This window comes from Gorilla gorilla, chromosome 8 (genome assembly GCF_029281585.2).
Source record: "Gorilla gorilla gorilla isolate KB3781 chromosome 8, NHGRI_mGorGor1-v2.1_pri, whole genome shotgun sequence".
NCBI classification, from domain to species: Eukaryota; Metazoa; Chordata; class Mammalia; order Primates; family Hominidae; genus Gorilla; species Gorilla gorilla.
The window spans coordinates 111824166-112048669 of NC_073232.2; the positions used below are offsets into that span (position 1 = coordinate 111824166).

General features: G+C 41.7%; 4 protein-coding genes, 1 non-coding gene and 1 pseudogene across 21 annotated transcripts; 3 read left to right on the top strand and 3 right to left on the bottom strand.

Annotated features, from left to right (window-relative positions):
- Positions 1 to 49910: 49910 nt before the first annotated feature.
- On the top strand, positions 49911 to 50011 carry LOC115936148 (small nucleolar RNA U13). The gene has a single exon (XR_004071725.2). It is a non-coding gene; the product is annotated as a small nucleolar RNA U13 (small nucleolar RNA).
- An 8599-nt stretch (positions 50012 to 58610) lies between these two features.
- On the bottom strand, positions 58611 to 107409 carry SLC25A28 (solute carrier family 25 member 28). 5 transcript variants are annotated; one of them, XM_055352732.1, is made up of 4 exons: positions 107200 to 107409; positions 61785 to 62013; positions 60632 to 60688; positions 58611 to 59455 (listed from the first exon to the last, which is right to left on the bottom strand). In XM_055352732.1, exons 1-4 carry the CDS (start codon positions 107407 to 107409, stop codon positions 58938 to 58940), a joined length of 1014 nt encoding a protein of 337 aa, XP_055208707.1. In that variant the 3' UTR covers positions 58611 to 58937. The 5 variants fall into 5 exon arrangements, with proteins under 5 accessions (XP_055208707.1, XP_063566477.1, XP_018890384.3 ...); XM_063710407.1 differs by lacking the exon at positions 107200 to 107409 and adding an exon at positions 68633 to 70025; XM_019034839.4 differs by lacking the exon at positions 107200 to 107409 and adding an exon at positions 68145 to 68539.
- ENTPD7 (ectonucleoside triphosphate diphosphohydrolase 7) lies at positions 107288 to 173389 on the top strand. 7 transcript variants are annotated; one of them, XM_063710403.1, is made up of 14 exons: positions 107421 to 107544; positions 107818 to 107920; positions 109386 to 109568; positions 127156 to 127361; positions 127620 to 127770; positions 133697 to 133800; positions 136603 to 136659; positions 139307 to 139440; positions 143901 to 144067; positions 146481 to 146805; positions 148929 to 149014; positions 149441 to 149532; positions 150480 to 150641; positions 171219 to 172265. In XM_063710403.1, the coding sequence occupies exons 2-14, from the start codon at positions 107913 to 107915 to the stop codon at positions 171362 to 171364; spliced, it is 1821 nt and encodes a 606-aa protein (XP_063566473.1). In that variant the 5' UTR covers positions 107421 to 107544; positions 107818 to 107912; the 3' UTR covers positions 171365 to 172265. The 7 variants fall into 7 exon arrangements, with proteins under 7 accessions (XP_030870894.2, XP_055208702.1, XP_063566473.1 ...); XM_063710401.1 differs by lacking the exon at positions 171219 to 172265 and adding an exon at positions 152417 to 155118; XM_063710402.1 differs by lacking the exon at positions 171219 to 172265 and adding an exon at positions 152417 to 155118 and having other exon boundaries at positions 107487 to 107740.
- COX15 (cytochrome c oxidase assembly homolog COX15) lies at positions 144061 to 180516 on the bottom strand. 5 transcript variants are annotated; one of them, XM_055352729.2, is made up of 10 exons: positions 180264 to 180462; positions 177853 to 178034; positions 175745 to 175867; positions 175275 to 175461; positions 172259 to 172426; positions 169287 to 169368; positions 166309 to 166463; positions 164306 to 164419; positions 164247 to 164251; positions 161271 to 161465 (listed from the first exon to the last, which is right to left on the bottom strand). In XM_055352729.2, exons 1-10 carry the CDS (start codon positions 180351 to 180353, stop codon positions 161405 to 161407), a joined length of 1167 nt encoding a protein of 388 aa, XP_055208704.2. In that variant the 5' UTR covers positions 180354 to 180462; the 3' UTR covers positions 161271 to 161404. The 5 variants fall into 5 exon arrangements, with proteins under 5 accessions (XP_018890386.2, XP_004049980.5, XP_055208704.2 ...); XM_019034841.4 differs by lacking the exons at positions 161271 to 161465; positions 164247 to 164251 and adding an exon at positions 144061 to 144483; XM_004049932.5 differs by lacking the exon at positions 164247 to 164251 and having other exon boundaries at positions 159831 to 162711; positions 180264 to 180516.
- LOC109028449 (receptor-binding cancer antigen expressed on SiSo cells-like) lies at positions 145054 to 146283 on the bottom strand (annotated as a pseudogene).
- CUTC (cutC copper transporter) lies at positions 180459 to 204796 on the top strand. 3 transcript variants are annotated; one of them, XM_031015036.3, is made up of 9 exons: positions 180459 to 180713; positions 184550 to 184621; positions 188019 to 188078; positions 191498 to 191707; positions 192382 to 192417; positions 195612 to 195745; positions 198723 to 198750; positions 203192 to 203297; positions 204287 to 204796. In XM_031015036.3, the coding sequence occupies exons 1-9, from the start codon at positions 180653 to 180655 to the stop codon at positions 204399 to 204401; spliced, it is 822 nt and encodes a 273-aa protein (XP_030870896.1). In that variant the 5' UTR covers positions 180459 to 180652; the 3' UTR covers positions 204402 to 204796. The 3 variants fall into 3 exon arrangements, with proteins under 3 accessions (XP_030870896.1, XP_030870897.1, XP_030870898.1); XM_031015037.3 differs by having other exon boundaries at positions 180526 to 180660; XM_031015038.3 differs by lacking the exon at positions 180459 to 180713 and adding an exon at positions 180792 to 180864.
- Positions 204797 to 224504: the final 19708 nt, after the last annotated feature.

Below are 224504 nucleotides of genomic sequence, written 5' to 3' on the forward strand. Positions count from 1 at the left end.
CTAAGAATGTAAGTCAGATTGCATAACTTACCTGCTTAAAAGCCTTCAGTGACTTTCCTGTGTCCTTACAATGCAATCCAGATGCTTCCCCGTGGCCTACAAGGCACGGTCCAACCGTGTCTCTCCCCACCCCACACTCTCCGTGCCTCCCTGCGGCTCATCACTGTGCAGCCTCACGACTGCCTTCTGCTTCTCAAATGCATCAAGCTCCTTCATGTTGTGCCCATTCTTCCTCCAGCCACCTCCTACTCCTTCTTCAGTTCTCAGAGATGCCCCCTGAGTGTCTGGTCATAAGCAGGTGCCCACTATTATTCATCCTCCTCTCTCTCTCTCCTCTCTCTTTCTCTCTCTCTCCTCTCTCTCTCATAGCTATCTGTGATTCTGATACTCATGGTTATTCTTTATCCTAGCCCCCAGTTCCTTTACTTGGCAGCTTGTGTCACAACTTGATATTATGTTTCCTTGTTTACTTGTTTTGTTTCCCTCACTAGACTGAAAACTTCCTGAGGACAAAGACTATGTCCATTTCCTTCACTCCTGTATTCTGGATCCTGGCATAGTATACTTGATCCTAGGACACAGAATGTGCTCATCAAATACTTACTGAAAGAGAGACGGAATGAATAGGGAGCTTGGGCTTTATGTTGTGGGTGATGGGAAAGCTGCGGGCAGATTTCCACTGTGATTAGCTGTGCGCTTTAGAGAGATCACTCTGGCTGCAGTGGAGAGCGGGTGGGCTAAGAGGCTGATCCTGGGTCAGGGAAACTCGTGGGGAGCTATTGCAATAGTCCCAGCAAGAGACAAGGAAATACTAAACCAGGGTCATAGAAATGGGAAAGAAAGGGAGATAATATTTGGAGGATGTGATAGTTGATCAGATGTAAGAGGTGCAGGAGAGGGGAGACTCCAGGATGACTTCCTGATTCCTGGACTAGGTGAGAAGGTAAGTGACATGAGAGGATAAATGAATCTTCTTTCTAAGGGCAGGCTTTCTGCAGATGGGAGGGAGGCTTAGTGGCCACACTTGTTCTCATTGTTCCTCACCTAAAGTGAAATGACACATTTACAGAGAGATTCTCATTCTTTTTTCTTCACCTTCTTTTTGCCAAATATTCTACATCTTTGGGCAATTATCTTTCATGGAGACTGGAGATATGTGAAGGGGAGAGGAGGAGGAACAGATTGATTGTGTGTGTTGGGGGTAAATTTGGGGGAAACCTACCCTATCCTTTTACTATAAGCCTCTCCTCAAAGACAGGGTCTGTGTTGAAGTTCCCATTTAAAAATGCTTTGCACGTAGTAGGCCCTCAGTCATCCCATTTGGGAACAGTGCATGGCGGTCCTCCGTCACAAGCACAGTGTCAACCGTGGAAATCCTCACGCGTGTCCATGAGCCCAACACCCTGGGAATGTCGTCTCTCCTAATTCCCCTGTCACTCATCCTCCAGCCCTGCTCAGCCTGTTCCATTCGCGATGGCCCCTCACCCAGTGCTTGTTTTCAGCACTTGCAGAAACAAAGCAAGCCCCAAATACAACGGCCAACTGGCAAGTGATGAGTGATGAGCGATGAGCCTCCTGGCTCTAAAAGGCTGAAACGAGGGGGCCTTTCAGTGTTAAGTGCAGTAACCCTAGCCCTCAGCTCGCTGTAACTCTAGATGGGGGTGGTCTGGGACTGGGCATGGCCCAGGCAGCATGAACAGGCCTGGAGATCCTCAGCTGGACCGCAAGAAGAGAGAATACTTCTCTGCAGTCAATCGAAAGCATGAAATTAATGCCCAAATGGAGGTAAATTAGATGCACTGAAATGACACGAGAAGAAAAATCCATTCCTTACTAAGGGAAGGCTCTCTGCAGGAAATGGGAGGCAGGCTCGGTGACCACACTTAGTCTCCTTTTTGATGCTCACCTAAAGTGAGATATTGCTTTTACAGAGAGATTCTTATTCTTCTTTTTTTTCCTTGTTCCTCTGCCTAATATCTGACCGCTTCGGATAAGTAACTTAACCTCCCTGAACCACAGTTTCCTTATCGATAAAGTGAGTCATACTCTGCACCTCAAAGGGCTGTGGTGAGATGTAAATGAGCTGAAGGATTTAAAAAATTGCCTGGCTCATAGGAGGCTTTCTGTAATGTTAATGGACTCTGAATCTAGGGGGTTTTGCTCTAAACTAAAAGCAAGTTTCTATTTCAGAAGTATGAAGCACTGGAGAAATGCAGTCAGCTCTCAGATGTCTGTGGTCTACTGTATAATAGCAAATATATGTTCACTTAAACTGTGCTCTAGAGGAGGTCAGCCCTTTAATCTGAGGTTGTATATAATACAGAAGTGATCAGCTAGCATTTAGTCAAACATTCACTGCTACTACATGGCCTTTTATTGTCTCCCATTAGCACCACAGCATTGCAATGAGCATAATAAATATATTGGATGGGGATTCACTGGGGAAAAGATGTGTGTTAATAAGCCCAGTTAGAAATGAGTGCTCACCATTAAAAATCAGTGGTATCCAGACCGGGCACAGTGGCTCACACCTGTAATCCCAGCACTTTGGAAAGCCAAGGTGAGAGGATTGCTTGAGCCCAGGAGTTTGAGACCAGCCTGGGCAACATAGTGAGACCCTGTCTTTACAAAAAATTTAAAAATTAGCTGGGCGTGGTGGTGTATACTTGTGGTCCCAGCTACTTGGGAGGCTGGAGTGGGAGAATCACATGAGCCCAGGAAGTCAAGGCTGCAGTGAGATGTGGTCTTGACACTGCACTACAGCCTGGGTGATAGAGCGAGGCCCTATCTCAAAAACAAACAGGCTTGGCGCAGTGGCTTATGCCTGTAATCCAGCACTTTGGGAGGCCGAGGCGGGCAGATCACGAGGTCAGGAGATCGAGACCATCCTGGCTAATACAATGAAACCCTGTCTCTACTAAAAATACAAAAAGTTTGCCGGCCGTGGTGGCACACACCAATAGTCACAGCTGCTTGGGAGGCTAAGGCAGGAGAATCGCTTGAACCTGGGAGGCAGAGGTTACAGTGAGCTGAGATTGCGCCACTGTACTCCAGCCTGAGTGACACAGCAAGACTCCATCAAAAAAAAAAAAGAAAGAAAGAAAGAAAAAGCCCCACGACTCAGTGGTATCCAAGATATGCAAGTTGGCTGGAATAGTTTGCAGTCACTCTCTGCCCTTTCATGATAAGAAAAAAGAATCCGCTGGGCCATATCCATTTCACCTTTCTGGGTGGTATCTGAGGCTAGATTCTGAAATGTTCCCAAGTCCAGCCATGAGGCCAAGTGAGTCAAGTTGCCCAAAGCCTTAGGTTAACCTAATCCTGCCTCCAGATTATCGAGTCCCCCTCAAGCAGACCTTTCATGCAGGGCATGTTTAGAGCACGCAGAAGGACAGAGCTGTAATCAGCTTTCAAAACAGATTATTTTTGTGTGAATTGGCTGATAAAAGTGTGTCTTTTATCTACAAAATGTGGCAGAATTTGACTCAAAACTTGTGTGATGTGAAGTTGTAGGAGGAGTAGATAGCTTTCAGCAACCCATAATGTTTGCCAGCTACCTGTATCTACCAAAAAAACCTAATAGTTTCGACATAATTAAATGTGTTTAGCTCAATTGGAAATAGCTACCATTAATATATGATAGGCTAAGTGCTTTATTTACATTATTTGGTTTAATCCTCAGAACAAATCTGTGAGGTAAGTCCTGTTATTCTTTTTTTTTTTTTTTTTTTTTTTTTTTTTTTGATGGACTGAGGTGCCCAGGCTGGAGTGCAGTGGCACAATCTCGGCTCACTGCAACCTCTGCCTCCCGAATTCAAGCAATTCTCTTGCCTCAGCCTCCCAAATAGATGGGACTACAGGTGCCTGCCACCATGCCCAGCTAATTTTTGTATTTTTAGTAGAAATTGGGTTTCACCATGTTGGCCAAGCTGGTCTCAAATTCCTGACCTCAAGTGATCTGCCCGCCTTGGCCTCCCAAAGTGCTAGATTACAGGTGTGAGCCACCACACCCAGCCTCCTTTTTTTTTTTTTAAACTGGGGAAAAGGAGGCTCAGAAATCTTAAAGCATTACCCGAGATCACACAGCCTTTAAGCAGTGGGTCAGCATTTGAACCCGGGACTGGCAAAACCCCAGACCCTTTAGCTTAATCACTACCTACTACTGCCTGAGAGTATTTGAGGGTTTAAATTTGAGGCTGGGCACAGTGGCTAACACCTGTAATTCCAGCACTTTGGGAGGCTGAGGCAAGCAGATCACCTGAGGTCAGGAGTTCGAAACCAGTCTGGCCAACATGGCGAAACCCCGTCTCTGCTAATAATACAAAAATTAGCTGGACATGGTTGTGGGTGCGTGTAATCCCAGCTACTCAGGAGGCTGAGGCACAAGAATCACTTAAACCTGGGAGGTGGAGGTTGCTGTGAGCCAAGATCGTGCCGCTGGACTCCGGCCTGGGTGACAGAGCAAGACTCTGTTTAAAATAAATAAATACATAAATAAATAAAATAAATTTGAATAATGTTTCCTCAGAGTTTGTCTATAGTCTAGCTCTGCTAACAGCTATGCCGTCTGCATCTGAAGGCTCATCTGCTAAGAAACAGCCATCTTCACACTGAGAGGACGCCCACGGAGACGTCTGTCTCATGGATTCTGCCAGCACACTCTCTGGACTCTCCCTTCTCACCAGTTTCTTCTTGTTTCCTCCTTCATCCTTTATATTGTCTCTGAGGATCTCTGTGTTGGAACACCCAGTCCCCTGCCAGGAGACTACATCAATATACAAGGTCCCAGATGTGGTTCTGCGGCCTGGCTTGAGTGCAGCCCAGGTTGGGCACTCACACAGGGCGTGACCCACACCACATCTGAACTGCTCCAGTCCCTCAGGACTCTTTCTTCTTATTGACCAGACTGTGTTGTCTTGTCATTTCCTCCACGGGTCCTATTTCTGCCCACTGGAGTCACTCAGAAGCCCAGTCCCTCTGTCCCATGACAGCCCTCCAGGTGTGTTAGGATGGGTTCATGTGTCCCTATTTGTGCTCCCTTAGGAAGGATCGAGGGTGTCTGAGGTCTTGAGATGTCACTTGGGCTCTCCCCAGTCCCTGCAGGTCTCCCCACTGGAGGCTTTGGAAGCTGAGACTCTGGCTTTGTAGGAATTTGTCCCATCCTCCAGGCAAACAAGTGTTTCTGACCAACTTTCCAAAGTCAAGGAGGAAGCTGGTGAAGCCTTCTCCCCTTTTATTATTATCTTTATTGAGGTGTAACTTAAATACAATTATTTATGAAGCTCTTTTTTTGTCTTTAAACATCCTCGAGATACAGTTCACATACCATAATCTTCACCCTTTTAAATTGTATAAAATTCAGTGATTGCTAGTATATTTATAGATTTGTACAATCATTACTACTATGTAATTCCAGAATATTTTCTTTTAAGACAGGGTCTCACTCTGTCACCCAGGCTGAGTGCAGTGGCGTGATCTCAGCTCACTACAACCTCTGCCTGACATGCTCAGGTGATCCTCCCAACTCAGCATCCCAAGTAGCTGGGACCACAGGCATGCACCATCACACCCAGCTAATTTTTTGTAGAGATGAGGTTTTACTCATCTGACCAGGCTGGTCTTGAACTCCTGAGCTCAAGCAATCTGCCCACTTTGGCCTCCCAAAATGTTGGGATTACAGGCATAAGCGTGCGCCCGGCCCAGAATATTTCCATCACTCCAAAAAGAAACCCCGTATTCTTTAGCAGTTACTCCCCATTCACCCTTTCCTCGGCCTCCTGGCAACCATAAATCTACTTTTTCTTCTTTCTTTTTTTTTTTTTTGAGACAGGGTCTCACTTTGTCATCAAAGCTGGATTGCAGTAGTGGCCCAATCATGGCTCACCGCAGCCTTGAATTCCTGAGCCCAAGTGATCCTCTCACCTCAGCCTCCCGAGTAGCTGGGACAACAGATGTGCTCCACTATGCCTAGCTAATTGATTTATTTTCATTTTTGTACAGTCAGGGTCTCACTGTGTCCCCAGGCTGGTCTTGTACTCCTGGCCTCAAGGGATCCTCCCACCATAGCCTCCCAAAGTAGTGGGATTACTGGCGTGAGCCACCACGCCGGCCCCACAGTTATTTTCTAATATATATCTCTGCTTCCCGCTTGCCACAGCAGAGAACTCAAGTAAGGTGGTGTGGATTTTCTTTCCAAAAATCTTACTATTTCTTTTCCATTATGTCATTATGTGCTTACACATTGAAAGGAACTATGGTTTAAGAGCCCGTGGCCTTAGAAAAGTCACGTAATCTCTCTAAGCCACCGTTCCATCACCCATTAAATGAGAATAGTAATAATAACACCAACGATAATAAAACCTAACTGTCAGTGTTGTACGGAGGAACACAGTATGATATGTAAGCATTACAGAAGTGCAGCTCTCACTCTTCATGAGTGAAAGTGCTGCCAACATCCAGATTACCACGAGAAATAGAGTTGATCGGAATATTTTCAAAATTCTCCGCATTCCAGCCAACTGTCATGAATTAGTAAGGGCTGAGCACTGACCCCTCCACCAGCCTATTCCCTCGCTTTTTCTAGGAATCCTTAATGACTTGAACATTGTAGAGAACAACCACTAGGGGGCACACTTTCATCACTTGAATGCCTAGGTACCATTTCCCCAGTTTCTTACCAGTACATTTTCCCACCAAACCTAAGTGTTAGGGAAGCTTGCAGGTGGAGGGAAACCCACGGTCACAGGCTCACAGTTCCACCCTTTTATGGACCTCCTCTTCCTTGCCTCCTTCCCTTCTCTCTGTCTTAACTGGTATCAGTTCACCTCTCTTGTAGTAGCAGAGCTTCACTAAACCTAGCCAGATATTTCCAGAAAGGAACATTTTTTTTTCCTTTGTGCACTGTGCAGATAAATGTTGTTTGTTGTTTCAAAGTATTGACCAGGCTGCTGTGGAGAACTCTTTGGTTTGAAGGACCATTTTCCTTGCTTTGACCCAACTCAGAGCGGCTCCCAAGATCAGAAACAGTCTCCTTGTTAAACACTTTCTCAATCTACCAACTTCTTAAATGGTAGATTTAAGACCATTGACTTGGTTGGTGGTTTAAGACCATTCCTTTTTTTAAAAAGCTTTTCCTCTGGGGGTGTGGGATGTATGTCGAACTTTCTCAGTCTTCTATGGATGATACTTGTAGCCAAATCCTTTGCTTTGCTTCTCAGACTGAGAAGGCTCCCCACTGCTTCTCTTCCTGCTGATAAGACCTCTAAAGAGCAACAATTCTCAAATTTTAGTATAAATAAGAATAATATGGGAGTTCACGTCAAAAGAGCAGATTCTGCCACTTCATACCCATCAGGATGGCTATTATATATTTTTTAAAAAACAGAAAATAACAAGTATTGGTGAGGATATAGAGAAATTGAACTATTGTGCATTGCTGGTGGGAATGTAAAACAATGCAGCCACTGAGGAAAGCAGTATGGTGTTTCCTCAAACAATTAAACATATAATTACCATATGATCTAGAAATTCCATTTCTAGGTATATACCCAAAAGCATTGAAAGGAGGGACTCGAACAGATATTTGTATATCTGTGTTCATAGCAGGATTATTTACAATAGCCAAAAGGTAGAAGCAACTCAATGTCTACCAACAGCTGGATAGATAAGCAGAATCTGGTATATGCATGCAATGGAATATTATTAAGCCTTAAAAAGGAATGGAATTCCAATACGTGCTACAACATGAATGAACCCTGAAAATATTATGCTAGGTGAAATCAGCCAGACTCAAAAGGACAAATATTGTATGATTCTTTTTTATTTTTAAATTTTTGTTTTTATTTATTTATTTTTTTTAGAGATAAGATCTTGCTCTGTCATTCAGGCTGGAGTGTAGTGGCATGATTGTGGCTTACTGCAGCCTCTAACTCCTGGGCTCAAGTGATCCTCCTGCCTCAGCCTCCAAAGTAGCTAGGACTATAGGCACATGCCACCATGCCGAGATAATTTTTGGGGGGAGGTAGGAAAAGGGGGTCTTGCTATGTTTCCCAGATTGGTCTTAAACTCCTGGCCTCAAATAATCTTCCCACCTCAGCTCCCAAAGTGTTGGGATTGCAGGCATAAGCCACTGTGCCAGGCCCATGGTTCTACTTTTTGAGGTACCTATGAATTTGAGGCAAATTCATAAAGAAGGAAAGTAGCATAATGATTCCCAAGGGCTGGGAGGCAGGGCAATGAGTAGTTATTGCTTAACAGCACAGAGTTTTAGTTTGGGAAGATGAAAACATTCTGGCAATAGATGGTGATAATGTCTTTGCCGCAATGTGAATGTACTTAATGCCACTGAATTGCACCCAGGAAATAATTAAAATGGGAAATTTTTATGTTGTGTGTATTTTACCACAATATACAGAGCAAAAAAAAAAAAAAAAAAAAATCAAGTGTAGATTCCTGAGTCCTGCACTACTGATTCCACAGGTTTGTGATAAGGCCCAGGAGTCTGCAGTTTTAAGTCCCTGGGGATTTTGATGCAGGTGGTCTTGGAGGAACATTAGCCTTCTGTGACTCTGCTTGGGGAGCATCTACCACGTGGGTTTTAAAGGACTGACTGCCACTTCCAGTGTGTGACAAGCCACTGAGCCTCTCTGCGCCTCTGATCCTTCATCTCTGAAGTAGGACTGACAGTGCTACCTACCTAGTAGGGTCTTTGTGAAGATTGAAGAAGTGATACATGTAAAGTGCTTTTTAAAAATATAGCAGGTGACTTGAGATTACTCCTTTCTTTAGTGATTAGGGTTATATACTGTCTGCTCCCTGAGACTTTATGCTTTAACAGTATAACCAGTAATCCATCTAGAATTATACCAATGGCAGTGTCTAGTTTTTTGTTTTTTTTTTTTTTGAGACAGGTCTTGCTCTCTCACCCAGGCTGGCATGCAGTGGCATGATCACAGTTCACTGTAGCCTCAACTTCCCAGGCTGAAGGGATCTCCCACCTCAGCCTCCCAAGTAGCTGGGACTACAGGCACATGCCTCCATGCCCAGCTAATGTTTTTATTTTTTGGTAGAGACAAGGTCTCACTATGTTACTCAGGCTTGTCTCAAACTCCTGGGCTCAAGCAATCCTCCTGCCTTAGCCTCCCAAAATGGTGGGATTACAGGTGTGAGCCATCATGCCAGACCCCAGTTTTTTTTTAAATGACTGCTTGCAGCCTGGGCAACATAGTGAGACCCCATCATTACAAAAAATAAAAAAATTAGCCGGGCACAGTGGCTCATGTCTGTAATCCCAGTGTATTAGTCCATTTTCATACTACTATAAAGAACTGCCCAAGACCGGGTAATTTACAAAGGAAAGAGGTTTAATTGACTTGCATTTCAGCATGGCTGGGGAGGCCTCAGGAACTTTACAATCATGGCAGAAGGCAAAGAGGAAGCAAGGCACCTTCTTTACAAGGCAGCAGGAAGAAGTGCTGAGCGAAGCAGGGGAAAGAGCCCCTTACAAAACCATCAGATCTCGTGAGAACTCATTGTCACGAGAACAGCATGGGGAAAAACATCCCCATGATTCAATTACTTCCACCTGGTCTCTCCCTTGACACGTGGGGATTATGGGGATTACAATTCAGGATGAGATTTTGGGTGGGGGGACAGCCGGACAATATCACAGCTGCTTCGGACGCTGAGGCAGGAGGATCACTTGAGCCCAGGAATTTAAGGCTGCAGTGAGCCATGAACATGCCACCATACTCCAGCCTAGGTGACAGAGCAAGACCCTGTCTTTAAAAAAATCAATTAAAATGACTTCTTGTTAATATTCTCAATGGCTGGTAAGCAGATGGCATTGGTTAACTAATTTAATGAAGCAGGATTAGGAGTTAGAGGCATCTCTGCTTCTGCAGCTTCTGCAAAGGGTTCAGTGGTAAGGATCTTATCCCATGAGAAACAATGACATTCCTTAAGGTTTATGGGGGGAGCAGGTGCAGGGGGTAGTGAGGCATCTCATAGTGTTCTAATGGTTTTACTTTAAATTATCCATATGTTTTTTGTTTTAAAAAAAAACCTTCTGGAAGAATTCACACTATGTTAATAGAGGAGTAGGATTTGTAGCAGAAGGTGAAAGGGGACTTTCATTTTTCACCCTGTGTCTTTCTGGGCTGTTTGTTTATTTTACAATGTGAGGCCCTATATTACTTTTGTAACTTAGAAAAAAAGGTGTTTGTTTGTTTTTTCTAAATGTGACTGTTCCTGTCCATTCAGGACAGCACCAGTAGTATAAACACAAATACCCACTCAAATTAATATCCTCACATGATAATACAGATGATGCCACCTTAGAAATTAGCAGTGTACAAAGCATGCTCACAGCCATTATCTCACGTAATCGATGGCATGGTTTTGTGAAGCAGGAAGTGTTTTACACTTTTACAGCTGAGAAATGCACAAGAAATGTGCGTCACTGTTGTGTAAGCTATATCTTTCTTACCTCCTTATCCTTTGAGTGTTGACTTTGGTTCACTTTGCTGTGGTATTTTGAGCACTTATTTTAGTTATATAATAAAATATATTTGCAATCTATTCAGTTGAGGATAAGCATCGTTAGCTGCAACTGCCCAGATTGAAAGAACTATTTGAACTTGAGATGGGCAGACCAAGGCAACCTTGGCCAGCTAGGAAGGAGCTAGGGCTGCTGTGTGTGTTTGCCTCCCAAAGTTATCATAACAACGTTCCAAAAAGCAAAATATCTCATGCACATATGTTTTAATGGGAATGGGATTTTGTTTAGTTTAATTAGCAGGCAGGCAGAAACCACATACAATTTTGTGGGTTTTTTTTTTTTTTTTTTGAGACAGTCTCCCTCTGTTGCCCAGGCTGGAGTGCAGTGGCACAATCTCGGCTCACAGCAACATCCGCCTCCCAGGTTTAAGCCGTTCTCGTGCCTCAGCCACCCAAATAGCTGGGATTATAGATGCACACTACCACACCTGGCTAATTTTTGTATTTCTTTTTTTTTTTTTAGTAGAGATGGGGTTTCATCATGTTGCCCAGGCTGGTCTGGAACTCCTGACCTCAGGTGATCTGCCCACCTTGGCCTCCCAAAGTGCTGGGATTACAGGCTTGAGCCACTGCACCCAGTTACCACATAAGATTTTTATTGTGCAGAGCTTCCTTTCACAGAAAGCTGAAATGTCAGGTAGTTTTTGGAGAGTTATAAGTAGCTATTGCAGTGTGGGCGGGGTACAACTCATCATTTGATATTCCTGCCAGCAAATGAGTGGCTTTTACTGATGAGGCAAATAGAGATGATTTTGCTTGCTTGCACTGCAATTGCAAATATTTACTTACTTATTTTTTAATTGTAGTCATTAATGGACACAAGAAAATGAAAATGTGGGCCAGGCGCGGTGGCTCACGCCTGTAATCCTAGCACTTTGGGAGGCTGAGGCAGGCGGATCACCTGAGGTCAGGAGTTCGAGACCAGCCTGGCCAACATGGTGAAACCCCATCTCTATTAAAATACAAAATTAGCCGGGCATGGTGGCAGGTGCCTGTAATCCCAGCTACTCAGGAGGCTGAGGCAGGAGAATCGCTTGAACCCAGGAGGTAGAGGTTGCAGTAAGCCGAGATCGCACCATTACACTCCTGGGGGACAAGAGCAAGACTCTGTCTCAAAAAAAAAAAAAAAAAGGAAAATGAAAATGTGTTTGAGCTCCAGAAGTGTCTCCTCTTAAATCAGGACAGCACCTGTAAACCAAGGGTCTCACCAGAACTGGCTAAATAATTTCAGGATCCAGTGCAAGATGAAAGTGAAGGATGCCTTGTTCAAAAGTCATTAAGAATTTCAAGATGGCAACATCAAAGCATTAAGCCCAGAGCAGGGCCCTTTGCAAGTGTATAGGTTTCACATCCACTATGCCAATCCTGCGTCTTGCTTACATTTAAATTTTCTATTTATTTGTTAATCAATTGTTTGATTAGAGTAGGGCATTAACATATTACAAATTTTAAAAGATGCAAGCATAAGTCTCTAGCTCTCTTCCCTGTAGGTACTAGTTTGTGTATCTTTTTTCTTTTTTTTTTTGAGACAGGGAATTGCTCTATCACCCAGGCTGGAGTGCAAAGGCACAATCATAGCTCACTGTAGCTTCAACCTCCCAGGCTCAAGTGATCCTCCCACCTCAGCCTCTAGAGCACCTTCCTTCAGGACACACACATACAAATGGTATCATACATTACACATTGTTTTGTATTTTGTTTTCTTAACAATATATCTTGGAGATAATTCCCTACCCCTGCAGACAGTGTCTCCTTATTCTTTCCCATGGCTGCATAATACTCCACTCTACTATATAGACATAACTAGTTCCTTTTGATGGATGTATAGATTGCTTCCAATTACCAAAAATGCTGCAACAAAACTTGTTGCAGATCATCTTTCTACATGCCTGAGTGTTTCTGTGGGAGTGTCAAGTCAAAGATTATAATTTGTTTTACATTGTGATAGATATTGTCAATTACTCTCTAAAGAAATTGTACCAATTTACACCCCCACCAATAAAGAGTTATCAACTTTTTTTATCTTTGCCTATCTAATGGATGGGACACTGATCTATTGTAGTCTTAATTTTCTTTCTTTGTTTCTCTTTCTTTTCTTTTCTTTTTTCTTTTTTTAGATGGGTTCTCACTCTGTCACCCAGGGTGGAGTACAATGGCATGATCATGGCTCATTGCAGCCTTGATCTCCCAGGCTCAAGTGATCCTTTCGCCTCAGCCTCCCAAGTAGCTGGGACTACAGGTACACATCACCATGCCCGGTTAGGTGTTTTACTTTTTGTAGAGACAAGGTCTCACTGTTGCCCAGGCTGGTCCCAAAATCCTTAGGTCAAGCAATCCTCCCATCATGTCCTCCCAAAGTGCTGGGATTACAGGCACAAGGCACCACACCCAGCCTTATAGTCTTAATTTTCATTTCTTTTATTATCAGTGGAGCTGGACATCTTTTCAAATGGCTAAGAGTCAGCCTCTTCTGTGAATTGACCGTTCACAAAGACTGTTATTCCTTTGTTGTGTTGTCAGATTGTTTATTAGTCTTTTTCTTATGATTTGTGTAAATGCTTAATCTATTGAGGAAATTAGTTCTTGGTTTGGGAGTTTTGAAAATATTACCCCCAGTTTGTTTTATCTTTTTTTTTTGAGATGGAGTCTCACTCTGACGTCCAGGCTGGAGTGCAGTGGCACGATCTCTGCTCACTGCAAACTCCGCCTCCCGGGTTCAAGCAGTTATCTGCCTCAGCCTACCGAGTAGCTGGGATTACATGTACCTACCACCACACCCAGCTAATTTTTGTATTTTTAGTAGAGATGGGGTTTCGACCATCTTGGCCAGGCTGGTCTTGAACTCGACCTCGTGATCCACCAGCCTTGGCCTCCCAAAGTGCTGGGATTACAGGCGTGAGCCACTGAGTCTGGCCTGTTTCGTCCTTTTAACTTTGTTGGTTTTGCCATGCAGATTATTTTTTAATGTAGTTGAATTTATCAGTTTTTAATGGCTTCTGAATTTTGTATCATTCTCAGAAAGATCTCCACTCCCATGCTTCCTTCTAGTATTAACCAGTTGTAGCTACATTCTCAGAAATAAACCTTTTCTCCATTTGGAATTCATTTTAGTGTAAAGTATAAATAGGCATCCAGTTTTATTTTTTTTTCCAGATGATTACCTACATGTCCCAGTAATATTTATTGAACAATTCACCTTCCCCCCACTTATTTGAAGTTCTGTTTTTATCAAATAGTAAAATTCCTGCTTGTATTTGTGTCTATTTCTGAACATTCTATTTTATTTATAAGAATGATTATGCGTGATGTGTATACAAATAATAATAAAGAATTTTCTAAACCTCTTTCCAGTTTGGGGAGTGGTCATATATATGACTTGTCCAGAGTCACCCAATTCAATACAAGAATCCTTGAGAGGCCAGTCCCAGTATATGTTTACTTTCATATGTATTTCAAGGAAAAAGATTATCATGATGTTTAAGAACATGGATTGGGGTGTCAGACTGACCTGGGTTGCAATCTCACCTCTAATCTCCAGGACTGTGTGAGCTTGGGTGGATTGTCTTATCTGATCCTCAGGTTCCTCATTTATAAAACAGAAATAAATCTAGCACCTCTCTCACTGAGTTGGTTAGGAAGTAAATGAATGTAAAATGCTTAAAACAGTGCCTAACACATAGTAAATTATTGTTATTATGATTTACCCCTAGGGTGACCAGCTGATCCCCATTTTCCCAGACTTTCCGCATTTTATCACTGAAAATCCCAAGTCCTGAGCAAATCAAGATGTTTAGTCACCCTGAACCCTATTGTCATGTGCAATGGTTAAGAATCTGTGTTTGTGGCCTGGCGTGGTGGCTCACACCTCTAATCCCAGCACTTTGGGAGGCCGAAGCAGGCAGATCACCTGAGGTCGGGAGTTCGAGACCAGCCTAACAAACATGGAGAAACCCCATCTCTACTAAAAATACAAAATTAGCCGGGCGTGGTGACGCATGCCTGTAATCCCAGCTACTTGAGAAGCTGAGGCAGGAGAATCACTTGAACCTGGGAGGTGGAGGTTGCAGTGAACTGAGATCGCGCTATTGCACTCCAGCCTGGGCAACAAGAGCAAAACTCCGTCTTGGGGGAAAAAAAAGAAAGAATCTGTGTTTGTTTTCCTCTATCAAAATCATACTACTCAGTTCCTACATCGATTAACTCAACTTTTACAGAAATATCACAAAATGTAAGTTTTTTCAAAAACTTAAAATCCATGCTCTTATCTCATTCCAATTGTGTGCCCCTCCCCCCTAAAGGAAGACATTCTTTGGCCATCAGAGCCTAATCTAGGATTTCCTCTGGTTTCCACCTGAGCCAAGATCAAAGCGCCCCATGCCCAAGAAGCTGGGGGGGGGGGGGGGGCGGGGGTTGGGAGAGGAGGAGTGGGGGTGGGGGTCAAAATAGGGCTACACAAAAAAACAAACAAGGCACACACACACACACACACACACACACACAGAGCAGTCTCCCCAGGACTCACTTGCTGGAATGTAAAAGAGTAATTGTCTTCCTCACTCATGAATCATTCTAACTTTAGGCACCGTAAAAGCCTAGCTGAGGACATATCGCTGGGGAGGTAGTGTGTTATACAAGTCTCAAATCCTACCACTGAAGCAGTGCCTACTCTGCCAAGGTATGTAGCAGACTCTGAATCCACAGGGACAAAAGTGCCAGGTCCTGGCTGGTTGGAGAAGAGAGGAGGGAGAATTATTTGTGTTGGAGAAGTCAAGCCTTGGGCTTAATTAGGTTTAATTTAATGATGCAACGGAGAGAGGCCTGGTCTGAAACTTAGAAATCAAAGTTCTCATCCCATTCTTTTCATGAATTAACTCTGTAACCCCAAGTCAGCCCCTTCTCCCAGGGCCTTCCTGCGTAGCTTCAGGGAGTGCATGTCACTCACAGAGACATGTAGTGTTACAGCCACATGTGGAGGCTGCTGGGGGTTGTGGCTGAGGCGCCGGAGAAGCAAGCGAGCCTGTTGGCCAAAAGGGAAGGTGTGAAGGTGCCGGGCAGGTTGCTGGGCAGAGCCAAAGAAAGGTTTCCCTGACCAGGACCGGGCTGTGGTAGTAACAGCACCGAATCCTAACCTCTGGACCACCACTTGCCACCTTGTAGGTGGCAATACAGGGACCCTATATTGTCTCCAGCCCTCCATTTCTTCTCCTCTGTAAAATAAAAGACTAAATTTTAGGATAGTCTTAATCATTTGGCTAACATTCTTTACAGGTCAATAGTCACCAAACCAGGAGAAATTGGGTCCTGGCATACAAAGCTCACTTAGTCTCAGTTGAAAGAGCACTGTGTTCTGATGCTAGTATCAGCTGGTTTCTTTGACTTCTTCCCTAAAGAATAAAGTGGTAGACAGAAACTAACAAGATGAGGAAGAAAGTCAGAAGATGATGTGGTAAACATGTCTGTTTCAGCTTCACCTGCATCCATTCCCTCTTCTGGTGACTGTCCTTGATTTTGGTTTGGGAAAGCAAATCCTAGATTAGAGAAAATCTGGCCAGTCATGGGATCCCACCCTCCCCTGGCCAAAAAGTCATTGAGCGACCCAAGTTCTTTCTGCCAATCAGACGCTCTCTCCCTTGATGGTGGGAATGTAAACTCGTACAACCACTATGGAGAACAGTTTGGAGGTTCCTTAAAAAACTAAAAATACAGCTACCATGTGATCCAGCAATCCACTGCTGGGTATGTACCCAAAACAAAGGAAATCGGTATATCTGCACTCCCAGGTTTGCTGCAGCACTGTTCACAACAGCTAAGATTGGAAACAACCTAAGTGTCCATCAGCAGATGAATGGATAAGGAATATGTGGTATTTATACACAATGGAGTACTACTCAGCCATAAAAAAGAATGAGATTCAGTCATTTGCAACAACATGGATAGAACTGGAAATTATTACTTTTTTGTTTTTGTTTTGTTTTGTTTTTTGAGACAAAGTCTTGCTCGGTCGCTGGAGTGAGAGAGCTGGAGTGCAGTGGCTGGATCTCGGCTCGCTGCAACCTCTGTCTCCCAGGTTCAAGTGATTTTCCAGCCTCAGCATCCCGAGTGGCTGGGACAACAGGCTCGCGCCACCGCGTCCGGCTAATTTTTGTATTTTTAGTAGAGACGGATTTCAACATGTTGGCCAGGCTGGTCTCTTGACCTCAGGTGATCTGCCCTTCTCAGCCTCCCAAAGTGCTGGGATTACAGGCGTGAGCCACCGCCCCCACCAGAAATTATTGTATTAAGTGAAATAGGCCAGGCACAAAAAGACAAACATCACATATTCTCACTTATTTGTGGGATCTAAAAATCAAAACAGTTGACCATGGAGATAGAGAGTAGAAGGAAGATTACCAGAGGCTGGGAAGGGTAATGGGGTGCTGGGGGGGAGGTGGGGATGGTTAATGGGTACAAAAAATAGAAAGAATGAATAAGGCCTATTTGATAGCATAACAGGGTGACTGTAGTCAATAATAATTTATTGGTACATTTTAAAATAACTAAAAGGATATAATTGGATTGTTTGTAACACAAAAGATAAATGCTTGAGGGGATGGATACCTCATTTTTCATGATGTGATTTTTATGCATTGCATGCTTGTACCAAAATATCACATGTGGCCAGGCTCCGTGGCTGACGCCTGTAATTCCAGCACTTTGGGAGGCCAAGGCGGGTGGATCACATGAGGTCAGGAGTTTGAGACCAGCCTGGCCAACATGGTGAAACCCCGTCTCTACTAAAAATACAAAAATTAGCTGAGTGTGGTGGTGCATGCTTGTAATCCCAGCTACTCAGGAGGCAGAGGTGGGAAGTTTGCTTGAAACTGGCAGGCAGAGGTTGCGGTGAGCCGAGATCATACCATTGCACTCCAGCCTGGGTGACAGAGTGAGACTCGGTCTCAAAACCAAACAAACAAGCAAACAAACAAACAAACAAATACCCCATAAATATATATACCTACTATGTACCCACAGAAATTTTAAAAAACATTTAAGATATTTTTTAAAAATCACACACACACACACACACCCCCACACACAAATGCTCTCTCCCTTGAGTCTGAATTGAGCCAAGTAATGTGAGGATTGAAAATAGAGCAAATCCATGCCAAAGGAAATACCCTAAAGTGAAGTTGTTGAACTATAGCCGTGGATAAACTCTGGCCCTCTGGCTCTTTTTGTAAATAAAGTTTTATCAGAACACAGTCACAATCATTTGTTTATGTATGCTCTATGGCTGCTTTTGTGCTACAGTGACAAAATTGAGTAGTTATGAGAGAGATTGTCTGTTGTATAAAACCTAAAATATTTACTATCTGGACCTTTACAGATAAAGTTAATTCCTGCTACTTAGGTTCCAGGAGCTCTCCTGGTTCTTATGTATTTCAAAGCTTGCTTCTTCAAATTTTCCTTGGATTCTGTGAGCTACTCCATATTTTTCTGAGAAATTTCATTTTTGCTTAAGTTAGGGTGAGTTGGTTTCTATTGCTTACAACTTTTTAGCACTTAAACATATTTTTCCATAGTAATTCCATTGGAAATAATGGTTAGGACCCCAAGCTACCTCAAAAAAGAAAAATATATTCAATTTATGTTTTTAATTTTGAAAATCATTTAGAGAAATAATAAGTATTTGATTTTATTATGGTGTCTGGCTAAATGTGGCAGGGGAGGATCCAAATCTCCGTGGGGCAGCACAGATGTGGCAAAGAAATCAACCCACGTTGGCCAGGCGCGCTGGCTCATGCCTGTAATCCCAGCACTTTGGGAGGCCGAGGCAGGTGGATCACAAGGTCAGGAGATCGAGACCATCCTGGCTAACATGGTGGAACCCTGTCTCTACTAAAAATAAAAAAAAATTAGCTGGGCATGGTGGTGGGCACCTGTAGTCCCAGCTACTCGGGAGGCTGAGGCAGGAGAATGGCGTGAACCCGGGAGGTGGAGCTTGCAGTGAGCCGAGATAGCGCCACTGCACTCCAGCCTGGGCAACAGAGCAAGACTCCATCTCAAAAAGAAAAAAAGAGAAAGAAATCAACTCACCTTGTGTTCTGTCTTTGATCCTAAGCAGGATTTTAAAAAATTTTGTTAATGAATCCAACTGGAAGCTCACATTGACATCTAGTATGTCCAACCATCCCACTTTACCCAGGACTGAGGGTTTGCCTAGGACTGACAGTTTTCTGGGACTGAGGAGTTTGTGGAATGCAGGATTTTAAGTTTTAAAATGGGGACAGTCCCAGCAAATTGGCACAACTTGATCACTACAGGATATTGTATGACTGAAGTTAAATACATGTCATTATTAAAAATCAATTGGCCGGGTGGGGTGGCTCATGCCTGTAATCCCAGCACTTTGGGAGGCTGAGGCGGGCGATCACTTGAGGTCAAGAGTTCGAGACCAGCCTGGCCAACATGGTGAAACCCCGTCTCTACTAAAAATACAAAAAATTAGCCAGGCGTGGTGGCGCGCATCTGTAATCCCAGATACTGGGGAGGCTGAGAGAGGAGAATTGCCTGAACCCAGTAAGCGGAGGTTGCAGTGAGCCGAGATCGCACCACTGAACTCCAGCCTGGGCAACACAGCGAGACTCGGTCTAAAAAAAAAAAAAAAAATCAAATGGAGAGTTTTCTTTAAATCCCCATTGATCCAATTTGGTTTTAGCCACAATATTTTAAGTACTGTAAATATTCAAACAATATTAAAGGAGAGGATGAAATTTTTATGTTTAGCTAAAGGGAACATAAGTTTGCTACATTTAAGGAATCCTGTGTTGTAATGGAAATAGTAAAAAATGAGTCATGGCATCATGAAACACACATTGGAGCTCTGTATCCACATCCTGGCTCTGGGATAACTGTATTTTGTATGTGAACATTACTTCTGAGAGGCATAAGTTGCCACACAAATGCAATATGCTTATAATTATTGGTGGAAGGAAACGAGTACAATTTCACATTTCTGATGCCCGGGCCAAGAACCAGAGCCTGATTGGTGCCGGTGATTTCAGAAATGAATCCAGGGCCAATGCTTGTGTGAAGGAAGAAGACTGATCCTCTGGATTTGCAGAGTCCTGGAAAATACCTTCGCTGATGAAAAACATCTATTTGGATTAGGCAGCCTCCAATAAGTAGGCGGATTATCCAGCTTCCTTCGTTTAGAACTGACTGGACTTGTTCAGCGACTTCATAACTATCAGGAAGGAAGGAGGGGTATGCATGTTAAATCTAGTGCAAATACGAAGCATGCTAAGTTGGAAGCTGGCAAGATGAACTTCTTTCTATGTATGTGCAGAGAATGACCAGGTGGTAGAAGTGGTTGGGGGCTGGGAAGATGGCTAGAGTTGGGAGAAACCCCAAAATTAATTCTGAATGATCCCATAATCATGGAAGCTGAAGGAGAAGCTAATGGTTTGGGTAGAAGGGATTTTTAAAAAAATGAAAGGGGGAAAGAGATTTGGAGATAATTTTCTCCCTTCACCTTTCCCAGGATAATACATGTAGAAATTCTCTAGAGTGGGACTCTGTTGACTTAGAACCCACTGACCTATGTAGAATTCAGGAGGTCTATGAACTTGGGTGGAGACAAAAATGACATCTTCACTAACTGCAAATGAAACGTAGCATTTGCTTCAGTTACCAATGTATGCAATGGACCATCGTTGTATGAATGAACTTGAGACTTGTCACTAAAAGAAATCACAGGTATTTTCAAATCACATTATTGTGTTGTAGGTACCATAACATGTCACTACTGCCAGGCGTGGTGGCTCGCGCCTGTAATCCCAGCAATTTGGGAGGCCGAAGTACGCAGATCACCTGAGGTTGGGAGGTTGAGACCAGCCTGACCAACAAGGTGAAACCCTGTCTCTACTAAACATACAAAATTAGCCGGGTATGGTGATGCATGCCTGTAATCCCAGCTACTCTAGAGGCTGAGGCAGGAGAATCACTTGAACCTCGGAGGTGGGAGTTGCAGTGAGCCGAGATGGCGCATTGCACTCCAGCCTGGGCAACAAGAGCGAAACTCCGCCTCAAAAAAAGAAAAAAGAAGAAAAGTCACTACTTTGAGTTTAAAATAGAAATTAGATCCACTGCTAGAACCTTGTTACTTAATGCACAAAGAAGTATATACATTTTTTGCTATACTACATATTTGTATTTTGATAACTGTATTTCAAGGTAACTAGTTTCTTTTGTAATTCTTCATATTTTATGTATTTAAAATGGATAAATGCATTATTTATCTATTTAAGGGGTCCAGGGGCTCCACCAGACTGCTAAGAGGTCTGTCCCTAGAGCTCTGTTCTAGAAACCGGCGCGTGGACTAGCCTAGCTCCTTCCCCTACCCCATGCCTTCCACTCCTTTCGACAAACCTTTAAGAGAACTCTGTGGAAACACGGACAAATGTTTCAGACACAATGCGATAAAGGAGGATTTAAGCATGGTTTTAACCAGGTACAAATATCTGTTCTAGTTTTCGTATCTGAACAAGAATGGGAAAGTTATTAACAAAAATGAAACGCTGTGTTTACTTTTACAGTGTTATTACATTACCCTTTCAATACCAGTTTAAAAAATCATTTATGATCCATTTTTCACATTGGTAATATATCTTTTTTCTACTTTTTCTTCTTTTCTTCTTCTTTTTTTTTTTTTTTTTTTTTGAGACAGGGTCTTGCTCCGTCGTCCAGGCTGGAGTTCAGTGGCACAATCACGGCTCACGGCAATCTTAACCTCCTGGGCTCAAGTGATAGTCTCACCTCAGCCTCCCAAAGTGCTGGGATTACAGGCAAGAGCTACCTCGTCTAGCCTAATATATCTCTATTGTTGAGGAATCACAAAGTACAAGTGAGTAAAAAGGAAAAATACTCAATCTCCATTACCAGTTAAGAAAAAATCATTCTGCATTCTATACAGCCTTTTAAAAAATGATATAAAGCCATATATTCTGACATGGAAAGAGTTATATTATTTGTTAAGTGAGAAAGCAAGAACATCATGCCTGTAATCCCAGCACTTTGGGAGGCTGAGGTGGGAGAATTGCTTGAGCCCAGGAGCTCAAGACCAGCCTGGGCATCATAGAGAGACCCCATCTCTAAAAAACATTAAAAAAAAAAAATTCACAGCAGGGTGCAGTGGCTCACGCCTGTAATCCCAGCACTTTGGAAGGCCGAGGCAGGCGGATCACCTGAGGTCAGGAGTTTGTGACCAGCCTGGCCAACATGGTGAAACCCCGTCTCTACTAAAAATACAAAAATTAGCCAGGTGTGGTGGCAGGCGCCTGCAATCCCAGCTACTCGGGAGGCTGAGGCAGAAGAATCGCTTGAACCCGGGAGGCAGAGGTTGCAGTGAGCTGAGATCGCGCCACTGCACTCCAGCCTGGTGACAGAGCAAGACTCCATCTTGAAAAACAAAAAATTCACTGCATGTGGTGGCGTGCATCTGTATCCCAGCTACTTGGGAAGATGAACCAGCCGGGCGCGGTGGCTCAAGCCTGTAATCCCAGCACTTTGGGAGGCCGAGGCGGGCGGATCACGAGGTCAGGAGATCGAGACCATCCTGGCTTACATGGTGAAACCTTGTCTCTACTAAAAATACAAAAAAATTAGTCGGGCTTGGTGGCGGGCGCCTGCAGTCCCAGCTACTCGGGAGGCTGAGGCAGGAGAATGACGTGAACCCGGGAGGCGGAGCTTGCAGTGAGCCCAGATAGCGCCACTGCACTCCAGCCTGGGCGACAGAGCAAGACTCTGTCTCAAAAAAAAAAAAAAAAAAAAAAAAAAAAAAAAAAAAAGATGAACCAGAAGGATTGCTTGAGGGAGGATGCCAAAGCTGCAGTGAGCCGTGACTGTGCCATTGCACTCCAGCCTAGGCGACCGAGCAGATCTTGTCTCTAAAAAAAAAATAAATAAATAAAAGAAAGAAAAGAAGAGAAAAGAAAAAAGCAAGCAAGAACAGTACATAAAATAGAATCCCATTTTGCTTTTATAAAAGTATGTATCTATACATATGAAAATACCTAGAAGGCCACACATGAAACAGGCATCAGTGTTAACGGTTAGTTACTATTATTCAATACCAATTTTGTTAAAGGAAAGGAAATCCTTCAAGGAAAAACACAGTGTTGACATTAGGATTAGCAGCTTCAGGGTGTCCCAGATATATCCTGTGGCAGCCTATACAGGTGGCTTCGTGTGTCAGGTGGCTGGTGTCTGGGGGAGCCAGCTGGGCACTCCCATGGACCCTTGGGGAACTGGGCTTCAGCTTTGCAGGCTTGGAGGTGCTGTTTGGTTTCTAAACCTGGAAGAGATTTGCCTCTGGGGAAATATGGTTAAACTCACAAGAAACAAATGCATAAACCATAATTCAAGTGTTTTGAATTAGGATGGTAACACTGCCTGCCTTGCAAATGAAAGGATGAACTCAAAGCTACGCAGCCCTTGGGAAGCCCTCAGGAAGCAGGGGCAAGGGCCATTGTTGTTATCAGGCTTCCCAAGACTTACCTGCAGGGGAGACTAACTGATTAGTAGCCATGAGTAACCTTGAGGCTTCCCACATGCCACACACTCTGCTATGTGCTTTGAGTACATCCTCTCATTTCTTCTTCATACTCATGCAGGGCAGGTGTTCTTATCCCCATTTTAAAGACGAGGGACTGGGGCATAAAGCAATTAAGAACCTTAATTGGGACAGAGCCAACATTTGAACCCCATTTGGCTGATTGGTAACCAGCATTGCCTTTGGAGACAGCTTGATGACCATCAGCTTAAGTGTGGGTTTCATTTGAATGGTCTTCATGACAATTCATGCAGCGGTGAATCCCAGATAACTCTATTTGCCCTGTCCAAATGTGGCTTTGGGTCAGTCACTTAACCTCTCCCTGCCTCCATTTCCTCATCTGTAGAATGAGGGTAATATTAGTGCCTACCTCCTAGGGTCGTTTTAAGGATTAAATGCTTTTTTTTTGAGACAGGGTCTTCCTCTGTCACCCAGGCTAGAATGCAGTGGTGCTATCGTGGCTCACTGTAGCCTCGAACTCCTGGGCTTAAGCAATTGTCCTGCCTCAGTCTCCCAGGTAACTGGAACCACAGGTGTGCAACACTGCAACTAGCTAATTTTTTATTTTTAGTAAAGACAAGGTCTCACTATGTTGCCCAGGCTGTTCTCAAACTCTTGGGTTCAAGAGATCTTCTCGCCTTAGCCTCCCAAATTGCTGGGATTACAGGTGTGAGCCACCATGCCAGCCAGGATTAAATGCTTTTAAAATGGTGCCTGGTACTCAGTATTCAGTTAATGTTAGTTATTGATGTTATGATTGTGATTGTGGTTGTTACTGCCTCCAAAGCTCATCTCCAAATTGTAGATCTGGGTGAGGCAGGAAAGTAGGGTCTGAAGGCAGGGAACATAAGAACAATTCACACTTCAGCTATGATAGGAAATATCCTCTCCATAGGGCATACGCCGAGTAAATGACTTTGTAAATTTACTTCATCCTCTTCATGCACATAGGGCGTACACCAAGTAAACGATGCAATCCTCTAGAAGGTATTTAAACTCCCAAAAATTCTGTAACGGGGCCCTTGAGCCCCCACACTTGGCCCGCTCCCACCCTGTGCAGTGTAGTTTCATTTTCAATAAAGCCCTTCATTCCTTCGTCGCTTTGTTTGTGCATTTTGTCCAATTCTTTGTTCAAGACCCCAAGAACCTGGACACCCTCCACCAGTAACATGGGCATTTGTCCCCCACGTCATGCTGAAGACACAATGCCAAACCGCCTCCCTGAGTACACCTTCACGGCTGCCTCATATGCACTATCCCAGTTCTAAGCACTTTCTTTCACTAGAGCCCCATACAATATAATCAGTTTAAGCTTCTGCAGTTACATTCATGATCGATTCAGGTCTCCCTGAAGTGAAGCACCAACTCCTCCCCTCCCCCTGGTGCCCCGAGATCACCTTGAATGGATTAGGGGTGTTCTCTTGGGACACTTTAGAGATAGCAACGCTCATAACTAACAACTGGATGCAACCCCATTTCATTCTCAGAGAGGGGCTGCCAGCCCATTATGCTGTCCACACATCCTTCCCCCATCCCAGGTTCTCAGATCATCCATTCCCCAGGGAGTTCTGAGTCTCAAATGATAGGTGTAAAGTGAGTGTACATGGGGTTTGCCCCATAGATCCCCGTGTGCCTTTTTAGGCAGTTACCACTCTGAGCGAAGTCCACCTGTGCTCTGGGCAGGAGCAGGGGCCGGTGAGACTGAGGAAGTCCTGTCCCTGGACAGCTGGAGCCAGGCTCTTTGACCTCCTCTAGGACCTGCCCTGAGATATGGGGAAAGTTTGTAACAGGAGCTGAGGCTCTGGCTTGTTGGGCTTGAAAGGGTTGGAGAAGCTGCTAGTCTCTTTCCTCAGCCGGACTTTACTGTAGGCCTGGGGAGGATGAGGCTGCGCTACCTCATTCCTGGCCATTATTCCAAGATAATGGATTTCTTACAGCAGCAGTAATTTTTATTTAAAGAGTTGCTTTGGACAAAAATACTCTCACGTAAGCCTTCCCTTTCACCCAGACCTTCTGTACAAAGCACACTGTCCATCCATTCCCATCGCGCCCACAGGGGCACACCCAGGCCATCCTCACCATGTCTGCCATATCAAAGTCCCGCTTGTACTGTTATTTCTTTAATATTTTGCTTTAAATGGCTTTCCTTTCTTTTTTTTATTGTCAGTTAATTTTGACAGGAACATTATGTCAGTAATATCCGTGTAATTACAAATTTAATGAGCCACATGTTTCTTAAGACACATTAAAATAAATACATATATATTAAACATTTTTAAAATTTCCCCCAAATCACCTAAAGTCACTAGTGGTATCCAGACCACGCCCTGGGAAGCCCCCGCAAGGCCTGTCAATGTTTGTGGAGGCTCTCCTGGGTCACCATCTTGTCACTGTTGCCTTCTCTCACTAATACCCCTCAGTCCGTGCCCTGAGGGCAAGGGTGGCTGGAAAGAGCTGTCCAGTTCCACCGGGAGGCCCCACGCTGGGAGTGCTGAGTTCCATGGTGAGCTACCCTCTTTACTCAAACTTGGATTTCCTTTCTGTCTGCTAGAGAGAGGCCAGTTCTTTTATTGATCAGTGGTGAAAACGGGGTGAGAATTCTACTCATCTCTCCTTCCCAGGGAATGATGAGGCCAGACAAGGGCCTGGGAAAGGGAGCATCAGAGGCAGATGGAAGCCAGAGGCAGCTGTGGAGAGAGGATGGCCTTGCCGGACTGAGTAGAGGACAGATTTGCCTCTTTTCACAAAGGACTTGAGGCACAGATGGGGAAACACAGGGGCTGTGTGGAATCCTGGCTCCTTCAATTACTGTCTGTATAGCCTGTGGCAAATTCCTTCACTACTTCATGAACCTCACTTACCCTCAGCAAAATGGGATTGATGCTATTTAGTCACACTTGTCTTATCTGCTGTCCAGGTTGTGGTAAGGATTGAATAAACAAAAGAAAGTATTGCTGCTCTGAAAACTCTAAGGCAGGAACCTCAATTCTGGATGTACTTTAGGATAACCTAGGAGAGCTTAAAACAGCAACAACAATAACAACCAATGCTCTAAGACCCAAACCCAGAGATTCTGATTTAATTTGAGGTTGAGAGTGAGTCCTGGGCATCTGTTTTTTGTTTGTTTGTTTGTTTTTTGAGACAGAGTTTTGCTCTTGTTGCCCAGGCCGGAGTGCAACGGCACGATCTCGGCTCACTGAAACCTCCTACTCCTGGGTTCAAGCGATTCTCCTGCCTCGGCCTCCCAGGCAACTGGGATTACAAGCATGCACCACCATGCCCAGTTAATTTTGTATTTTTAGTAGAGATGGGGTTTCACCATGTTGGTCAGGCTGGTCTTAAACTCCTGACCTCAAGTGATCCACCCACTTTGGCCTCCCAAAATGCTGGGATTTCAGGTGTGAGCCACCACGCCTGGCCTGTCATCTGTATTTTTAAATGTGCTTCTGTTGATTCTAACATGCTGCCAAGGCTGGGAACCCCTGCTCTAGGGCTGTGCTGTCCAATATGGCAGCTGCTAGCCACATGTGCCTATTTAAACTTAGATTAATTAGCCGCGTGCGATGGCTCACACCTGTAATCCCAGCACTTTGGGAGGCCGATCCGGGTAGATAACCTGAGGTAAGGAGTTTGAGACCAGCCTGGCCAACATGGTGAAACCCGGTCTCTACTAAAAATACAAATATCAGCCGGGCATGGTCACGGGCGCCTGTAATCCCAGCTACTTGGGAGGCTGAGTAACGAGAATCACTTGAACCTGGGAGGTGGAAGTTGCAGTGAGATGAGATCGTGCCACTGCACTCCTGCCTGGGCGAAAAGAGTGAGACCCCATCTCAAAAATAAATAAATAAATACATAAATAAACTTAGATTAATTAACTAAAATTTAAAATTCACTTCTTCAGTCACACTAGCTACACTTCAAGTGCTCAGTAGCTGCCGATGACTAGTGGTTGCTGTATTGAACAGTGCAGGTATGGAACATTTCCATCATCATGGAGAATTCTTTTTTTTTTTTTTGAGATGGAGTCTCGCTCTTTCGCCCAGGCCGGACTGCAGTGGCGCTATCTCAGCTCACTGCAAGCTCCGCCTCATCATGGAGAATTCTATTGCCTCTCAAAGTGTGGTCCATGGACCAGCAGAATCAGCAGCACCGGGAGCTGGTCAGAAACGCAAATCTCAGGCCCAAGCCCAACCCACAGAATCAGAATCTGAAGTTTAATAAAATTGAACAAAATCTCTAGGGTTTTTATTATACTTTGTGAAGCACCGCTGTAAAACATACATTCCATTCATTCATTCAACCAATTATTTATTAAATAACTGGTGTGTGCCAAGTATACACAGGTGATGGAGAGTGATCAGGGAAAAGCACAGCATGGTCTGTCATTCTAGCTGCAGAAAACAGACAGTAAGCAAGATAGCAAACTCATTTCAGAGTGAGAAAGTAAGACAAGGGGATGTGCTAGAGAGGCACTCTGGGGAGGGATGGTTACTTTAAGCTGGGAAGTGGTGGTGATTGATTGACTCTCTGAAGAGGAGTTGCTTGAGTGGAGCCTGAGTGACAAGGAGCTGGCCAAGGGAGGAAGTGGGCATGGTATTTTCTGGGCAGAGATAGCAGCAAGTAAAAATGCCCTGAAACTTGGGAGGCCGAGGCAGGCAGATCACGAGGTCAGGAGTTTGAGACCAGCCTGGCCAATATGGTGAAATCCCGTCTCTACTAAAAATACAAAATTAGCCGGGTGTGGTGGTGTGTGCCTGTAGTCCCAGCTACTTGGGAGACTGAGGCAGGAGAATCAAACCCGGGAGGCAGAGGTTGCACTGAGCCAAGAGTGCGCCACTGTACTCCAACCCGGGCGACAAAGCAAGACTCTGTCTCAAAAAAAAAAAAAAAAAAAAGGCCCTGAAACAAGGTTGCTGGATTTAGGAAATAAAAATAAAGAATGCTCAGTTATATTTAAATTTCAGCTAAACCATTAATATTTTTTAGTACAAGTATATCCCACATATTGCATGGGATATATTTATACTAAAAAAGATTTGTGGTTTAGTTGACATTCAAATTTAGCTGATCAACCTAAGTAACATGGTGAAACCCTGTCTCTACAAAAAATACCAAAAAAATTAGCTGGGACTGGTAGTGAGCCCTGTAGTCCCAGCCACTTGAGGAAGTGGGAAGATTGCTTGAGCCCAGGAGGCTGAGGCTACAGTGAGCTATGATTATGCCACTGCACTCCAGCCTGGGTAACAGAACGAGACCCTGTCTCAAAAAAAAGAAAGAGAGAGAGAGAGAGAGGGAGTGGGAGAGAGAGAGAGAGAAAGAAAGAAAAAAAATTTTTTTTTTTGAGATGGAGTTTCACTCTTGTTGCCCAGGCTGGAGTGCAATGGCGCGATCTCGGCTCACCGCAACCTCCGCTTCCTGGATTCAAGTGATTCTCCTGCCTCACCCTCCCTAGTAGCTGGGATTACGGGCATGTGCACCACGCTCACCTAATTTTGTATTTTTGGTAGAGATGGGGTTTCTCCATGTTGGTCAGGCTGGTCTCGAACTCCCAACCTCAGGTGATCCGCCCACCTCGGTCTCCCAAAGTGCTGGGATTACAGGCGTGAGCCACTGCACCCGGCCGAAAAGAAAAATTTAACTGATTGTTCTGTATTTTATTGGGACCCTGCAAAAGGACCAAGTGGGGAAGTGGTGCTGGAGGGATATGAGGAGGAGCAGTGTCACTGGGATAGTCAGGAAACAGGGGTGCCATGAGCATAAAAGAGAGAGCAGGGCCCAAATCTTGAGCTACAGAAAAACAAGTTAGAAAAATAAAATAGTCTCCAAAGGAATGGACTGGCTGCTGCTGTTTCTTCCCCTTGATGAAATCATGGGCTTTACCTTCCTGCAACCCTATGGTTTCTGGGAAGGGCTTCTTGGAAGATGAACAATTGTCCAGGCTTGTTATGCCTGGGTGGTGCTTGGGGAGACCGAGGGCCACTGGTTGACCTGCTAAACATAGCGTGCGATATATATTGTTTGGTCTGAGCTTTTAAGTGCTCTTTCCCTGTTTGTTTGTTTAATTCCTGAGTTTTTGTATGTGATCTCCTATAAATCTTCCTCTTCTTAAGGACTATGTTTGACAACTTCATTTCCCCCCAACTGGAGACATTTCCCCTGCTAAGGGTCAAAAAGACTAATTATCCTAAACCGAGTATTGGAGACACCCTCAGGCTCACACATGACTGAGAAGCGCATGATCCCAGCCATATTAATAGAACTCAGCAAGAGTGTATCTGAGAACAGAGGCAGTGACGTCTTCAAAGCTCAACCGTATTCCTGTTGGAAAATAAACTCCTGACCCCTTCAACAATGCCTGTGTGGAACCTCACGGTAGAAGAGGCCACGAAAGATATTCTGTTCAAACACTTTAATTTATTCAGGAGGAAACTGAGGCTCTGGGCAGATTACGATTTGCCTAAGGACCCAGAATTGATGATAGGGCTGGGACCCGAGCTCAGAGCTCCTAACTCCCTGACCAGTGCTCTCTCCACCTTAGTTGGGTTTGGTGGGAGGAGGGTGAAGGAGAGGAATGGGTAGAGGAGGGGGGAAGGGTTGCAAAACATCAGCTGACTCTCATAAAGTGCTTTAACACAAATCACTTTCCTATGGTTTCTCATTTAAGGTAGGTATAATTTCCATTTTGCAAGTGGGGGACCTGGAGCTCAGAGAGGGCAAATGACTTGTCCAAGGTCACAATGTTCTTTAGTGGCAGAACAAGGAGTCAAGCCCAGATCTTCGGGCTCCTTGGTTGAGAGCTGTCTTCTCCATCACCTGGAAAAGATGGGGGAGGAGAGAGCAGCACACTGGTTGCCAGTGTATCAGCGCTCCAGGGCAGGCAGGTGGAGGGAAACACGGCCTGAGAAGTCAAGAGGAGGACCACCTGCCTGGAGCCACACAGGGCACTTTCCACGCATAGCCCCCTTTAATCATTGCCTCAAACTCATGAAAGTGATGAGGAACTGAAGCTGGGAGAGGCTAAGCGGTCACCCGGCTAGTTAATAGCAGAGTTGTGGACCTGAATCCAGATCTGTCCAACTTGAGAGCCTCCGCAGGTCTCCACTGGGGCTTTTCAGGTGAGTGAAAGTCTACAGGCCGAAACTGGGCAAGAGGGAGGCACAGACAACACTGCAAGGAAAGAGGACCGGGAAGACTTTCAGGCACAATGACTGATCCTGGAGGTGCAGAACCTCTTCCTCAACCTCCATCGGCTCTCTCCTCTGCTGTGAATGCAAATATTGTCCCCAAAGCATTAGCCAAATCCCTGCTTATTCTCTGCACAGTCTGTAGATTTGCTTGGGGGCTGAACTAGGGCTCTCCCTGTGTTACGGTTGGGTTCCGCCCTCAGCACTGCAGTGTTCTGCCCCTTGCTTTCCGGGCCACACCTAACAGGGCCTCCTTCCCCCGGAGCCCTACCCCACCCCTTCCAAAGACCACCAGCACGAGGCAGGAAACAGAGCTGGATTGCCTTGTTTTCATGCGAGAACTTGTCCCGTCTTCTCCTGCCTCCCTCCCTCCCTGTCTCTCTCCCAATTTTTGTTTCCAAAATACTTGTGAGGTGCTTTCCCCACATGAGGGTCCCTGATTGACTATTGGTGGGGAAATTCCTACCAACACTCTTATCTTTTCTAGTCAGCCACCTCGTTTTTCTCATAGAGGCAGCGTCATTGATAATATTACCATTTCCTCCAGCACCTGACACATAGTAGGGTCACAGTGGTCTTTCTGCCCTGAGTTGACAGCACAAGAGAGGAAGAGGTGGAGTTATTCTGAGGGCCTGCCGTGGCTAATGTTTCCCTTGTTTGGACGTCTTTTGTAGCTAATGAATCTCGTAAGGCCTGGTGTCTGGGACATTCGTCAGAAGCCTTCCCGTGAGGCGAGTTACTGGATGACCCTCTTGTGCTTTGGGGGAATGCTGGCAATTGGCGCAGCTGTGTCGGGAGCTCGGGGTTCCCGCGTGGTGAGTGGAGCTTGCAGCCCACCAGCCAGGGCCACGCCACTTCTCCTTGCCCTCGGCAAAGCACTGCGGTGGGTGAAAAACAAATGAAAATTTAAGTCCAAGGGAATATAAAAATGTAGTCAGAAAATGTAATCAATATTTACTCCCAGCAGTAAAATGCCAACATGTGGGGAATGTGGATGAGGGGGTATATGGGGATTTTTCATACTATTTTTACAAACTTTCTGTTCATCTGAAATTATTTCAAAATAAAATATTAGGTAGATAGAAAAACAAAATATGTTTTGTGACCGAGTGAGTGAGAACAGGAGAAACAGCTTAGAGCAGATAGAGGTGGGAATAGAGTAGTTAAGAGGGGGCTTAGGGTTGGGAGAGCTGGGCTCACATCCTGCTTTCCCACTTCAGAGCTGTCACACCTTGCGCGGGTTCCTTAACCTCTTTGTTTTTTTTTTGAGACATGCCTGGCAAATGTTTGCATTTTTAGCAGAGACCGGGTTTCACTGTCTTGGCCAGGCTGGTCTCACTCTGTCGCCCAGGCTGGAGTGCAATGGTGCAATCTCAGCTCACTACAACCTCTGCCTCCGGGTTCAAGCCATTCTCCTGCCTCAGCCTCCCGAGTAGCTGGGATTACAGGCGCCCACTACCATGCCTAGCTAATTTGTGTGTGTGTGTGTGTGTGTGTGTGTGTGTGTGTGTGTGTGTATTTTAGCAGAGACGGGGTTTTGCCATGTTGGCCAGGCTAGTCTTGAACTCCTGACCACAAGAGATCCACCCACCTCAGCCTCCCAAAGTGCTGGGATTACAGGCATGAACCCCTGTGTCTGGCCCCTTAACCTTTTTCAGTTCCAGTTTCTTCACCTGAAAAATGGGAATGATAAAGGCCTATTAGGAGGTTAATGCAACAATGCATGTATAGCTCTTTAGGACAAGCCCCTTTACATAGTAAGGGCTCCCAAATGATGAGAAGAGGGCAAAAAGAGACACAGAAAGGACAAAGTCCTCCCCTTATTCAATCCCTATGACTTCTTTGTCTTTGCCATTTAAGTCCCCAGATCCTACATCTCCTACACCAGGGACTCACCATGCTGCCATAACCAGTCCCTGGCTTTGGCCCTGTTGCCCTTGTAAAATAGGCAGAGAATAGTCCAGGGCTGCTGCCCATACAGTGTTTCCTGACATTCTCAACTGGTTATCTTAAAGGGCCAGCAGGAAGGTGCTTATGAATACTTCTTAGCTTGTGACCTTGGGGCCACAGTCTTTCATTCATTCTTCAACATACCTTCATAGAGTGAGGGTGAAGGGAACCATGGACCAGACATGGTACTTGGCATGGAAATATGGCATGGAGCAAAACTAACGTGGCTTGCCCTTGGGTGCTCACCTTCTAGGAACTAGTCTTTCCCTGTGTTTTTTCCAGATTCCCTCCCTCTGCAGCACCCAACCTTGGTCATTATTCCAGAATACAGAAACTCCTTCCCTGCAGCATGCTGATGGCTCAGGCTCACGCAGTCACAGAAGGCAGGGCACATGGCAAGATGTTGGCGGTTACTGTGGCCTGATCATTCTTTAGCAGCTGTCCTTGGGTAAAATTTGGTCTTGGAAGGTACTGAGGGCACCCCAGTGGTCCAAAGCTGAAACTGCCTTATCTGCAAATCCTTCCACTCCAATTGGCGACCCACATCCCTTTTCCATGCCCACTGTATTTTCTAAACTAGTCTCTGCCCTAGACTTCTTCACTGTCTGCAATCCACATTAGTCCAAAACCCCCTTTCTAAGCAGCTCTCCTTTTTAACCAAATATACCCTCTGCTCCCATCATCCTGCCTCACCCTCACCCTACCTCTCTGACTGTGGTTATGATATGCATCCTACTCCACCAAGAGTGCATACTTGCTAGCATTAGATACCAGTCACAATTAGCATTACCAAACCTATCCAACCTCTCTATGTGGCAAATTTTTTTTAATTAAGAGACAAGGTCTCACTCTGTCACCCAAGCTGGAGTGCAGCGGCACAATCAGAGCTCACTGCAGCCTCAAGCTCCTGGGCTCAAGTGATCCTCCTGCCTCAGCCTCCCAAGCAGCTAGAAGTGCAGGTGCACACCACCATGCCTGGCTAATTTCTTTTTTCAATTTTTGGAAGAAATGGAGTCTCGCTGTGTTGCCCAGGCTGGTCTCAAACAATCCTCCTGCCTCAACCTCCCAAAGCACTGGGATTATAGGCGTGAGCCACTACATCTAGCCTGAATGTGGCACTTTTTAAATTCATTTGTTTTATAGAAAAACTGGAGTAACAATACAAAGCACAAATTGAGGAATGAAGAACTTCATCTTTCTCACCCTCTTTCATATTCACAACTCTTAATTAACCTCTCACTTGTGAAAACTGTTTGACCTTAGATATTCTCATTAAAAATAAATTGATATTTTTTCCCTTTAGACCCTCGCTTCAATATTATTTATTGAGAACTACTTCTGTTTACAACCTACAGAGAAAGTGGAATATATTCCTCACAGATAAAACCTACCGTATAGCAAAAAATATAACTGAACATATATTAAAAGAGGGACCTGAATGAGTTCCACATGGCATGATATCTAAGTGTAACACAGTCTCAGAAAGGTGAACTTTGTGTGTGTATGTGTGTGTTGTCAACAAAAAGACATTTATCGATTTTGTGTTTTGTATCATGAAAAATAATTTTTCATGAAGTGTAAAAAGAAAAAAGAGTCCAGACTCTGGACTTAGAGTCTAGCTCTCTCCTTTCCTATGTGTACCAGCTTGTAGAATTGGTATAAAAATTAAAAGAGATAATAGATATAAATGAATTACCACAGAACCTCAATAAATGATAGCAGGCTGGTAGACACATACCCCCAAATCTATTCTCTTTTTTCTTTAAGTAATAGAACACTGATTCTTATTTTGGATGTAGAAACTTCCTTTCATCTAGGTACAGCCGCCTGATGAGGCCACTGAGTCCTGAGCAAAAATGTTGCACAGGACTTCCAGGAAGTCTCCCTAAATGTAGGAGACACTCTATCATCCCTCTGCCTATTATTGGTCTGGACTCTGGAAGTGATGTCTGGTGCCCCAACTGCTCTTTTGGAGCATGAGGAGGGGGACCACAGCCTGCGGATGGCATTGCAGACAGCTAAAGAGCTTGGTCCTTGATGAGCAGGAAGCTGCCATTCCAGCCCTGAATTTCCTGAGGATTTCTTTTCATAAAATATAATTTTTTTCTCATATTTAAGCCATTCTTTTTCAGGTCTTAGTTTCTCAAAGTGAAGCTAATCACAACTAATATACTATAATTATTATTTTCCTCATTATTTTGTCAGCCCTGGCCCACAATCCTACTGTCTCACAGATCCCCTCTTTTCGCCATTAGAAGCAGACTAAATGTCATCAATAACAAAGAACTTTGCCTTGGTTCTGATCTGTGTCACCAGTCCATCCATGCCCTTACTATGGTGCACCCACGTCCTCCTGGCCCTGGTGACATGCATGGCAACCCCCTCTGCTTTCTCTCCTTTGTTTTCCCCTCTCTCTGCATTTCCGATTCCAAGTCTTTTTCTGTTTTCCCTGGCTACTGTTTGCAGAATTCTCACACTGACTGGGTGGGACTGAACCACCCTGAAAGCAGAATATTTGGACTAACTAGAAAGGAAGGGGGAGCTTTCCAGGTGGATGAAAAAAATAAGCAAAAGAGAACACAGATGGGGCATAATGTGGGGACTAAGGGGGAAGTCGCTGAAGGTTTCTGTTGAGGGCGGCAGGAGGTGAGATTGAATTGGAAAGCGGGTGAGCCTATTACGGAGGATCTTTAAGGCCTAGTAGAGGAGTTTGGACTTGATTCTGGAAGAAATAGCCACTACGAGTCTCTGAGCAGGGCAGTGACATGAGGCAAGTGATGTTTCCAGAGGAATTCATCTGGCTGCCGGGTGCAAAACAGATTGAAGGCAGGAAGAGCCTGGAGACAGGGAGACCAATATAAATCTTCCACCCAGTAATCAGATGGTCAGACATTGTCAACAGACTTTGAAAGCGGCCTTGTGAAACAGCAAAAGTAAAATGCAATGATTTCAGCTAAGCAGCAGCTGCAGAAGAAGCCTTAAACAAAATCTTTCCCCAGAATTTTTCACATGAAAGTAGCAAGCTTCCAAATAATGAAAATTGGTTCAATCTTTTTGTAAAACAGTCTGACAACTGTGGATCAAGAGCCTTAAGAATGTTCACACCCTTTGACCCAGTAATTCCACTTGTGGGAATGCTAGGGAAATAATCCAAACCAGGGAAAGGAAATAAAATGCATGGAGAACTTAATCACAACAGACTTGATAATAGCAAATAACCAGAAACAATCTCAATGTCAGCAAAAGGGGGGTGTGGTGGCTCACACTTGTAATCCCAGGACTTTGGGAGGCCAAGGTGGGCAGATCACCTGAAGTCAGTAGTTTGAGACCAGCCTGGCCAAGATGGTGAAACCCGGTCTCTGCTAAAAATGCAAACATTAGCCAGGCATGGTGGGGCATGCCTGTAGTCCCAGCTACTTGGGGGGCCGAGGCAGGAGAATTACTTGAACCCGGCAGACAGAGGTTGCAGTGAGTCAAGTTCGCACCACTGCACTCCAGCCTCGGCAACAGAGCAAGACTCAGTCTCAGAAAGAAAAGTTAAAAAAAAAAGAAAGTTCAGCAAAAGGGAAAAGATTAAGCAAACTCTGGATCTCGATTAACTCTATTACCCAGCCATTAACTCAGAGGGGTAAGAAGACCAGACAGATGACGTGAAAAGGGCTCACAACATAATTGGAGAAAAGCAGGTTGCAAAATGCATCTGGTGTATTATCACACAACAAACACCCGTGCAGGAACAAGACCAAAAAGTAATATTCTAAATTACTCCCCATTGTTTCATTAGACTGTAGGGACTTTTCTCCTTTTAAAAATTATTTTGATAGGCCAGGTGCAGTGGCTCATGCCTATAATCCCAGCACTTTGGGAGGCTGAGGTGGGTAGGATTGCTTGAGCTCAGGAGTTCGAGACTAGCCTGGGCAACATAGAGAAACCCTGACTCTAGAAAAAATACAAAAATTAGCTGGGCCTGGCGGCACACACCTGTAGTCCCAGCTACTTGGGAGGCTGAGATGTGAGGATCACTTGAGGTTGAGAGTTCGAGGCTACAGTGAGCTATGATCGCACCACTTCACTCCAGCCTGGGCGAAAGATTGAGACTCCATCCCAAAAAAAAAAATTTTTTTTCCTCCAGGCCACAGATCACTTGAGGTCAGGAGTTCAAGACCAGCCTGGGAAATATGATGAAACCCCATTTCTATCCAAAATACAAAAAAATTAGGCATGGTGGCATACACCTGTAGTCCCAGCTACTCAGGAGGCTGAGGCAGGAGGATCACTTGAACCCAGGAGATGGAGGCTGGAGTGAGTCGAGATCACACCACTGCTCTGCTGCCTGGACAACAGAGTGAGACTCTGTCTCAAAAAAAAAATTTTTTTTTCTCCAATATACTTTACATTACATGTATACTTGCAATTATAGGGAATGTCAAGGAGAATTCTTACTTTTCATTCTATTCACTCTGAATTGTTTTACATTTATAAGAATGTATTAAACATGCACTACTTGTATATTTTAAAAAGTAAATAATTTTTCAATGACAAAATATACTAATAAGACCAGGCATACTGGCTCACACTTGTAATCCCAGCACTTTGGGAAGCCAAGGTGAGAGGATCGCTGGAGCCAAGAAGTTTGAGACCAGCCTGGGCAACATGACAAAACCTTATCCCTGTAAAAAATAAAAAAGAATAGCCAGTTGTGGTGGCACATGCCTATAGTCCCAGCTACTCAGGAAGCTGAGGCAGGAGGATTGACTGAGCCCGAGAGGCCAAGGCTGTAGTGAGCCACAATTGCACCATTGCACTCCAGCCTGGGCAAGAGAGCAAGACCCTATCTCAAAAAAAAAAAAATACGAATAAGTGTAGGAAACCATGAGACATGCTCATGCCATCACCAGCACAGGTACTTACTATTTATCTTCTCGATGATGAGGTTTAAAAGAAAAAGATTTAGGCTTTGGAGCTTGTTGGGAGAGGGCTGAGTTTAATCCCACCTTAGCTGGATGACCATGGCAAGATTATCTTTGAAGTAGGGAATGATCACACATCCCTCGCATAATTTGGGGGAAATCAAGTGAGAGGATGATGAAAATCTCTTAACACAGTGTTCTGCACTTAAAAGACACACAGCAAACAGGGGCTGTAAATACGGAGAGCTATTATTTTCTCAATTCTGTTTTCTGCCTCTTGCGGTGGATAGCTGTGAGCTTCTGGAGCTGACTGTCCGAGGACAGAGGCAGAACCCTGAGCAGTGTTCTTGGCCTCAGCCACTTCATGCCATTGCTGCAGCCACCAAGACTTTTCCCCACTGTGAACCCACTGGGCAGTTCCTGCTCCTTAATCTGGCCTAGCAGTGCAGGTCCCTTTGCCAAGACCACACCTTGACTGTGGTGTACAAATGAACTGAGCGTAGAAGACAAAGTTTGTTTTCAAAAGGAAGTTTTATTCTCCACATACTCAACTAGCATGTATTTAAGAATAGTTTTATGTTTTAGACATTTAAGTTTGAACATAAAGTGGCCTTTGTTTTCTGAACTCATTTTGTTTTACCTCCCTTGACCCCAGTTTTTATGCAAGTCCCAGTTTACAACCCTGCTCAAAGCTGTATAAGTCCCTTTGAAGGACAGTATATGATTCTAAAGGTCATTGAGATGAGAAAAGAGATGAGGAGAGCTAGAAGACCACCTAGAGCAAAGCGGATTAAGGCCAACAATGATTCTGGGGTGTGCTAAATGGCACCACCAATGTTCACAACTTCCTGCTTAATAAAACTTTCACACTCAGCCGGATTTTTCTTTTCTTTTCTTTTCTTTTTTTTTTTTTTTACAGAGTCTTGCTCTGTTGCCCAGGCTGGAGTGCAGTGGTGTGGTCTCAGCTCACTGCAACCTCCGCCTCCTGGGTTCAAGTGATTGATTCTCCTGCCTCAGCCTCCTGAGTAGCTGGGATTATAGGTGCCCACGACCACACCTGGCTAATTTTTTGTATTTTTAGTAGAGATGTGGGTTTCACCATGTTGGCCAGGCTGGTCTCAAACTCCTGACCTTGTGATCTGCCCGCCTCCAGCTCCCAAAGTGCTGGGATTACAGGCATGAGCCACCACACCCGGCTCAGCCAGATTTTTTAAGTTTCTCAAAGACTACTTAAGTGGGAACCCATTGAAAACCTTATTAAAGACCACAGAGATGACATTTATTGGCTCCGCATGGCCTACTCAGCCTGCAGGCTGTTGAGGGATACCTTGTATCAACTCCCTGGTATTCCCAGCATGCTGGGGAATGAGGCTCTGGGAGGGAAGAAAAGTCTTGTCTTTCACCACCCTGGATTTTACTTTTGAAGCAAGGACATGCCCAGTCTGCAAACAGAATCATGATGTGACATCTGGACCGCAGATCCAAATGTCAGGGAAGATGAGACTGAGGGTGACCATCAGATGGGCTAACATGGTGGAGCTGGGCCATGTTCTCTTTCCCTTGGGGCTGCTGCCAGCCCCTGTGGCCCCAGCTCTTCCTAACTCATGGTTTCATTTTTTTCAGCCACAGTGATGCTGTGACTTTAGTCAAAGGTAGGGCCCTGGCATATGTCCTGTTGTATTCACAGCACCACAGCTGCTAGATGTTTGGTGATAGTTTGATGAATAAATGAATGCCTGTATGCATTAACAAATGAATAAAATTCCTTTTCAGCCAGATGGGGTGGCTCATGCCTGTAATCCCAGCACTTTGGGAGGCTGAGGCAGGCAGATCACTTAAGGTCAGGAGTTCAAGACCAGCCTGGCCAACATGGTAAAACCCCATCTCTACAAAAAATACAAGAAAATAGCCAGGTGTGGTAGTGCATGCCTATAGTCCCAGCTACTCTGGAGGCTGAGGCAAAAAAATCGCTTGAACCCAGGAGGCAGAGGTTGCAGTGAGCTGAGATCGCGCCACTACATTCAAGCCTTGGTGACAGAGAAAGCCCCTTTCCCAAAAATAATATATATATTAATATATTATTAATATATAAATATATATAATAATAAAATAAATAAAATTCCTTTCGATGAACCCTCACATTCTGACCTGTTTCTCTCTTGACATGTCTTAGCTTCAGCCGGTATATGAAAAAATTATGACTTCTCATTATTATATTTCAAATCATCTTTCCTCATTGCTGACTTTTTTTTTTTTTTTTTTTTTTTTTTGAGATGGAGTTTTGCTCTTGTTGTCCAGGCTGGAGTGCAGTGGCGCGATCTCGGCTCACTGCAAACTCCGCCTCCAGGGCTCAAGTGATTCTCCTGCCTCAGTCTCCCGAGTAGGTGGGATTACAGGCGCCCGCCACCACGCGCAGCTAATTTTGTGTATTTTTAGTAGAGATGGGGTTTCACCATGTTGGCCAGGCTGGTCGTGAACTCCTGACCTCAGGTGATCCACCTGTCTCTGCCTCCCAAAGTGCTGGGATCACAGGCATGAGCCACTGCACCCAGCCTTGCTGATTTTTAATAGTTATGGCTTTAAAAGAAAAAAACTAGAATATATTTAAATACAAATAAGAAATCTGAATTATAACCATGTGGATCAGAACTGCCCAACAAACTGGAACCTCTGTGCCGACTGTATTGTGGTAAGAAAAAAAGTCTATGTTCTGAAGATAAACAGAAAGGAAGGAAGGGATGGAGGAAGGAGGAAAGGCAGGTGAGGAGAAAAAAGTATACAGAAAGAAAGGAGAGAGTTTGAGAAAGAAACTGAGTTCTGGTTCTGTGCCTCTGACTTGGCAGCTCATGGCTTTGTAACCTTGAGCCTCACTTTCCCTGTTGTAAGTGAGAGGTTGGACTGGATCTGAAGTTCTCAGGCTTTCTGAGTGAATCAGAATCCCTTGGATGCGGAGCTACTAATTGTGCACATTCCTGAGCCCCACCCCTTTTGGACTTTGACCCCGTGCTGGGGCCCTGGGAATCTTCATGTTTAATAAGCCTCTTTTTTTCTTTTTCTTTTTTCTTTTTTTTTTTTTTTTTTTTTGATAACAGGGTCTTGCTCTGTTGCTCAGGCTAGAGTGCAGTGGCATGCATGATCACAGCTCACTGCAGTCTCAAACTCTGGGGCCCAAGTGATCCTCCCACCTCAGCCTCCTGAGTAGCTGGGACGACAGGCATGTGCTACCATGCCTGGCTATTTTTATGTATTTTGTATTTTATGTTGCCCAGGCTAGTCTGGAACTCCTCAGCTCAACTGATGCACTTGTGCCGGCCTCCTAAAGTACTGGGATTACAGACATGAGCCACTGTGCCCAGACAACAAGCTTCTTCTTGACCCAGCTGCAGAAGAAGCCAGAGCTCACGCTGAGAACACAGGAACAGATGGCCCAGAGAGGCTGTGGCTCTGACTCCTCAGGGATGAGACTTTTGATCTGGGAGTTATACCATTTTCCCTAACTCTTGAAATAACAGTAAACCACTTTGGGGGCCATTTTAGCTCTGGTTTAGATGGGAATGACTCATGACTAAGTGCTGAAGGCAAGGGGAATTGTACGTTAGCATCTTAGAAACTAGCAGACTCTCTCAGGGTAGCCTTTGCCTTAGGTTGTTAGAACCTGCTAAATGGGATGGGATTAATCCCTGGCTGTTCCTACCTATATGGAGGTGGATACGACGGTATTTCCTATCATCTGTGGGTGATTGGTGCTTTTTCTAGACGCTTTCCCATGCATGATCTCATCTGAGCCTCAAGGTGTAGGCTATTACCTCGTTTCACAGATGCGGAAACTGAGTTGTGGAGGCTTCTTGCCAGAGTATTCGCTGCTCTTTATTGGCAAACACAGGAAAAGAGCGCCGATCTCCTTTTTCCCAGTGTGCCATGTTGTGGATAACTACATATTTCTTAAACTAAGGGACAGAGGAGTTATTAACAATAAGTTTCCAAAACTTCTTACTTTTCCAGAGCAATGATAAAGTTCCAGTGAAGACTGAGGTTACTACTCTAATGATATTAATGATAAAAATTATTAGAAGCCCTCGAGGTGCAGTCCATGCAATCCAGCCTTATGGTGAGGGGGCACATGCATATATAATATATATTTGCATACATGTGCTTTGGATAAATTATGAAAGAGGATATACAGGGGCCAGTTACGGTGGCTCACGCCTGTAATCCCAGCACTTTGGGAGGCCGAGTCGGGCAGACCATGAGGTCAGGAGTTCGAGACCAGCCTGACCAACATAGTTAAACCCCATCTCTAAAAAAAATAAAAATATTAGCTGGGCGCAGTGGTGCATGCCTGTAATCCCAGCTACTCGGGGGGCTGAGGCAGGAGAATCACTTGAACCTGGGAAGTGAAGGTTGCAGTGAACCAAGATTGTGCCACTGCACTCCAGCAAAAAAGTGAGACTCCATCTCAAAAAAAAAAGAAAAGAAAGAAGATATACAAAATAATAACAGTGATTATACATAGTAGAATTATAGATTTTTATTTTCTTCTTTAGCTTTTTACATATTGATTATATTCATTACAATTTCTATGTGTCATTATTCCTTTTTTTTTTTTTTTTTTTTGAGACAGAGCCTTGCTCTGTCACCCAGGCTGGAGTCTGGAGTGCAGTGGCAAAATTGCAGCTCACTGCAACCTCCGCTTCCCAGGTTCAAGCGATTCTCCTGCCTCAGCCTTCCGAGTAGCTGGGACTGCAGCCATGCACCACTATGCCTGGCTAATTTTTGTATTTTTGGTAGAAACAGGGTTTCAGCATGTTGGCCAGGCTGGTCTCAAATCCCTGGCCTCAAGTGATTCACCCACCTTGGCCTCCCAGGAAGATCACAGGTGTGAGCCACCACACCCAGCCTGGATTTGATTCTTTAACCAGCTGAGTAGGTGTTATTTTATTATCCCCATTTAACAAAGGAAGTAACTTCCCTAAGTCACACCACACCTTTTATAAGAGGTGGAGTTTGACACAAGCCCACATCTCCCAACTGCTTTGATATTTCTTTCCATTCTGAGACCCCATGTTTGTTAGCTTGTTTGAGTGAATGGGTGAGCTCTGAGCCTTCCCTCAACACACTCACACACCTCTACAGTCCTGTACTCATGTCCCCTTCCTTGCTATTTCCTCTGTGTGGCCTCTGCCAAGCACAACCCCGAACACTTATGTGGGAAGGAACCCAGGAGAGGGTCTTTACCCAGTACTCAGTCTTTGCAGAACTGGGAGCAGCCTGCTGCCCCCACAGGGTAAGATGATTTCTTTCACGCTGCATTAGCCTATGAGACAGGCATTCTGGCATGCTGTTCCAGGAATCCTCATGAAAGGCCTGAAGGGGTAGGGGGAAGCAGGTATTCATTGCAAAGCATGAGGTTGAGCTGCTTTTTCCACCTGGAGGGTGATCTGAGCTCAGCCCACTGCACTGCAACTGGACACCAGGCAGCAACTGGCAGGGAGGTCCTCAAAGAGCTGGTGACACTGATGCTGTGTCATGCTCCTCAGAGGACACGACCCTGCCCTGCCCAGGGATTATAAATGGCTCTCCCGGGTATTGTTGGGTTTCTTTCCTTTCTACAATGAACTAACAGTCTCTGGACCACAGAACTATGGAGTATTTGAGTCATGGGAGGAGAGGAATAGTGTTGGGCAAAGAGACTGGTGGGAAAGAGGGGGACCCGGGCATGTACCCGGGCTGATGGGTGTGCACTGTGGGACCTGGACCTGCTACATGACTCCTCTAGGCCTGCTTCCTTCCTTACCAGATGGCCATGAGCTTCACAATTTTAATGACACCTACCTTGCAGCATTGTTTTAAGGCTTAAATTGGTTTACTTGCTCAACAAATTACTTATTAAGTACCTATTGTGTTCCAGGTCTTGTTCTTGGTGCTGGAGAACAGAAAAAGTCCCAGTCCTCATTTGGGGGAGACAGATGATAAACAAACATATAAAAAACTTCGGACAGCGGTTAAGTGCAATAAGAGAAATAAAGCGGAGTGAAAGGGATAGAGCGGTAGGGGAGGCTATTTTAGATAAGGAATTTGGGGAAGATCTCTTTGGGGAGGTGAGACTGAAACCAAGACCAGGAAGAAGTGAGCGAGTGAGCCAGGCCAAGCTCAGTAGCTCACGCCTGTAATCCCAGCACTTTGGGAGACCAAGGCAGGAGGATCACTTAAGTCCAGGAGCTTGAGACCAGCCTAGGCAACATAAGGAGACCTCATTTCTACAAAACCATTTTTAAAAAATTAGCTGGGCATGATGTTTACACCTGTAGTCCCAGCTACTTGGGAGGCTGAGGTAGGAGGATCACTTGAGCCAGGGCAGTCGAAGCTGCAGTGAGCTGTGATTGCGTCATTGTGCAGCAGCCTAGGTGACAAAGCAACACCCTTTCTCAAAAACATAATTATAGGCCGGGCGTGGTGGCTCATGCCTATAATCCCAGCACTTTGGGAGGCCAAGGCAGGTGGATCATGAGGTCAGGAGTTTGAGACCATCCTGACCAACATGGTGAAACCCTGTCTCTACTAAAAATACAAAAATTAGCCAGGTGTGGTGGTGCACACCTATAATCCCAGCTACTCAGGAGGCTGAGGCAGGAGAATTGCTTGAACCCAGCAGGCGGAGGCTGCAGTGAGCCCAGATCAGACCACTGCACTCCAGCCTGGGCGACAGAGCGAGACTCTGTCTCAAAACAAAACAAACAAACAAAAAATGTATAAATAGGCCAGTTGCAGTGGCTCATGCCTGTAATCTCAGCACTTTGGGAGGCAGGTGGATCACTCGAGGTCAGGAGTTTGAGACCAGCCTGCCCAACATGGCGAAACCCTGTCTCTACAAAAAATGTAAAAATTAGCCAGATGTGGTAGTGTGCACCTGTAGTCCCAGCTACTCAGGAGGCTGAGGCATGAGAACTGCTTGAACCCAGGAGATGGCGGTTGCAGTGAGCCAAGATTATGTCACTGCACTCCAGCCTGGGCAACGGAGCGAGACCCTGTCTCAAAAAATACATCTATCTAAAAGTAAAATAAATAAAAGATAAAGAGAGAGCGAGCCAGGTGGTATCTGGGGAAGAGCGTTCCTTGCAGAGGGAACAGCAAGTGCAGCAGGATAGGATCACACAAGACAATGGATATGACAGCCCTGGGCTGTCATGTAAATACAAGGACCCTCCAAGCAGGCCACTCCTCACTGGCCTCCTGAACCTCTGACAGCTAGCAAAGAAGTGACCAATTACAGAAACCTAAGTATTACACTTTACATTTCCAAAGGTCCTGGGTCCCCTCCCGTGAGTACCACTCCAGGAACAGGCAGAAAGAGAATGGAAACAACTTTCCTCACGCCTCTATTACAGCACTTATGTCTCATGATCTCTTTACAAATCAGTCTCACCCCTGGGACATGGGCTCCTGCAGGCAGGACTGCTTCTCACTTCTTAGGGACCCTGAGGGGCACTGGGGAGCCACACTACCTTTGGAATCCTGCGTTGGAACGCTTGTTCTGTCATGTTCTTGCTGTGTGAGTTCAGGCATGTTTTTTTTTGCCTTTCTGAGCCTGAGCTTCCTCATCTGTAAGATGGGGGCATTTTTATAGCTAATTCCCAGAACTGTTTTGAGAATCAACTGGGCCCAGCATATTGTAAGTGCAAAAGTGTAGGTAACTTATTGTCATTGCTCACATTCTGAATGCCTGACAGTAAGTGCTCAAAAAATTTGGTAGACTAGAACTCAAGAGTAAGAAAATCCTCCAGGAAGAATTTCATGTTTAGAGCTGCTGCTATTTCGAGGGGATGTGCTTACCCTGCAAGTACCCAGGGAAGGATATAGTCATCTGTCTGAGAACACCTGTGAGACACGACATTGACTCAAGTTCCTAATCTGATCCCTTGCTCCAGAGCCTGTTTTGATGTCCTGTTCTTAGGTAGAAACCTTGTCAAACCATTAACATGATATGAACAGTTACAGTGTCTGATCTTCACTGGAAGCTAAGAAGTAGCATTCACTCCCCACATATCTTTGGCTGTCTTCCTGCTCCCACTAGCCTCCTCTGGAGCCATGTATGGGCCTTTCACTCACCCCATCCTGCCCCTGGCACTGTGTTGTAGCCACCTCTGAGATTTGTGGAAAGCAGTCTTAGAATAAGGTGAGCTAGGCAGAAGATAAAGCAGGAATCTCAGGATTTAGCCTTAAGTTCTCACGTCCTGGAGATGAGACCCGCAAGGACCATCTTGGCAATGTAATTGTGTGGGTTGGAAAAATGGAAAGAAGCAGCTCATCATCCTGGATAAGGGAGGATTTGCGGAAAAGGGAAAGAAGCGCTTGGTGCTTGGATTCTGACAGTAGGCTGATGGCTTGAGGCGGCTGGGCAGTGGAAGTGGATTCCCAGCGGCTGGCAGGAGTATATGGCAGACAGGGCTGAGGAAGGTGTCTCCCCGGGGATAGCCTCCTTGCTTGCTCAGATTCCAAGTGACCATCAGCATTTTGTTTGCTTTCCTGAGACCCAGCCCTGGCATGAAGAAATAATGGTGACCTTGAGACCCTCAACAAGCTGAATTACTAACCTTTGGTAAATCAATGCCAGGAATTGAGAGTGTTTAGCTCAAGTGGGCAGCAGACCTAGGCCAAAATGGCATTACAAAAACATGGAGGTCACTGTTAACACTGTGCACATGAAGTCAAAATGGAAGTAAGCTATTAAGATCTTAGTATGAGTCAAAAAGGGCCGGCTGACAGTCCTTGGCTATATGACTGGGAGCAAGTGCCTTAACCTTTCTCAACATCAGTTTTCTCATCTGTAAAACAGGAATAATAATTTCTGCCACATCTGACTCATAGGGTTCTCATGAGACTCACATTTGAGCAAATTTAGAGCACATGATATCAAGTGATAGTACATGGCTTCCTTTATGTTTCCCGCAGAGAGTGGTTGTGAGGCTCACCTGAGCAGCTACCCGCAATGATCAGCACATAGTAGATGTGCAAGAATTACAATTCAATTGTTGCTTGTAAAAATACTACATGTGAAAATGCAATATAAGTGCACAGAGTATTATAAAGTGTCAATTCTTATTTTCATCTTTTATTCATCTGCTAGCAGATAGGATTAATACACGATCCCACAGTCACCTGTCCAGCCAGGTAAATTTTTCCATCCCCGGTCCCAGGGGACCTCAGTAACTTCTTGCCATCCTCCTTACTCCTCAAGTCAGCCCCACACATGATCTCTTCCTCCTGAAGAACAATGCCTCTTACAGGCATAGGACTCCAGTCCCCTCCAATTTGGTCTTTGAAGCAAGACCTCCCTTTTCTGCTCTCAGAGTCAAGCTGCCTCTCCTCCATACCTCCGCTTCTTCCTTGAGCCATGACTGCCAGACGGAATGCCCATGTCTCACCTCTCTTCTTTTTTCAGGCTCAAGTCTTCTTCAAAATTCATACCCCTCCTTCCTCTGGTAGCTTCCTCTGATTTACCCCACCCCACAGATCACTCAGCTAGTGTGGGCTCGGTTTGTGTTGTACAATTTGGCTTTTGCTCACACTTGATTTTCTAAACGTTCTTTCAGCCCTGTGGCAGGGACTGCATCTTCTTCTGTCTTCACCTGTGCCTAGTGGAATATACTGTTTAAAGGAGGCAATCCAGGGAGAATATTCCTTGACCAAGAGTCCCTCACCTTATTGTTTGCCTTCCTAGGCCCCTCTCTAGCAGCAGAAGCTCCCCGAGGAGCAGTGCCACCCTTCAATGAAACATCTTGTTTTAGACGTCAGTGGGGGTCCCTACCTCCCACCATACCCAGGGAAAGCTTTCAGTTAGTGCCTGCAGGGGACTAATTCTTCATGACTCATGGCTTTTCTATTCAGGTATAATTGCTCTTGTTCTTCAATTTGGCAGGGGCCTTGCAGCCAAAAGAAACCTGTGCAGGGAGTAAATCAGAGCATTGGGTCAGTTATCTTTGCAATGAACTGGGGTTTCTCTTCTAGTTTCTTTTTCTTTTTCTGTCTTTCTTTCTTCCTCTTCTTTTTTTTTGAGACAGAGTCTTGCTCTGTCACCCAGCCTGGAGTGCAGTGGCGCAATCTCAGCTCATTGCAACCTCTGCCTCCTGGGTTCAAGCGATTCTCCTGCCTCAGCCTCCCGAGTAGCTGGGATTACAGGTGCGTGCCACCACGCCCGGATAATTTTTGTATTTTTAGTAGGGACAGGGTTTCACCACATTGGTCAGGCTGGTCTCGAACTCCCCACCTCAGGTGATCTGCCCGCCTCGGCCTCCCAAAGTGCTGGGATTACAGGTGTAAGCCACCACGTGCCCAGCCTAGTTTATTTTTCTTTTCTTTTCTTTTCTCTTTTTTTTTTTTTTTTTTTTTTTTTGAGATGGAGTCTTGCTCTGTGCCCTAGCTGGAGTGTGGCAGTGTGATCTTGGCTCACTGCAACCTCCGCCTCCGAGGTTCAAGCAATTCTCTGCCTCAGCATCCTCAGTAGCTGGGATTACAGGCACCCGCCACCATGCCCAGCTACTTTTTTTGCATTTTTAGTAGAGACAGGATTTCACCATCTTGGCCAAGCTTGTCTTGAACTCCTGACCTTGTGATCCACCTGCCTCGGCCTCCCAAAATGCTGGGATTACAGGCGTGAGCCACCGCGCCTGGCCTAGTTTATTTTTCTATGTATGCCTATAGACAGATGCCCAGGCTGTGTCCCCACCCCCACCATGGTGTGGTTCTAGGCATGCCCTGGGAGGCCCAGAATCTAAGACGTCTGAGCTGATGTCACTGGTGGGGAAATGCTTAGAAAGAAAGGGCAATCCTGAGTTTGCTTCAAGGTACAGATTTGCTCCCACATTTCTCTTTTATTTTCCTTTGGTTTCTGTTCCCTCTGCATTTATGTGCATGCTCAGCAGTGGACATATAAGATAAAGAAGATCCTGTCTGTCCTGAGAGTCTCACAGTCTGGCAGAACTTCCTACCCCACTAGTGGGAAGCCTCTTAGAGGGTCCCTGGATTCCTGCTCTTCTCTATTGTGCTCCTAAATTTTGAGGTTAAAGATCATTTTAAGAATCTTTACCTGACTTCAAACTATACTACAAGGCTACAGTAACCAAAACAGCATGGTACTGGTACCAAAACAGAGATATAGATCAATGGAACAGAACAGAGCCCTCAGAAATAACGCCACATACCTACAACTATCTGATCTTTGACAAACCTGAGAAAAACAAGCAATGGGGAAAGGATTCCCTATTTAATAAATGGTGCTGGGAAAACTGGCTAGCCATATGTAGAAAGCTGAAACTGGATCCCTTCCTTACACCTTATACAAAAATCAGTTCAAGATGGATTAAAGATTTAAACGTTAGACCTAAAACCATAAAAACCCTAGAAGAAAACCTAGGCATTACCATTCAGGACATAGGCGTGGGCAAGGACTTCATGTCCAAAACACCAAAAGCAATGGCAATAAAAGACAAAATTGACAAATGGGATCTAATTAAACTAAAGAGCTTCTGCACAGCAAAAGAAACTACCATCAGAGTGAACAGGCAACCTACAACATGGGAGAAAATTTTCGCAACCTACTCATGTGACAAAGGGCTAATATCCAGAATCTACAATGAACTCAAACAAATTTACAAGAAAAAAACAAACAACCCCATCAAAAAGTGGGCGAAGGATATGAACAGACACTTCTCAAAAGAAGACATTTATGCAGCCAAAAAACACATGAAAAAATGCTCATCATCACTGGCCATCAGAGAAATGCAAATCAAAACCACTATGAGATATCATCTCACACCAGTTAGAATGGCAATCATTAAAAAGTCAGGAAACAACAGGTGCTGGAGAGGATGTGGAGAAATAGGAACACTTTTACACTGTTGGTGGGACTGTAAACTAGTTCAACCATTGTGGAAGTCAGTGTGGCGATTCCTCAGGGATCTAGAACTAGAAATACCATTTGACCCAGCCATCCCATTACTGGGTATATACCCAAAGGACTATAAATCATGCTGCTATAAAGACACATGCACACGTATGTTTATTGCGGCATTATTCACAATAGCAAAGACTTGGAACCAACCCAAATGTCCAACAATGATAGACTGGATTAAGAAAATGTGGCACATATACACCATGGAATACTATGCAGCCATAAAAAATGATGAGTTCATGTCCTTTGTAGGGACATGGATGAAATTGGAAACCATCATTCTCAGTAAACTATCGCAAGAACAAAAAACCAAACACCGCATATTCTCACTCATAGGTGGGAATTGAACAATGAGATCACATGGACACAGGAAGGGGAATATCACACTCTGGGGACTGTTGTGGGGTGGGGGGAGCGGGGAGGGATAGCATTGGGAGATATACCTAATGCTAGATGACGAGTTAGTGGGTGCAGCGCACCAGCATGGCACATGTATACATATGTAACTAACCTGCACAATGAGCACATGTACCCTAAAACTTAAAGTATAATAAAAAAAAAAAAAAAAAAAAAAAAGAATCTTATGAAAGTTATGGATTCTCTACCCTTGCTCCAAAGGCAGACATATTCAATATTTTGCATAAAACTCCGGGGGGTTTATAGACCCGGTGAAGCCCATCCACAAAATCCACAAGCTCCATTAAAAAAATCAACAAGGATGAGAAGGGGGAAGAAACTTAGAATGGAATACAAATAGAAACAAATGCATCCTTTTTTAGCCCATGAACATGATGATTTGGGTATTCACACACATGTGAGATGTGCCTCCTTCAAACCTTAAGACATCAGCATGTTACCTGACGTGAAAAAAAGGAAATGAACTTAACTCATTTTAAATAACTCTATTTTAAACAAATAATATTGCGATGCTGAAGGGAGGATAAAACCAAATAAACAAGCCCAACAAATATTTAATTCTAGTTAGAAGGAGTTTTTTCTGTAGTGATATGGGTCAGCAATTCTGAAATACCTTTTGTGTGCTGTAGAGTTGGGCAAATGGGAAAATGTACTGAGGATATTGGAAGCTAGTTCTTGCTGTTGGAGAGGAGAGTTATAAATATGGAGAAAGGGAGGACTAAAATGAATTTTGTGGTGTTGAGATGGAACTGGAGGTATCTATATGAATCCATGATTGTGTGTGTGTGTGTGTGTCTGTGTGTACAGATGTAGAAATTAAGATAAAATATGTATATTTCTTAGCTCTGTGGGCTAAAGGGCCTAGAAGTAGACACTACAGTAGCATTGAGTATACCTGGCACTTGGATCTTGGTTTCTAAATACCATTTTGTACTAAAAAAAACAAAAAACTAGGGCTCCTTGGAGAAATGGCTAATTCTAGGACTGAGAGGGGGAAAGTACAAGATAAGCTTAGAATATCGTGTTGTGCCAGAAAGCAAGGAAGTGCTTTTTAAAAAATGGAGATATAGAAAAAGGACACAGGAATCAGAAGGGACCCCCATTGGCCAAATCTGGGACTATTCGAACATCAGAATAAATAATGGTAATTATTTATTATCATCACAGTGGTATTATAGCACAATATTACAGTGGTAATATCACTATAGAATAGCCATAGAATAAAATAATCTATGAGCTCATACGAATATAAATAAATAAAAGAGAAGGGATAGCTCTCTCTTATAGCAGAAATGATAGCATCAGAATATCATCTTTGTGCAACCATGATTTAGACAAGAATTATCAATGGATGCTAAAACTAGTGGATAGAAGTTTGATAAAGAAGAGGATATGTACATAGATTCAGAGCACCCCCATGAAAATAACTTATTGATTACAAAGGGAAAATTAGTAACTCCATGGTGAGTTCCTCTGATGAACACAACCATAACCATTTAATCACAGTTAACAATACCAATAAAGGGATGCACTGACCTCACTGCCTTGAAAAGGACTCCATATCATTTCTATGGTACACCTGCCAAAACTGTATAACCTTAATCTAATTATGAGGTAGCATCAAACAAACCAAACTGAAGGGCATTCTACATAACAACTGGCCTGTAATCTAAAAACAAACAAAAAAATCAAGTTCATGAAAGATAAGGGAAGGCTGAGAACCTGATCTAGATGAAAGAAGATTAAAGAGATATGAACAGTAAATGCAATGTGTGATCCTGAATTGGATGCTGGATCAGAAAAAAACCAGCTATGAAGGACATTATTGGAGCAATTGGTGAAATTTAAATATAAACTATAGCTCAGATAAGCATTTTGTATCAATGTTACAAATTCTCTGATTTCCATAAATGGGTTGGGGTTATGTAAGAGAAATTTTTTTTTTTTTTTTTTTTTTTCGAGACGGAGTCTCGCTGTGTCGCCAACGCTGGATGGAGTGCAGTGGCGCGATCTCAGCTCACTGCAAGCTCCACCTCCCGGGTTCGCGCCATTCTCCTACCTCAGTCTCGCGAGTAGCTGGGACTACAGGCGCCCGCCACCAGGCCCGGCTGATTGTTTTGTATTTTTAGTAGAGATAGGTTTCACCGTGTTAACCAGGATGGTCTCGATCTCCTGACCTCGTGATCCGGCCGCCTAGGCCTCCCAAAGTGCTGGGATTACAGGCGTGAGCCACCACGCCCGGCCGAGAAAATTCTTGTTCTTAGGAAATACTGACATATTTATGGATAAAGGGGGCATAAATAGTTCAGAAAAAATATGTGTATGCACGTATATGGATTGATAGAAAGACAATAGATCAAACGGGGCAAAATTATAGCAATTAGTGAATCTGGTAAAGAATATACTGTTTTTGCAACTTTTCTGTAAAAGTGTGAAATTATATAAAAATTTAAAAGTAGATAAAAAGAGTATTTGCTCTAAGCTGGAGCTCTTTTTTTTGGAGACAGAGTCTCGCTCTATCATGCAGTGGTGGCATGGTGTGCAGTGGTGCGACCTTGGCTTAATGTAACCTCCTGGGGTCAAGAGATTCTCATGCCTCAGCATCCTGAGTAGCTGGGACTACAGGCATGTGCCACCATGCCCGGCTAATTTTCATATTTTAGTAGAGAAGGGGTTTCACTATATTGGCCAGGCTGGTCTCAAACTTCTGACCTCAGATGATCTGCCCACCTCAGCCTCACAAAGCGCTGGGATTACAGGCACAATCCTACCATGCCCAGCTAAGCTGGAACTCTTTTTTTTTTTTTTTTTTTTTTTTGAGATGGAGTCTCGCTCTGTCGCCCAGGCTGGAGTGCAGTGGCTTGATCTCTGCTGACTGCAAGCTCTGCCTCCCAGGTTCACGCCATTCTCCTGCCTCAGCCTCCCGAGTAGCTGGGACTAGAGGCGCCCACCACCACACCCGGCTAATTTTTTTTTTTTGTATTTTTAGTAGAGACGGGGTTTCACCATGTTAGCCAGGATGGTCTCGATCTCCTGACCTCGTGATCTGCCCGCCTCGGCCTCCCAAAATGCTGGGATTACAGGCGTGAGCCACTGCGCCCGGCTGCTAAGCTGGAACTCTTATATATTGCTGGAGGGAATTCAAATTGCTACGACCTCTTTGGAACATCGGTAATGTCTTCCAAGGCTAAACACATATATCCCTGTCACCCAGCAAGTTTGCTTTCATATTTAACCAATGGAAAAGAGTGCTTCTTTCCGCTAAAGGACAGGTACAAGAATGTTTATAGCAGTAAAAACTGGAAATAGTGAAACACTGGAAGCAACCTGTGATGGTTAATTTTATGTATACTTGGCTAGGCAATGGTGCCTAGTTGTTTGGTCAAATGTTAGTCTGGATGTTATTGTGAAATATTTTATAGAGGTGATTAACATTTACAATCAACTAACTTTAGGTAAGAGGAATTATCCATAATGGCCTCATCCAATCTGTTGAAGGCCTTAAAAGCAAAAACTGAGGTTTCCCAGAGAAGAAGGAATTCTGCCTTAAGACTATGACATAGAAACTCTGCCTGAGTTTCCAGCCTCCTGCTCTACAGAACAGCAGAACTTTTGGACTTGCCAGCCCCCACAACCATGTGAGTCAATTTCTTCAAAAAAAAAAAAAAAAATCCCTCCTCTTTCTTTCTCATACATGCATATAATTGGTTACATATAACATATATAATTGGTTCTGTTTCTCTGGAGAACCATGACAAATATACAACCCAAATATGTTTGGGTTGTGTATTAGTCAATGAGAGAATGCATACATAAAATGCATAAATACTCAAACTACACAGCAACGGAAAAGAACAAATTGCTATATGCACACACATAGATGAATCTTACAGACATAATGTTGAGCCAGACACAAAAGAATATATACTGTATGAATTAATGTTTACAAAGTTCAGGAACAAGCAAGACTAAGCTATAATGACAGAAATCAGAATATTGGTTACCTTTGAGGGATGATATTAACTATGAGGGAACACAAAGGAGTCTTCTGTGGTTTTGGAACTGTTGTGTGTCACCGTGGTAGTTACGCAGGAGCAAATATATGTCAAATTTCATCCAGCTGTGCATTTTATGTGTGTTGTTTTCTAAAGAGGTTAAAAGAGAGTACTTATTTTAAATGCTAACTTTCTCCATCCCCTCTATGGCTAAGCTGTAACCTCTATACTGTATATTTCTACATCCATATTGCAGATCCTGAAAATCTACTCGGGCCCCAAATACAATACATGTTCATAATTATATTTCTTATTCCTATCCAAAAAACTGGTTTTCCTTTTAAAATTTGCAAGCCATCCAAGAATCCTCCTTCTCTGTAACCCTGAGTACATCTGATGGCCAAGTGCAGTTGATCAACTTCCTAAATATCCCTCCACTTTGTCTCTTCCTCTCCTTCCCATCGCTGCCTTTGTTTAGGCACCATAATTTCTGCTTGAGTCGCATCATCACCTAGGTGACAACAACACCTAAATTAGTGTTTAAATAACTGAGGACTGTAGCTTTGCCCTACTGATGCATAAAACTGACCATCACATAGGCCTAGCCTCTACTCCAGTGCCCCCATCTGCTCAATCTATGTTTGTGAAATGAAATGGCTCATTTCTAACCCCAGTACCATCATGTTCCAGACAAGTCTTGGTGTCTGACCATGGGAAGCAAGTAGTAATCGTGCATCCATTATGTGCAGTGCAGACAGAGGGTGATTCCAGAAATACATGATTCTGGATTTTAATCTAGAGAGACAAAACAGTCAGATAAGTGCAAGACAACCTACAGGTAAGTTCCCACATGAATGTCTAAACCATCGTCAGGTGCTTTTCATCTTGTAACAATTTTTCTCAGGTTCATCTTTGTTTAAATTATGACAGTAGCCCCTCTGCTAGAGTCCCTGTCTCTAGCTCAGGCTCTCCCTGTTCCAGGGTCTCCTGTATCTGGGCTGCTGGTTGAATTGTCCTCAGATATTACTTCAGATTTTTACTCAGCAACCACCTGCTCAAGAACCACAAGAGCTCCTCATTAGCTGCCAAGGCAAGTCTAAACTCTTTTGCCTAGCTTTCAGGATCTCCATGCTCTGACCCCTCCCAGGGTGATATGACAGCTGTCTTAATATTTTTGAAGGGCTGTCAGAGAGAAGGATTAGTCTGATTCTGTGCTGCCCCAGCAAGCAGAAGGTACTATCACAGGTGGAAATTACAGAAAGATTTAAGTGCCTTGAAGTGTAAACATTTTCCATTCTACTTAGGGTGGCAGAGGTGGTGGTGGCAGTGGTGGCAATAAAGGGAATACTGTGTGTGACTCCAACAGAACTTGTTCTCCACTTACCAGTCTAAGATTCCAGGAAATAACAAAATACTGCACATCCAGTATGTTGATGTATATATCATTATTTTTTCTATGTATAATTTTTTTATAATTTTCAAAAATGAGATCTCACTATAACCAATTTCTTTCACATAACAGAATACAGTGTCTATCTTTCTGCATCATTAAATTTTCTTCCATCATCTCAGTATAAATGGCATGCCACATTTCATTGTATGAATGTTCAATAATATCAATAGCTTATTCAATAAGTCCCCTGTGGCACTTTTTTTTTTTTTTTTTTTGAGACAGAGTCTTGATCTGTCACCCAGGCTGGAGTGCAGTGGCACCATCTTGGCTCACTACAACCTTCGCCTCCTAGGTTCAAGTGATTCTTGTGCCTCAGCCTCCCGAGTAGCTGGGACTACAGGTGCATGCCACCACCCTGGCTAATTTTTGTATTTTTAGTAGAAATGGGGTTTCACTATGTTGGCCAGGCTGGTCTTGAACTCCTGGGCTCAAGTGATCTGCCTGCCTTGGCCTCTCAAAGTGCTGGGATTACAGGCTCGAGCCACCATGCCCGGCCCCCTGTGGCACCTTTATAATATCAGAAACATTGCTATGGGTAGGTAGAATCTGAATGATCAAAAGGAGAGTAGATAGGTTGGTGGAGAGAGAAAGTTCAGAGTGGTGAGACAGTCTGGCACCATCTCCTGACAGGCACTGAAGATATCTGGCCTGGAGACCAGGACGCAGGTTACAGGATAGTGGGGCTGAGGCTGGCCCTGAGCACATCTAGAGCTAGGAGGCTTCTTAGAGGTCATCTTGCTTTGCAACCCTCCAGGAGTTCAACTTCACTGTACAGCATCCCTGGCAGGGCTGACCAACCCCAGCTCCTGTATTTGAGAGCTCGCTGCTGTGCAAGGCTATCCGTGTCATTGCTGTCAAAGCTCTGTCTGTTAGAAGGTCAAGTTCTCTGGGTAATGGGATTCGAAGTATTTTCTTTTTATCTGTGCTTTCTAAATTTTATGAAATTAGCATGATTCAACTTTTATTGGCTTTTATGAAAGTATTTTTTAATTCTATTCATCAAAGCCACCTTCTTCTCTGTTTACTCTGACCTACACTTATCTTTCCTGTCTCTAAATCTCATTGTTAATTTCTGTATAATCCAGTACATGTCTCTATAGTGTCTTGTGTTATTATAAGTTTGTTTCACTCATGTTGGTCTCAGCTCTCCAATGAAGAACATTTTCCTCTGGCCAAATTGTGACTTATTTTCTCATTTTCCCTGACACATAGCACTGTGCAGGAATTGGCCACTTGATGATGGCTTGGTACTGGATTCTCCAGGTGTCACATGAACTACCTGGCTCTCCACAGAGGCTCTGGATCTGGGGATGTCCCCTAACACCCACAGTTCTCCTGGGTCTGCTGAGCCCCTTGGAGATGACCCAGGTGTCCAGTCACTGGCATTGCTAATGTTCAACCTGTCACATTATTCTGCCTCTATCTCCTCTTTGACCTCTAGTGACTGGGCCAAGAGACCTGCAGAACCTAGTGTCCTGTCCAGATTCCAAACTAAATGTCCTCCAGTAGCTACAGCACAACTGGAGGCTGGAAGATCACTTTTGTATTCTTTTCTCATTATTTGTGAACAGCATTAGAGCTGAGGTGGTCTCTAGCCGCCACCAATCTTTAAGAAATTACCCCGCATTCCATTCTTGAAAAATAAGCCTTATTGCCATTGTGCCTACTCTGTGTCAGATACCATGCCAGACAGCTCTGCAAAGCCGACCGCAGAGACTAGGTCCTGACAGCCATCCCTTTGCTCTCTTGCTCAGTCCATACTGGGAGGCAGCTACTCAATTATATTTTTATTAGCAAACCCTCTGAAATGACCTTTACAATGATATCATCACACTCTTTTTACTCAGCAACCACCGCTTAGCACTATTAATCTCTCCTCTCCACGCTAAATCAGAGGGGCAGCATAGCCTACTTAAATAAGGGTTAGGAGACCCTGCTGGTTTCTCGACAGTGTTTTTTCAAGTGCATTCAGACATGATTCTCCATAGATATTGAAGGGCTGTCAGGTGGGAGGAGGACGAGATCTACTCTGTGACCAAATCCTATTGCTTCTACAACCCTAACATGGCTCCCGGCTCCATGCCACAGTCCTGCTTCAGACCACCATGCACTTGCCTGGATTACCGCAGCAGCCTCCTAACCAGTTGGCCTGCCTGTCCAGTCTTGCTCCTCTAATCCTTTCTCCAGAAAGCCTAAGTGATCTGTTTAAATTGTAAATCTGATCACACCACACCTCTGCTTAAAACTCCATAATGCTTTTGCATGGCCTTCAGGATAAATCTAAACTCTGTAGCATTGCTTTGAAGACCCAGTGTCTGCTTGGCTCTCAGGCTGCATGTCTTGCCCAGATTGTTTCAGTCCTACCAAACCACTTGCACACCAAATCCCAAATACTTTTTAATTCTCTTACCTCCAGGTCTTTGCCTAGAACATAACCCCTCCCCTCTTCACCAAGTTAGCTCATTTGCCTTCCAGGTGTCACCTCAGATGTCACTTCCTCCAAATGTCTACCCTGGTCACCCAAGGCTACGCTGGGTATCCTTCTGTCTTCTGAGTATCCTAGGTTTATTCTATCTTCTGTCCTGTCATTTTGTCTTGTAATTGCCTGTTTCCATGTATCTTCCTCTCCAGACAGTAAGCTCCTTGAGGGCTGGGATTGTTTTATCTATCATTGTATTTCCAACACCAGTGCTTGCCACAGAGACACTCAATAGTTAATGAATGAATGACAGATGACCTAACAAGGATAGGTGGAAGACTCAGAGGGGTACATTTCTATGTACTGAAGAACTTGCTAATAACTGGTGATATAAAAAAAAAAAAAAAAAAGAAAGGAACACACTGACCTACCAAGCACAGGGAAAGCCCCATCTCTGAAAAGTCTCCAAGCAGAGCCTAACTGGTCATCAGGCAGGGAGCTTCCTCAGTAGATGGCAGTAGATGTGAGATGCCCTCCACTCATTTCCCATCTGTACGAAGCCACGCTTAGATTCATTCGTGAGGTCAAAACACTTGGGCTGGGGTCCCACTTCTGCACTGACTGTGAGACTTTGGACTAGTCACAGCCTCTGAGCTTTCTTGCTTGTAAAATAGAAATGACACCTGCACTGCCTACTTCAGAGATTTTGTGAGGTTCAAATGAGATCACACATGCTCAAGTACTCTGTGAAAGCCTTAAAATAAAATGAAATGTATTATTTACCACGTAATCTTCAGGACTTGCAGCTTCACTGAATAATTTGAGTTTCACAACTAAAATGGAAAAAAAACCAAGTGCCACATTGTAAAGCACTGCTGCAGGCAGAGCTGCGAATTAGAGCAAAGATCTGCCTCTTCTGTGCTGCGCTACCGCCCTAGGGAAGATAGTGGGGATCTGGAGCATCTGATTGGTTGGGATCTGTCAAGGGCTTGTTGTTCTAGCCATCAGGGAGATTGCTTGGGGCCTACCACTAATGTCTTAAATTGTCATGAAAATCAGCAGAAAACTACAGACATACTCAATAAACCTTTCCTTTGGGTCCCTTGATTTATGCTTAAAGGAAAGTCAAGAACAGTTAACAGCATTTCACTTCCCCTTTAGCAAGACAAACCCAATGAAACCATTTAATTTAAAGGCTTTTTATTAGGAACCAGGGGAATGAGCTGCTTATCCCTCTATAACAGTCTAGAGCAGGTCATCAGGCCCAGGATGGAGAGAGGTTATCAAAGGTGCTGTGGTGTGCTTTGCTGCACGTGCTTAGGGCCTGGAAGGAAAGGTGGTGGCAACAGAGGTTGGCAGGAACTGGTGTTAGTCAAAACACCAAAATCCTGGGGGAGAGCCCCTCTACCTTCCTTCTAACTCCACTTGAGGTGGGAGCATTCCAGGAGACAGAGAACGTGAGCAGGATGCAGCAGTGTCATCTGAACCCCTGGCTTCGTTCAGTGCTACTTCACTTGCCAGCCCTCCACTCTTCTTGCCTTTTAGTGATTAGGTATTTGAAGAACTCATACACAGACCATGCGATGGCTGTGGAGGGGATCTGGTAAATTACTCTAGCCTGCACCCCTCGGAAGTAGGCGGTCACCCCACCTACTTGATATACCGTCCTGAAGGCACTAGCCATGCCTGTGATATGTCCTGTAATGTGTGAGTTCAAAGCCAAGGACTCCTGGGTGTTGAGCAGTGTTTTGCAAACGTCCAGTGGGGTTGTGGCTGCGGCAGCTACAGCTCCTGCACAAGCTCCAGAGAGGACGTGGGAGCTTGGGTTGTACCGTCTCTGGGGGTTAAAGTGCTCCTGCAGGAATTCATAGGTCATGAAGTGAATGGCTTGGAAAGGAACGTTCATGGTCAGCTGGGTGGTGTAGCTGCGGTAAAAGGCCCCGGCCCCTTCATTTTGCCACACTGCCCGTACACAGTCTGTCACCCGGTGGTATGGTGAGTTGTACATCTGCATCCTCTGCTTGACCACTAGTAGTGCCATCAACAAGGAAGGAAATGGTGACAGCAGCCAACCGGTGATGGAGAGTATCCAGATTCAGAGTCCCAAGTCAGCAGATCAGCCAATGGAATAGAGAGAGAAAAAAGTATGAGTGAGCTGCTGGCTAACCTGAGAAGTCAGCTTCCCTTTTTTGAGGGGAAGGAGTAGGCAGAGGGTTGGTAACGAGTCAAAAAACAATAAACCCACTTCCATCAGGACTTCTGTAAAGCCAGCCAGTTCGCACACAGGACATATCTACGGTTTGGGAGCTTCAGAGAGTCTTCTTGAACTAAGTACGTATCTCTGATCTTACCCTCTAACAATTCCCAACAAGAAATGACTCCATGATAGTGATCATCACGAACACAGGCCCCTAACAATCCCAATCCTCACATACAAAGAGCACCTAACTTTTAAAATGTGAGATGGTGATCCTCCTAGAGGGGAGGAGACAGAAGTTCTACCAAAGAAAAGATTCTTAGCCAAAAAGAGTTGGCTTTAGTCTTCAACCACTTCCCACTCCCTCAAGTAGATAACATGGTGTGAGCTCTGTGGAGCTTCAGCTTAGCTTTGGCTCTTTCCACCCCATGGCCTTGCCCAGACAGAAAATGAACGTGGCAACAATGCTATCCCTTCACATTTGCTCATCCTCACATGGAGAATGTTTTTGGAGAATTTTCCTCCGACTGAAAAGCCAAGATCCCAGCAGAAATGCAGGGACTGAGTTCTACGATTTAACCTTTCACTCCTATCCCAACTAGCTTCATTCCAATAAGAAAGGCAATATATTTAAGTGTCAATTCCTGCAAATCATGAGGGGAAAAAAAAAGTCAGAATCCATCTTCACCTCTTTGAAGAAAAATGAATCTGCTAAACTTTCAGGACAGATCAAATCTACGACAAAGGAGACTCCCAGGAAAGCCCAAAAACAGGCCACATGGAGACATCTTTTTCTAGGGAAGCCCCAGGGATTAGTAAAATCCCAGTGAATCTGCTTCCTGTCCAAGAGGGTGCCTCGTAAGTACCAAAAACATGGAGGGAGCACCCTCTAGTGGTAAAACAAGGTAACAGGATTTCCCACCAAAACTGATGTGCTCTTTCTTCTGCAAACTGGAAAGAAATACAGGTGCAGCTGCCCACAGAGTGATAGGTTGAGGAATCATTACCTTCCGCAGGGTTCATGGCTGCATCATGAAGTAATGTTGCCACACACCCGGCCGCACCTGCAAACAAGAAAACAACTGCCACATGTAAGGCCAAGAGAGCTGACCAACTCATTGAGGTCCCCCAGTGAAGGGGAGTGGCTGTGCTACACTACAGCGGGGAAAAGTAACGTTAAGAGCTAGTCCAAAAGATGGGGACCCACTGCTCCTAAACTCCTGTTTAAGAAGGTAAAGTATCTGTTCCCACCAACTTTGTAAGGTCACTAATGTATTCCACATCCATGATAGGAAGGCCAGCTCAAGTCTTATCAATAAAGATCATTCTGAGAATAAATGCAGCTCACACCCCAGACAAGAAGCAGATACACTGCTGCCCAGGGATGCCAGCACATCACCTGCCACCAGTGGAGGAAGATACGGAGGCCAGGTGGTCAGATATCACAGAACCTCACTACAGAATCCCACCTCTGTGCTGCCGCAGAACCCATTTGCAGAGCCTAACATTTGTCTACAAAGATCTTTCGTTCAGGTCCTGAACTACTCTACCCCTCATCCTCTCGACACTCAACTTGGTTTCCAGCCAGTCCTAAAGCCCTAGGCTGCTATCCTTTCTCTTACTTCCACACAACCTTCTGGTTTCTTCATGCAGTTCCTTGGCCCCACCCCCATTCACTTTGTCATGAGGCTTTGTCATGTTCTCAACACAAACTGCCTCTGGTGAGTTGGGATCCTGAAAAGGTGAGGCGAAAAGCAGGGGCTTCATTAGTATCTTCCTTGGGTGGCTGGCTGGGTCGCCTCCAATCCTGCCCTAAGGAGCAGGACACCACCCAACTATCAAACATAGACTGGGGGTAGTTCAGTGTGTCTCCACATTACCAGGGCATTAGAAGTTGATGCCAGGGAGATGAGAGGAACAAGTCAAGCTGGTAGGTAAGGGAGGATACTGTAACCCTTTGTTGAGGTGCCCCAAAGGAAAAGGCAGGGTTGAAGCGGCCCGTTGTCTGAGAACATCAGGTTTGGAAGTCCCTCCCTTATAATCTGGCCTATCCCAGCCCAAAGCTTCAGCTCCAAACCATGCTGAGACTGGAAAGCACTGACAGCAGCAAAGCCCAAAGAGTTGGGAAAGTGGGGGAACCAGCACAGGAAGGCTCAATACCATTGGCAATATGGCTATTGCCCCCAGGGTGGATTACATCACTCAATGTCTTTTTTAACTTTTCGTAGCAGGCAAAATAAAGGGCGTGGGCAGGCCCTGCGCCTGTTGCTGTGACGTTCAGCCCCCTCATGGGCCTCCATAGGCCCTCCGTTCTTATAATCCTCCAGAGGGCCTCCAACACATTGCGATAGCGGGCAGCTGGGTCAGGCTGTAGACTCTGCATCCGGGTCTGAAATTACAGCAAGGAGAAGCGCAATGTCAGCAATGCCAACTTCTCGCCCCACCTCAACACACTGGGCAGACCTTCTACATGGAACTGTGCCAATCTGTGAGAGGGATATCTGGCTTTCAGCTTATTTCCAATCTATAGCTGATCTTTCCTCTAAGCCTTGGACCTTTCTTTTTCTAGTCATCTATGACCCTAAGAATGGAACACCATTATTTTCCCTGAAAAAATAATCCCACCTATTGCTAAGTGTCCTGGTACTCCAAAATGATTCAGAGACCCGGCAACAAATATCAAGCCTGTGTTTCAGAAGTTGCTTTTGTGCCTTAATACACTCAAGCTGACAGTTCTTTACAAATGGATTCTAAACTCCAGTATTTACTGTCTATGACATACTTTATGCTGTATACCTAAAGAGTGCCCCTGGCCCTGCTTCATGACCACACACTGAGGGGCGGCTAATTTTTTTATACTTTTTCAGACTATCTGGCAATGGTGGCTGGGTCTACACAGAGTCTTGGCAGAAGCAGCATTCTTAATAGATGCTTTTATTTCTTGGGAAAGAAATTTTACCCTGAAACTGCAAAGGTGGGAGTGTCTAGCTAGAAACCAATCTAGTCTCCAATCCTGAAGGGCCCTTCCAGATTTCTAATTTAAATTGATTGAATCCCAAAATCAGCATTAGCAAATAAAATCAGTCTCAGTGAAACATAATCCTTGGAATCTCTCTAAAGGATTTGATGACTGGAATAAAAGCGTAGGGTAGACACTTTGTATGATGTTCCTGGACAAAGTTTTGTTGAAATTTGGGAAATTAATCTTATTCGAAACACCTCCCTAAATTAGACCTTTTCTGAAGAGTGTGTCTCCCCAGGAAAATTTCTCATCTACTGACCCAATTCAAGGTAAAGTAACATGGAAACTAATAGTTAATATAAAATCAATGTCTAAAAAGAAAAATCAATGTCTGGTGCCTGACACACAATAAGCACTTCTGATTTGTTTGCTAAATGAATGAATCTTTTGTCACATAACTGTATCAGCTACAATCACTGGTGAGCCAATGGAAGCAAGTGATGCCCAAGTACAGTTTAAATTTCTGCATCAATCTAATCACTAGATTCTATTTGGACTTAAAAGCTTGAACCTTCGGCCAGGCACGGTGGCTCACATCTGTAATCCCAGCACTTTGAGAGGCCAAGGCGAGCAGATCACCTGAGGTCAGGAGTTCGAGACCAGCCTAGCCAACATGGTGAAACCCCGTCTCTACTAAAAATACAAAAAAAATTAGCCGGACATGGTGGTGTGCACCTGTAATCCCAGCTACTCAGGAGGCAGGAGAATCGCTTGAACCTGTGAGGCGGAGGTTGTAGTGAGCCTTCGCTGGTTTGAGCCACTGCACGGCAGCCTGGGCAACAAGAGCAAAACTCCATCTCAAAAAAAAAAAAAAAAAAAAAAAAGCTTGGACCTTCCTCTTGGCCAACTGGAATCCAAGAGTAATACCTTTCCTCAAGAGCATGGGAGAAAAGAAACTAACCAGATGAACAGGTCCCGGTTAGCTGCAAGCAATCCACATTCCTCTGGTTATTTTCTCCTGCCTGCTACCAACAAAAAACCGGAAGCTTAAAAGGTTAGTTACTGGATGTTCAATCAGAAATACTCTACACAGTATCACTTATCACAATTTGACACATTCTTTCCTACTTCCCCCCACAAAACCTCATGTATTTCCAATAAAGGGTTTGTTTACTGATCTTTCACATCACACAAGGCATATAAAATCCAGCAGAAGAGTTGTTCATACAGACTACGGGTCAAATGCTGGCTAGAGCTACTAATAAGCAAAGATAAATTGAGCCTCTTAGCTTATCGTGTTTCCATGCATTTATTCAAAATTGATCTTGTATAGGGGGAATGTTCAGCAATTGCATTGCTCTGCTGCAGTCAGTGGTGTATTTGGCTACCAATTCTGAACGGTTTGGCTTCGGAGGCCTGGAACTCCTCACCCCCAAGAGAAAACCGGACTGTGGGAAGCTACTTTGAACGTTCTATATACACATCTAAATCTAACTCAACAATTCTAACTCGATACAAATACACCCTTATGGAGAGGACCTTGGGCATAAGCTATGCCAAATATAAAAATGAATATGGCTCCCCAAATTTGTGGGCCAATAAATCTGCCTTTTACAGAAAGATGAAATATCTAAGTAAGAATTTCTGAAAAACCTCAATATGAAAAACTTCTACCTGGCTTTGGAGAAAAGCCAAACAACCCAGTAGAGAGGTAAGTGGTTTGGTAAAAGACAAGCCACATTTGAGCCAAAAAGCCTGAGTCTGAGCCTCAGCTTTGCTAGTTGTGTGATCTTGGGTATGTCACTTAACCTCTTTAAGCTTCAAAATTGTCATCTATAACATGAGGCCAAGAATGACTGGCTCATAGGGCTGTTGTGGGGATTAAAAGAGATAAGATATGTAAAAGCCATTGGTAATTTATAAGGTGCTAGAAATACAAAGATTTTTATTGTATTCAAAATGATTCTATATTTGTTCATATCTAAGAATTTACAGATCATGGTAGCATTGCCTCCTGTATAAGTCATTTCACAAATATACGTGGGCAACTAACTGTCCTTAGCCACCAATAAATCAGGGTTAATTTTGTATTTTTTGTTTTCCTTTTAAAGTTTCTCTGTGGCTATAATGATTTACATGTCCCACTATTAATCTGAAGGTCATATGTTCAGGGACAAGCTTTACTGTGAAATTCTGTGCCTTGCCTGGTTCTTGTAATCTGCTTTTGGGAAGCTATATGGAAGGCTTGAGAGTCTGATACACTGAGTTCAAATCATAACTGTGCTACTTAAACTGTGTGACCTTGGACAAGTTATATAACTGTTCCCTAAGCCTCCTTTCAACTGTAAAATAATGAAAATGGTTTCTACTTCATGAAGTTGCTTCACAGATTAAATGAATAAATGTATGTAAGGTACTTCAGATAGTGCTTGGCACACAAGATCACTGAATACTTATTACTAGATGCAAGAAAATCAAATAAGCTAATGTTTCCATTTCCTAATCTTTCACAGGTGAATATGTATAGATACCATTTACATCTGGAAATTGGAGATTTATCTCCCTCTGCTCTTCCCCTCTTTATTATATAAGTGGATATCTGCTTTACCACTTCAGAGCCAACAACAGCAGCTTGATGATAGGTGGGTACTTAGCCAGAGGATTTTGAGAAGGGTTCTGACTGTTTTGGGTTGCAGAATGTCCCCATAGATAAAGTTTGGCGCTTGCCTTTGAGGCCCAGAAAAGGAAACTGGGATTTATCTGGGCTCCCAAGCCTCTCCATTATAGCCATGGAAATAGCTGGTTGAATAACCATGATCCAGCAAGGCTACACTGACTTCTCATGGTCCCTCTCAAGGATATTTAAAGTCAACTTGACCCTGATAAGTAGCTGAGGATGGACAGGCCTGCATGCCAAAAGGCAATGTCAGCTTTCATTTGCAAACACTGTGGTTGCCCTTTAGGCTCCAACAACATGGATATCTGCCTCCAGTCTTAAAGACTGGGCTACTTTTCCTCCCCACCATCCACTTATTAAAAGAAGAAGGATAGCTGCTGGGGACAAGCAAACTGGGAAGTCTTTTCTGAAGGAAGAGATTTGAATTTTACTTTCATGCCTGCACAAAAGTGTTTAACATACTCACTGACACTAAATCATACTGGCCTCACCTAGTTCTTCCCTCTAAGTCATTTAAATCCCAGCATTAAGTGCAAGTGGAAATGAGCCTTCTAAAATAAGCTTTCGTATTGTTGACAACTCCTGAGCATTTTTTTCTCAAATCATTATTTCCTTAATGGAGGGCTTTCAGGCATAACTGCTATGTTGTATGACTAATTTTTAAAAACCAAAAATTCCAAAGTTTATGTAAACGAGTAAGAACTGTTCTTCAAAATAGTTACCTTGGAAGGCTACAATTGACTTATTCCAGCAATGCTGTGGTTATGCAAAACCTTTCTGGAACTTCTCTTTCAGAGGTGTTTCCTCAACGGGTTTATAGGCCTCAGAAGTAAAGCAGTCTCCTTGCTTTCCAGTCCCACCTTATTTTGGCGCCAAGCAGTATTACCCATTTTGACCTCCCACTTTATTCACCATATTTGATTCTGAATAGTCTTTGTTCCTGCAAAATCAATTCCATCTTGTCACAGGGCAAAGATTTGCCTCCCTTAAGGACATGCACCCAAATATTCTAGAAGCATTTTTAACAGGGATTTATAAAATGTTTATAGCAACAATAGCACTATGTAAATATATGGAGTAAGGAGATAACCTCCCGTTATGTTATAATGGAACAGTGGTTAAATTGATAAGTTACAGTAATATTTCTAAGACAAATTATTACACTGTATTTTTCAAGCCATTAAATAATTTTCACTGTTTTCATTGATCTGTTTTCCATTCAATACTCATCCAGAAAAACAGCATCCTAAACCCTGCACTCTACTCACAGTCTAAGTCTAGGGAGGTTACTCTGCAGCTAGATTATATTAACTTTTGGATATACGGCATTATTAACTCACAAGTCATTCAACCTAGAGTCTATACATATAATGTGTGCATCTTTTTTATTTGTACTTACTTGTTTTACATTTCAATGTTGTTACTTCTCTCTCATGGATTTTACTGTTTATTTCTACTTCTCCCAATTGACAAGGGCATTTAACATTCTAATGTCCATTTTAGTCAAGTGCATTTACCCCGTTTTCAATGGATATGGCCCTTGTTAGGAGTTACCTTGTGTTAAAATACTCCTGCCAGTTTGCTGTCATTCTCAAAGCTTAATGAGCGCTCCCCCCATTTCCTTATCCACATTCTAATGAAAACATGAAACAGTACTGGAACCAAAGGGAAGTAAAAGGGATCTACTTTGCCTTTCCCAAGTTGATTCTCTCCTCCTTTTGAATACATAACACTTTCCTGATTTGAAGAGAAAACATACATCAAAAAGCTGCCAGGTTACTGTTTGACTATTACCCTTCACATGTAAAGGAGGCATCGGTCTTTGTCATATCAACAGTCCCCTCTAGTTTACCTCTCCCTCAATTCAGTCCTCACCTTTAATGGCTGGCACCTTTACTAATGTACAAGAATAAGAACTGTAAAGAACAATAATCTGTTTCTTTCTTCACCCAGCTTTCTTCAGAAGGACCTGACTTCAGTACACATACATCATCCTGCTTGGTTGTGAATGCAATTAGTTTTACTTTCACAAGAATCGTGTCCTCTTGTTGATCTCATTCCATTTTCTTCATACTTACATCTACTTTCTAATACCGTCACACTTCCTTTCTAGGCAACTTCTCCCTTTTTGCCAACTTCAGGTGGCCAAAGAAATATGCTATCAGTTTCATCTCTCTTGTTTGGAGGCTGATGTGCTCCCTGAACATACAGTCCTAATCCCAGCTCAATTTTCATGTTCAGGAAATAGGTGGGGTATCATGCTTGCTTCACAGAGAAACTGAAACCTATTCCTGAATACGATCTTTCCCACATTACTTCCAGTCTGGAATTCTGCATTCTCACTGCACAATGATTTCCAATCACTCATGTGTTAAGATTTAACATGTAAGTCCTTTATCTAGCTGAGAGATCCCAGATTCGGGTTCCTGCCCCGTCAGTAAGGGAAGATACAGTAAGGAGTTTGTAAAAGCACTAGCCCAGAAAACATCTCAAGCCGTTAGATCCATTTCAGGGTCTGGTTCACGCCAGTTGGCTTCACCTTAACCGAGTTAGTAGCACTTACCTGAGCTTCGGGATACCCCATCCCACCCTATTCCTGTTTAGTCCCAGGTGGGGTCCAGGGCTTTGGCTGACAGATTTTCGATCCTGAGTCCCGATTCAGATTTCACTGACGGTTAGAAATAGGTCCTGGTTCCTGACTGGGATCAACTCCCAGCTGGGACCTTGCTTGAATGGAGTGTCGGTTCGAATCATGTGGTAGTGGCAGGAGCCAGGAAGGAACCCATGTCGGCTCCGGCTCTCAGCCGGGATCCTGGCTCCGGACAAGACCCAGGGGTCGGGTCAGCCCCAGGTCGGGTTCGAAGCCGGGTGCAGGTCTCACCTTGACGCAGTCGATGGGGTACATCACGCAGTGCTCCAGGATCCCTGCCACGGCGCCTGCCACCATGTGCGTGGTGACAGTGGCTCCAGCCGGCAGCGCCTCGTAGTCTGGGCCGGAGTCCGGATCTTGTCGTACCGGGGGCCTGCAGGCCCCGGCCTCCCCGCCGCCGGCCCCCCGGCCCACGCCCCGCTGCAGCCACCCGTCCAGCAGCGCCGACTCCCCGGGGCTCCGCCCGGGCCCTGCCGCCGGCCCCCCCGCCACACCGCCAGCACCCCGCCCCTCCAACTCCATCCACCCGGGCCAGCTGCGGCGCCCACCCCCGCCGCCGCTGCCACCACTGCTGCCGCCGCCCCCCGGCCCCGTAGTGTCCGCCTCAGGCACGGCCCAGAGAGCCCGGGGCCTCCGGCTCCCGCTTGGCCCCGCGGACACGCCCCCCAAGCAACCATTGGTGGAGACGCCAAGTTAGACCCACCCCTTTCCTTACGTACGAAAAATCAGCCGGTAGTATTAGCGAAGTCGCCTGTCATTCCTCCGCCCTGAGGCGTTGCTAGCGCCTACATCCCACCTTTTCCCCTTTGATCTTGGAAGCTTCTTGTTTATTGGCCACTGATTGGCCGACATGTGCGATCAACCCGCCTCTGACTTTTAGAAGGGCGGGAGAAACTTAAGGCTGAACTTTGATAGGCTCAACCACTCTTGATACTTTGACCGCGGCCATTGGCCCGCACCACGTCGGTCCCCGATTGGCTACAGAAAGAGCGACGCGCCCAGGGACTCTAGGGGCCGACTTCGGGCCCCTCACTAGCGCCTGCAGAGCTGCGGTCCCTGTGCGCGGGATCGCGTCGGGGGCGGGGCGGCGACAGGCCTTCAACGTCAAACTGCTGACGGGTGCCGTTACGACTCGCGCTCCAGTGCGCTCCTCAAATTCTGAGACGCGTGGCTGGAGAGCGGGCGGCCCTGGCCCCGGAGAGCCGTGTTCCCGCGGGATCTCGTCGCGGGCGTGAGGCGGGGCCGGCCTGGGCCGGTCATCCCCTGGCTGGCGCGACCCGCAGCCTGTCCGGGAAGCCGTTGCGACATGCGGGCTGGGAACCGCCTCACCTCCAGGGGGGACCGCGGCGGCCCGCTAGACTCTGGTCGGGTCTGGAGTATTGGGCCCTCTGGCCGGACCCGGTGCTCCTCAGGCCCCAGCGCCCGGCACTGAGCCTCGCATCCACATTCGCACAGTAAACCAAACAAGTGTTGAATGAATGAGGTTCCCCGGGCCCCGGCTGTCACTGGGCTTTGCGCCAGGCCAAGAGCCGAAGGCGGGGGAGGAAGATGTCGAAATGGGCGGGATGATTCACAGATGACGGCAGGTGGCGAGGCGGGGCTGGAGGCCGCATCCCAAAGGCAGCAGGGAAGTGCGGCGGCTATGGGGAAGCTCGGACGCACGGCCTGGCAGAGTCTGAAGCATCAGTATTTTGTCCCTGAGCCGGCGCGCTGATGGGTCCCCCGCCTGGCGATGAGGGCTTCTCCCTCCCTCGGGTCAGCCCGGGTCCTGAGAGGCAAAGCCAGCGATTCCCGGCCTTAGGACCTCCTGCGCTAGGGAGCACGGGCGTCTTCTTCCGTTTGCCTTCCCCGAGCGTGTTGGCACAAGTTGCCCGCGGTTTCCAGCTCTGTCTTCTCTGTTTTACCCAGATGATGCAACTGTGGACTTCTCCATCTGTTTATAGGTTTTCCTTGGATAGGAAAGATGTTTTCCTTTTTTCTTTCTGAAGTTTAGCCCTTCTCTGGGCTTCCTTTTTAAAAACTTTTTCTACTCTCTTCAGCAGTTGTTATTAACCTTTGGGTCGCGACCGTTTGGAAAATAATAAAGCTACGAATTCTCTTCTCCTACATCCACCTCCCATCCCCTGTGTGCACTCAAAATTTTGCATGTCATTTCTGCGTTTCAGAGTCCCTGAAGGTGCCATGTGGACACCCTAGGGGTCCATTAACCTGGTTAACCTCTCCCTGGCCGGCGCAGTGGCTCATGCCTGTAACCCCAACACTGTGAAGGCCGAGGTGGGACGATTGATTGAGCTCAGGGGTTCGAGACCAGCCTGGACAACATGGCAAAACCCCGTCTCTACAAAATAAGAAATACAAAAAAGTACAAAAATTCAAAAATTAGCTGGATATGGTGGTGTGCACCTGTAGTCTCAGCTACTTGGGGGAGGATTGCTTGCGCCAGGGAGGTCGAAGCTGCAGTGAGCCGTGTTCATGCCACTACACTCCAGCCGGGGTGACAAAGCAAGACTTTGTCTCAAAAAAATTTTTTTAAAAGGAACTTCTCCCCCACAGCATGTTTAGTCTCTCCTTTTCTCTAGCATATTTAGCTTGAGAAATGAATAGGTCTCACAAAAACCCATTCAATCCTGCTAGAGTACTAATTCCCTTTACTGCCAGATTACTCCACTAATGACCTATCCACCTCTATGTCCTTTCTCTCCTTAAGCTCTTTACATTTTTTACTCTTTTATTCATTGGTCATAAATGACCTTTCCAAATCCATCGGTCTTTTTCCTATTCCCGTTTCTCTTAACAGAGATAACACTTGCCGCCACACCGCATTGGCACTTTTTACTAGCTTCAGAAACCACTCTACCTTTTAGACATCTCAGTCGCTTACACTTCTCTAGCCATTGAAGTGGAACATCCCTAAACGTTTAATGCTTCTTGGTCATCTTTAATACCTTAGAGAACTTTGCCATTCCAAACCAGTTGTCCTCATTGGAACCCTATCTTTATTTCCCTTATTGCATACTTTTAACTGAAATTTCCATGGGAACATTCAGTAATGTTTATTGAGTACCAACTGTGTACTTGAAGCTGGGGATACAGGACAGACATAGTCCATGTTCTCATGGAGCTTTTTAATGATGAGGGTGGGGAGGTGGGACAGAGAAAAATACACAAAAAAATGTCAGCTCTGGATGCTATGCTGATCTTTGAAATAGGGTGGTATGATATAGTGTGACTGGGTGGCTACATTTGTATGGCCAAGGAAGGCCTTTCTGAGGAGACGACATGTATGGTGAGTTCTGAATGATAGGCAGGAGCCAGTCATGACAGACTTGGAGAAGGGCATGCCAGCAGAAGGAACAGTAGGTACGACAACCCTAAGGTGAGAACAAGGTTGGTGCATGAGGAACAGAAAGAAGGCCAGTGTGGCTGGAGCATGGTGAGTGAGTGGGGAGGGGATACAACATGAGGTTGGAAAGATAAACAAGGGGTGAATATCCACCTTGATTTCTGACTCAGTGTGTCCATTCCAAGCTCAGCCTTTCCACTCCCCACCCCAACCCATTCCTCCAAAATGTTCGTTTTCCATGAAAGTCTTCACTATTTGCCCAATAGATGAGACTCTAAAGCTGGAGTCTTCCTTGACTGCCCATTCAGAATCATCATCATTCTGAACTGTTTCTTCTGTTTATGCTCTCCTTTTCCTTCGTATTGATATACTTTCCCTGAATCTGATTACATCTGTATTGTCATAACCCCTTGAAAGGCCTGCCTGCCTTGAGGATCCCCTAGCTTCAGCAGTATTTTGATTCTCCTCCTTCCAGGTACACAGTAGGATGTTTTTTCCACCTCCTTGAAGATAGGCATGGCCCTGGGATTTGCTTTGGCCAGTGAAATATGAGGGAAGCACAAGAGTCACACATTTCCTCCTCTGCCACATGACTAGTGATTATTCAAATGGTGGAGACTCTGTCAGTCTGGGGCCCTGGTGAGAATGACATGAAGCAGAGTTCCCTACTTGCTACCTGCTTGCTCCCAGACAGACTTCAGCATCAGTGAGAAATAAATCTTAGTTGTTTCAAGACACAGAGCTTTTAGGATTATTCCACACCATAGCATAAACTAGCCCAGTACTTCTGAGACTTTAATGTAATGATAAATGATGTTACCTGAAGAATTCGTTAAAATGCAGATTGCAGTTCTGTAGGTCTGGTTGGGGCCTAAGATTCTTCCTTCCCTCTCTCCCTCCCTCCTCCCTCCCTTCCTTCCTTCTCTTTCTTCCTTCCTTCCTTTCTTCTCTTTCTTCCTTTCTCCTTCCTTCCTTTTTTCCTTCCTTCCTTTCTTCTCTTTTTCTTCTTTCTTTCTTCCTTTCTCCTTCCTTCCTTTTTTTCTTCCTTCCTTCTTTCTTTGTTTCTTTCTTTTTCTTTCTTCTTTCTTTTTTCTCTCTTTTTCTTTCTCTCTCTCTCTTTCTTTTGTAGAGACAGGGTCTTGCTATCTTGCCCAAAATGGTTTTAGAACTCCTAGGCTCAAGCAATCCTCTTGTCTCAGCTTCCCAAAGTGCTGAGATTACAGGTGTGAGCCACCACGCCTACCTAGATTCTGCATTTTTGACAAGCTCTCAAGTGATGCAGATGCTGCTAGACCTTGGACCACACTTTGAATAGTAAGCACCTAACCTGCACACAAACCCATACACACTGTCGTACATCTCACCAGCACTAAACCTGCCTAAAAAATTATAAAAGTAAGCAGGCCAGGCGCGGTGGCTCATGCTTGTAATCCCAGCACCTTGGGAGACCGAGGCAGGTAGATCACTTGAGGTCAGGAGTTTGAGATCAGCCTGGCCAACATGGTGAAACCCCATCTCTACTAAAAATACAAAAATTAGCCAGGCGTGGTGGCGTGTGCCTGTAATCCCAGCTACTCAGGAGGCTGAGGTGGGAGAATCACTTGAACCCGGGATGCAGAGGTTGCAGTGAGCCAAGATTGGGCCACTGCACTCCAGTCTGGGTGATAGAGTGAGACCCTATCTCAAAGAAAAAAAAGTAGGCAAGGAACTTTATTGGTGATATTCTTCACAAACCCTCAACAGTTTCCTGCACCTGCAACTCCTCAGGTACTATAGTCATGTTTTCTTGTATTCCAGTGTCTGGAATTTATTCCTTCTGGTGGATTCTTGGTCTTGCTGACTTCAAGAATGAAGCCGCGGACACTCGCGGTGAGTGTTACAGTTCTTAAAGATGGTATGTCTGGAGTTTGTTCCTTCAGATGTTCAGATGTATCCAGAGTTTTTTCCTTCCAGTGGGTTCGTGGTCTTGCTGACTTCATGAGTGAAGCTGCAGACCTCTGCAGTGAGTGTTACAGCCTTAAAGGTGGCGTGTCTGGAGTTGTTTGTTCCTCCCGGTGGATTCGTGGTCTCGCTGACTTCAGGAATGAAGCCGCAGACCCTTGCGGTGGATGTTATAGCTCATAAAGATATTGCCAACCCAAAGAGTGAGCAGCAGCAAGATTTATTCTGAAGAGTGAAAGAACAAAGCTTCCACAGCGTGGAAGGGGACCTGAGCAGGTTGCTGCTGCTGGCTAGGGTGGCCAGCTTTTATTCCCTTATTTGGCCCTGTCCCCCCACATCCTGCTGATTGGTCCATTTTACAGAGCATTGATTGGTCCATTTTACAGAGTGCTGATTGGTGTGTTTACAATCCTTTAGCTAGACACAGAGCGCAGATGGTTGTGTTTACAATCCTCTAGCTAGACAGAAAAGTTCTCCAAGTCCCCACCTGACCCAGAAGCCCAGCTGGCTTCACCTCTCATTCCCAGTACAATTGTTTTTTCACATTCTCCCTTCTATCTTGTAATTTTCTACATCTCTCTATGAGACCACTCATTTTTTTTCTTTAGTAATAGAAACCTCAAGTTTCAATTTGGGCATGTGGCTTCCCAGCTAAAGCCCATATATTTTTCCCCAGCTTCCCTGGCAATCAACATTGGAGGTGTGACTAAGTTCTAGTTAGTGGGATGTGAGGGAAAGTGATGTTTGAAACACCTGGGTTGTACCTTTAAAAGAAAAGGATATGTTCTCCTCTTGCTCATTTTCTCCCTTCTCGTCAGAACACAGACCCAGAAGATAATTATTTTTGGCCATGAGGACAAGGCCTATACTTTAGCTGATGGCAGAGCAAAAGTTAGAAGAAACCTGTGTCCTTAACACCATGAGGCATCCTATCACCTCAGACCACTTGTGCTCAGACATGAGAAAGCTTGTTAAGCAACTGCTGTTAATGGGAATCTTTGTTACAGCAGGTGAATTTATATCCTAGAGAAGCTGCTCTTCCTTAGAATGCATTTCCCCCTTTGTTCTTATCAAATTTCTCATTATTGAAGGTTCAAAACAGGTCCTACTGCTGCGTCCAGCTTACACTACCCTCCTTCTCTGAACTGCCATCATACCTGGGCATGTGATATTAGTGTAGTATAAAATGAGATTGATTCCAGCAGCCACACATGAAAATAAGACTGCTAACCTTACAGTCACTTAAAAAGAAACTGATTCCTAAATGGTGAAGAAACAGAACATAAGAGCTACAGGAATTCAGAGATGGGGTAAGCAGTGAGGACTGAAATGATCAGGAGATATCATAATTTATCTCATTAGTTTTCAAACTGGAGACTGTGTACAGGAAGACTTTCCAAGGGTTATTTAGGAAACATTGTTTCAAGGGAATTAATTTGCTACTCCTCATCTGGATTAATTCTTTCCTAAAATTCCTCTTCCTGAAAAAGCCGTTGAAACAATTCTTCTTTCCTTTCTCCCCTTTCTCAATCTGTCCTTTTATCTTACAAAAGAAAAGTGTGACCTGACTCACTTCTCATCTTATTATCATTTATTCGCTGGGTGCATAAAAACACCCAGGTTGTCAAACAATCCTTGTGCTGGCAAAGCCTTCAATCAAGATATAACAGTAGACTTCATGTCTTTCCCTGACTCACATATATTCCTGTTAAGGGCAAAACATGGCTTTAAGAATGGATATTTCAGCCCATGTGGGATATTCTGTGTACATAAATATGGTACAGTGGAGCAGTGTTTTTTTTTTTAATTTGTAATTCTCATTTATTGAGGAAAATATAAGTAGAGGGCAGTTTTCTATCCCAACGTTAGTCCTTCTTCCCCAGATTTCTTATTCCACTTTTGTCTGTCTGATGAGTCACTTTCATTCTTTAACCCTGCCCTTTGTATTTTTTAAAAAAAATAATTAATTTTATGGCCAGATATGGTGGCTCACACCTCCCAGCACTTTGGGAGGCCACAGCGGGCAGATCACTTAAGGCCAGGAGTTCGAGACCAGCCTGGCCAACATAGTGAAACACTGTCTGTACCAAAAATGCAAAAGTTAGCCGGGCATGGTGGTGCATGCCTGTAATCCCAGCTACTTGGGAGGCTGAGGCACGAGAATGGCTTGAACCAGGGAGGCAGAGGTTGCAGTAAGCCAAGATCATGCCACCGCACTCCAGCCTAGGCGACAGACAGAGACAATCTCAAAATAAAGATTAAAAAAAGTTTTTTTTTTTGAATACATAGTAGGTGTATATTTATAGGATATGTGAGATGTTTTAATATAGGCCTGCAATGTGAAATAATCACATCATGGAGAATGGGGGTATCCATCCCCTCAAGCATTTATCCTTTGAGCTATAAACAATCCAATTACACTCTTTATTTAGGTATTTGTTTATTTATTCATCTTGTTTTTTTTTTTTTTTTGAGAAAAGATACTGCTCCGTCACCCAGGCTAGAGTGCAGTAGCGCGATCATGGCTCACTGCAGCTTCGACCCCCCTGGCTCAAGCGATCCTCCTGCTTCTGTCCCCCAAGTAGCTGGGACTATAGTTATGCACTAATACATCCAGCTAATTTTTTTGAATTTTAGTAGAGACAAGGTCTCATTATGTTGCCCAGGCTAGTCTCAAACTCCTGAGCTCAAGCGATCTCCCACTTCAGCCTCCCAAAGTGATGGGATTACAGGCATGAGCTACCGTACCCTGCCCACTTTTAAGTTATTTTAAAATGTACAATTAAGTTATTATTAACTATAGTCACCCTATTTTGCTATCAAATAGTAGGTCTTATTCATTCTTTCAATTCTTTTTTGGACCTATTAACAATTCTTACCCCCCCGCAAGTTCCCCGCCACCCTTCCCAGCCTCTGGTAACCATCCTTCTACTCTCTATGTCCATGAGTTCAATTGTTTTGATTTTTGATCCCACAAATAAGTGAGAACAGAGCAGTGAGTTTTTGATTTACATCACCGATACCAATCTCTGACTATTATCAAAGAATACATTGCTTCTGGAGGGAGATTCTCCTGAGAGCAAAGTAAAGAGAGCATAATTAAATATTAAAGGTGAGAGAGCCTTATTTCATTTAAGTGGCACATTTATGGCAAGGTTTGTGGCTTATCTCTCTTGGGACTATGATATGTAAGACTTACAATTTTTATTTTTATGCTGGGAAGTAATAAAGGGCAATGATCCCTCTCTGGTCAGAAACAAGAGAAAGCTGAGTAATACTCCTCGTTTACTCATGTCTCAACTTGAGTTTCAATTTTATATTTTGCATTACTTCTAGGAGAATTATGGGGAAAGTACCTGTTTACATGTTTTCACAGATCAACATTATGCCATCAAGTAAAAGGAAAATATGTCAAAAACAAATTTGTCTTTTATATTTTCTTGAATGTTTATTCAGGCTTGCAGTAAAAACGTTTTCATTTTCCTTTGTCAAAAGATTATTGGCTATGCCACTTCATACCTATGCAGATGGCTATAAGAAAAAACACAATCATTGGGCGGTTGCAGTGGCTCACGCCTACAATCCCAGCACTTTGGGAGGCTAAGGTGGGCGGATCACCTGAGGTCGGGAGTTCAAGACCAGCCTGACCAACATGGAGAAACCCTGTCCCTACTAAAAATTAATTAGCCGGGTGTGGGGGCACATGCCTGTAATCCCAGCTACTCAGGAGGCTGAGGCAGGAGAATCGTTTGAACCCGGGAGGCAGAGGTTGCAGTGAGCCGAGATCACGCCATTGCACTCTAGCCTGGGCAAAAAGAGCAAAATTCTGACTCAAAAACAAAACAAAAAAACCCACCACAATCATTGTTGAAAATAACAACCATTAGCAAGAAAATAACAACCACTGAGGAAATTGGAACCCTCATACATTGCTGGTGAGAATGTAAAATCATTCAGCCACTATGGAAAACAGTTTGGCAGTTTCTCAAAAAGTTAAACATAGAATTACTATATGACCCAGCAATTCCACTCCTAGGTATATGACTGCTATAATTTGGATGTCTGTCCCCTCCAAATCTCATGATGAAATTTGATCTCCAGTGTTCCAGGTGGGCCTACAGGGAGGTATTTGAGTCATGGGAATAGATCCCTCATGAATAGATTAATGCCCTCTGTGGGGGACAGGTGAGTGAGTTCTCATTCTATTAGTTTCAGTGAGAGTTGGTTGTTAAAAAGAGCCTGGCACCTCCCGCCCCATGCCCCTTGCCTCATCTCTTGTCATATTATCTCTGCAGAAGCAGCCTGAGGCCCTCCCCAGAAGCTGGGGAGATGCTGGTTCCCTGCTTCTTGTATAACCTGCACAACCATGAGCCAAAAAACCTCTTTTCTTTATAAATTACCCAACCTCAGGTATTCCTTTATAGCAACACAAGACTAAGACAATTTCCAAAAGAATGGAACACATGTACTCAAGCAAGTACGTGCATGTTCACAGCAGCACTTTTCACACTAGGCAAAAGGTGGAAACAGTCCAAATGTCCATCAGACAAATAATGGATAAACAAATTGTGTATACATGCAATGAATATAATTCAACCATAGAAAGAAACAAAGAACTGATACATGCTATAATGTGAATGAATCTTGAAAGAAGCCAAATGCAAAAGGTCACATATTATTCCACTTATGTGAAATATCCAGAATAGATAACTTATAGAGACAGAACACAGATTGGTGGTTACCAGATGCAGCAGGCAGAGGAGAATGAGAGTAACTGCTTAATGGGGATGGGGTTTCCTATCAGGGTGATGAAATGAGTCAGAACTAGGTAGATGTAGTGGTTGTACAACATTGTGAATGTACTAAATGCCACTGAATAGTCCACTTTAAAATGGTTAATTTGGCCAGGCACAGTGGCTCACGCCTGTAATCCCAACCCTTTGGGAGGCCGAGGTGGGTGGATCGCTTGAGCCTAGGAGTTCAAGACCAGCCTGGGCACCATAGGGAAACCCCCATCTCAAAAAAGAAGAGGGAAAAAAAGGGTAGTGAGACTGTAAAGCAGTTTCTTCCACTTCTTTCCTTTCTTTCCTTCCTTTCATACCAGTGGCTCTCAAATCATCCAGGGGAGCTTGGATGCAAACTTTTTCTTTTCTTTTTGAGACAGAGTCTCATTCTATACCCCTGGCTGGAGTGCGGTGGTACAGATCTCAGCTCACTCAAACTCTGCCTCCCGGGTTCAAGCAATTCTCCTGCCTCTGCCTCCTGAGTAGCTCGGATTAACTATGCGCACCACCACTCCTGGCAAATTTTTTAAAAATATTTTTGGTAGACACGGGGTTTCACCATGTTGGCGAGGCTGGTCTCGAACTCCTGACCTCAAGTGATCCACCCACCTAAGCCTCCCAAAGTGCTGGGATTACAGGCATGAGCCACCGTGCCTGGCCCATACAAACTTTTTGACCCTAACATAGGCCTAAAAATCATCTTCAGAGTGAGGCATGAGAATCTGCATTTTATAAGCAGGTCATTCTGACACAGGTGGTCCCTGGACCACATTTTGAAAAATATTGCTATGATATCACCACACTAGTTCTGAACATCCAATTGGTGCTAGTTTAATAGGCTAAAAGCCATGACTCAGCAGGGGGCAGCAAAGCTTAATAGTGCTAGCCAATTCATTTATTCTCTCAGTATGTGCCAGGCCTTAAACGAAGTCCTAGGGATAAAAGATGCATAAATCCACGCATGGTCTCTTCTCTGGTGGAGCTTAAAGTCTTCTGGGGAAGACAGGCATTAACCAAAGATTCATGAATGTAAAATTACAACTGGGATGTGTGAGATAAAGGAAAGGCACATGATATACTAAAATCATATGTTAAGGGGACCTAACTCAGCCTAGGGGGTTATGTCACACAAGGGAAATGACATTTGAAGTAATATTTTAAAGATAAGAAGAGTTAATTAGGTTACGTCAGATGGAGGGGTAGTGGAAGGAGTAAGGGAGGTAGTGGAAGGAGTAAGGGAAGAAGTAATTTTCTGGACAAAGAAAACATAATACCAGGAGTCCTGTGGTTACAGGACAAGAACAGTGTTTGTGAGGCCAGATGAAGCATGTCTGAGTCCTGGGAAGTAAGTAAGGAGCAGTCCTTGAGAGGCTTTGAAGGTCATGTTTCAAGGGATTGGTTTATATTTTAAGAACAATGGGATTCCACTGTGGAATTCTAAGTTGAAGTTGGGCAAGATGGTCAATTTTGCATTTTGAAAAGGTCACTGGTTTCTGTGAAAAAAGATTGAGGGCAGCAACCCTAGAAGCTGGGCTATTATTCATATTTTATAGATAAGGAAATGAGCTGTAAGAAACATAGCTTCCTCAAGGTAACACAGCTGGTTAGTGGTGAAGCCAGCTTTCAAACACTGGTCTCCTGACTTCGTCTATTTTATTTAATTTTATATTATATCTTATTTTAAATTTTTATTTATTTTTCTTTCTCAGAAATCCTTGCTCTGCTCTGCCTGACTTCAGAGTGTAAACTCTTAAATACACAGTCTGCTGCTTCTCCAGATCAAGGTAATAAACTAACAAAACAGAGTTAGTAAAAATGATTTTTAAAAAGTATAAACAGAAAGCCTCATCTCTGACTCATCCCATCTTTGCTTTGGTCATGACTCCTCACCAGAAAATGAGAATGGGAAGGGTAGCCCAGGGTAGCTGAAGTTCCCTTACTTGACCTAAGCTTCACTTTCCTCATCTGTAAAGCAGTAATAATACTCTAATAGCCCACATAGAATGCCCTCTGTATCCATGGGTTCTGCATTCGTGGATTCAACCAACTGGGAGAGAAAATAATGGGAAAAAATGCATCTGTACTGAACACGCTCAGTATTTTTTTTAAGCAATAAAGTATAATGACTACATAGCATTTACATTGTATTAGGTATTATAAGTAATCTAAAGATTATTTAAAGTAGCTGAGAGGATGTGTGTAGGTTATTTGCAAATACTATGCCACTTTACATTAGTGACTTGAGCATCTGCAGATTTTGGTATCTGTGGAGGCTGGCAGGGGGAGGGTGTGTGTCCTAGAACAAGTCCCCCATGGATACTGAGGGACAACTGTACTTCACTGGATTGTTTAAGGATTAAATTACAAAAAGAATGCTAAATGCTTAGTTTAGTTTAGTATCAGGCATACTATATACTATAGTTAGAACTCAACAAATGTGGATTATTACTATTATTATAATGATTACTTATTTTTCCTTTATATCTGTCCATCCACCATCATAGAAATCAATGGCATCACATCACGTAACTCCCAAGCAAGAAACCAAAATTATCATAGTTACTGTCCTTTGCTTTTATTCTTTCTTCTTCTTTTTTTCAGGTCAACTGTGAGCAAGGAACTTTTGCTTGTTTAGACAATCAACTTGTTGCTAAACTACGGCACCAAATTTTGGGTATCTCACAAATTAGCTTCCTTTTCTTCCTACAATAACATCCTTACTTTGGGACTAGGTCATATGTGACCTTAGTTATTGCATTGACTTTTTATCATAAATAGTAGACCAAATTATTAAGTGAAATGGCTAGAATTACAAAGCTTTCCTTGAATGTTATCAAATAACATAAGGGTCTATCATCCTTGACATACAAAAACGATAAGCTATCAGCACGGGATAAATTTTGAGTTGTTTATGGAAGTAGATGTGATGTATTTTTAGTGCTCTGTGGTATTGAATACTTTATACATATGGGATGCATTATCAAAGTAACTAGCCAGTTATGAAGGCAGTAAACATGGACACAACATTTTCATTTAAAAAAAAAGTTGGCCTCAACCCCATAAGCCTTGAATCCCCAAGTTATCTGTGTGCGTGATTTTCCTGACTGTTCTCCAGGTCCTGTTCCAATTTCTTACTACATTTTTATTACAGGCACATTCCCAACACTCATACCTGGTCTTCTGCCTTATCCAATGCTGATTTCTTCATTGCCTTCTTTTAATCAACCAGCTCTTTTCTCTTTATTACTTAGCCTTTCTTGCCTTCACAACTTACTCATTACAAACTAGCATATAAAAGCCTAGGCAGGCCAGGCGCGGTGGCTCACATTTGTAATCCCAGCACTTTGGGAGGCTGAGGCAAGTGGATCATCTGAGGTCAGGAGTTCGAGACCAGCCTGGCCAACATGGCAAAACCCCATCTCTACTACAAATACAAAAAATTAGCTGGGTGTGCTGGTGCATGCCTGTAATCCCAGCTACTTGGGAAGCTGAGGCAGGAGAATGAACTGAGATCACATGCCATTGCACTCCAGCCTGGGCGACAGAGGGAGACTCTGTCTTAAGAAAAAAAAAAAAAAAGCCTAGGCAGACCTATGAGCCTTCCCTATCCACCCTAGTAGCTGAAGACAAAGGGCATAAACTTGGGAGTCCTAGGGCACCACTCACTCGCCGCAGGTTCTTCTCCATACTACCACAGCTGATGCTCTCTGGAAAGCACCACCTCCCAGCAGGAGGCAAACCAGCACAAAAATAAAGCACTAAACCACCAAAGCTAAGAATCCTCAGAGTCCATTTCACCCCCCTGCCACCTCCACTGGAACAGGTGCTGGTATCCATGGCTGAGAGACCAATAGACAGTTCACATCACAGGACTGTGTGATAACTCCCAGTACCAGCCTGGGGCAGGGTAGACTTGCTGGACGGCTAGACCCAGAAAAGAGATAACAATCATTGCAGCTTGGCTTACAGAAAGCCAGATCCATAGGAAAGGGGGAGAGTACTACATCAAGGGAATGCCCTGTGTGACAAAAGAATTTGAACAACAGCCTTCAGCCCTAGACCTTCCCTCTGGCAGAGCCTACCCAAATGGAAGGAACCAGAAAACCAAGTCTGGTAATATGACAAAACGAGTCTCTTTTACACCCTCAAAAAATCACACTAGCTCACCAGCAATGGATCCAAACCAAGAAGAAATCCCTGATTTACCTGAAAAAGAATTCAGGAGGTTAGTTATTAAGCTAATTAGGGAGGCACCAGAGAAAGGTGAAGCCCAATGCAAGGAAATCCAAAAAATGATACAAGAAATGAAGGGAGAAATATTCGAGGAAATAGATAGCATAAAAAAAAGCAATAAAAATTTCAGGAAATATCAAACACACTTATAGAAATGTAAAATGTTCTGGAAAGTCTCAGCAATAGAATTGAACAAGTAGAAGAAAGAAATTCAGAACTCAAAGACAAGGTCTTTGAATTAACCCAATCAAACAAAGACAAAGAAAAAAGATTAAGAAAATATGAACAAAACCTCCAAGAAGTCTGGGATTCTATTAAATGACCAAATCTAAGAACAATCAGTGTTGCTGAGGAAGATGAGAAATCTAAAAGTTTGGAAAACATATTTGGGGAAATGATTGATGAAAACTTTCCTGGCCTTGGTAGAGAACTAGACATCCAAATACAAGAAGCACAAAGAAAACCTGGGAGATTCATCACAAAAGGATCATTGCCTAGGCAACATTGTCATCAGGTTATCTAAAGTTAAGATGAAGGAAAGAATCTTAAGAGCTGTGAGACAAAAGCACCAGGTAACCTATAAAGGAAAACCCATCAGATTAACAGCAGATTTCTCAGCAGAATCCCTACATGCCAGAAGGGTTTGGGGCCCTATCATCAGCCTCCTCAAACAAAGCAATTATCAGCCAAAAATTTTGTATCCAGCAAGACTAAGCATCATATATGAAGGAAAGATACAGCCTTTTTCAGACAAATAAATGCTGAGAGAATTAGCCACTACGAAGCCACCATTACAAGAACTGCTAAACAGAGCTCTAAATCTTGAAACAAATCCTGGAAACACATCAAGACAAAATCTCTTTAAAGCATAAATCACACAGGACCTATGAATCAAAAATATTAGTTAAAAGGCAAAGCCAAAAACAAAAAAACCAAGGTACACAGACCACAAATAGCACAATGAATGCAACGTTACCTCACATCTCAATACTAACATTGAATGTAAATGGCCTAAATGCTCCACTTAAAAGATACAGAGCTGCCGAATGGATAAGAACTCACCAACTGCTGGGCACGATGGCTCACACCTGTAATCCCAGCACTTTAGGAGGCTGAGGCGGGCAGATCACGAGGTCAGGAGATTGAGACCATCCTAGCTAACATGGTGAAACCCTGTCTCTACTAAAATACAAAAATTAGCCTGGTGTGGTAGCACACACCTGTAGTTCCAGCTACTTGGGAGGCTGAGGCAGGAGAATCACCTGAACCTGGGAGGTGGAGGTTGCAGTGAGCAGAGATCATGCCACTACACTCCAGCCTAGGCAACAGAGCGTGATTCCATCTCAAAAAAAAAAAAAAAAAAAAAAAAGAACTCACCAACCAACTATCTGCTGCCTTCAGGAGACTCACCTAACACATAAGGACTCACATAAACTTAAAGTAAAGGGGTGGAAAAAGGCATTTCATGCAAATGAACACCAAAAACAAGTAGGGGCAGCTATTCTTATATCAGACAAAACAAACTTTAAAGCAACAGTGGTTAAAAGAGACAAAGAGGGAGATTGTATAATGGTAAAAGGCCTTGTCCAACAGGAAAATATCACAATCGTAAACATATATGCACCTGACACCAGAGCTCCCAAATTTATAAAGCAATTACTAATAGACCTAATAAATGAGATAGACACCAGCACAATAATAGTGGGAACTTCAATACTCCACTGACGGCACTAGACAGGTCATCAAGAGACAGAAAGTCAACAAAGAAACAATGGATTTAAACTATACCTTGGAACAAATGGACTTAACAGATATATACAGAACATTTCATCCAGCAACCTCAGAATACACATTCTATTCAACAGCACGTGGAACTTTCTGTAAGATAGACCATATGATAGGCCATAAAACAAGCCTCAATAAATTTAAGAAAATTAAAATTATATCAATCACTCTCTCAAACTACAGTGGAATAAAACTGGAAATCAACTCCAAAAGGAACCTTCAAAACTATGCAAATATATGAAAATTAAATAACCTGCTCCCGAGTGAGCATTGGGTCAAAAATGAATGGAAATTTAAAAATTCTTCAAACTCAATGACAACAATGACACAACCTATCGAAACACCTGGGATACAGCAAAGGTGGTGCTAAGAGGAAAGTTCATAGCCCTAAATGCCTACATCAAAAAGGCTGAAACAGCACAAACTGACATTCTAAGGTCACATCTCAAGGAACTGGAGAAACAAGAACAAATCAAATGCAAACCCAGCAGAAGAAAGGAAATATCCAATACTGACACTGCTGAAATACAAAAGATCATTCAAGGCTACTATGAACACCTTTATGCACATAAACTAGAAAATGTAGAAAAGATGGATAAATATCTGGAAAAATATAAACCCCTAGCTTAAGTCAGGAATAATTAGGTACCTTGAACAGATCAGTTACAAGCAGTGAGATTGAAATGGTAATTTAAAAATTACTGACAACAAAAAAGTCTAGGACCAGATGGATTCACAGCAGAATTCTATCAGGCATTCAAAGAAGAATTGGTACCAATCCTTTTGACACTATTCCACAAGATAGAGAAAGAGAGAACCCTCCCTAATTCATTCTATGAAGCCAGCATCACCCTAATACCAAAACCAGGAAAGGATGTAACCAAAAAAGAAAACAACAGCCCAATATCGCTGATGAACATAGACGCTAAAATCCTTAACAAAATACTAGCTAATTGAATCCAACAACATATCAAAAAGAGAATACACCATGAGCAAGTGGGTTTCATACCAGGGATGCAGAGATGGTTTAACATACACAAGTCAATAAATGTGATACACCACATAAACAGAATTAAAAACAAACCACATGATCATCTCAATAGATGCAGAAAAAGCATTTGACAAAATCCAGCCTCCCTTTATGATTAAAACTCTCAGCAAAATCGGCATACATGGGACATACCTCAACGTAATAAAAGCCATCTATGACAAACCCACAGCCAACATTATACTGAATGGGGAAAAGTTGAAAGCATTCCCTCTGAGAGCTGGAGCAAGACAAGGTTGCCCACTCTCACCACTCCTCTTCAACATAGTACTGGAAGTCCCAGCCAGAGCAATCAGACAAGAGAAAGAAAGGACATTCAAATAGGTAAAGAGGAAATCAAACTGTCACTGTTTGCTGACAATATGATCGTTTACCTTGAAAACCCTAAAGACTCCTCCAGAAAGCTCCTAGAACCGATAAAAGAATTCAGCAAAGTTTCTGGATACAAGATTAATGTACACAAATCAGTAGCTCTCCTATACACCAACAGCGACCAAGTGGAGAATCAAATCAGGAACTCAACTCCTTTTACAGTTGCTGCAAAAACAAAAACAAACAAACAAAAAAACTTAGGAATACACCTAACTAAGGAGGCGAAAGACCTCTACAAGGAAAACTACAAAACACTGTTGAAATAAATCATAGACGACACAAACAAATGGAAACACATCCCATGCTCATGGATGGGTAGAATCAATATTGTGAAAATGACCATACTGCCAAAAGCAATCCACAAATTCAATGCAATCCCCATCAAAATACCGTCATCATTCTTTGCAGAATTAGAAAAAGCAATTCTAAAATTCATATGGAACCAAAAAGAGCCCGCATAGCCAAAGTAAGACTAAGCATAAAGAACAAATCTGGAGGCATCACACTACCTGATTTCAAACTACATTAAAAGGCCATACTCACCAAAATAGCACAATACTGGTACAGAATGGCACACAGAGCAATGGAAAAGAATAGAGAACCCAGAAATAAACAAAACATAAAGCAAACAAAAACATAAAGTGGGGGAAATGATTACCCTTTTCCACAAATGGTAATAATTGGCTAGCCACATGTAGGAGAATGAAACTGGATCCTCATCTCTCACCTTATACAAAAATCAACTCAACATGGATTAAGAATTAATCTAAGACCTGAAACTATAAAATTATAGAAGATAACATTGGACAAACCCTTCTAGACATTGGCTTAGGCAAGGATTTCATGACCAAGAACAGTAAAGCAAATACAATAAAAACAAAGATAATTACCTGAGACTTAATTAAACTAAAGAGCTTTTGCACAACAAAAGGAACATTCAGCAGAGTAAACAGCAACCCACAGAGTGGGAGAAAATATTCACAATCTATACATATGACAAAGGACTAATATCCAGAATCTACAATGAACTCAAACAAATCACTAAGAAAAAAACAATCTTATCAAAAAGTGGGCTAAGGACATGAATAGACAATTCTCAGAAGAAGATATACAAATGGCCAGCAAACATATGAAAAAATGCTCAACATCACTAATGATCAGGGAAATGCAAATCAAAACCACAATGTGATACCACCTTACTCCTGCATGAATGGCCATAATCAAAAAATTAAAAAACAGTAGATGTTGGCATGGATGCAGTGATCAGGGAACACTTCTACACTGCTTGATGGGAATGTAAACTAGTACAGCCACTATGGAAAAGAGTGTGGAGATTCCTTAAAGAACTAAAAGTAGAACTACCCCTTGATCCAGCAATCCCACTATTGGGTATCTACTCAGAGGAAAATAAGTCATTGTACGAAAAAGATACTTGCACACACATGTTTATAACAGCACAATTTGCAATTGCAAAATCGTAGAACCAACCCAAATGCCCATCAATCAACGAGTGGATAAAGAAACTGTGATATATATATATTTCTCAACATATATAAATATATATATATTTCTCAATCATATATATATGATGGAATACTACTCAGCCATAAAAAGGAATGAACCAATGGCATTTGCATCCACCTGGATGAGATTGGAGACCATTATTCTAAGTGAGGGTAACTCAGGAATGGAAAACCAAACATTGTATCTTCTCGCCGATATGTGGGAGCTAAGCTATGAGGATGCAAAGCCATAAGAATGATACAATAGATTTTGGGGACTTGGGGATGAGGGTGGGAGGGGGGCGAGGGATAAAAGACTACAAATAGAGTGGAGTGTATATTGCATGGGTGATGGGTGCACCAAAATCTCACAGATCACCACAAAAGAACATATGTAACCAAATACTACCTGTACCCCAATAACCTATGGAAAATTTTTTTAAAAATAAAATAAATCCCATTTTCTCAATTTCAAGGAATGCCCAATTTTAAACTCAACCTAAAAAAAAATTCCCTGGAGAGGACCAAGCTTGATCCACTAGGTAATAACTCTTACTCAACCTCATTGCTTCATGAAATCTCATTGACTCCCTGCCCCCCCATCCCCCTACTCCGCCCCAGGCTACCTTCTTGGCACTGATCTTATTCGAAGGACTGGGCCAGGCCCATGGGTACACACACACACACACACACACACACACACACACACACACACAGCCTAGGCATTTACATCAACTGCATCAAAAGAGATAATCCCATATTTTAGGAAATGGAAAGTTATTCTCATAGCGACAAAGTTAAATCACTTAACCTTTGGATTTAATTCACTTACTTCATGACTTACTTATCAGACTTCAGTAATGTGTGTACCCAGCAGTATGTTAAGGGACTGAGAAGGATAAGGATGGGCAAAGAGTACAAAAAAAAGAAAAAAACAAAAAAGCTAGGAAGCTATAGTCCTGCTTTTCAAGAAACTTGAAATCTCTGGTGAAAAAAGACATGCATGTGTTATACAACAATGGTAACTGACAGCCAGCATTTATGAGCGGCTCACTATGTGCCAGCCAATGTAGACATTATTATTTTCTAATCCTATATTTTTGTATATTAGTTATCCATCACCCCATAACAAATTACCACAAAACTTAGTAGCTTAAAACAATAAATATTAATTATAAGTTTCCTTGGATGTGGCATTTGATATAATTAGGTAAGGCTACAGATACCTGAAGGATTGACTGGGGATAGAGAATGCACTTCCACAGTGGCTCACTCACACAGCTGGCAAGTTGATTATGGATATTGGCAGGAGGCCTCAGTTTCTCCCCAAGTGGGCATCTCCAGAGAGATGCTTAAGTGTCTTCATGACATGGTAGCACATGCTACCACATTCTAAGCAAATTATTGTACGTCTTTTGATTATATCCATTCTAGAGGATATGTACTATCTCATTGTGGTTTTATTTTTTACTCTTAAAATTTTGTTTTAATGTTTATATATTTACGGGATACAAGTGCAGATTTCTTCTTTTTTTAATTATACTTTAAGTTCTAGGGTACTTGTGCACAACGTGTAGGTTTGTTACATATGTATACATGTGCCATGTTGGTGTGCTGCACCCATTAACTTGTCATTTACATTAGGTATATCTCCTAATGCTATCCCTCCCCCCTCCCGCCACCCCATGACAGGCCCTGGTGTGTGATGTTCCCCATCCTGTGTCCAAGTGTTCTCATTGTTCAAGTCCCACCTATGAGTGAGAACATGTGGTGTTTGGTTTTCTGTCCTTGTGATAGTTTGCTCAGAATGATAGTTTCCAGCTTCATCCATGTCCCTACAAAGGACATGAATTCATCATTTTTTATGGCTGCATAGTATTCCATGGTGTATGTGAGCCATATTTTCTTAATCCAGTCTATCATTGGTGGACATTTGGGTTGGTTCCAAATCTTTGCTATTGTGAGTAGTGCTGCAATAAACATATGTGTGCATGTGTCTTTATAGCAGCATGATTTATAATCCTTTGGGTATATACCCAGTAATGAGATGGCTGGGTCAGATGATATTTCTAGTTCTAGATCCTTTAGGAATCACCACACTATCTTCCACAATGGTTGAACTAGTTTACAGTCCCACCAACAGTGTAAAAGTGTTCCTATCTCTCCACATCCTCTCCAGCATCTGTTGTTTCCTGACTTTTTAATGATCACCATTCTAACTGGTGTGAGATGGTGTCTCATTGTGGTTTTGATTTGCATTTCTCTGATGGCCAGTAGTGATGAGCATTTTTTCATGTGTCTGTTGGCTGCATAAATGTCTTCTTTTGAGAAGTGTCTGTTCATATCCTTCGCCCACTTTTTGATGGGGTTGTTTGATTTTTTTCTTGTAAATTTGTTTAAGTTCTTTGTTGATTCTGGATATTAGCCCTTTGTCAGATGGGTAGATTGTAAAAATGTTCTCCCATTCTGTAGGTTGCCTGTTCACTCTTATGGTAGTTTCTTTCGCTGTGCAGAAGCTCTTTAGTTTAATTAGATCCCATTTGTCTATTTTGGCTTTTGTTGCCATTACTTTTGGTGTTTTAGTCATGAAGTCCTTGCCCATGCCTATGTCCTGAACGGTATTGCCTAGGTTTTCTCCTAGGGTTTTTATGGTTTTAGATCTAACATTTAAGTCTTTAATCCATCTTGAATTAATTTTTGTATAAGGTGTAAGGAAGGGATCCAGTTTCAGCTTTCTCCACATGGCTAGCCAGTTTTCCCAGCACCATTTATTAAATAGGGAATCCTTTCCCCATTTCTTGTTTTTGTCAGGTTTGTCAAAGAGCAGATGGTTGTAGATGTGTGGTATTATTTCTGAGGGCTCTGTTCTATTCCATTGGTCTATATCTCTGTTTTGGTACCAGTACCATGCTGTTTTGGTTACTGTAGCCTTGTAGTATAGTTTGAAGTCAGGTAGCGTGATGCCTCCAGCTTTGTTCTTTTGGCTTTGGATTGACTTGGCAATGCAGGCTCTTTTTTGGTTCCATATGAACTTTAAAGTAGTTTTTTTCCAATTCTGTGAAGGAAGTCATTGGTAGCTTGATGGGGATGGCATTGAATCTATAAATTACCTTGGGCAGTATGGCCATTTTAGCGATATTGATTCTTCCTATCCATGAGCATGGAATGTTCTTCCATTTGTTTGTGTCCTCTTTTGTTTCATTGAGCAGTGGTTTGTAGTTCTCCTTGAAGAGGTCCTTCACATCCCTTGTAAGTTGGATTCCTAGCTATTTTATTCTCTTTGAAGCAATTGTGAATGGTAGTTCACTCATGATTTGGCTCTCTGCTTGTCTGTTATTGGTGTATAAGAATGCTTGTGATTTTTGCACATTGATTTTGTATCCTGACACTTTGCTGAAGTTGCTTATCAGCTTAAGGAGGTTTTGGGCTGAGACGATGGGGTTTTCTAAATATACAATCATGTCATCCGCAAACAGGGACAATTCGACTTCCTCTTTTCCTAATTGAATACCCTTTATTTTTCTCCTGCCTGATTGCCCTGGCCAGAACTTCCAACACTGTGTTGAATAGGAGTGGTGAGAGAGGGCATCCCTGTCTCATGCCAGTTTTCAAAGGGCATGCTTCCAGTTTTTGCCCATTCAGTATGATATTGGCTGTGGGTCTGTCAAAAATAGCTCTTATTATTTTGAGACATGTCCCATCAATACCTAGTTTATTGAGAGTTTTTAGCATGAAGGGCTGTTGAATTTTGTCAAAGGCCTTTGCTGCATCTATTGAGATAATCATGTGGTTTTTGCCTTTGGTTCTGTTTATATGCTGGATTACGTTTATTGATTTGCGTATGTTCAACCAGCCTTGCATCCTAGGGATGAAGCCAACTTGATCATGGTGGATAAGCTTTTTGATGTGCTGCTGGATTCAGTTTGCCAGTATTTTATTGAGGATTTTTGCATCGATGTTCATCAGGGATATTAGTCTAAAATTCTCTTTTTTTGTTGTGTCTCTGCCAGGCTTTGGTATCAGGATGATGCTGGCCTCATAAAATGAGTTAGGGAGGATTCCCTCTTTTTCTGTTGATTGGAATAGTTTCAGAAGGAACGGTACCAGCTCCTCTTTGTACCTCTGCTAGAATTCAGCTGTGAATCCGTCTGGTCCTGGACTTTTTTTGGTTGGTAGGCTATTAATTATTGCCTCAATTTCAGAGCCTGTTACCAATCTATTCAGGGATTCAACTTCTTGCTGGTTTAGTCTTGGGAGGCTGTATGTGTCCAGGAATTTATCCATTTCTTCTAGATTTTCTAGTTTATTTCCATAGAGGTGTTTATAGTATTCTCTGATGGTAGTTTGTATTTCTGTGGGATCGGTGGTGATATCCCCTTTATCATTTTTTATTGCGTCTATTTGATTCTTCTCTCTTTTCTTCTTTATTAGTCTTGCTAGCGGTCTATCAATTTTGTTGATCTTTTCAAAAAACCAGCTCCTGAATTCATTCATTTTTTTGAAGGGTTTTTTGTGTCTCTATCTCCTTCAGTTCTGCTCTGATCTTAGTTATTTCTTGCCTTCTGCTAGCTTTTGATTGTGTTTGCTCTTGCTTCTCTAGTTCTTTTAATTGTGATGTTAGGGTGTGAATTTTATATCTTTCCTGCTTTCTCTTGTGGGCATTTAGTGCTATAAATTTCCCTCTACACACTGCTTTAAATGTGTCCCAGAGATTCTGGTATGTTGTGTCTTTGTTCTCATTGGTTTCAAAGAACATCTTTATTTCTGCTTTCATTTCATTATGTACCCAGTAGTCATTCAGGAGCAGGTTGTTCAGTTTCCATGTAGTTGAGTGGTTTTGAGTGAGTTTCTAAATCCTGAGTTCTAGTTTGATTGCACTGTGGTCTGAGAGACAGTTTGTTATAATTTCTGTTCTTTTACATTTGCCAAGGAGTGCTTTACTTACAACTATATGGTCAATTTTGGAATAAGTGCGATGTGGTGCTGAGAAGAATGTATATTCTGTTGATTTGGAGTGGAGAGCTCTGTAGATGTCTATTAGGTCCGCTTGGTGCAGAGCTGAGTTCAATTCCTGGATATCCTTGTTAACTTTCTGTCTCGTTGATCTGTCTAATGTTGACAGTCAGGTGTTAAAGTCTCCCATTATTATTGTGTGGGAGTCTAAGTCTCTTTGTAGGTCTCTAAGGACTTGCTTTATGACTCTGGGTGCTCCTGTATTGGGTGCATATATATTTAGGATAGTTAGCTCTTCTTGTTGAATTGATCCCTTTACAATTATGTAATGACCTTCTTTGTCTCTTTTGATCTTTGTTGGTTTGAAGTCTGTTTTATCAGAGACTAGGATTGCAACCCCTGCTTTTTTTCATTTTCCATTTGCTTGATAGATCTTCCTCCATCCCTTTATTTTGAGCCTATGTGTGTCTCTGCCCGTGAGATGGGTTTCTTGAATACAGCACACTGACTCTTTATGCAATTTGCCAGTCTGTGTCTTTTAATTGGAGCATTTAGCCCATTTACATTTAAGGTTAATATTGTTATGTGTGAATTTGATCCTGTCATTATGATGTTAGCTGGTTATTTTGCTCGTTAGTTGATGCAGTTTCTTCCTAGCATCGATGGTCTTTACAATTTGGCATGTTTTTGCAGTGGCTGGTACCAGTTGTTCCTTTCTATGTTTAGTGCTTCCTTCAGGAGCTCTTGTAAGGCAGGCCTGGTGGTGACAAAATCTCTCAGCATTTCCTTGCCTGTAAAGGATTTTATTTCTCCTTCATGTATGTAGCTTAGTTTGGCTGGATATGAAATTCTGGGTTGAAAATTCTTTCTTTAAGAATTTTGAATAGCTTAGTTTGGCTGGATATGAAATTCTGGGTTGAAAATTCTTTTCTTTAAGAATGTTGAATATTGGCCCCCACTCTCTTCTGGCATGTAGAGTTTCTGTGAGAGATCCGCTGTTAGTTTGATGGGCTTGCCTTTGTGGGTAACCCGACCTTTCTCTCTGGCTGCCCTTAACATTTTTTCCTTCATTTCAACTTTGGTGAATCTGACAATTATGTGTCTTGGAGTTGCTCTTGTTGAGGAGTATCTTTGTGTCATTCTCTGTATTTCCTGAATTTGAATGTTGGCCTGCCTTGCTAGGTTGGGGAAGTTCTCCTGGATAATATCCTGAAGAGTGTTTTCCAACTTGGTTCCATTCTCCCCATCACTTTCAGGTACACCAATCAGATGTAGATTTGGTCTTTTCACATAGTCCCATATTTCTTGGAGGCTTTGTTAGTTTCTTTTTACTCTTTTTTCTCTAAACTTATCTTCTTGCTTCATTTCATTCATTTGATCTTCAATCACTGATACCCTTTCTTCCACTTGATCGAATCAGCTACTGAAGATTGTGCATGTGTCAGATAGTTTTCATGCCATGGTTTTCAGCTCCATCAGGTCATTTAAGGTCTTCTCTATGCTGTTTATTCTAGTTAGCCATTCATCTAATCTTTTTTCAAGGTTTTTGGCTACTTTGCGATGGGTTTGAACATTCTCCTTTAGCTTAGAGAAGTTTGTTATTACCGATCGTCCAAAGCCTTCTTCTCTCAACTCGTCAAAGTCATTCTCCATCCAACTTTGTTCCATTGCTGGTGAGGAGCTGCTTTCCTTTGGAGGAGAAGAGGTGCTCTGATTTTTAGAGTTTTCAGCTTTTCTGCTCTGGTTTCTCCCCATCTTTGTGGTTTTGTCGACCTTTGGTCTTTGATGATGGTGACGTACAGATGGGGTTTTGGTGTGGATGTCCTTTCTGTTTGTTAGTTTTCCTTCTAACAGTCAGGACCTTCAGTGGGTTTGTTAAAGTTTGCTGGAGGTCCACTCCAGACTCTGTTTGCCTGGGTATCACCAGCAGAGGCTGCAGAACAGCAAATATTGCAGAATGGCAAATGTTGCTGCCTGATCCTTCCTCTGGAAGCTTCATCTCAGAGGGGCACCCAGCCGTATGAGGTGTCAGTCGGCCCCTACTGGGAGGTGCCTCCCAGTTAGGCTACTTGGAGGTCAGGGACCCACTTGAGGAGGCAGTCTGTCCATTCTCAGATCTCAAACTCCATGCTGGGAGAACCACTACTCTCTTCAAATCTGTCAGACAGGGACGTTTAAGTCTATAGAAGTTTCTGCAGCTATGTTCAGCTATGGCCTGCCCCCCAGAGGTGGAGTCTACAGAGGCAGGAAGGCCTCCTTGAGATGTGGTTGGCTCCAGCCCATTCAAGCTTCCCAGCCACTTTGTTTACCTACTCAAGCCTCAGCAATGGCAGACGCCCCTCCTCCAGCCTCACTGCCACCTTGCAGTTTGATCTCAGACTGCTGTGCTAGCAGTGAGCAAGGCTCTGTGGGCGTGGAACCCTCTGAGCCATGTGTGGGATATAATCTCCTGGTGTGCCCTTTGCTAAGACCATTGGAAAAGTGCAGTATTAGGGTGAGAGTGTACCGATTTTCCAGGTACCATCTGTCATGGCTTCCCTTGGCTAGAAAAGGGAATTCCCCAACCCCTTGTGCTTCCCAGGTGAGGCGATGCTCCACCCTGCTTTGGCTCATGCTCCATGGGCTGCACCCACTGTCTGACAGGCTCCAGTGAGATGAACCCAGTACCTCAGTTGGAAATGCAGAAATCACCAGTCTTCTGCATCACTCACGCTGGGAGCTGTAGACTGGAGCTGTTCCTATTTGGCCATCTTGGAACCTCCCCAGAAGAGACAAGTGCAGATTTCTTACATGCATATATTGCATAGTGGTGAAGTCTGCGCTTTTAGTGTACCCATCACCCAAATAGTGAATATTGTATCCAACAGGTAATTTTCCAACCCTAAACCTCCTCCTACCCTCCCACCTTCTGTAGTCTCCAGTGGCTAATAGTCCACACTGTATATCCATAGGTACCCTTTGTTTAGCTCCCACTTATAAGTGACAGCATGCTGTATTTGACTTTCTGAGTTATTTCACTTAGGATAGTGGCTTCAAGTTCCACCAGTGTTGCTGGAAAAGATATGATTTTATTCTTTCTTATGGCTGAGTAGTATTCCATGCTATATAAAAAATACATTTTCTTAATCCAAACTTCTGTTGATGGACACAGTTTGATTTCATCTTTGTTATTGTGAATAGTCTGCAATAAAGACATTAATGCAGATATCTTTTTGATATAATCATTTTTTTCCATTTGGATATATATGCATTGGTGGGATTGTTGGATCAAATGGTACTTCTATCTTTAGTTCTTTAAGAAATCTCCATACTGTTCTCCATAAAGGTTGTACTAATTTACATGCCTACCAACAAAGTATAATTGTTCCCTTTTTTCCACATCCTTGCCAACATTTGTTGTTTTGACTTTTTAGTAATAGCCATTCTGACTGGTGTAAGATGGTATCTCATTGTGGTTTTCAGTTGCATTTCTCTGATGATTAGTGATGTTGAACACTTTTTCTTATATTCTTTGGCCACTTGTATGTTTTCTTTTGAAAAGTGTCTGTTCATGTCCTTTGCCCAATTTTTAATGGGATTATTTGCTTTTTTCTTGTTGAGTTCTTTGAGTTCCTTGCAGATTATGGATATTAGTCTTCTGTTGTATGCATAATTTGCAAATATTTTCTCCCATTCTGTAAATTGTCTGTTTACTCTGTTCTTTTGCTTTGCAGAAGGTTTTTTGTTTAATCAAGTCCCATTTGTCTATTTTTGTTCTTGCTATGTTTGCTTTTGAGGAATTGGTCATAAATTCTTTGCCTAGGTCAATGTCCAGAAGAGTTTTTCCCAGATTTTCTTTGAGGATGTTTATAGTTCAGGCATTACATTTAGGTCTTTAATCCATCTTGATTTAATTTTTGTTTATGGAGAGAGGTATGGGTCTAGTTTCATTCTTTTGCATATGGCCATCCAATTTTCCTAGCACCATTTGTTGAATAGGGTGTCCTTTCCCCAGTGTTTATTTTTGTTGAGCTTGTCAAAGATCAGTTTGTTTTAGGTATGTGGCTTTATTTCTGGGTTCTTTATTCTATTCCATTGATTTTTTTTTTTTTCAGACAGAGTCTCACTTTGTCACCAGGCTGGAATGCAGTGGAGTGACATCGGCTCACTGTAGCCCCAGCCTCCCAGCCTCAAGCAATTCTCATGCCTCAGCCTTGCAAATAGCTGGGATTACAGGTGTGCACCACCATGCCCAGCTGATTTTTTTTTTTTTTTTTTGTAGTAGAGATGAGGTTTCACCATGTTGACCAGGCTGGTCTCCAACTTCTGGCCTCAAGTAATCCACCCTCTGTCTTCCAAAGTGCTGGAATTACAGGCATGCACCACCATGCCCAGCCTATTCCATTGATGTATGTGTATATACTTATACCAGTACTACACTACTTTGGTGACTATAGCCTTGTAGTATAATTCAAAGTGAGTAATGGATGCCTCAAGCTTTGTTCTTTTTGCTTAGGCTTGCTCTGGCTATTCAGGCCCTTTTTTGGTTACATATGAATTTTAGGATTTTTTTATAATTCTGGGAAAAATGACATTGGTAATTCGATAGGGATTGCATTGAATCTGTAGATTACTTTGGGGACTATGGTCATTTTAACAATATTGATTCTTCCAATCCATAAGCATGGGATGTTTTTCCATTTGCATAATCTACTATTTCTTTCATCAATGTTTTGTAGTTCTCCTTATAAAGATCTTTCACTTCCTTGGTTAAATATATTCCTAGGTGTTTTTTTTTTTTTTGTAGCTATTGTAAATAGGATTGCCTTCTTGATTTGGTCATCAGCTAGATTGTTATTGTTGTATAGAAACACTACTGATTTCTGTACATTAATTTTGTATCCTGAAACTACTGCATTCATTTATCAAATCTAAAAGCTTTTTTGGAGGAGGCTTTGGGGTTTTCTAGATAGAAGATCATATCATCAGCAAACAGGAATAATTTGACTTCCTCTTTTCCAATTTGGATGTCTTTTATTTTTTTCTCTTGCCTGATTGGCCTGGTGAAGACTTCCAGTACTAAGTTGAATAAGAGTACTGAAAGTGGGCATCCTTGTATTGTTCCAGTTAGAGGAAATGCTTTTAATTTTTCTCCACTAAGTGTGATGTTGGCTGTGGGTTTGTCATATATGACCTTATTATGTTAAGGTATGTTTCTTCTATGCCTAGTTTATTGAGGATTTTTATCATGAAGGGATGTTGAATTTTATTGAATGCTTTGTCTGTATTGAAATGATCATATAGGTTTTTGTCCTTAATTCAGTTTATGTGATGTATCACATTTATTGATTTGCATACATTGAAACATCCTTGCATTCCTGGGATAAATCCTACCTGATCATGGTGTATTATCTTTTTGATATGCTGTTGGATTTGATTTGCTAATATTTTGTTAAGGATTTTTGCATCAATGTTCATCAGGGATACTGGTCTATAGTTTTCGCTTTTTGTCATGTCCTTGTCTTGCTTTGGTATCAGGATGATACTGGCCCTGTAGAATGAGTTAAGGAGACTTCCCTCTTCCTCTATTTTCTGAAATAGCTTCAGAAGAATTAGCAATAGTTCTTCTTTGTATATTTGGTAGAATTTGGCTGTGAATCCATATGGTTCTGGGCTTTTTTTGTTGTTGTTGAGAGATTTTTTATTACTGATTCAATCTCACTACTCATTATTGTTCTGTCTGTTCAGGAGTTCTGTTTCTTCCTAGTTGGATCTCAGAAGATTGTATGTTTCCAGAAATTTACCCACTTCTTCTAGGTATTCTAGTTTGTGGGCATACAGTTGTTCATAATAGTCTCTGATGATCTTTTGTATTTCTGTGGTATCATTTTAATGTCTCATTTTTCATATCCATTTGTTTATTGGGATCTCTTCTTTCTTGGTCTAGCTAGTGGCTTATCAATTTTGCTTACATTTTCAAAGAAGCAACTTTTCATTCATTGATTTTTTTTGGTCCCTATTTCATTTAGTTATGATCTAATCGTCATTATATCTTTTCTTCTGCTAACTTTGGGTTTGGTTTGTTCTTGTTCTAGTTCCTTGAGATGTGACATTAAGTCATTATTTTGTAATCTTTCTACTTTTTGGATATAGATATTTAATGCTATAAACTTCCCTCTTAGGATTGCTTTTGCTGTATCCCACAGGTTTTGATATGTTGTGCTTTCATTTTCATTCATTTCAAATTTTTTTTAATTTCCATCTTAATTTCTTTCTTTCTTTTTCAGACAGGGTTTCATTCTGTCACCCAGGCTGGAGTGCAGTGGTGCGATCACAGCTCACCACAGCCTCAACCTCCTGGGCTCAAGCAATCCTTCTGCTTCAGCCTCCTGGGTAACTGGGACTATAGGTGCACATCACGATGCCCAGCAAATTTTTAAAAATTTTCTGTAGAAATTGGGTCTTACTATGTTGTCCAGGCTGGTTTTGAACTCTCACAGGGCAGTGGCAATTGTTCTATGTACGTGTAGGAGAGCCTGGTTTCCCTGTCTGTTCTTGGATGGGCAGCAGCTGCAGCTGCATCAGTCTGAACTCAGCCTAAGGGCAGGATGTAGCCCAACATTAAACTCTCAAAATGGTGCCTTGGGCCTGGGACCAGAGAGGGTAGGGCGCGTTCCAGGCAAGCAGTGTGAGCAAGAAGCTGTGGGGAAATGCAATCTGCTCACATCTCAGTCACACAGCAGCCCACTGCAGGGCAGTGGTATTGTCTTAGATATGTATAGGAAAGCCTGGTTTCCCTGATCCTCCTTGGCTGGGTTCATGTCTCAGTCTCAACGGCAGCCCACAGAAGGGTGGTAGGGACTCTCCCAGGGGTGCGTGAGAGCACTTGGTCTCCCCTCTCCCTTTTTGGAGCAGGGCAACAGCCGCAGCCATGTCTGTAGATCCCCGGTATCTAGACTATCAAAATAACGCCTGGCTGAGGCTGCTCTAGTCTCAGATGCCTGTAGGATTCCATGTGGATTTCTTTTCTGGAGCAATATATCTGTGCAATTTTAGGCAGCTCCATATATCAGGCCTGAGGTCCTAAGCTAGTTGGGGTTTTCTTGCATAGCCAAGATCATAAAAGTTCTTTTTGGAGTGTGGAGCCCTAGGGATTTCTCTCTTATTGTTTCCCAGCATCCAGGAGCCTCTTGGGGCTCTCAGTCAGTCCCCAAACCCTCTCCTTATTTACTTCTGGTGCTTCCCATCACTTCTCTGGTGAGTCCTAGCATTCTCTACTAGACAATCTCTTTAAAATATATCTACTTACTCTTCTGGTTCCTCTCCATGAAGGAGGCACATACTACCTGTGTCTAGTCAGCCATCTTCTCATTGTAGTTTTAATTTGCATTGCTCTAATGACTAATGATTTTGAACATCTTTTGAACAGATTGCTTATTTGCCATCTGTATATCTTATTTGGTGAAGTGCACAAATCTTTCGTCTATTTACACCTGGGTTGTTTGCTTTCTCATTATTTAATTTTGAGAATTCTTTTCATATTCTAGATACAAGCCCTTTATCAGATATGTGATTTGCAAATATTTTCTCCCACAGAAGGATAACCCACTGTGTGGCTTATCTTTTCATTCTCTTAGTAGTGTGTTTTGAAGAGGAGTAGATCTTAGTTGCCTTTTTCTTTTCTTTTTTTTTTTTTTTTTTGAGGTAGGGTCTCACTCTGTCACCCAGGCTGTAGTGCAGTGGCACATTCATGGCTCACTGCAGCCTTGAACTCCCAGGCTCACATGATCCTCTCACCTCAGCCTCCTGACTAACTCGGATGAGAGGTCCATGCCACCATGCCTGGCATATATTTTTATTTTTAAACTGTTTTTAGAGATAGAGTCTGACTGTGTTGCTCAGGCTGGCCGTGAACTCCTCCCACCTCAGCCTCCCAAAGAGCTGAGATTACAGGCATGAGCCATCATGCCTGGCCTAGATCTTAGTTTCAATGGAGACCAATTTATTAAGGTTTTCTTTTGGTGTGTGAGTGTGTATCTTGCTTTTGCTGTTGAATCTAAGAAATTTCAAGGCTACCAAGATTTTCTTCTCTATTTTCTTTTACAAGTTTTATCATTTTAGCTCTTACAACCAGGACTATGATCTATTTCAAGTTAGTTTTTATAAGTGATGTTAGATTTTTTTTGTCACTGTCAGTTTTTACTCATTAATATTTCTCTGCGATCTTATCATATGTGTACATAAAGAGCTTCCTTTTGTTTTTCCAGGTACAACAGCAGGTTCTTTTCTGATTCCGCAAAGTCCTGCATGGGGTGGAGGCAGAGAGAGAAGAGAATGTAAACACTGGGTTCCACCCCCTGGAAATTAAGGGAAGACCCCTTACCTAGATAGGGACTGATTGGAGAGGTGAAAGGGAACAAGGTGAAAGGTAGGGGTCCTGGTGAGAGAAAGCAGGGGGCCTGAGAACACAGAGGAAAGTGGTTGAGAAATGTTCTCTCATATGCTCTTTAAGAGAAGCAAATGCCCCTTTTTTTTTGTCCCAGAAAGCATGTCTCTTTATCTAGAATTAGGCCGTGTGCCCACTCCTGAAACAGTAGCTATGACCAAGGGATGAGATTTTGCCCAATACCTCAGGCCTGGCTTGCATGTGCCATTCCTAGGGCCAGGAGTGGAGTCAGAATCCTCAAATGACATGCTACACATGAGGAGGGTGTCCACACTCAAGTAAAATTGGGATGGATACCAAGAGAAGGGGTTACGTTCCCTTCTCACAATGCCTCTGTTCAAGTACTATGGGCTTTTAGAGTTTGCCATACTGTACCCCCACCCCAGCCTCCCTCACCCTGGTCTCTCTGAGGAGGGGCCTTTTACTTCTCTGAATGACCTAAGGTACTGATTTTCTGCATTTTTCAAATTTTCAATCATCCTACTTGTTAATTTACTTTCAGCAGATGCTGTTATCTCCCTGCTCTGCTATGTCTTCATTCCTCACAGTACCCGAACACAAAGCTGTGGTGTTATCAGACTTTAACTGAAGGTTTTGGGTCCCGAAGAGGATTATAACATAGCACAAAACTCAAAATTGAACATTGATGATGTCATTATCAATATCCAAAAGTTCCCTGACCAAACTCATTTTAAGGACTGTGGTAATTTAAAAGTATGTCTACAAATTAGTTGATACTTCTTTATTCAAAAGGTGGAGCCGAATTCCCCTCCCCTTGAATGTGGACTAGGAGTTAGTGACTAACTTTTAACAAATAATGTGTGGCATAAGGGAAGATTTTGACTTCTGAGGCTAGGTCATACAAAGGATAAAGTTTCTACCTGGCTCGTTCTCTTTAGGATCACCCTGGGGGAAGCCAGCTACCATGTAATGAAGGTACTCAAGCAGCCCTGGGAAAGAACCATGTGAAAAGAAACTGGGGCCTCCCACCAATAGCCAGCATCAACTTGCCAGCCATGCATGCCATCTTGGAAAGATATCTCCTAGTTCCGGCTAAGACTTTAGCTGCCTATAACCCCGGCTGACATCTTGTTTGCAACCTCATGAGAAGATCCTTAGTTGAGGGGCAACCAAACTCCTGACCCACAGAAATTGTGAGAGATAATAATGCTTATTGCTATTTTAAGCTGCAAAGTTTTGGAGTAATTTGCTATGTAGCAACAGATAAGTAATACAGAGAGTCTCTCATGGGCTGTTTTCTTCCGTCTTATCTGCCATCTTGCCTTGATCCTTCCGCTTTTTTCATCTCTTTTTCTTTTTTCCTTGCCAGAGCTCCCCAAACCCAGTCTCTAGAGGGAATGCTCAAAATTACTGTATTTCACTTTGCAGAGTAATTTAAGTCTTCTTGGTCTAAGCATCTCCCATCTAGATTAAGCCCAAGGGATTCCATCTTTTCGGACCAAACATACCTGTTAAGGTCCAAAACAGATATTCTGTCTTCCTACCAGGCCCAGTGGCATCAGGTCCAGTCAGACAGCTGCCAGCTTGCCCTAATAGAAGTAGATATAGGCAAAGTACTATAAGAGCAAAAAATAAGAAGCATGTAAGCTGACTTGGGGGCTTATGGAGGAGGTAACATTTGAGCTGAGTTTTTAAGGATATGTAGGAGTTCATTTGGTAGAGAAGTGAATGAAAGTTAGTTATGCAGAGTAAAAGCAAGTAAAAAAGCTCAGAGGTGAGAAAAGTTATAATCAATGCTGAGAACTTTAAATATGTAAGGGTTCTGGGTGACAACATCTATTAGTGAGCTTGGAAGCTGTTGGGGGCTAGATAATATCAGACATTGAAAGCCACACATATCAGGAGACTACAGACAACATAAATCCCTGATTCACTGACTTAAAAATAAGAACAATAAGGAATTTAGTATTTCAAATAATAAGCCCAAGGTAAGACTGCTCCAATATCTTAATTTAGCAGCTTGATGATGTTATCAAGAACCCAGTTTGCTTCTGTATTTCTATTCTGTTATCCCCAGTCTTGTACCCCCATGATTATAAGATGGTTACAGCAGCTCCAGGCATCATGTCCTTAAGATTACACCTGGACAGCCTGGGCAACATGGTAAAACCCCATCTCTACCAAAAATACAAAAAACTAGCCAGGTGTGGTGACGTGTGCCTGTAGTCCCAGTTACTCAGGAGGCAGGAGGATTGCTTGAGCCTGGGAGGCAGAGGTTGCAGTCAGCCGAGATTGCACCACCACACTCCAGCCTGAGTAACAGAGTGAGACCCATCTCAATAACAACAACAATAACAACAAAAAGATCACACGTGGAAGTAGAAAGGGGGCCTTCTCTTCTTTTTCGGTCATTATATAAATTTTTTTAAAAAAGAAATGGGCTCTTGCTATATTGCCCAGGCTGGAGTGTGGTGGCTACTGATAGGCACAATCATAACACGCATCCAGAGAAAACTGCAAATATAATTCTAAGGCAAGCCTTTAAAGAGCAGTTAAAAACTTGTTTTGAAATACGGGTTTCTAGAATTTGTTTCAACATGTTGAGTTACAGCAAATGAAATGGAGAAATAGTCTCAATGCTTTTTAACTCGCCCTGCTGACTGGAAACCTTAGAACTCAGCCTTATGAGCTGTTAATCAGATAAGCACTGCAGGTTTTTGCAAAGAATCATGCTTGACAAATGCTTGAGGGCATACGGATTTATTGAAGGAAGTATTGTCCAAACCAGACTGACAAAATTTTACAAAGAAAATAGAATTTTAAAATGTTGGGATTAAAATGTAGATCTTATCGGAGTATGGCGGTGTGCGCCTGTAATCCCAGCTACTAGGAAGGCTGAGGCAGGAGAATCACTTGAACCCAGGAGGCAGAGGTGGCAGTGAGCCAAGATAACACCACTGCATTCCAGCCTGGGGACAAAGCAAGACCCCTTCTCAAAAAAAAAGGTAGTTTCTTTTCTGTTTTGAGATGTAGTTATGAAATGTAAATTAGAGGATGTTTCAATGAACTTTTGAATTATAAGTTAATATAGTTTAAAAACCATATGAATTAAGTACTATTTAAAAAATAGATAGGAATTATACTTCCACTCAAAAACACCTTGAACTCCTGGCCTCAAGGGATCCTCCTACCTCAGCTTTCTAAGTAACTGGGATTACAGCTGCATGCCACCATGCCCAGCCCCATTATGAAAAGTTTTCATTGACGTATACCTGTATCGTTTTTTTCTTTCAATAACTTTGGTATGAATGTATCTGTTTTTAAGATGAAGAAAACTTTCCCTAGAAATGTCTTCCCTCCTCCTTGGGCATTCTTCTCAACAGCTGACTTCCCTTTCATATTATTAGCTAAAATTGTACCATATGCCCATTTAAACCAATATTTTGTGAGGGTATGGGCCCACCATGATTGACTTAGACAATCACAATTTATCTCCTGGGACTGAGGTTGGAGCCTAGCACCCTTCAAGCACATGGCCAAGCATATTCAGTGTGGTTACTTGTCAAGCTAACAAGGTAGAAGAGAGAGCCTGCTTCTGGAATAGGCTATCAGCGGGATCTCCCACACCATGCTAAGGAATTTGGACCATATCTCATTGGAATAAGAAACTACTATGGGATCACAGGATGGGCTAAAAAAATAATAAGGAACTTCTGGAATAAGGTACTTCTGGAATAGGCTGTCAGTGGGATCTGCCACACCATGCTTAGGAATTTGGACTATATCTCGTCAGAATAAGAAACTACTATGGGACCACAAGATGGGCTAAAAAAAAAATAAGGAACGAGTGAAGGATTTTAGATCAGGAAGTAGCATGATGAGATTTCCCAATGGTAACAGAATCAAGGGGCACTCAGGAGGGGCATGGGTCTGGGGGCAGGGCCACCAGTTGGAAGGCTTCATTAGAAGATCTTGGAGAGGATTTTAGGCAGTTGAATTAAGCACCCCTAATGACTCATTGGATGGAAAGGGAGAAAGAAAGTTAGAAGGAAGATATTCTAGGATGACTCCCATACAGGTTCCTGCTCTGGTGAATCACAGGGTATTTTGTCAAGATGGAGAATATGGATGGAGGAGGTTTGGGTGGATATGATGAGAGTGGAGAGATAATGAGTTTATTTGGGACAATGGGGTGCCTGAAAGACAGGTGAAGAGAGATGGGTAAACTTGGAAGGGAGAGTGTAGACCACATGACACTCCTCCAAATTCCTTTAGAGGGTAGGGTGGGATGGAGTGTGGAGGGAAGGAGAATCCACAAGGGGAAATGAAGCAAAGCAAACAACTAGCACCTAATATGGGACCTGTTGGGCTGATTTTGCTCAGGGCTGGGCATCAAGCACATCTGGAGAAAAATTGCAAATGTAAATGTAAGGCAAGCCTTTAAAGAGCAGTTAAAAACCTGTTTTGAAACATAGGTTTCTATAACTTGTTGCAACATGTTGAGTTACAGCAAATGAAATAGAGAAATACTCTCAGTGCTTTTTAATTTGCCCTGCTGACTGGAAACCTCAGAACTCAGCCCTATGAGCTGTTAACCAGATAAGCATTGCTGGTTTTTGTAAAGAATTATGCTTGACAAATGCTTGAGGGCATATGGATTTATTGAAGGAAGTATTGTCCAAACCAGACTGACAAAGAAAGTTTTACAAAGAAAATATAATGAAAAAATGTTGGGATTAAAATGTAGGTCTTTTCTGTTTTATGATGTAGTTATGAAACGTAAATTAGAGGATGTTTCGATGAACTTTTGAATTATAAGTTAATATAGTTCATAAACCATAGGAATTAAGTACTATTTTAAAAATAGGAATTATACTTCCACTCAAAAACACCTATTTTGTGGAACACTAAAGTTTGAAATATATATGTATAGAGAGATTAGACTTAGAACTCACAGAAGGTAAATTCAAGAAATTTTTAAAAATTACTCCAAAACATTATTTTAGTTCTTTCCATATCTATTTTGTTCTAGGAACTGAACTGGGTTCTGAAATAATAAAAATAACTGGTATCTGTATAATGTTGTGGTTAATCCCAACTTTATGCAACTATTCTATTCAATGTGGTTTCTGGGGGTCCAGATAAAATATAACACTTGAAGCAGAGTGGGGATTGAGGGACAGAGAAAAAAAAACTGAGAACTGAGAATTGAAGAAGAAAGGCAAATTAGGAAGTTCAACAAGGTTAGGAGAGTAGTGGAGCCAAAAAAACAATAGTCATGAGAACTGAATATAGAAACTGGACAATGGCTAGATCTTATATGACAATTAGAACTCTGACCCACAACCTCTACAGCAACCAGCCGAGAATAATCAGGACTTGGTCAATGACTCAGTTTCCCTGTTTTTTGCCGCCTCCTTTCTTCAACTCAGGACCCACTAAAGACAGCCAAATATGCTACCTACCCCAAACCAATCACCTAAGAGACACTACTTTTGTTAGCCCACCTCCAGCTTTCCCATGCTAATACCCTCAAGTCAGAGCATACATGAAACCTTCCCTTTTTGTTCACTACTAAGCTTTCCTGGCCAGGTGCAGCTGCTCATCCCTGTAATCCCAGCACTTTGGGAGGCTGAGACAGGAAGACTGCTTGAGCCCAGGAGTTCAAGACCAGCCTGGACAACGTAGTGAGACTCCATCTCTACAAAGAATTAAAAAAAAATAAGCCGGGCATGGTGGCACGTGCCTGTAGAGCCAGCTACTCAGGAGGTTGAGGTGGGAGGATCGCTTGCTCAGGAGGTCGAGGCTGCAGTGAACCATGATCACACCACCGCACTCCAGCCTGGATGACACAACAGAGTGAGAACCTGTAGGTAAGTAAGTAAGTAAGTAAGTAGTTTTCCTAATGTCCTGACAGGCTTTGAGTCGGCCAAACGCAAGTGATGGTGACTGACTCCCTTGTCATAGCAAGCTTTGAATAAATAAAGCATTTGGGTGGTCTTCCTCCCCGAACCCCCCCGTTCATTCATTTGCTTATTAATTATACATTAGTTGTGTTTTATCTGCCAGGCAGTGGCCAGTATGGGGAATATGTGGAAGCAGACAGTCCCTGCCTTCAAGGATATTCTGTCTAGTGGGACAGACAGACAGACAGACACATACGTATAATAGTAATTCAACGTGCTAAATGAAACAATAGGCATGTATAAAAAAGGTGTAGTAGGTCAAGTAGGGCTTTTAGGGGAAGGCGACCCTTAAGATGGGTGGTAAGGGATGAGTAGGAGGTGATTTGGCTAAGAGGCCGGGACGGTTATTCAAGGCAGGTGGAGGGGCAGAATGAGCAAAACAGGACGCGTTGCTGGAGCGTGGTAAGGAAGGCAAGTAGCGGCAGAGGACGGCGGTAGGGCCGATCGTGGGGCGCAATGGATGTGCCACGTTGGAAAGAGCTTGGACTTTATGCCGTCCTCCTGGAAATGAGATAACGGCTGGTGTAAGCAAGAAAGAAAAACACACACACCCACGCGCGCGCGTCGTTTCCTTTGTGTTACTGTAAGGTCAAGGAGGGCGGCGACACAGAAATTCATGATGACTGGCATAAGCAGACATTCAATGAATGAATGAATGGACATAAGCACTTTGGTGTAAACGTCATTGTCTTCGATTTATGTTTTTCTCACGGGGCAAGACAGTGAGGTCGGGGCATCAGTTTGGGAGGTGATAGGGAAGGTTTAAGGTGAGAGAACTGCCATTCTGGTAGGGAGGGTCAGTGGGCACAAAACCAACAATAGGTGATGGGCAAGGGATGCGCTTCGGTCGCGAACACCCCGAACCCACCTACCGGAGCTACTCTGTCCCAGGAGCGGCCGTGGAGAAAGCAACCAGCCGAGAGTTCGCGCCCCAGGGAGGGAAGCGGGCGCAGAGCCGCCCAGCGCCACTCACCTGTGAGCTCTCCGCGGGCCCTGCAGGCGGAGCCTCGGTACGACGCCTTTCCGATTGGGCGCGGCTCAAAGTCCCGGGGCGGGCATTAGAGGCCAAGCGCTCTAGGGGATTGGCCATCCTGGCGGACGGACGTGCTGCTGACCGAGCTGGTTCGCCCCCGGTTCGGCTTGTGGAGAGCCGGCCCCTCTCCGTGAGTCTTCTGTCAGTCATTGGCTCCCTGCGGTTTCCTTGGGGACGTGGCGCCGCCGGCGGCCGGGCCCTCTTTCCGGCTGGGCAAGGGGCCGCGGGGAGTAGCTCGGGACTGAACCGAGCGGTGCCGAAGGAACCGGCGGGCCGCTTGATCCCGTGAGTGTGGGCGCGAGAGGGCTGTGGGATCCGGAGGGACGGGGAGAGGAAGCGGGACCCACACCCCGCCACCTGGGGACGACCGGTTCCTAGAGGACAGAGCTGGCCCACGAGAACGCCCCGCTCCCAGGATGCCCGGGTAGGGTCCCCTGGGCCTGAGGAACCGGAGCAGACGGAGCGGGAGCCTGGAGAGGAGGTGGGAGCCGTGGAATTCCCGTGCAGGTTTGTCTCGTGGGCTCAGTCGGACAGAAGCCTGAAATCAAATCTTTCTAGGCTGCAGACGTAGGAGATGCCTGGGACAAGGAGGCCACCTTCTCAGGGCAAAAGAAAAAGAAGGTGACAGGCGTTGAGACCACCGAAGGGAACCCATGGCTAGGTAAGGCTGCACACTTTCCCTCCGGCTGGGAGCACGGCAGAGGATGGCAGGGAAGTTGGGGGGCCCTGGGAGGCTGTCCCAAGTGAGGTTTGCCCTGGAGCTGCACTTGGACTTTGTATCCTGGTTAGTTGGATGCAGAGACGATCAAAGTTGTATTATTTAGAGGGCTGATAAATAATAGTTTCTAGCCCATAGCCCAGGAGTGGTAGAGTGAGTCGGCTTGCTCAGCTCTGTAAAGTGCAAGGTTGTAACATTGATTGAGATTCGCATCTGAGCAAGGCTAGGTGCCACTTGAGGAGGTTAAACAAAGAAGTTTTTTGTTTTTTGTTTGCAATGAACTTTAAAAGCAGACAGACCGAGGTCCTTTTGAATCAATATACAAAGTGAACTTCACAGATGAATACACTTATCCATACATTATAATACCCTGAAGCTTTTAAAAAATATTAATGTGGATCTACATGCACCAATAAGGGACAGTTATAAAATAAAGTGGAGGAAAGATGCAGAACAGCAGGTATGGTGGACTACCATTTGTGTAAAACCGAGGGAATGGATACGCACACACACACACACACAGAGAGATATATTACTGTAAATATATTAGTGTATATTTATGCTTGTGTATCCGTAGAATATCCCTGGAAAGATACACAGCAACGGCCAGGTGCAGTAGCTCACGCCTGTAATCCCAGCACTTTGGGAGGCCAAGGCAGGCAGATCACCTGAGGTCAGGAGTTCAGGACCAGCCTGGCCAAGTAGAAACCCGGTCTCTACTAAAAATACGAAAATTAGCCGGGTGTGGTGGCAGTCACCTGTAATCCCAGCTACTGGGGAGGCTGAGGGAGAAGAATCGCTTGAACCCAGGAGGTGGAGGTTGCAGTGAGCTGAGATTGCGCCACTACACTCCAGCCTGGGCAACAGAGCAAGACTCTATCTCAAAAAAAAAAAAAATTACACAGCAACTGGGTAGCAATGTTTGCCTCTGAGAGATTGTGGGGTTAGGGCAAGAATCACTTTTCACTATACAATATATCCTTTTAAACTGAGTTGTCTTTTACTATGTGCATGTATAATCTGGTAAAACATTTTTAAAATCAGTTAAATAAATTTTCTGACCATCCTGTTTCTTGACAGAATTCTTGGTTGGGAATAGTGTAGTTGCTCTGATTCTCCAATGTTATGAGGTTGCCCAGGGAGACTGGTGATCTTTTCACTAACATGAGATTAAGTCTTTGAATTGCACTCAAAGTGCAGTTTGGAAAAAGGGCAGATAAGGCTTTTCTGATTTATATAGTAGAAGCACCATGAGCTTCTTCTAAAATTAGAGACGACAAGAACATTTAGACTTCTGTTGGCATGGATTTTTGCCTTTATTAGGAGGGCTTTTATCCAATTTTAAAACGATATTTAAGCACTCAATTTTAGAAATGTTTCAGACTTACTAATGTTTGTCTAATTTCAGGATCAGTTTTTCCTACCTCTGCCCAGCCTCCTGGTACTTCACTGTGCCCACAGTGAGTCCATTTCTCCGTCAGCGGGTGGCATTCCTGGGACTCTTCTTCATATCCTGTCTCCTTTTACTTATGTTAATCATAGACTTTCGACATTGGAGTGCTTCATTACCACGAGATAGGCAATACGAAAGGTGAGTCAGCTTTAGATTTTGGCACTCAAGTCATAAATATTTTCATAAGCTGTTTAACACACTACTAACTTTGACCCTTTTGGGTGATACTATACTTTTATTAGTAAAATTGCATGCCATTTATTACATAAAGAAGATTTTAAGCCCTATTTTGGCAATGTTCAGTTTGGTACAGGAATACAGATACTGCATGAAAGGCATCTTTCTGTTTTCTTGTTTTGGTGGGCTGAAACTTATTGTGTGTATAAATGTTTAGGACTGTATTATACCTTTATGAATGGACCCCTTTATCATTATTAAATGATTTTCTTTATCCTTGATTATATACTTTGCTCTGAAATCTACTAGTCTGGTATTAATATAGCTACTCCAACTTTCTTTTGATTAACATTAGCATGACAGATATTTCTTCTATAGTTTTAGTTTTAGCCTATTGGTGTCTTTATATAAGTGGGCTTCTTGTATTCAGTGTTTGGTTGAGTCTTGTTTTTTTTTATCCAATCTGACTATCTCTGCAGTTAATTGGGGTGCTCAGGCCATTTATATTTAATCTGATTATTTAGTATGTTTAGTTTTAATCTTGCTATGTGTTTTTCATTTGTCACATTTGTTCTTGTTCTTTTTCCTCTTTTTCCCTCTTCTTTTCAGTTGAGCACAGTTTTTATGTTTCCATTTTATCTCATGTTGGCTTATTAGATATAACTTCTTTTTTTAGTGGTTACTTTAAAGTTTATAGTGTCATCTTTAATTATCACAATCTTCCTTCAAGTAATATTACTCCTCTTCACATCTAGAACAAGAACCTAACAACAGTATACTTTCATTCCTCCCTTCCCCTTGGTCTTTCTGCTATTGTCATATATTTTATTTCTACATGTTATAAGCTCCACAATATATTGTTATTATTTTTGTGTTAGTCAATTGTCTTTTGAAGAGATTTTCAATATAAGAAAAAAAGGCTTATGTATTTAACCATATTGTTGCCTGAAAGGGTCATATAAGCAAAGTCACCCTTGAATGCTGAAGGGATGGAGAAACCAAAGAGGAGGCAGGCAAATTGTTCGTTGGTATTCATTGATTTATTGAGGGAATTTGCAGACAGAAGCGTGGTCCTGGGTAGCTGCAAGACAGGTAGATCTCCATACTGTTACTCCCCAGACCCAGGGCTTATATAGTACAGGGAGACGGTATATGCAGCCTGTGCAAGACAATTAAAGACAGCCCTCCAGAACAGGTAAGAATGCTGCATGTGCCATATCCTGTCATTTGTGTGCCAACACCAAGGTCGACATGTTCTTACAGTAGTAAAGCAGGAATCAGGAGGCATTTACGGGACTGAGGCTAGTCAGAAGTCAATGTGGCAGATTAGCATCCAAGATGGAGTCACTTTTGTCTATATTTACCATTTCTGGTCTGCTTCATTCCTTTGTGTAGATCCATATTTCTATCTGGATCCATATTTCCATATTTGCTTTTATCTCAAGAACATTCTCTAGCATTTCTAGTAGAGCAAGTATGCGGTGATAAATTCTTTCAACTTTTATATGACTGAAAAAGTCCCTATTTTGCTTTCCTTTTGAAAGAAATGTTCATTGGGTATAGAACTCTAGGTTGATCATTTTTTTCCTTTCATTACTTTAAAGATGATGCTTCACTGTCTTTTGGCTTGCATTCTTTCTGAGATGTCTGCTGTCCTTTTAATCTTTGTTCTCTCTGTATAGAATGTATCTTTTTCCTCTGAATACTTTTAGAATTTTCTGTTTATCACTGGTTTTAAGCAATTTGATTGTGATGTGCTTTGATGTTGTTTTCTACATGATTTTATTTATTTTTTTTTGAGACTATCTCGCGCATCTCCCAGGTTGGAGTGCAATGGTGCAATCATAGCCCGCTGCAGCCTCAATCTCCTGGGCTCAAGCTATCTTCCTGCCTCAGCCTCCTGAGTAACTGGGACTACAGGCATATGCCATCATACCTGGCTAATTTTCTTGATTTTTAGTAGAAGTGAGGTCTCGCAGTGTTGCTCAAGCTGATCTCAAACTGCTGAGCTCAACCTGTCCTCCTGCCTCGGCCTCCCAAAGTGCTGGGATTACTGGCATGGGTCACCGTGCCCTGCTTACATGATTCTTGTGCTTGTGATTTGTTGATTCTTGGATCTATGGATTTGTAGTTTTAATCAAATTTGGAAACATTTTGTCCATTACTTCTTCAGATTTTTGTTGTTGTTGTTCTCCCCTGCTTTTCCTCTGGGGACTCCAGTTACATGTATATTGAGCTATGTGATGTTTTCCCACAGCTCACTGATGTTCATTTTTTTTCCAGTCTTTTTTCTCTCTGTGTTTCATTCGGATATTTTTTTGCTGCTTTCAAATTTGTTAGTATTTTTTTCTGTAGTGTTTAATCTACTGTTCTATCCAGTGAAAGTTTGACATCTTTTTTCACAGATAGTACATCTGAATTATTTTATATACTTTTAGCTATACCAGTTGCACAGAAGGTCTGTATTTCTTTATAGCAGTGATTCATTTTGCTATTTTTTTGAGATTAGTTTTTGATGAAGCTACAAAATTAAATAATGGCATGTTATGTTCATTATCTTCAACATGATTTTCTTATTAAAAATTTTTTTTCTTTAGAGACAGAGTCTCACTCTGTCACCCAGGCTGGAGTACAGTGGTGCGATCATAGCTCACTATAACTTTCAACTCCTGGGTTCAAGCAATCCTCCTGCCTTGGCATCTCAGAATGCTGGGATTACAGATGTGAGCCACTGTGCCTGGCCTCATTTTTAAAATATTTACATTTTCTTTTTCTTTTTTTTTTTTTTGAGACAGAGTCTTGCTCTGTTGCCCAGGCTGGAGTGCAGTGGCGCTATCTCGGCTCACTGCATCCTCTGCCTCCCGGGTTCAAGTGATTCTCCTGCCTCAGCCTTCTGAGTAGCTGGGACTGCAGGCACATGCCACCATGCCTGGCTAATTTTTTGTATTTTTAATAGAGATGGGGTTTCACTGTGTTAGCCAGGATGGTCTCGATCTCCTGACCTTGTGATCTACACACGTTGGCCTCCCAAAGTGCTGGAATTACAGGCGTGAGCCACCATGCCTGGCCTAAATTTTCTTTTTATTGCTTCTCAGATATGTATTAGTTAAGAGGCTTTGGGCTGAAAATAACAGCCCACATTGACTTAAACAATAAGAATGCTCACATATCTGGAAGTCCAGGGGTAGAAGGACTACAAGTTCAACACTGGCTGACAGGATGAGAGGCTCTGTCTCTCCTGTCTGTTGTCCACAGTGTCAGTTTACTTAATGGTTGAAAAACAGCAGACTGCCGGGCATGGTGGCTCACGCCTGTAATCTCAGCACTTTGGGAGGCAGAGGCAGGTGGATTGCACGAGCTCAAGAGTTCGAGACCAACCTGTGCAACATGGTGAAACCCTGTCTCTACAAAAAAATACAAAAATTAGCCAGGCATGGTAGCATGCACCTGTAGTCCTTGCTTCCCAGGAGGCTGAGGCGGGAGGATCACTGGAGCCTGGGGAGGTAGAGAATGCAGTGAGCTGGGATCACGCCATTGTACTCCAGCCTGGGGGACAGAGTGAGACCCTGTCTCAAAGAAAAAAAAAAAGAGAGAAGAAAAACAGCAGACAGTAGCAACCAGGGCAACATATATATTCACTTATGTCCCGTAGGAGACAGAAGGGCTTTCCATGACTCTCTTCTAAGAATGGAGAAGAGGCTTGCCAGAAACCTCTAACAGCCATTTCCTGGAATCTTTTTTGGTCAGAATTGGAACACATGCCTACCCTCCTTTTTATTTCTGGATTCTGTCCCCAGATTTTCTCATTTCCCATTCACTTTGGTCATTCATTCATTCATTCATCATTCATTCATTCATTCAACAAAAATTTGAGCAGCCACTATGTGCAGACGATAATAGGCATCAGACACCAGATACAGAGACTTTGGTACATTTTCTCAAGAAGCTTATGTTTTCAGCCTTGCCTTCTTCTAGCAGCCCTATTCATTTGTATTTTTGGCTTGCTTTTCTTTTTTTTTTTTTTTTTCTTTTTAAATGTTACTGAAATAGAGATGGAGGTCTCACTATGTTGCCCAGGCTGGTCTTGAACACCTGGGCTCAAGCGATCCTCCTGCTTTGGCCTCCCAGAGTGTTGGGATTGCAGGCATGAGTACCATGCCAGCCTCGACTTTCTTTTCCTTTCCAGAAGAGGAAACACTGTTTGGATGATTATAGTAATCAACAACTGCCCTTAAGAAATGTACTAAATTTGGAGACCTAAATCCATAATTTGAGTTTGTTTAATGCTTATGGAATTTTCTTGACAGACCTGCGCATAGTTTCTCACTTGAAGACGACATGGTCTAATTATGGACTTCCATGTAGGTTGGTTAATATGGCTAAAGACAATTAGGGAGTGAATGGTGAGCTGTATGGCTGGAGAGCTAGATCAAGCTGAGTCTGTTAAGCTATTTTAGAGGGTTTAGGCATTACCCTCAGGGCAGAAGGAAGGCTTTGAAAGGTTTTGAAGAGTGAAAAGGTTGGAACTGCTTTTTAATTTTTTTTTTTGAAACAGAGTCTCACTCTGTCACCCAGGCTGGAGTGCAGTGGCGCTATCTCGGCTCACTACAACCTCCGCCTCCCAGGTTCAAGCAATTCTCCTGCCTCAGCCTCCCAAGTAGCTGGGATTACAGGCATGTGGCACCATGCCCAGCTAGTTTTTGTATTTTTTAGTAGAGACGGGGTTTCACCATGTTGGCCAGGCTGGTCTCGAATCCCTGGCCTCAAGTAGTCCACCTGCCTCGGCCTCTCAAAGTGCTGGGGTTACAGGCATGAGCCATCGTGCCCAGCCAGAACTGCTTCTTAAAGAAAGCTCACTTTGGTGGGATTGTGGAAAAAGAATTGGAGAGGAATAAAAAAGAAAGCAGGAAGAGTAATTGAACTAGAGATGCTCCTTGACTTATGATGGGTTATGTAAACTGAAATATCATAAGTTGAAAATGCATTTAATACACCTAACCTAACAAATGTCATAGCTTAGCCTAGCCTACTTTAAAGGTGCTCAGAACATTTACATTAGCCTACTGTTGTGCAAAACCACCTAACAGAAGGCGTATTTTATAATAAAGTATTGAATATCTCACGTAACTTATTGAATACTGTACTGAAAGTGAAAAACAGAATAGTTGTGTGGATACTCACGGTATACTTTCTACTGAATGTGCATCACTTTTGCACCATCATAAAGCTGAAAAATCGTAAGTTGTACCATTGTAAGTCAATGACTGTACCTCAATAGAGAGATGGTTGTGGTTGCAAGAGGATGGAGAGAGGTAAAAGCATTTAAATGTATGTGGGAGTTAGAGTGATCTGATAATTCTTGTCTATCACTGTATCCCAAGTGGTCAGAGCCAATAAATACTTGGTAGGTTGAATTAATTGAAACAAGTTAGCAATACAGCTGAGGAACACATAGGCTGTGCCACTGTGGCGACCTCACCAAAGTCCTAACACCCTGGAATGCTGTGGCTCAGAGCTCATTGTTACTTAATTAAAGGTTCTGTATATATTGCCACAAATGACCATTTATCATTAAACTTCACTCAGGGCAGCCTCCATGAGTCATTTAAGAGGCAAACATTTATTGAGGGCTTGCTGTGTCGATGACTCTATGATAGCACTGGAGTGCAAAGATGACTAAACATAGCCCCTGAACTCAAGGAGTTTGTAATCTAGTTAGAGAGGCAGGCATAAAGGAAAAATTATTTCCCAGTGAGATAATAGTTTAGGTATGGTTGTATAGAATCAGGAGTGAAGAATCAGGAACTATGTACAAGGTTAAGAATTAGGAACAAAGCTAAGAATCAGAAATTAAACAGAAGAAGTTCTTGAGCAACCAAATTGATATCACTAAGTTCATGTGCTAAAAGCACCTGTACTTTGCTGATAAGATAGGCTCTCACATAAAGCCTGTTAGCTTTTATTTTACACACTGTTCTCATTTGCATGGTTCTCACTTGTCTCAGAACACAGTAGATAACAGCAAATTGGAATGGTGGGTGGGGTGTGTTGTTAGATGTGGGCACATTATGACAATAATCAGTTATATCTGGCATCTTGACGGTGAAGCAGGAGAGAGGAAATTTAATAAAGATAGACTCAATAACTCAAAATTTCTACAGACAGTTTCTATAGTGGTAAATAGTTCTACATATGTTGTTAAAACTGTTTTATTACATAGTCTAAAAATTTATGTTAATGAAATGATAATCTTTTTTTTTTTTTTTTTTGAGACAGAGTCTCACTCTGTTGCCCAGGCTGGAGTGCAGTGGCATGATCCAGCTCACTTCAACCTCCACCTCCCAGGCTCAAGCGATTCTCATGCCTTAGCCTCCCGAGTAGCTGGGATTACAGGTGCGCACCACCATGCCCGGCTAATTTTTGTATTTTTAGTAGAGACAGGGTTTCACCATGTTTGCCAAGCTGGTCTCGAACTCCTGGCCTCATGTGATCCACCCACCTCAGCCTCTCAAAGTGCTGGGATTACAGGCGTGAGCCACCACGCCTGGCCACTAATGATAGTTTTAAATCAGAGGTTTTCAACCTTTGTGTGTCTAAATCACTTGGGGACCTTTAAAAAAATGCAAATAATTGGGACTCTTCTCAAGGTGAATCTAATATACCACCTGGGTTGAGAAAAACTGCTTTAAGATTCGGTTACATTTACTTAAGGAGGTATTGTGAGGTAAGGGAAAGAATGTTAATTTTAGAGTTAATCAGCCCATCATTTGCTAGTTCGGTAATCTTGGGCAGGTTTCTTAATATCCTGGAATTTCATATTCTTTATATATAAAGTGAGAATAAAAATAGCTGTCTTTTAGTCTTGTCATTTGCATAAGAAGAGTAGAGCATCTAGGAATGTCAGGTGCATTGATTGACTAATCAAATGTCAATCTATTATTTGAAATAATCTTGATTTTTCTGTTTTCCAATTCTCTTCTCTGCCTGAAAATATACACTGAAGATAATGGGCATTATAATCTCTATTTAAAATTTTGATGAAATGATGAAGCAAGTAACTAGGAATTGGTAGAAACACTTGCTACCTTAATTTAACAGCTCAAAAAAGTTTTAAGACAAGCGCCTGTAGTTGTGATTTTTTATATTATATTCATATATAGACATATTTTTTCTACTTAAATTGTTCCTAATTCACACAGTGAAATTATATCAGTACTTTGTGGTGTCCCTCAGAAAGTGTGCTGTCTTCCAGGAACCCACTTACACGTGTCTTCGTGGGAGCAAGTTTGCAAACCTTTGATCAGGAAAATGTGCCTAGAGGAACACTACATTCATTCTTTATTTTATTTTATATATCTTTTTTTTTTTTTTTTTTTTGTAGAGACAGTGTCTCCCTATGTTGCCAAGGGTAGTCATGAACTCCTAGGCTCAAGCAATCCACCTGCCTTGGCCTCGCAAAGTGCTGGGATTACAGATGTGAGCCACTGTCCTAGGCCCATTCATTGTTTTATGGTCTTGACAAATAAGGCATTGCTTTAATTAGAAATGATAGTCTCTCTTGCACATTGCATCCTTGTATTTTAATATATATGAAAGCAGTTAATGTTTAAAATATTTTAATTACTTTTGCATTGAAAACAGATATTTCAATGTGAACTTTTTCTAGGCATTGGTGGAATTTAACATATCACTTTTCAGGGGATATTAACCAGGACTTTAGAAGCCTGTCAGGGGGTTTTCTCTCAGTAGTTCCAGAACTAAAGACTTACATTTTTTTTCTTTATTGTGAACATGTATCCATATTGCTTCTGGAAAGAGAAAGTAGGAAGTTTGCATCAAAACTAGAATTTATTTGATACAAAAAAAGTAAATTTAGAGAGATGGGGTGTCAGTAAGGATAGAATCCAAAACTGTGTTTTTTTTAATAAACTTTTTTTCGAACCATTTTAGTTTTACAGCTCATTTGAGCTGAAGGTGCAGAGATTTACCACATATCCCCTGACCCTACACATGCACAGCAGAGCTGTTTTTGAGAATAATACTTGTGTTAGATGTGTGGGGTTTTTTTTGTTTTTTTTTTTTTTGAGACAGAGTCTTGCTCTGTCGTCCAGGCTGGAGTGCAGTGGTGCGATCTCGGCTCACTGAAAGCTCCGCCTCCCGGGTTCACGCCATTCTCCTGCCTCAGCCTCCCAAGTAGCTGGGACTACAGGCACCCGCCACCACGCCCAGCTAATTTTTTGTATTTTTAGTAGAGACGGGGTTTCACTGTGTTAGCCAGGATGGTCTTGATCTCCTGACCTCATGATCCACCCGCCTCGGCCTCCCAAAGTGCTGGGATTACAGGCGTGAGTCACTGCGCCTGGCCGAGATGTGTGTTTTAATCAACTATTTTTCTGGCATGTGCCACGTAAGACATGCTCCAATATTTTCTTCAGACTCAGTACATATCTTATATCCATTTATTCATTTATCTGTTTACTTATTCAACAATTATCGAGTGTCTACACTGTGGTATCAAATAGGGTAGTCACTACCCATAAGTGGCTAATTAAATTTAAATTAATTAAGATTAAATGAAACAAAATTCAGTTCCTCACTTGGACTGGGCACATTTCAAATGCTCAGTGGCCACATGTGGATATATGGGACAGTGCAGATAGAGAACATTTTCATCATTTCACAGAGTTCTGTTGACAGTGCTAAGTGTACCATGTTTTAATTTCTGCTGTGGATGCTGGGTAATTGTTAAAATTTATTAATTTTTCATACAGTTGTGTGTTATATAATGATTGGGATATGTTCTAATAAATGCATCATTAGGTGATTTCATCATTGTGTAAACATCGTAGAATACTTACACAAACCTAGATGGTACAGCCTACTACACACCGAGGCTGTGTGGTGTATATGCTTCTAGCCTACAAACCTGTACACATGTTGCTGCACTGAATACTATAGGCAACTGCAACACAATGGTAAGTATTTGTGTATCTAAACATATATAAACATAGAAAAGGTCCAGTGAAAATATGGTATCAAAGATAAATTGGGTCTGGTATGGTGGCTCATGCCTGCAGTCCCAGTACTTTGGGAGGCTGAAGTGGGCAGATCTCTTGAGCCCAGGAGTTCCAGACCAGCCTAGGTAACATGGTGAAACTTCATCTCTACAGAAAATTTAGAAATTAGCTGGGTGTGGTGGTCCATGCCTGTAGCCCCAGCTACTTGGGTGGCGGAGGCGGGAGGATCACTTGAGCCCAGGAGGCCAAGGCTTCAGTGAGCCATGATTGCTCCGCTGCACTCCATCCTGGGCAACAGAGCAAGACCCTGTCTCAAAAATAATAATAATAATAATAATAAAATAAATTGTACACCTGTATAGGGCATTTACCATCAATGGAGCTCACAGAACTGGAAGTTTCTCAGAGTGAGTGAGTGGTGAGTGTGAAGGCCTAGGACATTACTGTAGACTTTATAAACACTGTACATTTAGGCTACACTAAATTTATTTTAAAATTATTTAAAAATTTTTTTCTTCAATAATAAATTAACCTTAACTTACTGTGACTTTTCCACTTTCTAAGCTTTGAAACTTTTAAAAACTTTTTGACTGTTTTGGACTAACACAACTTAAAACACAAACATATTGTAAAGCTGTAGGGAAATATTTTCCTTATAGTATTCTATAAGTTTTCTTCTGTTTTTAAAAACTTAAAAATTTTTTTCCTTTTAAAACTTATTTGTTAGAAATGAAAACAGAAACACACACATTAGCCTAAGCCTGCACAGGATCAGGATCATCAAGACGTCATTAAGTAATAGGAATTTTTTCAGTTCCATTATAATCTTATGGGACCACTGTTGTACATGTGGTTTGCTGTTGACTGAAACGTCATCATGCAGTGCGTGACTGTGTAAGAGGAACTTCTAGCATGTATACATAGTGTACAAGACACTATGGTAAACTGTTCTTAAATGTTCTATTTAATACCTTTCCTTTTTCACATTCATGTTTAATATTGTTCACTTTTTGGTAGCCTCACTGTTATCTTCATTAGTGGGTAAAATTTTGTCTGGTTGAACTATTGTCTGAAGAATGACTTTTGTAGCTATTGAAAGGTGGTGCCTTCATGTTCCTTTACCATCTGGAAATAACTGAATGAGAGGTTCCGTGTCAGCAGTTGGCTTGGTACTGGCCTTCCATAGGTGTTTCAATTCTGTTTAATTAAAGCAAGTCAAAGAGAAGCATTGCTTTTGGTTAGAATGTTCTTTAGCATATACAGATGAAATGATTAGGTTCTTATGTGCAATAGAACAGTTCAGAGATTTTTGATGGTGAAATTGAAAGCATTTATTCACGTTTATTTTATTTATAGAATGACTCAAGCCATCCTCCTGCCTCAGCCTTCCTAGTAGCTGAGATTATAGGTGCATGCCACCGTGCCTGGCTAAATTTCTTTTTTTATTTTTAGAGACAGGGGTCTCACTATGTTGCCCAGGCTGGCCTTGAACACCTGACCTCAAGCAGTCCTTCCACCTTGGCCTCCCAAAGTGCTGGGATTACAGGCATGAGCCACTGTGTCTGTCCCACATTTATTCAGTTACTTGATCTTTTTTTTTTTTTTGGAAACAGGGTCTCACTTTGTCACCCAAGCTGGAGTGCAGTGGCGTTGATCATAGCTCACTGCAGCCTCAACCTCCCAGGCTTAAGCAATCCTCTCACCTCAGTCCCCCAAGCAGCTGAGACCAAAGGCAAGCACCACCACACCTGACTAATTTTTATATTCTTTGTAGAGATGGGGTTTCGCCATGTTGCTCAGGCTGGTCTTGAACTCCTGAGCTCAAGCAAGCCACCTACCTTGGCCTCCCAAAGTGCTGGCTTATAGCCATGAGCCACCACACCCAGCCCATTTATTTGATCTTAATGGTGTTTTGAGCAGGACTTCAAATTATAGATGTTCCTGACTGCTCTGATTAATCTTGTTAGGAGGTAAGTAGTAATCTTACAATATACTTTTCTGGGTATGTATTACTATCATCAGTCATGCACGGCTACTTTAACTGTAATATCATTATATTTGGTTCTGAGCTTTGAAGAGAGTTGAAGAGTATGATGACATTCAGCAAAGAATTAGTAGCCCCATACTCATGGGGGCTACTTCAATTGACTTTTGGCCCATCACTGAGCTCTGTTTGAACTCTAAAGTGGTATAATTAGTTTTGATTTTGTAAGCTAGGTAATGGTTTGCTTAGTTACAGCTCTAATGCTATTAATGGTTTCAGGATAATGGCAGTGAAAAGCCATTGTCTTCCAATTCCACCCTGGGTGATATATTTGTGGGTAACTTTCTTTTCATTGACTCAGCAGTGACTAGAAGGAAATCATGTTTCTTAAACAGAGGAGGTGTGTGTGTGGGTATGGTATTGGGGTGAGTATGTGTGACAGTGAATCAGACCTCTTTAGGGAAGGTGGATGTGAGGGATGCCAAGGCTTTTGAGACTTTTCTCTTGGGCTTTTGGTCCTCTTTAGAGATTGGCTAGTGTGGCATCGGCAAAACAGGAGGGTCCAGCAATGCAGATAATTGGCCATGATGGCTAAGGCCATGGCTACAAATTATATATGACAAAAAAAAAAAACTATATATGAAAAAATGCAGGAAAGGTCTGGTGATCCATTCATTTTAGGAGCCTAAATAGAGGAAGGCTTCTAGTTGGTTGAAAGTGTAAGAAACCCGATTAGGTCATAAGAGGTCAGAGTTCCAGAAAAAGGTAATATGGTTACTGCCCAGAGGGGAAAACTGTTCTTTAGTTACTAGTTTGTATGCACAATGAGAAAAATGGAGACTTTCCACCGCATAAATGCCATTTAGGCCTATCTTCCTCTTTAGTGATCAAAGGTCAGCTGACATTTTAGCCAAAGCACACATGGAGACTTCGAAAGGAAGAGAAAGAAAAGTTGAGTTGCACCAAAACTGGAGCTGTAAAGTTGCTTATTTTGGCAGGAATCAGAGAGGATAACAAGATACTTTATTTGGAAAGCAATTAAAACTTTCTAAGAAAGAGACCAGTTGATTTTGAGTAGAGCTGTACAAAGACACGGAGGAGTTAACAGACCAACAGCTCCATTTTGTGAGCTCTAGGACCAAACCAATCAATACTATTTGATACATCTTTTGGGCGGAGAAACATGAGAAACTCTGTGACAATATCAAGGTACTATAGATAAGGTACATGTTCTTGAGAAACTTATGGTCTAAACAGGTAGAGCAAGCAAATATGAAAGAAATCTTAGGGGCTCATACTGAAATATAAACAGGGAATATTGACGTCCACATTTTAGAACAGAAGGAAGAGGCCTTTTCAAATCATTCTGGGTATTACCAGTCAGCATTGTTGGGTAGAGGCTTTTTAAGAACTGAGAAGTCATGTCCAAGGAGACAGGAGAGGGGAAGGAGTAGGTAGAGAAGCAGATGGATGTTAAAGAGAAAAGGAAGGTTGTATTAGAACAGTGGTTCTCAAGAGTGTTTAGTGGCCTTTGGAGGGTCTCTGAGACCCTTTTGGGAGTCTATGAGGGTGAAACTATTTTTATAATAATACTAAAATGTTATTTTGCCTTTTAAAACTATGGTTCAAACATATACAATTTACCATTTTTAAGTGTACAGTCAGTAGTATTAAGTATATTTACATTGTTGTGACACAGATCTCCAGAATTTTTTCATCTTGCAGATCATAACTCTGTATCCATTAATGAACTCTCCTTTTCTCTCTCTTTCCAGCGAGCTGCTGGTAACTACCATTAAATTTTCTGTTTCTACTTTAGATACCTCATATAGGTGGAATCATACAGTATTTGTCTTTTTGTGCCTGGCTTACTTACTTAGCGTAATATCCTGAAGATTCATCTGTGTTGTAACATGTGACAGGATTTCCTCCTTTTTAAGGCAGAATAATATATCATTGTGTGTATATACAACATTTTGTAGATCCATTTATCTGTTGATGGACATTTGGGTCGCTTCCATCTCTTGACTGTTGTCATGTTTTTTACCTTTTTCACTGAGTTGATTGATACTTGCTTTGATGGTGCAAAAGCAATGGCAAGTAAAACCGCTAATAATGCCTTAGCGCAAATCAAGATAGAGGCACCACATTGTACTAGTAGTTACTATATTCTTCATTGCCACACAATTGCATTGGAAGAAAAGATTCAGTTCCACTTATGAATATCTTTTCAATATTCTATGTGATGAAAGGGGAAATAGATATTAAGCACTTCTGCTATATACTGAAGTTGTCTAGAGTAAAAGCACTTGGGCAGTTTTTTGAATTATGAGGTAAACCCAGCTGCTTTTATCATGGAACACTATTTTTAGTTAAAAGAATGACTGCCAGAAAAACTAAGGTTTCAGACTTGTGCATTTTATAGACATTTCCTTGAAAATGAATGAAATAAATCTGTCACTTCATGAAAAACAGTTTTCAGTATTTATTGCCAATGTTAAAACTTGAACTTCCAAGTGAAAATTAGTATTTTGGAAAACTATATCTGCCACTGTGAATTGGATAGCTTCCCAATACTTAAAAGACTTTTTGAGTAAGATTGGTAGTGATATTAATGAATGTGTGTGTGTTTTTTTTAAGGATTGTAGAATGAAATGTATCAATGTTAGGAAGATTTGCATAACTCAGTGAACCAATTATTTTCCAATAGATGATGTTATGAAATCATGCTTGGATAACAGCCATTCAAAGTGCATGTTAAACCCATATTTTTTAATGGATTTTAATGTAACGGAGTATGAAAAGTTTTTAGATAGGGTTTTAGATTCCAATTGCAACTCAACTTTTTTTGGGGGGGTGGGGTGGGGTGGGGCTTAGATTCCAATTGCAACTAATCTTTTTTTTTTTTTTTTTTTGAGATGGAGTCTCGCTCTGTTAACCAGGCTGGAGTGCAGTGGTGCGATCTCGGCTCGCTGCAAGCTCCGCCTCCCAGGTTCACGCCATTCTCCTGCCTCAGCCTCCCAAGTAGCTGGGACTACAGGCGCCCGCCACCATGCCTGGCTCATTTTTTGTATTTTTAGTAGAGACGGGGTTTCACCGTGTTAGCCAGGATGGTCTTTATCTCCTGACCTCATGATCCACCAGCCTCGGCCTCCCAAAGTGCTGGGATTACAGGCATGAGCCACTGCGCCCAATCTCGACTAATCTTTAAGAAACGCTACTTGTTGAGTTTTAGTATAGTATCAAAGAAGAGTATTCAGAATGATCTGAAAGGGCTGTTTAATACTCCTCCTGTTTCCAACAGTGTGTCTGTGTGAGGCTGGATTTTCACACAAACTTCAATTTGTGTGAAAATTGAAAATTGAAAATTTTCGATATTGTTTTGATATATTGTAACAGATTGAATACGGAAGTAAATGCGAGAATCTAGGGTCTTCTGTTAGTTTGGCTACTAAAGATATTTGCAAAATTATAAAACAATGCCACTCTTCTATTTTTTTGTTTTAGGAGATATACTTATTTTTATAAAAATATATTTATATGTAATGAGTTTATTTAAATGAAATGATAAATACTTAACATTTTTATGTTTTGTTTTCTAATATAGTAAATATAGATAGATACAACCTATGTCTATGAAAGCTCTTTGGGGTTCAATAAGTTTTAAGATTATGAAGGAGTCCTAAGGCCCCCAAATTTGAGAACCAGTGCACTAGAGAAAAGTTATTCATTATGCAGAAGGGGATGGGATCCAGAATCTTGCAAGAGATAAGCAGAGTGGGTGGTTTTCAGAGAAGGGAAGCAGGAAGATTCTGTGAAGCATGTGAAATAGAAAGATTGCTATGATTGGAAATGAAAAGTCACTTTGGAATGGGGGTGGATTATCTTACCTATTTCTTTTTTATCTTTGGCCTTTTGTGAGGTCAGTATTTGCAAGAGTTCTGTGACTTGAACCCAGACTTTTGCCCAGCTCTCATATGATAGAAGTGAGCTGTTGCTAGTTGATTGGTGGATTCTAGCCCAGTTCAGCCCAGTGATTTGATTTATGGGAAGATATGTGGTGAAATGGAATCTTTAGGATTAGAAACTTTCTGTTATGTAACAGATTTTTACCATCTGCTTCATTTCCCTCAACTCACTACCATTTCAGATCCAGAAAAAAAGTTCTACCTACCCCTACTGTCAGTAATAATTTACAACATTATATTGAAGCTCAGTTCCCTGTTCTTCTCTTTTTTAAAAAAATGCATTTTGCATTGTAATATAGGAAAGGTACTCTACTTTTTTATTTCAGAATTATTTCTACGTGCACTTCTTTTTATCAAGTTTGCTTTTCTGCCCAAATAAGGAATAGTGTGGTTTTGTCTAACCATGTGAAATCACCAATAAACACTGGCTAGATTGGTTTCAGGAGCGTGATGCATGGTTTATTGTTCTGACTGGGGGTGGGTTTACTGTGAAGCTAATGATCCCTATACCTTAAAGCCCCTCACTTACATGGGCTTTTTTTCTATTTGTAATGCTGAATCTTGTTTTTAAAAGAAGGCTTTCCAGATTCTGTTAGCTTCAGACATCACAAAAGCTGGTTCTGAGGGGTTCTGTGTAAGAGCCTTGGAGATCTAGGAGTTGGCTTTAAAGACAATGTTGGATGAGCAAGGCAGATAGCTTTTTTTTTTTTTTTTTTTTTTTTGAGATGGAGTCTTGCTCTGTCACCCAGGCTAGAGTGCAGTGGCACAATCTCAGCTCACCGAAACCTCCGCCTCCCAGGTTCAAGCTATTCTCCTGCCTCAGCCTCCTGAGTAGCTGGGATTACAGGCTCCCGCCACCATGCCTGGCTAATTTTTGTATTTTTAGTAGAAATGGGGTTTCACCATGTTGGCCAGGCTGGTCTTGAATTCCTGATCTCAGGTGATCCGCCCACCTCAGCCTCCCAAAGTGCTGGGATAACAGGCGTGAGCCACTGCGCCCAGCCAAGTGCTCAGAAGTATTTTAATCAACTCTTAGTCTTCTTTATTTTCTGAACTTTTAAGCCTTTTTCCTCAGAGTCTTCTACTATTTGCTTTCCCAATGATTATTCTGTTAACAGCGGCAGCACAGTTCTGCTATGTGTATGATCTCTGTGAGTGTAGATACCCTTCACTCTCCTTGTTTTACAGATGAGGAAACAGTCTGAGAGAAGTTTATTAACTTGCCTAAGGTCACACAGCATAGAAAGCAATAGAGCTGAGATTCGAACCTTGCTATGTTTCATGGAACACCTTTACTTGTTTCATCTTCCTGATGTCAGCCAGCCAGATATCTTGGAATGAGAATCTGAAAAAATTCCAACACAAAATACTAATGTCCTAGGGGCCAAGAAGAATTATTATTATTTTTAAAAAATATAATTTATTTTTTAAATTTGGTGGTAGGTACACAGGCATTTGTTTTATTGTTATTCTTTATACCCTATACATATTTTATTATCATTCTTTTTATGTTTATAAAATATTTAGGCCAGGCGCGGTGGCTCACGTCTGTAATCCCAGCACTTTGGGAGGCCGAGGCAGGCGGATCACGAGGTCAGGAGATTGAGACCATCCTGGCTAACAGGGTGAAACCCCGTCTCTACTAAAAATACAAAAAATTAGCCAGGCGTGGTGGCAGGTGCCTGTAGTCCCAGCTACTCGGGAGGCTGAGGCAGGAGAATGGCACGAACCTGGGAGGTGAAGCGTGCAGTGAGCTGAGATCGTGCCACTGCACTCTAGCCTAGGAGACAGAGCGAGACTCCATCTCAAAAAAGAAAAAAAAGATATATGTATATATCTAAAATATTGTAGAAAAGAATAATTATTGTTTTTATGAATTACATTTTTAGTTAATGCAATTCTAGCAATATAAATACAAAACAAAAAGCAAAACCAAAAAGCCCAATCAAAAATATCACCACCCAGGCCAGGTGCAGTGGCTCATGCCTGTAATCCCAGCACTTTGGGAGTCTGAGGCAGGAGAATTGGTTGAATTTGGGAGGCAGAGGTTGCAGTGAGCTGAGATCGTGCCACTGCGCTCCAGTCTGGGTGACAGAATAAGACTCCGTCTCAAAAAAAAAAAAAAAATCACCTCCCAGAAACACATTAAATGAGAAATCATTCCACAATATTCTGGATGCATTTATACAGAAAGATAGAAAAGAAGTGATTAAGATTGTCTCAGTTATCTAGTGTGCGTTAACAAGCTACCCCAAAACTTAATAGCATATTTATTCAGGGCTACAAGCTCTAATGCTTGAAAAAAGATTGCTACCTCAGCGAGTTTCAGAGCTGCCCCCACACGTGGGGACATCTTTTAGTCATCTAATTTCAGTGGCTTCTAGGCAAGTGAACCAGCTATCGTCTCAAGCACATCAGTAAATCTGTCAATATTGCTTCACTCATTGGTTAGGACTGGTAGTCCCATGTGCTTGGCACATGTAGGCACTTAATGAAGATTCATGAACAAATGAAGTAATTGAGGGCGCCTTTCATGGACCTGACTGCTTAGCACTGATTTCTCTTTTTGCCTGACTTAGGTATTTGGCTCGAGTAGGGGAGCTTGAAGCTACTGACACTGAAGACCCAAATCTGAATTATGGACTTGTTGTTGACTGTGGCAGCAGTGGTTCCCGGATTTTTGTTTATTTCTGGCCAAGACATAATGGGAACCCCCATGACTTGCTGGACATCAAACAGATGAGAGACCGCAACAGCCAACCAGTGGTTAAAAAAATCAAGCCAGGTACTAATCAGAATATATTTTGTTGTCAATCTCTTTTAAGGCATGAAAGAGGAGACAAAAGAAGCAGAAAGCAAGCTACCCCTTTCTTCTTGAGAGTCTGGGTAATGGGAGGTATATCTCTTTCATTGTCACCCCCTACCTCTCAAATAAATAAATGTTTAGGACCTTAAGGAGAACTTTATAGGGTATCAGTTTCCTGAGTCTTACGTGAGCCGCTTTTTAAAGAAACTTTTGTCTGTTTGTTTGTTTTAACTTAAGGAATCTCTGCAATGGCAGACACTCCAGAACATGCCAGTGATTACCTTCGTCCTCTGCTGAGCTTTGCTGCTGCTCATGTGCCTGTGAAGAAGCACAAGGAGACCCCTCTTTACATCCTCTGCACAGCAGGCATGAGGCTTCTCCCTGAGAGGTGAGATGCAGGGTACAGGAAACACAGGAAAACGGTGGCACAAGAGATGAAAGGCCAGTTTCATGCACTGTCCTCTGTGGTTCCCTGGTCTATACCCCTAAACCCAATTATGACACAATCATTCATTCCCAACTTCTTGTCATTTGCTGCTTTGGGATCAGTATCTATCTGGGATGACTATAGTGATTCTTAATTTGGATTGAGGGTTGGGAGTAGTGGTGATGGTAATAGATTTGGATCATTGGGCACATAGAGAACATAATTACAGAATACATTAGGAAGAGGGTCACCTGATGACCTGGATACTTAGGGACTAGTCAGAGAGCTCTGGTAGGAACACTACCTTTTCTGTAACTCTGCCTAGAACCCTGGCAATAACTGGGGAGTCACTCTTCTTGCTGCTACTGCAAAGCTCAGTCTCCATTGCCTTAGGCCTGTTTTCTCAGCCCCAGCCAGTCACATCATTTCCACTTGACCTTGGCAATTCAGCCTGACACCTTGCCACCTGATCCCTCTTCCTGCATTAGAGGAAGAGGAAGAGAAGGCTGTATTTAGGCCAGACTCCTTGTTTGTGATTTCTCTCCTTTGGTACCACCTTGATCCATCCATACTTATGTAGGCCTGGGGTAAGAATGAGCTCCCTGAACTTTTTTTTAATGATTTCTATTTTATTGTGGTAAGAATACAACATGAGATCTACCCTCTAACCAGATTTTTTTCTTTTTTTTTAGAGACAGGGTCTGCTCTGTTGCCCAGGCTGGAGGGCAGTGGTGTGATCACAGCTCACTGCAACCTCTGCCTCCCAGGCCCAAGTGATCCTCCCACCTCAGCCTCCTAAGTAGCTGGGACTACAGGTGGGCATCATCACACCCAGCTAACTTTTGTGGAGCCAGGTTTCACCATGTTGCCCAGGCTGGTTTAGAACTCCTGGGCTCAAGTGATCCACTTGCCTCAGCCTCCCAGAGTGCTGGGATTTCAAGCGTCAGCTACCATGTCTGGCCCAACAAATTTTTAAGTATACAATACGTTATTGTTGACTGTGTGTACGGTGTTGTACAGTGGATCTTCAGTGCTTATTCATCTTGCTTAACTGAAATTTTGTGCCTATTTATTTCCCTTAGCATATTGTCGTTAGTGTTCATCCACCTTGTCACATATTGCAGAAAGCCCTTTTTTATTTAAAAAAGTCTAAATAGTATTCCACTGTGTGTATGTACCATGTTTTCTTTACATATTCATCTGTCAGTGAACATTTAGGTTGTTTCCACATCTTGGTTATTGTAAATAATGCTTCAGTGAACATGGGAGGGCTCATATCTCTTTGAGATCCTGATTTTAAATCTTTGGAATAATTAGCCAGAAGTAGGATTGCTGGATCATATGACAGTTTGATTATTTATTTATTTATTTATTTATTTATTTATTTACTGAGACAGGGTCTCGCTCTGTTGCCCAAGCTGGAGTGCAATGGCATGATCTCAGCTCACTGCAACTTCCACCTCACAGGCTCAGGTGATTCTCCCACCTCAGCCTCCCGAGTATCTGGGACCACAGGCATGCGCCACCATGCCTGGCTAATTTTTTGTATTTTTTTTGTAGAGATGGGGTCTTGCCATGTTGCCCAGGCTGTTCTTGAAGTCCTGGGCTCAAGCAGTCTGCACGTCTTGGCCTCCCAAAGTGCTGAATTACAGGCGTGAGCCACCGTACCCGGCCTATATTTTTAATTTTTTGAGGAACCTCCATACTGTTTTGCAGAGCTGCTGCACCATTTTATATTCCCACCAGCAGTATGCAGAGTTTCCAATTTCTCCACAGCCCTGCCAACACTTGTTGTCTTGTTTTTTGGATAACAGCCATCCTGACAAGTGTGAGGTGATATGTCATTGGGGTTTTGATTTGCATTTCCCTGATGACTAGGGATGTTGAGCAACTTTTCATATGCCTGTTGGCCATTTCTGTGAATGGAGAAATGTCTATTCAAGTCTTTAGCCCATTTTTACATTGGGTTAATAGGATTTTTGCTGTTGAGTTGTAGGAGTTTCTAAAATGTTTTAAAGATTAACCCCTTACCAAGGTATAGTTCGCAAATATTTTTTCCCATTCTGTAGCTTGCCTTTTTACTCTGTTAATTTTTTCCTTTACTGTTCAGAAATTTTTAGTTTGATATAGTCTTACTTGTTTATTTTTTGTTGCCTGTGCCTTTTGGTGTCATATCAATGAGACCATTGCCAACCTTAACTTTAGAATTCATCCTCCTGGAATGTTCATGGTCTCATAGGCATCAGGTATTTCCTTACTAGCTTAAATATTTTCCCTTGGTCAATAGCAGTTTTTTTTTTTTTTTTTACAACGTTTAAATTTTATAGTTGGCTTTCTTTCCTTAAAACAACAGCAAACAACAAAAACCTCAGCCATACATGTAGGGCTCCAAGGCTTATGTCAGACATGCAGACAACATAACATATAACAGCAATGCTTCTTTCAGTGGACTTTTTTTCACAGTTACTGGTTTACTGACTGGTTTACTGTCGAGAAGCAGATTATTTATATAGCCATTTGTCAACATGAGAGGTTTTTTAGTTCCTTATTGCCCCATACATTTCAGTCTTTAAAAAATTTTTTGTTTTGTTTTTACTTATCTTTAAAACCAAACTTTAAATATTGTAACTGCAGCCTTAACCCCTTAAGGGAAATCTTAAAAATGAACAAAACAAAACAATACAACTTACAACCCTGCTACCCTATCAAAACTGTTTCATTTTGTTGTATTCCCTCCTTTCTGTTCACATATATGTAATTTCCACAAAGTTGCAATCATACTGTGCATGCAATTAAGAATTTTTATTTGACATAGGTGATATTCATATTGTTCAAAAGTTTTAGAAACCCTGGGAAGAATATAGATGACACAAGAGCAGGTGCCACATCACAAAGTCTATAAAAGGCCAAGGAAAGGGGAGGGAGGCCAGAGAAAAAGCTGACTTGGAGGTTAAAAAGGCAGAATTGACCAGCTGAGCTGGGCAGAGGAACCCACTTGGTAGTCTGGCTACCTTTAGTGTGTTTGGAGGAAAGGAGATTGTTGCCTCACCTCCTGGCACTGTTCGGTATTACCTCTGTCAAAGAAGTTTCCATCCAAACAAAACCCACTGTGTAGCTCCACCCTTTTTGTCTAAGATGTTAGTTGTCAATGTGGAAACTCTGAATATTAATATTTATTGTATCTAAAGAATTTTTAAAGAAATTTGCCTTTTTTTTTCTCTTTCAACTTGTTTTCTGGTCATCTCTCTAAATAATGCATACATCTGTTCTAGGCTTATAAAATCATTGCTGCCTGTAAGTCCAAGCTAGTTGTTGGCATAAATGTGACTATCAGTATAAGAACCTGTTTTGTATGATTAATGGTTTGCTAATTTATTAGCATTTGTAAGCAGATTCAAAATAGGGTTGAACCATTTAGACTATATTTTGAATTTATTAGCATTTGGTTTTATTTCTTTGCCAAAGGCCTGGACTAACGGAATTTTTTCTGCCTCCCTTTTATTTTGCAGTTTAAAAAAATCCCTCAAAAATTACACCATAATACAAGGTGGTGTTTAATAAAATAATAATGTTTATTTTAGGAAATTTCACTTGTGTATAAAAGTAAAGAGAACAGTGCAGTAAATCCCCATTTACCCACCACCCAGCTTTAACAATTATCAACATTTCGCCATTTTAAAAGCATTTTAAATAAATAAACAATATTGAATTTTAGAAGATGAAAGCTTTATCCTGTCACTGTGTATACATGAAGAATGATTTGGGTTTTTGTTTTTTTTAGCATAAATGGAATCACATTATACATACTGTTTTGTAAAATGTATTGGACATCTCTTATCTTTTCATGTCTATACATGTAGATATAAGTAGACTTCATTTCTTTTAACATCTGTATAGTATTACATTGCATGGCTGTGCCATAAGTTATTTAACCAATCCCTATGGTATGGTATTTCCAGTTTTTCATTGTTATAAATAATTTTCATTGTTATAAATAATGCTGCAGTATTTCTCTTCTTTATTTTATTGTTTGATGATTTCCTTGGAATTAATTTCTAAAAGTATAACAGCTGGATCAAAGATTAAACACATTGAAACATTTTGAAGCATGGTCCTGGATTGCCCTTTAGAAAGGTTGTACTAGTAATTTATTTATTTATATTATATTGGAGATGGAGTCTCCCTCTATCGCCCAGGCTGGAGTGCAGTGGCATGATCTCGGCTCACTGCAACCTCCACCTCCCGGGTTCAAGTGATTCTCCTGCCTCAGCCTCCCGAGTGGGATTACAGGTGTCTGTCACCATGCCTGGCTATTTTTTGTATTTTTGGTAGAGACGGGGTTTCACCATATTGGCCAGACTGGTCTCAGACTCCTAACCTCAGGTTATCCACGTGCCTCACCCTCCCAAAGTGCTGGGATTACAGGCATGAGCCACTGCACCCGGCCTGTACTAGTAATTTGCATAACTAACAGCAACATATGTTGGTGCCCATTCTTCCATATGATTGCCAAAACCAACGAACCCTCTCTTTGAGGAGTTTAGAAGCATTTCCAATAGTGACAGAAGAATACCCCTTCTTGGTCCCCATTTGAAATTCTTATTGCAAGAATTTAATATGTATAACAGTGAACTTTTTTTAAGAAACTATACTTGACATTATATTGGAAGATTATTACTTCAAATATAGGTCTTCACTTTGAAGTGCTAACAACATTCTTCATCAAGTAGTACTGACAACTGTCTGAGCCAGCAGAATATTTTTGTATTGAATATTTTTTAATCCAAGATAACTTGTCTTATTTTAACTAACATTTTCTCTAGATGCATATTATTACTTCTAGCTTTGTTTCTTTGCTTTCCTTTGCTTGATAATATTGATTACATGCTTAAAATGTTAGAGGAAAGACAACCCTATAGATACAAAGTTTCAAATGTTTTCCCCAAATTGGAAATGTTGTTATGTCCTCTGGATTTTGATCCTGATCTAGGGTTTTCAAATGGTGAGATTTTCACAATGAAAAAAAAATCAACCCTTGAAATATGGAAAAGGAGATTAAAAAGTTAATTGTGGCTGGGCGAGGTGACTCACGCCTGTAATCCCAGCACTTTGGGAGGCCGAGGCAGGTGAATCACCTGAGGTCAGGAGTTCGAGACCAGCCTGACTAACATGGTGCAACCCCGTCTCTACTAAAAATACAAAATTAGCCGGGTGTGGTGATCCATGCCTGTAATCCCAGCTACTTGGGAGGCTGAGGCAGGAGAATCACTTGAACCTGGGAGGCAGAGGTTGCAGTGAGCCGAGATCACACCATTGCACTCCAGCCTGGGCAACAAGAGTGAAACTCCGTCTCAAAAAAAAGTTAATTGTTAGCTTATGTAAAGGATTACATTAAAACTTGTGGAACCAACAGTACATCTTGTGTGGTAATGTGAAGCATTGTTTCTATGTTGTGTAAGATTTGAGGATGAGATTGTGTTCCTTAATTTAACATCTTTGTTTTACAGTAGTGAGGAATAATGTAATTACATCAATTTTATAGTTTATGCAACTTGGCTGCAGTTTCCTGTGGCTTGTTTGTACTCAGCCTGTGAGAGTCATAGAACCATAGTCTCATAGCCTCATCTTTCAACACTCTTTGAATAATAACATCATATAAGGGGAAAGTATTACTATTACCATGTTGCCTTTTAGGTAGGAGGCTATACCTGGAGGCAGTTTAAACTTTTAAAATCAAAGGCGGTACCAAAAAGAAGCAGGGCTGGACAAGTAGATGAGGTAGGTGAACAGTGAGGTCATGACAAGGCTAAGTAGAAGGACAAGTTGAGGCAGTTTATGAGAAGAGAGTTTAGTGACTAACTTTGGGATTTTTTGTTCTTTCTTGCAGGAAGCAGTTGGCTATCTTGGCTGACCTAGTGAAAGATTTACCACTGGAGTTTGACTTCCTCTTTTCACAGTCTCAAGCAGAAGTGATCTCTGGGAAGCAGGAAGGTACTGGGCCTTAAGGGGTGCAGCTGGTTCACCTCTAAGCCAACCATGGCACAGCCTCTCTAACGGGTGTTTAGAATTATTCTATATATCTGATTTTAATTTTTCTGCCAATAATTTTCTTGATTCTGCTACATAGTTGATTTGATTATTTGCATATTTTGCATTGGCATCTGTTTTAGAATGCTGGTTCTGGAAGTCAAAAATGTATATCTCTTTTTAACTTAGTGCTAAGCAATATGTTTATAAGAATGTATTAGTATTTAATGATTTCAGTTGGATATTTGGCTAGCTAACTATACTTTTGAAAACATATATAGTTCTAGGAGTTGTATTGAGTTTGTCAAAGTCAAATGTAAGGTAAATTATTAAAGTAAGGAGAAACTTTAATTTCAAGGGATGATCAGAATGAATTACTTTTGTTTTGTTATGCCTTCATTGCAATTACTGTGCAGTATTGATAATTCCCTGGAATCTCACACTATTGGGTTTGTACTTTTAGAGTGAATATGTGTTCTCATGCAGCCAAATTGGCCAGTTTGATGAATTATATTTCCATTTCTTATAAACGAGAAGGAGATTTATATGTCTTCTAATTGCAGACATATACATGGGAAAAGATTTACCTTTTAAAATTTCAGTATTGCATTTTTCAGTTGTAAAATTTCTATTTTGATCTTCTTAATATTCTATTTCTTTTCTTTTCTGTTTCTTTGCTGAGACATTCTATCTTTCCATTCATTGTAGGACTGCCCATATTTCTTGGTTGTATGGTTGCTCTAATATCTTTGATAATTCCAATATATGTGTCATCTCAGAGTTGGCATCTTTTGATTGTCTTTTCTCTTGTGAGTTGAGATTTTCCTGGTTCTTTGTATGCCAAGTATTTTTATATTCCATCCTGGACATTTTGAATATTACATTATGAGACTCTGGGTCCTGTTTAAATCAAAGAGAACTTTTTTTTTTTGTTTTAGGAGGCAGTTGATCTCAAGTTCTGAGCTGCTTTCTGTAGGCTGTGAATCTTTTTTTTTTTTTTTTTTTGAGACAGAGTTGCACTCTTGTTACCAACACTGAGTGCAATGGTGTGATCTCTGCTTACTGCAATCTCCACCTCCTGGGTTCAAGCGATTCTACTGCCTCAGCCTCCCAAGTAGCTTGGATTACAGGCATGCACTACCATGCCTGGCTAATTTTGTATTTTTAGTAGAGACAGGGTTTCACCATGTTGGTCAGGCTGGTCTCAAACTCCTGACCTCGTGATCCGCCTGCCTCAGCCTCCCAAAGTGCTAGGATAACAGGCGCGAGCCACTGCGGCCGGCCCGTGATTCTATTAGTTCATTTTTCTTTTCTTTCTTTCTTTTCTTTTTTTTTTTTTTTTTTTTTTGAGACAGAGTCTCGCTCTGTCATCCAGGCTGGAGTGCAGTGTCGTGGTCTCGGCGCACTGCAACCTCCGCTCCCTGGTTCAAGCGACTCTCCTGCCTCAGCCTCCCGAGTAGCTGGGACTATAGGCGTGTGCCACCACGCCTGGCTAATTTTTTGTATTTTTAGTAGAGACGGAGTTTCACTGTGTTAACCAGGATGGTCTTGATCTCCTGACCTCGTGATCCACCCGCCTCGGCCTCCCAAAGTGCTGGAATTACAGGTGTGAGCCACCGTGCCCAGCCTATTAGTTCATTTTTCAAAGCCTTGGCCACTGCTATTTGGATTTGTCCTGTGTGTCAGCCAGTGGCTAATCTGGAACCTGGGCAGTGGCCTAGCCTGTAGTTCAGTTCTCAGAGCTGTTTGGATATTGTTTAGGGTCAGATCCATGTATTTGTAGCTTGGAGGTGAGCCCAGGGGTTCATACACAACTTTGCTCCCTACTGTCTGTGATCCCTCTGACACTTTCTGGTTCCTTGGAGCTCCCTTTCATGATCCTCCTGTCAGAATACCAGGGCTTTAATTTGCCCACTCTCTGCCATGCACTTCTCATGACTGCATCTGCATCCAGGGCCAAGCGGTGGGAGGACAGAGGGAGCCTAAATAAACAATAGGATTGTTTCACAGTCTTGAAGCTACAGCTTCTCTGGCCAGAGAAAAGAATTCAAAGCCCTCAGAGTTTTAGGTACCTGCTCAAATTCTACCTCTGTTGCCTGAGGTTAGAGAGAACAAAATAAGAAAAAAAAAAAAGAAAAAAAAAAAGCAGGAGATTTCCCTTATTTTCTCTGAACTTTTGGCATTCCTTTTTCTGTTCTTTGGACCAGAAAATGAGCTGAAGTTCCTCTGTTCACACCTGGTGTTTACTTTCATGTTTCAAGCTGCTCTTAAGTCTAGACCAGGTAATATCTGAGGGGGAAAAAATGGGACACTCACTACTGGCTTGGTGGTAGTTTAAACCCTGGTCTCTTTCCCGGTGTACTCATTATCATTCACTTTCAGAGTTTCTAGAAAGCTGCTCCATGCATTCTATCTAGAGTTTATATTTGTATTCAGTGGGGAGACAAGATTGCCCAGAACTAGAACTCCAAAATTTACATTTTTTCTTTTTTTTGATGTCTTCGTGACATTCAGATGATTTATACTTCTTAGACATTTGTTATACAATTAATTTCTATTCATTGAGGAAATTTAGAAGATGCAAATAATTTTAAAAGGGAAAAAAATCACAAGATGAAAGATTTGAAATTCCTACATTGAGAGTATGGAATAAAATACTATGATTACTTTTTCCAAGAAAAAGAGGAAAGAGAAGCCCTAAGGGAGAGGTGTATACATGGCATTGCAGTAGAGAATTAAGTGAGGGCTTTTCTGTTTCTTACTTAGGGGTTTATGCATGGATTGGAATCAACTTTGTTTTGGGAAGATTTGACCACGATGATGGTGAGTAATATTGTCTTTTTATGACAGTTTACCTAAGGGCTGAAGATTTAAGTTATAACCTATCAGTAGCATGTAAATGCAAATTTTGAGTTGTTTTTCTTTTTTCAAACATAAGATGCTTCATTTTCCAGTCCTAATTTGCTTTCTTTGATTTCTTTTTAACTTTTTAATATGGAAAGTTTCAAACATTCACAAAAGTAGAATAATAAAATGAACCTCCATGGACCCATTACCCAGGCTCAATATTTACTAATGTTTTGCCATTTCTCCCCCATATCCCCCCATGTATTAAAGGTTTTTTTTTTCTCATTGAATGTTTTAAAAAGCAAACCCCAGACATGTAATTTTTATTTTCATGTATGTCAGTATGTATCTACAACAGATAAGGGGTTTCAAAATGAACAAAAAATATATCCATAATGCCATTTTTAAACTTAATAGAATTAACAATTTCTAATATCATACAATACCCATCTAATACCCTATCCAGGTATAGATTTTCCTGATTTTCTCAAGAATGTTTATTTGTAGTGGGCTTGTTCAAATCAGAATCTGAACAAGGGTCATGCATTGCATTTGATTAATATGTCTCTTTAGTCTCTTTTGATCTATAATTGTTAACCTTACCACCTCACTCCCCTGCCTTTAAAAGCAAGAAAAAATTGGATCACCTGGTAGAAAGAATTTGCCACATGCTGGATTTGATTGACTGCATCTTTGTGGGGTTAACATGTTTTCTTTAACATGTTTCTTATCCCCTCATATGTCCTTTAAACTGGAGGTCAGATATAGATGTTTGATTAGACTCAGATTCAATTCCATCTGCAAGACTAAATCATAGAAGGCGCTGTGTGTTTTCCACTACTCACATCAGGAGTTTTGTAATGTCTGGTTGACTCACTTTTTGTCATGCTCAGACTGATCAGGTATTGAGAGTTCAAGTATTATCAGCCTGATCTAACTTAGTATTAAAATTCCTTATCTGCTTTTCATGGAATGGTGGTAATAGCCAATTGTGATCATTGCTTGGACATGTTTTTCATTAGAGATTGCAAAATGGTGATATTTCTAATTCTGTCATTCCTTCTGCATTTAACAGCTAGAATTTTTATGTAATGAACTTTTCTTGATCAACTCTTTGGTTACCCTGACATATAGTTCTTATGGGAAAGACAGAATAAATCCTTGATTCTTTTTATTTATCACATTTCTGAATAATGAGTTGGTGTCTAGCAACTTCCAAAGGTAACCAGTGGAAAAAAACGTTTTAATTATTATTATGAACTCATGGATTTTAATATATTAGATGCATTAGAGCCCATCACATTATTACTATTTTAAGGAGCATCTTTAGGTTGGCTCCTGTATCCTTTTAATATGACCCCAATACTCTTTTATATTCCCCTTGCTATCTGGTACAGCAATGTATTCCAGGGTCATCTTGTATACTTTCTACCCTAGACCTGGCATTGGCCTGTTTTTAAAGGAGCCCTGGTTTCTTTTAGTAAAAGATGGTATTTAGAGATTATTGGTCCAGATACCACAGGTGGTCATTACTCCTGGGATATCATTGCTTCTAGGCCTTTCAGTGAACACAGCTAGGAAATATGTATTTTTTAGAAAGAGAAAAATAAATGAGTTCATAGTCATATTTCTGACTCATATGTAAGATTATAGGGTGCTATTAATTTATTTGATTTTTATACCTATATCCTTTTTGTTCTGTTATGCTGAATCTTTGTTCCTAAAGATATCAACATAAACATTTATTTGTTTTATTCCACAATATGTTTCATTATTTTTTATTTTTTATTTTTTTGAAACAGAGTCTTGCTCTGTCACCCAGGCTGGAGTGCAGTGGTGCAATCTCGGCTCACTACAACCTCCGCCTGTCGGGTTCAAGCGATTCTCCTGCCTCAGCCCCCTGAGTAGTTGGGATTATGGGTGTGCAGCACCATGCCCGGCTAATTTTTGTGTTTTAGTAGAGACAGGGTTTCACCATGTTGGTCAGGCTGGTCTCGAACTCCTGACCTTGTGATCTGCCTGCCTCGGTCTCCCTTCATAATTTTTAAATAATAAAACCAATAATATTGTTAACAAAGAAGACTACTGCAATGTAGCTTAAGATATCTGTTTCTTTTGTCCTTAGGCTATATCCTACTAGGGATACATAGTCAAAATGTCATGTTTAAGTAATTTGCAAGAATTATTCTTTGTGTAATATACAGTTGATTCAGTTACTATACTTGTTTGCTTTCTTTTTTTTTATTTTGAGACAGGTTCTCTGTGACTGAGGCTAGAATTTAGTGGTGCGATAATAGCTCACTGCAGCCTCAAACTCTTGGGCACAAATGATCCTCTGCCCTCAGCCTCCTGAGTAGCTGGGACTACAGGTGTGCACCACCATGCCCAGCTAATTAAAAAAAAAATTTTTTTTTCTGAGAGTGTCTCACTATGTTGCCTAGGCTGGTCTTGAACTCCTCGGCTCACATAATCCTCCCACCTTGGCCTCCCAATGTGCTGGGATTACAGGTGTGAGCCATGGCACCTGCCTGCTTTCAAATTTTCAAGGGATTGCTGTTTTGGGGGTTTTACTTAATTTTATTTTTTAATTACTAGGGCCTTTTTGTTCTCTTATTTATTTCAGAATCAGATGCTGAGGCTACCCAGGAATTGGCAGCAGGACGGAGAAGGACAGTAGGGATACTGGATATGGGAGGAGCCTCTCTCCAAATTGCTTATGAAGTTCCTACCTCAACCTCTGTCCTTCCTGCAAAGCAGGTACTTTACCTTTTAGGGAAATTTAGTTGCTAGGAATGCTAGTATTTGAGAAGGAAGGACACTGTCTTTGGACTTAGACCAACCTACCTGGCTCTAAATATTTGTTCACATACTTGCTAGCTTGTGTTATCTTGAGTAGGTTACCTCTCTGAGCCTCAGCTTCCTCCTGTGTGAAAAAGGGATAATAATAGTATCTACCTCATAAAGTTATGAGGATGAAATAATACCATGTTTGTAAAGCATTTAGCAAACTGTCCAGCATAAGTGTTCGATACATTTTAACAATTATAACTATACTAGGTATCTCCTGCCATTGCTGAGGATAAACATGATAATGCATTTACATTCTGGAGCACAGTATTTGATACATATCTATTGTTCAATAAATGTTATTCCCTTTCCCCTTACTGATGATTCCATTCTGGGCCTTCTAATAATCCTTACCCCACTAGAATGTAAAGAATGTATTTTGAGGGAGAAGTTTCATCCTACACAGACACTTTTTGTACAGCCATTATGTACACTTATTATGTACACCCATTATGTGCAAGGAATAGACAATATTATGTACAAGGAATAGACATGTGAGTTACACTGTCCCTAAAAACTTATAATTTATCTGTCAGTGGAGACAGCTTGTGATATCAGGGAGACTGTAGCAGTGCTTAACTTGATCTAAACCAGGGCTTCTCATCGTTGGCACTCTTGACATTTTGGGTCAGATAATTCTTTGTCATCAGGGGTTATCCCATGCATCATATGATATCTCTTGCCTATACCAGATGTCAGTAACAACCCTCCCCCTTCCAGTTGTGACAATCAAAAGTGTCTCCAGACATTACCAGATGTGTGGGGCAGGGTGGAAATTGCCCATCATTGAGAACATCTGGTTTAAACAGAGAGCTGTGGCAATATGGGGACTGGCAGCCAACTTGGTTTGCAAAGTTGAATGGGAGCCATTCTGGCTTCATGGAAGGTAAAGTATTTACCTGGGCCTTGGATGAGAGTAGGCTTTTTTTTTTGCAGAGTGGAGGCTGAGGGAAGGCCACCTGCATGGAGGGAACACTATGTACAAAGGCACAGAAAAAGCAGCACAGAGGCCAGAATGTCCAGGGAATGACGAATAGCCTTTTGCAGTATAGGATTTTCAGGTGTGCTAGTAGCTAAGACTGGGAAGATAAGATGGAGCTAAATCATGAGCAGTATTGAGTGCTATCATAGGGGGACTGGCTTTTATTTCCATAGATAGTGGAAAACCACCAAAGGTTTTTGAGTAAGGCAGTCACATGGGCCTCAGTTTCATTTATAAAATAATCAAACTGTGAAGGTCCTTCTCAGCTCTGAGTTTTGTGATGATGTTAATTGTGTGACTGTGATCTGATCTTTTTGTAGTGAAAGAATTTTTGTGTCAGTAGGAGAAAGAATATAGGTCACGGAACCTTGAGTGAGAAGTAATAAAGGGCTGAGTTAGACAAAGTAAGTGGAAATGAAAGGGAGGGGATGGATTTCAGGGGATAGTTTGGAGTGAAAAACCAATGTAATTGAGCGATTGATTGTGGTAGTGTGAGTAGGGTGGGAGGATGGCCAGCAGTGCTGAGGATCTATCCTAGATAACCAGAAGACTGAGGAACCCAGTCACTGAGAGAAGAGCAACAGGGGTAAGGGCAGGGGTGATATTAAGCAAACAGTATTGTCCTGAGAGATCTGGATGAGAGCTTCTATCTGGTCTTCTAGTTCAGAAGTTGTAAAACTAATGACTTCAATTTTGGATATATTGAATTTAAGATACCCAAGGAACATATATGTCAGAATATCCACAGGACTGTTGGAAATGTGAGTTTAGCAGTCAGCAGAGAATTTCATGCTGGGGTTGGAAATGTGGGGGACTAACTAGGTTGTGATACTTTTTAGTCTATATTCGTTAGTATGTATTTAACAGGTAAAACGAAGGCATGGATCTGATACTAAGAAATAGGTGACAAGTGGGACTGGGGCTTCAAGTCTTAAAGAAATGACTTTTGTGTGTGTGCAGATTTAGAAAGGAACACGGTTATGGAAAGCAACACTGGTACAGAATGCATACTTGCAAGCAACAAATTAGATTTACATATAGCAGGCCGGGCACGGTGGCTGACGCCTGTAATCCCAGCACTTTGGGAAGCCAAGGCGGGTGGATCACCTGAGGTCAGGAGTTTAGGACCAGTCTGGCCAACATGGTGAAACCCCATCTCTACTAAAAATACAAAAATTAGCTGGGCAGGATGGGCAGGCACCTCTAACCCTGCTACTCAGGAGGCTGAGGCAGGAGAATCGCTTGAACCTGGGAGGCAGAAGTTGCAGTGAGCCAAGATCGCACCACTGCATTCCAGCCTGGGTGACAGAGTGAGACCCCATCTCAAAAAAAAAAAGAAAGAAAAAGTAATTACACATAGCAATATAATGGCTCTTCAAGATGAATCTTAGTGCTTGGTAAAAATGAAAGAAACTGTGAGACAATGGCATTTAAAACATTTTAAATAATCCTGAATGCCTAATATATTTTTTTGTACAACTCACAAAGTTATGTACATTCACAAAGTTGTGCAGCCACCACTATTGAATTCCAGAACATTTCATCACCCCAAAAAGAAACCCTATATTCACTCCCCACTCATTTCCCATTAGCAGTCACTCCTCATTCTCTCCTCTCCCTACCCCTGACAACTATTCATCTACTTTCTCTCTCCAGTGGATTTGCCTATTCCGGACATTTTGTATAAATGAAATCATACAATATGTGGCGTTTTACGTCTGGCTTCTTTTATTTAGCAAAATGTTTTCAAGGTTCAGCCATCTCGTGGTATGGGTATTTCATTCCTTTTTATGGCTGAACAGCATTCCATTGTATGACCAACCGTGCTGTATTTTGTTTATCCATTTATCAGCTGATGAACATTTCAGTGGTTTTCCCTTTTTGGCTATTATGCACAGTGCTGCTGTGAACATTCATATACACATTTTTCTATGTACATAAGTTTGTTTTTTGTTTTTTGTTTTTTTTTTTTTGAGATGGGGTTTCACTCTTGTCACTCAGGTTGGAGTGCCATGGCACGATCTCGGCTCACTGCAACCTCTGCCTCCCAGGTTCAAGCGATTCTCCTGCCTCAGCCTCCTGAGTAGCTGGGATTACAGGCACCCACCACCATGCCTGGCTAATTTTTGTATTTTTAGTCGAGACGAAGTTTCACCATGTTGGCCAGGCTGGTCTCGAACTCCTGGCCTCAAGTGATCCACCCTCCTTGGCCTCCCAAAGTGCTGGGATTATAAGCATAAGCCACCATGCCCAGCCCAGTTTTTGGATCTCTTGGTATATACCTTGGAGTGAAATTGCAGGGCACAATGGTATTTTCACAAATTAAAAAAATACATTCAAAACAAGAATCCTCATTTTATAATAATACATATATACAAAAATTATACATAACACATTAGAATGGTTGCCCATGGCAGAGAGTGGAATGAGATTAAGTATGAAGATAAAAGGGAATAAATAAATAAAGTAAAAGAGAGGCTTTGCCATGATAATGTGGGATGAGCTGAGGAATATGATTAATTCAGCCTCTGCCCTTGAGGTTCAAGAAAAAAATATAGCACCTTTTCATTGGAGGTACAATAAAATTGAACTTTCCCAATCCCCAAACCTGTCACAAGGAACCTTAGGGCTTCTTGGATAAAGTTAGAAAAGGCCACAGAACCGGGCACGGTGGCTCACACCTGTAATCCCAGCACTTTGGGAGGCTGAGAAGGGCTGATCATGAGGTCAAGAGATCGAGAACATCCTGGCCAACATGGTGAAACCCATCTCCACTAAAAATACAAAAATTAGCTGGGCATGGTGGCATGTGCCTGTAGTCCCAACTACTCAGGAGGCTGAGGCAGGAGAATTGCTTGAACCCGGGAGGCGGAGGTTGCAGTGAGCCGAGAGCGTACCACTGCACTCCAGCCTGGTGACACAGTGAGACTCTGTCTCAAAAAAAAAAAAAAAGAAAAGAAAAGAAAAGAAAAAGAAAAGGCCACAGAATAGATCTTATGATGATCCACAGAGTTCCTTAAATTTATGTTTATTAAACGATTTTTTCCTATTAAAATAACACATTCCCATTGTGGGGAATTGGAAAATACAGAAAAATACATGTGAGAAAATGATATCTGTAGTAATTCTACCTCCTATATAACTACAGATAGTGTTTTGGGTTTCTAATTTCATATTTAGTTTTTAATTTAGTGTCTAATTTGTACCTTTTAGTGCAGTCTTGTCATTTTGTGTCTTTGTTTAAAATAATGCTATGAGGATGAAAGAATGCTTAAGATGTTTTAAAGAGTAGTCATAGAAATGAAGCCTCGTGTATTAGCAATGCCATAGCTTTCTAGAAGGCAACCAAAACTAAAATTCCCTTTTTTCTCTTGGTGTTGTATTATAGGAAGAAGCTGCCAAGATCCTGCTGGCTGAGTTCAACCTGGGCTGTGATGTGCAACACACTGAACACGTGTACAGGGTTTATGTCACAACTTTTCTGGGTTTCGGAGGCAACTTTGCCCGGCAGCGCTACGAAGACCTTGTTCTGAATGAAACTCTTAACAAAAACAGGTACATTTGATATGGAATCTGAGTTTCTGAAATATAATGTCAGGCTGCAGATATTAGGGAGAAATATTCACATCCTAAGACAGATAAGTCCCTGCTTCCTCCTTCTTTCTGACTACCCCTGCCAATGGGGTAGCATCTCTTAAAGACCTCTATTAGCAGTCCCACTCTGGGTGAGGGTGCATTCTGATCTTTGTTATTAGGACTCATAAAGTACAGTAGCTTATTGTGATCTCTTGCTGTTTCCCATATTCAGACCTGACATAATGGGAAAAGGGAGATGAATTAAATTGCCAATTTAAAATGTACAATATATAGTGTAGCTGCTAGCAGTTCCTTCTGCATGGAAGTGTTCAAGAGATGTTTGTTGAATTACAGTGCAGTTGCATCTTTTGTGAGAGTTCAGTTCTGTAGTATGTCTAAAAGATAAAAAGCAAGCGTAGTTAAAATTAACTTTTAAAATGGTCTCTCATCAAATTCATAATAGTCAGTTTTTCCTTTAGCATTGGACAGATCACAGATTCTTCATTTGAGTACCAGATGAAGTAGTTAGACCTTAATGTACAAACAGTGGTGGGATTTCTTGTTTCTTTTTTGTTTTTTAAGTCTGTAAAATTATTTATTTTATCATTAAGCACATTGAAGGAAAGCATAAGAGAAAGCAGAGTTCTTTTCCATCATTAAATTTACACAAAATTTTGGAATGAAACCAGTTTAAATAGTTGGATGATTGATTGTGGTGGTGTAGGTAGGGCAGGGAGGATGGCCAGCAGTGCTGAGGGTCTAGCCTAGGTAACCAGAAGGGTGAGAAACCCAGTCACGGAGAGAAGGACCACAGATGAAAGGGCAGGGCTGATACTAAGCAAACAACACACTTACCTACGTATACTTAACCATTTAGCTACGAACACTAGCTTGAAGAGGTATCGGTATACCCCGTTTGTAATAATTTATCCACAGCAATCAATTATCTTATATTTATAGCATGTTGAAGAAAATATTGTCCCATAAGTCTATTTTGTTTTTGTAAGTCTTAGTCTCTAGGAGTTCAAGGTGATTTGGGAGAATCCTGGTGCCCTGGATGATTGACTAATGCATTAAAATCAAGTGGTGTGTTTGTATTCTGAAAGTACTCCTAAATCTATACAAACATTGCTTGGGTTGAGGTGCTCAGGTGTCTCCTGCAGGCACCATGATGTTTGAAGATCATTTGTTTTGAAAGTTTCACACCAGTTTTGGTTTTCCTTCTTCATTAGCTGCTGTGCTTCCTTCTCCATTTTCTTCTTTTGTTCTACTCCTTTCTTTTCTGTCTGCTGTTTTCTGCTGCCTCCAAACTACTTCTTGCCAGACTGCATCTTCTTCTTCCCATGCGTTGGTATTTTCTTGCCAAGTAGCTAAGTCACCTACTTCAGGTGACTGATGAGTAAAAGGCATATCTTGTGTAGCTGCCAGTCTATTAACCTGTTTCCTGAGATGGCAAAATGATCATTGTCTCTTCTCAATAACAATTTTCTAAGTTTTCCTTACAGTTGGTGTCACATCCTTAAAATAGTCGGTTCCAGTTGTTGTAAAGTGTTCTGTTGTACTGCCTCATTCCATTCTCACCCTCGGTCTTTACACCTGTGGGTGCATCCTCATTCTAAGAAGTCCACTCTTCAACATCTGTCTGTTTAGGAACTGATGAATAATTAACTGCAATTGGCAAAGTTACTTGGACCCCAACTTAATTTCTGTCCTTGGACAGATCTTCATACTCATCATTTTGAGGAATGAGAATATGGTTGCTAGGCAAGTGTAAACTCGAAATAACTGGACCTGTGTTACGGCCACGGTGGGAATCAAAGCTTTCCAGTCTTCTCCCCACTCAGAGGCTCCAGGCTCTGCAGGTGGCTTCCTGGAGCTGGTGCTGTGCCTGTTCTGTTCCAGCACTGCTCATTCAGAGGCAGGCATGGGCTCCATCACCATTGCCAGCCATTGCACATGGGCCACTGCCATGGTCTGCTCTTCAGGAATCTCTCCCCACAGCCCTTCCCACCTCACCCCCTACCAGTTGTATTTTTAAACATTAGAACCACACTCCGCATGATAAGGTCCTTGTACTTTTAGGAGGTACGTGGGAATGAAGACCAGATGGAGAACAGCAGATTCACATCTCCAATTTCACTACAGACTAGGAAATACACATGTTGACTAAAACGTCGAACAGAATTGATCACCATATTCCTCTCTTTTTTTTTTCTAAATTTAACTTGCTGAAGTTAAATGTTTATGTGATGAAATTGCACTCCATCCTCGTTTCTAGAGATATCATGAAAACCAGTAGTAAGATATTTCTGATGCACATTGTGTTTCTTAGACTAGGTTGAATATAGGCATGACGTGTTTTTTTGTTTGTTTGTTTTTGTCATTGTGGCAGATTGCTGGGTCAGAAGACAGGTCTGAGTCCCGACAATCCATTTCTGGATCCCTGCCTGCCAGTGGGACTCACAGATGTGGTGGAGAGGAACAGCCAAGTCTTACATGTCCGAGGAAGAGGAGACTGGGTGTCTTGTGGGGCAATGCTGAGCCCCCTGCTGGCTCGCTCCAACACCAGCCAGGCCTCACTCAATGGCATCTATCAATCGCCTATTGACTTCAACAACAGCGAGTTCTACGGCTTCTCTGAGTTTTTTTATTGTACAGAGGATGTGTTGCGCATTGGTGGCCGCTACCATGGGCCAACATTTGCCAAGGCTGCTCAGGTAAATTATTAATGATAAACATGGCTTATGCTGGCAGCAGCCATTTATTGAATGCCTCACTCTGTGCCAGGTGCTGTGCAAAGGGCTTTGCTACAGAATCTCACTTGTTCTTTGCAGGAGCCCTTTGAACCCTCATTTTACAGATGAGGAAGTGGACTCAGAGAACTTAAGGATCTAGCTATGCTGTACTGCCTTCTAATTAACTAAATTTATTTTCCATGGATGTCATATCACCCAAATTATTACCCAGGCATAAAATTTTTGTGTTGGCTAATGGTTTTTCTTCCAACTTTCCAATAGTCTTGTTTAATGTTTATGCCCAAGAAATGTCACCTCCAGTATTTTTCCTCTCGCTAGCTATTCTCTGTTGTAATGTGCTTTTGGAGATGATATCACCCAGAGGGGCAAGTCCATCTTTCTTTTGGTTTGAGGTATTAAGAGGCAGAGTGGTATGGGGTCCCTGGGAATATTAGATGTTGTAAAAAGCAATGAGGATGGAAGTTTGTTTAGATTTAAAATAGAGGAGTAAAAATTCACTCTGAGCATATATAGGACTTAAGCATCATATAAGTTTAAATCACTGGTACCTGGACAGATGAAAGTTTAGCCAGCTTTCTATCATTTTCTGCTTTATTTAGGGCCATCTCTTTGAATTGTTGCGTGTCTCTATCTTTTTCATCAGAGAAACGAATGGGAGAATCTGTCTTCATATTTCTGTTTTTCTTGAGATGGGGTCTCGCTCTGTAGCCCAGGCTGGAGTGCATTGGCACGATCTCAGCTCACTGCAACCTCTGCCTTCCGGGTTCAAGTGATTCTCCTGCCTCAGCCTCCCGAGTAGCTGGGATTACAGATGCCCACCACCATGCCTGGCTAATTTTTGTCATTTTTAATACAGATGGGGTTTTGCCATGTTGGCCAGGCTGGTTTGGAACTCCTGGCCTCATGTGATCTGCCCGCCTTGGCCTCCCAAAGTGCTGAGATTACAGGCGTGAGTCACCGTACCCAGCCTCTCCTCATATTTCCCTCCCTCCCTCCCTTCCCTCCTTCTTCCCTGCCTACCTTTCTCTTTCTTTCTTACAGTTCTCTAGGGTTCTCTTAGTGTAAGGCCTCCAGCAGAATAATATCTGCAGTATCTGTACTATTCTGTTCCCAAAAGACAGTCCTTAAGAAATACTGTGGGACACCTGGTTTATATTTGCTCCTTTCTCTCCAGCCTCCAGGAAGACCTTCATGCTCCCTTTTTTTCTGGAGCCCAGAGCTCCCTAACTATCCATGGCCTGACTCTTTCTCTTATCTCAAAACTTCTTCAAATTCTATTCCCTTGAACACCAAAAGGCTCAAGTTATTGGGCTTAACATATTATCTTTTCCAGGTAAAAGAGCGATTTTTTTCCCTTACCTTTTTAACTTTGACTCAAACGTTATCTTCCCAGAGCCACCTTCTGGGACCACTCTATCCAAAATGACAACGCTCCCCATATTACCTGTTGCCCTTTCCTGCTTTATTTTTCCCTGGGCATTTATGTTATCCAACGTACCGTGTGTGTGTGTGTGTTTGTGTGTGTGTGTGTGTGTTTATTGTCTGTCTCCTACCACTAGAATGTAAGCTTCCTGAGGACACGAATTTTTGTCTGTTTTATTTACTGCATGATTCCCTGGCATCTAGAACAGCAGCTGGCACATAGCAGACATTCAGTAAATGTTAGTTTACTGAACAAACCAAAAGGAATGATTATTTTGGTGAGAATTACAACACCAAGGGAGGCCAATGACAGGTTTCTAACCATCCTCTTCCATCTGCTCTCCCTGCTCATGTCAGTCCTATGTGGAGTAGAATGAAACTATCTTTGTCTTTTGACGTTGCTATTTGTTAGTCCTAACCTCAGCCCCTCTGAAGCCTAAGAGGCTCAGAAGCCACATCAAGCTGGCTTGGTGCTAGACATGGGATGACGGGAATAAACAGGGGTATGACGCAGTGTTTAGCGAATGAAAACACCATTTCTGTTTTCCTTTGTCAGCTGGTAGCCCACAAGTAACTTTAGAAATGGAACAGCTGTGACTGTGGGGAAGGTAGAGAGTTTGCCTCCAAATTCATGTTGCACTATTTCTCTGTGGTTGATCCAGGATTACTGTGGCATGGCTTGGTCGGTACTAACTCAGAGATTCAAGAATGGCCTCTTTTCATCACATGCAGATGAGCATCGACTCAAGTAAGTTACTTCCCTTTCCTCCTTAGATGTGGACTTAAAATCTAGATGGCAGATTATAATGGAGAGTGAGCAATAATGCAGATTAGATTTCATGTTGAGGGAGCATTTGATTATTCCAGACTTGATTTTCTGAGGGATAGGGGCCAAAATAGTGAGCCTATTATAGCAAAGCCAGAAGAAATCAGTGGTTACCAAACAGAGTTCTCATCAAGTGATTTGACAACAAAAGTGATTTTTTTTTTTTTTTTTTTTTTTTTTGAGACAGAGTCTCACTTTGTTGCCCAGGCTGGAGTGCAGTGGTACGATCTTAGCTCACTGCAACCTCCGCCTTCTGGGTTCCAGCGATTCTCCTGCCTTAGCCACCCAAGTAGCTGGGACTATAGGCACTTGCCACCATGCCTGGCCAATTTTTGTATTTTTTTGTAGAGACGGGGTTTCGCAATGTTGCCAGGCTGGTCTTGAACTCCTGAGCTCAAGTGATCCGCCTGCCTCGCCCTCCCAGAGTGCTAGGATTACAGGTATGAGCCACCAGGCCCGGCCAAAAGTGATTTTTTTTTAAACTTTGTATTATAGATAATATCAAACATATAGAAAAGTAGAGAGTATAGCAACATAAACCCTCATGTAACTATCACACAGCTTCAACAAATAACATTTTGCCAGTATGGTTCATTGGTCCTTTCATTTTTAAATGTTTTAGTTAAAAATTGTTTAACATTGCCGGGCATGGTGGCTCACGCCTGTAATCCCAGCGCTTTGGGAGGCTGAGGTGGGTGGATCACCTGAGTTCAGGAGTTCAAGACCAGCCTGGCCAACATGGCGAAACCCCCTCTCCACTAAAAATACAAAAATTAGCGGGGTTTGGTGGCAGGTGCCTGTAATCCCAGCTACTCGGGAGGCTGAGGCAGGGAGAATTGCTTGAACCCAGGAGGTGGAGGTTGTAGTGAGCTGAGATCGCGCCACTGCACTCCAGCGTGGGTGACAGAGTGAGACACTGTCTCAAAAAAAAAAAAAAAATTGTTTTAACATAAACAAAACTAGAATAGTGTAATCAACTCCTGTGTACCTGTCACCCTGCTTTCCTACTAACATTTATCAGCTCCTGGCCCATCTTGTTTTTATCTGTTTTCCCATCCACAGTCCCCCTCTTACTTCAACTGGGTTGTTTTGAAGCTAATCCCAAACATCATATAATTACATTTGTAGATATTTTAATATGCTCTCTGAAGATAGGGACTCTTAAAAAAAAGAAAAAGAAAAACACAGCCACAGTATCATTATTGCCTTTGTGGTAAACACAAGATAAGTAGGCTGACTTAGAAATAACCCACTTAGAGGTGAGGAAGGTGAAGCGGGAGGAGGTAGGTCTTTTAATAACTGGTGGGAATACGGAGTGGCTTATTGCAAAGGAAAGTATTAGAATTCTTTTCTCTTTTTTTAAAATTTAATTATTTTTGTCACACAGATATCAGTGTTTTAAATCGGCTTGGATGTACCAAGTCTTACATGAAGGATTCCACTTTCCCTATGACTACCCAAACCTGCGGACAGCCCAGCTGGTGTATGACCGAGAGGTTCAGTGGACGCTGGGAGCCATTCTATATAAAACACGATTCTTACCACTCAGGTAAAGTAAGACTGACCAATCTGGTATCTTGAGCTCAGAGGATATCAGTTGATGCCTCAGAATCGGTTTCTTTCTTTCTTTTTTTAACCAGTTTAGAATAGGTCTTAAGTGACCTTCCTCTCTACCCCCTCACAAAAACAAACTCCTTTACTTCCATGTGAGCCACTGTTACTACCAGGCATGCTCGAACAGAAAGAAGGTTGAGCATTACTGGTCTGGAGTCTCAGCTTTGCTGTTTCAGAAATCCAGCTTTATTTGTTTACTCACGACAAACCAGTCTTTAGGACTGAGCTCTTACTAATCGCTTCCAAGATACTGACAAGCTAAAATGTCATTCTTGGGTTACCCTGGAAAACACATCTGACTAAAGAACAGGGGTAGGATGTCTAGAGCAATCTTTCATAACATACAGAGGCACTCCAGACATTGTGTCATTGACTTAGAAGGCTTTTTGGTGGGTCAGAATTAGAATAAAGGACATGAGATGTTTTTAGAGGGGCTACTTTCATCAAACTCTGGTAGCCTGATGCCTTACCTTTATGTACTGTCAGATATTTGGGACAATTTTTAGGTACTCTGTACCCTGGACTATTTCAGATAAACTCAGATGAATTTTGTATCTTTGATGTCTGTTCCTCTAAACTCAATACCGTCAGGAGCCAGGCAGGTGACAGAAGTGAGGGAAGTGGGCTAGGTGGGGGTTGCCCACAACTGGAGCATGTATCCCAGTTAATGGGCTGGTTACTGTCACACACAAGCACTGTCCCAGCATTTGCCAGTTCTCATCTGTCCAGAAAAGTCAGAAATCCATATTTTTTATGAAGTCTTTCAGTTTAGAGATTCGCATTCTAGAAGAACACTGCAGGTCAAACCAGACAAAACTAGATCTGGATCTGGACTGCTGAAGAGTGGCTTCTGTTCTAGCCAGGTGGACCATTACACTTGGTTTTCATATCGCCTTATTTTTATCTGACTGTAATACAGTTGATCAGGTAACAGCTTTATTTAGATATATCCTAGATCCTAAGGAAACATAGTACCTTTATTTTTTATTATTTTTTTGAGACAGGGTCTTGCTCTGTTGCCCAGGCTGAGTGTGGTGGCAGTGCCGTGTTCATAGCTCACTGCAACCTTGAACTCCTGGGTTCAAGTGATTCTCCTGCCTCAGCCTTCTGAGTAGCTGGGAATACAGGTGCTCGCCACCATGCCCAGCTAATTTTTTGATTTTTCTTTTGCAGAGATGGGGTCTTGTTATGTTGACCAGGCTGGTTTTGAACTCCTGGCTTCAAGCAATTCTCCTGGCCTGGCCTCCCAAAGTGCTTTGATTACAAGCATGTGCCACTGCACTTGGCTGCATAGCAACTTTAAAAAAAGGATTTAGACACACTCTGATTTCTTTATTGGATTCAGGGGATACCCTATTCTCATTAGTACTGTATTTATAAGCCATATTTTAAGACTTATGTTACAGGTGATCAATCTAGCCTTTCTGTTCATTTTTTGGGATTCAATTTCAAAGGCCTTCCCATCTTGGCTTAGATTCTGGAGGGTGTAAGCCTGGAGGCCCCTTCTGGAGGCCGTGGGAAGGAAGACACAGAAGGGCTCCTGGGGCGGGGGATGTTCTTCAGCTTTGCCTGCTTTGTGGAGCTGGTGTCATAAAATGTTTATGTGGATGGAATAAATGTGATAACACTACTGGGCCTTTCAAATCAGTAAATGTCTCCCTCTGAAACTTAACAATTTTTTCCACCTACAAATTCTTAATTCTTCCCTAGGGATCTTCGGCAGGAAGGTGTCCGACAAGCCCATGGTAACTGGTTCCGTCTCTCCTTTGTATACAACCACTATCTCTTCTTTGCCTGTATCCTGGTGGTGCTACTGGCTATCGTCCTATACCTTCTGCGGCTACGCCGAATTCACCACCGACAAACACGAGCCTCAGCTCCATTGGACTTGCTGTGGCTTGAAGAGGTGGTGCCCATGATGGGAGTACAGGTGGGGCCGTGAGGCTGGACCAGGACTAGAGAAGCTTGAGCACCCCCGAGTTGCTGCTCGTTGAATTCCTCCACTTTCTTATATAGCCTCAGATGCTGTGATGTCTGACCTTGTGGATATTTGCCCTTGGAATTTCTACTTTACTTTCTACCGTAATTCCTTCTCCGTACCCAGGTCTTCTCTGAGAGAAGCTATAATTTAATCTGTGAGGAACTAAATGACAGGAGATTGGTGCTAATACGGGGGACCAAGCTTTGTCCAAGTGAAGCAGGCTTTGACTCCTTCTGAGAGGTCTGGTGTGTTCCTAGAATCTCACCTTTTCTTCCCTTGCTAAAGCATGAAGTTTGGCATTTGGCACACTGGAAGCCTGGTTGAAATGAAACTTGTAGCATCTGATACAAAGCCAGAGACATTCTAGCAAGTGCAGCAGCCCCTTCTTTCTCTGTAACAGAGATATCATTTATGTGGAGATCCACAGCCTTTAACAGGGATCCAAGATCTTTGCAGTTCAATCGACCACATAGGAATTTCCAGGCACCAAAATGATATAACTTCCTGGCTTACTTGACAAAGAAGCCATCATGGGTGTGATCCAAGATCCCTGTCGTAGTGTTGATGATGTTAGTACATGATTTTAAAGGTTAGAACCCCTTCTAAATGAATGGTCTGTGGAAGATTTTAGTATCTTATCTGATGCCTGGTATGATGAGGATAGAAAATTTTTCCATTTTTATGTGCCTCACAGGCCGTTTGGGCATTAATTTTGCTTTTTGAGCCTTAAGTGTGTTAGTAGGATGGAGAAACTGTGATGGGGACTGGGAACCTGGATTTGTCTGAACTGTTCCCTGGGCCTGTTTTTGTGAGCCCTTACACAGGAAGATACAAAGAGAGTTCTTTCATTTCACTGCTAAAATCAGTATGTAGTTTGGGGAATATATTTGAGTTGTTTTTAAAGAAAAGGGGAACAGAATCAGGAGAGTGGGCAAAGGCAACAAAATCAAAGTTCTTATTAATTATTTCTGAGAAATAGAAGTTTCTCAATTTCTGACTCTTGGAATGTCTGAAAGGGAGCAAATTTGGAATAGATCAATCTGTTAATAAGCCATCTGGCAACTTTCAGAACCTCTATTAAGAGACTGCTGAGTCACAAACAGCACTTCCATTAATGAAGCGAGAGGAAAAGCCATAATAATTACATCTTCACCCACTACCCTTCCAGAGCTTTGCTTCTCCTCCACATTTAGCCATTAAATTGCATGAGGATTTCTCTTCATCAGGGTCCGCATGGAATCTTTCTTATATTTTACCCTTTCCTACATGTAGCCTTGAATGTCCTTTCCATGAATATGCTCCCACGGCTGGGAGCATTTTCTTTTCTTTTCGTCACCTTTGATTTCTGGGATTAGACTAATAGGGGAAAAAGTCCCTGGCTTTAAAGAAAACAAAAGTAGAATTCTTCAAAAATAAATTTCATACTGGGAACAGAAAGGAACTAAATGCTTCATAAAACAGGGAAAAAGAAATTAAGATCATCCTAGAAATAAACTAAGATAAAAATAAGTATACTGACCCTTGGTTGGTAGATAAAAAGATGACCAGTCTTGTATTGTTTTAAAATTAGATAAACATGGATTAAGCATGCAAAGACTCTGTTCCCTTTTTTTTTTCTTGGAGACAGGGCCTCATGCTGTCACCCAAGCTGGAGTGCAGTTGTGCAACATCATGGCTCACCGCAGCCTCAACCTCCTGGGCTCAAGCAGTCCTCCCAACTCAGACTCCAGAGTAGCTGGGACTACAGGTGTGCGCCACCACACTCAGCTAATTTTTTATTTTATTTTTTTAGAGATGGAGCCTATGTTGTCCAGGCTGGTCTCAAACTCTTGGGCTCAAGCAATCCTCCCACCTCAGCCTCCCAAAGTGCTGGGATTACAGGCATGAGCTACGGCACCTGCCCTCTGTTTCCTTTGGAAATCTCTTACCTTTCATTAGGGTTTCTTTCATAGCAATTTCCTTTGGTTTTTAAGACTTCTACATTGCTTTGATTTTCTTTTATTATCTGTGCTCCGTGAACCTTATGAATGTTGCTTAAAAATAATGTCAAAATATGTTTTAGCTGCCTACTCAGGTAACGTTTTCTTTTGCTCTCATCTTGGTTTCCATATACTATTTTTGTTTTTTTTGTGCGATCTAATCAATGATCTAGTCAGAAGCTACTTCACTGGCTAACAGTGATCATGTTCATGTGCTAAAAATGAACTTGAAACAGGGAAGTAGTGGTTGGTCCAATTTGAAAGCTCTTATTAGTATTCTTCATCCTGGCTGTAATAATAGCCATTATTTGTTATGCCTTTGTTATGTAGCAGACACTCTTAAGGATTTTATGTGTATTATTCAAATTGCTATTACTGTTCTTTTTATAGTTGAGAATCTCAGGATACCTACATTTATCACTTTTTCAATATATATGTATTTCTTATTCTTATTTTGTCTTGGAGTGTTTAATGTGTTATTTCCTGTTCATTACTTTAATATTATGGGATCTAGGCTTGTCTTTATTACCATGAGCAAGGTCTCCAGGAGTTCCAGGAAAATTTTGTCATATCCCTCAGAAGAAATGAATATTTATTATTGGTATGGGCTCCTTTGTTTATTCTCTTCTCCCAATTAATAGATTTTAAGTGAAATCTCATTAGCTAGAAACAAAAGCCACTTACTCCTTGCTGAGGGCCAATTACTTAAATATATTTCTTCCTTATAATAAAATAATTTGCTTCTAGGAGCAGAAATCTATCTTGCCATACCCTTTGGTTTTTAAAGATTTCTCTTCTATTTGCATTTCTGCACTTTGGTGGTTCTCCCATGAAGATAATTATGGTGTCATAAAATTCACATTCCACTGGTTCCTTTGAATCTTACCAACCACTCTTGTTAACAGAGACAATGAACCTGAACTGTTTTAGGACTCTTGTTATTACTGAGACAGGTCACAAATGTCAAAATAGGAGTCCGTGGCTTGTAGTGATGCTTTTTAGTCTTGTGATAGCACAATCCATCACTTTCCCCAAAATTCTTGTCGTAAGAACATAATGAAAAATATGTAAAATACCCATTTATGTGGCATTTCATTCACTTAAGTTGCAGTTAATTCTAAGCCAAATTATACCATTTTTTCTCTCTGTACTTTAGCTCCTTGAATTTCCTTAATCTGGGAAACTTTTGTTCCCACACCAAGGAACAAATTCAGGGGGTACAAGTGCAGGTTTGTTACATGAGTATATTGAGCGATGCTGAGGTTTGGGGTACAGATCCCATCACCAGGTGGTGTGCATAGTACCTAACAGATAGTTCTTCAATCCATGCCCTCTTCTCTCCCTCCCTGCTCTAGTGGTCCACAGTGTCTATTCTGGTCTGGGAAATTTTCATCACTTTCCACCAATCTTCTATTTATTCTCCAAATGTCTTCCAAAGTATCCTGCCCCACCCCCTCCTCATCCTAAGAGATTCCTTTAACTTCATGATCATATCCAGTGATTGCTGAAAAATGTCTGCCATGCACTTGCTAAGCTAGTGTTTTTAGGCATTAACATTTATTATCACATCCATATTTATATTTTTGAAATAATTTATACTTCTCACTGGTATCATCTAAACAGATGCTTCTCACAGTTTTATGTTTTGTTTTTTGGTCAGGGATGAAAGACAAGTGAGTGGTATCACTTAAGGGAAAGAACAGTAGGCTTAACGAATAGCAGACCTGGATTCTAGTTCTGGCTTTGTCATTTACTAGCTCTGGTACCCCAGGCCAGTCACTTACCATCTCTGGTTCGGTTCTCATCTATCAAACAAAGAGGCTAGACAAGATTAGAAACTAAAGGCAGAAGACGAGGTAGAAAAATCATATGATTTTGGGAAGAGCATTTTGTCCTTTGGTTTAGAAGACCAGGCTGCCCAAAAGAGCCTCCTATTTTATCCATAACCCCTGATGATAAGGTTGGTGGGAACAGAGTTTCTAATAGTAATCATAATAAATTTCAGAAGAGTTTTAAAGCTTCTGGTCAACCCCCTTGATTTATATGGGTGATAAAACTGAGGCCTAGAGCAGTTGTAATATGTGCAAAGTCATAGTGACTGGCCTCCTAGGCTCCAGTTTTCTCTGTAACACAGACACCCCAACTACTTTGTCAGCTACAATGAAATGCTCATTAACAGAATCTTTCTGCAAGTATAAACAGAATCTATTCTTTATAAAACAGCTGGCCACAACTAACCATGCCCCATCTTTACAACTGCTTCTGACATTCATTTATGACTGCTTTGCTCACATTTAGGAATAAACTTTGAAAAAAATACTTTGTCAGAAATAGTGCCAAGTTTTCACTACATCTATTCTTGTTCCTGTATTTCTTTTCGTACTTTTAAATTTTATACATCTTTTTAAAACAATTTTATACAATTTCCTTTACTACAACATCTAAGCAATTCATTAGATGACTACAGCCTAGATGAAGGTATAAATGCCTATTACATCTACCTCATTAAAGAACTTCGTTGTAATTCTTGGGCAGTTTCCAGACTCTGTTACAGAAACAGAGGGCTGTTTCTTTTTGTTGTCTTTAAACTTTTCAAATTAATTCAAAACTAGTATCTAATTGTCCTTTTTGCTGTGGTATGTGGTGTAATGTTGATTGGGAATAAGAATTATGGTAGAAATAGCAGATGTTTCAAATTCTCCCATATTAGTCTCTTAGGGACGCTAGCTCCAGATTCCAGCCCCAGGGGCAATAACTTGTGAGGATTTTCCTGGTGTTACAAAAAATACTGCTGTTAAAAAACTAAGACTCAAAACCAAAAGTTGTGATTAATAATAACAGGATTATTAGTCAATAATATTTTGATTAATACTATAGAATAGCAAACAGTGAATATACCTCAAATTGAAAACTTTTAGGTTGTGTTCTTGGCTCATTCTCTCATAACCTGGATCTAAGTTGGAAAGCTGTGGCACCCTGTTTGGGTGTCCCATCTACCCTGTTTTCTGTTTCTGCAGATGGCTTGTTCAAGCTTCATTTTAAGCCTGCTCTGTCTACTTATCTTCCTTATATCCTAATAGACTTCTCTTGTGTCATTACACATTTCTCTTTTGCTCTAATATTTCATTATTTTCCAGTTTGTCAGTACCGTTATCAGAGGGACGAGGAAGGAATAACACACCAGTTGACCATTTTGTTTCTCTGAAAATCTGAGCAATACGGAGATCCTTTTATTAGTAAAACTGAATCATTACTCATACTACAAGGGCTTTCACTTTTAAAATGTAATCCATCATTGCTTGCCATTTTTATGAAAACCAAAGTTGAAAAGTTTTCTGAATCACAGGCTATATATATAGCCACACATGCATGACTTCAGGCTAGCATAAAGACATGTCTGCTCCTGAGCCTCTCCTTTTAAAGGGCAACCACTTGTATACCCTCTGGTGGCCACTCCTCCTTCTCCACTCCAAGGCAGCCCTGGTACTTTCCTAAGTGGCCCCTCCTACAGAGCACTTGCTGGCATTTGGCCTGCTGCTGGTGAAGACCGCCCCTTACTAGCTTCATAAATGTTTTTCTGCAAGCAGGGATCCCAGACACATACTTTGGTTTCTAGTGTTTCAGTTACTATGTTGTATTTGAAATTCTCATTCCACAATTACCCTTTAGTTGAAGTCCTGAAGTACATGCCGTGTACTCCCCCCTTTATTTCTACCTTGATCAATGGCCTCTGCAGAGTGTAGTGAAAGACATCTTTTTATTATGATCTACACTTTAAAAAACCAAAGGCTGCCTGTATTACATTGCTTTGGGGAGTTGTTAAGACACTGTTTTTCTACTGCTTCACATTAAACAATAATTTTGTTGAATTTTGAATTCTTAAAATTCTCACTGACAAACATTTTAGGTCAGTGTTGAGGAAAATGTGTGATGCGTGTTAGAGAGGTGATGCATTCTCCCTTATGCAGGGACATGGGTATATGTGTTACATATGCTGATATATAACCCACCATTCATCCCAGGACCACAAGGGTAGCTGTAGATAAACTGGTTATCCTAAAATCATGATTATCAGTGTTGATCTCTGCAACCAACATTGCTTTAGGGAGTTGCTAGTCATTACCCCTGCTACAACAGATAGTATTTGACAGTCTAAGTTACAGACAAAAAATTCTAGGTTGACTGATTAAGAAAGCCATGTGTTTTAATTTCCTTCATGTTTTAAAAACAATGGACATAAGTGCAGAGAGACCTTTGAAAATATTAAGGGAAATCTATTTAATCCTATAGGTATGTGATGACTTGTTTTTTTGGAAAAAGGTATTTGGAACATCAATCTGTAATTATCCATTTTCCATTCATGCATTCACTAATTCAATATTTGATATGTGTCTGGGAGTGCTGGGAATAACATAAATACAAAAAAAAAAACCTAAGATAATCATTCACCAGAAGCTCATAGATATAATACAGTTATATAGCTAAATGCCACCAGTTGTTTTTCCAAATGTATTCATCATCTGTAATAAAAGAAAAATGAAGTAAAACATCTGAAACCTTAACTTACTCACGAGTTGCTACTTCCTTGGAGGCAACTGTAGAAGCATTAATATATGGTTCTTTGGGTTGGGTCATACTGCCCTCTGCTGACTCAGTTATTAACTAAGGACAACCTGGGTTTGAGGATCAGGAGAGGATGGTGTGGGAACCTGCCTCAGGAACTACAGTTCCCTTTCTTTGAAGGATTCTATCCAGAAGAGACCATATCCTACTAACATACTAACAGGAGCAACATAGCAGATCAAATGATAAGGTGGGGTGGAAATTAGAAGGGAATGGGAATAAGCTAGTCAGAACTTTCTAAGGTAACTAGGCTATTAGGACCTAAGCCAGTGGTCCCTAGACTTGTCTGCACATTGGAATCACCTGGGGAACTTAAAAAATATGCCTTTTACTTCCTCTAGGGATTGTGACTTAATTGGTCTTAGATGAGGCTTGGGCTTTGGGATTTTTCTAAGATTCAAATAAGAGAGAAGTTGGGAATCCCTTCTAGGCAATAGCATAAGCCCAGCCAGGGTCCAGCATTTATGAAAAACTGACAAACTGTTTTGCTAAGAATCACCTGTGTTAGTCGGCTTGCATTGCTATAAGGAAATACTGACAATTTTTAGAAAGAAAAGAGGTTTATTTGGCTCACTGTTCTGCATAGAACTGTATAGGAAGCATGGCGCTGGCATCTGCTTCTGGTGAGGGCCTCAGGAAGCTTACAATCATGGCAGAAGGTGAAGGGGAGCCAGTGTGTCACATGGTGAGAGAGAGCAAGCGAGAGAGGAGAAAGTTCCAGGCTCTTTTAAACAACCAGCTCTTGCATAAACAACCAGAGTGAGAACTCACTCATTACTATCGGGATGGCACAAAGTCATACATAAGGGATCTGCCCCCATGACCCATATACCTCCTACTAGGCCCACCTCTAACACTGAATGTCACACTTTGAACATGAGATTTGGAGGGGACAAAACATCCAAACCATATCACCACCCGAGAATGGTACACTACAGGTCACAGAAACTTACAGAGTACTGGAGTTGAAAGAGAACTGAGATCCTAGTTCAGAGACTAAAAATGGGAAACATTAGGTCATTTATGGCTCTCAGACATGTTAAGCCTGCATAACATTTTTTAAAATCTTGAAATTAGTTCCCGACACTTAATTGAGAGCTTTCACAGAAAAATCTAGATATGTGGCTTATTTTTAAAAAATAGAAGATTTGGTGACTTAAACACTGCAAAATTAAACATTTATATCTGAATCCAGCATCTCTTTTTGCTTTGTAAATGAGGTCAAGGATGAAATCCAGATGTTCTTCCTTTGTATTTGTATTGTCACTGTATGGAATCTAGGTATATCCAAGGAAAAATAAACTTAAACTTATTTTCCTTATTTCAAAAAGCAAAACAAAAACCCAGAAGATCTAACAACCCTGGACCTGTAGAGTGGCAGCAACAGATCAGAACTCAGCAGTATAGTCCGAGCTGGGGCACCTGCTCGCCAGTGTTACTGTCTCCATCAGCCTGACCCCAGTGAGCATTTGATTTGGTCTACCCTACTCTTGCCTTCTACAGAACTAAAACTAACTTCCTGCAACTTTCACCCATTGCTGCCAGCTCTGCAGCATAATGGAAGCTCATTCCCTCTTCTGCATGAGATGGCTTCAACTTCTTAAGGACAGGAATCTTGCTCTCTCCCCAGATGTTCTCTGCTCCAGTTAAATATCCCTAGTTCCTTCACCTATTCCCTGTGTGACAGGGGTTCTGGACTCCTCATCATTCTGGTCTCTTCTTCTGGATACACACTTAGTGGCCATCAATATCTTGCTTAAATTTGGTACCCAGAGTGAAATGCAGTATGTTAGGGGTATTCTGACTATGGCTGTGACACTTCTACTGATAAAACCTGAAGTACCACTAATTTTTCTGTGTTATCATATAATAACAACATGAATACTACTTGGTTCATATTGAACCTGAGGACAACTAAAATCCCCAAGTCTTTTTTATATGAAATGATATAAGGCCAGGTTTCTTCAGCCCAAACTTATACAACTTATTTAATTTCAATGAGTATGTTACATTTCTAATCTGTTTAATTTCATCTCGATGGGGTCATTCTGGGACTGTTTTCAGTTGCCACTGTCATCTATTATATTAGCAATATTGGGTTGCTCCATCCTCAAATCAGATGTTTCTGATGCCTTCATCCAAATCACTGATTTTAAAAGTAAAGTTGAATAAGACGTGAAATATCAATAGAGACCAAAATCACATTAATTCAGCAGTCAACAATTTGTTTAAATATCTGGGTAGATGTCCATGCACTACACCATCAAGGCCATATTTTTCTTATTACAAAGCTGTTAGGAAACCCTCTCAGGAACCAATTTATACTGTCGATTCCATTCCTCTCTCTGACCTTGTAATGTTAACAGCCTTATCAAAAGAGGAACTAGCTGGGCGTGGTGGCCCACGCCTGTAATCTCAGCACTTTGGGAGGCCGAGATGGGCGGATTACCTGAGGTCAGGAGTTCAAGACCAGCCTGGCCAATGTGGTGAAACCCCTTCTCTACTAAAAATACAAAATTAGCCAGGCATGGTGACTTGTGCCTGTAGTCCCAGCTACTCGGGAGGCTGAAGCATGAGAATCGCTTGAACCTGGGAGGTGGAGGTTGCAGAGTGAGCTGAGATCACGCCACCGCACTCCAGCCTGGGCAACAAGAGTGAAACTCTGTCTCAAAAAAAAAAAAAAAAAAAAAATGGAACTATTTGGCAATTACCTTCTTTTCCAAGTACTTAAAAACCATTTTGCTACATATACACATTAAGCTTGTCAAAATCTGCAATTTCTCCATTTCTAAAAATCAGTATATTAGAAGACATTAGCTTTTTTTTTTTTTGCTGAAGACCAGCTGGCTACTTTGGGTATGTCAATCCTATCCTTTCAATCTTCACCTAATGGAAGTGAAGTTAAGATCATAAAGAAATTCTATTTAGGCAGAATTAAGGACTCAGGAGAACAAGGAGACAGAAATCATCCACGTAGAACCAAGAGCTTGCCAACACTGAAAAACCTGACACAAAGCCTGTTATGCAGCAAATGGCAGACATTTCTTTCTCTACGTTAAAACTGATTTTCAACATGAAAAGCAGATTTAAAAGGGAACATTTAGGGTAACCACACTTAATGCATTCTTGATCCAGTGACTATCTCAAAACAGGAAAAGATTTTTAAGTAAGTTGACCATTTGGAAACCACTTGGTATGTCAAGGTCATCTCGTAGAAAAGCCCAAGTTCTTATGATCTCTGAAGAGCTCTCAAAAGCAGTCACAGTCCCAGGAGGCTGGTCCTCTAAGAATCATTTTGGGACTCTTCGGAGTTCATTCATCAGCCAAAGAGTGCCAGTGAGCAAAGCCAAGGAGCCTGACTGGTGAGTGGCGGCCAGAGGAGTTGGGACATACATCAGCAGCGTGCTGATGCCCAAGCCCACCTGTCACAAAGGAAAGAAGGCAATAGGAAAGGCAGTAACCCAAAGTTCACATTGAAAATGGCCAGGTGTGGATAACCACACACAAACCTCCACATCCTCCTATCAGAGCACTTAAAATACACACATTTTTAATTTCACAAGCAAATATGCTTACAATGAAAGAAATTCGAACAAAATTGATAAACCTAAAATTCCCCTTATTCTTCAATCCATCCCGGTTCCCCAGAGTAGTCACTGTTACCAGTTTCTGCATACTTGTACTTTAGTATGTTTATAGAGCAATATATAGTTTTGTGCTTTTAAAAAACATATTGTTCTGTCACTTGCTTTTTTTCACTTAGCAATATACAGTATTAAACTGCTGTGCAGTATCGCACAGTATGGATATACCATAGTTTTTTTTGTTTTGTTTTGAGACAGAGTTTCACTCTGTCTGCCAGGCTGGAGTGCAATGGCATGATCTCGGCTCACTGCAACCTCCACTTCCAGGGCTCAAGCAATTCTCCTGCCTCAGCCTCCCAAGTAGCTGGGATTACAGGCGTGTGCCACCACGCCTGGCTAATTTTTGTATTTTTTAGTAGAGACAGAGTTTCATCATGTTGGCCAGGCTGGTCTTGAACTCCTGACCTCAGGTAATCCGCCCACCTCGGCCTCCCAAAGTGCTGGGATTACAGGCGTGAGCCACTGTGCCTGGCCCATAGTTTTTTAACTATTTAGGTTGTTTCCAATTTTTCACTATCACAATTCTATGATGAATTTTCTCATACAAAAGGTCTTTGTGCATTGGACTGTTTCTAGGACAGACACTAATAAGTCCATTTGCTGGGCCAAAGAATTATCCATTTAACTTTTAAAAGATATTGCCAGCCTGGGTGACAGAGTGAGACTCCGTCTCTAAAAAAAAAAAAAGATATTGCCAAATTGCCCTCTGGAAAAAACTGTACTGACTCATGCTCTCACCAAGAATATTTGAAAGTATCCATTTTCCTATGCCCATGGCAATACCTGATTATCTTTTTTTTCACTTTTTTCCAATTTGATAGGCACAAAATGGTACTTATTTTTTAAATTTGCTCCTCTCTGATTATAAGTGAAGCTGAACAGCTTTTCATGTTTACTGGCCATTAATCATTGTTTTTGTGGTAATTGTGTATTGATGTCCTTTACTTATTTTCCGGTTATTAATCTTTTAATTTATTATAAATATGGAAAATATTTTCTCCTAGTCTGTCACCTTTCCTTTTTTTTTTTTTAAACAGACAGGGTCTCACTCTGTTGTCTAGGCTGGGGTGCAGTGGTGTGATCTTGACTCACTGCAACCTCAACCTCCCTGGCTCAGGTGATCCTCCCTTCTCAGCCTCCCAAGTAGTTTGGACTACAGGCACACACCAACATGCCCATCTAATTTTTGTATTTTTTTTGTAGAGATGGGGTTTTGCCATGTTGCCCAGGCTAGTCTTGAATTCCTGGCTCAAGCGATCTGCCCACCTAGGCCTCCCAAAGTGCTGGGATTACAGCCATGAGCCACTGTGCCCGGCCCCTTTTTTAACTTTGTACTGGGGATACTCTCAGAACAAAAAGAAGTGGTTTATACCTGCGTATACGCCAAAGCCAGCAGAGTCACTGCTGCCATCTTGGTCCTTCTAGGAAGGGGAATTCTCCGAGAGAGGAAGTAGAGCACTGTAATGGCAGTGACTGAAGTGATTCCCTGCAGGGAAGAAAGAGTCTATCACATTAGATAGAAGTGCCAGGTTTCTACTCACCTTACATTTATCTCCTCTAGAACCACTCAGCAACCATGAAGTACTTTCCTGTACCAGTCACAGAGAACCTCCCTGCAGTCCCACCCTGATCACTCCTCCACAGGCTGTCTCTTCCACCATCCTCTTCTGCTTGCCACTTAAACGTTGGTATCACCCAGGCTCCACCTAAGATTCTGTATGTACCACTTTATACACCCTCACTCCCAGTGATCTCATCCACCTTCCAATGTGGGTGTCCCCCTCATTTTTAAGTCATTCTTTACATCCTTATGCCTAACCATGTCTCTAATCCTATATTCTTAAAGCAGGGCTGACCCCAGCACATGAGGGTTATTATTTTCCTGGGCTGTGAGTGGAGAAAGTGCTGGTGCTGCCAGCTGGTGCTAAAAAAGACCTAAAGTCTCATTTTCATTCCTATCTCTTCAGAACAAGGGTCCAGGACTGGCAATAATGGTCCCCTTCCTCTTCCACGGTATCAGGGAGAATGTTTTCTATCATATTTCTACATTTATTTCACTTCATTTCCTTTTCAGTGCTGTCCACAATGACAATTTCAACCAGGCTTTACTTATGCTAAAATACTGTGCGCAGGTGGGGACTCAGCCCACACCAGGTAACATGCCTCAGCCCAGCCCCCATTGGACAGCTAAGCCCTCTGGCCCCCTTTCTCTGGATGTGCTGCTCTCATCTCACACTCAACATGCCTCCACCTGATGACATCCTCCCACCTCTAGCTCCACACTCATTCTGAGGGTCCCATCCCTGTAGGTCATGTTTCAAGCATGCTGTAGAAGAAACTTTGGGATTTCACTTGATCTTTCTTCACCTTTATTCCTGACAGCCAATCTTATTAACTCTTTTCCTTTATTTATTTATTCATTGTAGAGATGAGGTCTCCCTGTGTTGCCCAGGCTGGTCTTGAACTCTTGGGCTCAAGCGATCCTCTTGCCTTAGCCTCCCAAAGTGCTGGGATTACAGGCATGAGCCATTGCACCCAGTGCTCTTATTTTTAAATTAAATTTAATTTTTTAAGAGACAGGCTCTCACTCTGTCTCCCAGGCTAGAATGCAGTAACGTGATCACAGCTTGCTGCAGCCTCAAACTCCTGCTCAAACAATCCTCTCGCCTCAGCCTCCCAAAGTGCTAGGATTATAGGTGTGAGCCACCGTGCCCAGCCTCTCTGTTCCTTTAAATTCTCTCTCAAATGCATCATTCTTCTCAAGTCCCACTCCCACCATGTAGGCCCTATCTCCATCACTCTCCCTGGCATTACGCAGCAGCACTATGCTTCTCACAGTCTCCTTACTGCTCATCTTTCCCCACTCCAATTCATCACACACAGGCCTCCAAGCCAATCTCTGAATGGCCCATAGCAAACCCTCAAAACATATTAGCTTAAATAGAATGAAAAGTACTGGTGAAGCTCCTGGCTCCTTGAGCTTCTGGTTTAGCTCCGAGAGCTACGTGCTTAGCAGCTATGGTCTCTGCATTCGCTTCTCTACTCAACCACATTTCTGCTGAAATGACTTTCTAGGTACGTGCAGGATTGAGGGAGGTTATCACTTGCCAAGTGGTAAAAGGCACATTTGAACTTTAAGAAGCTGGCAACGTCCTGAAAGCTAGAATTTGGCTGGGGTGGGGGTAGGGGGACAGGGGTGAATAATGAGGACAAAGACATTAGATTAGAGAAATGGTCCTAAAATTTCTTCCAAAGAGAGCAGGAAATATAGTTCCTGCTCTACCCTCTCAGTGTTGCCATCAGTGCTTCACTGACACCCCAAAGCCTATGATAGGCTCCTGTGCTGTCTGTCAGGTAACCACCAACTACACTTACCAGAATCCGGTGATCAAACTGCACCATGGTGGGATTCTCAAAAACATTCCTCAGGATGGGGGAGAAGGTAAAGAGGTCCTCTGGGATCCAGGATTCTCCCATTTTGGGAAAGGAGTTGTAAACAAGCCCAGCATCTAGCCCTGCCACAAAAGCCCCTGTATTCCAAGGTAAATGGTATTTATTAAAATGAGAGGAAGAAGAGACCAAATACTAGTTCTGACATAGAAAAAGTCTGTTATCCCAGAGTTAAACTAAGGGAACAGTCAGAGAATAATAGACATATCTACAACAGGAGTTCTCCAACAGAGAAGATACATCACAATCACCAAGGAAACTTCAAATCTCTGCATCCTTAGCTGCTCCCACCCCAAGATTCTGCTTCCTCTAGAGAAGTGGAGTAGAGGCTGTGGTGTGGGGGGGAGGGGGAGAGGCTTATTAGTTTAGAAAAATTCCCTTAGTGATTTTTTTTTTTTTTTTTGAGGCGGAGTCTCGCTCTGTCACCCAGGCTGGAGTGTAGTGGTGCGATCTCGGCTCACTGCAAGCTCCGCCTCCTGGGTTCATGCCATTCTCCTGCCTCAGCCTCCCGAGTAGCTGGGACTACAGGCGCCCGCCACCACGCCCGGCTAATTTTTAGTATTTTTAGTAGAGACGGGGTTTCACCGTGTTAGCCAGGATGGTCTCGATCTCCTGACCTCGTGATCCACCCGCCTCGGCCTCCCAAAGTGCTGGGATTACAGGCGTGAGCCACCGCGCCCGGCCCCCTTAGTGATTTTGATGCCCTCCTCACCCCGCCACTGAGTGCTGATTTATTTTAGAAATGCTCTCCCACAGATGTCTGCATGACTGATTCCCTTATTTCCTCAGCTTCCACTCAGATGTCACCTTACCAAAGCGATTTCGCTTGATGATCCTATATAAAATGGCACTCCCCTAGCCCACTTTCTGTCTCCTGACCCTAATTTATTTTTCTTCACGGCACTAAATATCATCTAGCACATTATGTTTCTATTGTGCATTATCTGTCTTCCCCAAATGCTCAATAAATGTTTGTTGACTGAACATGGAAGTGAGAAAAATCCTAAAACTTATAAACTAAATCCTGGATAAACAAATAAAGAGGGCATTCATGAATTAATGGATGTCTGATCCATTATTTATTATCAAAGAAAATCCAGAAATGTTTGGGTCACACTCACTTTTTTCTTTCTTTTTTTTTTTTTTTTTTTGAGACAGAGTCTGGCTCTGTCCCCCAGGCTGGAGTGCAGCGGCATGATCTCGGCTCACTGCAACCTCTGCCTCCAGGGTTCATGCAATTCTCCTGCCTCAGCCTCCCGATAGCTGGGACTATAGATGCCCGCCCTTTGGTAGAGACGAGGTTTCACTACGTTGACCAGGCTGGTCTCGAACTCCCAACCTCAGGTGATCCGCCTGCCTCGGCCTCCCAAATTGCTGGGATTACAGGCATAAGCCACCACGCCTGGCCTTTTTTTCTTTTTTTGAGTCAGGGTCTTGCTCTGTTACCCAGGCTGGAGTGCAGCAGCGCAATCTCGCTCACTGCAGCCTTGACCTCCTGGGCTCAAGCAATCCTCCCGCCTCAGCCCCCTGAGTAGCTGAGACTACAGGTGAATACCACCACACATGGCTAATTTTTGTATTTTTTGTAGAGACGAGGTTTCACCATGTTGCCCAGGCTGGTCTTGAACTCCCCGGCTCAAGCAATCTACCTGCCTCAGCATCCCAAAGTGCTGGAATTACAGGTGTGAGCCACTATGCCCAACCCACTCCATATTTTTTTTTAAATATCCCTTATGAAGTAAAAATTCATGCTCTTATGCCAAAAATAAAAGTGTTGAGTGGCTCATTGGTTTGAATCAATATTATTTTTATTACAGAGCAGTACTATCAATAGAACTTTCTGTGAGAGTGGAAGTATTCTATATTTGTGCCATCCAATATACTAGCTCCTAGCCACATGTGCCTGTGGAGCATCTGAAATGTTGCTAGTGTGACTGAAGAACTAAATTTTAAATTTTATTTAACCTTAATTAATTTAAGTTTAAATATCCACACGAGGCTACAGGCTCCTCTACTGGATAGTGCAGTTCTAGAATGAGAGCAGCAGAGGTGCAAGTGTGGTTTAAAGAATGAAAACGGCCAGGCATGGTAGCTCATGCCTGTAATCCCAGCACTTTGGGAGGCTAAGGTGGGTGGATCACCTGAGGTCAGAAGTTCGAGGCCAGCCTGGCCAACATGGTGAAACCCCATCTCTACTAAAAATACAAAAATCAGCTGGGCGTGGTGTTGTGCACCTGTAGTCTTAGCTACTCGGGAGGCTGAGGCACGAGAATCGCTTGGATTTAGGGAGGCAGAGGTTGCAGTGAGCTGAGATCATGCCACTGCACTCCAGCCTGGGCAACAGAGTGAGACTCAGTCTCAAAAAAAAGAATGAAAAAATCCTGTGTTGGTCTCTCTGTGCCAATGAACTCTCCACCTGCAACCATCTCTGAGGGCAAGCCTTTTGTCTGACCCATGTTGATGTAATGTGATGATAACAATGTTTATATATAGTAACAGCTAACACTTATGTAGCCTTTGCTACATGCCAACAACTATTCTACACATTTCACATTTAGCAGTCATACTGTTGTCGTAATCTCCATTTTATAGATAAGGTCTCTAAGGCCCAGAGAGGTTACAGAGCTTGCAAAGGTCATATAGTCCACAGGTAGTGAAGCCAGGATTTGAACCTAGGCCATCTGGATCTAGGTAGATGTTCAATATTTTTGTTCAATTGACAGTAAAGCAGAATTTTTGGAAGAGAGAAAGGACAGGAAACAGAAGGTGAAGATAGTGGGAATGAGAGAAACAGATGTGAAAAGGAAATATAAAGATGCAGGAGGAAGGGGCAAAGCATTAGGCAAGAGGTCCCAGCTTAGAGTGCAATGCAAACAGGTCATCTTTGATGAGCTGAGTCCTACCTGAGAGGGCCGTAAGGAACACCAGACCTGCTGTTCCATGAGCAAATCGTCTCAACTGTAGGAGTTGGTGGGTTTCAGGCAACTAAATAAGAAAAAAAATCATTCAGTTAAACTGTGTTGCAGGAACAATGAGAGGCAGCAAAGATCTCCAAGGCCAAACCCAAGTGACAAATTAAGATCAGATCTTCTCTGACCCCTAGACTAGGTTAAGTACTCCTGGCAGATATTCTGTTCCAACATGCACTGTATTTTATTATAACTATAGATTACTATCTGTTTTCCCTTCTACCCCATAAGTTTTGTGAAGGCAGGAACTGCCATCTTTTTTACTACAGCAATCTTAGCCTAGTGATTGGCACATAGGTACTCATTACGCATCTGTTCAAAAACTGAATGATTTACATTATTCAGGAAACAATGCTTCATCACGGTTGAAAGGATGTAGCTTAAGGTCAGGACTGGATTTTCATGTGTGTGATATTAGTGTTTAGCAAATATAGTCAGAATCAAAATTGCATAAAGTGCTTAGAGATTCCTGCATTTAATGTTTTTGATAAAATCAAAATTTGTTTTTATTCTTATTACCAACTTCTAATACTAATAAGTGAATCATCAAATATGAATAAGAACTTTATAAACAGGTGACTATGCTACCCTCAAATGGCTTACACTCTACTATATGAAAAGTTAGGTATCATTACTAACATATTATAGGACAGTATATCAGCACTGTCCAATAGAACTTTCTGTGATGATGGAAAAGTTCTATCATCTACCTAAGGAGAGCTTGAAACATGGCTAGTATGACTGAAAATTAAATAAAAAATTAATTTTATTTAAATATAAAGTTTAAGTAAACAAAAAGCTTATGTAAATAAATTTTATTTAATTAAAAAAATTTTTTTTCTCATTTTGTTGCCCAGACTGGAGTGCAGTGGCGCAATCTTGGCTCACTGCAACCTCCACCTCCCAGGCTCAAGCGATTGTCCTGCCTCAGCCTCCCAAGTAGCTGGGATTACAGGTGCACGCCACTATTGCCCAGCTAATTTTTTAACTTTTAGTAGAGATGGGGGTTTCACTATGTTGGCCAGGCTGGTCTCAAACTCCTGACCTCAAATGATCCACCCACCTCAGCCTCCCAAACTGCTGGGATTACAGGTGTGAGCCACCGTGCCCAGCCTTAATTAGTTAAAATTTAAATAGCCATACGTAGCTAGTAGCTACTGTGTGGGACAGCATAGCACTATATGGCTCATTGGCTAGCATCTCAAATCCTTTTTGTAATTAGGTGAATCTAAACAAACAGAGAAAAACAATTGATAAAGTCATCAGTAACCTTTAAGAGTACAAATTCAATAGCAAGAGTGTGTGGGTTTATGTGTAAGTGTGGGTAAATGTGTGAGTGTGTATGTATTGGGTTGGGTGAGCAAGATAATTACAGGGATTGAAAAGAAGGAATAGATTGTCAGGAAGCAGCAGCTATAGATGCAGGCAAAATGAATTCATTAAGATGAATTCATTTTAGAAGTCTGAATTAAAATGAATTCATTTTAGAAGTTTGGCTTTGATGGGCACAGTGGCTCACACCTGTAATCCCAGCACTTTGGGAGGCTGAGGCGGGTGGATCACCTGAGGTCAGGAGTTCAAGAGCAGCCTGGTCAACATGGTGAAACCCTGTCTCTACTAAAAATACAAAAAATTAGCCGAGCATGGTGGTGTGCGCCTGTAGTCCCAGCTACTCGGGAGGCTGAGGCTGAAGAATTGCTTGAACCTGGGAGGTGGAGGTTGCAGTGAGCCAAGGTCACACCACTGCACTCCAGCCTGGGCAACAGAGCAAGACTCTATCTCAAATAAATAAATAAATACATAAATAAATAAATGAAGTTTGGCTTTGACAGTCAGGAGACTTTCAAATAATTCCTTATTTTTCAGATGTGGAATTATTCAGTGGTTGTCTACTGTATCAATATTTCAACCCAATTTGGCTTCTCTGTGGGAATGACTGCCAAGACAACACGTCCCGTCCTTACTGGGATCTAGCTACTAGCTCCAAGTACCTAATGGATGATTCGACTTAAGAGTCCTGCTGTCATCTCAAACTTTTCTCCAGGAACAGCTTACTCAGGTCAACCCATGATTTCAATACCTAATATAAGACTCATTTTTTTTTTTTTGAGATGGAATTTCACTCTTGTTGCCCAGGCTAGACTGCAATGGTGCCATCTCAGCTCACTGCAACCTCTGCCTCCTGGATTCAAGCAATTCTCCTGCCTCAGCCTCTCGAGTAGCTGGGATTACAGGCATGTGCCACCACGGCTGGCTAATTTTATATTTTTAGTAGAGATGGGGTTTCTCCAGGTTGGTCAGGCTGGTCTCAAACTCCCAACCTCAGGTGATCTGCATGCCTCTGCCTCCCAAAGTGCTGGGATTACAGGCGTGAGCCACCGCGCCTGGCCAAGACTCATTTAAAAAAAAATTCTAGGGAAAAAAAAATGTCCTATAAGGGTGTGGTGTCTTGGAACCTCTATTATTAATGAAGGCCTCAAAAAAATGTTATACCTTGCTTTTAAATCAAAGCATAAAATGAAAAACTAGTACTTTGCTTTAATCAGCAGACAGAAAAATACTTCAGACAAAATCACTAAGGTTTACTATTAGACTTAACTGGCAGGTCCCCATTTAACGAACAATATGGCTCTTGTCCACACCAGAAGTTCAGAAACACCTCTGTTCTGATCTTTCTCACTTTGCCATCCACCATCCCTTCTAGGAGTCAGAGGTAAAGCGACTGGGATATTTCTTGTTGTTGGTACTCCCTCCCACTCTATTTTTCAATTTGTTTCACCTTTGCCAATAGAAAATGTTGGCAAAATATTCAACTCCTATATGATCCAGCAATTCTACTTCTAGATATATATCCAAAAGAACTGAAAGCGGGGTCTTGAAGACAGATATTTGCACACAACTCTTACCTTGTGCGGAGGGAGTAGCAGTGAGAGTGAGGTCCACAAGCTGGCACAATAAAGAACCAGGGCTGATCCCAGGTGGGCAGCAAGGCGGTACTGACTGACCCGAGGGATGTCATGGGAGTCTGATTTTTCTTCTAGTCCACTTTTCACCATATACCATCCCAACAGACCCTAGAACCCCCAAGAGATGAAGCAAACAAAACAAGGTTAAAATGATCTGTTCAACTTTCTTTTTTTTGTTGTTTTTTTGAGACAGAGTCTCACTCTGTCACCAGGCTGGAGTGCAGTGGCGGGATCTTGGCTCACTGCAACCTCTGCCTCCCAGGTTCAAGTGATTCTCCTGCCTCAGCCTCCCAAGTGGCTGGGACTACAGTTGCGCATCACCACGCCTGGCTAATTTTTGTATTTTTAGTAGAGATGGGGTTTTACCACATTGGCCAGATGGTGTCAATCTCTTGACCTCGTGATCTGCTCACCTCAGCTTCCCAAAGTGCTGGTATTACAGGTGTGAACCACCACACCCGGCCTGATCTGTTCAACTTTACTGAGAAAATGAGCTGTCAGGAGTACTCTCTACCCCACCCCTCCTCTTTCCATACCCTCTCCAATACGCAGTGTCCCAAGATTCATGATTTATCCACAATTCTTCACATATCACCATTAATACTTAACTACTATTTAGATCAGAAGTGTCTGATCTTTTGGCTTCCCTGGGCCACACTGGAAGAAGAACTGTCTTGGGCCATGCATAAAATACACTAACACTAACAGTAGCTGATGAGCCTTAAAAAAAAAAAAGGTCCATGGATATATCTCATAAAACTAGATTGAATGTTTTGGAGAAACTTAATAAAGGTAAATGCTTAAAAACATCTACTGTCAAGTTAGGTTGGAATAAGACAATTATAAAAGTTTCAGGGGAAAATCATAAAAATCAATAAGGTTTTGCATGCAGATCGCTTTGCAAATATCTAAGTTCCCACTCCTCTTTAAGCAAAACCACAGTTTATGGGGATATAAGAAACCTGCAGTTGAATGCCAATCTGGGGACGCATAGTCAAAGAAAAGGCCTTGATTTTGTAAAAGTTGGTAATGAATGTACAGATTTAAGTTTAAAAGTTTATGTTATGTATCATATTCTATGATTCTCTGCTTTAACTGGCTTTTTCAATTAACCAAACAATTGTTAGTTCCAATCATATGAAATAAGACAGCCCTTTCACTCCCACTTGCCCAGCTCAGTAGAATCAGGTCAAAGAGGTGGACTCTGCCACTTCTAAATATATACTCTTCAGGAAATCTTTTTGGGCATTTCTCTCCCCTTTCAAGATTACCCTGGATATTCTAATTACCTTGATTTTATCTGCAAGAGACACTGAAAGATGAAGACGTACACAGTTGATTCACTAGCCCACTTTCTTCTCCCATACCTTATCTGACATCTTTAATTTCTGCCTCCCTAATAGTGTTTTCAGTGTTGGCTTGTTTTTCTAATTCTAAAATGTTAACTTTCATTTTGTTCTACATGCCTTTCTCTGGTTACTATTAGACTTTGATTATTGTTTCTGCTGCCTCTATTTCTTCTCTCTCATCTCCCTCCTTAATCCCTTCTTTATTTATTTTTTTTTTTTGAGACAGAGTCTTGCTCTGTTGCCCAGGCTGGAGTGCAGTGGTGCAACCTCTCGGCTTGCTGCAACCTCCGCCTCCCCGGTTCAATCAATTCTTCTGCCTCAGCCTCCGAAATAGCTGGGACTACAGGCCCACGCCAGCACGCCCAGCTAATTTTGGTATTTTAGGTAGAGACAGGGTTTTACCATGTTGGCCAGGCTGGTCTGGAACTCCTGATCCCCCACCTTGGCTTCTGAAAGTGTTGGGATTACAGGTGTGAGCCACTGCACCCTGCCTTAATCCCTTCTAACTGGCTCATTTTCTTACCACTTCTGAGTTAAATTAACCAATTAGCTTCCTCCTGATTAAATTTTGATGTTTCTTTGATGCCCTGATAATCTCCTTTAGGATCTCTAAACCTTGACCCAAATACTCCTATGTGTCTTCTCTTTTAATTTGTGGCTCAGTTTCACCCAACTTTTTTTTTTCATCATTCTAGCAGTACTAACCTGTTAACTGTGGGAGTCTTTCCTTAGGAGGCGCTCAACTTACATGATTTTAATTGCCATTTATATCTGAATATCTCTCAGCTACATGGGTATTCTACAGTCCTTCATCCCACAAAGTGTTTCTCTCTTTTGGAATTTTCCTGTATGCTTCTGTGGCATTCTAGCACGGGGATCCCTCTTTCCTATAGCAGACAAGTTAGAAAAAGAGAAGAGACAAGAACCTAGGGAGACACCCATCATGAGAAACAAACTACATCTTGCAGCACATGAAAATATACTACTGAGTGCTTACTGATTCCAGGCACTAAGCTAAGTACTTTAAATATGGATTATCTCATTTAATATTTACACAACTGTACATGGTGGCACTGTTATTATCCCCATTTACAGGTAAAGAAATCACAGCTTTCAGAGGTTAGGTAATTTACCCTAAGTGTCAGAGCTGGGGCTTGAAGCTAGGCCTGTGACACTAAAATGCATGCTCTTACCTACTCTATTAAAGTGCCTCAGAGATTATTTCCTTAAAAACAGTGCCAACCTAGGGGCCAGGTGCAGTGGCTCACACCTGTAATCCCAGCACTTTGGGAGGCCAAGGCAGGCAGATCACGAGGTCAGGAGATCGAGACCATCCTGGCTAACATGGTGAAACCCCCGTCTCTACTAAAAATACAAAAAATTAGCCAGGCATAGTGGCAGGCGCCTGCAGTCCCAGCTACTGGGAGGCTGAGGCAGGAGAATGGTATGAACCCGGGAGGCGGAGCTTGCAGTGAGCCGAGATCACACGCCACTGCACTCCAGCCTGGGCGACACAGCAAGACTCCGTCTCAAAAAAAAAAAAAAACAATGCCAACTAGGAAGCTCCTGGGAGCATTTCTGGTTTCTCAACCTTGAATAAATCTTACCTGGAAGCAGACAAGGCCACAGAGGGCAAGAACACGTCCTTTCATGCCACGGCTGAGCCAGCCCTTTCTCCAAAAATAGGCAGCAGGCAGGATGTACACAAGGCCTACAAGGCGACCCCACATTCGGTGTGAGTACTCCATGTACCAGATGAACTTGAATTCTGTCAGTGTCATATCATGATTCAAGCTGGGTGAAATGGAAAGTCAAAAAAGGAGGAGGAAACATCCTTCTGATTTTTATTTTCTTACGGAATGCAAAAACTTTCTTTCTCAGTCCTGCAACTTGGTAGGTCTGCCCTCTTCCTCATCAACGACCTCAGGATGACTTTGGATTTGGGGGCTTAGAAGACAAGCTGACTAAACATAACTGAACCGAAGATCATGAAATAATCTAACCATTCTGAAGGGTTTAAGTGCAAAAGATCAAATGGGCCTACTGGGATGTTTACCTAATTTTCTCTAATACTTACATTTTAAATTCTGGAAATTGCTGGTATCTTTGGAATTCTGCTTCCCATTCCTCTTGGCTTGTAGGTGGCTTCATCTCCTTTATTAAATGCCAATCTACCATCGAGAGGCCAGACTCTGTCAACCTTAGGATAGGAAAGAAATTTTGGGGTGTATGCGTGAGGCTGGATTACTCACAAAAGGTTTATAGCAACAAGCGGATCTGAACTTAACCTCGTTAAAGGTAAACACATTGTTTCCTTGTTTCCTCTTTTGAGACATTTCTCTGTTACTGCTTAGAATTTTGTCAGAAACAGCTGCCATCAGGTACAAATTTATTTACCCTTATATTCTCTCAATCCTTTTATTCAACTCTCCCCAATTCTTTTTTTTTCCCCCAATTCTTCCTTTCACTAGCATTCCTCGACAGGCAAAATCAACCCCTACAGCCAAAGAAATGTGTTCTAAATGCATAACCAACATTCCTTACCCAGGGAAAAGAGACCTGTTACATGTATACAGGTTTAGATTCTTGGGTGAATTTAAAGACAATAAAATTCAAATTTGTTGCACTTGCTCATAACAACCTATATAACACATAAGGTTATTTTGAAATAAGGGACGTGGAATGTGAAGAGAATTTGAGGAAGACACATTTAATTAAAACTAGAAACTTTTTCACCAAAAGGAATTAGGATTCCTAGGGTAAAAGCCTGATTTTAGGCCTGAGGCAAGAAATGTACAAGATGAGCTTGGAACATCTTGTCATACTAGAAAGTAAGGAAACTATCAAAGGTAATTAGGGCCCTGCCAAAAAGTCACCAGAGCCAATTTCAGGAGATGCCCACTGACTAAAGATGGGACAATCTGAGCAAATCACTAACAGCATCATCACAACGGACCGAAACATTATCGAGTGTGTTTGAACCTATGATCTCATAATGAGCCTTAAAAATTCAAACGCTTTATTTGTTGCCTTTGGAGGATTTGGGGGACCAATTTATTATTTTGAAAATTGGTAAATAAAGGGAAAGAAGAATCAAGTACTTATCCTGCCTTTCCTATACAAACTATACCTTGTGATATCCAAACTGATGATGAGGGAAAGCTTTTTAGAGTTGAGCTAATAAAATATTATAATTTTGCTACGCTAATGAAATAATGGATCTAGGCAATGGTAATTAATGGCTGTTAACATCTATAATAGACACCAGATATTCATGAATGTTCTATTCACCTACTTAAGTATTTTGCTCCCTCATCCCTAATTTGAATCTGATCAAGCAACTACTCATTCACAGGAAATAGACAGGACAAAGGAACATGTTAAGTATCACACAGTTATGCAGTCAGCAAAATCTAAACTGTGCATAACCATAGGACAAATGACTCGAGTTTCCTCAGCAACTAGAAGAGGGGGAAATGGAGGAGTGTCTAAATCTATAGTCTCTTCATAGATTTAAACAAACCTAAGAAACATGAACCAATTGTGATGTACAGAACTTCTTTGGGTTTCATTCAAACAAATTGTAAAAAAAGTTTTGAGACAAACTTGGACTCTGATTGAAAGAGAAAAGATACATAAACAATGCACAGGTACCAGTCAAGACATAAACCAGTCTTTATAGAAGGCTCCTACTAATAAAACACTCAACTGTTCTATGGCAGGGCAAGCCATCAGACATGTTCCTTCTTTAAGGCCTCGGTTTCTCCATCTATACAATGAGGGAGCTAGACTAGATGCTCTGTAAAATTCCTTTCTCCAGCTGGGCACGGTGGCTCATGCCTGTAATCCCGGCACTTTGGGAGGCTGAGGTGGGCAGATCACCTGAGGTGAGGAGTTCGGATCAGCCTGGCCAACATGGTGAAACCCTGTCTCTACTAAAAATACAAAAAATTAGCCAGATATGGTGGCACACGCCTAGTCCCAGCTACTTGGGAGGCTGAGGCAGGAGAATCGCTTGAACTCAGGAGACGGAGGTTGCAGTCAGCCGAGATCACACCACTGCACTCCAGCCTGGCCAACAGAGCAAGACTCTGTTTCAAAAAAAAAAAAATTCCTTTCTCCTCAGTCAACCTGTGCTTCTACTGATGATCCAAATACCTGACTCACTACGAGCAAATTACTCACCTAGTTACTCCACCAAGAATAACTGCTCCAGCCACTGTTCCACTGCAGACCAGGAGCCATCGGCCCACCACCCGCTCAGCAGCCTTTGAGGGAAGGGACACTGTACCCCTTCCAGATTGCAAAGCTACTTCAGAGATGGTGCTGTATTGCCCTGGCCTCAAAGGGCGCCTGATGCAATCACACTAAAGATCAAGATAGACAAATTACAACTGCAGAAACAGGGAATGGCTGCTACCCACACTCAACCCCATTCTGATTAGCGTGAAGTACCATAGCATCCCCACAGCTATGTCTTGGTAAGTCATCATCTCTTATCTGGATTACCGCATCAGCCTTCCAACTGGTTTTCCAATTGGTTTTCAAATCTAGCCTCACTCAAACCTATCCCCAACTACATGAATCTTCTCATCTCTGAATACTTCCCTCAGACTTCACTCTACTTACAGATATGGAATATTTTCTTTCACCTCTAGGTCTTTCAACATTTCTCTCTGGCTTGTACACTTCCTTTCCCCTGATTAATAATACCTACTGCAGATCTCTGCTTACATGTCACCTCCTCTGGGATGTGTTCCCAGGCTCTTCAAGGTCTGCAATAGGTCACTCCCACAGCACACTGGAAAGCCCTTAATACACTGTAATGTACAGTCAAGCATCACTTAACAACAGGGGCACATGTTCTGTGAAATGCATTCTTAAGCAATTTCATCATTGTGTGAACCTCATAGAATGTACTTACACAAATCTAAAGGCTGGGTGTGATGATTCACACCTGTAATCCCAGCACTTTGGGAGGCAGAGGCAGGGAGATCACTTGGGTCAGGAGTTCAAAACCAGCCTGGCCAAAATAGTGAAACCCCATCTTTACCAAAAATACAAAAATTAGCTGGGCATGGTGGTGTACGCTTGTAATCCCAGCTACTTGAGAGGCTGAGGTGGCAGGATCACTTGAACCTGGGAGGCAGAGGTTGCAGTGAGCCAAGGTCTCACCACTGCACTCCAGCCTAGGCGATGAAGTGAGACTCCATCTCTCAAAAAAAAAAGTACTTACAGAAATCTAGATGGTATCGCCTACTACACCCCTGAGCTATATGGTATGCCTTATTGCTCTTAGGCTATAAATCTGTATGGCATATTATGTACCGAATACTGTAACACAATGGTATTTGTTTATCTAAACATAGAAAAATTACAGTAAAAATATGGTATAAAAGATTTAAAAATGGGGCCAGGTGCAACGGCTCAAGCCTATAATCCCAAGGCTTTGGGAGGCCAAGGTGAGAGGATCACTTGAGGCCAGTAGTTCAAGACCAGCCTGGGCAATGTAGCAAGACCCCCATCTCTATTTTTTCAAAAATTAGGCACAGTGGCACACACCTGTAGTCTTAGCTACTTAAGTGACTGAGGTAAGAGGATGCTTGAGGCCAGGATTTCCAAGCTGGAGGCTGCAGTGAGTTATAATCATGCCACAGCACTCCAGCCTGGGTGACAAAGTAAAACGCTGTCTCTAAAAAAGAAATTTAGAGAAAAAGATTATTTTTGTTAAAAAAAAAAAGGTACGCTTGGAAAGGCAGCTCCATTATAATCTTATGGGACCATGACTGTATCTGTGGCCTGTTGTTGATCAAAATGTTGTTATGCAGCACATCACTCTACCTTCAGGTTCATCTGTTTGTATCTCCCACTAAACTATGAGCTTTGGGGTGGCAGTGTCTGGTCAGTCTTGCTCTCTCCCTTCTGCTAGCTTTGTTTCTAACGCTGTTCCTTTATATAACGAGACCATGATAAGGATTTCGCAAATGAATAAACTGACTTCCTCCAGGGCAGGAGTCTTGTAATATTTGTCTTTCTTTTTCCAGTTCCTAATATATAATAACCACTCAATAATTACTAGTTAAGCAAATGCATGCCCTCTTCTGACTATACCCCTATGAGTCCAAAGATCCATGCTCGGTTTCCTATTTCTGATTAACTGAGTCACCTTTAGAAAAGTAACTTTAAGCCTCAATTTCCTTCTCTGTAGGATGCAGTAATACTTCCTCATCTGACTACTTGGAACTTTTTAAGCAAAAATAAACTATATGGGTAAAAATTACTCAGCTTTTACCATGTGCTAAAGGCCTGATGTATATTAAAGAATGTAATCCTCATAACAAACCTTAAAGTAGGTATTGTTATCCCCATTTTACAGATAAGGAAACTGAAGAACAGAAAGTTTAATTAACTTGGCCAATACCACACAGCAGGTCAATGTTCCAGATCTGAACCTGGCGGCTCTGATCTGAACCTATGCGTTGTGAGTGCACTGTAAGGAGCTCCGGAAACGTGATGTGGGGCTCTACATTATCTTTATCCCGGCCCTTTCACTCCATCCCCGCTCCCGCGACTCGGAGTCCGCTGCAGTGCGGTACCTGTGCTCTAGGCGCTGCCCTAGGAGCCAGGAGCGGCAGATACTGCCTCCCCTTCAAGGCCCTCAACGACGGAAAGAGCAATCGCTGCATACTGATGACAGGGAACAGCCACCTCTTCCACAACCCAGGGCTCTGTGGTCTCCTTCCTCCGCCAAGGGAAAGAGAAGCACTTCCGGGTCGGGCGGCGGCAGCCCCGCCTTCTCTGGGGACCGGAGCGAACAGAAGTGCGCCTGCGTTGCGACTCTGCTTTCGCGGGGGCTGCTGGGGCGTAGGTGTCGGGGACGCGCGCACGGGCGCGCGCAGCTGTTGACGCGCTTCTTAGCTGGTGCGCGCCGGAGCCCCAATTCCAAGTGGAAACTGCAGGCGCACGAGGGAGGAACGCGTGGAGCATGAAAAGGCAGGGGGCCTCCTCTGAGCGAAAACGGGCGCGGATACCGTCCGGGAAGGCCGGTGCGGAAGGTGGCGGGGGAGGGGACGGTCGGCCGAAGGCTCCCCGGGGCGGGCCGGCGGGAGTCGTGGTCAGTGGTGATTTCTTCTGGAGTCGTTTCCTCAGCTCCTTCCAGCCCCTTGGGCGGCACCTTCTATCTTTGAGGCGTTAAAGGTGTGGAAACGGAGGGCGTGACGAGGGACAGGTAGCGAGAATGGCTCAGCTGTGGAGCCAAGGTTCGAGTCCCGGGGTCCCCTCATAACGGCCCTGCGACCTTGTGCAAGTTGGTTAACTTCAGCTTCACGTTTTTTCCGTCGCCACACGAGGATGCCAGTACCGCCCGCACCAGCAGCCAGTACTCCGCTGGGATAGTTAATTGTCGAGCGCAGAGCCCAGTTCCTAACCTGCAGTTACCTGTAGCTGCCACGGCGGGGACGGGGCTTGGTCCCCAAAGCCACGCAGCTACCAAGTGGCCGAGCTTGGGGCTGCTCCAAGTCCCGAGTTTTTCCTGAGTGCCAGGGTAGCATGGCATGGCAGGTGCCAGAGAATTTGGCAAGTCCCTCTTCCTCTTCCTCCGTGAAGAGGAACCTTCCTAAAAGTTATCAAGAATCCTCAAAGATCTTTTCTTTATGTGGATTACATCTATCTATTTTGACTGTATTAGAAATTAAAACAAATTTTTCTCTGGGAGGCCGAGGCGGACAGATCATCTGAGCTCAGGAGTTCGAGACCAGCCTGGCCAGCATGGTGAAACCCCGTCTCTACTAAAAATACAAAAATTAGCTGAGCATGGTGGCAGGCGCCTGTAATACCAGTTACTCGGGAGGCTGAGGCAGGAGAATCACTTGAACCTGGGAGGCAGAGGTTGCAGTGAACCGAGATCGCGCCACTGCACTCCACCCTGGGCGACAGAGCGAGACTCCGTCTCAAAAAAATAAAAATAAAACAAAATTTTAAAATATTGATTAGAAAATAACCATAGTAAACCCATTACATATTGACATAATATTTTTTTGAAAAAGAAATGTTCCTAAACAACAACAACAAAAAAAAGCAAAAGAGTGGAAATATATTTTTGCAAGTTTCTTCAGTATATCTTAATGGAAGACAGCTGGATTCTCATGCCCGCTGCTTCATTCAGTCTAACATGTCAAGTAGCCTCTTGAAAACGCCTCTTCACGGAGGTTGCAGTAAGCCGAGATCGCGCCAGTGCACTCCATCTTGGGTGACAGAGTGAGACTCTGTCTCAAAAAAGAAAACGCCTCTCACTTGTGAGAGAATTAAAGTGAAAAAGTCAAATAAAGTGTTAGTATTATTAAGAAAACGGTTGTAGCCCTGCAGACTCTGAAAAGCCTCAGAGGCTCCCAAAGCTCTCTGGACTACTACACTTTGAGAACTGCTGCTGCTTCTCCTTTGATCCTATAACTTTGTTGCTTGGGACAACTGCCTTGCTCTGCCTTCTGTCATAGCCTTTTTTATACATCTCTCCATTTTCTGCTGCCTAGGGTCCTTTCTTGTGTGAGGCAAATAGTCCCCCGGCAGCATCAGCATCGGCCAGTGCCACTGATCTGACAGCTGGTCTGGTAGCTACCAGGAAACTCATGGAGTTAATAATGCAGAGCTGTTGGTTAAGAGCATAGATTGACACTTAACCCTTTCACAGTTTGGGACTGATAGTATTTTTTTTTTTTTTTTTTTTTTTTTTGAGACGGAGTCTGGCTCTTGTCGCCCAGGCTGGAGTGCGGTGGCCTGATCTCAGCTCACTGCAACCTCCACCTCCCAGGTTCAAGCAATTCTCCTGCCTCAGCCTCCTGAATAGCTGGGATTACAGGCGCCCGCCACCACGCCCGGCTAATTTATGTACTTTTAGTAGAGATGGGGTTTCGCCATGTTGGCCAGGCTGGTCTCAAAATCCTGACCTCAGATCCGCCCACCTTGGCCTCCCAAAGTACTGGGATTACAGGCGTGAGCCACCGCGCCGGACAGGGACTGATAGTCTTAAATAAGTAAGGCAGTTGCAGTTTGATGTTAGCAGATGATAGGTTTTTGTTTTATTTGTTTTTCAAAGTAAAAATTGCTTTTTTAAATTATAAAAGCAATATTGGGTAGAAAAAATAAAGCAATAAAGAAAAGTAAAAAGAAGAAAATAAAAATAATTTCAAATCACACCCCGCCAGAAGTGACCATTACCAGTATGTGAGGAACATTCTATTAAGTGTCATTGCATGAAGTGTGCATTGTTTCGTTCATTTTTTAAAATTATGTGCTCCCGGAAAAAAACTCGAAACTCTGTTTACATCACACTTTGTAATATAAATACATTAATTTTGTTGTAATTATTCAGCTTTTAGTAAATATTTGATTATTGTGTACCATGGTAGATGCTGTGCTTGGTGTGGGTGATGATAAAGATTTCTCACATAAAGACCTTACTTAGGAGGCCAGACGTGGTGGTTCATGCCTGTAATCCCAGCACTTTGGGAGGCCGAGGCTGGCAGATCGCTTGAGTGCAGGAGTTTGAGACCAGCATGGGCAACATGGCGAAACCCCATCTCTACAAAAAATACAAAATTAACCAGGTGTTGTGGCACATACCTGTAGTCCCAGCTACTGAGGAGGCTGAGGCACAAGAATTGCTTGAGCCCGGGAGGCGGAGGTTGCAGTGAGCTGAGATCATGCCACTGCACTCTAGCCTGGGCGACAGAGCAAGACTCTGTATCAAAAAAAAACAACAACAACAAAAAAAAACTTAGGAACTCTAAGTCAAGTAGAAGTGATCAGATATTTATCTGCATAAATAATAAAAGGTAGAAAGTAATTCATATTTTAAGAAGGAACAATTGGGGTTTCATAACTCATGAAGAGTTAAATGAGTTCAAAAGAGGGACATAAAATTTTCTACTTTGGGAGACAGAAAAAATCATGGAAATGTTCCTTGAAAAATTTTATTCAGAGATGAAGCCAGAAGGAACTCTGGGTTGAGGAGAAGGCATTGAGGAGCCAGCGGTAGGGACTGGAGAGATCTGGAAGCATAAGAAGGAATGAGACAGAGTATCGCTCTGTCACCCAGGCTGGAGTGCAGTAGCACAATCTTGGCTCACTGCAACCTCCACCTCCTGGGTTCAAGCGATTCTCATGCCTCAGCCTCCCAAGTAGCTGGGATTACAGGTGCATGCCACGATGCCTGGCTAATTTTTGTATTTTTAGTAGAGACGGGGTTTTACCATGTTGGCCAGGCTGATCTCCAATTCCTGACCTCATGTGATCCACCCACCTCGGCCTCCCAAAGTGCTGGGATTACAGGCGTGAGCCATCACACCCGGCCAGATAACTAATACTTTTTGATTCTTGAGACTATATACTTTACATGAATTATCTAATTTAATCCTCACTACTCTGAGGTACATACTAAAATCTACCTTGTTTTATAGAAAACTTAAGTAACTTATCTAGGATCTCACACTAAATAGTTGGTGGGACATGGATTTGAAGCCTGTCCTGCTTTTAAACCTATATTCCTTATAAAGAAGTTTAAATATATTCTGCAGGCATTGAGAAGCATTGTAAGAATCTCAGCTGGAATGTGATGATGAGGTCTATGTTTTAGGAAGATTAATTTGGCATTCGATAGACATTTTCCTCAGTATAATTTTTTATACATCTGTGTACCTATTTCAGTCTATAGGCATCAATTCAATAATTAATGTGATATTTTATTGCATTCATGGGCCCTAGTGTACTTATCTATTACCTGTTATTGAATATTTGCATTTTGGCAGCAAAATGTAAACCCTTTGTGGTAAATTGGTCTGGATGGATAGAACCTTTATGAACTCTTACCATTCTCCATGTATTTTAGGAGCAGCAAATGGATTTCTCATGGAAGTTTGTGTTGATTCAGTGGAGTCAGCTGTGAATGCAGAAAGAGGAGGTAAGAGAAATTAGAGAGTGAATGACAGTTGGCTACCCTTTTAAGAGTCTGAAAATTAATTCTGTGTGCTTATCTCAGAAGCCCTTGTGATCTCTAAGCATCCCTCATAATGCTTTCAGAAACAACCAATTAGAAACCCTACTGGAAAATTATGATCTAGTCTCTCCCTTCCTCTCCCCAAGTGGGTCACATTTTAAGTCAAGTGTCAACAATAGTACTTACTCAATGACTTGATTTTTTATTGAACTTAGCAAAATTTTAATTTTTTTAAACCATTAACTTAAAGATGACTTCAGAGACTTCATCATGAGGAATTTTATCTTTTTTACTTTTGAACATTATCTATTTTTCCCTCAAAGTTTCTGTTGTACTCTGAACTTGTTTTAATGGGAAGCACAGACATTTCCATCATCTCAGGTTCAGAAAAATTAAAAAAAAAATTTATTATGGAAAAATAAACATATACAAAAGTAGAGCAAATAGGATAATGAAGCCCCATGTATGCATCACTCATCTTCACCCATTTTCAACACATGGCCAGTTTTTCATTTATTTCAGGGGTCAATAAACTTTTTCTGTGAAGAGCTGCATAGTATATATATTTTCAGCTTTGCTGGACACATTTGATCTTTATCACTTATTTTATTTTTAAATCTTTTGAAAATGTAAACATCAGCCGGGTGCAGTGGCTTACGCCTGTAATCCCAGTAATTGGAGAGGCTGAGGCTGCCAGATCACTTGAGCTCACGAGTTCGACACCAGCCCAGGCAACATGGCAAAACCCTGTCTCAACAAAAAATAGAAAAATTAGCCAAGCGTGGTGGTGAGCACCTGTAGTCCCAGCTACTTGGGAGGCTAAGGTGGGAGGATCACTTGAGTCCAGGAGGCAGAGGCTGAAGTGAGCCAGTCACACCACTGCACTCTAGCCTGGGTGACACAGCCAGATCTTGTCTAAAAAATAAAAAAAAGTTAAAAAAATCCTTCTTACTTTGGCAATAGAAAAGGATGAAGTACTGATACATGCTATAATATAGATGAATCTTGAAATATTATTCTAAGTGAAAGAAACCAGTGGAAGAAAATACAACATATGATTCCATTTATATATGTCCAAAATAGGTAAGTTTTTGTAGACAGAAAGTAGATTAATAGTTGCTTAGGACTGAGAGGCATGAGAAGGGTAGGTGACTGCTAAAGGGTGTAGGGTTGTTTTGGGGATGATGAAAATGTTCTAAAATTACTTGTGGAGATGGTTGCAAAACTCTGTGTATATACTAAAGAGTACTGAATTGTACACTTTTAAATGGGTGAATTGTATGAGTGAATTATATGTCCATAAAGCTGTTGTTTTTCAAAAAGAATACAAAAACATTCTTAGTTTGCAGGCCATAGCCAAAACAAGCTATGTGCCCATAGCCTGCATGCCATAGTTTGCTGACCCCTGATTTATAGTCCTACCTTCCTCTCCCAACCTCAGATTACTTTGAAGCAAATCCCAGACATCATGTTATTTAATTTTAAATATTTCAGTGTGTGTCTCTAAAAAATAAAGACTCTTGCCGGGCGCGGTGGCTCACACCTGTAATCCCAGCACTTTGGGAGGCCGAGGCGGGCGGATCACCTGAGGTCGGGAGTTTGAGACCAGCCTCAACCTGGAGAAACCCCGTCTCTACTAAAAAATACAAAATTAGCTGGGCGTGGTAGTGCATGCCTGTAATCCCAGCTACTCGGGAAGCTGAGGCAGGAGAATTGCTTGAACCTGGGAGGCGGAGGTTGCGTGAGCCGAGATCACGCCATTGCACTCCAGCCTGGGCAATAAGACCGAAACTCCGTCTCAAAAAACAAAAAAATAAGGACTCTTTTTTTGTTGTTTCAGTTCTTTATTGTTTTCAAAGGCCTAGTATGCATACATATATAAGAAATCCATAAATAATGTGGAATTATTAATGTATATTGTTTAAGATAAGGTCCCTTTTAAAGAACAAAACACCACAATGTCACTAACACACCTTTAAAAAAATCATTTCTTAATATCGTCAAATAACCCAGTTTTCAGATTTCTCCAGTTGACTCATACAGGGTGTGTGTGTGTGTGTGTGTGTGTGTGTGTGTGTGTGAGAACAGTTCTTTGAATCAAGAGCCAAACATTTCATTTGTTTTATATGCCTCTTAAGTCTCTTTAAATCTATAAGTTTCTCCTGCTTTTTTCTTTAATTCTTTGTTTACTTTCTTAAGATTTATTTGTTAAGCAACTGTGATATTCATCTTTTAGAGTATCCCATACTCTCAATTTTGCTAATTATATGTGTGATATCATTTAACATAGTCCTCTGACCACTGTATTTCCTATAAAGGTAGTTAGCCCAGAGGCCTAATCAGATTCAGATTTCAGTTTTGACAAAATTTATTTATAGATAACATTATGTACTTCCTGTTGCATCACATCAGGAGGACATAACATGTTGGTTTTTTCTGTTTTTGTGATATTAAGATTGAACAGGGAGTTCAGGTATTGCCAGCCTAATCTATCCTTAAGGTTTTCTGTCAGCTTTTCACCTAATAAATTTAGCAACCCATATTTTAGTAGGGGTTGCAAAATGGTGACATTTATTTTTCACTTATGAACTAGAATAGTTCTGTAAAGAACTTTCCCTCATCCTCTGTTTGGTTATGCTGAAGTATGGTTTGTATAAGAAAGGCAGAATAAATGCTTGCTTATTTTCCCTTATTATAATACTTTTTAGAATAATGAATTTGTTCTCTGTCTTCCCTTGAATTGTTTTGTCATTATGAATCTAGATTTAGATATATTTTGCGTGTTTTAATCCATTGTAGTTATTCTGCTTATTGATGAACAAAATGTTCTATCTTTGGCTAGTGAGAGCTTCTTCAGACTGGTTCCTGAGATCTTTTGATGTGACCTTGGTAGCCTAATAATTCTTTTGGTTTCAGCATTTTCTTATTCTTGAAATTATCTTGGTTTAGCTACTCAAAAGTAGCTTTGTGTTTTTTAAAGCTTAGAATAGTAAAGACCCTTTTGGGAAATATTATGTTATTTTCTTATCAACAAAGACTCAGTATTCCACTATAGTCAGTTTTAAGAAACATCTTTATTCTGTGTTACTTTCCTGTACATAGAGAGGCGACCCTATAATACAAAATTTTAAGAGAACTAGCTTAACTTTAATTAATTTTTAAATTTGAGTATGAGTAACACAATGTGGGCTGCATAGTATAGCTGAGTTAAAAACAGAGTTTTACTCTAGTTTTATAATTTGATTTCTCTGAGATGATTTCTAAGACTGTTCTATATTTGGAAAAAATATATATAAACAGGTTGCTGTTTAATAACAGCTTATTTTTTAAAAATGTGTTGAGCAATGCTTTTATATTACAGGTGCTGATCGGATTGAATTATGTTCTGGTTTATCAGAGGGGGGAACTACACCCAGCATGGGTAAGTGTCCGTTTTTCCCACGTTTTCTGATTGGAGTTCATAGAGCCTGGAAGCAACTGATAATCAGTTTCGTTGGGGTCCTTTACTAATGTCATGTTAACTATGTTATGGATGTTGTATCAGAAATGTTTATGGTTGTAAAAAAATCAAAGATTTGATCAAACATATTTCTCACATCAAAAAGTTGAAAGGTAGGTAGGTAATTGTTAATACCGGTTCAGCTGCTCTGTAGTAATATCAAGGATTAGGCTTTTATAAAATCTTTCCATGCTGGCATCCTTAGTATATTGAAATCCCCTCCTGGTCTTTGTGCTATTGTTGTCATATATTTTACTCATACATATATCAAAAACTCCATGCTGTATTGTTAGTTTTGTTTGAAGAGTCAATTATCTTTTGTTAAATAAGAGATTTAAATAATAAGAAAAAAATCATATATTTACCCACATGCAACTACCATTTCTGGTGTTCTTTATCCCTTTGTGTAGATCCCGTATTTCTGTCTGGTTTCATTTTCATTCTGCCTGAAGTACTTTCTTTAACTTTTTTTGTTAAAAAGTATGCTAGTGATTCATTCCTTCAGCTTTTATATGTCTAAAATAGCTTTTTCCTTTATTTTTGAAAGGTATCTTTGCTGGGTATAGAATTCTAGGTTGACAGGTTTTTTTTTTCTTTGAAGATGTTTTTCCATTGTCGTCTTGCTTGTATTGTTTCTGACAAAAAAATCTATCATCCATATCTTTGTTTTTCTCTATGTAATATGTCTCTTTTTTCTACCTACTTTTAAGATTTTTTTCTTTATTACTGGTTTTGAACAATTTTCTTATGGTGTACCTGAGTATAGTTTTTTCATGTTTCTTGGACCTGTGCATTTATACTTCTCATCACATTTGGAAAATTTTCAGCTTGCAGCTTGTTCTCCACTCCCTCCTTTAGAGACTTAAGCTATTCTTACATTAGACTACTTGAAATTGTCCCAAAAGTCACTGATGAACTTCTCTATTTAAAAAAAATCTCCTTTCTGTGTTTTCATTTTGCATAGTTGCTATTGTTTTGTCCTTGAGCTTACTGACCTTTTCTTCTGCACTATCTAATCTGCTATTAGTCTCGCCTAGTATGTTTTCATCTCATACATTGTAGTTTTCATCTGTAGAAATTTGAGTCTTTTTATGTCTCTGATGTCTCTTAACTTTTTTGAACATGTGGAATAAAGTTATGATAGCTGTTATAATGACCTTGTCTGCGAATTCTAACATCTATATCAGTTCTGGGTTTGTTTCATTTGATTTATCATCTAATAATATATCTTATTTTCCTGCCTTGTAATTTTTTATTGGATGCAAGACATTGTGAATTTTACTTTATTGGTTACTAGACATTTTTGAATTCCTACAAATGTTCCAAAACAGTTTGGTCCTTTTGGGTCTTGCTTTTAAGATTTGCTGGGCAAGTCTGGAGCAGTGGTTAATACAGAGCTAATTATTCCTTACTACTGAGTCAGGATTCTTCTGTGAACTCTACCCTGTGACCATGAATTTTGAAATTTTCCTGTCTGGCTGGTGGAATAGGCATTATTCACAGCTTGGTATGAATGACAGGCACATTATTTCTAATCCTTTTTATTGGTTCTGTCCCAGGCCTTGCGTAGTTTCTTTGCATGCATGCACCAGTCAGTACTCAGCTGAATATTAAAGGAGGTTCTCTGCAGACCTCCAGAGTTATCTGTCTTCCTTTCTTCTTTCATTCCTTCCTTTCCTTTCTTTTCTTTCCTTCTCTTTTTCTCTCTCTTTGCTTTCCTTCCTTCCTTTCTTTCTTTTCTTTCTTTCTTTTGACAGGGTCTCACCTGTTGTCCAGGCTTGACTGAAGTGGTGTGACCATAGCTCCCTACAGCCTCAAACTCCTGGGCTCAAGCAATTGTCCTGCCTCAGCCTCTCAAGTAGCTAGGATTACAGGCATGTGCCACCATGTCCAACTACATTTGTTTGTTTGTTTGTTTGGTAGAGATGGGGTCTCACCATTTTACCCAGACTGGTCTTGAACTCCTTGCCTCAGGCAATCCACCCATCTCAGCCTCCCAAAGCACTGGGATTACAGGCATGAGCCACTGTACCAAGCCTATCTTTTTTTTAAAAAATCCTTTTTTTAAACCATTGAGATAGTCTTTGCTACTCCAGTGTTATCTTTCTGTCCTCCCTGTACTCTCTCCTATAAACTCTAGCTACTTCAGTCTTCCTGAACTCTAAGCTTTGTCTCCTTAACTCAGGGAATTGTTTTGGCTCCATGTGGGTCCCCCATCCCTGTGCTTTGGCCTAGAAACTCTCAAGGCAGTAAATTGGGTCAATCAGAATTGACTTACTAACTTCATTGTTTACCATTTTCAAGGATCATTGCCCTTCACTGCTTAATGTCCAGTGTCTTGCAAACCACTGTTTCATATGTTTTGTCTGGTTTATTATTATTATTATTATTATTATTATTATTATTATTATTATAGGTGGGAGGGTAAATCCAGTCACTGTTACCCTGTCTTGGCCAAAAGCAGAAGTCCGTGTATGAATTGTGGTCTCCTAAGTTATGCTACTCTGAGGTTGATAATAGCATTATTTAATGTAAAAAGTTTGTATACACAACAGCCCTTTGGAATCTTCACACGAAAAGAGGGCATTCCTGGCCATTCTAAAATCCCTAGAGCATGTCTGTAAATTTGAGTACAGTCTGTTTTTGTAACACCAATTATGATTCATTGCTTAGTATTGGACAACTGCTATCCTATGCAAAATTGGAGTTCTTTTAGCAAGAAAAAAGAAGGAAATTCATACTGGGTGAACAACTGATGGGGCCTGTCACAGCCTTATACTATTGATGGTTGATGAGCTAGCCACTTATTATGGCATATTTAGGTACTTTTATGCATAGATCTCTGCATAAAATCACAAATAAGTAGAACTTTGCTCCCTTTCACGTATCTTGTTTAAAAAAAAAAAAAAAAAGGTTTTGCTAAATGTCTTTGCCCATTAAAGGAATATGAACTTTGAAGCTATTTAACCATCTCTCCAGTAGGTTTTAAATAGAGCTGTAATGAATTAGAAAGAAGAAATTGGATCTTGGGGAATAATGTACTGGCAGAACATCGAGCCTGGTAGTTACTGCACTTTCAAATGTCACATACCAATAAAAGGGTTCTGAGTCATAAGGATTTTTGTTGAGTCAACTGACAAGCGCTTTTAAATTGTAGCATCTTCTGTTTTCTAAATTGTTCTATTTAACCCTTTGCTATTACTTACCTTCTACCATATGTACATTTTTCTTCTCAGTGTCCGTCCTACCTTTTAGAGCTGTCTTTGTCTGGTAAATGACCAATAATATATCATTGGCTTTTAGCTCACATTTGAATTTTAATCTGCTTTCTTTTCTTGTAGGTGTCCTTCAAGTAGTGAAGCAGAGTGTTCAGATCCCAGTTTTTGTGATGATTCGGCCACGGGGAGGTGATTTTTTGTATTCAGATCGTGAAATTGAGGTGATGAAGGCTGACATTCGTCTTGCCAAGCTTTATGGTGCTGATGGTTTGGTATTTGGGGCATTGACTGAAGATGGACACATTGACAAAGAGCTGTGTATGTCCCTTATGGGTAAGAATTTGTATCTAAGACATAAAAGCCTCTAATGATAATTGTATTTATGCTCACAATATAGAAAAACAACATCACAAAACTGACTTTGTGGTCATAGCTACAGACACTTATACTAACCTAAGTATTTCAAATAGTAGTTATTTAGATGTTTGGGGTGGGGTGTATGTGTGGCAAAGCCTTCTTAACTCTCCTCAATTGCTATAGATTAGGCTCTGCTACTGTTCCCATAGAATAGAAATTTAAGGGAAATTTACCATGGTTCCTTTAACCACTGCACCAAGAACTTCAAAAGTATTATAGTTGGTGAGAATGGACCACCAAGTTGGAAGATGCAAAGAGGACAGAAGCAAACTACCTATGTTACTAAACCAAAGTACTTATTGAGTGACCTCAGAGGGACAAGTATTAGATGTAATGCTGCCCTTATAGTTGTCAGATTAAATGGTTTTCATTTGGTGATAAGCCATGACCATTTTTTTGTATAAAAATCAGAGATTTGTGGAAAGATAAGACTTGTGAATTTGTAAGGCTGCCATTTTATTATTATGTTAGTTTACTGTCTTGTTAGGCGAAGAAAGTATTAAAAAGTTTCGGCTAACATGGAGAATTCTATATATAGTAATCAGTGATGACATCTTCATTCATGTTGTTATATGACTTTCTTTTTATAGCTATTTGCCGCCCTCTGCCAGTCACTTTCCACCGAGGTGAGTCATTTTCATTTTAAAAGTTCTATTGAACAGTGTTAGTTTTCTAATTTCAACAACTGCCACCACCTTTTTATGGAACACAATTCTGTAGTGTTCCAAGGTTACCAATTGGTTTTTTAGATCCTAGGACTGAAAGTTATAAAAGTAGAGATGTGCAATTTCTAGAAAATTTGAAGCCTTAGTTATGAAAAGTTGTTAAAAGTGGGTGTAGGTGGTGGTGGGATATAAGAGAGCGAGGGAGAGAGCAAGTATTGCCTTCAAGTGTGTGTACCTATCACAGCATTCCAAGCAAGAATCCTGAGACTCATTTTAACTGAGACTGTATTAGGTCATGTGCAACCCCAAAAGAATAAATTGTTGTGGCTGGTGAAATGAAAGGTACTGTCTATCTTAAGCCAGGCAAAACCATCCCTGGGGCTAGCAGTGAGGTGGGGTTTCACAGATAGAGACTTCTTAAGGGGAGAGAAAGTTGGGTATCTGGAGAAGAATTGGATCTTATTAGGAAGGGAGAAAGGAGAAACAGATGCAATCTAGTGTTGACTATCTAGTCAATGAACAGATGTCCACAATAGTATACAAAATTATTTTTCATTAAAGCTTGTCTGCACCACAATGATTTTTTAATGTGATAGTTTCTTGTAAAGAAATATTTCCTGTAAAAAATCAGGTAGATATAATTTTTTTTGTTTGTTTGTTTGAGATGGAGTCTCGCTCTGTCGCCTAGGCTGGAGTGCAGTCGTGCGATCCGGCTCACTGCAACCTCTGCCTCCCGGGTTCAAGCGGTTCTCTGCCTCAGCCTCCCGAGTAGCTGGGATTACAGGCGCCTGCCACCATGCCCAGCTAATTTTTGTATTTTTAGTAGAGACAGGGTTTCACCATCTTGGCCAGGCTGGTCTTTAACTCCTGACCTTGTGATCCACCCGCCTTGGTCTCCCAAAGCGCTGGGATTACAGGTGTGAGCCACCACCCCTGGCCAAAAAATCAGGTAGTTATAATTTCTATACTCTTTGGCTACACCTTGGTAAAATGGAAGAACAAGTATCTATTTTGCCTTCAGAGAGCACTGCCATTGCACATGAAAAGAAGTCTACAGTCAAAAAAAATTTTTTTACTTCAAATTTCTGTTCTTTTCTTTATTCCAATAGGTTTAACAAAAATATTTTCATATTTTCAAAATTTGTAGAATTTTTGGGTTCCACATTTTTCTCACTAATGTATTTAATGAGATAGCATAATATAGTTATAGTGGTGAGAAGGTGCTGCCACCAAAATAGGGAAATCCTCTGTGGTAGATTTAGTTGCCTACATACACTAAAGGGTGAAATGAAGGGGCCTGTCCCAGAGGACCACTACCGCCTAATCCACTGCAGGCTAGAGCTTCAATATCATGTAGCAGTATGAGAACCAAAGCAGAAGTAGATTTTCTGTTTTCAGTTTCCTGATACCACTTTACTCTTTGAGGGCTCTGAGGAGGGGAGAAATCTCTTAGAAAGTAGGATGGGGCTGGGCACAGTGGCTCACCCCTATAATCCCACCACTTTGGGAGACCAAGGTGGGTGGATCACAAGGTTAGGAGATTGAGACCATCTTGGCCGACATGGTGAAACCCCGTCTGTACTAAAAATACAAAAGTTAGCTGGGCGTGGTGGCGCATGCCTGTAATCCCAGCTACTCGGGAGGCTGAGGCAGGAGAATCACTTGAATCAGGGAGTCAGAGGTTGCAGTGAGCCGAGACTGTGCCACTGCACTCCAGCCTGGGCGACAGAGCAAGACTCCATCTCACAAAAAAAAAAAAAAAAAAGTAGGATGGAAGTGAAACTTCATATAGTCTGTTGAAAACAACTATCCTTATGCTATGAACCTTGAGTATGTGGGGTTAATAGATTAATCCAAAATATTAGTCAGTAATGAGAATGTGAGCCAAGGCTTTTTCTGGAACTGGTGAGTACAGTGTTTCATTCTACCTAGTCCAATATTTCTGAAGCCTTAGAACAGTTTCCCAAATTTGACTCACCTGCCTGTCACATTTAAAATTTTACCGTATATGAGTGCTACCTATGCACATTTTTATTTAATCATTTTCTTTAAATAAAATCTTAAGTATGCACCCATAAAAAAGAACAAGATCATGTCCTTTGCAGAGGCATGGATGGAGCTGGAGACCATTATCCTTAGCAAACTAACATAAGAACAGAAAACCAAATACCACATGTTCTCACTTATAAGTGGGAGCTAAATGATGAGAACACATAGACACATAGAGGGGAACAACACACACTGGGGCCTTTCCGAGGGTGGAGGGTGGGAGGACAGAGAGGATCAGGAAAAATAACTATGAGTACTAGGCTTAATACCTTGGTGATGAAATAATCTGCACAACAAACTCCCAAGACACAGGTTTATCTGTATAACAAACCTGCACTTGTACCCCTGAACTTAAAAAAAAGTTAAAAAAAAAAAAGTAAATTTATTTTAAATAGAAACTTTTATAATTACTGTATATTGAAAACTTTTCATTTCTTATCTGCATTTAAGTAAATATACTATTTAAATGTGTACCATTATTAAAATGATTATGCACAGTGGTATGTAGACTGTGGTGTGCTGATGAACTGGCTCCTAGAAAAAAGAGCCCTGATTTGTAGCATTTTTAAATTTCTGTGGTTTAAATACTCTACCTTCACTAAATTTTTTTATTATTATTAATTAAATTTTTATTTTTCTTTTGAGACAAGTCTTGCTCTGTCGTCCAGGCTAGGGCACAATGGTGCAATTGGCTCACTGCAGTCTCGACCCCTTAGGCTCAGGTGATCCTCCCATCTCAGCCTCTCGAGTAGCTGGGACTATAGGTGCACACCACCATGCCCAGATAATTTTTGTATTGTAGATATGGGGTCTTGCCACATTGCCCAGGCTGGTCTCAAACTCCTGTGCTCAAGTGATCTCCCCACCTCGGCCTCCCAAAATGCCAAGATTATAGGCACGAGCCACTGCACCTGGCCCTACCTTCACTAATTTCAGGCTGCCAGTGGATTAACAATCTGACCTGTAGAATTCTTGAGTGTTTAATAATTGGCCTTTGTAAGCCAGTACAAGCTAGGTCCAGCATGCCACTGCATGTATACTACATTTTGGGAAACGCTGCATTAGAGATACCTGTTCAAAATTCACATCAGTTTTATTTATTTCAGCCTTTGACATGGTTCATGATCCAATGGCAGCTCTGGAGACCCTCTTAACCTTGGGATTTGAACGCGTGTTGACCAGTGGATGTGACAGTTCAGCATTAGAAGGGCTACCCCTAATAAAGCGACTCATAGAGCAGGTACGTGGATTTTATCTTTTTTTCCCCTAAGACTCTGTTGTGGTTACTCCTAACATTCTGCTGTTTAGCCAGTTTGTGAGACTATATATTACTGACTTTGTGGTTACTCTGTAGGAAAAGCAAGCAGGCAATAATGTATATAATTCTTATTTCTTTCACACAAGCCTTTTTAATAACCAAGGCTTTCAAGATCAAATTATATATAGATAGTGCCTAAAGATCTGATCTAACTTGGATAAGCACAGCAAATTTTACCTTTTCTCTGCCATTGGCATTGCAGTTTTTTTTATTTTTTATTTTTATTTTTTAGTTTAGATATGAGGTCTTGCTGTGTTGCCCAGGCTGGTCTCGAACTCTTGGGCTCAAGCCATCTGCCTTCCTTGCCCTCCCAGAGTGTTGGGATTACAGGCATGAGGCACTGCGCCCAGCCAGCATTGCAATTTTAAGCCACATCTTTTCATTGTCAGCCCATGTATATTCAGGGGATCCCATATAAAATTATCATCTGGAGGTAAATTCCAAAACTAAAATTATAATCTTATTTCTTCTCATCTGTCAATATAAGAGGAAATATATTTTTCTATTTTATGAGTTTTCCTGGTGAGCTAGCATCATTTGTAGAGCACTCAGAAGGTGACTTTTTAATTATAGTATGTCTGTGTTTTTCTGACATCAGTCCAGAGGCATTATAAGTTAGTGAGTACAGACTTTGAGATGAGAGAGTTGAGCGTTTGAGACTTGGGTTTGATACTTGCTATGTGATGTTGAGCAGGTTGCTAGTCTTTAAGCCTCTCTTTCCCCCTGTGTGAAACTGAGATGAGTTTAATACTTATTTTAGAGTTTCTCAGAAGATTGCTAAAGATGGGATGTGTTAGAGGCTTAGCACAGTGGTTGGCATATACTAGGTCTTAATAATGTTAGGTTCTGTTATTACTGCTATTATTAATAATATTAATGTTCCTGTGTAGACATCTGCTTATTTTCACTTTTCTATAGCCATGAAAATAATTTTCAGAAATTTCTCCTAAAGATCTGATGTGACTTTGCTATTCCGGGATGTAATGGTTTCACAAACATTTATTAAATATATATTAGATGCAGGACATTTGTACTGTGGGGGTAACCAAGGGCTAAGTGTCTGTGTGTAGTCACTATCCTTACAATTTAGTGCAGAACAGGCACTTCTAATAGAGCAGGCAATTTTAATAGAGCTCTATTTTTAAAAGGTACTATAGGAGTACATTGGAGAGGAATTAACCCCAAATTTGGGGAAATGAAGGTTGGCAATAATTAGAGGAAGCTTCCCAGAAGAAAAGACATCCAGACTGCAGTGTTTTACTCATTTGAAGGATGTTTGGGAGTTATCTGTGTAAAAGTTGGGGGCAGTGGGAGTGAGGGTGAAGGGGATGTTGGTGGAATTGTTCCATACAAAACAAATAGTATAAGCAAGGGCTATAAACAAAAGCAAGCATAACTTAAAACACTGAGGATTGACCAGAATATTGAATGTGGACAGAATGATATCCAGAGCCTTGAAAACCTTATTAAAGTATTTATTTTCGTGGTGCAGCGGGGAGGCCTGAAGTGTTTTAAAATAGAAGAGTTGATGAGTCAGATTTCCAGTTTTAAAAGGTTACTCAGTAAGGAGTAGAAAATAAGATATAACCGTCATAGTAATGTATTGCATTTCAAGATGTGTATGTGTGTGTGTATGTCTGTTATTTGTATGTTAATCTATTGGTTAGTAGGAAGAGCTACTCAAATATTCTCATACGTTAACTTTACTGAAGTAACTACCTAGTAGTGTAACATACTAGTTAAAGCATAGGCTTTGTGATTGGACAGGTCTGTGTTTAAACCGTGGCTTTGACACTTACTAATAGTGACCATGGATACATTACCTAGCCATCCTAAACTTCAGCTTGCTCTTCTGCAAAGTTAGGATAATAATAGCACCTACCTCCTAGAATAGTTGTGAGGGATTTCTTCAGGTTATAGCACTTAGTAATTGTTCTATATTATTAAATCTGACATTTAGTCACTGCTCTATATTATTAAATCACTTTGATAGCCTTAGATAAGCATATACTTCTAAATAATCTTGTATGGAAGGCAAAAAGAAATGGTAGAATGCATTTCTTTAAAAATATTATTTCTCTATGTTTTGGAAAGCCTTGATTTGGAAGAAACAGGCAAATATGACTTTTTTCCATTCTGAAGTGATTTCAGCTTTTTAGATAGTCAATGTTTTGTTTTATGGATGCTTTGTTCAGGCCATTTGAGAATATGAAGCATCCTTGTTCCATTTATTTCCCTAACAATTTTTAAATTATTTGAAATAGCCACTCCCCTCTTTCACTCTCTTGTTAACTTTATTTTTTGCTTTATTTATTCACTTGCTTTATTTTTTCTTTGTTATACTTATTGCTACCTGGAATTTTATTGTATAAATATCCCTGTGCATTGTCTCGTCTTTCTTGAATGTGTAAGCTCCATGAGAGCAGGAACTTTCTCTTACTCACTATGTCAGGGAGGAAAAACTTTTCTTCTATCCTCAGGGTTTGTTATTGGGGGCCTGCAAATTAAACTGACTAAAGACAGATTAGCAGGAGTAAAAACAGATTTTATCACATAAGTACATATATATGTAAGTACATACAGAAGTTCACAAAGAAATATGACTTAGAATTGGGGGCTTATATACCATCTTAATAGGTGAAGGGGAGGGAGAAAATGGCACTTATTGGGGGAAAAATGACTTTTTGGAAAGATAATTTTCTAGAGACAAATTTACTATGCTGGACATCTTACTTGTCCAAGATCCCAAAGAAATAGAGAAGCTCTAGTAAAAATTAAACATTAATAGTAATTTTTAAAATTTAATATATTCTGACTTATGTTTCTATTCTCACTGCCTTATTATCCCATTCAAGAGAAAGATATTAAAATTCACTTGTTTTTTTTTTTCTTTTTTCAGGCAAAAGGCAGGATTGTGGTAATGCCAGGTATTTATTTATCTATCAATTCACTAGCATAACACTGAACTATAGTGGAGGAAGAGCAAAGGAGGCAGGAAAATGTGAGAGAGAGTATTAGTACATTACATGTTAGTACATGATCTTTAAAGAGAAGAATATATAGTTTGATTAAAATGTTTAAAACTGGGAGATCTGTGCTAGAATTTAAAAGTTTAGATAAGAAGGAAAATATTGTAATAGGCATTAGCTCAAAGAGGAGCAAATAAGGAAGTAGACAGAGATTGAGGTTTCTCCATATTTGCTTTCCCATTATATAGAACTTTATGAATTTGGATGTTCATCTCTGGTGAGGCACATCAAATTTGATGCTAATCATATTTTGTTTAGGACAAGTGTCCTAATAAACAGGGTTTAAGCCAAGGTTTAGGCAACATCCTTGGGTAAAATATAATACTGTCTCAGTTCCTGAAAATCTCTGATTGCCAAATTATTTCTTGTAACCAGAATTTAATCATATGATCCTGATGATAACCATAAGATCAGTTAAGTTCATAATGGCTAACTAGAAATGAACAGTTGGAGCAGTTTTTAAAGAATTAGATAATACAACGTAGAAGAGTGAGACAAATGTAAAGACCATCTTAATTTTTTAATTAAGTTTCTCAAACATATAAAAAAGTAGAAAATAGCATAATGAATACTCATATGCTCATTCCCTAGATTTAACATTTTGCCAAATTTGTCTCATCTTTTTTCTATCCTGAGGTATTTTATTAAAGTTAAATTGAAAGCATCATGGCATTTTATCTTTATTTATCTCTAAAAAGGGTGGGATGTTACCATAATGACAATTCCATTATCACATCTATCACAATAAACATTTAATACTCAACTTTCTCCAGTTGTCCCCACAATGGTTTTTATAGCTGATATGTTCAAACTAGGATCCAGTCAAGGAACAAGCATTACATTTTTGGTTATCTTTTGTTTGTTTGTTTTTAGAGATGAGGTCTTGCTATATTGGCTAGGCTGGACTTGAACTCTTAGCCTCAAGCGATCCTCCTGCATCAGCCACCCAAGTAGCTGGGACTACAGTTGCACGCCGCCATGCCCAGTTCTATTATCTTTTAAAATATCTTTAATATAGATGTTTTTCCTTTTATTTTTCTTGCTTTAAAAAAAAGTTACATTTACAAAGTTTGGGCTGGGCCCAGTGGCTCACGCCTGTAATCCCAGCACTTTGGGAGTCTGAGGCAGCCAGATCACCTGAGGTCAAGAGTTCGAGACCAGCCTGGCCAACATGGTGAAATCCTGTCTCTACTAAAAATACAAAAATTAGCCGGCCATGGTGGCATGTGCCTGTAATCCCAGCTACTTCGGAGGCTGAGGCATGAGCATCACTTGAACCAAGGAGGCGGAGGTTGCAGTGTGCTGAGATTGCACCACTGTACTCCAGCCTGGGTGACACAGCAAGACTCCGTCTCAAAATAAAATAAAAGTTTGGATCACTTACCCTGTAAAATGTCCTACTTTCTGGATTTATCAGATTATTTCCTCATGATATTGTTTAGCTTGTTCCTCGTGCCTCTGTATATCCTATAAACTAATAGTTAAATCATAAGGTTTGAATAGACTCTGCTTAAATATTTTTGGTCAGAATACTTCATGGGTGATTCTGCATACTTACATCATATGACATCACATCAGAAGGTATTCAGTCTCTGGTCATCTCACTACTAGTGATGTCAAGACTGACCAGCGTTCAAAATAGTGACACCTAGATAAAGAGTAACTTTTAAAAAGAGGCCGTGAACCTGGACAATATAGTAAGACACCATCTTTACCAAAACGTAAAAAAATTAGTTGGGCATGGTGGCGTGCTCCTGAAGTCCCAGCTACTCTAGAGGCTGAGGTGGGAGGATTTCTTGAGCCCTGAGGTCAAGGCTGCAGTGAGCTATGATCGCACCACTGCACTGCAGCCTGGGCAACAGAGTGAGACCCTGTGTCAAAAAAAAAAAAAAAAAGGCCATATAAGGGGTATTGTCAGATATTTAGGAAGGCTTTGACCTATAACAAGCCCTTGAAACATAAGCAGAGAGAAAGTATATATTATCTGTCAAATTGTGGTCCTTTTTGGTTAATCAAGGAATGTTAAAGAGACTCTCTGAGTGTGATGCTTTTCCATTTAGCACTAAATATATATAGTTTTGACAAGTAATACTTAGACAATTGTTCACATTAAGAGTACCTTTGTTTAATATGCAATTGTTATCAGCTGTGCAAGGCATTACTTGGGATGCAAAGCTACACAAGAAACTACGTTCTCAAGAAGCTGACTCAGGTCAAAAGATGTTACATACAAAAATATTTGTGATTAATTTCTTTAACAGACCTTATCAGGCAAATGTTAATTGTATGACAATTATGTATATTTTATGCTAATTGTGTGATAGATATGAAAACAGAAATAAAGTAATCCTACTTGAGGAGCTCACAGAATAGACTTATAAACACAAATGTATTACAATTTCATGTGAATAAGTACCAGCAAGTAAAAACTCCTAGGTAAGTCATTCTGAATGCCTAGTAAGTATTCATCATTGAGAAATATAAAGAGGTAGTTGCCCTCTAGGAACTTTCATAATGAAACCTACAACATATTTAGGCTCTGGTTTCTTCATCTATAAAGAGAAGAATATTAAACTAGTTCTGTGGGATCCTTTTTAACCATAGAGCTGTGTTAGTCTGAGTCTGGAAAGATGTATTACCTATGTACTTAAGTTGCTGATAACTTAGCAACATGTGTTTCAGTGGCCAGATGTTTTGTTATTTGTTAGAAGGAATAGAAGGAAATAATATATTTGTCTCTTAATCCTTACAATAAGCTTGTGAGGTAGCCAGTATTATCCCTCTTTTATTGTCAAAAAAGTTGAGGTCAGTGGATTTAAATAATTTATCTAAGATCACATAGCTGTGAAGAGCTACAGTGATAAAGCCAGGATTTTAGTCTAAATCTACTCAGCCTGTATTTTTTCTATTTCTTTCTTTTTTTCTGAGACAGGGTCTCACTGTGTCGCCCAGGCTATGGTGCAGTGGTGCAGTCTCAGCTTACTGCAGCCTCTGCCTCCTAGGCTCAAGCGATCCTCTTACCTCAGCCTCTTGAATAGGTGGGTCTACAGGCACCCACCACCACATCCAGCTAATTTTTATATGTTTTTGTAGAGACGGGGTTTCACCATGTTGCCCAGGCTGGTCTCAAACTCTTGAGCTCAAGTGATCCTCCTGCCTTGGCCTCCCAAAGTGTTGGGATTACAGGTGGGAGCCACCATACTCAGCCTTTTTTCTGTTTCTTAAGGCTCAGTGATATTACTGTACTACTAAGGAAAAAAAGACAAGTTAATGAGTCTGAAAGAGTGTGTGAAAATAGGTTATTTCAGCATCTTTAATGGCTTGAGATACAAAGTACATAGTTTTAAAATATTGAGTACATCCTATAGGGAGATAAGGATATAAAGATGAATAAACTAATTTCGTATTTATGATACACTAGTATCAATTCAGAATATGATTCTTTATATATAAATATTTATTTTTTTTTATTTTTTTTTTTTTTTTTGAGACGGAGTCTCGCTCTGTCGCCCAGGCTGGAGTGCAGTGGTGCAATCTCGGCTCACTGCAAGCTCCGCCTCCCGGGTTCACGCCATTCTCCTGCCTCAGCCTCCCGATTAGCTGGGACTACAGGCGCCCGCCACTGCGCCCGGCTAATTTTTTGTATTTTTAGTAGAGATGGGGTTTCACCGTGGTCTCGATCTCCTGACCTCGTGATCCGCCCACCTCGGCCTCCCAAAGTGCTGGGATTACAGGCGTGAGCCACCGCGCCCGGCCCTATATATAAATATTTAAAAGATTGTTCATCAAAACAAATGTCATAAAATATTTGGTGGTACAGTTTTAATAAAGTAGAATCAGATTCTTCTGTGAAATGAAGTATAAAGCTGATATCGTAACTAATAACCTGTATAATACCTTGCATTATTCCTGTTTCCAATGAAGTCAGTGTAGTCTTTACATCTGGGGCTAGAGACAGAACAGAGGTTCTCTTTCAGACACATCTCTGAGGTTGTGCTTTTGTAGATTTTTTTCCTCAAACCTATCCTTACCTTTCTTTTAAATTTGATTTTGCTTTAATTGAGAGACAAGCAGGGATAGCATTGTTATATTAGCCGATGGACAGATAAGATTCTATCATACATGTTCTATAAACTTAATGGTACTTCCCCAGAGTCTGTAGCCTATATATCTTTTATCACTTCTCTAATCTCATTCTAGCTGGGTAGGGAGAGACTAATTTTTGAATCAATGAGAAATTCAGTTTGGGGATTCCAAGTAAAGTAAGCAGTCGTTATTATTCCTTAAATTTTATGCAAAATTCTATTTTACTTAATGTGTTACTTATTCTTTGCAACAGGAGGTGGTATAACAGACAGAAATCTACAAAGGATCCTTGAGGGTTCAGGTGCTACAGAATTCCACTGTTCTGCTCGGTCTACTAGAGACTCGGGAATGAAGTTTCGGTAAAAATGTATTCTTCGATTCAAATAAGAAGGATGAGATTAGTTTTTACTTTCTCCCAAATAGAAAAACTTTGGATGGGGGCATGATTAATCAATGGAATATTGTGACTACTACATAAGTATTGTAGTTGTTTTTGTAGTTGAAAACATTTCTAAAATGGTTCTTGTCCTGTCTTAAATAAACAGGCTCTTTGAACATAGGTGAACCTTGCCTTGTAAAGGCATTGCTGAACTTAGACCAGTTAATAGTAAACAAATTCTGCAGCTGAGCTTCAAATGAGTCAGATATGCACATGTGCCCATTCGCCTATGATTTCCTGTAGCAAAGTTAATAACTATGGTGTAAGGATGGAAGAGTCATAGTCATTTTTCTCCCTCCTACCTTTAGTACTTAGTCTTCCCTCACATTTGTTCTCTGTTTTCAGTTATTTTGAAATTATATTACCATTAAGAAATTGTGAATATTATATGGTGTTTTTTAAATGCTTAAGAAGACTCTTACAATTTAATAGTAGTTGAATATTTCTGTTTATAAATTGGGAAAAACACAATGTAAAAGAAGCAAGATGGCTGGGTGAGGTGGCTCACGCCTGTAATCCCAGTGCTTTGGGAGGCCAAGGCAGGTGGATCACTTGAGGTCAGGAGTTCGAGACCAGTCTGGCCAACATGGTGACACCCCATCTCTACTAAAAGTACAAAAAAATTAGCTGGGCGTAGTGATACATGCCTGTAATTTAAAAAGGAAAAAAAAAAAAAAAAGGAAGCAAGAGCCTTAGAACTTACGATTCCAGATATAAAATCAAGTATACTGTCCAGTGGATTCAGCTGCTGGATGTTTCAAGTAATTAATTGATGAAAATTATGGAATATACTAGTCCAGCATACTTGACCTACCCTTGTATCATGAAATAGTCTATAAAATGAAGCGGCAGTAGGAGGGCCCATTTAATAACATATAATTATCTGTTCCTTTATTATTTCTGTTACAGAAATTCATCTGTTGCCATGGGAGCCTCACTTTCTTGCTCAGAATATTCCCTAAAGGTAACAGATGTGACCAAAGTAAGGACTTTGAATGCTATTGCAAAGAATATCCTGGTGTAGCCAGACCTCTCTGAGAGACATGGATATCACAGGATGAAGGTAGAAGTATAATCTGCAATTCTCTATGACACAGCTTTAACCTTCTTCTCTGGCCAGGACAGTCGCAATCTTTGTTTTAAGTTTCACGTGGCCATGGAGAATGTGCCCAAGAAGAAAAAGAATTTGAAACAGAGATACAGTCACTTCCTTTGCTTAGTCTTGCCAGTGATTGTCATCATGGTTAAAGCTGGTCTGTGCTTCTTCCATAGACAGAAGCTTAGTCTGTTTTCAGTGGAATTAATTGATGAACTGGGAAAATTTTAACTGCATGGTATGAATTCAGAGTGTGACTTAAGGGTCAATTCAAAGCAGTATTTTGACTTTTCATTTGTAAAATAAAAATTTCCACTATTACAGTATAGTCTCTTATTCTTGCACTAAATACAGTCTGTAGCCTACAAGTATGAAAGGAAAATTGTTGTCTTATTTGGTTCCACACTTTCTCTTTTTATTATGTGCTGATTGGATATGCTGCTTTGGGCAAGATGCTAAGGGTACAGAGTAAAATGGTGCAGTGTGAAAATTCCCAGACTTGGAAACAGAATATCAAAGTTCCTAGACTTACGAAGACAGATGTGAACTCTGGCATTCAACAGGTTACTTCTCCTGCAAGTGGAAAGAAATGGCTTAACTCTAAGATCCATCTGACAATTTTCAAAGACCTATAGTAAAAACTAGAGGGGGCTTAGGAAAGTTATCAAAGCAGCAGTTTCTTTCTACCGAAGTCACAGATGGGAAAGACGGATTCTAGTGATGAAATATTTTTCCTATGACCAGGTCCCAATGGTAAAGTTCATCACTACCTGTGTCTGTCACTTTCATATTTATAATCTCATTTTACACAAACAACACACTGATAATAGAACTGTTGTTCCTATCTTAGGAGAGTAACTGAAGCATAAAGAGCTTCCCCTTGGCCAGGAAGCCTCTGAATAACATGCACAGATTGTGTACTAATGAATGTTTATATGAAGAGTCTTGCCTTTATTTATTATTTATTTATTTTTGAGACAGAGTCTCACTCTGTCATCCAGGTTGGAGTGCAGTGGCACAATCTCGGCTCACTGCAGCCTCCACCTCCCGGGTTCAGGTGATTCTCCTGCCTCAACCTCCTGAATAGCTGGGATTACAGGTGTGCGCCACCATGCCCTACTAATTTTTTATATTTTTAGTAGAGATGGGGTTTTGCCATGTTGGCCAGGCTGATCTGGAACTCCTGGCCTCGTGATCTACCTGGCTCAGCCTCCCAAAGCGCCGGGATTACAGGCTTGAACCACCACACCCAGCCTAGATTTTAGGGACTTTGATCTTTCAGGATTTCAACATTCAGGATTATAGCATTCAGGATTGTGTCTTTGGGGATTATGATCCAAACCCCTCTTTATGTATAAAGCGAGATATACATACAGTCCATAACAAATATACAGTGTATTTATGGTATTAAAATTTCAGGAGAGAGGAGTGTTTAGGGAAAAGGAGTGACCAAAAAATCTCCTTAGACATGATAGTCAAGAAACACTGAACTAGGATAAGGTACCGACAAGGGAGAAAGTCGTGGTTAAAGGCATAGTCATAGTTAAAGCGAAAGCAGTAAAAATGTGATATAAAATGGATTTAATGTGAACTTATTTTGCTTAAAATGTGTCCTATTAAGGAATACATCATATGAACATTATCCAGAAGTACAAAAATAATGCAGGTGTTTTAAGAAATCCAAATACTGAAATAGGATGGTATTCACATCTTTTCCTGTCTTACAAAGAATTATTTATATTAAATATTTATTAATCTTTGGACGTTTTTTGGTATAATGAGGACAGTGGCTGGAGAGAGGAAAATTGGAAGAAGCCTAGAGAGGCTACGTGATTTATATGAAAAGGGCATAGAGCTACCTTAGGAGGAAGAGAAGAGATCTAGGAGCAATAGGGGCGGGGAAGTAACCACAGGTGAGCTCAAACAGCCTGAGATCTTTTAGGAAAAAGAAAGGAGATTCAGTGATACGAGAACTTTGAAGAGAATGGCAAGGAAGTTTTAAAGAAGGTTTGTTTTCGGTTGACATTATCAGATGTTATAATTGCCTATTTGCCATCTCTTCAAAATAATAGAATTTTATAGTATTTGCAAAAATTTTGGAGTGTGACACTGTTGAAAAACAAACATGAATATGTATTCCATTGTATAAAAGCAATAATTTAGAAATTAAAAGAACATTGCAGAGATCTCTAAATAGAGCTAAAGATTTTTTTCTAAAGTAATGTTTTTGTTTTGTTTCTTAGATAAGCTGTTTTTCCCCCAAATAGTAGAAAAAGCCCATGTAACGTGGGCTTATTACTTTGCAAACCATTTTTTCTAAATACCCCTGCCAACAGTTTAAGCAGAGCATTATGCTTGATCTTATATTTTACTAGCCAACTGTTCTCCATCACTATTTGTCTTTCTGTTCTCTGCCAGGAAACCTCATTTATCAGCCTTAAATCCTAATTTACATGCATTCACTGTCTTTTTTGTTTAATCTTGGTAAATCAAAAATCAGTTAATCTGTCCCTGGATAATTGTATCTATTACAACAACTAAGAGGAAATATATTCTTCTGTCTTTGGAGAAATACCAGTTAAGATTACAACATAGCACTGGGAAGTACAGCTAATCCCCAAACGATGAAGGCATTAGGAGTGTTGACCCCCTCATACAGTCTAAAACTTACATAGAACTTTTGACTCCCCCAAAACTTAAGTTAAATCCTGTGAAGTCATGCACAACATCTGGACAGTTTTCTCTAGCAGGAATTTGTTTTTATCTTGATGGCTTTCATGGGTTTTTCTGTTAACAATAGTGACATCTTCAGTAATGTAATACCTTCAGATTTTCGTGATGTTGAATCAGGGTTCTCTTCCATAGTGTTGACAGTCCTTTTCATAGAGGACCATGTGTAATGATCCTTAAAGGTCCTTATGATCCCTTGATCTCGAGGCTAAATTAGAGACATTGTGTTTGGGGGCATGTAGACCACTTTGATGCTTTCAGGGTTGAACTCTTGGGGTTCTGCATGGCCAGGGGCATTGTTCAATATCAAAAGAATTTTAAAAGACAGTCCCTTATTGGCAAGGTCCTTCTGACTTAAGGGACAAAGTGTCTGTCTGAGTCCATTTGTGTTGCTATAAAGGAATATCTGTGGCTGGATAATTTATAAAGAAAAGAGGTTTTATTTGGCTTACAGTTCTGCAAGCTACATGTTCCATGAAAGGGCCATATATTCAAAGCCAGAAAGAGTTGAGAAAACAAACGAGGCAGACAAATCCAATTTGTCAGTATTGTGTGGTTTATTGAGGGAATTTACAGACAGAAGCATGGTCTTGGGTGGCTGCAAGACAGGTAGAACTCTGCCCCATAACCCCCCAGACCCAGGGATTATATCTTAGGAAAAAGTATAGGTGGTCTGGTAAGAATGTATAGGTGGCTACAGGAATTGCAGCGTATGATTTCTGCAGCAACAAGGATTGTTTTGGAGGAAACTTGTAACGAATAGGTGTTTCTACATAAAGAGTAATACATCAACTAAACATTTTGGAGGCATTCCTGGACTCAGGGTTAGCCAGGTGGATTAGTATTTAAAATAAAGTCACTTCTGTCTCCACACTGTACAAGAAGCATGGCACCAGCATCTGCTTCTGATGAGGGCCTCAGGAAGCTTCCATTCATGGCAGAAAGCAAAGGGGAGCCAGAATGTACAGATTACATGGCATGAACAAAAACAAGAGAAGGGGGAGGAGGTGCCAGGCTCTTTTTAGCAATCAGTCTGGGGAAACTAATAGGGTGAGAAGTAATAGGACAGCACCAAGACATGCATGAAGAATATGCCGCCTTGACCCAAACATCTCCCATTAGGCTCCCACCTCTAACATTAGGGATCAGATTTCAACATGAGACTTGGTGGGGGCCAAACAAACCGTATCCAAAGCATAGTATTCTGCCCCTGACCCCCCAATCCCATGTCCTTCTCACATTACAAAATATAATCTTCCCATCCCCAAAGTCTTAACTTGTTCTGGCATCAATTCAAAAGTCCAAAGCCTCATCTGAGACTCAAGGTAAGTTCCTTACAGCTGTGAGCCTATGAAATGAAACGTATTATTTGCTTCCAAGATACAGTGGTGGTACAGGCACTGAGTAAACATTCCTATTCCAGAAAGGAGAAATCAAAGAAAGGGGGTAATAGGCCCTGTGCAAATCTGAACCCCAGCAGGACAGACATTAAACCTTAAAGCTCTAAAATCTACTTTAACTTCACATCCTACAACCTGAACACACTGGTGTAAGGAGTGGGCTCCAAAGCCTTATGCAGTTCTGTCCCCACAGCTTTTCTGAGCACGGCTCAAGTGAGCTGCTCTCATGGGTTAGAGTTGAATGCCTGTGACTTTTCCAGGCTGAGGGTGCATGCTGTTGATGGTTCTACCATCCAAGGTCTGGAGGGCAGTGGCCATGTTCCCACAACTCCATTAGGAAGTTCCCCAGTGGGGACTCTGCAGGGATTCCAACCCCACATTTCTGCTTTGCATTGCCTTAGTAGAGTCTCTGTGGGGACTGCCCCTGTGGCAGGCTTTTACCTGGGCACTCAGGCTTTCTAATACTCCTCTGAAATCTAAGTGGAAGCTGGCAAGCCATGACTTGCATTCTGTGTGCCTGCAGACTTAACACGGAAGTTACCAAGGCTTATAGCCTACATCCTCCAGAGAGGCTGGAGCCAGAGCAGCTGGGATGCAGGGAGCAGCATCCTGAGGCAGGAGCAACACAGCAGCGGCACCTGGGCTTGTCCCCTCAAAGTATTCCATCCTCCTAGGCCTCTGGGCCTTTGATAAGAGGGGTAGCCTTGAAGATTTCTGAAATGCCTTCATAGCCTTTTTCTCATTGTTCTGACACCTGGCTCCCTTTTATCATTGCTAATCTCTCTAGCAAGTGATTGTTCCTCTTGGCCATATTCTTGGATACCTCTCCTGAAAATGCCCTTTCCTTCTCTGCCACATGGTCAGGCTTCAAATTCGCTAAATTTTTATTCTCTGCTTTTAAGTTCTGACTTTAGGTCATTCCTTTGTTCGCATATTTGATTGTAGGTTGTTAGAAGCAGCCACACTTTTTTTTTTTTTTTTCTGTCACCCAGGCTGGAGCAGTGGCAGGATTATGACTCACTGCAGCCTTGATCTCCTGGGATGAAATGATCCTCCCACCTCAGCCTCTCAATAGCTGGAACTACAGGCACATACCACCACACCCAGCTAATTAAAGAAAAAAAAATGTAGAGTTGGAGGTCTCACTGTGTTGCCTAGGCTGGTCTCAAACTCCTGGGCTCAAGTGATCCTCCTGCCTCAGCCTCCCAAAGTGCTGGGATTACAGGCATGAGCCACCATGCCTGGCCTCACCACTTATTGAACGCTTTGCTGCTTAGAAAGGCATGGCCTTTACTGTCTGTATTTCTGTCAGCACTTTGGCCACAACCACTCACACAGCCTAATAAATCCCAAACTTTCCCTTATCTTCCTGTTTTCTTCTGAGCCTTCTAAACTCTTCCAACTTTTGCCCATTACCCAGTTCCAAAGCCATTTCCACGTTTTCAAGTATCTTTATAGCAACCACCCTCTCCTTGGTACCAGTTGTCTTTCTTAGTTCATTTGTGTTGCTATAAATGCCTGAGGCTTTGTAACTTGAAATTTTACTTGGCTCACAGTTCTGCAGCCTGTACAAGAAGCCTGGTGCCAGTATATCCTAACCACAACATCATTGATTGGACCAATCCAGAAAAAGGGTTCTGATTGTCCAGGCCCTCTTGTACAGTCAAAAGACTGGCAGCTGGTGTTTATCTTTTCCTTTCAAGGCTCAGGGGTTAGCTGCTATCTAGATAAGCGCTGTCCTGATAATAAACCTGACTGCATTTGCACAAAACAATAGAGTTAGCTTTTCCCATTCTGCCTTAAATCTTGATGCTCAATTCTCTTCCTTACTAATGTGTTTTGTGGCAAATCCTTACTAATAAATGTGTTTTGTGGCATTTTTTTGTGGCAAACTGATGCAGACACAGAAAACCAAATACCCCATGTTCTCACTTATAAGTGGGAGCGAAACATTGGCTACATATGGACATAAAGACGGGAGCAATAGACACTGAGGACTACTAGAGTGGGGAGAGAAGGAAAGAGGGAAGGGCTGAAAAACTACCTATTGGGTGCTATGCTAGCTACCTGGGTGATGGGTTTAGTCATGCTCCAAACCTCAGCGTCTTGCAATATATCTTTGTAACAGATCTGCACATGTATCCCCTGAAGAGTACAAGTTGAAAAGAAAAAAAAGAGCCCCTGTAGGCTGGGCATGGTGGCTCATGCCTGCAATCCCAGCACTTTGGGAGGCTGAGGCGGGTGGATCACTTGAGATCAGGAGTTCAAGACCAGCCTGGCTAACATGGCAAAACCCCGTCTCTAGTAAAAATTAAAAAAATTAAAAAAAATTAGCCAAGTGTGGTGGCACGCACCTATAATCGCAGCCACTCAGGAGACTGAGATAGGAGAATAGTTTGAACCTGGGAGATGGAGGTTGCAGAGAGCTGAGATCGCGCCACTGCACTCCAGCCTGGGTGACGGAGTGACTCTGTCTCAAAAAAAAAAAAAAAAACTATAATAAACATGTTTATTATATTAAACATGTTTCCCTGAGTTCCGTTAGCTACTCCAACAAATCAATCAAACCTGAGGAGGGGGTTGTGGGAATTCAGATTTATAGTTGGTCGGTGACAAGCACAGGCAAAATAATCTGGGGCTTGCAATTGATGTTGGAAGTTGGCTGGTGGGGAGTGGGAAGTTGGGGGACAGTCTTGGGGACTGAGCCCTCAACCTGTGGGATCTGATGCTATCTTCAGGTAGATAATGTTGAGATTGAATTAGAGTACACCGAGCTGGTGTCTGCTGCAGAAGTGATTGCTTACTTGGTGTGTGTCAGGGAGACCCTCACTCCCCACATTTGGTCATAAAAGTCCTCTGTGTTGATTGTTGTGAGAATAGAAAAAACACTTTGAGTTTTCCTACTCTCGGAAAGATCAGTATATGAAATAAATTATATTGCTTTACACTAGCAACAAACAATCCTAAAATGCAGTTAATAAAAATTCAGTTTATAATAGCATCAAAAAGAATAAAATGCTTAGGAATAAATGTAATCAAAGAAGTGTAAGACAGGCCAGATGCAGTGGCTCACACCTGTAACCCCAGCGCTCTGGGAGGCCGCAGCGGGTGGATGATGTGAGGTCAGGAGTTCCAGACCAGTCTGGCCAACATGGTGAAACTCTGTCTGTATTAAAAATACAAAAATTAGCCAGGTGTGGTGGTGGGCACCTGTAATCCCAGCTACTTGGGAGGCTAAGACAAGAGAGTCACTTGAACCTGGGAGGCAGAGGTTGCAGTGAGCCAAGATCGCACCACTGCACTCCAGCCCAGGCAACAGAGCAAGGCTCAGTCTCAAAAAAAAAAAAAAAAAGTGTAAGACAGTATACTGAAAACTACAAAACATTGTTGAAAGAAATTTTAAAAGACTTAACAATGAAGAAATAAATGGAAAGACATCCCATGTTCATAGATTGGTAAACTGACTACTTTTAAGATTCCAACACTCTTCAATTGATCTACGGAGTCAATGTAATTGTTAGCAGAATTCCAACTGCCTTTTTGTGTAAAAGTTGACAAATTGATCCTAAAATCCATCTGGAAACGCAAATGCCCCAGGATAGCCAGAAAATCTTGAAAAAGAAGAACAAAATTTGATGACATACTTCCTGATTTCAAAACTTACTACAAAGCTATGGTAATCAAGGCCATGTGGTACTGGCATAAAGATAATTATATAGCTCAACAGAATACAATTGAAAGTCCAGAAATAAGCACTTACATTATAGTCCATTGATTTTTGACTAGGATTCCAAGACAATTCAGTGGGGGAAAGAATGGTCTTTTTAACAAATGATGCTAAGACAACTGGATATCCACATACAAAAGAATAAAGTTGGACCCTTACCTTACACCAAATGCAAAAATTAACTCAAAGGGTCATAACCTAAATTTAAGAACTAAAAAACCTTTTAGAAGAAAACAGGAGTAAATCTTTGTGACCTTTGGGTTAGGCAAAGCCTTCTTAGACATAACATCAAAAGCATGAGTGACAAAAGAAAAAAATTGGATAAATTGGATTTTATCAAAGTTGGAAACTTCTATGCTTCAAAGTGGCATCAATAAAGTGAAAAGACAACCCTCAGAATGGAAGAAAATCTGCGAATCATATATACAATGGGGTCTTGTATCTAGAATATGCAAAGAACACTTACAACTCAACAATAAACAATAACCATTTCCCATCCTGGCTAACATGGTGAAACCCCGTCTCTACTAAAAATACAAAAAATCAGCCGGGCGTGGTGGCGGGCGCCTGTAGTCCCAGCTACTCCGGAGGCTGAGGCAGGAGAATGGCGTGAACGCGGGAGGCGGAGCTTACAGTGAGCCGAGATCGTGCCACTGCATTCCAGCCCGGGCGACAGAGCGAGACTCCGTCTCAAAAAAAAAAAAAAAAAAAAATGAAAATAACCATTTCTCCAAAGAAGGTATACAATTGACCAACAAGTACATGAAAAAATGCACATCATTCGGGAGGCGGAGCTTGCAGTGAGCCGAGATTGCGCCACTGCACTACAGCCTGGGCGACAGAGCGAGACTCCATCTCAAAAAAAAAAAAAAAAAAAAATGCACATCATTAGTCATTAGGGAAATGCAAATCAAAACCACAATGAGATACCACTTCATACCTGCTAGGATTACTGTAACCCAAAAGTCTGACCATATCAAGTGTTGGATAGAATGTGAAGGAACTGTAACCTTCATATGCCACTGATGGGAATGTAAAATGGTGCCACTCCTTGGTAAAACAGTCTGGGAATTACTCAAAATGTTCAACACGGAGTTGCCATATGACCCAGCAATTCCACTCCTAGGTATGTACTCCCAGAGAATTGAAAACATATGTCCTCACGAAAACTTGGTACATGAATGTTCATAGCAACATTATTTATCTCTTAGAATTAGAAAACAGTTTTGTAACTAACTCCAAATGAAATAAATCAGTCAAAGATTACCAATGCTAAAACCATTTGGTAAATGTTGAACGGGAGCTGAATATCCACAGTGCCAAAATATCACCCTATAAGTTACTTGCTAGTCATAAAAATAGAAAATGTCATAATTGACTATCTGGTTGTTTTCACCTTAACCCGGTAATCAAACTTAACATTACTAGTGGGAAATTATACTGCTGAAGGACAGAATACAGGTTGGACCACTTGGAAAGCAGCTGAAATATTGAAAACTTTTTTTTTTTTTTTCCAAGACGGAGTCTTGCTCTGTCGCCCAGGCTGGAGTGCAGTGGCGTGATCTCGGCTCACTGCAACCTCTGCCTCCCGGGTTTAAATGATTCTCCTGCCTCAGTCTCCAGAGTAGCTGGGATTACAGTCGCACACCACCACACCCAGCTAATTTTTGTATTTTTAGTAGAGACGGGGTTTCACCATGTTGGCCAGGCTGGTCTCAAACTCCTGACCTCATGATCCACCCGCCTCAGCCTCCCAAAGTGCTGGGATTACAGGCGTGAGCCACCGCACCTGGCCCATTGAAAACGTTTATGGTTAGCCTTTGATCAAGCAAGAGTGATTTACAAACAGCACCAGTTCATAAGGTGGCCAGCCATCCTTGTTTGCTTGGAACTTTTCTGGTTTTTGCATTGGAAGTCCCACATACTGAAAAATTCATCATTGGTCCCTGAACCAGCAAAATTACTTTTGTACCCCTTCTCCAGGTTCTCACCTCCCTGCTTGAATCCTGGAATTAGGGAAGGAGGAATTGAATAACAAGGAAAAATGATAAAAAGGAATGAGACTTTGTTCCCCAGAAGTAACTGGTCCCTGAGCCAATAAAGGAGAGAAGCTTTTTTTTTTTTTTTTTGAAGGAGGGATATTTTTACCTAATGAAAGCACATGTCATGAAATTTTAAAAGGCAAAAGCATCGCAAGTCATAATGAAAATTCTCATTTCCTCCTTCCAAGCTTATTTATTTTCTAGCAAAATATATTGTTTCAACTCCCAGGCTTAAGGGAAATAATCTTTGATATAAGAAGTTATTGTGGAAAGTCATTAAGCTGTCATGCCCAAACCAAATGTTCATACCCCACTCCTTATCAAAGAGCACCAGAAAATGCACCCACACAAGATCCCCTGCAAGAAGAGACCATACGCTTTGTTGAAATGGTTGAGCTAAGCGATCAAAGAAGCTTTAATAGAAAACCAAAGCCATGCTCAAACCATCCTGCAGCTAAAACAGAATCTCAGCATGTCAAAGCAGAAAGGAAAATCTGCATGAAAAGATATTTTATTTAACACTCACAGGACGCTGCCTAGGAACCAGGCTCTATTCCAGGCACCGTCCAAGTGTTCACTCATCGAATCCCTGCTGCAAACTGTGAGGCAGGTAGTATTAGCTCAGTCATCCCCATTTCACAGATGGGGAAACTGAGGGACGGAGCAGTTAAGTCCTGTGCACCCAGGTAGCTAGATCCAGAGTCCACGACATGCATGTGACCACCCTACTACACAGCCATGTGGTTGTGGTCTAGAGGTGTTAACTAACTTGCCAGCGGTTAGCACTGAATGATTGTGTGGGTTTCATACCGGACTATGACCCATCTTTTTAAAAAGTTCTTGCTAAGAATTACCACAAAAACAAACATGTGTATGGCATCTAAAAACTAAAACAGTGCTAGGCATGGTGGCACGAGCCTGCAGTCCCAGTGACTTGGGAGGCTAAGGTGGGAGGATCTCCTGAGGCTGGGACTTCCGGACCAGCCTGAGAAACATAGCAAGGTCCCATCTCTACAAATAAATACATAAACAAATAAATATAAATAAAGCATATGCAGCCTCAGCGACATTTTAGGCAGTTTAAGAACATCTCTACTCTACTATTTTTCCTTTTTTTTTCTTTTTTTTGGGACAAAGTCACTCTGTCACCCAGGCTGGAGTGCAATGGCACAATCTCGGCTTACTGCAACCTCCGCCTCCCGGGTTCAAGCGATTCCCCTGCCCCAGCCTCCTGAGTAGCTGGGACTACAGGCACGTGCCACCACACCCAGCAAATTCTGTGATTTTAGTAGAGATGGGTCTTCACCGTGCTGGTCAGGCTGTTCTCGAACAGGAGAGAAGCTTTAAATTGGATGTTGGCTTTGTTGTTGTTGTCGTCGATGTTTTTGGTGGGTAATAAAAATGTTCCCAAATTGGTTGTGGCAGTGGTTGCACAACTGTGAATATGCTAAAAACCATTGACTTGTACACTTCAAGCGGTTGAATTGTATGTATTTTCATCTTAATAAGGCTGTTTAAAAATGGATGTGAGAAAGAAGTTTCAGATTAGATTAGCCTGGACTTTTTTATACCTGAGAGAGACCAAAAAGCTGTAGGATCTGCCTTGAGATGTGGTCAAGACAAGGGAAGGGGCTGGCCACGGTGGCTCACGCCTGTAATCCCAGCACTTTGGGAGGCAGAGGCTGGCGGATCACCTGAGGTCAGGAGTTCAAGACCAGCCTAGCCAACATGGTGAAACCCTGTCTCTACTAAAAATACAAAAATTAGCCGTGTGGCTCATGCCTGTAATCCCAGCACTTTGGGAGGCTGAGTCAGGCGGATCACGAGGTCAGGAGATCAAGACCATCCTGGCTAACATAGTGAAACCCCGTCTCTACTAAAAATACAAAAAATTAGCCAGGCGTAGTGGCACGCGCCTGTAGTCTCAGCTACTCGGGAGGTTGAGGCAGGAGAATCGCTTGAACCCAGGAGGCGGAGGTTGCAGTGAGCCGAGATCGCGCCACTGCACTCCAGCCTGGATGATAGAGCGAGACTCTGTCTAAAAAAAAAAGAAGAAAAAAAAGTTAGCTGGGCGTGGTGCCACGTGCCTGTAATCCCAGCTCCTTGGGAGACTGAGGCAGGAGAATCACTTGAACCCAGGAGGCAGAGGTTGCCACAAGCTGAGATTGTACCACTGCACTCCAGCTTGGGCAGCAGAGCGAGACTTCATCTCAAAAAGAAAAAAAAAAAAAAGACAAGGGAAGAGAGTTTCACATGGCACGGTTGAAGACACAGGTGGGAGCAAAATACTATTTCTTGTTTGTTCTCTAGTTTACGTCTTTCAGTAAACTGGCTACACTGGTTTGATTGGATATTTTTTCCCCTACAACCAAGAGTTGTGACAAAAATATTCAATCCACCCATTCCTGTGAAGATGAAAAATTTTATCCTTTAAAATCACAATGTTGTGTATTTGGATTGTATTGCTCTGGTTCCTCACAGAATTTTTAAAAAAAATATCAGACCACATTGGCATTATGCCACTAGTCTATATTGAAAATGTATTCGAGGCCAGGCACAGTGGCTCATGCCTGTAATCCCAGCTCATTGGGAGGCTGAGGCAGGCGGATCGCTTGAGCTCAGCAGTTTGAGACGAGCCTGGGCAACATGGCAAAACCCCATCTCTACAAAAAAATACAAAAATTAGCTGATCATGGTGGTGCGCACTTGTAGTCCCAGCTACTGGGGAGGCTGAGGTGGGAGAATCGCGTAAGCCCTAGAGATGGAGGTTGCAGTGAGCTGGAGGTTGCAGTGAGCTGAGATCACACCACTGCACTCCAGCCTGGAAAATAGAGCAACACTATCTCAAAAAAAAAAAAATTAGAAAACAGCTGTATAAAATATTTGTATAGGTGTGTCATTGGAGCCCTAGAAGAGAATGTTTTTCTTAAGTGTTAGCCTGAGGAGTAGCTGGGCTTCTGAACAATTGGTTTGTATATGGAATTATATCATTATAAAGACATTTTTTTTTTTGTCTGCCTAGCTCTTTTCCTTTCTGAAGCTGCCCCTGAATAATGATGCTTTCCTGGTGCGATTGTTAATCACATAGCTTTAATTCCCCCGCCCATGGTAGGGGAATTGGCTAGCCAGTCAGAATGCCTCATTCCTTTGTCCATATTCATTGGTCCAGAGCTGGGAACACAACACAAACAGGGCTGTTCAGAATCCTACGAAAGACTTTTCCTGGAACTGTCAGGAAAGAGACACTCTTTTTGCTAGGATTACTGGTCATAAGGACCATGTAAGTCTAGAGCTTTTGTAGCCATTTTTACCACCAAGTGGGAAGAGCCTACTTGAGAATGAAACCAACACAGTTGCAAACGTCCTAAGGATGTTGTTTGAGACTCTGGACCCATCTGCGCCTAAAGCTAGATCATTCATGGACTTTTCTATTAAATTAGCCAATACATTTTCTCTTTCACTTTTTTGTTTATACCAGTTTGATTTGGATCTCTGTCCCTTGCAACCAAAAGAAGCCTCACTGATATAGTCTCTGATTAAGTTTCCCTCCTTTCATTGTTAGATAGGAAGGAAGCTCAGAGTCAAAATTGCAGCCCACATGTAGCAAGTGGACAGGATCCTATTGAATGAATTTTGTATAATGGGCTTGTCCCTCATTTTATCTTCTTTTTTCTATTCTTTTTTTCTTCACTCACATTGTATCTTGTTATATTTTACATGTTTTTCTAAGCCACTACGAATTCTTTTTACAATATGACAATAAATAGTAGAGATTGTTTCCCACATTGTCCTGAATCTGGACTACAATAAAACTAAAGGTTTATTTCTAACGGACATCATTGGTTTCCTGTCCAGACTTCATCTCTCCCTTCTTTTCCAACCCTGGTTTTGTCCTAGAAATCACTCTTCTTCCATGTAGCCCATGTGCTTTAGGGAAGGCTGACCTTACCACAGCTTCAGGATGGGCCTGATTAATCCAAGAGTAACCTCATCCTTGTAAGGAATTGATTCAGGAATTTACACCACTGAGATACCAGGAGAAGTTTGCTGGTGGATTCTACTTCTGGGAGACCTACTGAAAATGACCTTTTCCGTCTTTTACTATATGTTATGGTGTGTGGGTGTGAGTCCTGAAACTGTTGCAGCCATCTCACCCATCTATTTGAGGATTACGCTGATGGCGAAAGAGAACAAAACAAAGAATGAGAGGAAGTTGGAGCAGAGCCACTAGAGTCAGTCAAGCCTGAGAACTGGTCTATTTGTAGGTTCTGGTTATTTGAACCAATAAGTATTTTCATTCAAGCCACTTCAAGTTGGTTATACCCTTTTTTTTTTTTATTTTTTATTTTTCGAGACAAAGCCTTGCTCTGTCGCCCAGGCTGGAGCACAGTGGCATGACCTCAGCTCACTGCTGTCTTCACCTCCTGGGTTCAAGTGATTCTTCTTCCTCAGTCTCCTGAGTAGCTGGGATTACAGGCACATGCCACCATGCCCGGCTAATTTTTTTTTTTTTGTTAGAGCCGGAGTTTCACCATGTTGGCCAGGCTGGTCTCAAACTCCTGTCCTCTAGTGATCTGCCCGCCTCAGCCTTCCAAAGTGCTGGGATTACAGGCGTGAGCCACCATGCCCAGCCGAAGTTGGGTATACCCTTTAGAAGAATTTTAATATAATTGGAGAATAAGTTCATTTTCCTTCTAGCAGTTGCTAGCGACCTTTGTTAGTAGGGTTAAGAACCTTCCAAAGCTCTGTTACAGTATGACAGTCATTTGCAAGAGATATCCTATCTTTAGGAAAACTATCTTACTAGTTAAGTCATATGGGTTGGCTGAGTTCAATGGCTTTTAAACCACCATACAGCTTACATAAGCCACTCAGAGTTCAGTCGACTTCATAAAGTACTTTGTACCTTGAAATTGTTTAGAAGTCAATTATAGTTTCTGTGAAGATAAGGCACCTGTAAATAAGTGATCCTATTTGGAGATCTTTCAACTCATTCACAAGGGTCCACTTACAAGATACCGAAGTAATGGCCCTTACCTTCTTTATAGGTCAAAAGAAACAGAATCTCCTTCTCCTGGATACATGATACAACACAGTTGTCTCTCATGTCAGAAGTCATGATTACGAGAATAGCACACTTTAGCCCATATCCTTGTACCCAGCACTGTACTCGATGCTCTGTGGATGCAACCTCAATGGTAAAATAATTTAAGCTCAAAGTAAGATATCCTTTAAATAAGATGTAGACCTCTTACTGCAAACTCCTTTTGCAAATTACCACTTGGTAATCTCTCTCAAATATGTCCCAAAACAACAAGTTAAAAAAAAAAAAACTAGCTGAAAAGCTAAGTGCTAATAAAAGCACTCTCAAAATTTCTACTTATATGTCTGAACATATATAAACACACAGAGAAATACATATTTTACAATGCTAATATTTTAAGTGCTAATAAAAGCACTCTGAAAATTTCCACTTGTATGTCTGAACATATATAAACACACAGAGAAATACATATTTTACAATACTAATATTTTAAGTGCTAATAAAAGCACTCTGAAAATTTCCACTTGTATGTCTGAACATAAATAAACACACAGAGAAATACATATTTTACACTCTTGGCAGTAGGCTTAAAGATATTTGTTCAGCAAATTTTCTTGGGCCCACTAATTTGGCCATTCTCATGTTCTCAATTCACAAAACTATCTATAATAATAGTCCAAATATAAATTATAAGAATGAATTTGTTATTATGCACTTAAATAAGTTCATAGTAAAAAGACCAACATATGTCAAGGTAGTGTTTTTCCTTACCATGATAAAAATAAACACAGCTTTGTGTTATCAACAGATTGTTTTGATCAACAGGTTGTGTTGGTGATGCTTTCAGGGAACTAATATGCTAATATCGTACAACATTCAACATCTTATATTTCTCTGTCTTTCTTTTGAGAGAGAGAGAGAGAGAGATCGAGAGACAAGGTGTCTTGTAAGGTCTGAGCTTTCTGAAAAGAAAAAAAAAAATAGAGACAGGATCTCGCTTTGTCACCCAGGCTGCAGTGCAGTGGCACAATCAGCTCACTGCCACCTTAAACTCCTGGGCTCAAGCAATCCTCCACCTTTAGCCTACCAAGTAGCTGAGACTACAGGAATGCACCACCACAACTGGCTAATTTTTTTTTTTTTTTTTTTTTTGTAGAATTGGGGTCTTGCTATGTTGCCAAGGCTGGTCTCAAGTGATCCTCCTGCTTTGGCCTTCCAAAGTGTTGAGATTACATAAGCGTGAGACATTGCATCCAGCCCTTATATGTGTGGGTTTTTTTTTAGCTTATTTTTTTCAGTCTTCTAGCTCTCCTGCAATTAACCACTATTAACAGTTTCTTTCAGAAATGTTTGATAATTTACTTGTATTTAATTGCTTGTGAAGCTATCTATATGTTTTTCCATGTGATAATTTACTGTTTATATTGCCCCCCATGTTATTTATATCAGATATATTTTCAGTTTGGCTGCTTTCAATATTAATATTTGTTTTATAACATTCTCTTTAAAAATTATGTATACATATTTCTCTTTTATAATATCATCCTTTGTTTCCAGTACTCAGAAGAGTATTTTTTTGTCTAGTGCATCTTTTTATGTTAGTTCATTTTTTTCTGGTATTTTATGACCTATCAAGGATGTACTGTATGGGATGATATGAAGTAAAGACCTAAATTAATCTTTCTTTCTTTCTTTCTTTCTTTTTTTTTTTTTAATTTGACAGAGTCTTGTTCTGTCACCCAGGCTGGAGTGCAATGGCACAATTTCGGCTCACTGCAACCTCTGCCTCAGCCTCCTGAGTAGCTGGGATTACAGGAGCTCGCCACCATGCCCGGCTAATTTTTGTATTTTTTAGTAGAGACGGGGTTTTGCCATGTTGTCCAGGCTGGTCTGGAACTCCTGACCGCAAGTGATCCACCCACCTCAGCCTCCCAAAGTGGTGCGTTTACAGGCGAAAGCCACCATGCTCGGCCTAATCATTTATTTTCTATGTTGATATCCTGTTGCCCAAAAAATACGGAACAATTCAGCCCATTTGTGGTAGTTTGTCACAAGTTAAAAGTTTATCCTTTGAATATACAAGGAACATCATTCTGTACCACTGATAACTTTCATTATTTGTAAAAGTATATACTCTTTGTAAAAATTATCTAAAACTTTGAATAGTTAACTCTTTTTTATAGAACCTAAGTCTAATTCAAAGAGTTCATTCATTATTTAACATATTCTTTGAATTTATTCAAAAGAATTTCACTGTATTTCAATTTTTAATAATTACAGGAAGAATAGTTTTACAATAGAAGAAAGTTTTTTTTAAAATTCATGTTAATTCAATTATCTGTATGTCTTTTTTGGTCCCTGGATATTCCAAAACTATATATATATATATATATATTTTTTTTTTTTTATTTTGAGACAGAGTTTCGCTCTTGTTGCCCAGACTGGAGTGCAATGGCATGATCTCGGCTCACCACAACCTCCACCTCCCAGGTTCAAGCCATTCTCCTGCCTCAGCCTCCTGAGTAGCTGGGATTGCAGGCATGCACCACCACGCCTGGCTAATTTTGTATTTTTAGTAGAAATGGGGTTTCTCCATGTTGGTCAGGCTGGTCTCGAACTCCCAACCTCAGGCGATCCGTCTGCCACGGCCTCCCAAAGGGCTGGGATTACAGGCATGAGCCACTGCGCCCGGCCTCTAAAAAGATTTTTGTTTGTTTTGGAAGTATAAAAATGTTAATATTATTCTTGGGGGGAGAATTTGGGAGTAATTATTTTATTATTTCCTAGTTACAGTTTTTAATTTTTTATAGGAACATGAATTACTGGGCTCAATTTAAAAAATGTGAAGGGAAAACAATGTTTTTACTGTTCCCACTTAAATTTGGATATGTGTTCCAAGATACTACACAAGAATGAAAATCCTTATTAAATCTATCTCTAATGATTAACCAAAAGTGTACCACTCTGTGCTTATCTTGGACATTGAACTTTTGTAGATTTTTCGAAGTTATTTAAGTGCAAAACTTAATTAGTTAACATTTGCTTGCTAAATAGAAATGATACAGCATATTTTCTCCTGAATCATGTAGATGAGTCATTCTTTTCTATTGAATTATCTCTGTGCAATCAATGATTTACACTGCAGCACACCCACACTGAGTCATTAAGAAGAGATGTTTTGAGACCATTAAGAGGAGATTTGGGATCAATCTTTTTACATAAGACCAGCAGAGCTAAGTTTAGAATTCAGGTTTCCTGACTCCTTTATTTATGTTTTGCAGTGTTTCATTGTACAGCCTTCCTATCCCTATTAAAAACATCAAGGCATTCGTCCCATCTTTTGATGCTTTTATGATTCTCAGTGATTCCAGAAGATTACAGATCATGGTTCTGCAATGCTTCTGTCAGTCCTTTTAGAACCCATTTTGGGCTGCAGGAACTTTCATATTCATTCATTTCATTTTTTACATTCATTAATGTAAAAAAGAAAGTCTCAGAAGCCCCTGCCTTCCCCCACCCCAAGAATAACCACTATGAACAGTTTATTTGAATCAACGTTTATATTGTTTGAATCTGTTAAGTGTAAATACATAATTTTTTAAATCAAAATGGAATCACACTATTCTATCACTTGCTTTTTTAAAATAGACTTTATTTCTTAGAGCAGTTTTAGGTTCACAGCAAAATTGAGCAGAAAGTATAGAGACTTCACATAATGCCCTGCCCCCATTATGTATAGCCTCCCTCATCATCAATTTATCAGCAGCCCCCACCAGAGTGGTACATTTGTGTCAACTGATGAACCTACATTGACATAACACTATCACACAAAGCCCATAGTTTACACTAAGGTTCACTATTGATTTTCTATATTCTATGAGTTTGGACAAATTTATAATGACATCTATTCACAACTATAGTATCATACAGAATAATTTCACTGCCCTAAAAATGCTCTGAGCTCCACCTATTCATTCCTCCCTCCCTGCTAACCCCTGGCAACCTCTGATCTTTTTACTGTCTCCCTAGTTTTGACTTTTCCAGAATGCCGTCTAGTTGGAATCATACAGTATGTAGCCTTTTCAGGTTGACTTCTTTCACTTAATAATATGCATGTAAGTTTCCTACACATCTTTTCATGGCTCGATAGTTCATTTCTTTTTAGCACTGAATAATATTCCATTCCCTGGTATATTATGACTATTGATGTTTAATATGATGATTGATACAGTTGGATTATTATCTACCATGTTTGTGGTGACTATTTCTCTTTGTTGTCTTTGTTCTCTTTTCCTATTTTTTCTTCCACTCTTTTTTTCACTTTTGTGGTTTAGTTGACTGTTTTATATGATTACATTTTCTCTTCTTTCTTAGCATATCAGTTATACTTCCTCTTTTTCTTTTTTACATTTTTAGCAGTTGCCCTAGAGGTTTTTTGTTTGTTTGTTTCTGGTTTTCTTTTTGAGACGGAGTCTAGCTCTGTCGCCAGGCTGGAGTGCAGTGGCACCGTCTCGGCTCATTGCAACCTCCACCTTCCGGGTTCAAGTGATTCTCCAGCCTCCTGAGTAGCTGGATTATAGGCATGTGCCGCCACGCCCAGGTAATTTTTGTATTTTTAGTAGAGACGGGGTTTCACCATGTTGGCCAGGATCGTCTCTAACTCCTGACCTTGTGATTTGCCCACCTCAGCCTCCCAAAGTGCCCAGGATCCCAGCCATAGAGTTTTAAATACACATTTACAATGAATCCAAGTCCACTTTCAAAGAACACTATGCTGCTTTACAGGTAGTGCGAGTACCTTATAATAACAAAATAATCCTAATTCTCCCTCCCATCCCTTATGTCTTTGCTGTCATTCATTTTTGTTATACATAAGCATTTAAAAATATACACAGAAATATGCATGATTGAGTACATTGTTGCTAATATTTTGAGTGAACTGCTATTTTTTAGGTCAATTAGAATTAAATAATTTATTTTACCTTATTTCTTCTCCAGTGCTCTTCCTTTCTTTATGTAAATCCAAATTTCTGACCTATATCATTTTCCTTCTCTCTTAAGCAGGGGTCCCCAGCACCTGGGCCGCAA

Coding starts and splice junctions, on each gene's coding strand:
- SLC25A28 (XM_019034839.4), bottom strand. CDS start 68,435: ATGGAGTTGGAGGGGCGGGGTGCTGGCGGTGTGGCGGGGGGGCCGGCG. Junction 62,014..68,144: donor ACCCCATCGACTGCGTCAAG/GTGAGACCTGCA, acceptor CTGTAATTTCAG/ACCCGGATGCAGAGTCTACA. Junction 59,456..60,631: donor AGCCATGAACCCTGCGGAAG/GTAATGATTCCT, acceptor TGGCACTACTAG/TGGTCAAGCAGAGGATGCAG.
- ENTPD7 (XM_063710401.1), top strand. Junction 127,771..133,696: donor ATGAGGCTTCTCCCTGAGAG/GTGAGATGCAGG, acceptor TCTTTCTTGCAG/GAAGCAGTTGGCTATCTTGG. Junction 146,806..148,928: donor CATTTGCCAAGGCTGCTCAG/GTAAATTATTAA, acceptor TGGTTGATCCAG/GATTACTGTGGCATGGCTTG.
- COX15 (XM_063710405.1), bottom strand. CDS start 180,353: ATGCAGCGATTGCTCTTTCCGTCGTTGAGGGCCTTGAAGGGGAGGCAG. Junction 175,462..175,744: donor CAATTTCCAGAATTTAAAAT/GTAAGTATTAGA, acceptor CATTTCACCCAG/CTTGAATCATGATATGACAC. Junction 169,369..172,258: donor TGCTACTCCCTCCGCACAAG/GTAAGAGTTGTG, acceptor TTTCTTATTTAG/TTGCCTGAAACCCACCAACT.
- CUTC (XM_031015036.3), top strand. CDS start 180,653: ATGAAAAGGCAGGGGGCCTCCTCTGAGCGAAAACGGGCGCGGATACCG. Junction 180,714..184,549: donor GATACCGTCCGGGAAGGCCG/GTGCGGAAGGTG, acceptor CATGTATTTTAG/GAGCAGCAAATGGATTTCTC. Junction 203,298..204,286: donor GACTCGGGAATGAAGTTTCG/GTAAAAATGTAT, acceptor TTTCTGTTACAG/AAATTCATCTGTTGCCATGG.